Source organism: Biomphalaria glabrata, chromosome 15 (genome assembly GCF_947242115.1).
Source record: "Biomphalaria glabrata chromosome 15, xgBioGlab47.1, whole genome shotgun sequence".
NCBI lineage: Eukaryota > Metazoa > Mollusca > Gastropoda > Planorbidae > Biomphalaria > Biomphalaria glabrata.
The window spans coordinates 30,078,003-30,360,583 of NC_074725.1; the positions used below are offsets into that span (position 1 = coordinate 30,078,003).

Consider the following 282,581-nt stretch of genomic DNA (forward strand, 5'->3'; position numbering starts at 1 on the left):
AATACTGTCTCTAATTCAGTCACAAGAAGCACTGACACTTGATTTCCAACATCAATTCGGTCCAACACCAAGCCGTGTTTATGCCATCTCCCATTTAGCTCGAGCCTGTCACACAAGTCCTGGGTTGGATCCCCATACTAAATGAAATATAGATGTTCAATGTTTTCTTGGAGGTTCAGCGAGTGACTATTTAAATTATTCCGATAGTGGATTCCAGCGGTGGTTGATTTTGAAACCAATACGATGCCAATGCTCAGACATTCTCATCGTATGACCTCAAAACCATCCATTCGAAGTTTGTTTCTTTATTTTCTTGCGGTGGTTGATTTTGAAACCAATACGATACCAATGTCCATACATTCTCATCGTATGACCTCAAAACCATCCATTCGAAGTTTGTTTCTTTGTTTTCTTGCGGTGGTTGATTTTGAAACCAATACGATACCAATGCCCAGACATTCACATCGTATGACCTTAAAACCATCCATTCGAATAACTTTTTTTTTTTAAAAGGTACGATCTTTACATTGGAATGTCTTTGCTTTTAGATTACTCATTTTTGTCACACACTAAATTTGTCTTATTGGATGGAGGGGGACCCACCAAGATGTTCTTGAACCCGGGCCCACGGGTACCTTGCTACGCCACTAGCAGGAGGGGCTCGTTAGCCATGGCTGGCTACCCACCTAGGAGATGGAAAGCTCTGAATTCAAACCTTTGTTGCCTTGCAGCTATACGGTCTATACCCAATCATGGGAAAGGCTACGGGAGTCAACCCTGGGGAAAAATCAGGAGCTGGCGACATGGCGACCCTAATGCAGTTTGCAGCACCCAGTGCTACATCTTGGCAGAACCTGCGACGCCGCTGACCCCAAACTGTATCGGCACTGCCGTTCCTTTGGATAGGCCTACATTAGCTGCGTGGATAGGGGTTAACTGATGTGTGGGCGACATCTTTCCGACCACAGCTAATGCCCAGGTATTCATCTCATTTCCACGAGATGATCCAGTCACTAAGCGACTGAAGTAGGCCATAGAATAAGTTAATCAAGTTTTATACTTTGTTTTAATTCATTTTATTCTAATGTGTGTAAAATGAGGAATTTTCTAATGAAAGTAAGAAAAAAAAAAGAGCCAATGAAGGAGGCAAAGAAAAAAAAACTCATATTGCGAACAATGGATGCTCGTGTTCTGAGTGCTCAGGACTTTTCTGGATAGTCCCGGGTTTGAATCCTACCCGCCAAAATCCCCGCCATCTTGTGCTTGATAGGCCTAGCCTATATACACATCGAGCTAATCTTATCACGACTTCTGCTTGCAATAAAGGAGTTGCGCTGAATGCGCTCTGTCATAAAAAAAAAAACCAAAGCTGCATTTATATGTAAAGACCACAGCTACACGCGGACAATTTTGCCAACAGTAAGATTTAAACTATTGTTGGTAAAAATGAAATGAAAAATATTTGCATGTGATATCACATCTTAAAATCTTTAGACCCGTTGAAATTTAGGTAAATATTTTGTATCTCTTTTATGGTGGCTCCTCTGTTTTGGATCCTTGGGACATTATATATTGAAGGTTGCTCACTGAATATCTTAATATCTTGCCTTGAATTAGAGGGAGATGTAATAACATATGTTGTTAAAATTTTGGTATGAAGATCTCAATCATTTTTTTTCGTATGTCTAGAATGATCTCCCCTGGTTGTTAAGGACACCATTTTGAATGTTTTTGTAATAGCTTGGCACCTCGTGAATCGGAATAATACTTGGAAGTTGTTATATTTAAATTAACGTTTCAAAATGGGAGATTCTGTTGATGCCAAGAAGAAACCTACATCTGATGAAATATTAAGTGATATAAATCTTGGTGTGAAGAGTGAATCATCCGTTCAAAACACTTATATAATTAGACCTAATTATTCACAAAAGTAAGTTACTTGACTAGATCTAGATCTAAGTTTAAACTTAAACTTTAAAGTTACCAACGGCACACCGTGCCACACGTACCGACTAGACTAGTACTCAAGTAGATCTACTAGGACTACCGGTCAATTCAATTAGAGATAGATCTAGATCTCTACTGTCTCTAGTACACAGTAGTAGTAGATAGTAGATCTAGTAACTAGTAAAATCTAGATCTAGTTAAAGTCTGTTAAAGTTAGTTTAGACTAGTCTTAAGTCAAAAAGCTTAGTCTTAGAAATAATCATCTAGATGATAGATCTAAATTATTCTAAATAGATGGACTATGAATAGTATGATCTATAAATGATATGGCATGGATATGGTGATATTCAGATATGGTTAACATGCGCATGACATGTAACAGTAATAGGACTACTAGGACATAATCATCTTCTTTTTTGAAGTAAGCTAGCTTCTGTATTATTATTTAAGAAAAGAACATTTAACTTTTCTTGGTCTAGATTGCCTAGAATGTCTACTCTAAATCTAAATAGTGATTCAAATAGATTCTAGATCATCTAGTTGATCTAGATCTCTAGATCTAGAAAGGGTCTAGATTATAATAGATAGTGATTCTAATACTACTAATAGATTCTAGATCATCTAGTAGATCTAGATCTCTCGAAATAGAAAGGGTCTAGATGATAGATCTAGATCTAGAATAAGCGCTCATTAGAGTTGCATTAGAGAATAATCCATCAGGTTTATTTGTTTGACAACATAACTGTCATAACAGACATTGAAATCCTACAATTGTCACAGATAACTCTTGATCGCTCCTCATCGCATGAAGCCAGGAGTATCATAGTTTCATCATATTATAAGGCAAGGAGATCGGTAATCAGTATGTAGATCTAAAAAACAAAAAAGAAAAGAAGCAGGCATATCTGCCTCAGACCCAAGCTACCCTTGCCATCTATTAGTCCATCTTTTGAAAGAAAAATTTTTTCTCCAGAGCCATTTTCAAATTCACAATTAGACATCAATTATACAATTAATCCCATAATGATTAAACATTTTTTTCAGATTATTTTATCCATTTTCTTTTCTTTCTTTTTTTTTTATCATAGTAAATTTTATTTTACATTTATTCTATTTTTTTGTGAAAAAGAATATAAGAAAAATCTGTTTGAATTGCAGTCTCTAAATTTACATAACTAGACTGAGATGATCTGTAAATGTTAATTGCTTTTTGTTTGTCAAATCTAGATTTCGGCCAGCCAATGTCAAGGAACTGATTCACACAGTATTGGGTGAGAAGCTATCAGGTGTTACATACTCATCAGAAGAATCTACAGCATTGACAAAAGACATTGCAGACTCTATAAAGTTTAAATTAAAAGGTATACATAATTAAATATGTGTAGAATTTAAAGTGTAGAGAGCAGTTAAACCTGCAATTTTAATCAAAATAGTTTGAATTGAATAATGTTTGAATCTCTGGATCTAAATATATCTAGATATACTGTAATGACTCAAAAATAAGACGTGTAGAAGTTGGGTTTAATTGGATATTTCAGATATTTCGTTAGAGTACATTAAAAAGTTAGAACGGAAATAGGTTAGAGAGAAAAAAGGACGAAGAGACGCCTTGTAGTGAATTTGACAACATCGACTGTGTCCTTCTTTATGTAATATAGTATTGTGTTCTAAATGGCCAGATTAACTTATTCAATACTATTCATTCTGTTGTTTGGTTTTAAAGGACTTGCCTATATCATTTCAATTAAATGGTTTGTTGAATATCTCAACCACCAACACTATATAACATAATTTTAACAACCAAAGCTAATAAAAGTGAAAATAATTATGTCCTTAAGGTATCCATATATTAATCATTAGTCATGCATGTTAATTAGAGGCTTAAACTCTGCTAAGTTATTGGTTTTCCTGTGCTGATTCAGGTAAACCATTGCATGCTTTAATGGCTCTAGGGAAAAGAAGTACTTGTACAAATTTGTCCTAGCATATGAAATAATCTAAACAATTGTGTAGAGCATAATTATCTTCTTCTTCGAAGTAATGTAGGAGGCGCATTGGCTGAGTGGTATAGCACTTGTTGGCTTCTGAACTGAGGTCATGAGTTCAAATCCTGGTGAAGACTGGGATTTTTAACCTCAGGATGTTTGGGTGCCTCTTAGTCCACCCAGTTCTAATGGTTTGTCATTATTCTGGCCACATGACACCATTGTTAAACGTGGGCCATAGAAACAGATGACCTTTACATCATCTGCCCTATTGATACTGAGGTCTGAATGGGGAAATAAGCTTTGAAGTAATGTCAGTAATTCATGAAATAAGATTGTGTGGATATTCTTTGAATAAGTTTTATTTCTTTAATTTATTATTTGCTTTATGCTCAACAGACTTAGGATATGACAGATACAAGTTTATAGTACAAGTTGTCATTGGAGAGCAAAGAGGGGAAGGGGTCAAGTAAGCAGTTTTGTAGACTTTAGTAGAAACATTGACCTGCTACCTATAGGCTAAACTCTTACCTGAGGCAGCTTTATAGGCTAAACTCTTGTCTGAGGCAGCTTTATAGGCTAAACTCTTGCCTGAGGCAGCTTTATAGACTAAACTCTTGCCTGAGGCAGTTTTATAGGCTAAACTCTTGCCTGAGGCAGCTTTATAGGCTAAACTCTTGCCTGAGGCAGCTTTATAGGCTAAACTCTTGTCTGAGGCAGCTTTATAGGCTATACTCTTGCCTGAGGTAACTTTATAGGCTAAACTAAACTCTTGCAGCTTTTGGGATTGGCAAGTGGGTTAATGGCCTCATGCCTGAGAAAGGCCACATGATATACAGATTCTTTTGCCACATGATATACAGATTCTGTGTCTGAGTGGTAAAGCGCTTCGCTTCCAAACAGAGGGGTGTTGGGTTCAAATCCTGCTTAAGACTGAAATTTTTTATTTTGGCGTCCTTAAGACGCCTCTGAGTGCATCCAGCTCTAGTTGGTACCTACAATAGTTGGGAAAAAGTATAGGCTGTTGGTCGTTGTGCTGGCCACATGACATCTTCATTAACCGTGGGCGACAGAGACATGACCTTAACAACTGCCTCATTGATTGTAAGGTCTGAGAGGGGAAACTTTACTTTTGTCTCTATCATCCCATCATACAAATAAGCTTGGCCTCTTTTATTTGAATATATGTATTCTCAGAATACTTCTCAATAGAATCTTATTAACTTATTAACAAAACAATGTTTATACATGACATATAAACTTATTTTAACACTTAAACAGTATCTTCTATAGCTCTTAATGTTCCTACTATACTTTTTAAATATAAGAGAGTCCTTGAAGTACTAAGGGAACAACATGGCCTAAATTATGCCAATGTGCCATAAAATATAAATCTTAGTAAAAATAATATTGACAGAATTCACCTGCAGTGAATAAAAATGTGATTCAATTTAATTTTGTAATTAATTGTACTTAATCCACTTTTGTGTCTCTAGAATGGGCTGTCGCTGCTTTTGGGACTCGGACACAGACAACTATGCACAGGATATTTTTATAAATGTAAGTATCAGCACTGCATCAGGATTTTTTAGTAAACTATTGTATTAAATTAGAAGTTAGACCAACGTCTAATCTTTCGACTCAGGACCAGACACAACAGAATGCGACAACACATGTTCCGGAAGCTCAAAATTGGAACCAGTGAAATCTGCCCATGTGGAGTATCACCAGAAAATGCCGACCACGTCCTCCAAAACTGCTCTCTCTACCAAGAGGCCCGTATAAGACATTGGCCCCAAATCACCCCAATAGAAAGAAAACTATATGCGCAGTTCATCTCATGTATTGGTCTAGTCATATGAACACTCCAACATAACAATGAGAACGATGAAGAAGAAGAAGAAGAAGTTCCAGACTTTGTTTTAATTTCAACACATTATTTATAACACGCTGCCATTTCTCTGAGTTTTTAGGAAACATCTTTTGAGCACTATAATGAGAATGTGACTGTTTAAAAGTTGTTGAGAATGTAGCTAAGACTTTAAAGTTATCATAGGCTTAAATTAAAGAAATGATGGTTATCTGGTCATACAGTAGGCCCTGTTCATCTTCTGCTGCCTTGCTGGAAGTTTGGGCAAGTTTGTAATAATCTTTTGTTTGAAGGAATGCTCTTTCTTTCTTCTTCGCTGTTCATATTATCATGCTGGAGGGTTCAGGCAATCAGTTTTATACGAACTGTGAAGTTGCTTCCCCATCAGGCGATTCTCCATACATGTTATCTTCCATAGGGGTGTTATGGGGCCAGTATCTTATATAATATAGACGTTACTTCAAAAATGAAGAAGATTGCGTCCTATGTGTCATGCATTTAGTCATGCATATTAACCAGTTACCTAAATTCTGCTAAGTCACTGGTTTTCATGGCTATCTCATATCTCAGGCAACCCATTCCATGCTCTAAAAGCACTAGGGAAGAAGGAGTATTGTACAAATTTGTCCTAGCATATGGAACGAGGAATGTGCCTTTGAAGGAGGTAGTCAGCATTCTGAGGTGACACTCCAGAATGTCCATAAAAATTGTTCCCCTTTCAGACCTTGCGATCTATAGGGCAGATGATGTTAAGGTTATCTGGTTGTTTTTTTTTTGGACAGCGGTTAACAAGTAGAGTGTCATGTTGCCAGCACAACGACCAACCTCATTTTCTTTCCCTATTAGGGTTGGGTAGACCTAGGGGTGCCCTAAAAATTCTTACATTCAAAATCCCAGTCTTCACTGAGATTCGAACCCAGGATCCCGGGTTCATAAACATGTAAAACGAAATAGAAACAAACCTGTTATGAAATGGTTTGTAGTTCCAACTTTGTTTTACAATGTTTATATCAACTCACTCTGTCTATCTGTCTGTCTGGTAAAAAGTTTAAACATGTTATTTCTCCCACAGAGTTGAATCTTTGTACAATTAATCATTGGCATAGACAATACATGAGTCAATTTAAAAAAAAAAAAAAACAATTAGTCCATTAATTGCTGGTTAATAGTTATTTTGTTTGATACCAACAAGGAAAATTACCCCTTCAGTATTCACAAATAGGGTTATAATGTTTTGTCCCTGTAAATAATTGTACACATTATTTCTCCCACACCCATTATCGGATCAAGTTCAAACCTTAATCAATTATTTATTTTACCTAACAAAACATGAATCATTTTTTTTTTAAATTACCAATTAGTTAATTAATTATTGGTAATCAAACATTTTGTCTGATATTGAAAAAGGGAAATAACTTCCACATTATTGAGATGTATAGTTGTAAACAAAGAGAAATAATGTAAACAATTATTTACAGGGACAAATTTCAACATTATAACCATATTTGTGAATACTGAAGGAGTAATTTCCCTTTTTACCATATTCTGCTACTTACAGACTCAAATTAATTCACCTTAGTCTTTATATGTCATTAACAGTTCATTGTTATTTGATTCATTATGTTTTTAATAAGACAAGATTATTGATTGCATTTCGCTCCAATCTATCTGACCAACAAGCTGCTTGTACTATTTCAGGAGTCCCTGTTCTGTGTGGCAGCAGCTTACGGTGTTTTCAAGTATTAGGAGCAGACAACAAAAGCAAGTCAAGAGATTGGTTGTGATAGTGTAAATTATGAGGTGATAACTTTGTAAAACTTAATGACTGCTTCACCTGTACATATTAATTATGTTGGACTAGTGGATGTCATTGGATGATTCTGCTGCTAAATCTGGCCAAGTGATGTGTGCGATGTTGCTAATGACTTCCTGTTTTCCTTTTTTTTTTTTTTTGTCTACTTCTGGTAGGAGTAGATCATGTTCATGAATTTTATATCCCAGTTTAGAATTTTCTTGACAATATCTGATAAAATAAAACTTTTGCTAATATGAATATAAAAAATGTTTATTTATTCATGTGGCTGCACATGCATTCTAATTAATTCCTAAATGTTCTGACCATATATTACACTAACTGTTCAACCACATGAATTGCTTTTTATAGTTTAAAGAAGTTATGCACTACTGCTTAACTGCATACATTTTCTTCAATAGGTTATACCAAAGTTACTTTTTGAGGTCTTAGCAACATGGTGGCCATTGTGTATATAGTTGTATGATATTTTATGCTCAAATAAATTAATAAAATGTGGCAGTTATCAATAAAGTGCACAAATTCAACTTTTAAACATTGAATTTCTTTATTTTGTAACCTGTTCTGACCCTTTTCCTTTTATCATTTCATTTTAATCAATAATAACATAATTTTTTTATTAGTTTGTAGACGTTGAGAAGTTTTTATTAATTTTTTTTTTAGGCCAGGTGGCTGAGTTGTTAAGTGCTTGGCTTCCGAACTGAGGATCCCAGGTTTGAATTCGGGTGACAACTGGGATTTTTAATTTCAGGATCCTTAGATCCACCCAGCTCTAATGACAGAGAGAGTCTCTATACATGTTTCAACTGTTGTTAGTACTAAAATAAAAAAAAAAGAAACAACACAGTTTTAGGTAGATTACACTGTAATAAAAACACAGTCTAACAATTTCTCAGTTTAACAATTTTGTTTTCAACATAGAAAAGTTTCATCCTAAGCCTATGTAATTCTTTACTTTGTTAAGCTGCTAAACCCAGAAAAATACCCAAGATTTGATTCATAGCCCATGAGAATTATGCCAAATACAGAGAATTTTGCCAAATACAAGAGCTTTTGAGTTTCTAAAATGTGAATTTTGTTTTAAGATATTACAAACAAGTTTTGAGCCAGAAAAAAACATAACTCAACCCAAGTACACCCTTTGCTTGACATTGGAGATTCTTAAAATGAAGCAAATATGTTTCAGAAATATACAAGCTTGATTGATTGAAGCTTGTGGTCTTTACTTTGGAAAGAATTGTTATTAGTTTTCTCTGATACAAATTTATCCTATACTTGTTGAACGGATTAAGAGCCCTGTCTAACAGACTTTCTGGGTTTTTTTATGTTCAGTATCTCTATTCATTTCACTTGGTGCCGAAGGAATTAAAAATGTCATAGAGTTTTGTCTGTTGTTTCTTTGGGGGTGTCCAAGTCCAGCATCCTGCTCGAGGCAAGGTTGTTCTGGTCTTCCAGCACGTGCTCCTTGGGCTTCCTGCCTTCTCCTGTGCCCTTAAGGTTCCCAGGCTCTGCCACACTCAAGGGCGTGTCGTTCTGCTCATTGCACCCCCGCCCCACCTCGTTGACGACGAAAGGCCCGCCCTTGCTGCTCCCCCGGGCCTCCTTGGAATGCTCCTGTAAAGACTTGGCGGCGTCCTCCGGGTTGATTTTGTTGAAGAGTAACAGCAGCTGCTTGTAGCTGATGTCTTCTGGGACCTTGATGAGACGGCTGGCCTCGGTGCAGAAGGTGATCTCTTTACGTTTCATAAGCAGCTTTTCGGTGAGGCGCCAAATGAAGATGCATCCATCCATTGAAGTAGAAATGATTCGATCTCCTGTGGGAATTCGATTATAAAAAGACACAATTAGCAGATATAGTGAATTTTTGTGCATTTGGTAATATTTTGATTAGTTGTCACCTAGCAGACTGGGCGAGTTTATTTCATTATACTGGGACGTCAATTAACTAATCCTACCACTCCTCCAAAAGCTCAGTATTGAGCATCGCCTTTCCTAGAATTGTTTTTTCACTACCATAAAAGGTAATCATAGCATGAGATGTAATACAGCTTCACGAGCAGACAGCCGGTGGTGTCATTTTGATAACGTGATTGGGCGGGTTTATTCCCGGGGATTTGTTTGATCTGAAAGAGCTCTTCAGTCGTTAGATGGAACTTAAAGAGACAAGTCGCATATATTTTTCAGTTGTAGAATTAACATATTTTTTGAATTTATAACGAGATCAGAAGATATTCAATTGATACATTTTTTGTGTGTGTACATTTTGTATATTGTGAGTGATTCCTTGTTAAAGTTTTGTATTTTGAATAAAGAATCTTCATTATTTGAATTTCTAAAGATACTTAGATCTAGAGTCTACATCTACATAAGATTCCCGGCATCACAGTATCACAAGAAAGTATTGTGATAGTTGTTGTGTATTAATTGCGACTTTCATGGGTATAGCATGCGTTATGGTCCAGTCACTTCTGTGGACCAGCTGGGGGAGGGTGGGGAGTATCTGGGAGAAGGTTTCCGTGCTGCCCCTTTTCAAAACCTATTTGTAAAAAAAAAAAAAAAAAAAAAAAAAAGATCGATTCATAATTTGAACTTGAGATCTTTGACCTCCCTGATGGAAGTCCGACATGTTAGCAACTGAGCTATTCAAATGCTTATAAAAATAGAAGTTTTATAGTCTTACAATGTCTTATAGTTCAACATTTTTAGTGAACGGCATTATCCTCTACACGAGGCTTATCTCCCCTTAGATCAGTACTCTTTCTATAATACAAAATTAATTGATTAAGACTATTTCATTAGCTAATAGGTGTTTTTTTTTTTTTATTCATGTGTTGTCATCGACAAGGAATAATTGTGCAAAGTTTTGATTCGATCCACACACAAAAAAAAGGGACTTTGGAGAAATAATGTGTACATGATTCAACCTAGACAGACAGAAGGTGTGAGTTGTAAAAACATGATATAATCCATTGATAGTTGAAGTTTACAAACTTATCCGTAGAAGAAAAGAGATGTCCAGTGATTGTTCAAAAACATACAGTAGAAGAAAAGTCCAGGGATTGTCTAAATACATACCGGTAGAGGAAAAGAGAATTCCAAAGATTGTCTTAATACATACCAGTAGAAAATAAGAGAATAGTCGAAAACATACCGGTAGAAGAGAAGAGACATCCACTGTTTGTCTAAAAGCATAAGCCTACTAATAGAAGAAAAAGAGGTCCAGTGATTGTATAAAAACATAAGCCTGCCAATAGAAGAAAAAGAGGTCCAGTGATTGTCTAAATACATAAGGCTACCAATAGAAGAAAAAGAGGTCCAGTGATTGTCTAAATACATAAGCCTACCAATAGAAGAAAAAGAGGTCCAGTGATTGTCTAAATACATAAGGCTACCAATAGAAGAAAAAGAGGTCCAGTGATTGTCTAAAAACATACCGGTAGAAGAAAATAGAAGTCCAGTGACGAACTTTGTGTGGCCTGGGACTGTGATGAGAATATCCCCATTGTAGAAGTTAATGACGTTGATAGTTCTGTCAGAGGCGGCGGTCACCAGGAGGGACCCTTTGTCATCCAAGCTGATCTTCTGAATCTGACCTTCTTCCGACGGGCAGCCTCGAAACATTCGTTTTTCCTACAAGATAAAGTTGTTTTTAAATCACACGTCTACATCTTGCGGTGGCTGAGTGGTTAAAGCGCTTGGCTTCTGAACCGGTGGTCCGGGTTCGAATTCTGGTAAAGATCGAAAAGATCGAAATTTTACTTTTGGGATCCTTGGGGCGCCTCGGAGTCCACCCAGCACTAATGAGTACCTGGCATTAGTTTGAGACCCAGCTCTAAAATAAAAATCTGACACTAGTAAAGGCGTGTCATCGAGTCGGAAGATTAGCGAGGAACGCAGTATTTTCCGTGGCTGCGCGGCCCTAGCTGTGACCTACATATTTTGCCACATCCAGGGCATCTCAGAGATAACAGCAATTTAAAAACTAGTGAAAGAACTGCACATTTACTATCACATCTATCAATATTGCAAGACTTATTTCCCTATTCTATATAGAAGAAAAGTAATTAATTGTCACAGATTAATTAATTACTTGGTTATTTTTTAGATTGATTCATGTGTTGTCATCGAAAATGAATATTTGTGCAAAAGTTTCAACTTGATCCGAGAATCGAAGTGGGGGTAACAAATGTAAAAGAACACCGCCAGACTGGCAAAGTGAGTTAATATAAGTTTTGTAATAAAATAGAAATATTTATGTACACATAGCAGGACATAGTCACCGCTTGAATGTAGTAATTTTATAAATAAAGTTTTCAATACATGTTGTCATTTCAATTCTAGTTTTGGAAAACGCGTCAAAATGATAATTTAATCAAGATTTTACCTTTACCTATCCCTTAGTCTGTTGGGGCGCCAAGCAAGACTTGTCGACCGTCTTTCCCCATTCCTCCCTATCTTTAATCAAGATACGGCTCACTAAATATTCACGTCTTGACTGTCTCATGTCTCTCACTTGTACTCTCCCCTCTCCAGCTCACCACACCAGTATTTATTAGCTGGAAGTATGATAGGCCACCTCATGACTTCATCAGAATCAATTCAGCCTACACAACCAAACCATCCGCCACACCTTTCTCATGGTTACAGCAGGAACTCGCGCGCACACACACACATCGTCAGACTATGATTAACATGTTATCGTTCGTTATTACAAACCACCCTCTAAATCTTTGTTTATATTTTACAAAGCTTTTATCAACTCGTTCTGTCTGTCTGCAAAAAAAGTGTGTACACGTTATTTCTCCCACACACATTCTCGGATCAAGCTGAAACTTCGCACAAATATTCATTGACATGGACAAGGCATGAATCAACAGAAAATAAGTAACCAATTTGACAATTAATTACTGGTGATTTATTATTTTGTGTAATAGCAACAAGGGAAACCAATACTTCAGCATTCACAGATATGACTTAATTTGTTGGGTTTAGTCCTCTTAAATAATATTTAACGCTATTTCTTCATTAGGCATTCTCCTATCAAGTTGATACTTTAAACAATTATTTATTGTACGTAACAAAACATGAATCAATAAACAAAAATATTCAATTAGTAAATTAATTATTGGTAATTAAATATTTTGTTTGACATCGAATAAGGGAAATTACTTGTACATTATTTGTAGATATAGTTTTAAGGACGGACTTCTTCCCCTTTGGATAAGCTTTGGTTTTTTTAAAGGATTTTTAAAAATATTTTGGTTGTTTTTCTTCATCGATTATAATCGAAAACCGGGCGCAGCCCGGTGGGTAAAGGCGGTAATAAAAATTGAGGCTTTGGAAAGACATTACCTGTAGGAGCGCCATGTCTAAGATCCTGACGTAGCCATCTTGGCAGCCCAGAGCCAGCTGCTCTGTCACAAAGTTCAAGGTGATGTCCGCGGGGGAAGACACGATGGAGGCGCACTTGGTCAGGTGGAACAGAGGCGGATGCTCGTTCCCGTCTTTATCTAGTGGCGCAGCGGTGCAAATACTCAAGCTCCTGGATTTTAAAAAAAAAAAATCTTTGTTGTGTTTGTGTTGTTTGTCTGTCCGTCTGACACATGTTTGTATAAAAAAAACGTAATTGCAATAAATCAATAGCTACGTGGAGTTTTATCTAGTGGCCCAGCGGTGCAAATACTCAAACTCCTGGATTTAAAACAAAAAAATCTGAGTTGTGTTTGTGTTGTTTGTCTGTCCGTCTGACACTTGTTTGTATAAAAAAAAACGTAATTGCAATAATTCAATAGCTACGTGAAGTTTTATCTAGTGGCGCAGCGGTGCAAATACTCAAACTCCTGGATTTAAAACAAAAAAAATCTTGTTGTGTTTGTGTTGTTTGTCTGTCCGTCTGACACATGTTTGTATAAAAAAAACGTAATTGCAATAATTCAATAGCTACGTGGAGTTTTATCTAGTGGCCCAGCGGTGCAAATACTCAAACTCCTGGATTTAAAACAAAAAAAAATATTTAAAGGCCTCGCCTGGAAAAAAATCTGTGTTGTGTTTGTGTTGTTTGACTGTCCGTCTGACACATTTTTGTATAAAAAAACAAAAGTAACTGCAATAAATCAATGGCTACGTGGAGTTTGTTTTAATTCCTTGGCCTTATGGGGGGATTTTCACACTAAACATGAATTATGTATCACAGTCATAAGCTCTTTGTTTACTTTTTTTTTTTTTCAAGATTCCGTTTTTATTCATTAAGCAATTAAAATACAGAAAGAGAACAAAAAAAAAAAAAAAAAAAAAAAAGAAAGCGATATGAATAAATGTGGTACAGAATAGTAAAATGTAATGGAGAACAAAAAAAACATTGTAAGAAAATAAAAAGAGGAGGATTGTGAGTTGAGGGGGATTTTTACATAGACTAAATAAATAATGTCAAGGTCGTCTTACTGAAAGGTTGATGTTACATAATATATAATATAAATTATTGTTATTTATAAGTAAAGGAACTGACGCTTTTAATTTTACACTGCTTAAAATTGGCCACGTATCATAATAAGGTATTCTGTACTTTGATAGCTTCTTTTGGTACTACGCATGTCTTTTTGTGTAATTTTTCGATTGACCAGATATATACATTCATAATCGTTGAAAAACAAGTCGGCAGAAAAGTTATTATGTTAAACTTTTACTGTTACGTGGTAACGTATTTCGCACCAGTGGAGATAAATCACAAGCTCCGTGGCCTTGTTCCGGGAAAGTAAAACTGTTGTCACCCTTAGTAGATTCATTTGCATAGCACCACTTTCAGCCAGATTGGGCTGTGGTTGATCCTACTAATTTAATACTGCCTCAATAAAATCGGGTTAGGTGTACAGAGTTCAAGAGTCTCTGAATCTAATTCTTTGTGAGAAATAAGAACCAAGCTAAGAACCACTGGAACGATATAATGTGCTTTAAATATCTTTATTAGTCAGCAGATCTCGAGACATATGTTTAAGCAGTGGCGTTACTATGGGGATGCGGACCGCACCTGGTGACACCTACCCTAGCGACGCTGCTGGATCTACGCTCTTATTACGAACCTGTCCGCCGCGCACGAGATCATGCAGACGATCCCGCCAAACTCGTAGATCATCAAGGCGGTGATGGACGAGGAGTGGATGTTCAGCGTGGTGACCAGCTGGAAGTCGTTCTTGCCGTCCATCACGTGGATCAGGCGGTCACGGCTGCCGCTGACCAGTATGAACGTGCCGGGATTTCCTGCCCTGGCGCCGAATCATTCACAGAGAGAACATGTGGAGAAATAAGTAGTGATTAGGAGACCAAAAACAGCAAGAAAAATCTTAAAAATTACTTTTTAACTCTTTCTCTCCGTAATTATTTAGCACATTCTGGTGGAATCAACGCTGGTATCGTCAGTTAGGAGAGAAAGAGTTTTTAAATAAAACACAGCTTATACGAAGTGTAATAGTATCAATTACTTTGGATCACTCATGTAGTTAATTAATTTTGTGGTAGATCTAGAATCTAGACCAATAGCAATAAATCTGTGCGATATAAAAAGTATTTGTACCAATTGTTTTGGTTCAGCGCTATTTCGTGCATTTAGCTTTCTCAATTCACTATGTCTGGGTGGATTTTACCGTAATTGGGTTTTTAAAAGCATTTAAACAAAAAATGGGCGAAAACGACCTGGACTCGAACTCGTGACTCACCCTTTCTCGCGCTGACACGCTAACCACTCTGCTAGTGAGGAACTTTTGACTTGAGAAGAGTGAATAGTTATATATTGTTTGTTTCAATTTAGAGCGGCGACCTATAAAGGGGACTAATTCAACTTATACCACTATTTCAGTCAGGTGCAATTTCTTTCCCTTGTTCGAGATACCAAACAAAATAGTTCATTACGAATATTTAATTAACTAACTAGTTATTTGTTTTAATTGATTTATTGAGGTAAACAAATATTGTGCAAAATTTTAGCTAGATACGAGATTTGGGTGTCGGCGAAAGAACGTCTACACACTTGTTTAACTCGAGGCCTCAGTAAAAAAATTAGTCCGTAACTCGAGGCCTCAGCGAAATTAGTCTGTAACCCGAGGCCTCAGTGAAATAAGTTCGTAACTCGAGGCCTCAGTGAAATTAGCCCGTAACTCGAGGCCTCGGTGAAATTAGTCCGTTACTCGAGGCTTCAGCGAAATTAGTCCGTGACTCGAAGCCTCAGTGAAATAAGTCCGTAACTCGAGGCCTCAGTGAAATTAGTACGAGACTTGAATTCTTAGTGAAGCCAGTCAGTGACTCGGCCTACTTAAGAGGGCTAGAGTTTGGGTCAGAGGGCTGAGCTGAGCTCGACATCTTGAGTTGGAGCTAATAAAGTTAGAGCAACGCCAGCCTTAGGCATAGGCAAACTAGGCAGCCTGCTAAGGCCTCCAATTAGTAGGGGCCTCTTGCAGGACGAAAACTTTGTTAAGATCTCAGACGTAGTAGAGCCCCTTGACTCTATGTTCACTAGCCTCTGTCTCTACTACGGAAATAGCGACAGACCTATATGAATTTCAGTTATTTGTCGATTTAGATATAGACACAGGCAGGTTTTCAATAAATTGGGTAATTTGATTTTCGCTAGAATAAGAGAGCTAGAGTTAAATGGCTAGTGCTAGATAGCTAGTGCTAGACGGCAAGAGCTAACTAGCTAGTTTTCGATTGCTAGAACTAAAGAGCTAGTGTTAGATGTCTAGAACTAGACGGCTAGAGTTAACGAGCTAGTTTTAGATGGCAAGAGCTAAAGAGCTAGTGTTAGATACTAGAGTTAAATTATTAGTGCTAGACGGCTAGAGCTAAAGAGCTAGTGCTAGATACTAGAGCTAAATTATTAGTGCTAGACGACTAGAGTTAAAGAGATAGTGTTAGATGGCTAGAGTTAAATGACTAGTGTCAGATGGCTAGAGTTAATGAGCAAGTGTTAGATGGTTAGAGTTAAATGACTAGTGTCAGACGACTAGAGTTAAAGAGATAGTGTTAGATGGCTAGAGTTAAATGACTAGTGTCAGATGGCTAGAGTTAATGAGCAAGTGTTAGATGGTTAGAGTTAAATGACTAGTGTCAGATGGCTAGAGTTAATGAGCAAGTGTTAGATGGTTAGAGTTAAATGACTAGTGTCAGATGGCTAGAGTTAATGAGCAAGTGTTAGATGGTTAGAGTTAAATGACTAGTGTCAGTTGGCTAGAGTTAATGAGCAAGTGTTAGATGGTTAGAGTTAAATGACTAGTGTCAGATGGCTAGAGTTAATGAGCAAGTGTTAGATGGTTAGAGTTAAATGACTAGTGTCAGATGGCTAGAGTTAATGAGCAAGTGTTAGATGGTTAGAGTTAAATGACTAGTGTCAGATGGCTAGAGTTAATGAGCAAGTGTTAGATGGTTAGAGTTAAATGACTAGTGTCAGATGGCTAGAGTTAAATGACTAGTGTCAGATGGCTAGAGTTAATGAGCAAGTGTTAGATGGCTAGAGTTAAATGACTAGTGTCAGATGGCTAGAGTTAATGAGCAAGTGTTAGATGGTTAGAGTTAAAGAGCTAGAGTTAAAGAGCTAGATCTAGAACAACATTAATCTTGAACGGAGGATAAAACGATTGTTAAGCGACAAAATCGCCAAAACTAAAGTAGGTCAATTTAAACTTGTCTAGAACGGAACTAGAGAATAAATACTTGCTTATTGGAGTAAAAAGCCAGGCAGGTGACCTCCCGATTGTGGGCCAGAATGGTCATCGTATGTTCGTATGTGTCTTTACTGTACACAAATATGTTGCCCATTTTGTTGCCCGTCACAATGTACTTCCGGTCTGGACTCACCTGCACAAAAGTAAACACAGACGTAAAATAATGGCGGTATGTCGGGGTGTAGAATAAATATATATTCCCGTTGTGAACGTGCAGGATAGACCAGCAGTATTCATGTGAAAGTGGTCAAGAGAGTAAATATTTGGCTTCTCATCGAAATGTCTCAGGTACGAGTCGGGTCAAGGGCAGACGATGCCAAGATGAACTTAATTTATAGTTAAGCGAAGTAGGCGATGACCTTATTCCAAAATGTATGATTGTCATTAGACTTGAGCCTAGGTCTTTTCAAACTCAAGACCAATAGAAACTCCAAGGGGATGACTTAATGAAAGCAAGCTTAACTGACTAAAATAGGATCTAACCAGATATAAATTCGTTAAACCCGATTTTCCCATGGTGGGGGGGGGGGGCATATTGTAAGACACTTGGGCGTAAGGGCGAGGTCAAAGGCCGAGAACCCAGGAAGAGACCCCCACATTTTCCTTTTCTATACCACATCAACCGTGCTTGTGTCCGCTATGGAAACCATTCCTTGCAGAGGGCCTGAACACTGACCTTCGACGTCGCAGCCTGTGGCCAGTGGAGACCAATGGCTCCTTGCCTCGTCGTACAGTCCTGGCAAAGAGCTGTGGTCTTTACTACTCTCTACTGCCCACAAGTTACGACGTTGCAGGTCAGTGTTCAGGCCTTCTATGACAATTGGTCTCGTCTAGGCTCAAGACCAATTGTTATTGAAGGCCTCAACATTTATCTCAACGTCACAACCTGTGGGCAGTTTAAATCAAAAGCTCGTACAGACCTGTGACGTGGCAGCGAGCTATTGGTCTAAACCTAAACTTCCCCGCTGTTACTTATAGATCTAGACCAGGGGCGGACTGGCTATATGGGCATTTGGGCAAATGCCCGGTGGGCCGGTACCCAGATGGGCCGGTAGGGCCACCGAAATGCCTGATCGAAGTCACTATGGCACATATCAAGTTGTTAAAGGTTTTATAATATCCTTATTATGTTATTATTATTATTTTTATAAAAGGCCCTCTGAGCGTCGTGTTTAAACAAAAAGTCTTTCACAGACATTACAATGTAGGCCTAATACTTTTTTAATCAAACACATTTTCCGAAAATAAAATGTAGAATGTAGACAGTGCTACTAGTAGGCTTCATCTTTTTAGGGCCTTCATAATTGCTGATTTAAAAAGACGCTATATTGCTTATTAAGATATAGAGTTCACTGTAAGCATGCATATCGATACATTATCAAACTTAACAATGATTTTTAAGGACCGATACACCTAGACATGATAGGGAAAATGTGGGCCGAATTTTATAGAAATGCCCGGGCCGATTTTGACACCCAGTCCGCCCCTGATCTAGACTTCTTCCAGACACACTGTTTTTTTTTCCGAACCTTGACGGTTGTGATAACTCTGTCATCCTCCTGCGACTCATCGCTCTGCGTCACTTCCGGGCTGGCGGGCGGCATCTCGGTGTACAGAATGCTCAGGCGGTCGTAGCAGATGAAGTTAGAGATCTGGATCCCCCACAGGTGGACGCTGTAGTCGTGGGACACTGTGACCAGCGTCTCGCGGACAGGCTCCCCGATGTTGTTGGACATGAAGATGTCAACATTTGCGATGGCTTTGCTGTGGTACACGGCAACATACCTAGGGAAACAAAAGGGGAAGAATTATGCCATTAGTGTATATCTCACCTTTACCTTCACCCATCCCTTAGTCTGTTGGATCGATGGAGCACCACACAAGATTTGTCAACCGTCTTTCTCCATTCCTCTCTTTTACCTTGGATGGAACCTCTTTCAATGGCAGGCCCGTTCATTCTTTTATGTTGTCTTTCCATCGCTTACTCTGTCTGTCTCTTCTTTTTTTTTTCCTGGTACTGTTCCCCGCAGGAAGGTCTTTGCTAGCCCCGAAGACCTTGTAATATGGTTATAGAGTTTTATAGTTTACATTTTATTTTTTTTTTACAATAGTTAGCAGGTCATCGTGGGGCCCAATCACTGTAGTAATCCTGTCTCTAATCTCTGTCTGCCTCTTCTTCTTTTTCCTGGTACTGTTCCCTGAATGAAGGTCTTATCTCAGTATATAGTGTATATCTACTTATAGTTAGAGATGGATGTACACAAGAGCAAAATAAACGAATATCTCCATTTAGTTCCAGGATTTGAACGCAAAACCTCTGCAGTGACAGTCATGAACTTCTAGATCTATATTTGTATATGATGCAAGCACTGCTAGACTCCGCATCATCTCTTTTAAAATTATTATTTTTTATGGAATCGGTTCTTCTGGGGATTCTGTTTTGCTATCGGCCCAATCGTCTCCTCTAACGGCCTTTAACGGCCTTCTCCTCCCGGGAGTAACGTTGAGGCTAAAGACCGGGACGATATCTTTTTTCAACGTTGTTTATAATTATAATTCTCGTGAAGCATTGAGTATGAAAAATAAAAACAAATAAAAAAAACGAAATATATATTAAATAAACGAGATTAAAATTAAATAGACGAATCTGCTGTCTCTACAAAATTAACCTTCCCTAGTAAACAAAACACAATTTATAAGTTATGTATACACGTCCAGCTTTACTGAAGGGAAAGTGTTTAACTCTTTCTCTTCGTAATTATTTTCCTTGTTCTGATAGTATAATTCATTTTGATCATTTGTATTTCACTATCCTGTTATGGTTAAACTTGAGTAACTTTTTTGTTTGTTATTGGAAAATGTTATAGTTGGTATTAAACTGTAGGAGAATGCATGCTCTTTTGTACACAACACAATTTAAAGTTTATAAATCCAAAATTCAATTTAGTTTAATTAACGTTGACATCAGCAATTAGAAGAGAAAGAGTTAAAAACGAATGATCAACTAACTAGCGGAAATAAAGTAGAGTGGATACGATTATCAACTGTTGCGCATGGAGAATTGGCTAAATTTATAGCTACATTCTTTTTTTTTTAATTTAGTTGGCAACAGTGAAATTCATTTAATCGTCCATGACATTCTTTAGCCTACTTATTGTGAAACTCTACAATAAGCAATGGAAGAAATACTAATTGGGGCTCAACAGCAAAAACAATAAAAAAAAAACTAACAGTGCCTAAAAATGGGAATCTTATTTTTTTTTAAAATCTCTACAAGAAGTATAATAATATGGCTTATCTTCGAATCCAACGATTTATGAGGAATGTAGTATTTCCCGTGGCTACGCAGCCCCAGCTGTGACCTATATATTTTGACACATCCAGGGCAGCATAACCATAGTCCACCGATGGTCGATTAAGATTTTTATTTCGCCGTCTGCGTCTGTCCTCGACGGCGGATTTTCTTTTGGTCTCAAATGTGTATTCTGCGGCTTTCGTGAGTGACCTCCAGCTGTCTCGTTCTGAATCCGCCTGCAACCGGGTGCTCTCTTCTATGTCATCTAAGGCAAGTTGGCTTATATGTAAACAAGTATATGTTCCTTCAGTCGTAGAGCGACTTGGGTTCATCTCGAACCTTTTCACGTAGCTGTGGAGCCCTATTTTAAAGAGACCAAGAAAGCTATGGACAGCGAAAAAACATGGGCCTCAAATGTGGAAGAAAAGCGTGCCATGCGAAAAATGGCCAGCTCCTCTTCCACCAAAGCGAAAGCCAACCTGCGATATAAGTATAAATGTAAATGATATGTATATGTATAGGCTAAACTGGCTAAGCTAAAAGTATTAAGCGTCGTCACTCTGCTTACTTCTGCTTAATATTATTGAGGTCGTTGATGTCCCAGATGCACATGCAAGAGTTTTTGTAGGCCGTGGTCAGAAGTGTCTTGTTCGGGTTGTACACCATGGTGAAGATGCCGCCAACTTTCTGAGGCGTCTGAATGAAGAACGCCGGCACAGGCAACGCAGCCAGGTGCTGTTGTTGGACAAATGAAAGTAAAAAAACAACAAAATACGAATTTCAGAAAAGCAAATACGTACAAAATCTGGCATTTGTCTTTCCATGAACATGTCTAGCCTTTTCCAAAACCTTATTAGAAGCGGGGTGGGGAGAGAATAGGCGTTATAGCACACGTGATGACTTTTATTATTATTTTTTAAATACTTTAGCTCACAATTTGACGTCGTCCGTATTAACAATCTTCCAGTCACTCTTTTCTTTTAAAGGTTTACATACGGCCTTTCAATTTGGAACACGCTATTCCCCACACTTCCCATACAAATTGAAGCTTTTCACAATTATTTATTGTCTAAGACATCACACGAATCAATGAATTTTGGGACATATCAACCAGATAGTTAATTAAAAAATGGTTATTAATTAATTTTGTCTGATGTTAGAAAGGTAAATACTTCTTACAGCAAAAAGATATGTGGCTTTAAATAAAGAGTTATTCCCCTAACATAAGTTTATTTTTGTTTTTTAATTATTTTTTTTTAAATTTATTTAATGTCAAAGACATGCACGAATTTATAATGTAAATGAACCAGATAGCTAATTAAAAAGCGGGTAATCAATTCATTTTCTTCGATGTTGAAAAGGTAAATAATTCTAATGGCATAGAAATGTGTCCGTTCATAAAGAGTTATTCTCCTTAGATAAGCTATTTTGCTTATTCCACTGTTCTTAGCGTAATTTGGGCTGTGACGTCCTACATCCGAGGAAAATGACAAAGCCAGTGCAGGGGTCGTTACCTGAGGCAACCCAGTCCGACAAGTCTACCCCGCTGTTACAAGGTAGGTCGGACGCCAAAAGAAGAGAAATAGGAGTGGTGATCTCTACGCGGTATTAAAAGGTATTTGTCAAACTGTTGGTCATCGTCACGTGAAGCCACTAAGCTTTTTTGTTTTGTCAAGAATTGCAATATTGACTCCCTTAGCATATATTGTGTTGTTTTTTGTTGTTTTTTTCTTACGGAGGAATCATATTTTCCAGTAAATGTTTTAAAGACCGTTTGACTAGTTTGAGGTGTTCAACATTCTTGGCTTCATTGCCGAAACCGAAACTTCAATGAATTGTGGGAAGCGTGGTCGAGAACTTGGCTTGGCTTGGCTACCTAGAAGGGGGCTCGAGGTTCGACACCCGACTCGGGCAGAGTTGTGTTTACTGAGCGCCTAAAGGCAGCATGGAAAACCAACTCCTAGATACCACCTCCCCCCCCCCCCCACGGGTCCACAAAAGAGATTGGACCAAAAGCGCTCTGAGCATGCTATAAGCATGAAAGTGGCGCTATATAAAAGCTATAATAATTCAGATCAACGCTGCTGGACTAGTTTTGCGCAAAGACTTTTCCCCTCATAGTCCGAGGACCTTTTCAGTAAACGGACCAAAAGGTTTAGATCTCACGTCCTATAAACACAAACTCATACATCAAGACATCTCTTTAAAAACATTTTTTAGAGTAGTTTGCCTTTTTTTATTTTGTTCTATGTCTATGTCTCTCGAGATGCGGGGAAAATATGCAGGTCGCAACTGGGTTTGCGTAGTCATGTGAAACATTCCCTCATCCTTAATCTTCGAAATCGAAGACACTGCTATTTGTATTCTGTTATGTTCTCAAAGCGTTGTGTTTGTTGACAGCGCTATTGTTGACCTCCTTCAGGCATAACGACTATGGCTCATCTCGTAGAACAAGCGAGATGAAAGCCTGGAAATTATTTATGTTCGGAGCGATGTCGCCCACACAATAGTTCCGCCCTTTCCACGCAGCTGGTGTGTCCAAAGGAACGGAATTATCCTATACCAGTGATGCTCAAAATACGGCCCGCGGGCCAGATCCGGCCCATGACGAGGTTCCATCCGGCCCGCCGAAACGTCGGTATAAAGTGTAGAAAATCTCCCCACCCCTTTAAAAAATAGAAAGGTTGAAAAATGTATCTTTACCTATGTTAAATTGGTACCAAGAGCTTTAACATTTATGCCTTTGTGAAAAGGAAATTAAGAATCTACCAGAACCATTGAACGGATCTTTTTTGTGGAACATGGTAAAAAGCTAACAAACTTTTTTTTTTATAAAGAAAGTCTGGCTGTTTCAATAAACAACATATAGCAACAGCATCAATAAAACAATTCTGGCGTGGAGGATCAATTATTAATGTAATTACCAGATCCACGGGTTTTTAATGAAATAGTTTCATGTCGTTTTCAGTTTTTTATTTTTTTAAAACCTTTTTTGGTCATGTGGCCCGTGACACGAGTGTCGGAAATTAAAATGGCCCACAGGTTGAATTAGGTTGGGCATCACTGTCCTATACAGTTTGGGATACGAAGCGAAGCAGGTTAACAGGGCTATATACAGAAAATTATTACTCCCATCTCTTTTACAATGTCAGTAGCGAGAGGGTTAAATTCACCCCCTCTGGGCTCTCACCTCTGTATTTCGTTTCGTTTCGCTCAAGGCAATCATGTACTTACTACTAAAAATATGGAATGAAACAGGTGAACATGTCCGCCACTGAAACCAAGAAAAAGAATCCGGTTTTCTACTTTTGCGCACGTGGCGTGAGCGCCCTCTATACTCGTGTGACTCTTGATCTGGCGGTCTTCTGCTGTAAGCTGATTGACATAGTCAAATAAAAAGACAATATAATATTTAAATCTAATTGTTTCGTTTTTTCTAAATATTATTTTATATGGCGACAACGCTTAGTTGATGAGGTCTGCACCTATGGTGGGCAAAGTAAAAAATGTTTTGTAAAATGTTTTACTTATTTCGGGTGTTCCTTCAGAGTTGAAGATAATTACTTCCTAGTCCAAATCTCCCTCAGGACGACGGGGGATGGGAGCGGGCAGGGTTTGAACACGGGACCATCGAGAAGTCCGAACGACAGTCCAGCGTGCAAACCACACGACCAGGCCACACAGGACTTCGAGGAGAACGCGCCTTTTTTTTTTAATTAGAAAAAAAAAGGGGGGGAGAGAAGAAATGTAACGGTAAGACGTTTTACGAAACTATGAGTTTAAAAAAAGGGAGGGGGATGCTAAGTGTTTTGCCCATACGATAAAGCCAAAATAGGCAGAGGCACTAACTGACTTCATAGAGAATTTGAGTCACTGTTTTCACTGAGGCTTCGAGTCACTGACTGTTTTCACTGAGGCTTCGAGTCACTGACTATTTTCACTGAGGCTTCGAGTCACTGACTGTTTTCACTGAGGCTTCGAGTCACTGACTTCACCTATGCCTTGAACTTGTGTGTATCGCACTTCTGCAGCTTGAAATGGAGAAAAATCATTTGATGGAACTTCTCCAGCGGGAGGAGATCGAAGTGCTCCTCCAGGCCATAATTACCAGAGCAAGACCCAAACATGACTCTCTCAATTCCTAAAAAAAAAATTGTTGCCGCTTATGATGATTTACACAAGTTCCAAGCGCTGCGAAATTCCGGCTCTGACTTGGTTGATACTGTCTCCCAATATGTAAACCATATGCAGTGGCGTACCTCGGGAGGGAGGAGGGGGTCGAAATCTGAAAATCCCCCCCGGACCCCCCACTTGAAGGGAGCCCCCAAATTAGTGTCCAAAATTTTTATTACATTAAATATTCAGCCAATGTCATGTTATCTTGCTATTCTTGTTGTTATGTAAATTATGGACCTTGTTGCATACATTAGACTTGTATATTTATTAAGTAGGCTACATGATCTCATGACATAATGTCGAATGTGAAATGCATAGACCCGTAAAGATGCCAAGAACTCCGAGCCCTCAAAACCCTTGCAACGCCACTGACCATATGTTAGCGAAATTGTACGTAAGATATATCCCTGAAAATGTTTCAATAGACATCTAGCAACATTTATCTCTGACATCTAGCATCAATTATCTTTGACATGTTGCGTCACAAATCTCTGTCATATAGCGACATTTATCTCTGACTTTTAAGTAACATCAAGCGACATTTATCTCCGACATTTAACGAACATGTAGCGAGATTTATCTCGGACATCTAGCATCAATTATCTTTGACATGTAGCGTCACAAATCTCTTTCATATAGCGACATTTATCTCTGACATTTAACGAACATCTAGCGACATTTATCTCTAACATTTAACGAACATCTAGCGACATTTATCTCTAACATTTAACGAACATCTAGCGACATTTATCTCCGACATTTAACGAAAATCTAGCGCCATTTATCTCTGACATTTAACGAACATCAAGCGCCATTTATCTCTGACATTTAACGAACATCTAGCAACATTTATCTCTGACATTTAACGAACAACTAGCGATATTTATCACTAACATCTATCACTCTTGCACACTGAAATCAATACTAATAACTCAATGATTGAGATTGAAATAATCTGCAAGTTTGGTTAATAATGATTTTTGAAATATAAAGCGTTAATTAGTAAATTTACTAATTTATTACATTATTTTACTTAACAGCTTTTGTGAAGTAATCATTTTTTAAATTATATAATTATAATATGAGTAATTATTAAATATTTAAATGTCAAATAAGAGTTTTCCTTTTTAATTTAATATTTAGAAAGGCAAAAAAAAAAAAAAAGTAAGGCCAAAATAAAATTAAAATATGACCAAAATAAAAATTGTAAAGCCAAAATACATTTAAAAAAAAAAAAAGGGGGGACAACGTAGTGTGTGTGCGACACTTACAATGATGAGATCCCCAGTCTTGGTGATGGCGTAGACCAGCCCGTTGCTGACCCCGTTGCCACACGTGATGTCAAGGAAGTTGTGATGTTTGTTGTTGCCTAGGATACCAGGTCTCCCGTACAGTGGCTGGACTGAAAAACGTTACAAACCGCACATTAGGACGTCCACAAACACTGCAAGGAGGCGTGGCAGAGGGATAGAAACCCTTTTTGGTTACGTAACTGAGAGGGCACGAGCTCGAATCCCGCTGTAGACTAGATTTGGCTCAAGCTGAGCTTTATTTCTAAGCACATAAAGGTTGCACGAAAACTTTATCACAGATACCTATATAGCAGGGGTTCTCAACCTGTGGGTCGCGACCCCCTTGGGGGTCGATTGACGATTTGCCTGGGGTAGCCTAAGACCATCGAAAAAATGGATTGTTATTGTCTATTCTTTTCTTGCTGTATCTATGTGCGGGGGGGGGGGGGGTCGCGGCAGAGTGGGGGATTGTAAAAAGGGGTCGCCGAGCCTATAAGGTTGAGAACCGCTGCTATTTAGGAACACAAGTACGCACTACACAAAAGCAATAATAATAAAAATAACATCGCCGTACCACTATCTCATAATTTAAGAAAAACTGAGATAGAAAAACAACGAAAATATGGGAACCTTGGCTTGGAGATCAAGCGTCTATGGAAATTGTCCAAAATAACAATATACCCCATTGTTATATCAACCGAGGGGATAATAACAACTGACCTCACAGACACCTTCAAGGCTCTTAACATTCCTAGGAACATCCTCGTTGCCTGTCAGAGGGGCGGTACTGCTGCAGACCAGCCACATCACCAGAAAAATTCTTCAGTGGAAACTGTTAAAGGGACTACGATTAATTTCGTTTCTCTTTAGCGAAACTCGACCCTGGCAGCGCCAGAGAATGACTACTCGTTCATTTCTAACATAATAATAATAATAATAACGGTAGATTTTAATCGCCCTGTTCTGTTGTTTATTTATAAAAAAAAAAAAGAAGAAAAAACCGCTATCATTATTGACATACCCGTACCATTGCGTCACAATATAAGAAAAACTGAAATAGAAAAACAAAGAAAATATGGGAACCTCGGCTCGGAGGTCAAGTTTTCAAAAGATTTTAACAATTTCCGGATATTTCCACGACGTTTTAGTATATTTTGCAATTTCAGGAGATTTCCAGGAGCTCCTTATAATTTGACAAGAGGCCTCAGGAAATCTGTTATAGGTTATAAAATGGTTTAATTCAATAATTTATACACCTAGAATTAGCGCGGGTCCCATGAAAGTGTGGGGCCCACTGCGGTAGCATAGTTTGCAGTGGCCTAAGGCCGCTCTGCAAAATAGCGGCGTATGCTACGCCGCCGGTCGACTAGTAATTATAATAATTGTGTAAATAGGCCTACTAATTGCAATAATCTGGCCTAATAATGGTTCCCCTTTTTGTACTCCTTTAGATTACTATATTATCTTTATAAAATAAATACATTATAAATATTTATTAGTTAAGACTAATTGCTTAACTAAATAGTTGATTTTTTTTTTAATTAATGTATGTGTTGTCATCAAGCATAAGCTTGCATGCAAAATTTGATAAGGACTGGAGGAATAAAGAAATGGTCGAAGATATCCAAGCATACAAGAAATATACAGAGTCGTAAATATATATATATTGCTTCCCTTTAATCAATGGATTTCGATTATTGCAGTGCTGCGTTTAATAAATCTTTTACTCACTTACAAATAGCTAAAAACGATTGTTGATGCTTTAAGTATGACAATATGGTGTGGATTAGAACTAGATACAACATGGACTGCCTTTTTTAGCTTTATGATAAACCTGTGCTACGATTATGAATATGCCGAATTAAAAACCAATATACTTGACCAGCACTACAAGAGTTTTTGGATTAGGAAGCCACCATCTTCACTTATTAGGAGGCACGGTGGGTTAGCGGTAAAGCGCTTGGCTACCGAACCGGGAGTTCCGGCTTCGAATCCTGGTTAAGACTGGGATTTTTAAATTTCGGGATCGTTGGGCGTCCACCCAGCTCTAAATGGATACCTGACATTAGTTGGGGAAAAGTAAAGGCGGTCGGTCGTTGTGCTGGCCACATGACACCCTCGTTAACCGTAGGCCACAGAAACAGATGACCTTTACACCATCTGCCCCAAAGACCACAGGGTCTGAAAGGGGAACTTTTACTTTTATCTTCACTTATTAAGGAAGCTATGACAGTGACAAACTAACTAAGTAGATTTATCCTTTTTTTAAAAAAGAAGAAAAAGCAACAGTACTACAACAACAAAAATTTGATATGATATAAGAGTGATGGACAGAGTGTCACAAAAAACATAAAGTACCAATAGGCACCGTCGTCTGAAAAGTTTCAGTGCTTAAAAAGTTTGGGTACCAAAATTTGAGATGCCGACATCCCGCCGTCACGAAGAATTTGCCGCACTCGGAGAAAGCCACCGCTCTGATGATATCTGTGAATGAAAAAAAAAAAAGCACTTGCCAACTGCAAAATTTTAAGCCCAAATATCTTAACCTGACTCAGACCGGGACCATTCCTTATTCAAGGCCTTAACACTGGCCATCAATGTCATAGCCTGTGGGCAGTTTAGACCCATAACTCGTTGCCCCGTCGTACAGACCTGTGAGTTGGCAACTAAACTGCCCACAGGCTGTGACGCTGCAGGTCAGTGTCCAGGCCTTCTAAGACGACTGGTCTCGCTCAGACGAAGTCGTTTTCTGCAGGGGCTCATCCAACATACAGGGTAAGTCCCCGACAGTGCGCACCTCTCTTGTCTTATAAGTTATACATGTTTCTCCAAACCAGTTTAAACTCTACTAACTCAAGGGTTTTCCTGGCTGAATCAGGCAACCCTTCCATGCTCTGATGGGGCTTACATGTGTCCTGTCAAAAAATAACTAGTGCATCTTCGAACAAAACGTGTACCCTTATTTCTGACGTCATTCTGGGGACTGTAGAGCTCTTTTGACTATATTTCATAATTTTGCATTTGTAGCCTATATGTCATTTTGGATTAATATTTTAATACTACATTTCAAATTGTCTTTTTCTTTCCCTCTTAGTAATAAAAAAAAAATGTTCTATAAATATTTATAAAACATTCTAGATCTAGTGACTTAGCAAAAAGAGTTATTCTTCTTGAGCTTACCGACGATTTTATTGGTTGCTAAGCGATGCTTTTCTGGCCACGCCCACACGTTGACCTCGTTGTCGTGTTCCAGCCCTACGGTCACGATGACATCCATAGAGGGACTGAAAAGGACGTACTTGATACCGAAGTCATGGCCGTACAGTGAGGCTATTTCTACACCATCCTAGTGAAAATAGATGTGTCAGTGCATGAAATATACGGTACGCGCCGTTTTGGCGCAGCCGTTTTGGCGCTACCCTTTTGACGCAGTCATTTTTGTCGCGAGACGTTTTGGCGCAGGGGACAAACTCATACAAAACAATGATACGTATCATTATTTTGAAAGAAATAATACAACGAACGTAAATAACGTGCGCTAAACTGCTGCGCCAAAACGGCTCCACCAAAACGTCCAGCTTCGTGAAATATATATGGGATGTGTTGCTCGGTGGGGTGGGTGCCTTGATTTGTAATCCGATGTAAACCACGAATTTTTCAATAAGAGATTTGGCTCGAGCTGACACCATAAAGAATGTTTTTTTCCAAGATAACCCGTTTCCCCCACATGTCCACAACAAAAAAAAGATTGGACCATGGTGCACTGAGCATGCTATGGAATAATGGAAGACCAGTTTCCGTGTGATCATCGCGAGTTGTCCGTAAAGGATGACTTTTGTTATACATTCATCCGTGGGACATGACTAAGCCAGAGCAAGCGGCGTTGTCTGAGGAGGGTGAAGATGCTGTAAAGACCCAAATTCCTCCAATAAGAGAATGTTATAGGTCATCAGTGTTGACTACCGCGCAGACACAGCAAGAGAGTCGACCGCACTGTGAAGAGGCGCCTAGAAGGAAACGTCACGTCTAGTATTGGAACGTAGACAGGCCAATAGCAATAGTCAATGAGACGAGACAGAGAAAGATATGACAGAGAGAGAGAGAGAGAGAGAGAGAGACAGAGAGAGAGACAGGTAGACAGACAGATAAATATATACATAGAGAGAGGCAGATAGAAAGACAGAGAGGCAGACTGAGAGAGACAGATAGAGAGAGAAGAGAGAGAGACACACAGAGAGCAGATAGAGAGACAGGCAGAAAGAGAGAGAGAGAGAGAGTTGAAGAGACAATAAAAAAAAGATTTAATTACATAAGAATATACCAATAAGAGAACAGGCCTAACTTACTATGAAACTATATTACGAAACAAATATATCAACAATTAACAGTAACATTAACATATTTTTATTCTTTACCACGCACTAAAAATCTAAATAAGCTAAAAATGTTGATTAACAGCCCTTAACCCTCTAATCTCCAGCAGGTGGTCTATTAACCCTATTAACTTGCAGCCTACCTTAACCCTCCAAATCCTAGCAGCTGGTCTGTAACCAATCTCTCCCGTCACAATCAGTTTACCATCAGAAGAAAAGTTCACGGATGAGACACAGTTTTTATTAAGATGGATGTACTTCACTTGACTGGTCAAGAAAACATTTTTTATTAACTCTAATGTAGCCGTAGCATTTTGATGGTCGATAGGGATAATAGCGCCTTCGACGCCGGTTCCCTACTGGACCGTATTAAATTTGATTAAGACTGGTTTAGCTCAGTGCTTCATTTGTAGCATTAAAATCAAATATAAAACGCAGGGCCACCTCCTGCTTCACAGCATCTTTCCTCTGCCTCTGCATCATCAAGACATCTTATTCGGGGCATACTCTAGGGTCGCCTTCGTTTTGTTTTTTAGCCGAGATACTATTTTTGCACCCTATTTTCTGATACTCAATCAAGGTAACTTGCACAATGGAATTTTTTTCCCTGTTCTGTTACTATTTTTGAGTCTTCCTATAGTTTTTATATCTCTTGGTTAGTGCTTGTCCTGCGTTCGGTTTAATAATGTATAGTTCTTAGTTTTACTAGTAAACTGAAAACTAATTGTAACCACCATAACCCTTAAAACTTCCTAAAGCCTAGCAAACTACCCTAATCCTAGAAATTACTTTGCCCTGATGGACCGTATTAAATTTGATTAAGACTGGTTTAGCTCAGTGGTTCAATTGTAGCATTAAAATCTAATATAACTAGCCGATGTAGGCACATTAATTCTTATTGGAATAAACTTGAACAGACTTCTTTTAAAACAAACTGAAATCTTCCATTTTTTATATAAATATACACAGCTTCAGCTTGAATGTGGATGTATGCAGGGCCGGCACGGCTACAGTCCCGGGTAATCTAAAAGAAAGGGGCCTCCACGAAAAAGAATAATACATCGGAATATCGACAAGTCAGAAAGTTTAAAGCAGTGATGCCCAACAGTTTAGAGACGGCGGGCCATTTTCGTTTCCGACACTCGTGTCGCGGGCCACATGACCGAAAATGTACAAAAAAAAAACGAAATGAAATTGGCCTGAAACAATTTTATTAGAAACCCTTGGCTCTCTTAATGGGATATTTGAAATTGATCTTTGTTTTTACGCGTTGGAAAATGGCTTCACACCAATTATCATTGTAGCTATTTTACCACTGACTCATTTTATTGTTTCTTTTTGGTAACTATTCCCATCGATCCTTCAATTTCTATGCGTAGTTTAACAATCTTTTATTCGCGGCTCAAAGCAAGTATGGCGTTCTATTTGTTTCATAATGCCGTTTATATATTTTTTTAAACAGCGAAACTTTCTTTATAAATCAAATATTTTGGATTATTATTATGTTTCACACACAAAAAAAGTTAAGATACGTTCAATTTTCCTGTTAGGTTCTACATTCGAAGTTCACTTGTACTTTCTTCGGCTTTCCCTTTTCATAAACGTACACATGTTAAAGGTCATGGTACTGATCCATTAGAGATAAAGAGAGGGCCTAACGTAGGCAAAGATACATTTTTTCAATCTTTTTTTTTTTGGAAAGGGGTGGGGGGATTTTCTACACTTTGTGCCGACGGTTCGGAGGGGCCGGATCTGGCCCACGGTCCGTATTTTGGGCATCATTGGTTTAAAGTATTTTAGTTCTCATTTTAAAAAATCTTGACAGAGGCCTTCAAAATACTCCACATAATTAATCTGGCCCGCGGGCCGTATTTTGGGCATCACTGGTCTAAAGTATATTTGTTCTCATTTTAAAAAATCTTGACTGAGGCCTTCAAAATATTCCACATAATTAATCCGGCCCTGGATGTAGGAAGAAACATAATTTCAACAAGAACGTTGAAGGAACACTCAAGGCTTCAACAAAGCCTGGCATTTCATTCGTTTAAATTACCTGTTGGTTACTGCATCCAGTGGCGTAGCTAAGGTGGGGGTGGGGGGTCCAAATTTACCTGGTCCCCACTTAAGGGCTACCCCCAAATGAGTGTCCAAAATCTGCTTTTACATTAAATATTAAGCAATTATCTCATGTCAGATGTTGAATGTCAAAATACAGGGGCCGCTAAAGAGGTCAAGCCAGCCCCCCCCCCCGCCCTCCCGTCCGCCTAATCTTTAGCTAATCTACTGACTGCATCAATTACTTGTGCCCTACAGTAAAGGTACCTACAGTAAGGGTACCTATAGTAAAGGCTATAACGCTTCGAATTGTGTCCGTTTGAATTACGTATTGGTTACTGCATCAAGTACTTATGTCCGACAGTACAGGTACCACCAGTAAAGGTACTTCCAGTAAAAGTACCTACAGTAAAGGTACCTAACTAAAGGTTACAGGGTTTTGAATTGTGTCCGTTTAAATTACCTGTTGGTTTCTGCATCAAGTATAACAAGGACACCTGCAGCTGTGTGAGCCACAAGGCTGCTGTTTCGGTCACAGGCCAGGCAACTGATGTTATTACAGGACATCCCCAGTACCAGATCCAGATTCATGACCGATAACTGGAAAGAAGGCTATAGGTCAGTAAGCCAATAGGTTTTGTTTACTTTGGCAATAGGTATTGGTCAACAAGTCAAGCCTACACTGACATCGATAAATAAATGTGTGTTAACTGAAAATTTCAATGTAAAAGTAAGGCAAAAGTTCCCGTCTGAGACCTTGTGGTCTATAAGGCAGATGATGTAAAGGTCATCTGTTTCTGTGGCCTATGGTTAACAAGGATGTCAAGTGGCCAGGACAATGACCAACCGCCTTTACTTTCCCCAACTAATGTCAGGTACTTATTAGAGCTGGGTGGAGTCACCCAAAGATCCCGAAATCCCAGTCTTCACCAGGATTCGAACCAGGAACCCTCGGTTCGGAAGCCAAGCGCTTTACCGCGCCCTCCGAAAATTTCAATGAAGTGGACTAATTTACCTTCTAGATATAGTTTGGTTCTAGAGTCTAGATTTAGACTACATTAGATTTTATTCTAATTTAGAAAGGGTTCAATTTCTTGAACAGCCTACTCTAAAACTACTAGGCCTAACTAATTTCTAGAGCAATCTAGAATCTAGAAAAATGACATAACTTAATGTCAATCTAGGATCTACATCTCGATCTACAGTACCGGGCAATGCTTCTCAGTCTCAACGTGGCGCACGGGTGGAAAAAAAATGTTATCGCAGACGATTAGGTCTATAGCCCACTATAGGGAAGCAAAACAGAACTCCGTTGGGGTGTCTTATAAGGACCGAGTCCATTGCACTTGCAGGTATGGAAGAGAGCTCCAACAATCCTGTCATTATCCACACACCGTTCCTCAAGGGGCCGTTCTATGGCGGACGCCAGCAAGGCTGAGCTTGTACAGAGAAGGAGTAGAAGTTTTTCCTCGGTGTGCTCGGCCTAAGGCCTCACCTCTAGCCCGAGCATCTTGGGATGCGATCGAGTCATCGTTAAAAAGGATATCACAAATTTACTTCTTTAGGATCTCTCCCAGAGGGCTGGAAAGAAGCTTCCTTGAGCTTAGAGTTAAAGTTCGACTCAGCATTCCATAACTAAATTAAATAATATTACTAATAGCCTACTAGTAGGCCTACTAGTCTAATACTGAATTCGGCTACATAGATCTACACTACAGTATGGGCCCTAGATCTATTTCGATTTTGCGAGATTTTAGCACAAAAATACCTCGACAGAAATTACTTCTAAATTCTTTCATGGATTCTGTTGGTCAAGCTCCGTCAAACAAGAGCTCCACTACAAGACTAATCACTTTAAGAGCAACATAATATTGTTTACTTGGCTAGTGGCCATGTTTTAGTTGGAATCGATGCAACTTTGGCAAGCCAATGGGAAAACCCGAAGTTTTGCCTGTGAAATGTTTTGTGACTCAGTGAATAACAACATGAAACAAAAACGTGACTCAAAAGCCACTTTGAAGATTATTCACCGCTATCTTTTTTGTTTAAAATTTGATATATAATTTGATTGTACAGTGTTAAAAAGTAGTTTTTAAAAATGTATAGTGTATCAAAATCAGACTGATGCGCTCCCTGGTCATGGCCAATTTTTATATGCTTGTGAGTCTTGGACGCTGACTGCAGAGCTAGAGAGGAGGAACCTAGCAATGGCATTGAGATGCTACAGAAGGATCCTAGGCATCACGTTCAAAGACCGCATCACAAACCAAGACATTAGAAACAGGGTTACTGCAGCAATTGGACCCCCAGATGACCTATAGTAAAAAAAAAAAACGCAAGCTAAAAATCCATGACCATATCACAAGATCTTCTGGGCTCGCAAAGACCATCCTTCAGGGAACAGTACCAGGAAAAAGAAGAAGAGGCAGACAGAGAAAGCGATGGGAGAACAACATAAAAGAATGGACGGGCCAGCCATTGAAAGAGGTTCTAACCAAAGCAAAAGACAGAGAGGAATGGAGGAAGACTGTCGACGAATTTTGCATGGTGCCCCAACAACCCAACAGACTAAGGGATAGGTAAAAGTAAGGTAAAGGTACAGTGTATCAATGTGTCCGTATTTGGTACACCGCATACACCAAAAATCGCTATTTCGCTTATAGTACAAAGTATCTTTCATTTTGTAGTTGGCAACGGTGCTCTTTCAATATGGCGTCCTAGATTTTGTTTTTTCATTTCAAAAGCTCTCCCCCAATTTCTTACCTTTTTCTTTAGATTCCATTATATCGCTACCACATTTCTTAATATCGCTCTTTCTTCATTGTCTCTCTTAATGTATTTATTGCTTATGAGCATAAAAAAGGATCTTAAAAAGCTGAAATAATTAGACCTATTTTTTTTTTTCAATTTCACATCTACAAATTGGACGAGATAATTTACTGTAATAATAATAATAAAGCTTGTCTTCGAGTCCGAAGATTAATGAAGAAAGCATGGTGAAGAAAGCAGTGTTTCCCGTGGCCCCGCAGCTGAGGCTGTGACCTACATATTTTGCCACAACCAGTGCTGGTATAACCATTCCCGGGCTAGCTGGCCTGCCTCATCGTGGCGCCCGGGTGGAAAAGGTCGTGAGAGGGGATAGCTAGGCCAAATGGGCAGCAAAACAAGGCTCCCGCGGGAGTGCCTAAGAGGGTGTGAGAACATCCTCATTGCACTGTGCGGGGATGTAAAAGAGCTCCCGAAGCGATCTGTCAACGTCCAAGGGGCCGTTACATAAATGGCGTGTCCCGCACGGTTAGCCTGGTAAATTAAAGGAACATGACGGGAGTCCCGGTGGGGCGGCCTTTGACCGAGTCTCTAGTCCGCGAGTGTCCGTGTCCACCGGAAGTGAATGCGAAATCAAACTCTTCAGTTTAGCTCCGAGTCTCACCCCCCGTCACACAGGGTGGCGTGAAGAAGGAACTCGCCGCCCACTTCAGGCAGGTGAAAGGGCGCTCTTGTTCGCTTTTGCGAGTTCCAAGTGCGATGCACAACTTTACAAGACAATTTCAGATGGCATAACCATTGTCCGCCGGTGGTCGATTTAGATTTTCTTTTCGCCGTCACGTCCGTCCTCGGCAGCAAATTTTCTTCCGGTCTCAAATGTTTAATAAAACAACATGAACAACAACAAAAAAAAAAAAAACGCTAAACAAAATGCATTCAAAATATAGATCTTTATTGAATCATTTCAATCTATAAACATTTATCAGCGCCTCAACTTTTTGAAATTCAACTCTAGTACAAAATGCTGCTGATACTGAAAGACAGAGACAACCAGAAAAAATAAGACCCATCTGTTTCTATGTCCGAAGGTTCAAGAGGGTGTCATGTGACCAGCACATTTTCTTCAACTTATTTCAAACCCCATTAGAGTTGGGTGGACGCAAGGTGGTCCTAAAAAAATCCTAAAAGTTCAAAGTCCCACTTAACCATCCACCCTTCCGTCCCCCCCCCCCCCCCCCCCCGGAAAATGGCCGTTTACTGGCTCAACATTGAGCAGGCAAACAGGACTTTCGCAACACTTGTCAATGAATATGCCTACGCTTCTGAATGAGAGACGAGGCCTTGACTAAGATCATTCCCAGTCGTACTATCGATTCACGCATATTAAAAACTGACTGGATAAGGGGACGTAATAGACTTGCACTCTCCCACGATACGCTACAGCATAGTTCCCAAACTTAGCGGAACACTTTGCTTATATTTTTTTAGAGAGGTTAATTCAGGTGGTGGCTTCTAGTTAATTATTCAAATAGATAGTGCAATGCCTAGTCAGGCCTCACGGAACCCAAGTGTTCCGCGGAACACAGTTTGGGAAACACTGCAAGTGGAAGCCTGATGCTCCTATAATATCAACACAGCATCAGCTAACAATATTCAAGTAAGAGAGAAACAAAAAAGATGAAAATTCCCTATCCTCAATAAAAAAAAAATCAACCAATAAGATTTTATCTACAGAAGAAACTGGATCGATCTAGTTTCATCCCAATTTGTTTGAAAGGAATTGTATGTCCTACTCTGGACCTTAGAAACATAGGGCACCCAAACATTAATAGATCTAGGGTTTTTTTATTTTATTTTTTAAGGTTTAATAAGACCTTTCAATCTTATTAAAAGAAAGATGGGGAAAGCAATACAGAAATCAGGAATCGATATATTTTTTGTTCAAACGTAAAGCCCAACTTAGGACTAGAGAGCCATAGCTGACCCATATGATACAAAAGTTACTCGGCACATCAAAAGTTTTGCACACAGTGCAAGAGATTGGTATGTTATTTAAAAAAAAAAAAAAAAAAAAAGGTATTGAATCAAACCGTGACATTGGTGTCAGAAAGGCACTGAACATCACTGACCTATATTATATTGAAATTTAAAAACAAATATAAACAAACCCCAAAATGATCTGTATACAGTCTTCGCTCACTCGGTGACAGTAAAAATGTTTGCATTGCAATGACAAACAGTAACATAATTAGTGACAAATAGAGAAAAAAAAAATTCACATGCTTCATTAAAAAACAAAACACACACACAATCGTGTCATCTTAATGACCTATTTACACCTGTACTCAACAACATTCTATTTTAGTAGGCCTACATACTGAAAAAAAAAATGAAACCATCGTGTATGTATTTAGTGAATTGGTTGAATTATAAACATGCAATTCACAAATTTAGGCTTTAGAGATGACTCTATTGATTTACACTTTAGAAAGAGGAACAGACTAAAATGCCTTAAGACAGCTTTAAATGAATAAATAATATTTTGTCATTTTACATTACCCAAGGTGTAAGAAAAAGAAAAGGGGGGGGGGGGTTAATCATTATGTATAGGGAAGTAGTTATTAATTTAATCCACACACAGCTTCGGAAGAAAGGGCTAGAGCAATCATTCAGATTAAACATACAATGATTACAGAGGCCAATATTACTTATACAATGAAAACATGGTATCATAATATGAGACAGAATTATTTTTTTAAAAAATGTAGGCTCCCTTCCCATCAAAAAAGTGTATCAATTTTCAATGTCTAGTTCCATTGCATTATGCAATACTAAAATCAGATATAAAGCTAATAAAAATAGATGGATTAGTATTCCAAAATTAGAACCCCTGTGTCTTAAAGACAGGCTTTTTAGAGATCTATGAAGTACCCCACACTGCCCCACCTTCAGCTAATGATTCTGGGAAAGCAGAGACAAGGTCAAGGTAACATCTGCCAGCTCAAAAGTACATTTTTTTCACGCACAATTAGTTCAGTTGCAAACATTTGAACTGAAACACAAATAAGGAAAAAAAAAATGAAACAAATAGTGAGCTCATATAAAAACAAAAGTAAACAAAGATATGAAATGAACAAAGAGGAAATAATTATTTCCAAGATGTCTACTTGGACTAGACTTGATAAACATTCTTCAAGTGACTAAATATTTCAAACAGTGAAAAACAAAATCCTATTAAAGGAAGTGATAGGACTTTTTATAATATAAACAAAACAATAGCAAATACTCATACCTTAAAATAAAAATCACTGACTTGTCTTTAGTATGCAATCAATTTTTTTGAAATATTCAATCAAGTTTTGTGCGATTTTTACATACTATTTTAAACTTTCAATATGTCTTGAAATTTAAAGCAATTACCTTAGTACTATAAAGTCTGGCCAAAAGAGCTTAATAAGTTATAAGTTTTTGTGAAATGTTCAGCTTATCTATGAAGAAGAACTCCATGTTTACAAATCTACATCTCAATAATGTAGAAGCTATTTCCCTTTTTTCAAAATCAAACACAATAATAAATTGACTAATTGGTTTAATTTTTTTAATTGACTCGGGTATTGACATGTGCCAAAAAAAATAAAATAATAATAATTTTCAAGTTTCAACTTGATCCGAGAATGGGTGTGGGAGAAATGACGTGCTCAAAATTTTTGCCAGAGTGAGCTGAGATAAGCTTTACAAAGAGGACTAGTAACATTAAATATTAATGATGCTTCTATAGAAAATGATTTCTTGTGGATAAAATTGAAATGTGATACAAAATAAAACTTAAGAAAGACAATGGAAGAAAAGTATTCATTGGCTGTATAGAAATTTTTACAATCTTTTAAAAAAACAATTTTTTTTTTTCAAAACAAAGTATCGGGCATAATATGTGGATTTCAACTATGATTTCAAAAAATAGAACTCTCTATCTCATCATAACCTCTTGGCTTTTTATTACATAAATATTATTTCTGATTTCAGATTGATTTTTAAGAATCAAAACATGGATTTTTTTTTTTTAGATGTGCAATCAAGATTTTTTTCAAAATTACCTCTAAAAGAATATTGAAAACAAAAAATGCAATTACAACAAGAATAAACTGCTACATTAGCAGATGAAAAATTTATGGTATACAACTAATTGTTTCATTTATGATGGACATTGAACGTATCCCCCCCCCCCCTAAAATGATCAAGTTATTCGTTTCTGCTAAGAAAGTAATAAGATGAACAATTTCAACTGGTGCATTTAGACTGAGATAACATGAGATGTGAGTGAATCAACAGTTTTTTATTCACAAAGGTGATAACCATAAAAGTGAATGATCGTTTGCTATTAGAAATGATTGAGTCTGACGGGTGAGATTTACACGGTGGAGAGAAGCTTGTACTTAGACTTATATGAAACCATTAACATAATATGGCACTTTAATTAACTTTTAACAATTAATAAATGTTATGTTGAGGACAAAGACATTTTAGATATGGTTCTTACATTCTGAAAAGAAAAAAAAGGTGGCGAACACAAAAAATAAATTTGTTATGCCCAATAGTTAAATTTCTTTAAATAGGAAGACTCCCCTTCTTTCTATTTGTGTCTTGTTTTGCCTCACTGGCTTGAAATAGTACATTTCAAGAGAATAAGATGTTTATTGGATGAGATGAATTCTGACAAAAATGAAACAGCTTTTTCTTTTTATAATGATTTTTTATTCAGAGTACAGTTAAAAAAGTAAAGTTTCTCTTTCAGACCTTGTGATCTCTAAGGCAGATGATGTACAGGTAATCTGTTTCAGTGGTCTATGGTTAATGAGGGTGTCGTGTGGCCAGCACAATCTCCAACCACCTTTCCATTTTCCCCAACAGATGTCAGGTACTCATTAACGTTAGGTGGACTCAAGAGGTGCCCTTAAGATCCAGAAATTAAAAATCCAAGTCTTCACTAAGATTTAAACCCAGGACCCCAGATTCGGATGTCAGCGCATCCTCTTGTTTTTACAGAGTAGGTTTAAAAAATTATTAAACCATAGACAGTACCAATTTTTGTTTTGACTCTTTTTTTCTAACTCCAAGGAAACAAACTTTTGCCTTTATTTTGTTGTCTGATGAGTGTAAAAAAAAAAATGAAAGGATTTATTGAAATAGGGCAATATGTTGAAAAAAATTAATAATTAATTAATATTAATTAATTAATTACAAGGTGTTCAATTATTTCACTGCAATAACTATACAAACAAACAAACACAACCAAGATTACCGAAGCCCTTTATGCAATTTTCATACAATCCAGTAACGTTGTAGACATTTTTTGGAAGATACAGAAATATTTTTCTTACTATTAGTATAAATCTTATTGAGTATCTTAAAATACTTCATATTTCCATATATATAATAAAGTTCATGTGTGATTTAAAGTTGAAAAATTTAAAAACTATAACCCACTTTTTTTTTTACCACTGTCTACCGCTTCGGTTTTATGCATTCCAGATAATTATAATTATGGCTAATTTGAAAGCACTTGATTTAATTGTTTAATAACTGAAATATCTAAACAGAACCAAAAAAAAAGTATAGTGTATAAATAAGCTAGGTAAAAAATTAATGTGTTTATCAACATTCAGAAAGTAAATTGATTGTTTTAATCAATTACTAAATGAGTTATTCTGCAACCGATTTAAAAACTGTTCTCGTTTTCTGAAAGAAACAAAAAAAAAAATATAAAAAAAATGTATTAGTAAAGATCTCATGAGGTTTCATTTGCATCAATTTTACAATACAAAAAATGTTAGTTAAATAAACACCTAGCAGATAGCAGCAGATAATGATTTTGCCTGCAAAAGATGTGACATAAAATGTGGACCTAGCTGCGTGAAAAAGTGCTTTCTTTAATCCCTGGATTTAAAATCATTTATACAAAACAATGACTTGACCAACATCTAATCTTTCGCCTTAGAACCGGACACAACAGAATGAGACAGCATATGGAAGCTAAAAATTGGAACTAGCAAAATTTGTCCTTGTGGTGTGTGACCAGAGAATGGTGACTCAGGGGTGCTCAAAGATCCCAAAATTTAAAATCACAGTTTTCACAAGGATTCAAACCCAGGACGCCAGGTTCGGAAGCCAAGCGCTTTACCACTCAGACACCGTGCCTTGACTGGGTTATTAGGTCATTTGCATATGCGTAAGACAAAAAACCATTTGTTTTTGACTAGGAGAGATATTAATGTAAACAAGTAGGTATTAACTCTTTCTCTCCTAACTGACGATACCAACGTTGATTCCAACAGCAACAGAATGTGGTAAATAATTACGGAGAGAAAGAGTTAAGAAAAAGAAAAACAGAAAGAAGATTGAGGAAAAGAAAAGACTAAGTATGATGTAAACATTTCAGATAAGTCTTTGTACCAGGATATATAAAATACCTATAACTAACTATGAGGCCATTGTTCAGTAGTCAGTGGTGGATATCCTGTGATTGATAATTATTAATCATCAGTATCGTCACTGTGCTTTATCTATTCAGCAATAATATTAGGTACATCAGTCCAGTTTTTATTCTATTTATACAAGTGATTTATATTTTATGTGTTTTTGTCGATCGCTGGATTATTTCTTTTATTGAACTGAGTTTGATTAAACTCAGAGAAAATATTTTCTACACTGTTTTATTTTCTACACTGTTTCTTCAGTGTTTACAAATTGAGGTGCATACAAACTCGCATGTGTAATTTGAAAGGCAAAAATGCTCATTAAAACAAACTTATGACAGTCATACTTTTCTGTGGTCATTGGTTAACACAAGCTGATACAATGTCAAGATTTCCATTGGTGTAGCCTCACATTCAACTAGTTTAATTTTTATATGGGACTAACAAATGCAAAGGTTCTCAAATTGGAAATAATGTCCACTGTCTGACAGAAGTTAACATTGACCCAGGACAAATCTGTACAAATGCTCCTTCTTCCCTAGTGCTATTAGAGCATGGAATGGGTTGCCTGAGCTAGCCAGGAAAACCAGTGACTTAGCAGAATTTAGGTCATTGGTTAAAATGCATGACTAAATGCATGACGCGTAGGACATAATCTTCTTTTTTGAAGTAACGTCTGTATTATATAAGATAAGTCACTAATTATGTACCGGTAAGCAAGAAGCAGATGTATGGAAAATAAAAATGGAAAAACAATCCAATAAACTATAATACTTAGTTTCTTAAACTATAATAGTTACTTTCTTAAACTATATTACTTACTTTCTTAGATCCTCAGGATTGGCTACTCTAGCCTGCTCTCTCAGTTCATTTTGCTCTGCCTAATTTATAGATAAGAAATAAGAACAATGAACTAAGAACATCAAAAACAATGGTGTCAGAAGTAGTAAAATGCTTTTTAAAAGAATCCTAAAATCTTTGGAATATAGCCCATGTCATGCCCTAGACTGCACTATAGGAAGAGAGATGGTGACAAAAAAAAAAGGTATGGATAGTGAAAAAGCAATTAGCTCGGCTATGGAAGAAAACAGAGCAGAACAAAAAATGGCTGGTTCCTCTACCCCCTAAACAAATGCTCCCTTTATCTGCTTCCTATGTGAATGGGAATGTCTTTCCAAATTAGGGCTCTATAGTCACATGAAAAAGTGCTATTGGAGAGGAAAAATGGTCGCTCTACAGCTGAAGTAGACCAACAACATGCCTTTTTGATAACTATAACACATAACTATAACACTAAGTGATAAGTTTAACACACTTATAATAGAATGTATTAGAAGCACATTAGGATATTGAAACAGTTAAAATATTTGGCGCATAATTTTCAACTTGAGAATTAATATTGAATCTCAATAAAAAAAAGAAGGTCTGGAGATTTGTCAATGCATGAGAACTCACTCCAGAATAATAATACTTCTGTGTTCTCATTTTTATGTTGAAAGGCTCAGAAAACTAGTCTAAGATAAGCTATGCTGTGGTTTTCATATCAAGCAGCTCTCCATATAATTTTTCTTACACTGAGTGTTTTGAGACCAGCGTCTTGTTTGAGCCTCTTGATAAAGTATGAATGTAAGGCGCACCTCTTCTTAAACTATTCTTTAAACTGGATATGGATCTAGACTTTATATTCTCTTTTTGTGGTAGAAGAAATCAGAAAGAAGATGGGGGTGGATCAAATGCATCTTGTACCAATCACCAATTAGCATCACAAAGCAAGAGTGGAAGAGGGCATACAAAAAGCACCAGGTGATGCTAGAAAGGGACATCTTAAAGTTTGGTTATACCTGGAACAAGATAGAGAGGATAACCCAGGACTGGAGACTATGATGACCCATTGTCAGCATCTCCAAAAGAGGGGACATGCTGTAAGTAAGTAAGTAATAATTATCCTTACTTTAGAAAGAAAATCTCTAGAGTATTACAGATAGGGCAGGCTGTAAGTAAGTAAGTAATAATTATCTTTACTTTGGAAAGAAAATCTCTAGAGTATTACAGATAGGGCAGGCTGTAAGTAAGTAAGTAATAATTATCTTTACTTTATAAAGAAAATCTCGATAGAGTATTACAGAAAGGGCAGGCTGTAAGTATGTAAGTAATAATTATCTTTACTTTGGAAAGAAAATCTCTAGAGTATTACAGATAGGGCAGATGATGTAAAGGTCATCTGTTTCTGTGGCCCACATTTAACAAGGGTGTCCTGGCCAGCACAATGACCAACCGCCTTTACTTTCCCCCAACTAATGTCAGGTACCTATTAGAGCTGGATTGACCCAAACATCCCAAAATGTAAATCCACAGTCTTCATCAGGATTCAAACTTGAGACCCAAGTTCATGAGCTAAGCACTTTACAGCTCAGCCACTGCACCTCCATGACAGATCAACTAAAACAAAATTTAAAAAAAAACAACAACTTACCTTTCTTCTAGCCTCTGCTCTTTTTTCCTCAATTTCCTTTTCTTCCCTCTTCTTTAGGTCTTCTTTGTACTGCTGCTGCTTGGCCTGTTTTTTAAAAAAGTGATAGCCTAAATAGTTATAACAGCTCACATTTCACAATGTATATGTAAATTGTAGTAATAATAATCATGGTTTATATAGCACTGTTAATAAACCTGATGAAGGCTTTAGCAGCCATGAGAACATAACAGACATTAAAACAAGAATCAAGATGGAAAACTAATTGAAAAAAAGTTTTGAACAGGTTCTTATTGAATATAATGAAGGATGTCTCAGTTCTCAGCTTTTATAGCATATGGCCTTAGCTTTCAATTGTTTTTGTTTTAAATGTTTTGGATGTTACTTCAGAGCCGAAAACTATTACATACTACCAGGATGGCTGGATATAGTGGTGGAAAGGGTTCAATCTCAGGGCCATCAAGACGACAATCCTGAGTACATACTACATGACCAGGCAGCCATCCAATGTCATTGAAGTTTGTAATTAAGTGAAAATTGTGTATAGCAATTAATGTTTTAATTAACCTGAATTTTTAAAGTCATTAACAGGTTGTTTCTTTTGTTTGTTTGTTTTCTTAATCTTAGTTTAGCATCTAGACATTTAGAAAAGCTAGCACAATACAAGCATAATCAATATGTAGCATTCTGTCCATTCTGATTTTGAGGTCTATATTTTGCTTTGTTGCTGCTCAAGTGAAGAGAGACTTTTAATTAATTTATTAATGACTTTAATGTTTACATCTATAATCTCTTTTTTTTCTGGTACACTTAACATAATATCACTAGCTTCAAAGATGAGATTTTCAGCTGTAAAGAAGCTGAATATGAAGTTCTGAAGGCAGCGAGTATTTCTCACTCTCATGCTGACCTTTTGCTCTGCATTAATTATTAGAGAACAAATGAGAGAGGAATTGTGCTGTATTTTATTGTCTGTAGGGCAGTGCCAAACAACTGAAGAAAACAGCACACTTTTTTTCCTTGGCACAGTCTGCAAAAGAGCTCACAGCTCAGCAGCAATAAAGCTGGCTAGAAGAAGAAGAAGAAGTCTGTAGAACTTAAGAGATTCGATCTGTAGCTAATATATAAGTAGAAATAATGTTTTATTTTCGGTTCATAGAAACAAGAATTAGATACCCTAACTTACAAGTCTATTATACTTCTGTAATCTAACTTCTTCAGCCTGTCGTCTCCTGGCCTCCTCTTCACTGCTGTTTCTGCCACCTATTGCAAAAAAAAGTATTTTATTTATATAAAGCTATAATAAAATATATATACAAATTTATAAGGGAAGCGGTGGCTGAGTGGTTAAGTGCTTGGCTTCTGAACCTGGGGTCCTAGGTTCCAATCTATGAAGAGATTTTGAATTTCTGCATTTTTTGGGTGCCCCTGAGTCCACCCAGCTTTAATGGGTACCTGACATAAGTTGAGGAAGGAAAGGCAGTTAGTCGTTTTGCTGGCAACATGACACCCTGCTCGTTAACCATTGGCCACAGAAAAAGATGACCTTAATATCATCTGCCCATAGATCACAAGGTCTAAAAGGGGACATTTACTTTTTATACAAATATCTATACTAATATAAATTTTTACTTTGTTAATTTACTACTAATGTCAAGTGGTTTCAGATAATAATATTACATTAGTGGGTTGGTATTGTCATTCAGCAACTCTTAAGATCTATCATATTAAAGTGGAATGCAGTCCTTTTCTTTTTGAAATTATAAAAAATGCCAAGAGTAACTAAATAGTTGGGTGGCTTCCTGATCATGAGGTATGCACGCTGGACTGTCGTTTGGATGTGCTCCTAGGTTCATACCCTGCCCTGCTGCCATCCTCTGTTGTCCTGCGGGAGGTTTGGACTAGGAAGTAAATGATCTTCAACTCTGAAGGAACATCCAAAACATGTAAAACATTTTAATTTTTACAATTTTAGTTTTCTAGCCAAGCACGGAAAAGCTTCAAAGGGAAAAGATGCCACAGAGCTGCTATGTCATTAGTTTTAACCCTAACTACTCTATCATTCATACCTACAGTTCCCACATAGTGATATGTCTTGGGGACTGCTGCTTGTTTATATCGTTCGTACTCGGCTGTTTCTCTTTGAGCCACTGTGTTAAAAGTTAAGAGTTACTATCAATGTAAAATACACATAGACTAAAGATTTACAATTCAAAACAATACACATTTTTAAAGGAAATTAATAATAAAACAATGAGTAAAATCACTAAATTTAGAGAAGCTTCAGAACACTACACTAAATGGTAGGCTAAGGAAACAATAATATGCAAGCAAAATATTTTTAAAATCCTTTTTTAAAAACAAAGCTTATATGGGTGGTGTTATGGAGAGAGAGAGAGAGAAAGTGTGTGTTGTGTGTGTGTTTCTATGGTGATGGTGGGAAGAGATTAGCAATTGGTTGGTGGCTATGCTGAGTGAATGATGAAAGATAAGCGGCATTGTCGTCAAGGGTCTTAAAAAGAGCAGACGACTCCAGAATGTTAGAGTAAAAAGACGTGTTTTCGTAATGACCTAGATTTTGTTCAAAATACTTTATATTATTACTAAAGTCTACTACATTTATTTTATTTTATCCCAAGTTGATATCGTCTACATTATAATAAAAATTATTTTTGTATCGTTCACAAGGAAGTTATTCAAGTTATTTTAAGCTTTACACGTTAAAATATAATACACCAACAGTGGTTTAGTTCTCTACCAGCAGTTCGGTGCTACAAGTCAACAACCATCCACAGGGGGAGAAACTCTGCACTAACAACTATATTGATCAATAATGCAGACGTTATTTCCCTTATTTTATATCAAGCAAAATAATTAATAACCAATAATTAACAGACTAATTCGTTTTGTCTTTTTTATTGATTCATGTTTTTTTTTAGATACAATAAATAATTGTTTAAAGTTTTTCTTGTTGGTATGAAACAAATTTTTTAATTACCCTAAACTGACTAATAGGTTGTTGTTTTTTTGTTTTAATTGTCTTGTCTATACCAATGAATAATTGTGCAAAGTTTCACCTTAATCCCAGTGTGTGGGAGAGATATGTTAGACACCTTATTTATATAGGTTAGTTATTTTAGTTATTTAGCGACGCACCATGGTAGACGCATATTGAACGGGACTAGTGACGTTTGGGATATGTTGGGTTAGAGACCGGAAAATCAGTTAGCGATAGAACATTCCAGGGTAACGACGTGTTTAGTGACAGAGACTTCTACTGTGGCCTTTTATCATAATAAATATATATTAACTTGTTCATCATCGTTGACTACATCTCTTCACCTGTTACAATCGATGTGCCAGTTCTTGTTTGTGTTGTTGGTCAACTACACGTAATACACCCGAACAATTACACCCAAACGATTGCAGAGTAATTGGTTGACTTCAAGACAGCCTGAACTAGCAACATCACAGTGGCGACCCCGAACCTCGAAGCCGGACCCCTGTTGAAGCCGAACATCGAACCGGACCTCGAAGCAGAACGTTTACTCAGGTGAGGGTCGTGCACTCGAAGATATAAGATTTCATCGGAGTACGGCTGAACACAGCAGTATCGCAGAGTGACTTTGTTCTAGATCTACAAGCAGTCGTCGCCTGTTTGATCGCACGTTCAACGAGCCGTTAACTCAGGGTGACCTTCGTCAGGACCGTAATCATCGCAACGTCTGGTCTACTTAACCAGTATATTATCAAAGCCTGATCTTCATATGCTGAATCGACCTACAACCAGAGAAACCGTTCATTCATAACGGGTGAGAGATCGTTAGTGAACCTGTTGGACATATTTTTTTTTCTTCGTCATAGGAGCCACATCGAGTATCAAGTTTTACCTCGTCAGTTTCGAGAAGGACAGTTTGCCCGCTGTCAGAAGTATTGTGAGTACTACAAGTTTGGTAGCTAACTAAATCGAAATCGCTCTGTCGTCTTACCCTTGGAGAGATTCTTGTGGAGCAGTTTGCTCATTGAACCGGTTGCTTGCCACGTTTATAACGGTCACTGTGTTTAACCTTTGGAAGGTTAGTGAAGTAATCTTTATCAGTACTGAACATTGATCTATCTAGTATTCGTCGGTCTAGACCATACCTAGACTTGTTAGCAGTGAAGTTGTGGAAACAGCTACATCCACTTAATTTCGTTGAAAACCGTTAATCGTCTAACGGAACATCGTCGGAGGTGACCTTGGTTTCACCTAGTCTGCATTGGACAGTTTGGTCTAATGAAGCAGAGTACAACAGCAAACTTCGTCGTACTACCAGAGTAGCAGCAGAAGCAGTGAACTATTTTAGAGAACCGTTATTCGTCAGCCCAGATCAAGTCATCGTCAAGAAAGCCGTTATTCGTCAGCCCAGATCAAGTCATCGTCAAGAAATTCGTTATTCGTCAGTCGTCCAGATCAAGTTGCCGTCAAGAGACTGTTATTTGTCAGTAGTCGTCTACACAAGTCAAGTCATCGCCAGAAGAACCGTTAACCTATTCGTCAGTAACTGTGTACACAAAGTCGTCGGAACTACACATACGGTCATCAACAGTCGTCGAAGAAACTGGAACATTTTGCTGTGGCATATCAGGACATCTGTGGCATTACGTGGGATACTGGTAGCACCGGAGAACAGAGTCAGAACTGGAAGAGAGGCAGTGGAATTTGTTGTGATCTAACATATTCGGGAGTCCGAACAAAGGGATCTTTCTTATCAAAAGCTAAGTGCCATTTTTCTTATTAGTATATGTTTAGATTGCCCTTAGAAATAGATTTTGTCTAAATTTGGTACGTTAGCCTGAGTAAAATCAGGTGGTGCGCCTTAAAACCCGTCGGGGTAGAAGACGTAATTTAGATGAAAAGCTATATTATACGTTTAGGGTTGTAATTTGTTTTGTTTGTGTAAACGTCATATCCGTTGTTGCCTGGTTACTTCGTGACGTTATCATTGTGTGCCATATTGTCATATCCCAACCCATAGCGATAGTCTCATTTTAATTATTTCATTTGTTTATATTATTTTAAATTATTTATTTTTATTAATTTAATTAGATCTGTATTTTTTTTTCACTTAATGATAGAAAGTGCGGGTAGGATTCTTTCATTGTGAATCAGACTAAAATAATTTTAGTTTGAGCGGTTAAAATCAAATATGATTTTGCCATGAGAATAATGCCGAAACTGGCTATGTAGTCAAACACTATCGTCTGGCTAAATTTAGATCTGCAAATTGTTGTACATCTCTTTGGTACAATTTAATTATCTAGACTCTAATTTGAAATATTATTAAGTTGAAGATGAATGAAGGTAGTACATTCTAGATATATATCTTGTTGAAGATATATTTGACATTGTATAAACATATTTGTTTTATACGGTTAAATAGAACCATAATCTACTCTAGATCTAGACTCTAGACAGTCTTTGAATTTACTCTAGACATTTTAGTCATACCAGATTTTAAAATTGATCATAGTTGGTCATACTAGATCTAAAAGTCATAGTGCTCTTGATAACTATAGATCTAAATTGTATTATTATATATACTATAATATACTAGATTTAAATTTGGGTGATACTAGATCTAATATACAGATTTGAATATAACCATAATAACTCAGACTAGATTTATACATTTACTAAATCTATAGATAGAGACATAACATTTAAAATTTGTATAAAAGTGTGGAAAAACATAAATATAAAATAAGTTTAAAGTATAGCCATAACCAATATAGGCTAAGTAAAAATATATATAAAATATAAAACACAATGGCTACATTATCATATGTGGACCTTAAGGAGGTTAAGGAAACAGCTATGCAGGATGGAAAGGCCATGGAGTTAAAAGGAAAAGACTTAGCAGCTTATGTACAGCAAGTTGTGAAGGAAGAAACGGAACGTCAAAGACAAGAGATAGAAAGACAAGAAGAAAGGCAAGACAAAGAGAGAGAAAAAATTAGAGAACATGAAGCTAAAATGGAGAAGATGAGATTGGATGCAGCACAAGTCAGAGCTCAAACTGAACAAGGAAATAACACAAATAACTCAAATAATTATACCACTCAAAGAGACAACCCTAATTCGCAGACATGGCTAAAGAGAAAGATACAAAGTTTTGATGAACAGAAGGATGACATTGGTGATTTTCTGAAAAGATATGAGGCAAAAATGTCTACATTTAATATGCCTGAAGAAGAATGGTCTGAAATACTGATAGACTTTGTTCATGGTCAAGCTCTAACAATATGCCAAAATCATGACCATCATATTGATGATAGCTATCAGGTTTTAAAAAGAGAGTTATTAAATGCCTATGGTCATAATGCTGCAACTTTTAGAAAGAAATACTTTGACAATATACCATCATTAGGAATAGAACCCCAAACTACCATTAATATGGAAAAGGATTTTTTCAATAAGTGGGTAAAATTAGAAAAAGTAACAAACTCTTATGAGGGATTAAAAAATTTTATTCTAGTGGACAACTTTGTAAATAAATGTGATCCTCAATTACAATCTTTTATTAGAGAAAGAAACCCCAAAACTATAGATGAAATAACAGAGATAATGAGAGTATACAAAAATGCCTATCCAAATAAACCATTTTCTGATAGAGATAAGAGCAAAGTAGATTTAATAGGATACACCAAAGAAAATGTTGATAGAAGTAGAAATAGAAACAGATCAAATAGTGGAAATAGAAAATATAGTGAAATAACCTGTTTTAAATGTCAAGGAAAAGGTCATATAGCAGCTAACTGTAGAAGAGGGAATAGTAGGTCTGGAAGTAGAAATAGATACAATGAACAAAATAACAGTAGATATAGGAGTAGAGATAGGAATGACAGGGGAAATTATAGAAATAGGAGTTACAGTAGGGAATACAAAAATAAAGGTACAGATAGGATATATTTCATGGAAGGAAATAGGAACAATTTTGCAGTGTACCCAGGGTTTGTAGATAGAATTCCGGTGGAATTAATCAGGGATTCAGGTTGTAACACTTTGGCAGTAAAAACTAAATTTGTCAAACCTCATTGGTATAAAGGGTTTACTAGGAAAGTAGAATTAGCAGATGGCACCGTAAGGGAATTTAAAGCTATAAGGGTGTACATTGAAACTCCATTTTTCACTGGTTATTGTGATGGCATTGCAATACCAGAAATGAGATATGATATGTTAGTAGGAAACATAAAAGGAGTTAAAGAATGTTCAAGAAAAGAATTAGAAGACTGGCAAAACAAATACAAAAACATAAGACAAAATCATGGAAACATAGAAACACAAAATATAACAAGTATGGTAATAACAAGATCAACGGATAAACAAGATGAGAAACAGGAAAATACAATAAATGTAATAAGTAAGGATGAAGAAAAAGAAACCAGTAATGTAATACAAATAGAAAATACAGATGTTAAGGAAAGTGAGATAGAAAATGAAACACAAAATAGTCTTGAAACACAAATATTTCAAAGTGAAAAAGAAACAACACCCACATTTGCATTAGAACAAATGAATGACAATATTATTGGGAAAATTTATTCGAGAATATCAGATAAAAACAATAATAATCCAATGGAGAAATTTTGCATAGAGAATAAAATATTGTTTAGACAAACAAGTAATGATAATAAGAAAATAAAACAACTTGTCTTACCACAGAAATATTGGAAAGATGTTTTAATCATGACACATGATAATAATTTAGCAGCACATAGGGGAGTAAAGAAATGTTATAGGAATTTGTCAAAACAAGTATTTTGGCCCAAAATGAAAGCAACAATCAACAAATACATAAACTCATGTGACATATGTCAAAAGAGATCTAACAAAAGTCTAGTGAATAAAGCACCTATTCAAGAAATGGATGAACCTACAGCACCATTTCAGAAAGTATCTATTGATTTAATAGGTCCTTTAATTCAAACTGAAAATAATAACAAATACATTCTAACAGTAATAGACATGTTTAGTAGATACCCAGAGGCAATCCCATTATCAAATACAAGTGCAGAAAATATCATTAATGCCATAACTCAAAAAGTAATTACAAGACATGGTATACCTAAAATTATATTGAGTGATCAGGGATCTCAGTTTAAGTCAGAACAATTTAAGAAATGGACTAAACAATACAATATACAACACATATACTCTTCGGTTTACCACCCGGCGAGTAACGGGTTATGTGAACGATATGGTGGTTCATTAAAAAGATCACTAACAAAGATAATTCAGAATAATCAGAACAAGTGGGATCATTACATTAACTATGTACTATTTGCTCATAGAAACAACATCCATGAAGCAACACAATTTTCACCATATGAAATAATACATGGAAGAAAACCTAGAGATGAATTAGATGTTTTTAAAGAAAATCTAATAGACAATGAGAATAAATTAAATAATGACAGTGAAACAACAATCACAACAGAATTGAAAGAAATATGGACTCAAGCATATAACAACAATAAGAAGTACAAACAAAGTGCTCATGAGAATCTAAATAAGAAAAGACAATTGAAAACACTAGAAGTAGGAAACAATGTATTAATATTGATAAATGACCTGAAAAATAAAATTGGTAAACAATGGAAAGGTCCATTTAAGGTGATAAAACAAATTAATGATGTGAATTATCAAATTGAAATAAATGGGAAAATTAAAACATACCACATAAATAATTTGAAACTGTATCATGATAGAGAAGATGAGTTAATACAAAACATTCAGGAGGAAATAGAAAATAAATTTTCAGAAAGAGAAGAATGCTTGATGATAATAACAAATGAAAATCATAATGAAAATGATATTAAGGAAATACCTGTAATAGAAACAAAAGAGAATCAAACTTGGCAAAAGATTAATCTTAATAATCTAACTAAGGAAAAGTCAAAAGACATAACTAAAATAATACAGGAATACAAAGAAATTTTTTCCAGCATACCAGGAAAAACAAATATTATTAAACATGACATTAAAGTAACAGACTCAAAACCTATCAAGCTTAAGCCATATAGAATACCGCTACATTTACAAGACAAAGTAAAGAAAGAAATAGACAATTTACTAGAATCAGGTATAATTGAACCATCAACATCTCCTTATGCTTCACCAATTGTGATAGCCAAAAAGAAGAATGGAGATATAAGGTTATGTATTGATTATAGGAAACTTAACAACATCACAGAATTTGACCCATATCCAATGCCAAATATAGAGGATATTTTACATAAATTAAATGGAGCAAAATTTTTTACTAAATTAGATTTAACTAAAGGTTATTGGCAAATACCTTTAACAGAAAATGCAAAACCTTACACAGCATTTGTAACACCATATGGTATTTTTCAATGGAATTATATGAGTTTTGGATTAGTAAATGCACCTGCCACATTTAATAGAATGATGAACATGATAATTGGAAACAAAGAAAATGTTATTTGCTATTTAGATGACATATGTATTTTTAATAATAGTTGGGAGGAACATTTGGTAGATGTAAAAGAAGTATTCAAAATAATAAAAGAAAGTGGACTTACAATTCAAGCAGAAAAAGTAGAAATAGGATTGGAGGAAATAATTTTCTTAGGACATAAAATAAATAACAACATGATTAGCCCTATTGAAGATAACATAAAGAAAGTACTTAATATTGAAATACCTACAACAAAAAGACAAATTAAAAGTATATTGGGAATAGTAAATTATTACAGAAAGTTTATAAAAAACTTAGCAGAAATAGTGAATCCACTAAATGACTTACTTAAAAAAGGAAAACCTCAAAAAGTAGTTTGTAATGAGGAATGTGTGAAAGCTATTGACAGAATTAAAGATGTTTTTAGTCATGAACTAATATTAAGACTACCTGATAAAGACAAAATATTTTATGTCACAACTGATGCATCTGGTAATGCTATTGGTGGTTGTTTAATGCAGAACTATGATAACTTACATCCTATATTATATGTAAGCAGAAAATTGTCAGAGGCAGAGAAAAAATATAGTGTCATTGAAAGAGAAGCCTTAGCTGTAATATGGGTAATTACTAAGCTAGAGAGCTATTTAATAGGAAGGAAATTCATATTATTAACTGATCATAAACCTATTCAGTATATACAGCAAAAGAGCATGAAAAACAGTCGTGTTTATAGATGGTTCTTAGCACTACAGGAGTATAAATTTGAAGTGAAAGCTATTAGTGGATCTGTGAATATTGTAGCTGATCTATTGTCTAGAATGACATTGAAGTGAAACAATTTTGTAAATAAACTATGATTATATTGATTATGTACTATATATTAATATATTGACACCATTTATATGTTATGGAAAAGGGAGATAAGTAAATTTGATGTTAAGCATTTAAAAGTAAGTATGGATATATTTTTTTTTTTTTTTTTTTTGTGTGAATCATTTCATATATCATTGACGAAAGTTAGTTCTATGGAAAAGGGTGAGTATAAAAGAAAAATGGACAAAAGCGAATAAAAGGGTGGTAAGAAAAAAAATTTATGGAATGTGTAAATAAAGTCTGTAATTGTTTTTTAAAATATTGTATTTTATCAGATTACTGCCAGTGAAGAACACTTGTGATGTATGACGTGCCCATAAGATGCCACATTGTCTTTTATGATGAACTATGTACTAATGAAGATGACTTTGGAATGTTATGAACATTGACATGTATATGAGGAACTGTCAAGTCAAGATGAAGATGTCAAGAAGAAGATGTCAAGATTTTATGTTTGTGGTCTTCCCCTTAAATTGAAATGCCCTTGTAAGACTTGACAGTAGTGGAAAAATATTGACATATTTTTTTTCAAGGGGGGGAGGAATCTGTTAGACACCTTATTTATATAGGTTAGTTATTTTAGTTATTTAGCGACGCACCATGGTAGACGCATATTGAACGGGACTAGTGACGTTTGGGATATGTTGGGTTAGAGACCGGAAAATCAGTTAGCGATAGAACATTCCAGGGTAACGACGTGTTTAGTGACAGAGACTTCTACTGTGGCCTTTTATCATAATAAATATATATTAACTTGTTCATCATCGTTGACTACATCTCTTCACCTGTTACAATCGATGTGCCAGTTCTTGTTTGTGTTGTTGGTCAACTACACGTAATACACCCGAACAATTACACCCAAACGATTGCAGAGTAATTGGTTGACTTCAAGACAGCCTGAACTAGCAACATCACAGATAACATGTACAAACTTTTGACCAGACAGACAGGCCGACAGAGTGAATTGATATAAACTTAGAAAGAAAACACTGAACCATGACTTACAAATATAAAAACCCAACCTAATAAAATACTCAGGAAGACACAGCTAGAGATAAAGGCACATTTCTTATTCCAAATGATTTGACTAATTTGTACAAGTGCTCCATCTTCCCTATAGTGCCATTAGAGCAAGGAATGGGTTGCATGAATTAAGAGTCTAAGTCTCCAATTAACATGCATGACTAGATTAACACATGGATTTAATGGTTACCTGTAGGTCTTAATTATCTTCTCTTTTAAAGTAACGTCTGTAATTTCTATTTTAGCTTATTACTTTAGTCACAGATACCTAATTTAAAAAAAAAACAATAGGAAAAGTATAAAAAAAAAATCTTAGGTCATGCACTATGCGCGCTGAACTTAGGTCGGTCGTTTCTATGATTCATAGCCTGCCTGCTGTCATTCGCTCTCTCTCCCCCCCCCCCCCCCCCCTGGGGTCATGCTGCGAACAGTTTGGGCTGGGATTTACATTATCTTCAGAATCTGAAGGAACATCCGAAACATGTAGGCCTACATCATTTTACAAAACATTCTACTATTTCTACAAACTTGAACCTATCTCTAGATAATATTAAATATAGATCTAGATCCTGAGCTAGCCAGAAAAACCAGTGACTTGGCAGAATTTAAGTCATTGGTTAATATGCATGACTATAAATGCATGAGGCGGTGGACGTAATCATCTTTTTTGAAGTAGCCTAACGTCTGTAAAAGATAATAAGATAGATTGGGTGTAATCTAGATTAGATTACTCTAGAAATATAGCCTAGATCTAGATAAACAAAGCTATTATATAATTAAGAAACAACAGTCAAAACAGTAATATTTAATAATCAAGAATAAGATGCCTAAAGCAGAATTAGGTAGTTTGTTAAAATTTCAAACTTCATATAGTTTGTTAAAATTTCAAACTTCATAGTCAAATAATAGGCCTAAGTCAACAACCTACTTTTCTCGTCAAAGCGGAAATCATTAGTGAATTATAGGCTATTGAACGATCGCACCTTTACGCGCCATATCAACATCCCCTTAAAATAAAAATAACCGCCTTGGCGAATATAAAAAAAAAACAATAAAAACATTGAATACACATAGGCCTACACACACCGATGAATGAGTACCAAAGGGAGTTATCTGTCAAATTAGATCACGCTGAGTCTAACCCGGCGTGCTAAACGATTTCATACACATTCAACTTGCTGAATATAATAATATGAATTGTCTTCGAGTCCGGCGATTAATGAGGAATGCAGCATTTCTCGTGGCTACGCAGCCCTAGCTGTGACGAACATATTTTGCCACCCCCAGCACAGGCATAGCCTAAAAATTGTCCGCCGGTGATCGATTTAGATTATCTTTTCGCCATCTGTCCTCGGCAGCGGATGTTCCTCTTTTCCTGACCAGCGTAACTGTCGGACCATAAGAATTCCCTCTGTAGGCCTACTGTCCATACTGACGCTCGAAAAGACTAAATTTAGGCTTACTGGCCTTGTCAACATCTGCCTGAATATCATTCAAAGTAGTCAGACTATAGAAGGCCTTTAGTAAAACCTTAACTCGTGTGCGTGGATCTATTTAAATTATAATTTTTTCCATTAGTCTTCTCTACTACCACCATCTGACTCAACCACTCTGTCAGTTCTATCACTGAATTTAATCTTCCTCTCTGAACGAGGGTGGCTTTTAAAGCAACAGGGATCTTTCTACACTGGCAGAACCTTGGGCTTATTGATTCTAACAATTTTTAAAGACACTTCTAACAACAGGGATCTTTCTACACGGCAGAACCTTGGGCTTATTGATTCTAACAATTTTTAAAGACACTTCTAACAACAGGGATCTTTCTACACGGCAGAACCTTGGGCTTATTGATTCTAACAATTTTTAAAGACACTTCTAACAACATGGATCTTTTTACACGGCAGAACCTTGGTCATCCAGCTCTAATGGGTACCTGACATTAGTTGGGGAAAGTAAAGGTGGTTGGTCGTTGTGCTGGCCACATGACACCCTGGTTAACTGTGGGCCACAGAAACAGATGACCTTTACATCATCTGCCCTATAGATTGCAAGTTCTAAAAGAGGAATTTTTTTTACTTTACCTTTTTACCCAACTGTAATGGGTACCTGACTTAAGTTGGGGAATATAAAGGTGGTTTGTCATTGTGCTGGCCCTATGACACCCTTCTCGTTATACTTTGGCCAAAGAAACATCATCTGCACTATAGATGATGCTATGAAGAGAACATATATCATTTTACCAGCTGACAAGAAAGAATATATAAAAATCCTTGCTAAGCCCCTATGCTAAATCATCTATCCGGAATCACACCTTAAATGAGATGATCATTTAATCACATCCACTTTTCATGGACTCATCTCCTTGAGCCATTGCACTACTCCTCCAGCCCCATGAGGTAGACCTTCTTACAATCTACAGCCACTATGAATGAGACTCATTTGGCTGTGGTTCCTATATTAGTTAAATGCTGACCCATAGGTGGACACAATGGGAGGAAGGGGGGGGGAAGCTCTGAGTTTGTGTGAAACACAAACTCTCTTTGTAATCTTGTCTTATTTTGTTTTCTTTGCGAAAGAATTGTAATAATGGATTAGCAAAATGTATGTGCTTAGGCCTAAAAAACATAGTGCCATAAATATTTTTTTAAAAAGCATATAAACATTAACCCTTAAATTGCTGAGCTTTTTTTTTACAAGAGTGAATACAAAATGGAATTACAATTCTAGTGTTTAGAGGCTAAGCTACCACATGCTAAAGGGTTAAGGGATTTCTGTGAAGGAAGGGAAGGGAACACAATGCATACTGACAATAATTTGAATCCTGGTACATGACTTCACTTTTCTTCCCAAATGAAAAGTAGAAGGTGGGCTTCAGGGAAATCTCATTATAAACAAAACCCCATTCTCTTCATAACATGCTTAAAAGTAAAAAAAAAAAAAATCAATTTTTGTTCTTTATGATTATAAATTAACAACTATTACTATTACCACATAGTCTAATGACGTGATGTGGGAAAATATGCAGGTCACAACCGGGTCTGCATAGTCATGTGAAACACTGCACTCATCCGTAATCTTCAGAATCAAAGATATTGTCATTATTATGAATTGCCTATCTAAAACAAACCAAATGAAGCACTTCAAATGCCTAGAAGTTGCTGATATAGGCAATATCAATATAACATAAGATCTAAATGAAGTGGGTGTCTCCTTTCCATTAGGACTAAAACAGAAAGATTTAAAAACTCCTTTATCCCACTTTGAGTCAGAATGTTACAAGATCAGCTGTCGTCATCGAAAAGTACATAGAAGTCAAATTCATAAAGTGCTTGTTGTGAATTTGTATGTGTTTTGTGTGTGAATGTTGTTCGAATTTTTCATCTATACTGTTATTGTACAGTAGTTACGGTGATGTTGTCGATTGTAGTCAAACTGAATCTCCATTTGACTGGATCAATAAAATTATCTTATCTTATATTTTAAAATTTAAACTATGGGGTGGTAAGGGTCATGGCATACTGGGGGAATGTCCTGAATGAATCTTTTCAGCATGGGGAGGGTAGGTGAATGTGTAATAAATTTTGAACTATGATTAGGAGACATAAAGCTTCTTTAAGTATCATTTAACTTTCTGAACTTTGCATAAAAAAGTTTTTCAATCATATTTTCCCCCTTTTTTTGTGTTGGCACATGAGATTTATAAAATACTGCATATTTCCATTGTTTTTTTTTAAATTAAACATGCTACTTGAATAGAAAGTAGGCATGTATATTATTCTCTTAATTTCAAGGTGAAAGTTGTGGGTGGATAAAAAAACGGTTTAAAACATTTCTTACTTTCATGCACTTTCTGACGTCTTTGTTGATCAGGGGCAAAAACTGTGTAGGCATCACGACTATAATTTAAAGAAACAAAAAACAATTGAAGATAAAATTTCAATTCTCAATAGTGTGGATCACATATATCAAACACTCTATTTCATTACGTAATGTTTTAAAAATTATTATTATGGATTGTACATCTGAGAGTGTCTAAAAATAAAGATAGTATGGTCATGTGACCAAATTAGATAGCTCTTCAAACAAAAATGTTCACTAAAACATTACAAGGTTAAAGAAAGTGAAGAATACACATGAAAAATTAGATTGATGGCATTCTGGAGTGGATCAGGACATTGTTTTCAGCTTAATAAGAACAGTAATGTATGAAGGTGTGAAAGAGTCAACAGTGGCAACCCAATGACTCCCCACCACAAGGTTATAGGAGTCAGGATGAATCTTAATAGTTTAATCTATGTGTGGGATACGTGGTCAAAAGGCTAAGTACGCTTGAACTTAGCTTGGCTTAACTACCTATGAAGGGGGCTCTAGGTTCAACACCTGACTCAAGCCTAAAGGCAGGAAAAACCTTCTTCCAGATACCCCCTCCGTCCACAAATGAGATTGGACCATAGGGCTCTGAGCATGCTATAAGCATGAACGTAATGCTATATAAAAGCTATAATTTATTTATATTTAAGTTCTGAATACTTACAACTCTCCTCTTGATCTATCTGCGTTCTGGTCACCGCTGTTGCCTTCAACATCAGGATCCTGATCATCATTTACGTGATTGTAAGCATCCATAGGTCCTATTTTAAAAACAAGTAAGATCCTAAAGTTTTTAATGCTCAATTGCCTATCTTTATTTTACAAATGTTATATCAACTCACTCTGTCTATCTGGTATAAAGTTTGAACATGATTTTTATCACATTTTCCATTCTCAGATGAAGTTTTAATTTGCACAATTATTCATTAAACTTGACAAGACATGAATCAATAAAAAAAAATAGCCAATTAGCTAACTAATTTTTGGTGATTAATTTTTTTTTTTATATTGAAATAACTGGAATAAGTACTAATTAATGAGCAATGTGGATGTAAATATGGATTTAATCCCTTATTACATTTTGACCAAGTTTTTTCTGGCAAAGTTGAAATTTCTCATAGTTATTCACAGTCGTTGACAATACTGGAAGCAATCCAAAAAATAACAAATTGGTTAATCATTTAGTACTTATTAATTTTGTTTTATAATGCAGAAAGGGAGCTAACCCCTTAGTTTTTCAATAAATGGCAGTAATTAGTAGTTCTTTCCCTTAGATAAGCTTTGTTTTTGTTTTTTAAAGTATTCTTTTTTTCCTTTGCTTGTTTACAGCATTGCAATCATTAACGTTACCAGTTTTCATTTAGTCTATTATAATTTCAAGCTTAATACTAATAAAACTTTTCAGTTTGTCAATTTCCAGTGACTCGACTATAATGATTTATTATTATTATATGTCTCATTTCATTATGAGCAGCTGTTTTCCACTGAGAAAGGTTGAACTTTACATGCTTAGTAAATCAGTAGCACCTAATCATGTGATATGTGCTTCAAACTTCAGCTCAATGTTCAAGCTATTTGCTTCTTTTTTATACTCTGCAGGTAGTTTTATATTATGTGTAATCTTAGTTTCTGACAGAATGTCTGAAACTAACAAGTCAAGTCATGTGACTTTGACAAGGAATGAATAAATTCTACTTAAAGTAAAAATTTAAACTTCTTCCCTTAAATCCTGACAGAACAAGCAGATTATTTACTATATTATTTCTAGATATCCAATACAAGGTTAATTTCTTTTTTTTTTTTAATCTGAAATAGGATTTAATAGATAATAGTAGAGTAAGTATAAGTAAAGTTCCACTTTCAGACCTTGCAATCTATGGGGCAGATGATGTAAAGGTCATCTGTTTCTTTGGCCCATGTTTAACGAGGGTGTAACGTGTCTACCACAATGACCAATTGCCTTTACTTTTCCCCAACTAATGTCAGCTACCCATTAGATCTGGGTGAACCCAGAAGCACGTGTACCCTAAAATCCAGAAATTCAAAATCCCAGTCTTCACCAGGATTTCAACCTTTACAACTCAGCCATTGCACCTCCTTAATAGATAATATATTTCTAGAATTCTTAGTAATAGCATACTATGATTGGTATGATATAGATCTAGATCTAGAATCTATAGATCTAGCAGCCAGATTTAGATAATATTATTAATATAGGCCTATATTATATTATATTAATTTTATATAATAATATTGTAACCATTAAATTATTATGATCTAAAAAATCTAGATCTTTATAGCTATAAGTTAGTTTAAGAAATCTATACTATACATAAGAATTTTAAGTAGATTATCATAATCCTACATACTACTACACTACTACAGTGTATCCACAAAACATTTTAGACCTTAGCCATAACTATTTAATTAAGGACATAAGTGTATTCTTCTTATCTTATATAATATATATATATATATTATTTCAAAAAAGATGATTATGTCATACGCGTCATGCACCTAGTCATGGATGTTAACCAATGACTTAAAGTATGCAAAGTCACTGGTTTTCCTGGCTGGCTCAGGCAACCCATTCCATGCTCTAATAGCTCTAGGGAAGAAGGAGCATTTGTAAAGATTTGTCCTAGCATATGGAATGAGGAATGTGACTTTATCTCTGTGTCTTTCTGAGTATTTTATTAGATTTTGTATTTGAAGATTTGAAGTAGCAATTATACATAAAACACTGAACAATAATCTTCAAATACAAAAACAAAATTTAATAAAATACTCAGAGAGACGCAATGTCTGTATTATATATAATATAAGATAAGATTATGGTTTAGTGTATAATTATGTATAATTGCTACTTTACTTTTGAGTCTTCTCTCCTGAAGTCTTTCTAAATTTAGTGATTTTACTAAAGGTGTTTATCTAGTAAAATGTGAATGTTCGTTTGTTATAAATCTACCTGCTCTATTTTGTGTCTGTTCCAGTTTCTTAATGTTTTCTTGACTTGAGGGGTTCTGATCAGAGGATGCATATTCTATTATTGGCCTATCCAAGGTTAAATAACATTTTAATTTTATGTTCTTATTTGATTTATGGAAATAAACCCTATTACTGCATTACAGAATGATTGTACGCACGATGTCTAATATGACATGTATGGTAAGACTTCTTAGATTATAATATTCATAATGATAATTAATATTCAGTATTATAGATAGAATCAGATAGACCTGATAGATTATAAGATATATTATCAATATCATATATAATATAATAATATATAAATAAATAAATAATTATTATACGCCCGATCCAGTTCTTTCACTGTTCAGTGGTCCTACAGTAGCCAATATGCTCATAAGCCTGCACCCAAAAGCTCAATTCATAACATTTATATACATATATACTCTATCTATATCTAGAAGTATATCTACTTACTATTGTTATTATTAGGGTTGGTTGTGGACGATAATCTATTGGTAGAATAATTAGGTCGACGAGCTGGGTGCATGATAGAATTAGTTCCTCTGCCTCTACCTCTAGAATAAGCTCCTCTGCCTCTTGTCTGAACAGATGGTCTATGCGTAAAGCTACGACTCATTTCAATATTTATGCTAAGAAAAAAAAAGTCTAGAATATTTCAAGAAATGATTTTTATTCACGGTAAACTCCGATGAAATTGAAACCAAAATTTCCGAACTTAGGAGATGTTTGTTTACATAGGAGACAAATACAAAAATATGTAATTAAATAAACGAAACAATCTCAATTTTTAATAATATACATTCAAAAGATAAATTGTATAAATCTATAAAGTCTACAAATATAATGTATATAGACTCTAGATCTACATTCATGAAATAATTAAATAATTATATACATCTAGATCTAGAGTGATCTAGATTAAATTAATAACCATGATAACCACGACTTGACTAGATCTCAAACTTTTTTTGTCTCAAATTCCAAAAAGTTGGATCAAGTAACACAGTGTCAAGTGTGTTGTTATAGTACACATTGCACACTCTGATTGTCACAACTCTAGAATCTAGATCTAGATGGAGATCTTGATATAGATCTAACCTAGATCTAGTTAACGTCTATATATATAGAAACTAGTTCTAAATGTAGAATCTAGTATAATTCCAGAGTTAGTTTAAGAAACTCAAGACATTAGACTAGAGTCACGACGGAGTCACTCTCAGTAGTCTCAGCGACTCACTGTCCTACTCCTACTTTACTACACTATACTACTAGTTAAAGTAGTTTAAGTTACTTTAACTAGTTAGATCATATTCATAGTAGATCTAGTACTAATACTCCTTCTACTTCTAGATCTAGTGACTATCTAGTCCTAGTTTTAGAGTCAGTAAGGAGTCAACATCATCATAATCGTATTTATTATATAAAGAAGGACCAGATACTCCAACTCCAATAGACTTGCTATAGTATAGATGTGGTATTATTTATCATTATAGAATATTATACTAAAATCGAATTGGTTAGATCATAGATGTAGAATTGTAGATCTAAATAGAATCTAGATTAGGTCTAGCCTACTATAGACAGTATAGGCTATAGATCTATATTAATCTATAAAAATCTATGTATATAGAGAATACATCTATATACGAGTATAGGTCTAGGTACTATAGCTGTCCATCCATTGACGTTCAAAATGCTGGATGACTTGCTTGCAGGACAAGAAAAGAGCAAATTCATTCTTATGCAAGGTTTCTTTTTTTTTTTTTATTTCACTTTTTAGTCTAGGCCTCAAATGTCGACGTCTAATAGAAATGTTAATAATAAATTGTTTTGTATTGTAAATGTAAAAAATCCAGCTGTTTGTGTGATACATTCCTTCACAGTCATCTTAATGTCAATGTTTTGTTTTACATGTTCCAGATGTTCCTTCAGAATGGATTATTAATTATATAGCGCTACTTTCATGATATAGCATGCTCAGAGCGCTTTGGTCCAATCTCAGTTGTGGACCAGTGGGGAGGGAGGGGGTATCTAGAAGGTTTTTCCACCCTAGCCCATAACTCCCACAGGATTGTGGGGGATGGTCCTGAACAGGGTTTGACCTGAGATCATTAAGACAACAGTCCAAAGTGCATACCAAATGACTCAAAGCTTTAATATGAGTTTTGGCCAAGACATAATAATCTTCCTGTCTGAAGGAATAGACTCTGAAATGTAGAACTTGTCGCTTGCCTTTAGTTTTACCTTTGTCCTCACAGGACCTATAGATCAACATTTGAGAAAAGCATAGCGACAAAGACAGCTGGCAAAATGTGAAGACCTATATACCTAAATAGAAACTAAAAGTTTCTCTAAATATATGTTTGTTTATATTGAGTCTTCTTCTTCTTCATCGTTCTCATTGTTATGTTGGAGTGTTCATATGACTAGACCAATACATGAGATGAACTGCGCGGTGGTTTCCAAATCAGGGAGCTCTCCATATAGTTTTCTTTCTATTGGGGCGATTTGGGGCCAATGTCTTATACGGGCCTCTTGGTATAGAGAGCAGTTTTGGAGGACGTGGTCGGCATTTTTTATATTGAGTGATAATATAGCTAGTTATAATAAAAAATTACGTACTGATACAAAAAAAATATATTATATATAAATATATACATATCTAATGTTTAATATACATATATATTTAGTTCTTCTAAATGACTAAAGCTAAAAATAAGGTGTAATGGTAGCAAGAAATCTTCTACCACTTTTGTTTTTTTTAACCTCATTAGATGCTGCGGATGGTCCTGGCAGATATTTATTGTTGAACTGGGCTAGAAATCTGTACAAGAGGTAATTATTGTTTGGTACTGGCTTTAGTTTTTATTAGTTGAACTAAAAATTTGTCATTCTTATATGCTTCGCTTTATTTTTTAACTGCTTATAGAGTTGGAAAAACAATCTTGGTTTGTTATGAGCGGCCGCCTCAATATTTCACAGAATGGCTTCCAAAGGATGCTACTGGGAGGTGAGGTCTTTTTCAATATTTTATGTAATAACTATCCAAAGAAGATGTAAATATGTACCTTAGACTTCGATCATCCTGCACCTTTCGGCAAGGCTCTACAAAGATCAGTCGTTGACGATGTTTACCTCCTCTTGCCATTATCTCATGTTATGATGTTGAATGTCAAAATGCAGCGGCCCCTAAAGAGGTCAAGCCCCCCGGGCCCCCAAATCCCTAGCTACGTCACTGTGTGACACCATTTCATATAAGACAACATTTTTTCCTGTTTGGTAAAGTTTGCAACCATTCACAAATATTTCAGAAATAAATTTCTTAAAATTTTTTTAGTCAAGACGGTTGAACTTTTAATAAAAGTTATCTCAGACTTTCTCTATCACCTACTTTAGAATAACTTTCATTGATGGAAACCTGAGAGTACCTGCTTCCAGTGAGGGTGGCTGTGACATCCTATTTGAAAAGGAAATAACTGAGGCCATTTCTGGGCCAACTTGTATCTTGTTTGACTCCCTAACTTTGCCGATCCTTTTGAGGCAAGTACCACAGACTTGTGCCGTGCTTCACAGGTTAATCACAAGTAAGGATTGCATTATTTTTTTATTAAGATGGTTCTAGGCGTGATTGTTTTTCATTTTACAGATGTATGTGAAACTGGGGGATTAATATGTGCCATGCTGCTCTAGTTTTTATCATTTTCCAGTTTAATAAATGACCTATTTCAGTGCTTACAACCTGTGGTACCTGTACCATTGGTGGTATTTTAAGCCATGCCAAGTGGTGCTCGTGTGGTCTCTTATTTTCCATGAATTGATGCCTCAATCTTTCTGTATTACACATTAACAGAACACTTCACACATTCTGAGTACTTAGCAGAACATTTTGCTTATTTTTTAGAGAGGTTAATTCATGTAGTGGCCTACTAGTTAATTATTCCAGTAGTGCATGGAACACCTATTCAAGCCTCACTGAACAGAAGGGTTCCGCAGTTTGGGAACCACTGCGCTAGAAGATAGGTAAACAATCTATAGTGAGTACAAGTGGTAAAGTACAAGTTAGCCTGTAATTAAAATTCTTCTCTAGTGAGAATCTGACGTCTGATAATTGTGCATGGAACACCTATTCAAGCCTTACTGAACAGAAGGGTTCTGCAGTTTGGGAAACACTGCGCTAGAATATAGATAAACAATCTATAGTGAGTACAAGTGGTAAAGTACAAGTTAGCCTGTAATTAAAATTCTTCTCTAGTGAGAATCTGACGTCTGATAGTTGTGCATATGACTTTTCACTCCTGTGACATTTATACACCTCTTGTTGATTTTTTTTAAACGGTAATTTGATAATTCAAGTTCAATTAGTTCAATATCCCTTAACATCTCCATCATAGTGATTACAATGAATTTTTTATTTTTTTGGAAGAACACAGGCCAAAATGAAATATTCTTTGACAGCTGTCTTTCAGTTTACTGGTGCTCACCATGTTGTGCTTGTTCACAAACAGCTTGAAAAGCACTAACCTATTTAATTAGCTGACTTTCAATATGTCAAATGGAAAATATCTCCTCACAGATCATCACTTTTTATTTTCTGACCAGATGAAAATGTTCTTCAGGTCCTGGCTCTGATTCATAAAGACATTCATGACCAGCACACCTGTGACCTACTTAGCTCCTTGGCCACGAGCATAGTGGACGTGTCTCCCGTCTCGTTGCTCCAACACAAACATAACATCAGGCACTGTCGGGTGACTGGCAAAGTTTTCAAAACAGTAAGTTTATTTCAAATGTAATACGGCAAAGTTTTCAAAACAGTAAGTTTATTTCAAATGTAAATTATGAGTGAGTCTGGTTTGAATGTGTATTTTTGGTTTTCTATAGTTATAATGTTTTGTTTGGTGTAATGCACAAGTTGTAAGGCAAATTATGGATAATAGAGATTATTATTATTAGTTTGAACTCAACTTTGGATCACTTTGGTTAACTAGATCATTTTGTCCTTCTTACGATATAAAATAAATAAAATATACAAAGAATACCTATTATAAATCACACATTTATAAAGTATATAAACTCATATGAGATCTTACATAATGTGGTGAATTGATATCATCTGACTTCACTCCTTACTAATTATTACTTCTTACTTCTCATTAGCCACAGAACATTATTAATTAAAACATACTTGATAACAACTTTAAATTCTATAAAATTGAGACTTTTATTAATCACTGGAAAATCCGTGCAGTCTTCCTAAAACATCGCTATTTCAAACTACTATTCAACTACTTATTCAAAACAGCCTACTTCTAGATTAACGCCATGTTGGTCTCTTGTTTGCCTAAGTCTACTACGTCATTAGTCTGTCTAACTACGTGCTAAAAACAATACACAATACATTTAACTAACAAAACTAACCTACTCTCTAAACTAGTACATAACAATAGTTTCATTACTTACACAAGGCTGAAAGAATATTGAATTGTTTCAACCCTGTATTTAACATTATAGCTTTCAAAACATTGTTTGGAAATGTTTGAAGCTTGCTTGTTCATTAATGCATTAGCACTTTCAGTGAAGAGTTACTCTCAAGGAGTGGCTTCATTATCTTCTTATCTTATAAAAATATAGTTAATTGTGCAGATTTTAATAAAAAAAAAATTCACTTAGGTCTATAAAATGCAGTGAAGAGGCTCGTAAGTGAAAGTTAGTAAGTGAAGTCTGAAGAAAAAAAAAAAAATTTTTAATTTGTGATTGTCTTATTAAATCTTATCTTGTAAAATACAGATGTTACTTCAAAAAAGAAGAGGATTATGTCCTAAGCGTGTCCAAAGGTCATTCTAGTCATGCATGTTAGTCAATGGCTTTGATTCTATCACGTCGTTGGTTTTCCTGGCTGATTCAGGCAACCCATTCCATGCTCTTATAGAACTAGGGAAGAAGAAGTATTTGTACAAATTTGTTCTAGCATTTGGAAGTAACTTGGTATACTGTTTAACTGTCTTTATAATGTTAAACGTTTCAGTTATTTTCCAATCCTCAACTTTGACTTTGAGACACACATTTCAAATAGACTTGGTCTGATCTATGTATTCTTTCTGAAAACACTTTTTATTGTTTATAATTTGAATTTGGAAAATATTTTGGAAACTTGAGCTGTTATGTAACAATATTTTTTAATGGTAAAATTTTTTTTTAAAGTTAACTTTATTCTGTTCCATCTTGTTTTAGGTAGAGTCAGTGACTTATGATAGCGAGTTGAATGTGAAAACAATTACGCCATGGACTTCAACCACAGACGTGCCTGCATCATCCATAACAGGTCCCCAGGTAGGAAGTTTAGGATGGACATTTTAAAAGAAAACAAAATTAATTAAATACAATATAAATTCTTTCACGCAAATAATAAGGCATTGTCTTTGATTCTGAAGATGAGTGTGTGACCAAGCAAACCCATATGTGATATGCTGGAGGTTGGTGTTGATAGTGTAGAAGCACTATTAACTATTCAACAGATGCACTGGGTTGGACACTTATTTCATCGACTGATGCACTGGGTTGGACACCTATCCTGTTGACTGATGCATTGGGTTGAACATCTATCCCATCAACTGATGCACTTGGTTGGACGCCTATCCCATTGACTAATGCACTGGGTTGGACACCCATACTGCCAACTGATGCACTGGGTTGGACACCTATCCCATATGGGGGTCGCATGCTAAATGTGATCTTTTTTGATGAGCTAATAGGAAGGCGGTCTAACAATATGCCCTACCCCAACCCCCAGAGTACTATAAAACTCAATTCAGGCATCATTTTTCTCTCACTGGCATAGAGGAAAGCAACTAGCAGTAGTTGGCATCTGAAAGAGAATGCTGAAGAGCTCTCAGTAAGGTTGGGGGCAATTAATTGAGGCCCAAAGAAGAACCCTAGCCCCAGACAGGCACAGAAGATGAAACTAATAACAACGCAAATTGAACTTGTTATAGATAAAATCATAAAGTTTCATTTAAAAGATTTCTAACACTCTTTAACAGAATTATTTAAAATCTTGAAACCCAACTAGTCAATAGTTGACAAGTAACCATAATATGCAAAAGAACTAAAAAAAAAAGTCTACTTGACTTCATGGGAGTCTCATACTTATTTTTTATACCATGTGATGATTCTCCTACCTGGAACAGTACCAGGAAATAGAAGGGATGGATCAACAAGGAAAGAACAGCTACAACAAAAGAAGGAGAGTGTTGCAGAGATTATTTATTCCAAATAAAAAAGAAAGGTAACCCTTTCAGACCTTGCTATGGCTACCTGGTCACATGGTATGCGCGCTGGACTGTCATTCGGACTTGTCAATGGTCCCAGGTTCATATCCTACCCGCAGCCATCCCCCGTCATCCTGGGGGAGGTGTGGACTAGGAAGTAAATTATCTACAACTTTGAAGGAACATCCGAAACATGTCATTTTGCAAAATTTTTTTTCTATGGGTACTTTTATCGTTTTGATGTCAAGTTGTATTACTCATAAAAGGAAACAGAAAGGCTGGAATTTATTATTGCAAGTAAAATACAAGCAATCTAAGTTTAAAAACAACTTTGACATTCATGTTCAACCTTACTACTCGACAAGGATAATTTAAAAAGTGAAACAATTCCTAATGGACTATATTTTTCTTTCATATTGTACTTGAATGCTAAAACTTAACATCATTGTGTGTGTCTGTGTGTTTAACATGCAAATGCAAAGCAATTTCTACAATTTACTAGGATCTCTGACAATGTATGCTCTATTTTATTTTATCATTAGGTTGATCCTCTTGCCAAGCTTTCGTTCAACTTGTCCTTAACGGAAACCGAGAAGGAAGCTCGTAGCCAAGTGAAATTACCATACATTAAAGATATGTAAGTATTAATAATATATTGGTGTCTCTCGATTGGTTAATGTGTAAATTTTTCAGTAGTTCTTTTATGGGTGTCTCTTTTTTTTTTTTGTCAGAAATCTCATCTCATCTCTTCCTGTAGTCCAGTGTGGGTCATAGGCCACCTACCAGCTTCCTCCAGGCATTTCGGTTCTGGGCAAGTCTCTTCAATTATCCCCACGTCTTACCCATCTGCCTGGCATATACCTCTTGGTGCCCTTTACCCCTAGGGGGGCGGGGGGGGGGGGGAGAGAAACTGTCCATCATGTCTTTGAAGGAAATGTTCTTCAGTGGGCCACTGCTTTGTTCTTTGCCTCAGTTCCTCACTAGTGATCTTATCTGGCCAGTGGTTCATGTTCTACCTGGACGTTGTTTTGTTTTATTGGTGGCCTGATCTCGGCATGTTGTTCACAGGATCCTTCTCAACCATTGCTGCTGAGACACGTTCAGTCTGTTTTTAAATTTTGTGGATGACTTCCACATATTGCAAGCGCAAGTGGCCGCTGAGACGATGATTGCATTAAAAAGAATGGATTTTTGGTCTCCATGCTGGTCAATTTGTTTGTCCCTACCCAACGAGCAGCATCGTGATTTACACCTCCATCACTTGTGATGATAATGACAAATAAATTTTTATAAATACTTGTGTAGGTCAGTGGCTCCATCATGGAGGCTCGAGACCTCCACTTCAAAAAGAGTCGAGCAACTTTTTTATTTTTTGAAAAAGCAGCAGGGAAACCTTCCAGATACACCTTCTTTCCTACCTAATTGGCAAACAAAAATGCTTGGACCACAGAAGCGCACTGAGCATGTTATAAGTTGCAACAAACGCAATTAATAACAAAACTTTTCCAATTGCATAAATTTATTATTGTTAGTCTAGATCTATTTAAATTAATTACATGACTAATGTTATTTCGCTCAATATAAGCTTTGTTTTTTTTTTTTAAGTATTTTAAAAAATCTTTTACTTGTTTATGTACTGTATTAGTACGGTACTTAACTAATATAGTTAGTTTGTATGTATTGTACCAAAAATTGTATCTATTCTCTCCCTCCTGCATTTATATTTCAAGTGAAACTGAGATATCAAGTCGCATAATTTACCAGCCAGATGAAGCAGATGATATTGATGATGAAGACCCAGACGAAGATCTAGATATTTAATTTTTTCCAAGCATTAAAGAAATTTATCTAATTTTGATTGGTTTTAGCGTGTATTATCATTTGTTTTTTTTTTTTCCATATAAGATAAAAATGTTGAATTTCTTTTTTAGCTCACAAAAACCCCAAATGTGACTCAAGTTGTTGTGTTGACCCTAACAAATGTGATAGTCTCATAGTGGTTTAAAAGCACTAATAATAAAACCATATTGAAAGTCACTAAAACTATTATAAGACTATGTTTAAACCACTATAAGACTGTTTAAAGCCACTATAGGTCTGAGGCATTTATGTCTCGAGAGAATATCTTTTCCCTTTGCAACTTCTTGTGTGATTAAAGAAATCAATCCTTGATACACTGCTGCGGTTACATGTTGGACATATGTAATCACCAGGCGCCATTGCATTTCCACCCTTCTTTCTACTACTGTTGTGTTGGGGCATCTGCAATCCGGCACCCTTGACCCTTCCTTTATGCTCGCTCTCAATGGGGATCTATGCAGTGCCACTTTTTCCCTGGTGCTATTGTCAATTTTGAAGAGCTTTCATGTCGCATTTGCATACATCCGTATACCATATAAGTGGGCGACCAGTGTCTCTCCTGCCTTCTGTTAGATCGCCATACTAAATGTCTTGTGACAGTGACTAGACTATGTTTAAAGCTACTATAAGACTGTTTAAACCACTATAAGACTAGGTGCATGACAATAAACAAATAACAATAAGATAAGTTGAATGGAAACAAAAGTTTATATCAATCAATCACCAGTAAATAAAATACAAAGAAACTATGTACACATAACATCAGGATAAAACACTGCTAGGGTGATGTTTCAATCATGAATTATTTCAATGCCACTAACAACCAAAACCTCACAAGAGAAATCAGAAAACTACATATATATTCTTGTTTGCATAACTATTTCTAAATGCATAGATTAGAGAATGTTTCCATCATCAGCTGGATATGTCCTTATAAAATAACTCAAGGAAAACAAACTCCATTCTCCCCACCCATGCTTTTAATTCCAAAAATAGAAGGAATATTGTGGCCAGCACAATTATTGGAACAGCGACAAAAATAAATTGAACAAAAAAAGTCTTGACTAAAAAAATCTATCAGTTTGTCACTGAGTATTTTTTACTTACATAGTGACAGAAATTAGATCTTTTTTTCATTGTTTTGTTAGTTTCAAATTTCTCTACTATAATACCCAAACCTCTTAGGCATGATTTAACTCTTAGGCTATTGGGACATCCATTATTAACCAATTAAAAAAACAACTGATAAATTCTAAACTAAGTAGCAATTTTACTAAAGGGGTCAATTTCAATTGGATACTACAGTGTACCACTGACATGCTGACTGACACCAGAAGAGCTCATTGCAATTTACTTGCTGACATTTGTATTTAGTGGAATGCAAATTAACATCACAAAAAGCACAATTTAGTGATTCCCTCAAAATAAATACGAGACTATGGACCTTGGATCAACTGTATAACATGTATAGCTTTTTACATTCTCTGTAGGATGCAAACAAACACCAAATGTGTGCTTAAAATTAAAAAGGTATCTTTTATTTCAAATGAAATGCCATCTCAGAATTGGCTTTTTTTTTTAAATGGGGTAAGCTACAAAGTGTCAAGTATCATGTGACAAAATATTTACTTGTAAATGTATGAAATTCCTGTTGGTCTCTCAAACACCAAAATACCTGGCAACTTTGATGATAAATGTACATACTTGTGTGAGAATCAAACTGGCATCATTATACTTCATCACCTGAACATGTCATTAAAAGGGATTTACATACATTAAACACAGACACACAGAAAAGAATTTTTCTATTATTCATTTCTATTCATAAACGTTTTCACCAAAAATCAGTTCTTCACTTACAATGATTCATGTGAATACACAGTTATGATGGATACACTAGGACAAATTACATAGAATGTAAAACGTACAAATTTATATAAATTTACTCAACATTTTAATTGTGTTAAAACTTGTATATTTGGCAGCAACAATTAATGTTTATGTAAATATTTAAAAAAAAAAAAAAAAAAGAGATTTTGGCTGTAAATAAAACTAAATGGGGCCAATTAATGATTTTACACTGTATAAATGAGTGTATTAACAAAAAAAAAAAAAGTTTTTAATTGTGTAACTTTTAAAGTATTTATTAAGTCAGACATTAACCATCCGCAACAGAAACAGATGACCTTTACATCATCTGCCCTATAGATCACACAGTCTAAAGCCAGCAGCCTCCTTACATTATATTGTCTGAAGAAGTACATCAATTTCAATGTAACATATAAAGTACAATGTAAGGAATATGTCCTTTATAGGAATCATAACTACTTGACCTATCTTAATGAACCTTGGCATGTACGTTCCTTAGATACTAGCTGTGATCTTAGGATATGTAAAGTTGCACTACAACAAGAGAGTTCACTAGATTTAGGCCAGTGAGGCATCTTGACGTAGATTATAATTATTAAAACAGCGTAGATGCCTTTTATTATATAACAAAACAAAAACAGAACAAAAAACCAGAGCAAAGATGAATAAAAAAAACATAGCTAGTATAATATAAAGTTAAATCATGAGTCAGAGTCAAAACATTCATTCTGATTGTCTTAAAAGCTTAGATTCAATAATAGCACATTCCCAGTCGAGTGCTGCTGCACTGAAGTATTACAATGAAGATTCAATGGACACACACATGTACAAATGAAGGGGCTTTGTTTCTCGTGTACAATGTCAAGGTTAGATTCTCTGTACATAGCCACCCCAGCATTGTTACTCTCACTTGGAATGTCGGATAACACAGGAGTGAACCTTTGGCAAACTAAGAAGCATCTTAAAACGCTGAGACAATAAGGCAACATGAACCTCAGCAGTTTACACTGGTCGCATGCTAACATCAGGAACAGTACAGTGGATAAAGTGATTACAGTAGGGGGTGCCTCATTCTTTATTCAGAAACATAGACAGGTCATATTGCTAGTCCTAGACCGTGACACACTGTACATTTGTCTCCGTTCTCTTTAAGTCAACATCAATGAAAAAAAATTCTTCCATATTTTAAGATCCTTCATGCTCACCAAAGCAACTTAGATTCGGGCAAGCAACATTAAAAAAATTAGGCTGGCCACTGATGTACAAGCAATGAAAAACATTTCTATTTAGTAACATGTATGTATATTTCCTGCCAACCTAGCTAACAAAAATGCCCTTTCAATTATTCAATATCTTAAGTTTCCTTGATTAAGCTAATAAGCAAATATTTTTTTTTACAACAGTTGAAAAATAAACAGGGTTTCAAATTGGCTACATTATCATTTCCATGTATAAGAAAAAACTAAACCTTGTAAGAACTTACAAAAAAATTCTTAAAAACATGCATCAAAAACTACAAAAAGACAAAACAATTGTCAAATATGCAAGATGGATTTCAAGGTAGAGACATCATAAATTTAGCCTTGACCAATTAGGGTGGATAAAAATGTAATTTAAAAAAAAATAATAATAAATAATGTGATTTATTTGATTTAATCAGATTTTGTTTATTAATTTTTTTATTTATGAAGGATTTTGTAAGGATTTCTATAAATTAGGAAAAACATTTAATAATGCATAAGCTTAATTTTTTTTTTTTAGTTATAAAAATTTCAAGTTCATTAACTCACATACGGAACAGTAAATTGTGATTAAAATAAAATATCATTACATCTATTTAGATACAATAATAAAGCACGAGTTGCTGTGCACTTTATCAGCCAGCATAGTAAATGTCCAACCAATCCGGAACTATGCTATCTATTTATTGTGTCAAGCTAACCTTTATAATTTTTTTTTTTAACAGCATCAAAATAATTTGAGTGAGTCGTAGTAATTGCAGTAATTGCGTTAAATCTTTATCTCTTCAATATCTGCATACGATCAAAACTAAACTGCACCATACAATTTAAATACCTTGATGGTATAATCATTTAGTATATAAGGATTTTTACCAATCTAGTAGATATTTAACCAGAATTAAATTTAGAATCATCGTTTAATCCATAAAAAAGATCATTTATTTTGCAAAGTGAGTTTTGATTTTGTTTTATTTTATTTTTTTAAAAGTATGGTGAAAACAAACATGTATTCAATAAGGGAAGTAAGTAACACACAAAGAACTGGAGATTTATCTATGTTAGCAATAATCAGGATGCTTCATATTTTAATCATTTATGATTATTTAGTGCCATTTTAGTATTTCTGGGGGGGGGGGGGGGTTACCTTTCCTTAATACTTCTTTCTATGTTTGTATTATATATATATATATATATATATATATATATATATATATATATATATATATTTAGGTAGTCTTCACTATGGGCAAATGCTAGATTATAATCAACCTAAACTCAGGATGCACAATTAATACTAGAAATAAAACCTATTGATTTTTTAGATTAAAAGCAAAACTTCTATGATGTTTATTTCCAATGTAATCATGATTTTAATCAATATATATGTCAGTTGAAGCATTTGATTTAAATCAACTGATTTGAATCACTCCAACCCTGTTGTAAGCCTACAATAAGAAAAGTAACTCAACTGTCAGGCATACCACTGAGAACTTAAAATAGTAATACACAAAAGGATTACATTCACTATAGTTATGTGATAATTCTAATTATAAGGTTAAAAAAAAACAACACACACACACAAAGGGTTAATTTCAAATCAATTAAAAATATTCTGAGCAGCACAAGTATTATCATGAACTCAAAATGTCACTTACATACAAAATGACACAGTTAACAAAATTTCTACTCAGTTTAAAATTTTCTAACATGGAAACACAAAAAGGACAAGACATGGCTCAGTGATTTAATTGGAGTTGGGGGGGGGGGGGGGGGGGGGGGTCGCAACAGTACATCATCTGATCCAATAGATCCAAAAACTGATCCAATAGATCCAAAAAGCAAAGGTCTAGAATGGAATCCTTTCACCTTTTTACAACTAAGAAGTAACAGAAAAGGACATTACAGAATCATGACTGATGAATCCAAAAACAGTAACCTCTCTTCTGCTCCTATGTCCTGTCTATGAAACAAACCTTTCCATCACAAGTAAAGCATGAATTTAGAAATAGGTCAAATGAAATAGTGACGCCACAAACATTATGTTTCTCCTTTCAGAACACTGTCTCTTCAAAACTAATTTGTTGATTGATTACCGCAGTTTTATTTGGAGTTGCAGACCGCTGTAGCTGTAACTATGGGATTGGACTGACTGGCCAAAAGTGTTCAGACTTGAATAGGGAGAAACAAAAACCTCTACTTCAACTGCATTGAAAACATTCCGAAACAAAGAAAAAATCCAACTTTGATACAACTTAAGAAATTGTGATGGTGTTCCATCCCTTTAGATACAGTCAGCATGGAAGAGAAGTCAGTGTGGGCCCACAGACCACTTGCTGCCATAAATATTCATATTTCTCCAAGTTAAACTAAGTTAAAGATTTATTTTTAGAAATTCACTCATGGCTACACTTTTCAATTCCCAACACATTTTTATTCTCAAAGTGCAAGTTTGTTAAACCGAAAATTTAAATTTATCAGCAAGTTACAAACATAAAAGAACACCATGTGACATAAATTAAGTTGTAAACAAACAAACACTGCCATTTTTGAGAGGATTTCTATTATTTTTACAATCACCTTATTAAAAATAATGGCAATGTCTTCGAATCCAAAGATTAAGGATGAGTGCAGTGTTTCGCATGACTACGCAAACCCAGTTGCAACCTGCATATTTTCCCGCATCTCTTGCAGACAAAGCCGTTGTCTACCGGCGGTCTATTCAAGTTTTCTTTCGGTCTTCAATAACGGCTTTCCTTTGGGTCTCAAATGTGTCTCCCACATTTGCCTAAAAAGGTATCTTAATAGCAATGAGGTATTTTATATTTTCTTTTCTAAGCCACTATCAATGCGGATATGTTTTGGCATAGGAGGAAGAAAAAAATTTGCTAAGAAAACAATAATGGAGGTGCATTTTATTTGCTGAGCAAAGAAAACAAATAATAAACATTCATACAAATGTTAGTCAAATTGAGATACATACTATAAATAATATATGAATTCAATACAATATTTTCTATAACGACATATATTATATACATTGGTTAAAAAAAAAAGTATGGACAATTAGAGACCTTATAGGTTTTTTTTTATATATCTAAGTAAATACAATACACATTTCTTTTGGATACTTTTCAAGTCCAAATTATCAAACAGTTTGTCAACTTATTGGCAACTCAAGTGCAAGGAGCTGAAACGCAGACATCCTGGCAGCCAAATTGTATATTGAAGGAATAATTAAATAAATCAACTTTAGGCCAACATTAAACTTAACAGTTTAAATTACTGGGCATGGACTGTGTTGATTCTCTAATTGTATAATGCCTTGTATCGCTCTGAGATAATCTTTATCTTCTGTGTTTCAAATTCAATGCTCTTGAAGTAACATATACAATTTCTCTCAAGCTTTGCACTGTTATCGTCCAGACACATCCCAGTTTTATTCCTAGCAGTGCCCGGGCAAGGCTTCTCAGTCTCAATGCGATCCCTGGATGGAAAGTCATTCGAGGAGACACTTTAGCCAATAGGGAAGCGAAACAGAATCCCTGTTAGAGTGTCTAACCACCAAGTCCATCGCATTGGCAGAGATTGAAGAGAGCCCTAAAAACATGCCGCTATCCACACAATGTTCCTCAAGGGTCTGCGGACACCCGCAAGCCTGAGGAGGTACAGAGAAGGAGGAGTTTCTCCAGTGTCCTCCACCTTGGACTCTTAAGCTTCAAACAAGCCAGCTGGAATAAGGATGTAATACAGCATCTGCATGGTTCTCTCCCATACAGAACAGAAGCAGGAGAAAGCTTAGCTCTGTTACTAGCAGCATGTGCAGCCCTTACACGACTTGCAGCATGACATGAGTTTCAAAATATTCCTTAAAAATGATGATTTCTCATTAATATCTTGTCCACAAACCAGTTCATTAACATCTTGACACGTAAAGTACTATTCAGAACTTTTGATATCACAGAACAAGCTCAAAAATTATGAACACAAACTTTCACAACTTTTAAACTATGCAATCAAAACATGAACATAAAAAAAAAATCTTTAAAAAAAAAATACTTCATTAAAATCCCAAGCTTTTCAAATGATAGGAAATCTGGCATCTAATTATGAATACAAGCAAATTTCCATAATATTAATATGACTTGTGTTTTACAAAATACAAAAATTTGAATAAATCACACATTGTGATCACATGAGAACATACACGAAGAAGGAAAAATCTGATGACATTTTAAATATATGGAATCATCCTATGACATTATAAATACATTCAGTGAACAAATGTAATGAAATTTGAAACAACAAGAGACTGGGGGGAGAAAAAAAAAAAGGATTATAACTCTAACATGTCCGGCATGTGAAAATTTCTCTCACTGTGCCGTGACCTTCTCAGTTCATTTTGGAAATATTCAATTGTCTTGTTTAGTCCAACCATCAATGGAACCTGCAGAGACACAAGAGATGTACAATGATAATAGCTTTAAATAAAATGAGATTATGTAGCATACATTAGAGAGAATATATACATAGAGTATAAAGCAATTTTTTTTAAAGTCACAAGACGACCAATAGATGTCTCAAATGTACTCAAAAAAAAAAAAAAAAAAAAAGTAACCAGTAAAAAAATAATCATCAGTTTATCAACTTATTGGCAAGTCTATAAGTCTAGCAAAAAATACAATACTATAAAAAAAAAAAAAAAAAAAAAAGAGCACAGTCCACGACGTCAGCTAAAGAAAATCCCGTCCTTTCCTAAGCATTACTACAAGAGGTCTTTCTTTTCCATTACTCTGTCTCTAATCTAGTTTCATTCAAAGTATTGCATCACTAAAGAAATCCCCAATAAAACCTAACTGCTACGCATCTTACTCTTGAGTCATTACAAGCAGTGTGTCAGACTAAGGACTTCTAGGTCTGCCACTTCCAGCAGATGACAGCTGTTATATACATGGTCATTCTTTACAGTTATTATGTATGGTAATCCTTTGCTTATGCCCACAGCCTCATTTTTCCCCATTCCCACATGAGAGAAGAGCCAGACATATATGATTTTCTTTCCAAGTTTCAAGAGAAGCTTTGGGCTGAAGTATACAAGTGAAATCTCCTATTCTTTGTGTGTTAAGAGTCAGAAGAGCTAAGGCATTGTCCCAACAAGTCCAAGCTGACTGCAATTAGCATGGCCATTAAAATAAAGTAGAAATAAGAAAACCTGCAGAGAATGGATAAGTTCAGAACATCCTACCATTCAGACCCATCTTGGATCCATAATGTCTATAATTTTAATTTGTGTGGAAGAATGTGAAAATCGAGTTAAAAAAAACAAACAAAAAAAACAAGCATTACAACAGGCTGAGATGAACGCGAAATGTGATGTCCTTATGAAGAGGTCAGGCTGCCTGGTCATGTGGTATAAGCTTTGGACTGCCATCTCAATGGCCCTGATTTCAAACCCTGCCTACTAGCATACCCCACCATCCAGCGGGAGGTTTGGGCTAGGATGTAATAATCTTTAAGTTAGAAAGAACAACATCATCATCAAATTGCATTGGAGTGAGGGCTTGAGAGGCTCAAATCCTCTCTTGCAAAAGCCCTGGACAGAAACCTTGCTCTTTGTGTAGTGCATACATGTTACCATACAGGTCAAGAATATTTGGTTTCCCAGACCTGTCGAGACGGAGATCAGAACTTCCAAAACAGGTGGTACCACAATGACTAGCACTTCTACTTAAGGACCCCCCCCCCCCATTTTACCCACCCACCGCATAGTTTAGATGGTCTTACCTTTGGATGCCATCCCAGGTACTTCATAGCTCTGCCAATGTCCGGTTTTCTCCTCTGGGGGTCGTCCTCCATTGCTGTCTTTTTGATGATTTTGCTGTCACCACCTGTACAGAGAAGCGAAAAAAAGTGCAAAAATAAAAGTTCCAGTCAATTGTCTCGACAACTCATTTCAAACTTCAACTAAAACTTTATTCAAGTTTCTCACCCAAAACAGTACTTCCCTTATCACTGGGGAAAAGGAGTCATTTGAAAGATTTTGAAACAAAAATTTGGAATGAATAGGGAGATGTGGGTCATTATTTTAAATAATAATGATGGCCTTCAAGTCCAAAGATTAATGAGGAATGCAGAATTTCCCGTGGCTATGACCTAGATACTTTACCACATCCAGGGCAAGCATAACCATTTTCCGCCGGTGCTCGATAATAATAATAAAAGAGGAAAAAATGGAAACTGTAATCCAGCGATATTAAAAAAGACAGAGACACATCAGAGTAAGATGTAAAAAAAAATATGTAGGTCAGAGCTGGACCTCTATAGCCAATTAAACGTTACACTCTTCGTTGATCTTCACACTGAAAGACAATGCTTTTCTATTATTATAAATTCTTATTATGAAAAGATTATAAAACAGAGGTGGAGACTTTCTTCTGACAAATGAACAGTGTGCAATACACTTTAAGGATAACTTAAAATGAGGAAAGGGTACCAAGCTATCCAACCTACCGACAAGGGAGAGAATGATCCTTGCAAACTCAATGATGGTATGCTCCTCAGGGTTACCAAGGTTAACTGGCTGCGAGTAGTTGGAGTTCATTAGCGCCATCAGTCCGTCAACCAGGTCACTGACATACTGGAACGATCTAGTCTGCTCCCCTTCACCATAAACCTAGGTCAGAGGTCAGAGAACATAAAAGTTAGCAGACATAAAACATACAATTTTTTAGACAATAATAATAATAAGGCTCATCTTCAAGTCTGAAGAATATCGAGGAATGCAGTATTTCCTGCCAGTGTGGTCAATTAAGATTATTCTTTTCGCCATATTCATCTATCCTCGGCAGCGGATGCTCTTTTGGTCTTAAATGTCTATCCCGCAGCCTTTGTAAGTAACCTCCAGCTGTCTCGTTCTGAAGCCACCTGCAATCAGGTGCTCTCTTCTATGTCAGTTCAGACCATATAGAATCATTAAAAACAAAGGCCATAAATCAATACTTGTGCCACCTGAGAATGCCGACCATGTCCTTCATATCTTTCTACTTTATCCAACAACTCTGTCAAATCTTGGTCCTCAAAATAACCCTCTATTGATAGCTCTGTCAAATCTTGGTCCTCAAAATAACCCTCTATTAACAGCTCTGTCAAATCTTGGTCCTCAAAATAACCCTCTATTGACAGCTCTGTCAAATCTTGGTCCTCAAAATAACCCTCTATTGACAGCTCTGTCAAATCTTGGTCCTCAAAATAACCCTCTATTGACAGCTCTGTCAAATCTTGGTCCTCAAAATAACCCTCTATTGACAGCTCTGTCAAATCTTGGTCCTCAAAATAACCCTCTATTGACAGCTCTGTCAAATCTTGGTCCTCAAAATAACCCTCTATCAACAAACCCTGTGTAGGTTCCCATCCAGGCCTTGCGAAGTTGTTAAGCTCATTCGTTTCTATGGCCAAAGGTTAACGAGGTGCTACGCGGTCGGCACTCTCTAACCGTTCATGTCAGTTTGGATGGACTCGAAAGGCATCCTAAAAATCACAAAGCTCAAAGTCGCTTTTTCAGTGAGATTCAAACTGGAGACCCTTCGGCTCAGAAGCCAAGTGCTTTACCACTCAGCCACCATGACCCTTGACCCTATGTACAACTGTCTCACTTGAAAAATACAAACCAATTCAAATAGAGGACTTTTTATATGACCAGTGACATACATGCACTTCGCAGAACAGCATAATTTCTGTCCAGGGCTTTTGCAAGAGAGAACATGAACAACTCAAGCCCTTTTTTAAATAGAGTTTGATGTCCGGAATAGCAGAAGGAAACAAAAAAGAAAACAAAAAAGAAAACATCATGTCACCTACAGTTTTCAGATAAATTTTGAAAAACCATTAATTTATTTGAAAATTAATCAATTGATCTTCATAAGGTTAATGTAAACATGTACATATTTTCAACCTGATAATAGAAAAACATTTCTCAAGCAGTCAACAAGGAGAAAACAAACAGATACTGATTTACTATTTCTAAAATAATAGAGCAACAGCTACAGTGTCGGCTACTTACAGTAATTGACTCATTCTGTAGAGCCTGAAGTATAAAATTGCTGACGACTCTCCCATCGTTCATGTGCATCCTGGGACCGAACGTGTTGAAGATTCTTGCAACTCTGACTTCAACATTCTCCTAGCAGAGAGAGTCCAGAACAAAATTTTAAATAAAATATAGGCATTGTCAGCAAGTACATAGGTCGGTGTTTGTGAGTTATCCAAAAGTAAAGTTCCCCTTTCATACCTTGCAAACTATAGGGCAGATGATGTTAAGGTCAACTGTTTCTGTGGCCAACAGTTAACAGGTAGGTTGTCGTGGCCAGCACAACAACCAACCGCGTTAACTTTCCCCAACTTAAGTCAGGTACCCACATTAAGGCACTGTGGACTCAGGGGCACCCTAAATTTAAGTAAAAATTATTTTGTTTAATTGTTGTTGCCCTACTCAAATTGTAGAATGACTATTTTTCATCTTGAACACTTTTTCATGTGAGTGTGGAGCCCTTTTCTTGTGAGACATTCCTGGCCACCTGTAAAGGTGGCATTTGCTTTGGTGGTAGAGAAGCCAGCCAATGAGATTGACTGAATATTGATTAGAGATTGACTTAGAAAATGAAAAATAGCCTATGGACTAAAATTTGACTTGCTTACATTTTGATTACAATTGGACTTACACTGTAACATTTTGAATAGAATAGGACTTCACCAAATATGGACTAGAATTTAACTTGCTTACATATTGATTACAATTTTGAAATTACTTGAACATGGGCTACAATTTAATTTATTAACATTTGGACTAGAATTGGACTAACTTGAATATGAACTAGAATTTAACTTACATATTGAAAAAAAACAGCATCAGACTAACTGACTAACTTGAATATGGACTAGAATTTATCTTACATAAGACAGAATTGGACTAACTTGAATATAGACTAGAATTTGACTTGATTATTGAAAAAAACAGAATTGGACTAACTTGAATATGAACTAGAAATTGACTTATTGAAAAAAACAGAATTGGACTAACTTGAATATGAACTAGAAATTGACTTGTTGAAAAAAACAGAATTGGACTAACTTGAATATGAACAAGAAATTTACTTGATTATTGAAAAAAACAGAATTGGACTAACTTGAATATGAACTAGAAATTGACTTATTGAAAAAAACAGCATTGGACAAACTTGAATATAGACTAGAATTTATCTTACATATTGAAAAAAACAGAATTGGACACTTGAATATGAACTAGAAATTGACTTATTGAAAAAAACAGAATTGGACTAAATTGAATATGGACTAGAATTTATCTTACTTAGTGAAAAAAACAGAATTGGACACTTGAGTATGAACTAGAAATTGACTTATTGAAAAAAAACAGAATTGGACTAACTTGAATATGGACTAGAGTTTGACTTACTTGTTTTTCATAAGCATAGCACATGGTTTCTGCTACTCGCTTGCCTTCATCGTAGCATGCTCTGGGTCCAATGGGGTTCACATGACCCCAGTAATCCTCATTCTGTGGATGGAGCTCAGGATCTGGGGTGAGCAATAGATACATATACATTACCAGAAAAAGACAAACCCAGACTAAACCTAGTCTAACACAGATTTAACCTAGTCAAACCCAAACCAAACCTAGTTCTAGTAATCCCATGAGACTTTCAAGTTTAATGAGTTTATTATAAGCCAAGCAAAAAAAAACAACAACAAAATATAAGCTTTTAAAGTCAAACAATGTCAGGGTAAAATTCTAAGCTCATGAGGACAAAATTCTAAAAGTTAATCAAGATTTAAACCTAGTTTGAATCAGTCATGTAATCAAATTTGAAATAAATCTAGACTAATAATAATAAATCTGGGTGATTGTTTTTATAAATGCTTTTCTAAAATAAAATTTCAAAAAAAAAAGAGGAACGACCTGAATTCGAACTCAGTGCTTAAACCTCCCCAAGCTGACACTGTACCACTTTGCTAGCCAAGTGCTAATGTAAATAGAAGGTTTTATAGTTATGTATTGTTAGCTACAAACTTTAAAGTGGCGACCTATAAAGGGGACTAATTCAGCTTAAGCCACCACATCAGTCAAATACTATTTCTTTCCCTAGTTCGAGATACCAATAGTTAATTAACTAATTTCTAATTTTTTAAAATTGATTGGGTTGTCAGGTAAAAGAAATAATTGTACAAAATTTCAGCTTGATTGGAGACTGGGTGTTGGAGAAATAATATGCACAAAAGTTTTACCAGACAGACAGAGTGAGTTGATAGAAGCTTTGTAATGATGCTTTTATCCCTCTATATAAATAATTCAATGAAACAATTGAGAAGAGATCCAATAGGAGAACAGAGAAAACAGACAACTCAAAGTTGGTAACTACGATTGTTCAATGCTATTTATCAAGAATGTCATTTGTGACCCATGGCTTAATTTTCCTTTGCTTTTTCCCTAGGATCTCAGAGGATGACTTGTGTATCCATGAGATCCACCTTAGGCAGACCCTACTTCCACTACAGCCCAACATAAGGTGTATAAGGTTGAGAGCTGCAGGTTTCCCTCCCCCAGTAGCCTCAAAAAATTCAACAATGGTTGGGTCTAGGAATTTTTAAATGCCTTGACACATCATAATCACTGCCTACGTCAGCCCCGGGGAAAATGTCTGGTTTTAGCTTTGTTGATACTAGATTTAAACCTCAGAGGAAACAGGATATAGTCAATCTTGCTGTGGTTTGTTCTATGGTGCATACCACATAGTTATTCTGGATGGTTTGTGTGTCTCCTTTAATGCCTTTTGGAGAGTCAAGAGTCCATGGCATTTAGATACTAAAAACAATGGCTGCATCAAAATTGCAGTTTATAGACCATACACTTATACCCAGCTAACTCAACATAGACCTCATAGGTGTTTCAGAGTCTACCAATTCTGGCCCATCAATAGATGTAAATATAAGATAAGATACTTTTTATTGATCCAGTCAAATGAAAATTCAGTTTGACTACAATTATAGCATCAAATGCAATGCATCACAAATCTGTAGAAGGGTGCCAATAGCTCAATTGCAATTTGGTCAACTAGCTTCAAGCAGATATCTGGAGCCAAAGAGACGGTGAAGATGTTGGACTTTCTGCCTCAACATAGAGAGGACAGCCTTATTAGCTAGTTAAGTAAACTGGTGCATAAAAAGGCCAGCCTTATTAGCTAGTTAAGTAAACTGGTGCATAAAAAGGCCAGCTCTATTAGCTAGTTAAGTAAACTGGTGCATAAAAAGGCCAGCAAAGGTGAATAAATCTCTGCAACCTAATAAAACATCAGCATTCCCACCAATCTACTAATGTTCTAGCTGGCAGTTATTCATCTCATCTTTTCTATCAAATCTAACAGGGTCAATTATTCACTTTTGGAGACTATATTATTAAAGAGTTGTTTATAAGAGTTGTATAGAAAATACAATGATTATGCAGACGTGTACCCTGGTCAGTACTAGTTCTCTCTCTTGGTTGCCTTGTTTACAACATATAGTTTATTACACTGTGCATATTTCTAGAGTATACTGATGTTAGCTAGCATATGTGTTTGTACACAATTAACCATTTAGCGTACACGTACGCTGTTCTACCTCAAGCGCTAAGCCCTGTGTTGACTAGATAAAAGTTAATGACTTCTTTAATGGGCCATTGATTTTATGTGTGTGAACAAAGACAAGGGACATTTCTTCATAACAGCAAACCAGTACAAGGGGTCACAAACAAGGTTTACTGTAGAAGGGGAGAGTAAGGGCGTAAGGTAATAGACTAGCCACACCAAATTAAGTCTAAAGAAACAATCCCTGCAAGTTAGGGACAAAACTAGATAGATAAAAAAAAATAAAAGATAAAAAGTCTATCAAAAATGTATGCCTGAAGTGCTTGAGGGCTGGAGTTCAAATACCAAGTTGAGTTTGCTGGGCCTAAAGACAGAATAGAAATCTCCCACATATTTTCCCAAACAGATCTTATCTTAAAAAATACAGACATTACTTCAAAAAAAAAAAGAAGATGATTACATCCTAAGCGTGATCCACACACAAAAAAAAGATTGCACCATAGTGCACTGATATGGTATAGAATGAAAGATGCTAAACAAAAGTAATTTAAAAAAAAAAACACTTAAAAAAGATAAAATAGCAGCACTAAGGTTCATATATACTAGGACTGGCTTACTAGCAGCACTAAGGGTCATATATACTGGGACTGGCTTACTAGCAGCACTAAGGTTCATATATACTAGGACTGGCTTACTAGCAGCACTAAGGTTCATATATACTAGGACTGGCTTACTAGCAGCACTAAGGGTCATATATACTAGGACTGGCTTACTAGCAGCACTAAGGTTCATATATACTAGGACTGGCTTACTAGCAGCACTAAGGTTCATATATACTAGGACTGGCTTACTAGCAGCACTAAGGTTCATATATACTAGGACTGGCTTACTAGCAGCACTAAGGTTCATACATACTAGGACTGGCTTACTAGCAGCACTAAGGTTCATATATACTAGGACTGGCTTACTAGCAGCACTAAGGTTCATATATACTAGGACTGGCTTACTAGCAGCACTAAGGGTCATATATACTAGGACTGGCTTACTAGCAGCACTAAGGTTCATATATACTAGGACTGGCTTACTAGCAGCACTAAGGTTCATATATACTAGGACTGGCTTACTAGCAGCACTAAGGTTCATATATACTAGGACTGGCTTACTAGCAGCACTAAGGTTCATATATACTAGGACTGGCTTACTAACAGCACTAAGGTTCATATATACTAGGACTGGCTTACAAGCAGCACTAAGGTTCATATATACAGAAGGCGGACATACTATTTTAACTTCCAACACAAAGGACTAAAATAAAATTTTCTCTAGCATTCGAGTAACGGTATATAAAGTTCAACAATTTAATTTTTGTAAAAATTACATTTCATATTCAAGTTTCCCTTTAGTATGAACACACACACAAAATATTTAAAATGCTTTTCAAGATTTTAGAAAACATGATGAAAGAGTTAAACTATAATAAACTATAAACATTAGTCACAAACTTGAAGCACATTTATGTCTTAAACTATAAGCACATTTATGTCTTAAACTATAAGCACATTTATGTCTTAAACTATAAGCACATTTATGTCTTACAACTATAAGCACATTTATGTCTTAAACTATAAGCACATTTATGTCTTACAACTATAAGCACATTTATGTCTTAAACTAAAAGAACATATTGTCTCAAACTATAAGCACATTTAAGTCTCAAGTGATTGTATTGAATTTGTTACATTCATCTAAAATGCCATATCCTCAAAAAACTGTAAACAATGAAAAGTTGTTAAATACCTCCATACACTTCAGATGTTGAAGCCAGCAAAAGTCGAGCCCTGACTCGTTTCGCCAAACCTGCAAAGGTTAAACAGAATATATCAGAAAATGATTCTACAATACATTTCAGGTAGCCAAGTTTCAGAATAATGGCATTAATAAGAAGACAATTATTTTTTTTTAAATAACATCAATAGTGTAACTTAACATTCAACATGTTGGGGGGAAAAAGGCTGTGCGCTTAGCCTCTTAAAAAAATATTTTTTTTTAATTCCAGGAATGCAGGAGCATTTCCAAACTGCCCCCCCTGTTTTTTATTCTTTGATATGTTGCTTTTTTAAATTTCATATTTTCTTATTTCCTCATTGTAGATGTTCTTCAGACGACGTCCACAGGGTCTGCTAAGCTTTCATCACTCTGTTCTTCACATCATTAAGCTTGTAAAACTAAAATTGATAGGAGGCAAAGCGGGACGACCGCTCAGCTACCTATCAAGGCAGGCTCCAGTTTGACTACTTGAGTTGTGTTTGCTGAGTGTCACACACTGGTTTTAGAACCATTGTGACACAAAGTGTTTTAGTAGTGATTTAGTAATCATGTAACTATCTCGTGCCCTTTTGCACGAAGAAATTATTGAGACTGTGACACAAAGTGTTTTAGTAGTGATTTAGTAATCATGTAACTATCTCGTGCCCTTTTGCACGAAGAAATTATTGAGACTGTGACACAAAGTATTTTAGTAGTGATTTAGTAATCATGTAACTATCTCGTGCCCTTTTGCACCTCAGTTGATCTTGGACTCCTGTGGAGAAAGGAGCGTTATGTATTTTCCTCTGTAATAGTGTATAACTATTAAAAGTAGTATTGATTGTGTATGCAGTGTATATTTCATTGGATTAATATGAAACAGGACGTATAATTTATGATGACTGAAGTTGGCAATATCTATTGTAGATTATATATTATTTTATGTAATAAAAAAACATGTCTGCTGATCTCGAGTCTATTAGTGATTCTACATGTTGTGGTCGGAGAGCTCAATACATTAGTACACTTACGCACCAGCAAATCTAGTGCGTGTGTGAAAGTATTTAATTAAGAAAAGAACATTATGATAGTACCAGAAGAGGTATTTACATCACACAAGAAGCAGACTAATTCAGGAGTATCTAGACAGTTATAATTGGTGGCCAGATGCTACAGTGAGCAGCTAAAAATTCTACCAGATACCCCCCTTCTGACGTCCACAAAAGAAATTGGACTATGGCCTACTGAGCACAGCACAGGCTGTACAAAAGTAACTTAAAATTTTTTTTACATTAATAAATGATAATAATAAAAGGAATAATGATACCATCAATTCCCTAAGGTAAAGAGTTGTTTTTTTCATTACTATATCTATTGACAGAATTAACCAGATTGAGTAGTTATCCTTTGATTCAATAAATAACCAATTGGATCAGATTATAAGGCCAAGGCTAGTGACACTGATTAAAGACTAAACGTAGGTGCCCCATAACTTACCTAACATGTTGATGGTTCCCAGAGTGTTTGTCTTGAGAGTTTTGATTGGATTATACATGTAGTTGGGGGGTGACGCAGGAGAAGCTAAGTGATAGATCTGATCAACTGTAATAGATAAAGAAATGTTATACAGCGAACGGCGCCATTTTTTTTTTACATATCCAAGTTTCAGTTTAGACACAGAAGCATGTATTGAAAAATGAAATTTAAAAAAAAAGAACATTTAAAAAATATTGTAGCAACTAAACTAAATTTAAAAAAAAAAAGTATAAAAAAAAAAACTAGAATTGTTTCTAGAATTATAACTATAAATGAAAAATTTAATATAAAATCAAATGTCAAAAAATGTAAGAAAAAAAAAAGGGAATCTCCCCTTTCAGACTTTGCAATCTATAAGGCAGATGATGTAAAAGGTGATGTGTTTGTGTGGCCCATGGTTAACGAGAGGTGTCATGTGGCCAGCACAATGACCAACCACCTTTACTTTTACCCAACTAATGTCAGGTGCCCATCAGAGCCGGGTGGACTCAGGGGCGCCCAAAAGATCCCAAAATAAAAAATCTGTCTTCACCAGGATTTGAAACCGGGACCTTCAGAAGCCAAGCGTTTTTACCACTCAGCCACTGCAACTCCCAAATGTCAAATGCTAAGTAAAAAAATAATCTTGATAAAAAAATTTAAATGAAAGGGAAAAAACACCCCATGTGATCATTACTGGTGCTGGGGGGGGGGGGGGGGGGGTTCACTTGAAGTGTTTCTCAAAATAAACCTGTCAACATGATTGTGTTATCATGTCTTTGAATAACAAATACTTTTTGGCTCTCAAGAATGTTTATTTTGTTTTAGTTAACAAATCTGTTTCATGCTAGCAGACAAAGAAATGAGATGACATTCAAAGGAAAGCCTTCATGTCAAGACATATAGGTAGGTGACTTGACAGGCCATTCTGAATAAAAACTCATCAAAATAAAACAGCTTTTGTATTTATTTTTATTCAGAAATGCACCATCATATAACAAAAAAAATTTTCACGACTTTTTTGAAGATTTCATGTGCGGAATTGAAATAGATAGATATTTTGGTTTTCTATAAATATAATGTTTTGTTTGACGCAATGCACAAATTGTAAGACAAATTTCCTTATAGATAATAAAGATATTGTTATTATTATTATGTCAGAAACAAACGAGTAGTCATTCAAGTCAAGTTTCGCTAAAGAGAAACAAATTCATCGTAATCCCTTTAACAGTTTCCACTGAGGAATTTTCTGGTGATGTGGCAGGTCTGCAGCAGTACCGCCCTCTGACGGGCAATGACGATGTTCCTAGGAATGTTAAAGACCCAGAAGGTATGTGTGAGGTCAGTTATTATTCCCTCAGTTGATATAACAATGGGGTATATTGTTATTTTGGATAATTTTCATAGAAGCTTAATCTCTAAGCTTAGATTCCCATATTTTCTTTGTTTATTATTATTATTATTATGTAAAACTATAGGAAGATTAATTGTGTGCTGTTCTGTTTAAACAAAGATTTTTCAATTAGCTTTGGTTCAGATAAGACAGCTAATTGAAAGAACTTGATCTTTCCATTTATTTTTTTTTCTTTTGTGTGGATTGTATCATCATTCAATAATTAGTTATTATCACCATTCAATCATTAGTTATCATCACCATTCAATCATTAGTTATAGTCCATCAAGATCCCTTAAAATAATATAGGAAAAGTCCTCACTATCAATAGGATACACTACACAAACTAGAAAACTCCACTTCATCAGTGCAACTCTTTTGAGGGAAGGAACTTCAGTTCATATATCTATCCATGTGCTTTCCTGGCATGCTTTTTTTACCCATATTGTGGGTCGGAGCTTAGATTTTTGACTGTTATAAGGACACTTTGATATAGTCAAAGGTTAAATCTGATGACCCTGTGACCTGGTAAGCCAAGGGATCCTTGTTATGTGAAGAAATAATTAAATTCTTCTTTACGAAACAAAACAAGAAAAATATGAAAAAATCCTTTTTAAAAAAAACAAGGTTACAAAAGACAGTTTGTGTGGAAACACAAACTCAAAATCGGCCCCCGAGGTACAATGTTTTACATAATTCAGATAATCCTTCAGAGTTGAAGTAGTTTACTTCCTAGTCCAAACCTCCCGCAGGACGACGGGGGATGGGAGCAGGCAGGGTTTGAACCTTCAATCGTCGATAAATCCAAACGACAGTCCAGCGCGCAAACCGCACGACCAGTGGTCCACCCAGGTAGGCTTCAATATTTTCAGAAAGAAAATCCGAATTAAATTATATCAAAGATAAGAGAGATAAGAATGGAGAAAGAAGGTTAAAAGATCTTGTGTAGTGCCCCAACCATCCTGCAGATCAAAGGATACGTGAAAGTGAATGTAAAGTTAGATGTGAACCTGGCCTAACTAGTTTGTGGTCTATAGGGCAGATGATGTAAAGTTCATCTGTTTTTGTGGCCTACGGTTAACGAGGGTGTCATGTAGCCAGCACAACGACCAACGGCTTTTGCTTTTCCCCAACTAATGTCAGGTACCCATTAGAGCTGGGTAGACTCAGAAGTTGAAAATCCCAGTCTTCACCAGGATTTGAACCCGGGACCCTCGGTTCGAACTAAATAAGTTAATTGTTTTTAAAAGGCTCAATCTCATATTCGAATCTTTTAAAAAAAAAATCAAAAAAAAAAAAAAAAAAAAAAATCTGCTATACAGAAAAACTGTTCACGAAAATGATGTTTATAAGATTACTATTCGTCTTAAATTAGGTCTAACATTTAATGCATACTAATTAGCTTTTTCTTATAAAAAACTGCTTGCATAATTAATTTTAAAAATTAGAATTTTCGCTTTCAGGAAAAAAAAAGTAGCCGTTGCATCAGAACTTTGAATGGTCTAAAATATTGTGAAGTCGGATTTTCAATATCTCTTCTAGTTTACGAGATCTAAACGGGACGGACGTACAGACGGACAGATGGACAGACATTTCGCACAAAACTAATAGCGTCTTTTCCCCTTTCGGGGGCCGCTAAAAAACAAAGCTTAAGGGGAGGTATCCCTAGAGAAAATCGAGTTTTAGGTCTAGGATATCGATTTTTAACTAATAACATAATTAAGTAGATCAACCATTTTTCATTACATTACAATCATTTTTATTGCTTAAATCTGTGTCTAAAACATGTTTTATGTTGTTTTTGTAAGGCATATGAGACAAAATTTTTATAAAATTTCTTGAAAAGTACAAAAATGGCCCTTGGTTACGCCATCTCTATTATAAGCAAATCATTGTTTGACTATCGATGTTTGGTATGGTTTTTTTCCTCACGATCTCTAGTTTTATAAAGACGCCTCGTTTTCGCTCTATGTTTCATTCAATTTCGGTAATGATCGGAAATCTTCGGTCAACTTTTGAAGCAAATTAGATTATTTTTAGCCTTGCTAATAAATAAAGAAACGCCATTGGTTGATTTTGCCCCCGTGGTCGGAATCCCCGTAACTACTTTTGTTATTTCCGACTATCGATAATAGACTTTATTTCAATGGCGAAGTCTACACGTTGACTTTCTTTTCTGTTCATGTGTGCATTTTCTTATTTATTCAACAGTTACAGTATATATATTTCTTGTTTTATTCATCAAATATTCTAGATCTGCTTCACCTTGTTTTTTATAAATGGCTAGACTCAACAAAAGGCTAGCTCAATTGAAGCAAGCTCGAATGAGTCGCAAATTAGATCTAGAAAGAGTTACTGGTAAATCTAAGACTCTAGTCGATCTAGATAAATCTAGTACTTCCACAACAAGTTCTAGATCTATATCTTCATCAACACCTAGCCCTACTAGATCTAGATCTGATTCATCTTCTGGACATAATATTACGGCAGCAGTTGAAATTGAGAATGTGTCTACTGAAGCCAATAAAAGTGAGGCATTGGCATCTAGATCTAAGTCTAGTAAACTTCATTTAGATCTCAATACCAGGAGTAAAAGTAAAATTATTGACATTCCCAAATTAGATGTTGATAATTTAATATCCACCACTCCACACACTAACAGAACAATAGTTGAATTTGACCAACTTCAGGCCCTTATACAGCCTTTACTTTGTCCTGGCTGCAATAAGTCTTCATTAAAATTAAATTCTGATGAAAAATGTCGCAAAGGCCTGTCTGTTAAACTTAGCATTAACTGTGAAACATGCAGGACAGTTGTAAGTAGCAACCATACATCAGGTTATTCTAAAGAAAATAAAAGATATTCTGTTAACAATTCTGCAGTTCTATCATCAATCTTATGTGGATTAGGTTCCTACACATTTAACAAACTGTGTGAACATTTAGACATACCTGGAATGTGTAAAAAAAACTTTCTAAATATTACTAAACTAATTTACAATAAAGGTGATGATATCCGACAGGCCCTAGAACTTAAAACTGTTGACCTTATTCGTCGAAAGCATGCGGAGGAAAGTGGAGTTTCTATAAACGAAGAAGATATCATTGATATTGATGTCTCATATGATGGCTCTTGGCTAACCAGAGGACACACTTCACATATTGGAATTGGATGTGTTGTTGATGTGTTAACAGGATATGTTTTGGATTTCCACATAGTTTCAACATTTTGTTTGGTCTGTCAAACCACTGGCAGAAAGATTAAAGAAAAATCCCCATCACAGTATTCAGAATGGTTTGAAACACACAAGCCTTTTTGTGAAATCAACTACACAGGTGAGGGTCTATTAAATATAATTTACACTTCTATCAAGTCTTTGTGTATAGTTTTTAAATTCTCTTCGCTAAATTTTTATTAGCTTTGCTTTTTTTTGTAGATTCACTAAATAATATTAACAAGTTTCTAAACTGTTTGATTTTCTTTATATTTACAGGTTCATCAGCTATGATGGAAACACATGCCGCAGAGGTATTATGGCTGAGGTCAGTTACAAAATTTAAGCTTCGCTACACATCAATGTTATCTGATGGAGATGCTAAATCTTTCAAAAGAGTAACTGAACTTAAACCTTATGGTGACATTCCCATAGTAAAAGAAGAATGTGTCAACCATGTTGGTAAAAGGATGGGATCTGCACTTCGAAATTTAGTTGCTGATTGTAGCAAAAAAGGTACTTCTCTTGGAGGCAAAGGGCATGGTAAACTAACTCAAAACACTATAAAAAAGTTAACACTTTATTATTCTAGAGCCATTAGAAAGCACAAAAATGTTTCTGATATGCAGAAAGCTATAATGGCATCTCTTTATCATTGCTTGTCAACTGACAAATCACCGAAACATCAATTGTGTCCAACTGGATCTGGCTCGTGGTGCTTCTACAATGCTGCTGTTGCTAAAAATGAGACTCCTGGTCCACATAGCAAGCTTCTCTGCACTCCTCTAAATTATAAGCTACTAGCTGACCACTTAAAACCAATATATAAACGCCTCTCCGAGCCAGCCCTCTTACAACGTTGTTTGCTAGGTGCTACCCAAAACGCCAACGAGTCTTTGCATTCCAAGATTTGGAGTACTTGTGATAAAAAGAAATTTTCTTCTTGGAACAAGGTAACATTTTCAGTGATATCCTCTATTTATGACTTTAACTTTGGATTTGCTGCTTCAAAAATAATGAAAAATATTCTGTTCTGCAAAAACACGTTTCATGCCCATCGTCTTGGTTTGAGTCGACAGAATCAACGATTAAGTGGGTCGGCGTATAAAAAAAGTAAAGTGGTCATGAGACGACTCCAGATGAGGAAAGATGCAAAAGCTCGAAGGGAACTTGAGTTAAGAGATGCAGAGGGACCTACTTATGAAGCAGGACAGTTTTAGCTGTTTTTTTTTCTGCTTTTTCTTCTTTTTTCAGAAATCAACAAATATAAATTTCACGTAGGTCATTTAGCTGTACACATGATTTCTCCTAAACTAATTGTTTGATTTTAATGAAATTTGAAACACTTGTTCTAGACATGATATACCTTACTTGTATAATGAATTTTTGTGAAACTTTTTAATACTTTTTTCTAAGTTTTCAAATCTATACTTTAAACTCATTTTTCTCAAAATGTTACTTTTTGCACATATCATTATGCCTTACTAGGAATTTCTCCTAAACTACTTGATAGATTTCGATGAAATTTGAAACACTTCTTAAGGACATCATTTACTTTACTCGTACAATGAGTTTTTTTCAAACTTTTATTTACTTTTTTTTTAAAAGTAATTTTAATTAATATTTATCCTGTTTTTTATGCCTAAAATATAACTAAAAATTCAAAAATTTGTAAAAAAAAAACCATACTTAAATCTTTAATTCTGACGTTGTACCAATTTAGAGGATCCTTTTCTCTTATCTTTAAATTCAATTTCATGTAATTTTGATCAATAGTTTTTACAAAATTCAGAGTTTTAATTTGTATACAATAAACAATATGGCCGCCGTTACCATGGCAACCATCATTCACACAACTTTTTTTTTAGCATTATTTATTTTAGAATATCATTATATGTTACCATAACAAATTTCAAAGGCCTAGCTTCAGAAATAAGAAAAATAAGATTTTCAGGGATACCTCCCCTTAACTAAAGGGGAAGAAACCCGCCCTATACCTATTATTAATTTACAAGTTATTTCCCTTATTAGATATCAAACAAAATAATTAATTATCGATAATTAATCCACTAATTGGTTGTTTTTGTTAGGTACAATATATAATTGTTAAAAGTATAAACTTGATCAGAGGGGAAAAAAAAAGCATTTTAAGGGGGCTTACCCCAAAAAATTTAGCCATATCTGTGAATACTGAAGGATTAGTTTCCCTTGTTGGTTTCAAACAAAATAATTCATTACAACTAATTAATTGATTAATTTATTACTTTTTCAAAATTGATTTATGTCGTGTCTATACCAATGAATAATGTTCGGAGTTTCAAGTTGATCCAAGAATGGGTGTGGGAAAAATATATAGCATGTACACACAGACATACAGTAGATAGACAGAGTGAGTTGATATAAGCTTTGATTACTATATACACATATCTTTTCAAACCAAAAGTTCAATAATTTACTTCTACCAGAAATGAATTACTTTTAAAAAAAAAAGTATTATTTCCCTTTCATTCATTTACAAGATGAAGCAGAGAGGACCGGAAAGAGCAGGGAAGCCATTACAAAACTAGCAAGAGACCGTGGAGAGTGGAAGGTTTTTACTGAGGTCCTGTGATCCACAAGGAACGCAAAGGAAAGATGATGATGATGGTTAATTTACTAATAAGAAACTCAAAACTTAAGAAGGGACTTCCTGCTTACACTTCTCTTAGGACCTTGACGCATACACCACAGAAAACATTGAGCAAGCCATTACTACGACATCCATCCAGTAAGTGCAAGGTCTTCTAAAAATGGTAATATAGGATCTAAGACAAGGCAACTCTTATTATTTAGCATAACGTTTCCCTTTCAGACCTTGCAATCTATAGGGCGGATAATGTTAAGGTCATTGATTTCTGTGGCCAACGGTTAACGAGCAGGGTGTCATGTGGCCAGCACAACGACCAACTGCCTTTACTTTCCTCCAATTAAAGTCAGGTACCCATTAGAGTTAGGTGGACTCAGGGGCGCCCTAAAAATCCCAAAAATAAAAATGCTAGTCTTCACCGAGATTCAAACCCAGGACCCCGGGTTCGGAAGCTGAGTGCTTAACCACTCCAACTCCACAAAGTACACAATCAAACAGTAAAAAATGACTTTCTTAAACCCAAACTCAATACATACCTTCAATATACAATGGGTTCACAATGTCGTGATGGAGCAGCTCAAAGTTCTCGTGGCCAATCCAGTGCTCCACATTCCGCTTGCGTCCTGTGAAGAAGTTGTCCACCACTGTCACCTCATGGCCCTGCATCATCAGCCTGTCTACCAGATGGGACCCAACAAAGCCAGCCCCACCTGTAATCTGTCAAGTCACAAAAAAAAAGAAACAACAGAGATAAAAATTAAATTAAATTAAATTATGACTTTTATATGGCGCTACTTTCATGCTTATAGCATGCTCAGAGCGCTTTGGTCCAATCTCAGTTGTGGACCAGTGGGGGGAAGGGGGTATCTAGGAGAAGGGTTTTACCGTGCTGCCTTTAGGCGGTAAGTAAACACAACTCTGCTCGAGTTGGGTGTCGAACCTCAAGCCCTCTTCATAGGTAGCCAAGCCAAGCTAAGTTCAAACACACTTAGTCTCTCGATCACGCTTCCCACAGATAATATTTGAAAAGTGTGACAACCACAATGTAGGCTAATGGCGCTTTGAGATTTGTAACAGACGAAAGAAAATCTAAAATAGAGGCAGCCGTAAGTAGAAATGAGAAGACAGCATCGAAGATGTTAATGACTCTAATCCTTGCAAAATACGAAAAGGAATAAAGACAGACCGTTGAGAGATCATGAGTGGTGTCCCAACGGACTAAGGAACTGGATTGAATCTTTAAACAGTAGGCCTTGATTTTATGATAATATTAATATTAATGCCAAAACATCAAGTACACCTACTTTGAAAAAACAAAACAAAAAAAACCCTCTTACTTTTGTTGTGTCATAGCTTCAACATTAAACAAAATACTGAATCTGGGAGGGTCAAAATTTAAAAAAAAAATATGTGTCACTAATCCCAATTCAAGGATCAAGGGTTGAGGTCAGAATTAGGGTCATGTCAAGCCTTTTAATAATTGTCACTAAACATGTTACTATTATGAATATAATTACTTGCTGGCTACCTGGTCATGTGGTATGCGCTACACTGTCAACATAATGATTCTGGGTTCGAACCCTACCTAATGCCATCCCCTGAAATAGGTTTGGGCTTCATTTCAGAAGTAGTGTCCAAAAAATAAAAAAATAACATCAAGATGCCCTATCTGCTGTACCTCACTAACTATATTTAAATGTCTGATTAGTAAAAAAAAAAAAAAAAAACGAGATTTTATAACTATTTTATTTTGGAGGCTAGAGCCTGCAGCCATGATTCAACCAATGTACCAACTTGTTCTCCTGTGATTGCACATGTTTCTATTCAGTCCCCCACACACCTGACCCAGACCAATCAATTAGAGCGTTCTTCTCTACCTGTATTACACAGGAAATAAAACTAACAACAACAACAAAAAGGGCCAGTTTTTTTTTCCACCAACCAGATAGGGGAGATCAAAGCAGCACTAAGACTTTGATGATGATGAAAAATAAAATCTAGGTAAAATAGAAACATACTATACAAAACAAATTCATTGAAGCTTTAGCATGGGATGTTTTGATTCCTAATTTTTAGACATGATATTTGTTCCAAAAAAAATCAAGTCTGTCTGTGACTACAGCATGTTTACAGGAGTTTTTGTTTAATCATATATATATATATATATGATATGTTTATCTGGACTACATTTCCACATGTGAAATATAATTTTGTTATATATCTTTAGGACCTAGATCTAGTAGCATTGGCCAAATGTATGAAAAAGATCAAAAAGTTGTATTACAGCAAGTCCCTAACGCCCAATAGAGACATGTAATGGAACAACCAATACTAGTATACCAATAACATGGCTTTATTCGACAAAATTAGACTACAGTAAACAGTGAATGAAACCAGCACGTCTCACATAACACTGATGAAGTACTATACAAGACATGAAACACACACACTGGACATGACCTTCTGACACGTTGGACACATGCAGAAAATAAACAACTCAGTTTTACACTACAAAACATTTTTTAAGCTTCTTTAGAAAGAAATGATATAAGAGTCTAGCAATCAGAGCGCACACACGCACACACAAATGTCTGTAAAGTTAACTCTTTCACTCCTAACTGATGATACCAACGTTGATTTGACCCCATGAAATGAAATTAATTTTTGGTTTACTAAACTTTAATTTGTGTTATATAAAGAGACGACTGGATATTTAATTTCTCCCCTTCTCTATGGGTACCTGACATTATTTGTGGAAAAGTAAAGAGGGCTGGTCGTTGTGCAGTCCTCATGACACCCTGCTTGTGTACCGTTGGCCAAAGAAACAGATGACCTTTACATCATCTGCCATATAGACAACAAGGCTTAAAAAAGGGAACTTTACTTTTTTATATAAAGAGAGAAATTACTATTTACCCTTTATATTATATACCTTATATATAACATTTCCTGATAAAAAACAAAAAAATTATTAAAGTTTAATCATAACAGGGTAGTGAAACATAAAGGAGCAAAATGAATAATTCCATCGGAACTTGGAAAATAATTACGGAGAGAGAGAATTAAGGAATACTTTTATGTTTTGTAACCAACCTCGTTATGAGGTTAAATATTAATTGGTATTAAGTCTACACAGAAATAGAATTGGTTGGAGAAAAGGTTAACTCCATCTTGCATAAATTGTTTTTGGCTTCAATATCCATTGATGTCATTCATTGTCCCTTCCCACAGATTGAAGATGATCGACACCTCGCATATTTATTCTAAAAAAATTTTATGTACAAAAAAAATCATTATAACCTTATAATGATTTTTTGTTTTTGTTTGTTTGTTATTGTTTTGTTATGTTTTTTTTTGTTTCCTATTCAAAAGCTGAGATCAGCTGACTTTTTGAAGACTAACTAAAATAATTACTATTAAATAAAAACTTAAATTTATTGAATCTCTTGGCACGATTCGAAATGAATCAACCTTGATGTGGGTGGAGGAGGAGGCGGAGCTTAAGAAGGTGACAAGAAAGATTGTGCAAAGACTGCGATATTTATTGATTTGGATGGTTAGAAATGAAAATGCAAATAAAACAGACACAAGAGTCAAAAATTAGGACAACAGCACTAACCAATATTCTTTTCCTATCCTTGTAGGTTAGAAACTTGACCTCTGGGTAAGACTTCTTCCTGTAGGCCGAACCAAAAAAAAACGTGATTTAAAAACTGATTTAAAAAAAAACAACAACTTGAGTCACCTGTATTGATTTCAAACACTCCAATGTCAATATTGAGAAAACACTAAAAATTAGGAGTGAATCTCCTATTACGGTTTATAACACTCAGCCTATCTCTCAAGTCAACGTTGCAACTGAACTAGATAAACCTTGGCAAGTCTGTCCACTTTTTATTGCTGCATCTGTATGTCAACAGTAGACAAATCAAACTCAGCTTTCAGATGTGGGGGACTTTGATCTTTTTCTTACATATAACTTCAATAGCTTTTATTTTGAACCTAAGAAAAAAAAAACTGTTAATGCACTTTGTGGTACTAGTAGCCAAGTTGGTTTCCCATATTTGCATAGATCAAGGACTTACAGCCAGTCTTTGTTTCATTAGATCTTTTGCTTTCAATTATTTTTGTTTAGACCAATGACTTCTTTTTCAGGTCTTCAAAATCTTATCTTATCTTATATAATACAGACGTTACTTCAAAAAAGAAGATGATTACGTCCTACGCGTCATGCATTTAGTCATGCATATTAACCAATGACTTAAATTCTGCCAAGTCACTGGTTTTCCTGGCTAGCTCAGGCAACACATTCCATGCTCTAATAGCACTAGGGAAGAAGGAGTATTTGTACAAATTTGTCCTAGCATATGGGACGAGGAATGTGCCTTTATCTTTGTGTCTTTCAGAGTATTTTATTAAATTTTGTTTTTGTATTTGAAGATTATGGTTCAGTGTTTTATGTATGATTGCTACTTTACTTTTGAGCCTTCTGTCCTGAAGGCTTTCTAAATTTAGTGATTTTACTAAAGGTGTTACTGTAGTCAAATGTGAATATTCGTTTGTTATGAATCGCACTGCTCTATTTTGTGTCTGTTCTAGTTTCTTAATGTTTTCTTGAGTTGAGGGGTCCCAAACAGAGGATGCATATTCTATTATTGGCCTAACCAAGGTTAAATAACATTTTAGTTTTATGTTATTATTTGATTTATAGAAGTTTCTTTTAATAAATCCTAATGCTTTGTTTGATTTTTTTGTAGTTTCATCAATATGTGGATTCCATGACAGTTTTTCATTTATTATAACACCTAGGTATTTTGCGTTTTTAGTCTGTGTTACTGGTTTGCCATGAATAAGATAAGTGGAATTAATTTGTTTTAGTTTTTTTGTTACTCTTAACAACTGACATTTTTCTGGGTGGAAAGACATGCTCCAATTTGATTCCCATTTCTGTAATTCATCTAATTCTCTTTGTAAAATATCTGTGTCTTGTGTTGTTTTTATTGTTCTATATTTTATGCAATCGTCTGCAAATAATCTGACTTTTGTTCCTGAAGTAATGCAATTTGGTAAATCATTTATGTAAATTAAAAATAGTAGTGGACCCAAGACTGTTCCTTGAGGTACACCTGAGTTTACTGTTATCGGTGTTGATTTAGAGCCATTTATTATTACAGTTTGTTCTCTCCCTATCAGAAAGTCCTTAATCCACTGATGCAGTGGACCATTAATGCCGAAATATTTTAATTTTTTAAGCAAACTATGGTGGTGAACTTTGTCAAAAGCCTTAGAAAAATCTAGTAAGATAGCATCTATTTGTTCACTATTATCTAAACCTTTTGAAAAATCATCAATTAGTCCTATTAGTTGTGTTTCACATGATCTATATTTCCTAAAGCCATGTTGGTATGGTGTGAGGACATTATGTTTGTCTAAGTGGTTTATGATGTTGCTACATATTATGTGTTCTAGGATTTTACATGTGATGCTGGTAAGTGATACTGGTCTGTAGTTATAATGCTTTTAAGATGGTTTTTAATGAAATTCCAGAGGTCATCGACTGGTTGGTTAATGTCTTTTTCTAATAAGAATGTTTGTTGAAAGTTTAATGCAGCTTGGTGTAGTTGTGTTAGGTTACATTTATTCCAGAGTAAGATTTTTCTTTTGGGTTTTGTATTGGCTACTGCTTTTATCTGACTGTGTATTTTTATGATCTCATGGTCTGATAGACCAGGGATAATATCATAATTAACTACTTATCCAGGTCTGTTGGTTAAGAAGAGATCTAATGTGTTGTTTAATCTAGTTGGCTTTTTAATGATTTGATCTAAACTTAGGTTGTGTAAAGTTTCTATGAAAAGCTCATTTATGTCCTTAAGGTTTTGGTGTTTATCTATGGTTAGTGTTTTCCAATTTATATCAGGTAGGTTGAAATCACCCATAAAAGCTAAAAACTTTCATTTTTATTTGTCTCTTTAAGTGTAGTAAAAGGGCAACATTGAAGGTGGGGTGGTTAAGCGGTAAAGTGTTTGGCTTCCGAACCAAAGGTCCCGGGTTTCAAATGCTGGAGAAGACTGGAATTTTAAGTTTAGGTATCTTTGGGCGCCTCTGAATCCACCCAGTTCTAATGGGTATCTGACATTAGTTGGGGAAAAGTAAAGGCGGTTCATCAATGTGCTGGCCACATGACAACCTCACCAACCATCAGCCACAGAAACAGACGACCTTTACATCATCTGCCCTACAAATCGCAAAGGTCTGAAAGGGGAACTTTGCTTTTAAACAGGGCGACATTGCTTAGGAAAGATCAGCAGCAGCCTTTATTTATTTTCTTTTTCATTCAGTAAGATTAATATGATCTCTGACCCATGTATAAAGTCTGCTGTCTTTTTTCTAGTCTTCTAAAGGGGAACATTGATCAGGAAAGTAAGTAAAGCTCTGCTTTCAGACCATGCCTTCTATAGATATTGTTATAGATTTACTTTATTGGGAATTTGACGAGACTATAAATAGACTATTTCAGACGGACATAGGAATTATGGGATATTAATTGAATAGGAATTATGGGATAGATTGTAACGGACAGAGACCGACTTCTACTCCTAATGGCGAGACATCAACTATAGTAACTGTCGACATTTGGACTGTGCCCCTTTATTTTCTGGATTAAACAGTTGTTAAGTAGCTATCGTTTTTCTTAAGTATTTTATACAAGTTGGTATATGTTGTTGGTTGAAAACGAACTCCATCTAGACCTAAATCTATTCTACATCTGTTTACTAAACAACCCACAACAATATTAATGTTCTATGTATATCCATGTGTTAATCTAGTCATGCATGTTAATTAGACCTAAACTCTGCTAATTCATTGGTTCTCCTGGCTGATTCAGGCAACCCAGTCCATGCATGCTCTTATATCACTTATTTAAATTTCTTCTAGCATATGGAATAAGAAATGTTTTTTTTCTGAGTACTTTGATAGGAGGTATTTTTGTATATGTAAGTTACTGTACAGTGTTTTATGTATTCTTGTTACTTCTCTTGATACAAAAGTGTTGCATCCCTTTAATATAATTACTTCCAAACATGGAATAAGTAATGGCCTCGTACCAGTAACCATAACCCAAACAAAAGCTAAATTTATGATTACTTACCCTTGTTCTATGTTCCTTATTTTGGCCTCAATCATTTTGATTTCCTCCTCCAGAGTATCACTGGCACTCCTGAAAGAGCCATTGTTTTATTTAATCAGAAAAATGCACACCAACCAATAAACAGAAATATAATTTTTATATATTTTTAGCTTGGGATATTTCAACAAGAGATACCATATTTAGGTTTTTTGGTTTTAAAATTTTTCATGTTAATTCAGAATTAGCCCATATCTCCCCCAGGACAATGGGGGATGGCAGTGGTTATAGCTAATACCAGGCAACCATCTATGTCTATCTATAATGGATAGTTGGCAATTCAACAATTCATAGTGTATACTGCAAGATTATTTAATAATGAAATAAAAGTGCATAAAAGCCAATTTTGTCCTAAATTAAATTGACAACTAACTTTATGAATAATTTCATTTCTTACACCAAAAAAAGCATCAAGTGGGCCCCACAACAAAGCACAGAAAGCATTAAAGGAAAAAAAAATACATAGTACCTCATTTTAAAGTATTTAATAACAAGGACATGACCTAGATATTCTTAAGTGTTTGTCAATATTTGTAAATTAATTTATGATTTATGCATAAAAATATACACATTTTCTTACTTTATTTCAACAATTCATTTAAGAAATATTTCTTTACAATCTTCAACACCCACAATTCATGTAATTTTTGTCATTTACAAGCTTAGGATCTCATTTCAACTGTATTATGGATGAACTGGTACATCGTAATGAAGGCAAGATATAAGATGCTATCATTTTAAAGTTTAAAAAAATGAAGTGCCAATGAAGAATAACAGCCAAAAAATGTTCAACCCTGTCACCAGCAAGCAAGAAAAAACATTTTCAGCGCAGCAAGTAAAATATACCTACACGGGTGTTCCTAAGTTATTAGCTTGAGTTATTTGGTTAGCTTGTGCTATTGGGTCTGCTGGTCTGGAGGGTAAAATAAAAATGGAGCTTACAATAACATGTTTTAAAGTCTGGCTTAGTTTTGTTTTTTTTTATTTGGCATAGTTTTTTTGTATCTGGCATAGTTTTTTTAAATATGGCACATAGTTGTTGTTTTTTTAAATCTGGCATAGTTTCTTTTTTTTAATCTGGCATAGTTTTTTAATCTGGCATATGCATTGATGGACAGGTGAATACAACCCCAATGAATTTTCTGTAACAACAGACTGTTCCTAAGAAGAAAAAAAAAGCCTATGCAAGGGTTTTCTAAAAAAAAAAAAAAAAAGCACAGAAGCTTGAGGAACAGATTTCATGGCAAAGGCATTATTCATTCTTCACAAGAATATGATAAGAAATTATCCTGAAATAGACTATGTTTTTCTAAACAATTTATTAACTGGTTTAGGTCTAAAAATAAAAACAAATACATTTTGAACTAGTGGCTATGTTAAGTGTCTAGTGTGGTAGCTTAACTTGTTGCCACCGCTAGCTAGCATCTGTGAAAGGGCAACAATTTTGTAAGTTTCTCTTTTGTAAGCCTCTCCACAGAAAGTCCTATGCAGTACCTCCTTGTGGTGACCAACAGAGACTAAGGTTGTGAAGCTAATCTGCAAAGGTTTGTAGGTTTGGCCCCAAGAGGCAGTCATGGCCCATTGACATGCAGTCAGGCCCTGCTGCCCACGAACCGAACCCCTAGCTAAAGATTAATAGCCGCACTGTTGTGTGTGTCCCTATAAGGTCAAAAGCTAAGGGAGTAAACCCTAACAAAAAAGCCGGTCTTGGAACTCCATATGCAGTGAGACAGTGGTAAGACCACTGCTCTCTGGAAAACTCTTGCAGCCACCTGACACAAATTGCAATGATGTTCCATCCCTTTAAATCTGGTGAGTATGGACGAGAGGTGAGTATTGACATGTGGGCAGGGAGCCCAGAACTCTCAAATTTACCACCTAGCAATGGAGAGGTCACTCCATCTCTGGTTGCAAAGGGACAAGATCATCTCAGAAGACGTAAAATGACACAGTAAGTTATTGAGACAGAATGCAATTTAAATGACTTTTAATTTAAGTTTTCTTCCAATGCCGCTTTTCCGCAAAAAGAATGTTGACAGTGGTTAAACTACTCTAGTTCTCCTTCTGACATGGCACATTCCAAAGGTGATTAAGATGATACAATAAGGATAAAGTCAATAACATGAGTTTTATTTACCTAGGTGGTCTGCTGCTGTCAGCAAATGGAAGCACTTGGTAAAATCCTGAAAGTACAGAGGTCAAAGGGAATTATATGAGCGCTAAGCGTAGGGACTAAGAAGGAATCAGAACATGCAGATATCAAAAGTTACTATACTGAAGAGTTATAATAAAATTACTTTTTTAATTATTCAAACATGCACAAGAACCCACAGCCCTGGCAGGCACACACAAACATACACAAGGACCCACAGCCCCAGCAAGCATATACAAGAGCCTACAGCCCCAGAAAGCACACACAAACATACACAAGGACCCACAGCCCCATTAAGCATATACAAGAGCCTACAGCCCTAGCTGGCACACACAAACATACAAGAACCCACAGCCCCAGCAAGCATATACAAGAGCCTACAGCCCCAGCAAGCACATACAAACATACACAAGAACCCACAGCCCCAGCAAGCATATTCAAGAGCCTACAGCCCCAGCAAGCACACACAAACATACACAAGAACCCACAGCCCCAGCAAGCATATAGAGCCTACAGCCCCAGCAAGCACACACAAACATACACAAGAACCCACAGCCCCAGCAAGCATATACAAGAACCTACAGCCCCAGCAAGCACACACAAACATACACAAGAACCCACAGCCCCAGCAAGCATATACAAGAACCTACAGCCCCAGCAAGCATACACAAACATACACAAGGACCCACAGCCCCATCAAGCATATTCAAGAGCCTACAGCCCCGGCAAGCACACACAAACATACACAAGAATCCACAGCCCCAGCAAGCATATACAAGAACCTACAGCCCCAGCAAGCACACACAAACATACACAAGGACCCACAGCCCCATCAAGCATATACAAGAGCCTACAGCCCCAGCAAGCACACACAAACATACACAAGAACCCACAGCCCCAGCAAGCATATTCAAGAGCCTACAGCCCCAGCAAGCACACACAAACATACACAAGAACCCACAGCCCCAGCAAGCATATACAAGAGCCTACAGTCCTGGCAGGCACACACAAACATATACAAGAGCCTACAGCCCTAGCAAGCAAACACACACATACACAGCCCCATCCAGCATATACACAAACAAATGTTTCTGAGCTTACCAAACAAAAGAAGAACAACAAAAGCTATGACTCCGACCATTTTGAACCTTTTTTGTATCATGCGTACAGGAAAAGACCGACAGGGCATTCCTTGTCACCTCGACATCACATCTGCAAAGTGAACAAATAGTCAACATGTTAGCATGAACATAATACAGGTATTAATCACAGCCTATATCCATCATATCCAACAACACTCCACTGGATTAAGATATAAACAGCAATGGCCACCATGTCACGGCAGCAGAAAAAGAGTCTGGGACAACATATTGCTGACTGTCAAGAGTGTGTGTGTGTGTGGGGGGGGGTGTAAGATGTGAGATTGTGTGTGTGTTTGTTTATTCTATTAGTTGGTTTGTGAATTGTTTTTATGTCAGGATTTTCAGGGGGGGGGGGACAATACGGTTTTCTAGCGGTCAGTCTAGCAGATGGAGAGCTGACCTGGTCTGAGTAGGGTACTTGTGTTTGTTTACCAGTTTTATGCCTAGCGTAAGGAGATGTTATAACTTATATTATTATTCTTGCTATGTGTGAGAACTGACTATTTGTGGTTAATATTATGTTTGGCACTGATAGCCTTTTGTTCAATGAATCTAAGCGCCCTGTAATATTAATTCGGGCACATTTAGTATTTCAGTAAATAATTATGATGCATTTAATATTATACGTTTGTAAGTTGCAGTTGGCTGTAAATAAATACTAATTTTATACTCCTTCGTTGAGTGGTATTTTGTAATACTTATACATGTAAAGATCTGCAAGTGAGAATCAAACCCTAGACTATCGAGCTGTATGTCTGTAGTAAAGAACTCATCCCCCAGTCCTTTACATTTGGGGACTGTGAATAATCCTGGAGTTCCTTACACTGACTAGCAGTACTAAAGCCCTAGTCTACCGGACCTGTGTGTTGAGCACCTTGCCATATGGAAGTGACACATGGTCAACCTACTCATTGGCAGGAAAAAAAAGCTGAATGTCTTCCACCTCCGATGCCTAAGGCGGATCTTTAAAATAAGGTGGCAAGATAAGATAACCAATGAGGAAGTGCAACAAAGAGCAGGGTCCCAGGACATCCGCTCTGTTATCAGCAGCAGACGCATTGGCTGGGTTGGCCACGTTCGTAGAATGCCAATAGGTCGACTTCCACAAGACATCCTGTATGGCGATCTAATAGAAGGCAGGAGAGCCGCTGGTCGCTCACTTTTACATTATACGGATGTATGCAAAAGGGACATGAAGCTCCTCAAAATCGACACAGGCAACTGGGAAGAGGTGGCACTGGATAGATGGCTTTGCACTGAAGTTCTGTGCCTCCTCATTTGGCTGGTGAGCCTGGAATGTTCAGGCAGGTTATTCGCTGGAGATGGTATCATTGGCCAAGGTTGCACTCAACTGGAGACTAATATTTCCCCTCAAGTTTTGAGGAGTCAAGAAAGTCATAATGGATTGGGAAAAGTAGAAATATTTGGTCTAATGACTATATAACAGGCTCGCTGACCACTAGTTAAAGGGTCAAAGTAATCATTGAAATCCAGTTACCTTGGAACAAAAATACATCTCTACAAAGGTTAATGTGATGAAATTAATGTCACATTCATTGTTCCATATGCTAAGACAAATTAATACACATGCTCCTTCTTCCCTGGTGCTATTAGAGCATGGAATGGGTTGCCTGAGCCAGCCAAGAAAACCAATGACTTGGCAGAGTTCAAGTCATTGGTTAACCCGCATGACTAGATGCATGTCGCGTAGGGCGTAATCCTTTTCTTTTCTGAAGTAACGTCTTTAGTTAATAAGATATGATAAGATAAAAAAACAAATTCAAATTAAAATACAAATTAACATTTAACTTTAAATGTTTATAAATGCTTCTAACCAGAGACTTTAACAGCTCTAAGAGATAAAACTAGAACATCCTTACATTCAAAAAGTTCTTACAATATAAGTGTATACAGCTATACTTAGCTACACGGCCAAACTTAACTAACTGCCTTTACATAATCCTTTGATCAACCCATATCAACAATCAGATATATATGTATCCTGAATAACCAACCTCAAGCCCAAAGAGCAAATCCAAACAACGCTCTACAAGAACCTGCTCTCGGGAGTTTTCACCATTAAAACCACAATACAGACCAACAAGCCAATTTATTGCTCTGCATGACAGAAGGTTATGAAAAGAAACCTTTTTTTTTTTTTTTTTTTTTGGGGGGGGGGGGGGGGGAGAGGGGAGGGGGCAGGTGGAGGGGGTGATTTAGTGACTTTAAAAACTTTGAACAATACTTCACAAGCAACAATGTCATTCAAATTAGCCAAGCATGAATAAGCTAGAATATAATATTGTTATGATTTTGCCATGCGCACCACCATTCAGGATAGTGCGGAAAGAGGGTGCGCACTGTCTGTGACTAGACAAGTCAGGATGTTGACATAAGAGACTAACGACTTCTGCCCAAAGAGAGAGCCAATATGGAGATGCTGTACTCAAGGCAGATGCCCTTTGTGTTTGTCATGTCTCTATGTAAATAAACGTCTATGTCCTCGTTGAGTTGCCTCACTTAAGTTATTACAATATACTCCATATCAGAAGGAAAGATGAAAAAGTCGAATCAACACAGGAAAAACTTTAAAAAATTAAAAAAAAAACAAACAAAAAGCTCATATAAAGTGTAATTGTATCTATTAGTTTGGATCAGTCATGTAATGATATGTATGATTGACCTCGACATATAAATCTGTCCAATTGGAAATATATTTTTTTTTACCAATTGTTTTTGTTTAGCTTTTAGCTTTTTCAAAGCACTATGATTCAATCACTTGTTTGGACCAGCCGTCAAAAAGGGAGGGAAGAAGGGGTTATCTTGCATGATCGCTTTTTAAATGCATAAAAAAATGTTCTCTATTAAGGGCTCAAGATTCCTGAATCTCAAGGGGATTATTTCAACTAATACCACCACATGTCAAGTATGATTTCTTTCCCTTCTTCAAGATACAAAAAAAAATAATTAATTACCAATAGTTACTTAACTAATTGGATAATTTTTTAAATTAATTCTTGAACTGAATATACAAAAGGTATTTGTGAACTGAATATGTAAAAAGTATGTAAAAGGTATCTGTGAACTGAATATGCAAAAGGTATTTGTGAACTGAATATGTAAAAGGTATGTAAAAGGTATATTTGTGAACTGAATATGCATAAGGTATATGTGTGAACTGAGTATGCAAAAGGTATTTGTGAAATGAATATGCAAAAGGTATTTGTGAACTGAATATGCAAAAGGTATTTGTGAAATGAATATGCAAAAGGTATTTGTGAAAAGAATATGCAAAAGGTATTTGTGAACTGAATATGCAAAAGGTATTTTTGAACTGAATATGCAAAAGTATTTGTGATGTGTGAGTGTGCTTGTTGATAGTGGCCAGGATATTTATTGTTGTGCAACTGTATTGACAAACTGGGTGACATTGGTTGTTATTATATGGATGAGTGAACAGCTGATCAAGTGTGTTTTACGTACGACCGCATCGGAGTAGGTTAATAGAGTGCTGATGCAGAAAGTATAGTTAAAATGACTAAGTAATACAGGCAGTAGTTGCATAAATAGTCAATGAAATATTTCTTTTGTGTGTCCTAGACTTCTACTGAAATATTTTTAAAACAAGATTTAAAAATTTCATTTACGTTAATAAATCTAAAACAAATGGAAAGTGGCCCTCATGATGACCTTCTAGCCATTGCAAAAAAAAAAAAAAAAGAGCAAGCTTTAACTGTATGGCGATATATGATCGATCAACTGAGCTCACAAAGACCTTTACGCAGGGATCAGTACAAGGGGAAAGAAAGAGAAGCAGACAAAAGAAATGACAGCAAGACAATAGCAAAGAATGGATAGGCCTGTCATTGAAAGCAAACATAATCCTGGCAAAAGACAGAGATGAATGGAGAGGGACTGTCAACAGATCATGAGTAGTGCCCCAACAGTAAAAATAACTAAGTAAAAAAGTAAATTTCCCCTTTCGGACCTTGCAATCTACGGGACAGATGATGTAAAGGGCATCTGTTTCTACGGCCCATGGTTAACAAGGGTGTCATGTGGCCAGCACAACGACAAACCCCCCTTTCGTTTCCCCAGCTAATGTCAAAGTACCCATTAGAGCTGGGTGGACTCAGAGGCACCCAGTATTCGAACCTGGGACCCCCGTTCAAAAGCTAAGTGCTTTACTGCACAGCCACAGCACCCCCCCCCAAATAACTAAGAGACATGTGAAAAGGAAGCGGTCTCAAGAGTGATGTCATGAGAGGCTCAACTCCTCTTATCCCACAGCCCTGGAAGGAAACCCTGTGCTTGTGTATATGTACATTTCCAAGAGCAAGTTCCTTCTCAGCATGGTTAAATCATAATCAATTACAGCTTCTTCCTTCAACATTGTTATTTTTCTGAGTACCTAGCATACAAATTTAACATAAGTACAGTGAGTCATGAGGGGCAAGGTGGCTGAGTGGTTAAGCGATTGGCTTCTGAACCTGGGGTCCTGGGCTTGAATCTCAGTGAAGACTGGGATTTTGAATTTTTTGGATTTTTCGGGTGCCCCTGAGTCCACCCAACTCTAATGGGTACCTGACTTTAGTTGGGGAAAGTAAAGTTCCTTGTGCTGGCCACATAACACCCTGCTCATTGGCCATTAGAAACAGATGACCCTAACATCATGTGCCCCATAGATCGCAAAGGTCTGCAAGGGAAACTTTACTGTACATTGAGTCATGGTTTGAATACTACAGAGTCTGACAGCGTGACTCAGCGTGTGTCATGATCTCTCAAGTTGAACCAACTCTATTGCCCAACATCTCAGATACCTAATGTCTGAAAAGGGGAAATCAAAGCGACAGAAAAACAAACTGTCCCTAAGTTTTGCGGCCATCTGGCAACACAATCGCAGACTCTTTGGCCCACCAGGGAGGGCAAATTCCACCCACTGATCAGGCTGTAAGCTTTCATCAAGCCCTGGCTATAATACAAAAAACAGAAATGGAAAAGTGGTTTGAGTGCTGGGACAAGTCCCAAAAAGCCTGTGGAGTCTGGGAGCGCATGAGGCGCCCTGACCGCACTTCCCCGTGGTGGAGTCTGTCCAGGCCTGAGCAAGCTATTATAGCACAGTGCAGGACAGGCCACTGTCCTGTTGGCTCATATTTCTCGCGGCTATGGCCAAATTTCGATTCACGGTGCCCTCGCTGCGGGGAAGAAGAGGAAACCGTGCCTCATATTCTGTTTGACTGCCCCAGACTTGCTGATCTCCGTCTCGACAGGTCTGGGAAACCCAAAATTCTCGACCTGTATGGCGACATTCATGCACTACGCAAGACAGCAGGGTTTCTGTCCAGGGCTTTTGCAAGAGAGGATTTGAGCCTCTCAAGCCCTCACTCTAATGGAGTTTGATGGAGTTTAATGGAGTTTGATGATGATGATGAATGGGTACCTGACTTTAGTTGGGGAAAGTAAAGTTCCTTGTGCTGGCCACATGACACCCTGCTTATTGGCCATAGAAACAAATGACCTTAACATCATGTGCCCCATAGATCGCAAGGTCTGCAAGGGAAACTTTACTGTACATTGAGTCATGGTTTGAATACTACAGAGTCTGACAGCGTGACTCAGCGTGTGTCATGATCTCTCAAGTTGAACCAACTCTATTGCCCAACATCTCAGATACCTAATGTCTGAAAAGGGGAAATCAAAGCGACAGAAAAACAAACTGTCCCTAAGTTTTGCGGCCATCTGCCCAACGCAAACTAAAGGTAAATCAATAAAGACACTTCATTTATCTGAGGCAAAGTACCAGACCAGTAATCCCATTACTGAATGAATAATAATAATTAAAAAAAAAAAAGAGGCCATGTCTTAAATTCGGTAAAAAAAAAAAAGAAGACCATGTCTTAAATTCAGTTTAGTTTAAAGCCAGATTTCTTGGTTATTCTAAACATAATACATTTTCCGATCGAAACCCCTAAGTAACTGTACACAACATGCATGCAGTACTATTCAGCTGACAACAAAAGACCTCAAACATGGGCCTACATTTTTTAAGGGCAGGTGTACACCAGCTATTTACACGCCATGCAATCAACCAAAAAGATGTCGTCGCCCTCTCCGAGCTCTCCAACAATGACGGCACATTCATCTGCTCAATACTTTACTTTTTCCTAATCCTGATATTTTATCCCTGCCCTACATAATCATAGTTATATACTTTTAATCTCACTTATTTTATGCGTGTACCTTTCTCCCTTTTCAAGTTTAAATATATTTCCATTTAGTCAGAGATTTAAACACCTTTATCATACTTTACTGTCCTGCAACAAAAATCTCACAAACAGAGAAACATGAAGGGCTTTAAGGAAATGTAACATCTAACATTAACAAGGCCTCGACTTTAAGTTTTAAAGAAGCCAGAATCATATGTGGCTACAAAGAGCCCAGTGTGGTCTAGATACATGGAGAAAGCCCTTATCATAATGTAATACTTAAAAGTACTTCATAACATTGTTAAAACTTAACACTGGTAATTAAGGTAATTAAGGCTGATGATTAAAGAAGCATGTAACAGTATTTCACAAGAAAGAACTGTGACCTACTTATTTTGTTAAATCTCAAGCAAAGTCTATGATTGCCAGATTTAAGTTCACTTTTCGCAGTTTGTAACTTTCTTTGGGACTTAAATGTATGCCCTGCACCCCCTGTCATGTTCTTTGGCTAACACCAGATTGGGATTAACTCGAAGCAACCTTTAAAATGTAATATTATATTTCAAAGTACAGCCTTTTGTCTGCCCAGGGTGGATTTATGTTCTCTAAAGTATATTCTATGCCCATTGTAATGTTCTTTGGATAACACTATATGGGAATTAATCAAAGCAACTTTGAACACAATATATATTTTGTTTTTCATACTGTTTCATACATATCTTGGCTGCCTGGTCGTGCGGTTTGCACGCTGGACTGTCGTTCGGACTTGTCAATGGTCCCGGGTACAAACCCTGCCCGCTCCCATCCCCCGCCGTCCTGCGGGAGGTTTGGACTAGGAAGTAATTATCTTCAACTCTGAAGGAACATCCGAAATAAGTAAAACATTTTACAAACAAACATCTTAGTCCTGAGTAACTACTGACAGTATTTCTTAGTCATTTTAACTATACTTTCTGCATCAGCACCCTTCTGACCCACTCATACACAGTTGTACATAAAACACACTTGATCATCATATACACACTCACCTATATATATGTACATATATATATACATATATATATACACATATATACATATATACATATATGTATATGTATGTATATATATTATGGGATAAACAGGTTTTATGTATATTTTAAATACTACATGAGAAAGGTATTTAAATTATTTTAATTGAGTCTAAGCTTTTACAATAACCCAAAAATAGTTCATGACAAAACAAAGAAAGGAATACTAATTCAAAAAAAAATCAAAAGGATTTTCTTATCAAAGACCCTGATAGTAAGATTCTTGACTAGCCTTTGTGCACTGGCAAACAAATCTCTTCTAAACAGCTGGGTGGTGGGGACAGACGTTTGTGTTAACTTTAAAAAAAAAAAAAAAAAAGGTGTCGCTTCTGTTGTCTATGTTTTCATGTGTGTATCAGGATCTAGCTGTTTTAGGAAGTCTTCAAAGGGGAATGACTGAGCCCCACGTGGCTTCTATTGACTTTTTTCTGAATGGGCATTGAATAAATGATACCATTACATATTCAATGACAAGGCCAATCCAATATCTAATATCTATTCTACGCCGACTGCGCACAGTGAAAGAACGCTATCAAAATATTCAGAAAAATTACTAACTTGAATGAGAAGCCTGAATAAAAAGGCTTTCAATGTTAAGCACATGACTAAATGCAATACCAGGTCAGAAGCTTTAGGTTTTTTAAATAACCCCACCCTGATTCTTACTCCCAATCCAATTTTCTTTAAGTAAAGTAAGTTTCCCTTTCAGACCTTGCAATCCACGGGGAAGATAATGTTAAGATCATCTGTTTCTATGGCCAACGGTTAACAAGCAGGGTGTCATGTGGCAAGCACAATGACCAACCACCTTTACTTTCCCAAACTAATGTCAGGTACCCATTTGAGTTGGGTGAACTCAGGGGCGCCCTAAAATTCATGAAATTCAAAATCCCAGTCTTCACCAATGATTCGAACCCAGGACCCCAGGTATGGAATCCAAGCGTCTAAGCACTCAGCCACTGCGCCCCCTAATTTCCTTTAAGAGTACAATGAATTTACCCAGGCTTTAAACAGATATTTTTATAACAAGTTCAAATATCTGAAATAATTTTTTAAAATTTTAAATTGAAATAAAGGTGTTCACAAAACACTTAAAAAAATGAAATGATGTAACTGTGGTCCATAAATCTATTTAAAAAATGATGTTATCTATAAACCCTTAAAAGAAATTATGTAAGTCACACACAAAAATTAAGAAATAATATTAAAAATTATAAATATATTAAATAAGCAAAAAAATATAAATGTTTGCACAAGTTTAAAAAAAAAAGGTATTAAATATACAAACCTTTTTTGGGGGAAAATTGTTGAAAAAAAATAATTTTAAGATCTTTTAAAAAAATACTAAAAAGATTTAATTGCCAAATGTTAATCTAAGTTGCGTGTGAAAATCGTATTATATATCCAGAGGAATAAGCTTTGTCTGTAGAGCATGCTTTAAGCATGATTTATGAGTCATAAAAACGATCTAGTACTGTAACAAAATTGTGGGCTTACAGCGGCACACTGCATGAGGTCCCATTGTGATCAAACAAGTGGACCATAACTGTAGCTGTTTGAACAATTGGACCATAACCAAAGCTGTTAAGCAAGTTTTAAAGTCTTGACTACGCACAGTTACGTTTCTGTATTGTGTACAGTTAAGTATCATACAAGAAACTTGTCGTTGTAAAAGTCTAAAGAAAAACTAAAGGAGGAAAAAAAAAAAAGGGGGGGGGGAATTCACAATATCAACGAATTATCAGGATAGGGGGAGTTAACCTTAGGCTATTCAGCCCAATAAAAAAAATTAAAAAAAAACAAGGGCACAATTTAAAAAGTCAATGAACCATGAAAACTTTGGGCCCTTGATTATAGATATATCTAAAAAGATCCAGTACCAATTAGCGGAGGGGGGGGGTACCTTTGCAGACCAGACATCATTAACACGGTCACTTTTTTTTTTCTTTTAATGAAACTGGCAGTGTCATGGAGTAGGTAAAGACTGATACATGAGTGTCAGACTCAAATCCACCCTGCCCCCCTTTTCAAACAGGTTCAGTAAGGAGATTGGACCAAAGTGGACTGAGCGTGCCATGGCATGAAAGATGCACTTAGATACAAACATAATTTTTAAAAACAAAGCGAAATATAAGAATTTTTTTTAAAATGCATATGAGGGGAAGAACTCCACATGCACAACTATGTGTCTCTATAATATAGAAGCCATTTCCCTTTTTCAATATCAAACAAGATAAATTAATTACCAATAACTAATTGACTAATTTTAATAGATTTATGTTTTGTTAGTTACACTAATTAACCAATAGCCATACAAACAGATGACCTTTACATCATCTGCCCAATAGATTTCATGGTCTGATAGGGTACTTTAATTTTTTTTTTTAACTGTCACTATCCCAAAGAAAATTCTTTTTGCAACAGAGCAACAGAACACAGCATCGATGGAACCCTTTATCACACAGGAGTGAGCATTTAACAGATTCTAAGTTGATTTATTAATGAATAAAAAAAAGATTGGGGAAAAAAACCTAGAACACTAGCAAATACCCATTGGGAAAAAAAAACCTAGGACACAAACAAATCCCCATTGGGAAAAAAAACCTAGAACACAAACAAATCCCAAAGCTTATGTTTTTTTTACCAACACCTCAATCTCATCTTCCCTCTTTTCTGCTTTGAAACAGCAAATACTGGCAAATATCAAGTGTCACATGTTAGGATCAATGAGATAAAAGGCACAACCCAACCAAAACAAGCAAATCACAAGCTTGGAAGTCTTGGAAGCTTGAAAGATGCACTTAGATACAAACATAATTTTTAAAAACAAGCAAAATATAAGAATTTTTTTTTAAATGCATATGAGGGGAAGAACTCCACATGCACAACTACATGTCTCTATAATATAGAAGCACTTTCCCTTTTTCAATATCAAACAAGATAAATTAATTACCAATAACTAATTGACAAATAGGTTTGATTTTTTAATTGATTTATGCTTTGTTGAAAAAAAAAGCCTAGAACACAAACAAATTCCAAAGCTTATGTATTTTTACCAACACCTCAATCTCATCTTCCCTCTTTTCTGCTTTGAAACAGCAAATACTGGCAAATATCAAGTGTCACATGTTAGGATAAACGAGATAAAAGGCACGGCACAACCAAAAACAAGCAAATCACTAGGCTTGGAGGTCTACTTCGCCAATGGGAAGCTTGTTTGTGTTTTTGTTCGCTCTTTTTTTTTTAATACTTTTATTCACACAAAGTAAAAGAGATTAAACACGTGCATGCTTTGCTGATTTTTCCCTGGCCCAATAGAAAAGGTTGCTCTAACAAGCTTTAGATATCAAACAAAAGGTATCTAGATAAAAACTATAGGGGCAAGTGTTTAATTCTTGTCTGTTGAGGAACAAAAGGACAAGATCTTTTGATTTGACAATTAAGTTCAATTTTTTAATTATTTTTATTGCTTTTGTATAAAGTCTTCAAAGCTATTAATGTTTGTTTTAAATTGTTATACATGTTTCGGATGTTTCTTCAGAGTTGAAGATAATCTACTTCCTAATCCAAACCTTCCACAGGACGACGGGGGATAGCAGTGGGCAGGGTATGAGTAATAAGAATCACTATATTATCACAAGACTGATTAGGAACCAATGTTAAAGAGATGATATTCTAATCAATACACCTTTTCCAACTCTTTAAAGACCAGCTTAGGTGCCAACTTGCTTTAACTGACATAGAAGGTTCCATGCGGCTTCAGAACAAGACAGGAGGTCACTTACAAAGGCCGCAGGATACACATTTAAGACTGAGGTAGATGGCAAAAAGAAAATCTAAATCGAGCACCGGCGGACAATGGTTATGAAATATGTAGGTCACAACTGGAGATTATTATTATTTATTACACGCACTTTTATTATAGTCAAACATTGGAATAATTTATTTTCATAACTTTTCATTACCTTATCGAGACAAAATTTCACAAATGAACTCATGACAACATATTTTATTACAATTTTAGAAAGATCTATTCATTAATTATTGAATTAATTTAAAAAAAAAAATATTTCCTGTTAAAGTGTCTCGTTTGTAGGATTATGGGGCAATAACAATTATATTATATTTTTCATCAGTAATATCCCTTTTTTCATTTGACCACCCCCATGCAAAGGTATGGAAGAAATTCTAAAAATAAAATATGAATGTTTAGTTTAGTATATTATGTGAGCTTAAATAAGAAATTATGTTTTAAATTATGTTGTTAATGTTTTAGATCAGTACCTTGTATTAATGAAGTATAAGGGTCACATTTTTTTTAGTAGGCTAGGAATACGATGACAGGGAAGTTGTGAAACTCTTCACTGTTAATCTCAAGGTATCAGGTTAGGGTCTTGGCAGAGATAACAGAATACCACTTAGAAATGTAGGCCTTAGTTGACAATCAAAGTTAATTTTCTTATTCAAGGAGAAGCATGTTATTCACAGAGCTAGCTGTTGAACAGCCTCATGAGCTGTTCGGTCAAAGAACAATAACATCCATTGTCATTTAGATGCTAGCAAAAGAACTTGTTAAGTCTTGCCACCCATGTCATTATTCTTTATATTTGTTTGCTATGAATGGCTTATTTACTAAAAAGCTTTATTCTCAAAATGAGCAATGAATTGGGATTAGACTAAACTTACAATGTACAGATGTTCCCTTGGAAATGAAGATAATTATGTCCTAGCGAAAACCTTTTAAAGGACTGGCAGAAGATGTAAGGGAGGCTTGAACTCAAGACAATCGTGAAGATAATCCAGAGCGCATACCACAAGGCCAAACGGTCCTCCCCCCTTTTTAATTTTTTTTGATCACAAAAAATGTGACAATAGTCCAAAGTGCATACCACACTGCAAGGCAGTCTTCCCAGTTTTTTTTTTTGGGGGGGGGCCAAGTGGCAACATAAAAAATTTGATGAAAGTCCAAAGCGCATACCACACTGCAAGGCAGTCTTCACATTTTTTTTGGGGGGGGGGGGGTCAAGTGGGACCATAAAAAAAACACAAATATTGACTTCTAATCCAAGGGCCTTGAATTTCAATTCAAATGACCTAGAAATCAATTCTAGGTGACATCTATTTGCTTAGTGCCTAACAGACAACAGAGAAACTTTACAAAGGCACCCTCCACCTGCACTTTAACTTGTGCCACTTGGAGCCAAATGCACAAAGCATACTAATAACAAAATAATAAAGACACGCAAATAAGCATCATGGGCAATAAATTCTAGATTACAGTTCGACATCAACAGGACTTATAAAATGAAGGAAATGGAAAGAATTGCAAATAAGATTTCTTTAGAAATGTCTAATTATAATAGCAAAAGTTCATGGTGACCTCAGTTCTAGCTCAACATTCCTTTTGTTCGGTTGTACTCAATGAAGAAAACTCCAGTGAAATAAAAATGGGCCCGTCACCTATTTCACACAGCTCATTAGCGCATTCAACTGGTTAAGACTCTCGGAGGGCTCTGTCTCTTTTACTAAGTGCTGTCCAAGAAATAACTTCTAGCTCTCTAGCTTGTCATAATTATTAGGGCAAGGATTCTAGTTTAATACACTAAAATCTACAATCCTAATTAATAAGACAGGGGATCATAGTTTAATACAATACTATTCTTCAATCATAATTATTAGGGCAGTGGAATATAGTTTAATACAATACAATTCTACAATCATAATTAATAGGGCAGTGATTATAGTTTAATACATTACTATTCCTCAATCGTAATTAATAGGGCAGGGATTATGGTTATATACACTACTATTCTACAATCATAATTAATAGGGCAGGGGATAATATTTTAATACACTACAATTCTAAAATCATAATTAATAGGGCAGGGATTATAGTTATATACTCTACTATTCTAGAATCATAATTTAATAGGACAGGGGATTACACAGTTTTTAAACAATACAATCCCACAACACTAATTAATAGGACAGGGGTTCATAGTTTAATACAATACAATTCTACAATCATAATCTATTAGAGCAGTGGAATATAGTTCAATACACTACAATTCTACAATCACAAGAATACACTTTATTCACAAACTGCTATAGAAAAACACACTGACTGAAAGTTCAGAAACTGATACAGTTAAAAATTTAGGCTCAGCTCTGTGGGAGTATGAACACACAGGCACACATAACAAAATGTTTCCCATGTGTCTATGATGATACAATAAGCTCTGAGAGTCTCCACGCACTAGTACATTATTGTTAAGTCCCTTGGCTTAGGCCTGATACAAAAAGAAAAAAAATTAAAGATCTTTATCTCAAATCCTGCTATCCATAAATCACAACCATAAGAACCCTAACCCAACATCCAGTTATACAAAAAAAAATCTTGATGAACCAAACAAAACTTAAGCTATGTATGCACAACTGTAAAGAAATCATTGGTGTGATAAAAAAAAAAGGGTGTGAAAAAGATGTGGAGTGTGTTAGCCATCTAACCTAGCTTCTTTCTATTATACAAACATAGAGTTCAGTCAAGTACAATTTCTTTCCCTTGTTTGAGATACCAAATAAAATAAGTACTTACCAAAAATGTTAATTAACTAATTGGTTAATTTTTTTAATTTTTCTTGTGTTGTCAGGTAAAAGAAATAAGTGTGCAAAATTTCAGCTTCATCCCAGATTTAGTGTCAGAGAGAAATAACCTGAACAAATTTTTTACTACACAAATAAAGTGAGTTGATATAAGATTTGTAAAAAAAAAAACAGACACAAGAAACATTTGAATACAATCCAAGTTTCTGATGTAGGTCTTAATTTTGAGTGAAACTGTGGTACGAATGTATATTTCATTTTCTAGCGTTACAGTATGTTCTGTGTTCTGTGTTATGGGCAATTGTAAAACAAATTTCCTCAAGATATTAATATTAATATTCAAAGGCCATATATGAAACAAGTCCCGCCTGCCTGTGTGCAGAAGAAAATTGTCTTCTCCTGTGTATCAACTCTCTACTAAAGGAGACACCTATTATAGCTGTCCCAACACAACCAACATATTATTTTTCACCTCAGAATCAGACGCAAAGAATGAGACAACACATGTTATGGAAGATAGAAATTGGCACAAGTGAAAATTGTCCTCACGGAGCATCACTGGAGAATGCCGACCTTGTCCTTTATAGCTGCGTACTCGAGTGAGAGGCCCAAACAAGAACTGGCCCCCAAAAACCCCCCAATACAGAAAAAAACTATACGGAGAGCTGCCAGATCCGGGAATCGGTGTGCAGTTAATCTCAGATATAGGACAACTCATCTGAACCCTCCAACATAAAAATGAGAATAAAAAGAGACTAGAAACTCCCTACTCTATGTATCTATAACAGTGGAGTTGAGCAAACAAGTGCAAGATCACTTACCTAACACACACATACATAACAGAATTTTTAAAATTGCCAAATATACTCACAAACAATTAGATCTATTTAAAACAATAGTTACACTAAAAAAAAAAATGTATTAACTTTGTTGTTTTTTTTTTAAAGTATTTCTGCAAATTTTTTTTTTATTTCCTTATAATTATAGCTTTTATATAGCGCCACTTTCATGCTTATAGCATGCTCAGAGCGCTTTTGGTCCAATCTCATTTGTGGACCAGTGGGAAGGGGGGGGGGGGTATCTAGGAGTTGGTTTTCCGTGCTGCCTTTAGGCGCTCAGTAAACACAACTCTGCCCGAGTCGGGTATCGAACCTCGAGCCCCCTTCTAGGTAGCCAAGCCAAGCCAAGTTCAAGCACACTTGACCTCTCGACCACGCTTCCTTGCTAATTATGTCCCTCATCTATACTCAGATCAGTTTGAACAAGTTACCAAAACCACAGATTTAAATCACACTTGAAATCATTACTCTACTATCTAACCTACCAAATATAATTATTTTGTTAATTAAATGCCCACCCAGGAAAAAGATGCTTGTACAATCAACGTGAGAACATCATAGGCAGAAGTCCTCTTCAAAACTTGTACCTAAAACGAATGCATCAGCAATCTACTTGATCAGAGAATAACTTTAATCTAGTACATTTCATGTCAAAACTCTCAGAAGCTTGAAAAAGAAAAAAATCTACTGTATACAATTTATTATCAAAGTAATTTGGACACTTGCTGCATAAATAAAAGCGTTTTATTACACGAGAAGTATTTGCAGGAATATAAATGGGGTTAAGGAAAATATACAGAGAAACACCCTGACAAAACTCTCAACCCTAATCAAACAAACAGAAACTTGAGATGCTAAATAAAACCTATATCCCTGCCGTGTTTCACCAGGAGAGAGAGAACCACTTAGCCAGTAATCAGATCGCCAACTAAACAACAAAAAAAAAAAAAAAAAAGAAGCTTAACCATGTCATGGTGACCTATAGGAAAATAGAGTCATAAGTGGACTCCTCCCCCCCCCCCACTCCACCATTACGTTGGGCACATTACAAGGCAAGCATGTTTAACAGGCATACAATTTCTTCAATTTATTCATTAAAAAAAAAAACCTAGCGACAGTTCTTAAAACGCAACATGAAAAACATTTTTAAGAAAATACTTTTAAAAAAACAAAACAAAGCTAATAAATTTGTATCCGTCATATAACTAAAGTATAACAGATCTAGACTAACAATAATAAATCTGTGTGACTAGAAATATTTTATATTTTCACCAATTGTTTTTGTTTAGTGCAATGCTTTCTCTATGTATATGATCCTATTATTTATCTGGACCACTTGGGAAGGGGGAGAGGGAGGAAAGGGGTATCTGGGTGAATGTTACTGGGATGCTTTTTAAATGCATTTACAAAAAAAAAAAAAATTGTACAACTTGAATTCAATCTGAGGACCCAAGCCTCCTTAAGGCTAATTCAACTTATCCTTAATTAATTACCAATAGTTAATCAACTGATTGGTTAATTTTGTTCTATTAATTCTTGTGTTGTCAGAATAAAGAAATACTTGTGCGAAATTTCAGCTTAATCCGAGATTGGGTGAGGGAGAAATAATGTGTACAAATTTTTTTACCATACAGACAGACAGACTGAGTTGATATGTGCTTTGTAATAAAATTTCTTTCTTACCAAACATTGGGTACAAGGGTGATAAATGTCCAGTTAGCACACACACAACTATTGTTGACTTAAAACATCTGATCAACTCAGAATTCTTTTTAAAATAGTCCACTTTAAAAAATATTCAAAACCACAAATACTCTTTAATTAAAATTATTTTTGTATCCAAAAGAATCAAAATAAATTACACCTAATTACAGGTTCAAGATATAATTATGCTGTGATGGAGACCTGATAATTGTTGAATGTCAAGGTGTAAATCTAATCTTCACCTTACTTAACAGTCAGACTATCATAACTCTGGATTTTGAAGGGGTTTTTTTTTTGTTTTTTTTTTGGCACACTGGCACACTTTAGGCCATTTTGTGCCCGTAATCCCTAAAAGGTTACCATCACAACTTGGGGGGGGGGGGGGATATTACTTTCATTTGACAACCATAAATCTGTCTTTGCACTCAGATGTGAATGTTCCTTTGAAAAGCTCAGGTTTCATTTCGGGTCATAAGAGTGATAGTACTGGTACAGACTGGGGTCTCTCCCTTTCAGAGACAAGGAAACCCTGGACCGCACTGTTGATAACGCTGAGTCCTTGCATCTGGATTTTCAAAAGCAGCTTAGCTAAAAAGACAAACATCCCTTGTCACCTTTTAAATGATTTATTCATTTAACTTTGTCCACAAGTGTGAGTCTGACAAGTCACATGAAGTACTGCACTCTTTCTTAACCTTAAAGTCAAAGACAAGCTTTTTATATAATATATATAATATGTATGATTTTAGAACACTTGAAAGTTGCTGGCTAATAAAGGCAACAGGTATATACATAAGTGGTGGCTGAATGATAAAGGCTCATGAATATGAATCTCTGTAAAGACTGGAACTAACAATTTCTGAATTTTTAGAAATCTAATGGAATCCTCCCACCCCCCACCCCCCAACTCAAATGCATACAAGACAATAGTTAAAGTAACTGAATGCATACATAACAATAGTTGAAGTAAGTTAACTCATAAAAAAATCTGGGAGTCATTGTTAACAGCATGCTTTCATGGGAAGACCACACTGAAACTCAGGCAAAGAAAATCTAACATAGGCTATTTTTTCTATATAAACTTAATAGCTTTAGACTACATAAGAATATCTTAAGATAATTTGTACTGTTCGACAATGCAAAATCTGCTAACACATGGAATAACTTGTTAGCAAGTAAAGGCTTCATCTAAACTGTTGCGCAGCTTAGACAACCTTAAAAAAGAGCATAAAAAAAACTCACGCACAACACTACCATATTTAAAGGAACTAAAATGTCTCAGCAAAAACTCGGTCAGACTGTATCAACTCTACTCGTTGACTAGGAAACATGAAAAGGATCAAGACATTTGTGTGTCATCACTGAATGAACTCTTTATGTTTGCGTCTGTTCTATTTATGTGAATGTATTTGTTGTTGTTTCTATTTTTGAGAAAAGAGTCCTTGACCTTGTAATCAAAACAAATTTCCATAAGGATCAATAAAGCGATCTTAGTCTTAAAAATGCATTCTTTCAACAATATTAGCAAACTTAATTTTAAGAAATAAAAATGGACGCACTTTCAAACAACCTAAAAAATAGCTTGCATCTACATCAACCAACACAACACAAAAACAATAATGGCCTTTCCATACTGCTAAAAAGATGCTACAGAAAGTTCCGAAGTATCACATACAAAAACCCCATCACAAACTAAGATTAATAACAGCAATTAGACCCCATGATGAATGGCTAATATCAGTAAAAAAAAATAACGCAAACTAAAACTCTATGGCCATATCACAAGGTCCCTAAGGGCTCGCCAGGGAACAGTATCAAGAAGAAGAAGAAGAGGCAGACAGAGAAAGCGATGGGAAGACAACAAAAAAAGAATGGATGGGCCTGTAATTGAAAGAGACAGTGAACAGATCCCGTGTGGTGCCCCAACAGCCAAACACAGTAAGGGATAAGTGAAAGTGAAGAAAAAGAAGAATTTTAACATCTGAATAAATCTACATTTATGTAACGTATGAATGAATGGCTATGTCTTCAATTCCGAAGATTAAGAATGAGTGCTGTGTTTCACAGGGCCACCAGGCAAATTCAATTGAGAGCTGCATATTTCCCCACATCTAATAAGTTTAAGTAACCTATGTGCACATGATAACAGTGTTTCCCTAAAACTTTTTCTTTAAGGGAACACATCGCACGTTTTGAATATTTAGGATAACACTTTGCTTATTTTTTTAGAGAGGTTAATTCAGGTAGTGGTCTACTAGTTAATTACCCCAGTAGTTTGAGGAACACCTATTCAGGCCTCATGCAACACTAGGGTTCCATGGAACACAGTTTGGGAAACACTGGTATAATACATCTATAGACAATATGGAAAGACTAGCACTCAAGACATTCATTGCCTATCATACTCTAAAAGAGAGAGTGCACTGTAGGACAACAGCCTATAGATAATAAGTATGACCTTTCAATTAGCACTATAGTTAAAAAAAAAAAACACAGGCTTTGAAAAGAATTGTTTAGCATATTTAACCAAAGTATGATCCCCATGAGAAAATAAATGTCAGTAGTTTCACCTAGCATGTCATTATTGATCTTTACAAAAAAAAAATCAGTAACAATATATTGACCACTTCTACAGTGATTTCTCTTCTATGTAAGGGGTGACTTGGTTAAATGTAAATCAGAGGTCCCAGTCTAAATTGTAGTTAATTGTGCAGTGTTTTATGTAATTGCTACTTTACTTTTGAGTCTTCTCTCCTGAAGGCTTTCTAAATTTTACTAAAGGTGTTCTAGGGGTAAAAGTGGCTGAGTGGTTAAGCGCTTGGCTTCCGAACCTGGGGTCCTGGGTTCATATCTTGGGATTTGGAATTTTGGAATTTTTAAGGCTCCCCTGAGTCCACCCAACTCTAATGGGTACCTGACTTTAGTTGGGGAAAGTAAAGGCGGTAAGTCATTGTTCTGGCTTCATGACAACCTACTCATTAACTATTGGCCAATGAAACATCATCTGCCCTGTAGATCGCACGGTCTGAAAGGGCAACTTTACATTATTAAAGGTGTTACTCTAATCAAATGTGAACTTCTTGGAAGATGTTTCTATACTTTAACTTGCTCTACTAAGTAGTATGGGATTTCTTTGGATGAACTGGTTAAGTCCTCTTAGCTTTACTAAGCATGTGTCTAGGTGAACTGATTAAGTTCTCTTTGCTTTACTAAGCCTGTCTCTAGGTGAACTGATTAAGTCTTCTTAGCTTTACTAAGCATGTCTCTAGGTGAACTGATTAAGTCCTCTTAGCTTTACTAAGCATGTCTCTAGGTGAACTGATTAAGTCCTCTTAGCTTTACTAAGCATGTCTCTAGGTGAACTGATTAAGTTCTCTAAGCTTTACTAAGTATATATGTGGTTAAGGATGTTCCCTTTGCTCTACCAAGTATGTATGTGATGCCTCTTTGTGGAATGCATGAAGTTGAACCAACCACATAATGCTTTTGTAGGCCACTTAATGTAGGTTGGGAACTATCAAGGTGTACAAATTCTTTCTGCTCTTACTTAAGCCTGATGGTGGATGGGTGGGTGGGTAGGTGGGAATTTGTCTATGAAGAAATAAAGCACACAAATAAATAAAAAAAAAGAAACTAATTAGTTTGACTCAATTTTTAACTGAACAGGCATTGCAATATATTGGAATATAAAAAATATCATTTTAAAAAAACTGAGTTGATATATCCACCAGTAAGTCCCTAGGCTAAATTCCCATCTCAACTGACTGTACATATCATTCTTCTCTCCCCCTTTATAGGTAGATCTACAGTTATTTTCCAGAGCACACTTGAAAAAAAAATGTACTTTTTTTTACTGCTTTATTTGGTTATGTCGCAACTTTTTAACTCTTTTTAGGTATTCTCAGAAGAGTTAGCAATTTTACTGAATAGTGATGTCCCAGTCCTAGCAAAGCTTGAAGTACTCCCACTGAATGCCTAATGAATTATTATAGCCTAATAGCAGGGCCGGCCTTAGGCATATGCAAACTAGGCAGCCACCTTGGGTCCTCGATTGGTAGGGTCCTCGATTGGTAGTCTAATTTAGACTAAATATGTTAGAAGACCATTGTTTCTTCCTTTTGGTGAAATGTTGAATATTTCTAGTCTGGTGATCATGAATAGTCCATAAAGCCTATTAGTGCTACTGGCGCTATATATGAATTTAACTTTCTTGTTTGATTTAGATATAAATACAGGACGGTTTATAATTCATTGCGTACTTTTTCGGTCTTCATTTTTTTTTTTTTTTTATTTCATTTGTGGCCACCCTATTCATTTCTCTAAAGGGCCTTTTCTCCTAAGGCCGGCTCTGTTCATGATAAACTAAGACTTGTTTCAGACATAGAGCAGCCAGCACAATGACCTAAAGCATTTAAATTCCTGGAGGCGCGGTGACTGAGCAGTAAAGCGCTTGGCTTCTGAACCGGGGGTCTCGGGTTCAAATCCTGGTGAAGACTGGGATTTTTATTTTAGGGATCCTTGGGCGCCTCTGAGTCCACCCAGCTCTAATGGGTACCTGACATTAGTTGGGGAAAAGTAAAGGCGGTTGGACGTTGTGCTGGCCACATGACACCCTCGTTAACCATAGGCCACAGAATCAGATGACCTTTACATCATCTGCCCTATAGACCACAAGGTCTGAAAGGGGAACTTGACTTTTTACTTATTTACTTTCCTACAGATAAAAAGAAATAAAATAAAACTTAGCACAGAGCGAAATCAGAGACCCCTGTCTGGTAAATCTAAGGTAAGAATACTAACCAGCAAGGCAAGGAATCAAAACATATGCCCATATGTTTTAATCCAATCCTTTATTACTAAGAATTAATGCATAAAGTCCCTGTTAGTGTAAAGAAATAGTAACCTAAGATAATACTATTCTTTTGACCCCTTAAGTTGCTTGCCTGTTTGCAAGTTTAGATTACACTATTACTGACTGCCAGCATGCTTTTAAGTAGTTCTGCACTATCACCAATCACTAACTTTATAGTGCCTTTAAATGATCTCAGATAACACTATCAGTGGCCACCATAATAACATGATTAGTATTAGTACTACTAAAAGTAATATTTGTAGAGCTTCAAATTTGACTCTTTCTTACAGGCTATCAAACCAGATCAGACGCATAAAATATCTGTGACCATGTTGGCGGTACTACGGTTTAACAATCTTCGGAAGCAACTTTATTCAGACAAGGAAGCTAACAAATGACTCCAAATTCCACTGACGCCATGTAAATGCAGCAAAAATAAAAAGTTACATTTATACATAATAATGACATGATGTGGATGTCACTCAGAAGATTAATGGAAACTCAAAACCAGGAAATGAAATATGAACCTACGAACAAATAACCAGTTACAGTTTTGTTAAACAAAGATACATGGGACAAGTAATAACAATATGGTTATTTAACAAATAACTGAAGCGTCAACATTGTATTCGTTACGTGTTGCTGTTGTCGTGCACTGCCTATGCTGGTAGATCATCAACACACACAGAAAATGGGATTGAAGAAATTGTAAATAAAGAGCTTTACCACCGATACAACAGTTATAGGCCAAAAAGCAGAAAGCACACGAGTTAAGCAAAGTTCCCCTTTCAGACCTTGCGGGCAGATGATGTAAATGCCATGTTTCTGTGGCCCATGGTTAACGAGGGTGTCATGTGGCCAGCGCATCAAACAGCCGCCTTTACTTTTCCTCAACTAATGCCAGGTACCCATTAGAGGTGGATAGACTCAGAGGTACCCTAAATATCCTGAAATTTAGAATCCAAGTCTTCACCTGGATTCAAACCTGGGACCCCATGGTTCAGATGCCAAGCACTTAACCACTCAGCCACCATACCTCCAAAAACATGTTAGGAAATACTTACATTTTACGGTAAACTATAGACTTTATAGACTAAATGTGGGAAGCGTGGTCGAGAGGCCAAGTATGCTTGAACTTGGCTTGGCTACCTATGGAGGGGGCTTGAGGTTCGACACCCGACTCCAGCAGAGTTGTGTTTACTGAGCGCCTAAAGGCAGCATGGAAAACCTTCTCCCAGATACCCCCTCCCCCACTGTTCCACGAAAGAGATTGGACCATGCTATAAGCATGAAAGTAGCGCTATATAAAAGAATAATTTATAAATTTATTTTTTTATTTTACTTTAGATTTTATCAACTTTTTTTTATTGCATAAAGTCTCTAAAATCTTATAACCTTGTTTCTAACATCTTTTAAAAAGATTAATACACTTCAAGATCTATAAATATATTTGCTATGAACAATATTTTTAGAGGGACAAAAATGTATGTTCAATTTTTATATTGAAATCTCATATATAATATATAAATATAACAAGAAAAACATTATAAAAAAACAAAAAACAAAGCTTACATAAAGTGTAATTGTATAATTTAGTTTGGATCAGTCATGTAATAAAATTTGTAAAAGATCTTGACCAACAAGAATAAATCTGTGTGATTAGAAATATTTTTACCATTTGTTTTTTGTTTAGCACAATTTTAAGCTTAAAATAGCTTTTTAAAAAAAAAGTGTGACTGGAATTCGAAATAGCGGGCTCAAGCCTCCTCAAGGGGACTAATTCAACCACCACATCTAAAAAATACTCCTTTTTTTTTCCCTTGTTCAATACCAAACAAAATCATTAATTACCAATAGTTAATAACTAATTAGTTAATATTTTTTTTATTGATTCTTGTTTTGTCAGGTACAAGAAATAATTGTGCAAAATATCAACTTGATCCGAGATTGAGTGTTGGAGAAATAACGTGTAAAAACTTTTTACCAGACAGACAGAATGAGTTGATTTAATCTTTGTAAAAAGAAATGTATACTTCATATTTCTATGAGATGCTTTGTTTTTAATGCAGGAATTGAGCAGGAAGTTTAAGAAAATCTATGAAATTATTTTCAGTAGAATCTCAATGCTTATTGTGCCAGGTCCTTATCTATAAGGGTTACATGTCTGTTGACACAAGAATCTACAAAGTACATTTCAATGTGCATGATGATAAGCCTAATACTACTTTTACAATTTCAAAGTGCAGAGATCAATCATAATTCTATCACTGACATGCAGACTACAGCCTAAAGGGAACACACACACATTTATTTTTTAAAACTTTTTTCCAGTGGATTATAGATTTGCAAAGTAAGGTATGGTGGCTGAGTTGTTAAGCACTTGGCTTTTGAACCTGAAGTCCCAGGTTCAAATCTTGATGAAGACAGGGATTTTGCATTTTGGGATTTTTAGGGCACCTCTGAGTCCACCCAACTCTAATGAGTACCTGACTTAAGTTGGGGAAAGTAAAGGCGGTTGGTCGTTGTGCTGGCCACATAATACCCTGCTCGTTAACCATTGGCAGAAGAAACAGATGACCTTAACATCATCTTACCCATAGATCGCAAGGTCTGAAAGGTGAAACTTTACTAACTTTATTATAGATTTGCCAAAAGGAATATCTGATGCACGTTTTCTGCATTTCCAGTTGCAACACAGAAGCAGGACCCAATGCAACATCAGTAATGAGCTGTGAAGTGGTTAGCCAGTTCTCATAGCTATAAATATCTGGCTTTCAGTTCATTTTGAGAGTATTTCTAGACTGAATGTTGCTGGCATGAGAGAAGGGTGGAGTCAGTATTGTGTAGTATTTGGTTATGTGAACTTGGCACAAAACGAGTCAGAAAACTCAAAAACAAACAAGAAAACCATTAAAAAAAAATATTTAAAAAAAACAACACAAAAGCTTATATATTATGTGTAATTGTATCAATTAGTTTGGATCAGTCATGTAATTATATGTATGATTGACCTAGACTGTTAAGGCCTCCGCGCTGTGTTGATTCTTTGAAATATAACTAGTGTAGATCTACGTCTGACTGGAAGTAACACAGAACTCAAACTACTTCAGTAACACCGGCAAAAGGCCGAAACAATCAAAATATGTAGTCGACGCTGATGTTGGTCTACAAATATATTTAATAATCACTAAGGGAATTGTCTGATGTCAGCTATGTCCGTAAATCTGTATATATATTCTACTGCTCTACACGAAGCGTCTTCTTTGTAGCGTCACTTAGAGTGTTCTTGTTTATTAAAGATCTGTCACGTCACTTGTCTGTAAGTAAAACTTTCCCCTTATTCCCGAAACAAATAGTAACTTCTAATCATGTCATAACAAGACATATGAATCTGTGCAAAAGAAATATTTTTACCAATTATTTTTGTTCAGCTTTTAGCTTTCTCAATGCGCTATGATCCTATCACAAGTGGTCCGGAGGGAAGGGGTATTTTGATGAATGTTTACATGATTGTTTTTTAAATGCATAAAAAAAATTTCCCTCAAGGGGACTCATTCCCTTTTTCAAAACCAAACAAAATAATTAATTACCAAAAGTTCATTAACTAATTAGTTAATTTTTATTTTATTGATTCTTGTTTTGTCAGGTACAAGAAATAATAGTGCGAAATTTCAACTTGTTCTGAGATTAGGTGTGGGAAAAATAAGATGTACAAACTTTTACAAGACAGACAGACAGAGTAAGTTGATGTAAGATTTGTAATTATAAACAATCCTTCAGATTTTCAATTCATTAGCATTTAAACTTGAAATCCTATTAAAAAAAAAAAAAAAAAAAAAAACAAGACAAAATCTAATGTCAGTCACAAACACCTTGTCAACAGGCTTTGTTAGGGCCAGTAGTCTTAGGGGATAAAAAAACAAAGGAGAACCTTCTTCAAAGTATTACGCAGAATAACAGCTGCAGCTAGACCATTTTGTACTCCATTAGGGGAGAGCTGAAAATGCCAGGGGGTAATAACATGTTATACACAACAATGGATACACACATGAATACAAATTAGCATTAACAAGTAAGAAAAAGCTTACTTGTACAAAATTTCTGTTGCATTAAAAAAGATTTTAAATTCTAGTTTGATATATTTTTATTTCAAACAGCCTCTTTACATATTTTATAGTGGAATAACTATTTAACCTAGCCTAATGTTGTGATGTTACCAACTACAAGGCTTTTTGTTTGCTGTTTGGCAATCTACAATGGTACAGACAGGGCTTTTTTTTTTGTGACGGTATGCACCGGTATTAGTTGTTAAAAGTTAGGTAATCAACTACTGAATACCGGCACCTAACCACTGAGTACCACCTAATCGAGAGGCCAAGTGCGCTTGAACTTGGCTACCTAGAAGGGGGCTCGAGGTTCGACACCCGACTCGGTCAGAGTTGTGTTTACTGAGCGCCTAAAGGCAGCACGGAAAACCAACTCCTAGATACCCCCTCCCCCCTACTGGTCCACAAATGAGATTGGACCAAAAGTGCTTTGAGCATGCTATAAGCATGAAAGTAGCACTATATAAAAGCTATAATAATAATAATAAAAGCTATAATAATAATAATCCCTCAGTACCAGCATCTATTTTTTTTTACAAAAAAAGCACTGGGTATATATATATATATACATTATTATATATATATATATATATATATCTCATTTCATCACAGCATATATAACTCTCTTAAATCTTGAACATAACAAAAACTGCTCAAAGTTGCGGCTACAAATTCACCGAGCTTTGTTTACTGCAACAACAAAAATTGAAGGGGGGGGGGGTCAATGGAAGAAGTCTTCTGTACAGTACAAAGCTTCAGTCACCGCTATAAATCACACTGTACTATATTGGGAATTAAAGTCAGTTCCTTCAATTTTATGCAAGCTCTGGCAGCCATTCTGCACTTCATAAACGAACCATATATCATGGAAGAATCATGAGCTACCTTGACTATCAAATGTTGTCTAGCACATATACACAAAGAAAATCTTTACCTATATATTTTTTTTACAACCAAAACAACAAAAATAGATTCAAGCCATGATAAACACTTCAGTACAAAAAAAAAAACACAAAAAAAACTAGGTGTCAACTAGACAATGAAATGTTCCTTAGATCTCTAGATCTTCTGTTTAGTGGTGAAAAGTGACGGAGCAGAAAAGGTTTGGCGATTTGTAGTGGGCAAATTTTTAGGTGATAACAATCACAGGCTTTATGCAGTTAATAAAAAAGAACATCCCCCTCTTCCCTCTGCCCACCTCTTTCCCTCACCATCTTTCAGCCATCCCCTCAAGGCTAGGCATTGTTAGTCTCCTGGAGTCATGTTACCATCAAGAGTGCAGCCATTCGGCTGAATGGGCGGGGTGAAGAAGGGGGAGATCACTGTTTATGAATTCAAAAGACAGGCTGTAGATTCAATAGGTGGCTGCATATATACCATAAAAACACTTGAACAACTCAAAGACAGCCAGTAACTTGCCCAAAGGATTAAACATTGAGAACTGACATATATTTAAATTACCAAAACAAATTTTTACTAGAACTATGTGTGAGAGTGTTAGTTTAGTCCCTTTTTTTTATCAAAACAAATTTGCTTTCCCTTAACTTTTTTTTTTTAAGTTCGAGACATAAATGACACATAATGATGTTTGATAACAAAAAAAAATTATTTATTTTACAAATTTATGAGATTTTTTTTTATTTTACAAAATTTACATATGTAGAGAGAGTTAATAACATTTTAAAGGGTCAAGTGTAGGATTTACACAGACTGGGGTTAAAAACATTGTAACAGGCTTAATGTTTTGTTTACAAATAGATAGACTGATAATTATGTTTTTAACAAGTTAATGATATAAGCACACATGCTAATGTCATAGATGATTGGATTCCTTTTTTCTCTTTAGTTAAATGTCCGACTTTGTACATTGCACTATAATTATATGATATAAAATGCTGTATATAATAGTAGTTGTTTTGAATTGTATTCAACTTAAAATATACACACTAAATTCAGTTCTTTCTCTTTCAAAACAAATGCAAACACTTAATTTAAAAATGTAAGTATAGCAGAAAAATCAGATAATTACAACATAATTATAACATTTTCATAACATTATTTTGGAAAAGAACAAAACCGTTGGAATTAATGTTTTTAAAATATACAAAAAAATCACCTTCCTTACCAATAGTCTCCCCTGTTTTTTAGTGAATGGTTATAAAAATGGTGGGGTACTTTATGAAAAAAAAAAACTGCTTGCAAGGTTAATTTTTAAAATTAAATGCTTTGCTGTAAGAAAAGAAAAAAGTAGCTGTTACACCACAAGTTTGAAAGGTCTAAAAATATCATGATATTGGATTTTCATAAGCTTTTCTTGTTTTTGCTATCTAAACAGGACGGACGGACAGACAAAGCAAAACTAATAGTGGCTTTTATCCTTTGGGGGGTGCCCCCTAATAAACCAAGCACTGATGACCTCAACATCATTGTAAGGCCAATCCAACTGGTAAGCTTAACTTAACTTGCCCTATACCGACCAGTACATAAATGTGTACTCACATCTCTACTTGCAGAGCCACTGAAATATGATGTACACCATATGGTCAAGCCAAGCGTCCCATTACATGAATCACACACTCACTAAAACAGGTAAACACTATTCCCCCCCCTCCCTCCCCACCCTCCTTCAATACAGAGAGACACCTGGCTCTGCTGTGAGCAAACAGCAGCAGCATGTAGTCACAATCAATAACTAAAAGGGGGGGGGGGGGAACACATTGCTGATAGGACCACAACAATTTCCTAGAGTTGGCCAAGTGGGGGGTGTTCATTGTTAACATATTGTTAGAATAAAGGACAAAAAAAAAAAAAAAAAAAGATTTGTTAAATCTAGATAGTAAATAGTTAAATACATAAAAAGGGAAAGAAATCTACTCAATGTTAAGCCAATTTGTTTTTCCAAGTTTTGTAAGCTTCTTCAGAACATCAGAATGGGGGCAGGCAAGGTTTGAGCCAAGGACCATTGTGAACAATTCAAGGCACATATCAACCAGATCTGCTTGGATTTCATGAAAGGATCCTTTATCTCCAAGGGACGACACTCAAATTAAAATTTACTATTTCATTACTAGGTTTTGTTCAGAAAATCAAACCTTGATTGTTATTGTTTTTTTTACTAGATATACTGAAAATGTAATGTTGTCAAGTATCAATTAAACGAGACAACATATGATGATAGTGGACCCGTATTTTCATGCATATACCATGCACAATTTACAAAAAAAGTAAAAACAAAATCACACAACCGGCACCCTTACATACCCTGCCGTAAACTACATTAAGTACTAACATCAGTACTATTTGTATTCTTGAGATTTGAGGAGATGTTAATCAAGATTTTCAATGTACATTTCACAACGACACAATGCGAACTATAGAAGATATAAAGACCCACTGGTATGTCCATAGTTTCCATAATATGTTTATGAGTAAAATAAATTTTGGATCCCTGCACCGTTGTATACAAAACACAGATGCCATTCATTTATAGAAACTTTTATTAACCATAGGTTATTTATACTTTGCTTGAAAATATGGTAAGTGTCTGAATATCTTTTTTTTCAAATCAAAGCATACTGACTTCACCATCTTGGTGGTATTTGGGTTGTCAGCAAATACTGTCAACGATTTCTTTAGATAAACTGTTTCAACTACACTAGTGACATTAAGGGTAACATGTAATTACCAATAGTCTAGCAGTAACTGATTAAAATAAAAGTCTATTCTAATCTCTAACCCAAAGTCTATGTCGTCACTATAAAATGTATGTTCACCGTCAGTCTAATAAAGTGCGCAACCCAACTAACCAAACTAGCTATCTAACAATATATATATATATTGCTATGGATACCAGCACATATAGAACTAGAAGGAAATGAGAAGGCTGACACACTTGCCAAGAGTGGAAGAACAAACGCACAATTAAACATAGCACTCTATCCAGAAGAAATGAAGAAACTAATAGTAAATAAAATAAATGAGACATGGTCAAGCTCTCATCCAAATCACAAGAAAGATGATGCCTATTATAAGCTATCCTGACAATATCAATGTCTAATCTTTCGACTCAGGACCAGACACAACAGAATCAGACAACATATGTACCAGAAGCTCAAAATTGGAACTAGTGAAAACTGTCTGTGTAAGAATGCTGACCATGCCCTCCAGGATTGCTCTCTTTACCAAGAGGCCTGTACAAGACACTGGCCCCAAAACACCCCAATACAAAGAAAACTATATGGAGAGCTCCCTGATTTGGAAACTACTACACAGTTCATCTCATAAATTGGTCTAGTCATCTGAACACTCCAGCATAAAAATGAGAAAGAAGAAGAAGAAGCTAATCTGAATGCTAAAACTAGAAATAAAAGTTTGTGTTTTTTTTTAAGGTGAATATTATTTTGTGTTTTTCTTGTGAATACATTTTTTTTAAATTGTTGTTGTTTTCATCATTTCAGTTTCATTTCATAATTGAGAATTTGTAAATATATGATAAACTTGCAAGATGGTCAAGCATATAATCTAGACAATGCTTAAAATTTATGTCAGACAAGAAAACCCTACACTTTATAATATTATATATTTATATTATATTTCTACATATTTCTAAACTACTTTTAATCACACTATGTGTACATTAATTATCGCAAAAAGAAGCTTTAAAAAGGGGACAAAAGTGCCAAAGATTAAAAGACCCTAGGACAGAAACTCTGCTGTTTTGTGTATATGACACCATACAGGTAGAGAATTTACAATTTCCCAGACCTGTCAAGACGAATATCAGCAAGTTTGGGGGAGTCAAAAAGAATATATATATATATGAGACACTGTTTTCTCTTCCTCACAGCAGAGCACAGTGATTCGAAGTTTGACCATACAATATAATAGTATGAGAATGAACGAAATGATGGAAAAATCCCTAAATAATGTTAAATCTAGAGTCAATCTAGACAAAATGATTTATACATGGTTGGTTGATCCCATGACCTTTAATTATCAAATCATTATTTTTTCATTATAATGATTTATAATCTAATACTATAGATATCTAGTCTTTAATTTTCTAGAATTTAGTAGCTAGATTCTTATTGAACATGTTCTACATGCTTTCACTGCATGTTTAATGACAAAATATTTCATCTTATTAAATCTTAATATATCACAGATGTTACTTCAATAAAGAAGATTTATTGGTTAAGGTTAGACATTTTTAATCCTGAACTTATAGAGCGAGCCTGTGTTACATCAGAAAACCTCACTCCCTGATCAGTAATCTAACGTGTGAAATATATTGACAGATCTGGATAAATTTATACTAATTAGGTCTATTTACTATTAGATCTAGTCAATGTAGTCTAGATTTTATGACGTCTATCTTATGGTCAACCATCAACTGACTTCACCAGTCAACAGTTGACGTCTTAACTTAGTTAAGACTCTTAGATCTCTAAATTCTAAATGACTACACTATCTATAGCAGGGGTTCTCAACCTGTGGGTCGCGACCCCCTTGGGGGGTCGATTGACAATTCGCCAGGGTCACCAAAGACCATTGAAAAAATGGATTGTTTTTGTCTATTCTATTCCTGTGCGTGGGGGGGGGGGGGGGTCGGGGCAGAGTCGGTAGTTGAAAGAAGGGGTCGCTGAGCTTAAAAGGTTGAGAACCGCTGATCTATAGACTATTGACAGTACAGTTGAATGAACTTACCAAAATTTCAATGTTTAGGAACATAAAAAAATATCCTCACAGCTCAGCCTAATATAACAAGTCCTTATATCCTGTGCTAGATCTATGACTATGGTCATTGATTTTATCACGCACTGCAGTGATTGAGTGAATTTATAACATTAATAACAAGACTAACAAGTTACAATTAGAATTTTAGATTTTTTTTTTTATTCTAGATTGAGTTGACTGTTGGGTGAAATTCTAAAATGTTTATTAACACACTTACAACTAGATATATAGATCTATTTAAGTTTAAGTCTAATTGATTCTCCTAGATAGTAATTACTCAGCTGTTTTAATCATAATCACTTAAAAGTTAGTCTTAAGTTAAGTAATACACTGTGACTGAGTCACACTAATTAAGTTCTAGATCTAAGTCTAATGATAATCATATTCATAATGACTAAAAAGTACTAGATCTAGATTCTAGAGTTACTAGTAGAGTACATGTCAGACATGTCATGATCTACACAAGTTACAACACTTGACAATTGACAACACAGTTGAACACACACAGTGTAGACACTGTAAGTGACTGTTCAAGACTGTTGAACTTCACTTCAAATAATAATCATTATAAATCATAATTATAATTAATATAATATAATCCTTTTTTATGAAATAATAATTTAATAATATTTAAAAATATTAATAATAAATAAATAAAATAAATAATTTTTAAGTTGTTACGGTTGTCTATACTATAGAATAGAATAATAATAGATCTGATTATCTGGATCTATTTAGAACATTAAACCTGTTTACAAAATAGACTAGGAGTTAAATTTAGTCTAGACTCAAGTCTAGAGTAAAGTAACAGCACAAACCAATTCTATTCTAGATCTATCTATACATCACTACACTTACTACACTAACTAGAGTCAAGATAGAGGCTAAACATCTAGAAAATCTAGTTGATATACTTGTATTGCTATTTCCGGTGTTAGGGTTATTAAAAATGTGTACCCACAACAATAAGAAAGGAATTTATTAATATAGATTTAGATCTATATATAAACTATTGTAGGTCTAGTTCTTTACTTAATAATATTAAGTCTTAATATCTAGATTCTATGTTGATGTTTTATATTTTGATCTAGATCTATATTATTTAAGTCTAAACTTTTAGAATTTAGATCTAGATCGTTTTTTTTTTCAGTTAAGATATGAACATGAAAGCATGCCATGGACAAGTCTTCTCGAGATCTTTCCAACCTCGAATCTCCACCTACAATCAGTAATAAACAAACTATGGTCCTCGGGCCAAGTCCAGCAAGCGAAAAAGTTTCTTCCAACTCCCCATAGGTTTTGTAATAATAATAATGAAAAGAATCATTTTATTCCCAATAAAATAAAATCAATAGAGCATGGATCGAATGGGTTGCCTGCGTCAGCCAGGAAAACCGATGACTTGGCAGAATTTAAGTCATTAATTAACATGCATGACTAGATTGACAAAGGAACACGCGTATGACGTAATCATCTTCTTTTTTTTTTAAGTAACGTCTATATTTCATTAGATAAGAAAATATATTATCCAACACCGCTATGTTCGCTATTGATTTTGTGTTGCCTCGATCTGTTGTCTCGTTGCAATAGGTGGATTTCAAAATCGGGCATGAAGTCAGTGTGTGTGTGGAGGGGAGGGAAGTTGATGTAATGTATATATGTACATACATTTACCACCATCCCACCTGGTCCTAGTGTCCGCTGCTCTGAGGTCCTCCATGAAAGTGTGGCACCTAGTTATACGAGGACGTCCGTGTTTGCACTTTCCTCGTATTGGCCTCCATGTCATCGCAACTGTAGGTAAGCGTAGTTCATTTTGTCGGAGAACTTGTCCCGCAAAACTCATGTGACTCTCTGCCACAACCTCACAAAGTGGTCGACTCCCAGTTCGGCTTAGGATTTTTCTTATTTGAGACCCGATCTATATAACTGGCTTCATAAAATTCGATTTAACCATATCTGTTGAGCCACAGTCAAACAGAATGTGAGGCACGGTTTCCTCTTCTTCCCCGCAGCGGGGGCACCGTGAATCGAAATTTGGCCATAGCTGTGAGAAATATGACCCAACAGGACAATGGCCTGTCCTGCACAGTGTTATAATTATAGCTTGCCCAGGCCTGGACAGCCTCCACCACGGGGAGGTGCGGTCAGGGCGCCTCATGCGCTTCCAGATTCCACGGGCTTTTTGAGACTTGTCTCAGCACTCTATTTAAACCACTTTTCCATTTCTGTTTTTTTTTTAAATTATAGCTAACTCATGGTAGGCATCCCCCAACGTTTGTTATGATGTTGACTAGGTAAGTGAACTTGTAGGCTACAACTTTTCAAGCTCTGACTAGCCAAGTCTGACGGGGGCACCCTTTACCTTATATCCCACTGGCACAATTTTAGTCTTATCCAAGTTTATGCACAATTTTAGTCTTATCCAAGTTTGTGCACAATTTTAGTCTTATCTAAGTTTATGCACAATTTTAGTCTTATCCAAGTTTATGCGTAGGCCAATTTTGGGTGCCTATCTAAGCCCTCCGTCATTTCTTGTATGCATTTATTTAAGATTGTACTATGTCAGTGAGTGTTTCGGATGTTCCTTCAGAATTAAAGATTACATCATCCTAACCCAAACCTCCCTAAGGACGCCAGGAGATGGCGCCGAGCATGGTTCGAATCCGAAACCATAGAAACGACGGTCCAGAGCTCATACCACACGACCGGTCATTCCGATATTTTCTCACCCATGACCTTCATGACCTCTCCCATGACCTTGTGATTGAAGGCGGCCTTGACTCACCTGACCTCAGGGCCATTCTTAGGCCACTGCAACCTAAGCAGTCGCAGTGGGCCCCGCGCTTTCATAGGCCCCGCGCTAATTCTAGTTGTAATTATTAAATTGCAAAATATATACTAAAACTTCCAGGAAATCTCATGAATTTATTAAATCTCATAAAAATCTCCTCAAAATAGACACAATTTTCATTTGAGAGTGTCATTCATTGCGGAAAACGCGCGATAAGAGAAATAAAAGTATTGTCAGCTTTCAATTATAAAATGTAATAATCGGGCAAATTTTCACCTTAATCGGAAGTTCCAATACTTTATTTGCTTATATAGCTCCTCCTTCGTGGTCGAAGATGAGCACATTTCTCATTTCCTATGGACTCGAAGATTTACTTATATAGTCACTGGCATATAAATATGCCATAGGTTGCAAGGTTCGTATAGCAAAGCTTATTTGATCGCAATTTTACACTTAGTAAAAAATGAATAAAATTCAAAGTCGAATTTATTTTCTAATACAACATCTTAATTTTCACTTATAATCCTTATTCCCACCCAGACTAGGCCCCGCGCAATCAGTTTCGCATAGGGCCCCGCAATTGTTAGGACCGGCCCTGCCTGACCTGACCCGACTTTCAGTGCGCCTGTACCTGTTGAACAGTTTCTTACATATAGAAACCTTATTGGATATAAATGTGTGCACCAGGCACCATGTAAAACCAAAAGAAGTCTTGAAATATCTAATTACGGTTTTCGAAATTTAGGGGAGAAAAATTTCCTAGTAAGCCTGTTATAAAAGTAGGTAGACAATCACGGGGACACGACAATTCGTTCACTGACATTTCGTTCACCGACAAATCGTTCACGACTTTTCGTTCACGCGACTATTCGTTCACCAGACATTTCGTTCACCAGACATTTCGTTCACGCGACTATTCGCTCACGGACTATTCGCTCACAGACAACTTGTTCACCGACAACTTGTTCACCGACAGTTGGTTCACGACAAATCGTTCACGCGACAAATCGTTCACTATCAATTCGTTCACAGACAAATTGTTCACAGACAAATCGTTCACTGGATATTTCCAAAAACAAAAAATTGCTAGAGATCGTTTGTTTGTTGTTAATATTTTGTTAACGAGGACAGTATGTGATAAAAAATTATACTGAAAAGAAAAAAGAGATCTTACAAGCAAGCTGAAACATTTAAATGGGACCTCACTTTACTCTAGGTAACATTTTTACTTTCAACTTGTAGGCCTTCTTTGACACTCATGTCCATCATGTAGTCTTGTTCGACCTACCCATATTTCCTTATCTTCTTAATAGCGGTCCAGATGTTTAATTAACATACCCATTTTATTGATATCTTTATAACAAAAACAAATCTTATCTTATATAATACAGACGTTTCTTCAAAAAGAAGATGATTACGTCCTACGCGTAATGCATTCTGCCAAGTCGCTGGTTTTCCTGACTAGCTCAGAGAGATAATTTAGCTTTTTAACAATGGTACTAGATTTGGTACAATATATGGTTTCACTGTTCAACTCTGAACGTCACGTACTAGATACAGATCTAAGGTTAATACTTATCAATTAAGACATCTCAGAAAAAAAAACAACTAATTACATATACAGCACTAGGAAATATTTTGGTTCCCTATCAAAAAATTATAAATTTATCGCAATACAACAAAATAAAATTGTTTCAATAAAATTGTTATTGAAGTCCAAGCAATCAAATTAGTCTACCAATGGGTGGTCACATATAGAAACAAGTTAACTAAAATAAAAATAAAATAAAACTTCTTTTAAACTTGATGGAAAGTACTATACTATAGTGTCTAGTAGATATTTTCAATGTTAACAGATTGAACATGTGTATAGGCAATGTCCAATAAAGTTTTATTACTTCCAGAGGAGCTAGTCTGTCTAGCACTCCACTAGGTGTTAACTAGAGTATCCAGATGAATGGGTAGATTCCAGGTAGATGAAAAAAAAAGAGGGGGGTGTAAAGGTATATTAAAGGTGAAAGTAAAAATGTTACCTATAGTAAAGTGAGGGCATTTTTTAGCTAGCTTGTAAGATCTCTTTTATTTTTTTTATTTTAAGTATAATTTTTATCACATACTGTCCTCATTAACAAAATATTAACAACAACAACAACAACGAAATTTAATAAACTCGGATTAGACCTGATCTCTAGAAATTTTTTGCATTTGGAAATAATAGCTACAAAAGTTTTAATGTAGGCTAAATAAATTAAACACGCAACGAAAATATATAAAATTAACGCTATGTTACTATCCAGTGAACGATTTGTCCGTGCCGTGAACGAATAGTCGCGTGAACGATTTGTCGCGTGAACGATTTGTCGTGAACCAACTGTCGGTGAACAAGTTGTCGGTGAACAAGTTGTCTGTGAGCGAATAGTCCGTGAGCGATATGTCGCGTGAACGAATTGTCTGGTGAACGAAATGTCTGGTGAACGAATAGTCGCGTGAACGAAAAGTCGTGAACGATTTGTCGGTGAACGAAATGTCAGTGAACGAATTGTCGTGGAACCGACAATCACATTTGACTAGAGTTACACCTTTAGTTAAATCACTAAATTTAGAAAGCCTTCAGGGTAGAAGACTTAAAGAAAAGTTGCAATTATACATAAAACACTGAACCATAATCTTCAAAAACAAAAAAAATAATAATAAAATACTCAGACACAAAGATAAAGGCACATTCCTCGTCCCATATGCTAGGACAAATTTGTACAAATACTCCTTCTACCCTAGTGCTATTAGAGCATGGAATGGGTCGCCTGAGCTAGCCAGGAAAACCAGTGACTTGGCAGAATTTAAGTCATTGGTTAATATGCATGACTGAATGCATGACGCGTAGGACGTAATCATCTTCTTTTTTTGAAGAAACGTCTGTATTACATAAGATAAGACTATTGGGGATTTTCATACATGGCGGAAAAAAACTATAAATAGCAAGCATTTCGTGTATCCGGTGTAAAAAAAAAAGTGTTGATAAACTGCTACGTTGGATTTTTTAAAGGTCCATGGCCTATATGAAAGGTTTTGTGAACATTGTTAGCACTACAGACTCCAATTTCCTAAGCTCTTACGACTGTAGCACAAAATAATTTCAATAAGAAGAGAGCATTAGACTTTAACTCTTTTACTTCAAACTTTTTTTTTTAAGTGGAACTAACTATAGCGAAGATTAACTCCCAGAGATTGAGATATTTTAAAAATTAGGTCTATGTCTCTATTCTTATTTATTTAGTTGGAAACACTGAAATAATTTTTAGCGTTCATGAAATTATTTAATTTATCGCGAAACTCTCCGATACGTTTTGAAATCAGATAATAATTAATAAAGGATATCGAGATGATTTGTTTTATTTTAAATTGAAATGACTGATACTTATCAAACAGTACATTAAAATTAATTTGTGTCCAAAGATTTATAACCACGTAGCCTATAGATTGTCTGTTAGGTAAAAGGTATGAGTAAAAGTAACCCTTTCAGACCTTGCGACCTATTGGGCAGGTGATGTTAAGTTCATCTGTTTCTTTGGCCAACGGTTACAGAGCAGGTTGTCATGTGGACAGCACAACGACCAACCGCCTTTACTTTCCCCAACTAAACTCGATCAGGTACCTATTAGAGTTGGGTGGACTCAGGGGCGCCTTGAAAATCCCAACATTTAAAATCCAGTCTTCACCGAGATTCACCCTAGACCCCAGGCTAGGAAGCTAAACGCTTAACCACTCAGCCACTAAGCCTAGGTAGGCCTAAATGTTTTTTTTTTCACGATATTTCTCTGACACCCAATATCGGATCAAGCTGAACATTTTCACAATTATCTCTTTTACCTTACAACACAAAAACAATTAGTTAATTAACTATTGGTAATTAATTAGTTTGTTTGTTATCTCGAACAAGGGAAAGAAATTGTACTTGACTGAAGTGGTTTATAAGCTGAGTTAGTCGCCTTTGTAGGTCGCCGTCTAAATCGAAACAAACAATATATAACTGTACAATCTTCTCTAGCCATAAGTACATCACTAGCAGAGTGGTTAGCACGAGGAGGCATGCATGAGCCACGAGTTTGGGTTCAGATCATCCCCCCCCCCTTTTTTTTTGTAAGTGCTTTTGAAAACCAATTACGTTAAAATCCACCAAGATATCTATTTCTCTCCCCCCCCCCCCCATTTTCCCAACTGGTCTAGACACGTGATAGGATCATAGCATATTGAGAAAGCTAGTAGCATGAAATAGCGCTCAAAAAAACTAATTGGTAAAAATATTATTAATCGCACAGATTTATTGTTGTTGGTCTAGATCAGGGGTCGGCAACCTGCGGCTCGCGAGCCACATGCGGCTCTTTGGATGTTAAGCTGCGGCTCTTTAGTTCCATACTCAAACATTATTTATTTTATCGAAAATAAATTGAATCTATTAACTAAGATTAGGCACCGATTCAATCTCTCAGCCACTGGTACTTGCTTTTCACCGCTCACCTCCCCATGTCTTCAAAAGTAAAATAGAACTCAACATTTTTCTACCTTATCGATGATATAGATAAGTCTTGCGACATAAAAGACATGGCACAAGTTGGTTTTCTGTCAGGTATATGTCTTCCCAGGGATTGCTAGCGCTCTCGTGACAAACTAGAGGAAATAGTTTAGAGAATGCCGTGCAAAAATACCTTAAAGATAATAAGATTGATTTAAATAAACTCGTTTCAATAGCAACTGATGGAGCCAGAAGTATAAAAGGAAAAAATAAAAGAGAATCTGCATTCTCCAGCAAGAAGTGCTTGTTAAAAGCACTCTACCATCGTCAGTTTAAAGAATTCTTAAACGAAATGGAGACCCAATATTCCAACCTTCTTCTTCCCAATAAAGTGCGATGGCTTACTACAGGTACGCTGTTGAAACTTGGAGCTTTGTGCTTGAATGAAATATATACATTCCTAAATAAGGATGGTATTAATCACTCTGAATTAGAGAACGACAAATGGATGAAAAAATGTTACTTTATGATGGATATATCGGGAAAAGTAAATGGGATGAATCTAAAACTACAAGAAAATGAAAGCCCAGCCGATGTTTTAATAAAAGATAAGAGCTGTGGCTGAGCAGTAAAGAGCTTCTCTTCCAAACCGGGGTCCCGAGTTAGAATCGTGGTGAAGATATTGATTTTTAATCTCTGGATATTTTTTAGCGCTTCTAAATCCACCCAGCTTTAATAATTATCTGGCATTAGTTGGGAAAGTAAATGTGGTTGGTTGTTGTGCTGACACCCTCGTTAACCGTGGTTCACAGAAAGAGATGACCTCTACACCATCTGCCCTAAAGATCGCAAGGTCTGAAAGGGGAACTTTACTTTACTTAATCAGAGCGATAAATGACTTCATTTTCACTTTCTAAAGCAATATCGCGATAAAACCAATGCAACTGTTGACAGGAATTACTTTATCACAGTTATTTAAAAAAATTACAGATGAATTTGTTGAGAGATTTTAGCATTTCAAAACCATCAAAACCATTCTAGCATTCATAGTAAATACCCTCAACACAAATAGTAACGAAATCCATATTGAGCCGTTTGGAATTGATACTGGAGCTTTCTGGAGTGGATAATTTACAGATTTGAAAAGCAAGTTGGAAGAGTTGGAGGTCCAGAAATGTTTGTACGTAACGCAACAAAAGTGGACAGGTTTCAAAGAATTGCCGCGAGATGAGGCACTTATATTCGACGCATGGGATTGTCTTCCAGATTGCTACAGTGAAGTGAAAAGGTTGTCAATTGGAGTTCTAACTATTTTCGGATCGACATATTCATGCGAGCAAGCGTTCTCTTGCATAAATAGCCAACTAACAATTGAAAATTTAGAGTCGTGTTTAAAACTAAAAACAACAAGTTATGAGCCAAATGTATCCAAACTTTCTAAAACCAAAGCCATCGCTCCATTGAATTTGGCAAGAAAAAACTTTGTGGCTCTTTAAAAACTGAAATTTAGTAAATTGTAATTTTTGGCTCTTCCAACTCAAAAGGTTGCCGACCCCTGGTCTAGATCTATTACAAATTTAATTAGATAACTGATCCTAATTATTGATACAAGTACACTTCGTATAAGCTTTTTTTTTTTTTAAGTATTTAAAAAAATGTTTTTCTTGTTAAATATTTTTAAACACCGAAAAATATGGCATCCAGCGAATCTAGCTGTTGTGTCAGAAGAGACGGTGGATACGGATTTCTTCAATATTGAGATATTAGAGTACGTTATTTGTATTCCTGAGTTGTCAAGTTTTTTTAATTGGCTGTGTCGTGTTGTGCATTGTTTGCGAGAGCCTGGATAGTGGGTGTCCCGAGTCAGCCAGGAAAACCAGTTTAAGTCATTGATTAATGATTAGCATGTATGACTAGATTGACCTAGGGACACGCATAAGACGTAATCATCATCTATTTTTTTTTAAAGTAACGTCTGTATTTTATAAGATAACATAATTAAAAGACGGGTGTGGGACAATTTAAAGGTTTATCTTATTCTTCTTTTTTTTCTTCTTTCTGCTAGCCATCGTTAGGAAAAAAAAAAAACTTGAATTGGGCTGCATTCGGTATCCTTTGGCGTGAACCAGACCGAAAGACGGACCTAGATTTTGCAGACGATATAGCATTACACGGGAATACAATGAACTGTAGACTATATAACAGCTAACGAAAAATCGAATCGATAGCGAAGCAATCAAATCGGCCTCAAATCTCGGTCTGTTATAATAAACACTTGAATTGAAACAACAAACAGTTTAATAATGTAAACAAGATTATTTATTCAGCTGCCTTGGCTCCCATATGTATGTGCACAACTATTCTATCCTAAAGGGGGATAACACAATATTAAGTGAATGAATGTAAGGAGTATAATTTTAACATTTATCTTTTGGATTAACCAAAGTTATGCGTATTGGCTAGAACCCATTGCATCTATTATTGTACCCCCCGTTAACATTGATCTTATAGAACTTCAACAAAACGAAACGTTTTCCTATTATCGTACTCAATGAAGATGCATATCAAAATGTTTCTTGTCGGATAAAGAAAGCAGGATTCGAGCCATCTCCCCAAAAATCTATGGTCTATCCGGGCAAATCAGCCTGGAGATCAAGATCCTCGCTGTACAATATTATCATTGTAGCGATGGCTGAAAAGGACCCAAGTAATAACAACTCAGGTCTTGTCCTATATTAAATTGTCGCTCTATGATTGATAAAACGTGTTTAAAAGTATATGGACAACTTATTATAGGCTACAACTAGCGGTAAATTTAAGGAGACTTGATACGAAGAATACAGCTTCCACGCATAGAGATATGGTTAAAATCTATAACTCAAATTTGTACAAATGCTCATTCTTTCCTAGCGCTATTAGAGTATGGAATGGGTTGCCTGAGCTAGCCAGGAAAACCAGTGACTTGGCAGAATTTAGGTCATTGGTTAATATGTATGACTAAATGCATGACGCGTAGGACGTAATCATCTTCTTTTTTTTTTAAGTAACGTCTGTATCATATAAGAAAAGATAAGATATATATATATATAGGTCTGTGATTTACGTTCGTTCCTTAACGAAATAAGTTAAACTTTTTAATGATTTGAGGAGAGCGCGAATTTCGACGAACCCAAGTTATAAAAATAAAAACAAACATTTTTACAACCTTTTCTACAAGGTATTGAACCGTATTGTATTATTATTGGGTTACATATTATTGGATTTAGATTACTAGATAAGATATAGATTAGATCTTGATCTTAGTTTACCTAGTTCTAGATCTTGTTGATGTCTAAGAGTAGTAAGAGCTGAGCCGAAGGCTCTTCGAGTCTTCGAGCTCTAAGTTTGAAAAAAAACCTGTTTGGACGCCAAACAGTAAAAAAAAAAACAAACCGGTGTGAACACACAGTTCTGTTTGGGAGAGACCCTAGACAATGCCTATGTAAGGCATTGCTGTTGACCGATGCGTTCGGCCCCCGACACATGGACTAGAGACACGGCCGAAGGCCGGGAATGCACTGGGGACTTCTGCCATTTTCCTTCAATGTACCAAGCTAACTGTGCGGGATCCGCCATTTATGTAACGGTCCCTTTGGGAACAGCGCATGGATTGGTGACGTGTTTGTGGGGACTTTGTTACAACCCCGCCCGTGCAATGAGTGGACTCTCGTCTACCCGTGGGCATCCCCACGGGAGTCCTGTGTTGCTACCCATTTCGCCTAGCCACTTCCTCAAATGGCCGTTTCCATGCGGGCGCCACGATGAGGCAGGGCAGCGTGCCCGCGAGTTCTAGATCTAACCAATCGACTAGTCACTAGTAATAAGTATAGAGTATAGAATCTGAATCTATTCTTATAATTCTAGATTACTCAGGCACTGTCTGATTAGATCTAGATCTAGATTTACTAATGATCTACTAGGCCTAGATCTAGATCTATACTATATAGAATTCTTAATTTTAAGTAAATTAACTTTAATTAAGTTACTACCCTGCCCTAGATTTAGTCAATTTAGATCTACTCTACTCTAGTGACTAGTCTAGAATCTAGATGATGTCTAGTCTACTGTCTAGATTACTGAGATTACTCTTGTCTTTGTCTCTAGAATAGATCTAAGTAACAAGTTAAGTAAAGTATTCTTAAAAGTTAAGTCTAAGTTAAGCAGCCTAGCCTAGCCCTAGAATAAACTAAAACTAAAGTTAAAAGTGAATAACTTTATGATTATCATCACTTTATACTTTTACTTTATGTCTTTAGATTAGTTAGTAACTTAGTAGTGTGTAGCCAACTGTATATTATTATTATATATATATTATATACTAGATCTAGATTAATCTAGATCTATATGATGATATCTACTAATATCTAGTCAAATCTAGTGTTGTGTAGTGTGATTGTGGCTGTCATAAAAAAAAGTGTCAGTCATAGTCATTGTGATCATTGTCACAGTTTCACAGATCTAGATCTCTAGACTCTGTCTCTACAGATTATACAATACTAGACTAGGCAAGGCTATATAGTAGTATAGAAGTATAGAATATATAAATATAATAGATCTAGAATCTAAAGTAGTTAATCTAGATTATGTAGATCTACTCTAGTAATAATGTTATTATCTAGTAAATCTAGAACTAGTACTACTGTAACTGTAGACACTAATACACTGACTAACTACAGTACTAGACTAGTACACGTACAGACCGTCCGCTAGATTGACTAGAACTACAGTAGTGTAGACTAGTAGTTAGTAGAGATGGAGTATCTAGCCCCTAGGGGTAGAATCTAGTATCTATAGATGATAATAGATCTATTAGACTAGTATTGTAATGTCTTAATCTTCTAAAGGCGACATAGAAAATAAACTGACTTAGAAAATAAAATATCTTGTCTCTAGTGTGCACTATTACGTGACTCTATTGTGACTGACTATTGTCACTATTGTAGATTGTAGTCTAAGTGGTAAGTACTCTGAAGGATGAGTGTGAGTGACTACATGCATAATATTTATAAACATAGATCTAGTACATGATTAAATTTAGATCTTTTATTATAGTTATAGTAAAATATAAATAGACAATAGGTCTAGATATTTTTTTTTCTAGATCTAGTTACTATATATATTCTAGTTAATTCTAGTAAATAACCAGATTTTCTAAGTAAGTTTAGTAAATAAAAAGATCTAGTCTAGTAAAATTAAATCTATCTACCTTAGTCTCTTAGTGAGGCCAATATTAAATTATTTTACAGTAAATCTAGATCTAATCTAGGTCTATATTTCTAGTAGATCAAGATCTAGATTCTAGAAGATCAAGATCTAGATTCTAGGTCTAATCTCTAGAGCTCTAGATCTAGTTCATGATAGTTCATCTCTAACTCTTATCTCTCTAATGAGAGTTGTTAGCTTCTATGCTCTATAATTTTTACTTTTAATAATCTAGATCTACTTAATGAAGAAATTGCTGGATTAATATAGATCTAGATCTAATTTATTAATAATCATTTTGTATTTAAAAAAAAACAGATTTTTAAGTTTTATTTTTTTTTCTTTAAAAAGCAAAATGCCATCAGAAACAGAAATGGAAGTAGATGAAATTAACGGTGAAGGCAATGGGGCAGTTCAAGAAAGAAGTGCTCCACTAACCTTTAACCCAGCAGGTGAGACATTGTTAATTTATATTTAAAGGTGCAGAATAAATGCCACAAAATTATTTGAAAAAAACTAAAGAATCTTCTATCTGTAACTCTATAAATGTATTTGAAAAATATTATTTTAGACCTACTATTTGCTATCCTAGCTAAAGTATTTAGCAAAACTTTACTGAAACTTAAACTAGATTTTTTTAATGATGAACTTACAAAAATTGTAAAAAAAATATTTTTTCTCCAGATTATGGTCCAGTCGAAGTTCCAGAGGCTGTTATGTCAGTGGCCACTTATGAAACCAATGGTCCACGTCTCATGATCACTCAGATTGTCAATGAAAATTTCAAGTCTTATGCTGGAGTGCAAACCTTAGGGCCATTTAACAAGGTTAGTCTTCAGACAATCACCACACATATGACCCTTGTTAACATTACATACTAGCTAGATGTTGTTTCAATAGTCAAAATCTATGTCAAGATACTCATTGGCCTAAATCTATTCAACTTCTCTTGTTGTAGGTTATATTTACATATCCTAAGATCACAGCTATTATCTAAGGAACGTTCATGCCAAATTTTGTTAAAATTAGTCAAAGAGTTTTATTGCTATAAAGAACATACATACATACTCCTTACATTCAACTTTATATATTAGATAGACTTTTAAGTTTGTACTATCTGTTCTCTTTGTAGTTTACAACTTGGGAGGATACAAAGGATTTCTTTCTGGTTGTAATAAAAAAAAAACTTATGGCTGGCAAAAGAGCTCGTTATCAGTCAGGTTGTAAAAATGTCATATAATTATGACTTAAATAAGTATTGAAATTAAAATTGTTTTTTTTTTCCTTGTCAGAATTTCACAGCCATTATTGGTCCCAACGGAAGCGGTAAATCGAATGTTATCGACTCCATGCTCTTTGTGTTTGGGTTCCGTGCCAACAAGATCCGCTCTAAAAAAATCAGCATCCTGATTCACAACAGCGACAAGCACCAAGACATCAACAGCTGCTCTGTAGCTGTACATTTCCAGAAGATTATTGACAATGAGGTTGGTTCTTCTTCTTATCTTATCAAATACAGACGTTACTTCAAAAAAAAGATGATTAAGGCCTATGTGTGTGCCTAAATAAATCTAGGTTTTGTTAGTAAACTACATATAAATTTACTAGAATAACAATACAACATGTGAAATATTCAAGTATTTTATTGAAATATGACATGTTACACATCATCACCCTTATTTACAAAGTAAAATAATTCTTGAGGAGTATATAAGTAAATTCAGTCCTTGTGATTTATAAGGCATATGATTCTATGGTTGACGGTTAACTAGGCTGTTATGCTTGCACATCGATCAACATCCTTCTCCAATGTATGTCAGATACCCATTGGAGTTGGGGGGAGGGGGGCTTAGTGGGGCCCTGAAAATCCCAATTTTCACACTGGATTTTGAACTAGAGACTCTTTAATCCAGAAGCCAAGCTCTTTACCACTTGGCCAACACACCTGAAGTCATTAAGAATGAAGTTAAATTTTTCTCATCATGGTAGGCTCTCAGAAATTGCTTTAATGCAAACCATGATCAGATCTTAAATAAAAAAACGTAATAGACTTTTTAGTGTGAAAGATGTGAATGAGAACAATAATTTGTCTCTATGTTTCAATAAGAAAACGTTTCCTTTTTAAGTTATTGGATATGTCTAAGAGGCATTTAAAAGCCTGGCCACCTATCAAAAGGCTTAAGTTCGAATCTTGATTTGAGCTGTTTGTATTCTATGTTTTACATATTTCATTTGTACCTTCAAAGTTGAAGATAATCTACTTCCTAGTCCAAACCTTCCGCAGGATGACGGGGGATGGGAGCAGGCAGGGTCTGAACCCGGGACCATCGATAAATCCGAACGACAGTCCAGCGTGCATAAATCCGAACGACAGTCCAGCGCGCAAACTGAGAGGTGTTTGCTACGTCACAGCAAGGAAACCTTCTCCCTGAAACCCCTTCCTTCCACGTCTACAAAAGAGACTGGACCATAGCACACTGAGCTTGCTGTAGCATGAAATAGGGGCCATATTAAAGTAATTTAAACAAAACAAAGTTTTAGCTATCAGATGGAGAAAAGCTCAATTTTTTCTATAACCACTGGCATACTATGCCTCAATACCCCAAATCTAAGGAGTGCTAAGGACCATTCTATATTCTTGAGTAAAAATCCCAAGACTCAATCCAGATACCCATACTTAAGTGCTCCATCGAATATATTTCTTTTTTATTGTTCCCTTACTAGTCTTCAATAAATTAAAAAAAAAGGTTTTCAAATTGTAATCTAATTTACTTAAAAAAAAAAAAATCAAGTCTAAAGAGAAAATAAAATGACCCTAAACAGTTATATTGGATTCACAATGGCTGTGAAAATGGCATGCTGCTAATTTAAAAACCTAGCTTTGACCATGCCTGTAAATTTTGTATAGTCTTGACCAGCATAGAGAATTGATTGTCATCTCTATTATCTAGGCAGGTGACGGCTATACAGTTGTACCCAATAGTGAGCTCGTGGTGTCTCGGACGGCTTACCGAGACAATAGCTCGTGTTACTTCCTGAACGGCAAGAAAACAAACTTCAAGGAAGTGGCGCAGGTGTTGAGGAGCAGTGGAATCGACTTGGACCACAACAGATTTCTGATCTTACAGGTAGGGTGATTGGATATTTTACCTTGTTATTTTACCCATTACCTTAAATCAGGTGCCAAACTGAAAGCCTGTGCACTTTTAGCTGGCTCTTGACTTTATGCTATCAGATTCTTCAAAACTTCTGTGCACAGTACGTAATAAATCCAGATTCTTGGTTCCTTTAGATTCTATGACTTTTTGCTGTGATATTTCATATAAATATATTTATTGTTTTGTAATTTTTTATTAACAGTTTATTATGAATTGTGTGAACATAAGTTACTAAAACTATCCGTAAGAAATCAGAAATAACTATTTATTTTATAACTGAAAGAGTGATTTCCCTTTAATTGAAATTTAATGTTCTAGATATGCTTGCAACTGGACTATAAAAACAGGACTACATGTTACCAGGTGAACACAAATATGATTCAGTTGATGTAGAATATAATTTGTCTCATTTTTTTTTTTCTTACCAGGGAGAGGTGGAACAAATAGCAATGATGAAGCCCAAGGCTTTAACCGAGCATGAAGATGGCATGCTTGAGTTCTTGGAAGACATCATTGGTTCTAACCGGTTCAAGCAGCCGATAGAGATCCTGAGCAAGAGAGTTGAGACGTTGAATGATCTACGCTCTGAGAAGGCATGCAACTCAATTTTTCAAATGTTGACACAGATTATTAAATAGTTTTGTAAATGAAGTCAGATCAGTTTTTTTAACGAAATTTAATTAAAAAATATTTAGTATACCAAGTGTGTAAATGAGAAAAATGACAAGAGTAAACTTAGGCTGGAGGATTTCTAGAAACACACGCACATACATACAATCATACATATATAATGAATGTGCCTTGTCAAGGTTCTTTCCTTTTTACTATATGTATGTGTATTTCAATGCTGACTATCAAATGTAACTAAGTCATGAACATAACCGTGATGACATATATAAAGATAGGTTATGTTCATGACTTGTAATGTCAATCATATATATATTTGTTTTGTTATAGTGTACAATTTTGTCTTGTTTGGGTTTCAGCTGAACAGAGTCAAGGCTGTGGAGAAAGAAATGGAAAATCTGGAAGGACCTAAAAATGAGGCTATGGAGTTTATCCTATTGGAGAATGAGCTGATGCTGCTAAAAAATAAACTCTACCAGAAGTACATGTAAGTATTGAGTACTGTTTTGTAGCTAAATGGCTCTATTTGGATAGTTTTTACTTTGCAGAATATATTGATTCTATATCCAGTGATTTTTCTTTTCTTTATTGAGTGTGATGTGGTTCTGTATTGAAATAAATCCCAAATTGAATTGATATATCCACAAGTATGCCTGTAGGTAAATTTTCTTCCCTCCTCTTTTACTTATTTAGATCTACATTTATCTTCCAGAACATATTCAAAAGTAATGTTTTTTTCTTGACTTTTTAAAAATTTATTGATCTGGACATTTTTTTAGCTGTTCATAAGCATGACAAGTTTCTGGCTATGTCATGGTCATAGCAAAACAGTGAGAGAATTTAAATTGTAACTGGCCACTTGCCATTTTGATTTGTGGGACTAGACAATGCTTGTTATTTAGTTTCATATTTTTTAAATTTCTAAGCCGTCTGCTAAACTTAAGAGGTCATGGTCATTATTGTCTCCCTTTGTTGCTGTAGCTTCTGGTGCACTTTCATTTCTTTCCTATGGTTTCTCATACTTAGGACTTCCTCTCAAAACCTTGCTGAAAGATTCTTAACTCTTTCCGTAATTATTTACCACATTCTGGTGGAATCAATGTTGGTATCGTCTGTTTGGAGAGAAAGAGTTAAAAGTGCTTTGAATTTCATATCATGTATATATAGTTCGTCCATCATGGTTCGATGATGACTACTTTGTCATCCATGGGGCTGATGGCTTTGCATTGGGGTTTTGCGCCTCCTCATGTGGCTGGTGAGACCTATCATACTGAGTACCTGGAAGTGAGGCTCCCCGTCCATGTGTCAAGTGTAACGATGAAAAGTTTTACCTGTAGCTGAGGTCAAAGGTTGACAACGGTGCTATTCATATAGAAGGATAACTAGCCGACTTTGCCTATTATATCTAGATGGATTTAAGAATGTTATAAAATCCTGGGGAAAAAAAGTCTCTGCTAAGCTTCAAGCTTGAGCATTTTGGTTTAGACCCCAGTGCGTCACATATCCATGTGAAGGGAGTAAATTCCTTGTGGTGATTCCAGCTCTTGGAAATTGTCCTCCTGAGTTTCAGGATAAAACAAAATGAGCAATTGATTCCTTGCTTTTTGTTTTCTCTAATTATGCAAAATAGTTTTTATGTCAGGTAATTAAATGGGGTTTTCTTTTTCTTTACAGAATGGAGTGTGCTGAGAATGAAGCCAAGGCGCAGACAGAGTTTGACAAAGTCAATGAGGCTTTTAAAGCTTTTCAAGAGAAGCTTGCTGCGGTCAAGGACAATAAAAACACAAAGTTGAAAGAATATAATAAAATCAGAAAGTAAGATTTTTTTGTTTTTGAGAGGTGGGAGGGTAATTAGATTTTTTTTTCTGGGTTATCAGCATTGTTATAGTTGTGTAATTAATTAGACCAGTGTTTCCCAAACTTTTACCTTGATGGTATACTTTGGGCATTCTGGGTATTTAGCGGAACACTTGGCTTATTTTTTTTTTAAAGAGTGTTGACCCACTAGTTAATTATTTCAGTAGTTTGTAGAACACTTATTCAGGCCTCACTGAGCTCTAGGGGTTGGGAAACACTGCATTATATTCATTTACACTTTACTCTTGATAGTAGTTACTATACCTGGGAGTGCCTGATAAAGTTACTATACCGGGGAAATGCCTGATTTAGTTACTATACCTGGGGAGTGCCTAATTTAGTTAATATTCCCATGGAGTGCCTGATTTTAGTTACTATACCGGGGGAGTGCCTGATTTAGTTACTATACCGGGGGAGTGCCTGATTTAGTTACTATACCGGGGGAGTGCCTGATTTAGTTACTATACCGGGGGAGTGCCTGATTTAGTTACTATACCGGGGGAGTGCCTGATTATCGAAAATGTCAGATAACCAAATGTTAATGTAAAGAATTAAATGTAAATGTCAAGAAAATTGTAGATTTATTTATGATGTAATAGGATATTCTCTTTGACTTTCATAGGTATAAAATAAACAACAGACAAAATGATTGCCCCTACCCACTGAAATTTCTATATGGAATGTATTTATGTTGTCCACTTGTTATATTCAGAGATATTGGACATCTGTGCAGTAATGAAACTTTTTCACAAGAGCCACATATTTCTTTTAACAAGAAATTACTCATAATTATTATATCCATATATTTGTTCTTTGACTGTTATATTATATTATATATAAGATTATAGGATCCTTTAATGACATTATCATTTATTTGAATCTGTGCCCACTTTCTATCTATATATTCAATTCAACCTACATAACATCAACATTTAGTTAAACCTGTGGTGCTCAATTCAACCTACACATTCTTGACTTTAGAGATTATGATAGGCTGGTTATTCAATCTATACATTCTATTCAACCTACACATTCTTGACTCTAGAGAATATGATCATATGATAAGCTGGTTATTCAATTTCTATATTCAATTCAACCTACACATATTTGACTCTAGAGAATATGATAAGCTGGTCAAGGCTTGTGAAGAGAACAAAGAGAAGTTCTCCGAGATGGAAAGCATGGATGCCAAGTGTCGTGAAGACATCAAGCTCAATAAAACTAAAGTCAAGAAATTGGAGAAGTCATTGGAGCTAGAGATGGCCAAGGTAAGGGAAGTCTTAGCTAAACAAATATTTCATTGGAAGTAGAGATGGACAGGGTTAGGAAACTCTTAGCTAAACAATGTAGCCACTGGAAGTAGAGATGAATGGGGTAAGGAAATTTTTAGCTATAGGAATCCAGTTATTGAAAATCGACATTGTCAGGTAAGGGAAGTTTTAGCTAAACAAATGTAGCCACTGGAAGTAGAGGTGGCCAAGGTGAGGGAAGTCTTAACTAAACAAATGTAGCCACTGGAAGTAGAGGTGGCCAAGGTGAGGGAACTCTTAGCTAAACAAATGTAGCCACAGGAAGTAGAGATGGCCAGGGTAAGTATTAGCTAAAAAAAATGCTGCTACTGGAACTGGAGATAGGGCCAAGCAAGAACATCTTTATTTACTATTACCATCATTACTTTTGCATAATATAGGTTGAGATATGCTCTGAAAATACTCATTGATTCTTTTTTTTAACAGTTAAGTGTCGAACGCTATGACTTCTGAGACCTTTAGTGCATGGCCTGAAAGATGTTTTTTTTTCTCTGTTCTACTATTAACAGTGTACAATGAAGCGGGCATAAAATGGAAAAAGAAAAGGGGGGGGGGCAGAGCTTTCTGAGTTAGAAACATGTATTTCTAGTGATTCCTTCATGTTTCAGGTAGAGGAGTACAAACTTGTCCCAGAGCAGGCTGAAGCAGCGTGTGCTGACCTCCAAAAGAAGCTGAACAACCTGGAGAAGGCCAAGGAGAAAGAAGAGCAGAACGAGAAGGCTGTGATGGACAGTTTGAAAGATGAAACAAAGGTAACTGAGTGTAAGAATTTATATGCTTCAATGTTGAAGTTCACATATAACATTTTGAGAGTTTTTTTTCTTTTTGTAAATAGTTTGAATAAAATAAAGACAGTCATGATGATAATACAAGCTTTGGTAGGGTTCATTCCCTTTGAGCTATTCTTAGCAATTGCCATCTATGTGGTAGCGTACTACAAACATATTAGACATCACACATGAAACTAGCTGTCTAGTTGTGGCTAATGGGCACATCCTATGTCAGTCAAGGTACAGGTTTGTATGTCAATTTCTGACTTGTTGTTACCGGTCGTTGACTTGTAGCACCAAACTGCTGATAGACAACTAAACTGTTGTAGGCGTTATATATCGATTTGAATAACTTCATTTTGTGAACAAAAACTAAATAGAACTTTATTTATAATATAGACAAAATCAATTTGTGATCAAATATTGTCGTAGACTTTAGTAATAATATCTGTTAACAAAATCTCACTACAATAACACAACCTTTCATTCTGATGTTTTGGAGTCCTCTCCCCTAAGACCAAAGGACAACAACGCCATCTATGTTGCATTATTCACCACCAATTGCTAACCTCACCATATCACACACACATTCCATAACACAGGTACCATGCAACATGCTTTCAATTTACTTGGTTCTAAGTAAGAGTACTCCCTACTATGGTTCTAAAATAGTAGATGTTCACTTAGATTTTAAAACTTTTTTTCCCCTTTCCCCTAAGACCGAGGGACGACAATGCCACCTATGTTGCATTATTCACCACCAATTGCTAACCTCACCATATCACACACACATTCCATAACACAGGTACCATGCAGCATGCTTTCGATTTACCTGGTTCTAAGTAAGAGTAGATGTTCATTTAGATTCTAAAACCTTTTTTCCCCGAGCCGCTTCATTTGTTATAATATTTGTTGACAGGAATTACAAGAAGAGAAAGATATAAAGGAAGCTAAGCTGCTGGAGCAACAGGGAGATCTGAATGATAAAAAATCCAAGGTGATTGTTATTTAAATAGTTGTCGAAACATGAATCAGAATATATAATTTTCTAGCATAATGTTTTAACTTGGGAATAGGGATATTTTGCCATGATTGCTTGAAATTTGCTTGATAAACATTTTTTTTTTTGTAGTTAAAAAAGACTTTGTTGTAATTTGTGACCTATTTAACCAAGTGCTTGTTTTTTTTTGTAAAGCACATTCAATGTTGTTGGACATGTGGGCATAAGTTTTATTCACAGAATTGATCTTGTTGTGCACCCTTCAATGAAGTCCAGTAGGGGATGGCGCCGAAGGCGCCGTGAATCCTGTTGGTTGTTGAAAAGGCTTTTATCTAACAACCAGGCCTGGACATTGGGATTCTTCATCCTGTGTCCTGTCTGAGGGCTCCCAGCGGTAGACGGCCATATCGATTGACTGGACCGGGCCGTGCCGCGTACACAGCGCCCCGTTCCCGATCCTGGGTCCACTCGCTATAAGTGGATTGTTGTGTACCATCTCTGCTAGCTGCGGCTCTTGACGCCAATAGAATAAATTATTATTATTTATTATAAAACTATTTAGTGTTGGCTTCAGTGGTATCGTTTCCTCTGTAAATGTTCCATCCATCCCAGTGGCACTACAGTCCACGGAGGCCTCTGGAGCTTCAGCACATCCCTCGATTCAGATCTCACTTGAGCTTTTCATCTCCATGCCTGCACTTTTAAGTTGTTGTAGATCTGTCTCGTCAATCCTTCGTATATTCTGTTAACAATAGGATGTCCAAGATGCCACCATATAATCTGTTTGATATTTGATATTTTGGATTTTTTTGGCACACCGGCACAATTTAGGCCATGCTGTGCCCTCGTAGATTCTGTAAACAGGATGTTAATTTTTATCAACATGCCTGTACCATTCGATTTTCCATCACTACAGTTACAAGTGGCAGAGTCGGAGCTTGAGATCTATACTAGCCGCCAGAATGCAGAAACCAAAAAGATGGAGACCATCAAGAAATCGTTGAAAGAGGCGGAAGAAACTTTGGCCAAGCGTCAGCAGTGAGTAAATCATTACTTTATAAATGGCTTTTATATAGAGGGGGTCTGTAGACCACAGTTTGAGAACCAATACTATAGGGTACCAGACTTGATTTAGGGGTGGGGTAAAGATTGGTTGGAGAAGGTTGGGTGCAACCAGACATTTCATTGCCATAGATGTTTGCTAGTGACCAAAGTTATCAGTAATGCCTCACAAGTGATAAGAAATCAGACAGAAAGAGGTAAAGTTCCTTTTCAGGCCTAGAGATCCATAATGATTTAAATGTTATCTGTTTCTTTGGATGATGATTTAATGAGTAGGTTATGTTGCTAGTACAACAACCAACTTAGTGTCAGGTATTCCTTATTGTTTGGTGAACTCAAGAGGTGTCCAAAAAATCCAGAAAATCAAAAACTCAGTCTTAATTGAAGTTTTAACCATAGATGGTTTGGAAGCCTGGCTCTTTACCTATCAGCCACCGCACCAATCAAGATAATTTTAATTTTGTCTTTACCCACCAAATAAAAAATCCCATTAATCTCATTTTCTGTATCTACTATAATTCCTGCATTTGCATCCCATAATTACTGCATTTCCATCCCATAATTTGCTGCACCATTATATTTATTCTATAATATATCCTAAGTGTATGTTATTGGTTCAAATAAAAGCCATTTAAATAATAAACTTAGGCATGAATATTCTTTAAGCCTAGTTGGAGACCTTGGACTATGTTAGCAGTAGTTAGCACCCCTACCAACACACTGAGTGCTTCACATTCACTGCATTGTCCCAAAAATTGTTTGGAACTTATGAGAGAATGTTGGGCTTTAGATCCACTATCAATCCAGCCAGAACAGCTGGACAAGATGTTTCAGTATGTTTTTCACTAATAGTTCTTTTTTTTTTTTTTTAAAGTCTGTAAATATGTACATACATACATAAAAGATTGACAATCATTGACAGTTCATCCTAGGGATAAATCCTTTTTTTTTTCTACTATTCTGTTTTTTGTTTGTTTAATTATGTAAGAGCTTATTCTGTTTTTTTTTGTTTGTTTAATTATGTAAGAGATTATTCTGTTTTTTGTTTGTTTTATTATGTAAGAGCTTATTCTGTTTTTTTTTGTTTGTTTTATTATGTAAGAGCTTATTCTGTTTTTTGTTTGTTTAATTATGTAAGAGCTTATTCTGTTTTTTGTTTGTTTTATTATGTAAGAGCTTATTCTGTTTTTTGTTTGTTTAATTATGTAAGAGCTTATTCTGTTTTTTGTTTGTTTAATTATGTAAAAGCTTAAATACTAGAAATATTATTCCAGAGATACTCAACGTCTTGAAACAGAAATGCCAAAACTGGAAGAATCTTTATCAAAGGCCAAGAAAGAACTGATACAAGTCACTAAAGCTACTGACCAGTGTGAAGAAAAGGTAGTTTTATGATGTCAGGTCAAATATTATTGTCAATAACTCTATTTTTTCATAAAAAAATTGTCAACTTACTGAAAAACAGTTTGAAGGTTTCATTATATAGTTTTCAACTTTATTTGTTTTAACCAAAGTGTTTCAATGTGTAAATACATTTGTATATGATAGCCCTCAGCAATAAACCCAAGAGTTTTTCTATTTATATTTTATATTCCATGTTGACCTAGTTTTTCTTGTTACATGTCAAGTTGACTTTGTCACTTATTTCAAAATTCATTTGCAGAGAAACAAGTTGAGAAGTAACGTTGAAGAGGTCAAAAGTTCAATGGCAGCCTCTAAAAGTCAAAACCGAGTTCTGAATGCCTTGATGGCGGAGAAGAAGAAAGGGACTATGCCTGGAATATATGGCAGACTGGTTAGTTTTTTATGTTGGGCATGTTTAACCTAATTGTGCATGTTAGTTATTAGAGGGTAAGGTGAAGATAAGATGAAAGCCAGTATAATGTGCTTTTATTTACACATTACTAATAATGTACAGTATCTTACATTTAGAGGGGTGCAAAGTGGCTAAGTGGTAAAGCGCTTGGCTTTTAAACCTGCGGTAGGGTCCTGAGTTCAAATCTTAGTGAAGACTGGGATTTTGAGATAGTTAGGGTGCCCCTGACCCCACCCAACTCTAATGGGTACCTGACTTTAGTAAGGGAAAGTAAAGGTGGTTAGTGGTTGTGCTCTCCACATGACACATTGCTTATTAACTGTTCGCCAAAGAAACAGATTACCGTAATTCTATAGATCGCAATGTCTGAAAGTGAAACTTTACTTTTTTTTTTTTAATCCCAAATTAGAAGACTTCCCCAAACTTTGGCTAATTTTCTTGTTCTTTTTGTTAAATATATTTTTCCCATGGAATTTCAAGTCAGTAGCCTGTTTTTCCCTTAATTGTTACTATAGAAAGTTAATTGGGTCAGAAAGCAACAAAAATTACTTTTGATTGTCGGTTCTTGTCATTGTTATCTCATTCAGTCTGTATGTGACAACCACTGCCATTCTACTGCTTGTGACAACCACTATTGATTTTGATTTTTGAATCACCATTAGGGAGATCTGGGCGGCATTGATGGCAAATACGATGTTGCCATATCCACGGCCTGTGGAAGCTTGGACAATATCGTTGTGGACACCATCGACACGGGAAAGAGATGCATTGAGTTCTTGAAGCAGAACAATGTTGGGCATGGTCAGTTTATTTTGCTGGACAAAATGGAGAAGTGGAGAAAGGACACCACCAAAAAAATTATCACGTAAGTTTGTTTTTATTTCTATTGTTAGAATACTTGCAGGGCCGGACTTATGACAGTGTAAGTCTATGTAGTCGCACAGGGCTTCACAGAGGGCTTCACCCTTTAAATGGGTCCTCTACATTTAAAAAATATTAAGTTTTTAATAAATTATGCTTATTAATTATAAGAAAAAATGGGAAATGAGACTAAATATACAATTCCTTTTTTTTTCTTCACAAATATGACATGCACTTAGATCTACCAATATTATTATGTGAATTTATATTAAACCTTGAAATGGTTTTTGGAGCCTATGCAAGAAATCCTGTCCAGGGTCTTTACTTATTAAAATCTGTCTTTGGATTCTTTAAACACAAAGTTATTTATAAAAGTTTGTAAGGCCAACCATAGAAATCTATATAATATTAGGTTGTTGTTTTTTTTAGATCTAAAGGTACTTTTATAAAGATCACTTTATTGAATTCATCAAAAATAAATTTTTTACATTTTATGTATAGTAAGAAATTTGTAGCTATCTTATTTTTGATTCCTTATGATGTTATTTTAAAATCTAGATTTATAAATGTATGTTTGATATTTGGTTTAGTTAAATGTGTCAAATAAGACTAATATCGTGAGCTATTCCCAATGCTAAACTTTATTCTTCCTGTCAAATGGACAAAAAAATAAAATTTTAGGATAATAATAGCTTTCTAGTGTAATATAATTGCTACAACATTGGGAGAGGATTCTATTATTTGGAATTGATACAAATGTAGTTGTTTTTTTTTGTTAATTGTCTGTTACAATAATTTTATTTCGAGTTACCTCTCTTTGAGTTTGGTAATAAAGCTGTTGGTTAAAAAATCCCATTGACTTCTTCCTCGCAGCCATGTTTATATTGGCATTGATGACTGTGTTCCCTGCTGACTAGAATTGTTCCTTTCCACAGGCCTGAGAATGTTCCACGTCTGTTTGACCTTATCCAGGTGAAGGACGAAATAGTCAAGACATGTTTCTACTTTGCACTGAGGGATACTCTTGTGGCTACTGACATCAACCAGGCCACAAGGATCGCCTACGGCAAACAGAGGTACAGGGTGGTGACTTTGAAAGGGGAGCTTATTGAAATGACAGGTACATAACTTTGGCATTACATTTTCTAGATACAACTTCAATTATCTTGCTATTGAAAAACAAATGCCAACTCTAATGAATCTATCCCTATTGGATATTTATGTTAGGTTTCATATCAGCGTATATTTTTTAATTGCTTTTGTATAGCACATCTTTCATGCTTATAGCCTGTTCAGTTCACGTGGTCCATTCTCTTATGGACCAGTTGGGGGAGGGGGTATCAGAGAGAAAGTTTCTGTGTTTAGCTCGATTCAGGCTTTAAACTGTTAGACACCTTATTTATATAGGTTAGTTATTTTAGTTATTTAGCGACGCACCATAGTAGACGCATATTGAACGGGACTAGTGACGTTTGGGATATGTTGGGTTAGAGACCGGAAAATCAGTTAGCGATAGAACATTCCAGGGTAACGACGTGTTTAGTGACAGAGACTTCTACTGTGGCCTTTTATCATAATAAATATATATTAACTTGTTCATCATCGTTGACTACATCTCTTCACCTGTTACAATTGATGTGCCAGTTCTTGTTTGTGTTGTTGGTCAACTACACGTAATACACCCGAACAATTACACCCAAACGATTGCAGAGTAATTGGTTGACTTCAAGACAGCCTGAACTAGCAACATCACAGTGGCGACCCCGAACCTCGAAGCCGGACCCCTGTTGAAGCCGAACATCGAACCGGACCTCGAAGCAGAACGTTTACTCAGGTGAGGGTCGTGCACTCGAAGATATAAGATTTCATCGGAGTACGGCTGAACACAGCAGTATCACAGAGTGACTTTGTTCTAGATCTACAAGCAGTCGTCGCCTGTTTGATCGCACGTTCAACGAGCCGTTAACTCAGGGTGACCTTCGTCAGGACCGTAATCATCGCAACGCCTGATCTTCATATGCTGAATCGACCTACAACCAGAGAAACCGTTCATTCATAACGGGTGAGAGATCGTTAGTGAACCTGTTGGACATATTTTTTCTTCGTCATAGGAGCCACATTGAGTATCAAGTTTTACCTCGCCAGTTCGAGAAGGACAGTTTGCCCGCTGTCAGAAGTATTGTGAGTACTACAAGTTTGGTAGCTAACTAAATCGAAATCGCTCTGTCGTCTTACCCTTGGAGAGATTCTTGTGGAGCAGTTTGCTCATTGAACCGGTTGCTTGCCACGTTTATAACGGTCACTGTGTTTAACCTTTGGAAGGTTAGTGAAGTAATCTTTATCAGTACTGAACATTGATCTATCTAGTATTCGTCGGTCTAGACCATATCTAGACGTGCTGATATTGTTGTGGAAATAGCTACATCCACTTAATTTCGTTGAAAACCGTTAATCGTCTAACGGAACGTCGTCGGAGGTGACCTTGGTCTCACCTAGTCTACATTGGACAGTTTGGTCTAGTGAAGCAGAGTACAACAGCAAACTTCGTCGTACTACCAGAGTAGCAGCAGAAGCAGTGAACTATTTTAGAGAACCGTTATTCGTCAGCCCAGATCAAGTCATCGTCGAGAAAGTCGTTATTCGTCAGCCCAGATCAAGTCATCGTCAAGAAAGCCGTTATTCGTCAGCCCAGATCAAGTCATCGTCAAGAAATTCGTTATTCGTCAGTCGTCCAGATCAAGTTGCCGTCAAGAGACTGTTATTTGTCAGTAGTCATCTACACAAGTCAAGTCATCGCCAGAAGAACCGTTAACCTATTCGTCAGTAACTGTGTACACAAAGTCGTCGGAACTACACATACGGTCATCAACAGTCGTCGAAGAAACTGGAACATTTTGCTGTGGCATATCAGGACATCTGTGGCATTACGTGGGATACTGGTAGCACCGGAGAACAGAGTCAGAACTGGAAGAGAGGCAGTGGAATTTGTTGTGATCTAACATATTCGGGAGTCCGAACAAAGGGATCTTTCTTATCAAAAGCTAAGTGCCATTTTTCTTATTAGTATATGTTTAGATTGCCCTTAGAAATAGATTTTGTCTAAATTTGGTACGTTAGCCTGAGTAAAATCAGGTGGTGCGCCTTAAAACCCGTCGGGGTAGAAGACGTAATTTAGATGAAAAGCTATATTATACGTTTAGGGTTGTAATTTGTTTTGTTTGTGTAAACGTCATATCCGTTGTTGCCTGGTTACTTCGTGACGTTATCATTGTGTGCCATATTGTCACATCCCAACCCATAGTGATAGTCTCATTTAATTATTTCATTTGTTTATATTATTTTAAATTATTTATTTTTATTAATTTAATTAGATCTGTATTTTTTTTTTCACTTAATGATAGAAAGTGCGGGTAGGATTCTTTCATTGTGAATCAGACTAAAATAATTTTAGTTTGAGCGGTTAAAATCAAATATGATTTTGCCATGAGAATAATGCCGAAACTGGCTATGTAGTCAAACACTATCGTCTGGCTAAATTTAGATCTGCAAATTGTTGTACATCTCTTTGGTACAATTTAATCATCTAGACTCTAATTTGAAATATTATTAATTGAAAGATGAATGAAGGTAGTACATTCTAGATATATATATCTTGTTGAAGATATATTTGACATTGTATACACATATTTGTTTCGTATGGTGAAATAGAACCATAATATACTCTAGATCTGGACTCTAGACAGTCTTTGAATTTACTCTAGACATTTCAGTCATACCAGATTTTAAAATCGATCATAGTTGGTCATACTAGATCTAATAGTCATAGTGCTCTTGATAACTAGATCTAAATGGTAATATTATACATACTATAATATACTAGATTTAAATTTGTGTGTAATACTGGACCTAATATACAGATCTGAATATAACCATAATAACTCAGACTAGATTTACACATTTACTAAATCTATAGATAGAGACATAACACTTAAAACTTGTATAAAAGTGTGTAAAAACTTTTAAAGTATAGCCATAACCAATATAGGCTAAGTAAAAATATATATAAAATATAAAACACAATGGCTACATCATCATATGTGGACCTTAAGGAGGTTAAGGAAACAGCTATGCAGGATGGAAAGGCCATGGAGTTAAAAGGAAAAGACTTAGCCGCTTATGTACAGCAAGTTGTGAGGGAAGAAATGGAACGTCAAGATAAAATAAGAAGGGAAAAAGAAGAGATAGAAAGACAAGAAGAACATCAAAGACAAGAGATAGAGAGGCAAGAAAGGATCAGAAAGGAAGAATATGAAAAGCAAAAAGAAGACCAAGAAAGGCAGAGAGAGCATGAAGCTAAAATGGAGAAGATGAGATTGGACGCAGCACAAGCCAGAGCCCAAACTGAACAAAGAAATAACACAAATAACTCAAATAATTATACCACTCAAAGAGACAACCCTAATTCACAGACATGGCTAAAGAGAAAAATACAAAGTTTTGATGAACAGAAGGATGACATTGGTGATTTCCTGAAAAGATATGAGGCAAAAATGTCTACATTTAATATGCCTGAAGAGGAATGGTCTGAAATACTGATAGACTTTGTTCATGGTCAAGCTCTAACAATATGCCAAAATCATGACCATCATATTGATGATAGCTATCAGGTTTTAAAAAGAGAGTTATTAAATGCATATGGTCATAATGCTACAACTTTTAGAAAGAAATACTTTGACAATATACCATCATTAGGAATAGAACCCCAAACTACCATTAATATGGAAAAGGATTTTTTCAATAAGTGGGTAAAATTAGAAAAAGTGAATAACTCTTATGAAGGATTAAAAAATTTTATTCTAGTGGACAACTTTGTAAATAAATGTGATCCTCAGTTACAATCTTTTATTAGAGAAAGAAACCCAAAAACTATAGATGAAATAACAGAAATAATGAGAGTATACAAAAATGCCTATCCAAATAAACCATTTTCTGATAGGGATAAGAGCAAAGTAGATTTAATAGGATACACCAAAGAAAATGTTGATAGAAGTAGAAATAGAAACAGATCAAATAGTGGAAATAGAAAATATAGTGAAATAACCTGTTTTAAATGTCAAGGAAAAGGTCATATAGCAGCTAACTGTAGAAGAGGGAATAGTAGGTCTGGAAGTAGAAATAGATACAATGAACAAAATAACAATAGATATAGGAGTAGAGATAGGAATGACAAGGGAAATTATAGATATAGGAGTTACAGTAGGGAATACAAAAATAAAGGTACAGATAGGGTATATTTCATGGAAGGAAATAGGAACAATTTTGCAGTGTACCCAGGGTTTGTAGATAGAATTCCGGTGGAACTAATCAGGGATTCAGGTTGTAACACTTTGGCAGTAAAAACTAAATTTGTCAAACCTCATTGGTATAAAGGGTTTACTAAGAAAGTAGAATTAGCAGATGGCACTGTAAGGGAATTTAAAGCTATAAGGGTGTACATTGAAACTCCATTTTTCACTGGTTATTGTGATGGCATTGCAATACCAGAAATGAGATATGATATGTTAGTAGGAAACATAAAAGGAGTTAAAGAATGTTCAAGAAAAGAATTAGAAGACTGGCAAAACAAATACAAAAACATAAGACAAAATCATGGAAACATAGAAACACAAAATATAACAAGTATGGTAATAACAAGATCAATGGATAAAAAAGATAAGAAACAGGAAAATACAATAAATGTAATAAGTAATGATAAAGAAGAAGAAACCAGTAATGTAATACAAATAGAAAATACAGATGTTAAGGAAAGAGAGATAGAAAATGAAACACAAAATAGTCTTGAAACACAAATATCTCAAAGTGAAAAAGAAACAACACCCACATTTGCATTAGAACAAATGAATGACAATATTATTGGGAAAATTTATTCAAGAATATTAGATAAAAACAATAATAATCCAATGGAGAAATTTTGTATAGAGAATAAAATATTATTTAGACAAACAAGTAAGGATAACAAGAAAATAAAACAACTTGTCTTACCACAGAAATATTGGAAAGATGTTTTAATCATGACACATGATAATAATTTAGCAGCACATAGGGGAGTAAAGAAATGTTATAGGAATTTGTCAAAACAAGTATTTTGGCCCAAAATGAAAGCAACAATCAACAAATACATAAACTCATGTGACATATGTCAAAAGAGATCTAACAAAAGCCTAGTGAATAAAGCACCTATTCAAGAAATGGATGAACCTACAGCACCATTTCAGAAAGTATCTATTGATTTAATAGGTCCTTTAATTCAAACTGAAAATAATAACAAATACATTCTAACAGTAATAGACATGTTTAGTAGATACCCAGAGGCAATCCCATTATCAAATACAAGTGCAGAAAATATCATTAATGCCATAACTCAAAAAGTAATTACAAGACATGGTATACCTAAAATTATATTGAGTGATCAGGGATCTCAGTTTAAGTCAGAACAATTTAAGAAATGGACTAAACAATACAATATACAACACATATACTCTTCGGTTTACCACCCGGAGAGTAACGGTTTATGTGAACGATATGGTGGATCATTAAAAAGATCACTAACAAAAATAATTCAGAATAATCAGAACAAGTGGGATCATTACATTAACTATGTACTATTTGCTCATAGAAACAACATCCATGAAGCAACACAATTTTCACCATATGAAATAATACATGGAAGAAAACCCAGAGATGAATTAGATGTTTTTAAAGAAAATCTAATAGGCAATGAGAATAAATTAAATAATGACAGTGAAACAACAATCACAACAGAATTGAAAGAAATATGGACTCAAGCATATAACAACAATAAGAAGTACAAACAAAGTGCTCATGAGAATATAAATAAGAAAAGACAATTGAAAACACTAGAAGTAGGAAACAATGTATTAATATTGATAAATGACCTGAAAAATAAAATTGGTAAACAATGGAAAGGTCCATTTAAGGTGATAAAACAAATTAGTGATGTGAATTATCAAATTGAAATAAATGGGAAAATTAAAACATATCACATAAATAATTTGAAACTGTATCATGATAGAGAAGATGAGTTGATACAAAACATTCAGGAGGAAATAGAAAATAAATTTTCAGAAAGAGAAGAATGCTTGATGATAATAACAAATGAAAATCATAATGAAAATGATATTAAGGAAATACCTGTAATAGAAACAAAAGAGAATCAAACTTGGCAAAAGATTAATCTTAATAATTTAACTAAGGAAATGTCAAAAGATATAACTAAAATAATACAGGAATACAAAGAAATTTTTTCCAGTATACCAGGAAAAACTAATATTATTAAACATGACATTAAAGTAACAGATCCAAAACCTATCAAGCTTAAGCCATATAGAATACCGCTACATTTACAAGACAAAGTAAAGAGAGAAATAGACAATTTACTAGAATCAGGTATAATTGAGCCATCAACATCTCCTTATGCTTCACCAATTGTGATAGCCAAAAAGAAGAATGGAGATATAAGGTTATGTATTGATTATAGGAAACTTAACAACATCACAGAATTTGACCCATATCCAATGCCAAATATAGAGGATATTTTACATAAATTAAATGGAGCAAAATTTTTTACTAAATTAGATTTAACTAAAGGTTATTGGCAAATACCTTTAACAGAAAATGCAAAACCTTACACAGCATTTGTAACACCATATGGTATTTTTCAATGGAATTATATGAGTTTTGGATTAGTAAATGCACCTGCCACATTTAATAGAATGATGAACATGATAATTGGAAACAAAGAAAATGTTATTTGCTATTTAGATGACATATGTATTTTTAATAATAGTTGGGAGGAACATTTGGTAGATGTAAAAGAAGTGTTCAAAATAATAAAAGAAAGTGGACTTACAATTCAAGCAGAAAAAGTAGAAATAGGATTGGAGGAAATAATTTTCTTAGGACATAAAGTAAATAACAACATGATTAGCCCTATTGAAGATAACATAAAGAAAGTACTTAATATTGAAATACCTACAACAAAAAGACAAACTAAAAGTATATTGGGAATAGTAAATTATTACAGAAAGTTTATAAAAAACTTAGCAGAAATAGTGAATCCATTAAATGACTTACTTAAAAAAGGAAAACCTCAAAAAGTAGTTTGTAATGAGGAATGTGTGAAAGCTATTGACAGAATTAAAGATGTTTTTAGTCATGAACTAATATTAAGACTACCTGATAAAGACAAAATATTTTATGTCACAACTGATGCATCTGGTAATGCTATTGGTGGTTGTTTAATGCAGAACTATGATAACTTACATCCTATATTATATGTAAGCAGAAAATTGTCAGAGGCAGAAAAAAAAAAATATAGTGTCATTGAAAGAGAAGCCTTAGCTGTAATATGGGTAATTACTAAGCTAGAGAGCTATTTAATAGGAAGGAAATTCATATTATTAACTGATCATAAACCTATTCAATATATACAGCAAAAGAGCATGAAAAACAGTCGTGTTTATAGATGGTTCTTAGCACTACAGGAATATAAATTTGAAGTGAAAGCTATTAGTGGATCTGTGAATATTGTAGCTGATCTATTGTCTAGAATGACATTGAAATGAAATACTTCTGTAAATAAACTATGATTATATTGAGTATGTAATATATATTAATATATTGACACCATTTATATGTTATGAAAAGGGAGATAAGTAAAGTTGATGTTAAGCATTTAAAAGTAAGTATGGATATTTTTTTTTGTGTGAATCATTTCATATATCATTGACGAAAGTTAGTTCTATGGAAAAGGGTGAGTATAAAAGAAAAATGGACAAAAGCGTATAAAAGGGTGGTAAGAAAAAAAAATGTATTGAATGTGTAAATAAAGTTTGTAATTGTTTTTTGAAATATTGTATTTTATCAGATTACTGCCAGTGAAGAACATTTGAGATGTGTAGGACATGCCCATAGGATGCCACATTTTCCTCTATGATGAACTGTGTACTAAGGAGGATGATTCTGGAATGTTATGAACTGTTATGAACATTGACATTGAATATGAAGAACTGTCAAGTCAAGATGAAAATGTCAAGATGAAGAAGTCAAGATGAAGATGTCAAGATTTTATGTTTGTTGTCTTCCCCTTAAATTGAAAACGCCCTTGTAAGACTTGACAGTAGTGGAAAAATATTGACATATTTTTTTTTCAAGGGGGGGAGGAATCTGTTAGACACCTTATTTATATAGGTTAGTTATTTTAGTTATTTAGCGACGCACCATAGTAGACGCATATTGAACGGGACTAGTGACGTTTGGGATATGTTGGGTTAGAGACCGGAAAATCAGTTAGCGATAGAACATTCCAGGGTAACGACGTGTTTAGTGACAGAGACTTCTACTGTGGCCTTTTATCATAATAAATATATATTAACTTGTTCATCATCGTTGACTACATCTCTTCACCTGTTACAATTGATGTGCCAGTTCTTGTTTGTGTTGTTGGTCAACTACACGTAATACACCCGAACAATTACACCCAAACGATTGCAGAGTAATTGGTTGACTTCAAGACAGCCTGAACTAGCAACATCACAGCACATCTTTCATGCTTATAGCCTGTTCAGTTCACGTGGTCCATTCTCTTATGGACCAGTTGGGGGAGGGGGTATCAGAGAGAAAGTTTCTGTGTTTAGCTCGATTCAGGCTTTAAACTCAAGCCCCCTTGATAGGTAGCCCTGTGGTATATGCCTCGCAGCTACAGAACAGGTATAATAAAGAAACAAAACAATAATAACTATCTTGGCAAAGAAATTAATTTTGAATATTTCTTAAATATATGCTTAGGTACAATTCATTTTAAATCAATTAAAAACCAATTAATAAAAAACAACAATGAACCTTGTTTTCTCCTGGAGCTTCTAGTTAAGAAATCATTGCATTATGTTTTTTGGGTTATCATAAGAAGGATATTTGTGGGTTTTTTTTTTCTGCACTTTTCTTGAGTTTTTAATTGTTTAATAACTATCTTGGCAAAGAAATTAATTTTGAATATTTCTTAGATATATGTTTAGGTGCTCCTCATTTTAAATCAATAAAAAAACAACAACAATGAACTTTTTCTCCTGGAGCTTCTAGTTGAGAAATCATTGCATTGTTTTTTGGGTTATCATAAGAAGGATATTTGTGTTTTTTTTTTCCCACACTTTTCTTGAGTTTTTAACAATAGCCCAGAAAGCTTTGTCTGGGTTGAGTTGTGGACAAGTGCTCAGAAAGCTTTGAAGCTTTGTGACAGTGTTAGGGTGGCAACAATTCTGGAACTGGTTGTGGGTGTCAAGCCTTAGACAGTTAACATCATGGGTTTGACCCTGCATGTGCTGCATTTTGACAGCCTCTTTCTAATTTTTATGTATGGCTAAAGAATGTGAGTTGAAATACTAAAACTGTCTGAGACATTTGTACCTCATAGAGCCTTGATTGGCCTCAGTGTTAAAGCTATATTATTTCTTAATTCCTAGTAGCTATGAGTCGACTTGGTATACTCTGTCTAGTTGTTTCGTTGCTGCATTTCAAAGGGTTTTAATTCGCCTTCTGTGTCTCACTTCATTATCCCAGGGGCTATGAGTGGCGGTGGTAACACTGTATGCAAAGGTAAAATGGGATCTGCTGCCGTCTCTGATGTTGACCCTAAAGATGTTGCAGAGATGGAGAAGACTTTAGAACAGGTCAGTTGTTTTCTTTCTTTTCGTAAGCTTTGTTCCCTTTAGTTTTATGTAAATATTTGTACCTGAAAAACCAGTTATCTTTTAACGTTATTTCAATCCATTCAGCTGAATGGGGAATCGGCAACACTGCGGCAGAGGAAGTTCAAGCTAGAGGACACAATAGCCCAGCAGGAAAAAGATCTGACCATTCTGAAACACGATCTCAAGAAATTTACCATTGAACTTCAGGTAGACTTTAGTTTCTTGTATGCGGATTTAGAAAACCAGTTTTTGAAATTTAATATTGACATACTCATACATCATTTTTAAAATAAAGTTAAATTAAAAAGCCACATAGTACATACTACATAAAGTGGTTGATGAAGTTATGGTCCAGATATTATCTAATTAATGTAATAAAAATCCCCCCCCCCTCCCCCCCGGCCCGAAAAAAATAAATATTTTTATATATATATTTTTATTAAAGAACTGTTAAAGTGTGTTCTAGTATGTAAAATCTACTTATGATATTCCAAAATTTGTGTTCTTTTAAAATAAATTAAGTATTTATATTATATCAACATACATATAAACATTAAAAAAAATATCTAGTTTGTGGGGCTGGTGTATCTGCATGTAAAGGTAGTCATTCCAAGCATGGCTATTTGTGTAATGTAATATGTGAGTAGACTGACCCAGACTGAGTGCCTAATCTGGTTTATTTTATGACTATTTACCACTATTTCTAAGTTTAAAAAAACCCAAACAATACCCAAAATGTTGTAGTCACTTAACTCTCTTTGTCGTTTCTTGAAAATGAGCATGTGTAATGTAAGCACAACACATGGCCTGTCAGGATTAATAAAGAATTCATTAGACTTAGTCTTTCTTACAAAGTTATATTAACTCACTCTGTCTGTCTGTATGCCTGTTTGTCTGGCATGATTCTTTTACAAAGTTTTTTTTTCTCCCACTTCCCATTCTCGGATCAAGTTGAAACTTTGCGCTATTATTCTTAGTCAATAACGATACATGAATCAATAAAAAAAAATTAACCAGTTTGTAAATTACTTTGTTAAAATTAGGAATGTTCTGAAATGCAATCTAGGGCTAATGATGTGAAGTTTAATGTTTTGATGGCTGACAATCGATGAGGTGTCATACGGCCAGCATAACAACCAACCACCTTTACTTCACCCATTAGTTTTAATTAATTAATTTTGTTTGTATAGAAAAGGGGATATAAATCTTGTAGCATTAAGAGAAAATGGCTTTAATTAAGCGTTTCTTTAAAAAGTATTTATATTTTGTGTGTGTGTCTTTGTCCTTGTAGGGTCTGAAAGAACAAATTTCTGCCCTGAGGAAGCAGCAGAAAGAACAAGAAACTTTGATGAGTTCTATTGTGGTAGATCAAAACAAGCTGAACAGTCTGCAAGCAGTGGTAGACAGGTGTAGGAAAGGTAATGCCCCTTGTTTGACAATTGCAGTTAAAGTTAGGATTAAAAAAAATAATTTTGTTTATTAAAGTGGGCAATTTAAAAAAAAAGTTTTGGGGCTTTTAAAGTAATATTATTGACTTCATCTTAAGGTCCAGGCAGCTGAAACTTTGTTTCAAAAATTAATTTGATGATTGTGTCTATAGGTTATGAGTTCCTCACCTCTTGTGTGCTGAATTCCCCCCTTCCACCCCCCCACCCCCCCAACCAGCATACATTTCTGATGCATTTTTGACATACATTTTTTTGTCTTTATTTTTTTTTAACTATATTTTTTTTAACACTCCCTGGTGCACTGAAATCTTGAAAGGGAGCATTCTGTTAAGGGAGTATATTGTGGTTCTGTGTCACAGTGTCTCAATACTCTCTCACTGCATCGGTTCTTCTGTTGAAATTGTAGCTAACATGAAACTTGCCAAGCTCTGTAAGCAGTTTAAATCATGAAACCATTAAAAACAATTTAGAAAATGAAAATCTTTCTGGATATAAGAAGTCTTTCATATTACATATTCTTCAAATCACAAGGTTACTGTTAGTAGATTTGGTTTGAATAAGTTTTTCTATCCAGTAGTGGTAAAGTTTCTGTTTCTTCTTTCAGACTATGAAAAAGTTGCCAACACAGCGCATGTTCTGGAGGAGGAGATAAAAGAGTAAGTCTGTTCAATCAAATGTTTTCATGGGGGGAGGGTAAAGAAATGTACCAGAGGACAGGGAGTCTCAATTTTTAACCCAGTAGTGGTTGAAGATTTATCATTCTTGATTCTAGGATTGTACAGGGAGAGCTCTAGTTGTAAATGCAGAACTCTTCCCCTTAAAAACAAAGCTAATCTATTTTCTAAAATATTTTTCTTGTTTTGACTTCAGGCTTCACAACCAGATCCTCGACATCGGTGGTGCTAAACTTAGTGCTGTCCAGACTCGACTAAAAGCCATAAAGAATGACATTGACAAAATTGTTGGTCAGATAACAAAGAACACAGTTGGAGTTAAAACGTCAGAAAGGTATGTTGGCAAATGATTAAGACAATTAGGCTTAGCTCTACTTTTCTTGCTAAAGACAATCTCTAGACTTTCATCTATCCCTTAGGCTCTTGAACTGTTGGGGCAACACACAAGATCTGTTGACCATCTTTCTCAATTCCTCTGTTTTATGCCTTGTGAACTTTCCTTTTTTAAAAATTCATATCTTCTGGTTGAAATAAAAACGTTCCCTTACATAAAGTTCCCATTTTCAGACCTTGTGGTCTATAGGGCAGATGGTGTTAACGTCATCTGTTTGTGTGGCTTATGGTGTCATGTGGCCAGCACAACGATCAACCGCCTCTACTTTTCCCCAACGAATGTCAGGTACCCATTAGAGCTGGGTGGACTCAGAGGCGCCCTAAAGATCCCGAAAGTAAAAACTCCCAGTCTTCACCGGGGTTTGGAGCTGGGACCACCAGTTCGGAATCCAAGCGCTTTACCGCTCAGCCATCGCACCTCCTCCCTTAAAAGATCAGAACATAATGACTTTTTCCTTGTTTTTTTTTTTCTTTGTTTCTTTACTCTCATCTGTCAGATACATTTTGTATTGATTTTAGTGACTAATTAATAATAACAAAAATATATAGTATAAATGAATAAACAGAGTTTGTCTTCTTGCCTAGAAATTTAAAACGAGTCCAAGAAAAGGTTGCCTCCCTCAAAGATGAAATTGAGGAAACTCTGCAGTTGATTGTGACTCTAACCCAACAGCTGAAAGACAATGAAGGGGAGGGCACCAATCTACTTCAGCTCTATGAGAAAGCTCAAGTAAGTATCCTGAAAAAAAAAATTAAAAAGTTATGGCCCTTTAGTTAACACTTTATTGCATCATATCTTTCTAAATGAACCTTCTTTTTAAAAGACACTGATTTGATAGTTAGCACAACTATTTAGCTCTAGGAAATTTTTTTTAAACATTGAACGTTGCATGATGTACAGTAGTCTTTCATTATTCAAGGTAAAATTTGAAGTCTTAGACATTTCTACTCAAGCCTTGCATTTCAGCTTCACATTGTGTAAGTAAAGTTCCCCTTTCAGACCTTGTGATCTATGGGGGCGATGATGTAAAAGCCATCTATTTCTAGGTACCACAGTTAACGAGGGTGTCATGTGGCTAGCGCAACAACCAACCGCCTTTACTTTGCTCCAACTAATGTCATTTACCCATATTAGGTGGACTGGACTAAACTGTCCTAAAGATCCAGAAAGTAAAAATCCCAGTCTTCACCAGGATTCAAACCTGGTACTCCGGTTTGGAAGCCAAGGGCTTTACCACTCAGCCACCACTACTCCAAAACTGAAGTTCCTCTTTCAGACCTTGCGATCTATAGGGCAGATAATGTTAACATCAGTCTGTTTCTTTGGTCAACTGTTAACAAACTTTCCCCAATTAAAATCAGGTTTTCATTAAAAATCCTGAAATTCTAAATCCCAGTCTTCACCCAGATTCGACCCAGGACACCAGCCAAGTGCTTAACCAATCAGCCCCCACACCCCCCCCTTTTTTTTTTTCCGCCTTTTGTAGTTCTGCTAATTTGTTTTGCAGTCTGTGATATCATATGTGAGCTTGTTTACTTTCACTGTGCAGGGTGCAAGTTGGTTAATGAAATGTTGTTTTTTTTCCTCCTAAAGGCGGACGTGAAAGAGAAAGAGGGAACACTGGGAGCTATGAAAAAGGAGGTGGAAGAGTTAGAGGAGCACGAGTCGGACTTGGCCAAGGATGGAGTGGACTTTCAACATGAGCTGGAGAAGTACGAAACACTTCTTAAAGAAAACAAGAGTAAAATCAAACATTGGAGGAAAGAGGTGAGTGGAAGTTTTGACTCACAATATCCAGTCAGTCAGCTGGCTCAACTATTCAGTCTGTATTGGACAGCCAAAAAGTTTTCTATTAGCCATAATATAGTTTGTAATTGTCTTTTTTTAAAACAAAACAATGGCCTGCCCATGTTGGTTGGGAAAAGACTGTATTTAAGAATGGGAAAAAAATTGATTCCATTCTGTCAGCTACATATATGATGAGATAATGTTTTGTTTCTGGTTATATATGAAAGAGTTACATTCCTTTGTTGATGTCCTCCCAGGGTTTATTAATAGTACACACTTATGTTTTTGTCTTGTTATTATCAAAATTTGGATTTTATTAACTAGTATCATTACAAGTTTATTTGTATTTTAGAATTTTTGTAAATTCTGGTCATTTATATCTGGTGACTTAAGTTTTACACTTGTACATGTGGCCTTAGCCTGGTCAAAAGTATTTTCAAGTGGATTATCTCCAATTACTATATTGGTTGAAATGGTAATGTTTCATGAGTACCTAATCACGCTGTACAAAGATTCTGGCAGTGTTGACTGTCTGTCTTCTTAAATATCGATATATTTTTTTTTACTACTTAGGTTATGTAGGGGCAGGTAATACATGTGAAAAAGATTATTGTTACTACTCTGGTTACTGCTTCGTTATCATATTCGTTATTTGCCTGCGCTGGATGTGGTTAAATTTGTAGGTCGCTGCTAGGGCTGCACAGCCTTGGGAAGTACTGCATTGCTCATTAATATTTGGACTCAAAAACAAGCCATATTATTATTATTATTATATGCATTTTGTCCCATAGGAGATATTTTTTTCCCTTTGCAACTCTTGTGACCTAAGAGCCAAATTCTTGATACACATCCATGGTCATATATTGGGCAGTTGCAATAACCGGACACCTCATTGTAATAACCTGACACCTCATCCTTCTTCCTACTTCTGGTATGTGATGCAGGACCCTTACTTCATGCTTGACCTATTTTGTGCTTGCTATTTTCTCCTAACTGTTGGTTTCTATACCAGTGTTTCACAAAACTGTGTTCCTTCCTCAAGGCCTGAATAGGTGTTCTACAAACAACTGGAATACTTAAGTATTAGGGCACCCATGAATTAACCTCTCTTCAAAAAATTAGCAAAGTGTTCCAATAATTTCTGAGAATATGCAAAGTGTTTCATTAAGGACAGAGTTTGGGAAACACTGTTCTATACATAATTATTTCCTTAGACAAGAGCAACTTGTATGTTAAACACCAGCCAACATATAAAATGCATGTCTTTGATCTTGCAGATGAGTTTGTTAAAATTAACGCCCACTAGTCTTGAGGAGGAACGGGCAGGGCTGACGTTGCCGACACTAAGTGAGGAGGAGCTACAGAGGTTAAACAGACAGGAAGTGCAGATGGGTATCACCGTACAGGAGGAGAAGCTATCTTCCATGAAGCCAAACATGGCTGCCATTGCTGAATATAGGAAAAAGGTGTGTTTTTAATTGTAGTTGGATTTGATGTGTGGAAATTCATGTGGTGCAGGTAAAATCTCAGAAAACTTCTATCCAATCTAATAAATGCAGGATAATTTATACTAATTGTTCAACCTTTTCTGTCTTTACATTTAAAAAAAAAATTAATGTTACCTTCAGATGGAAATAAAAAACTGTTGGGGAATAGGTAAAAGAGGTCGGTCATTGTGCTGGCCACATGACACCCTTGCTAACCATTAGCTATAGAAACAGATGAGGTTTACATTTTCTGCCCTTGTAGGATAACAAGGTCTTTAAGGAGGACTTTACTCTTTGCTTAGTATTTGGGAAATACACTTCTGTTTACTAATGCTGTTTCAGTATGGATTATTTTTTCATTGGTGTTAGAACTGACTTTCACAAAAGTATTAAAAGGAACTATTCTGGGACACACACACACACACTTGCTTGTTGTGACACACTCACATACTTTCGGTTTGCATTGATTAGGAAGAGCTGTACCTCCAAAGGGTCGGAGAACTCGACCAGATTACAAACTTCCGGGACGAGCAGAGAAGAAATCATGACAACCTTCGTAAACAGAGACTGGAGGAATTCATGGCTGGATTTCAGGTAAGGGTCTCAGTTTCCAATGCCTAAGTGAAATCTTATATCATAGATTTATCGCTTGTTCATTGTATGCAAAGTTTTAAATACAGATCAAAACGTGTTCTTGGTAATATATGGAAAGTTTGTTTTCCGCAGGTGATTACATATAAACTTAAGGAGATGTATCAGATGATAACACTGGGCGGTGACGCAGAGCTCGAGCTGGTGGACTCCCTAGACCCCTTTTCAGAGGGCATTGTCTTCAGGTAATGTATATCTTTCATTTGGCTATGGGCTGAACCAGTAATGTCAAACCTTTTTCAGCCAATAAACCAGTACCGAACCCCTGAAGTTTTTTTTAGGCCCTGTAGATAAAAGTTTTTATAGAAGGCTGGATATGATGAAGGTTGTGCATCACATTTTCTAGAGTAAGTCTATATTCAAAACTTGTATGTTTCTAGAGTAAGTCTATATTCAAAACTTATGTGTTTTTAGAGTAAGTCTAAATTCACAACTTTTAGTTGTATTCATGAGGTCTCTATAGTCTTATAAAAACATAGACTTTATGACTATAAAAGGTTATTATAGTTAGTAGAATTAAATTCCTGTCCGTTTGGTCCCATGAAGTTGGAACATAAGGGATTTTCATTATGTTTGCTGTGGTCGAATTGATAAGTAGGTCCTGCTTAAAGCAATGTAAGTTTTACTTGGGACAGAACCAGTGACTTGGCAGAATTTAAGTCATTGGTTAACATGCGTAACTAGATGCATGAAGTGTAGGAGATAATCTTATTTTTTGAAGTAACGTCTGTATTATATAAGATAAGATGTTATGGAATTATGTCATTTCCATCCATCTCACTGTTGCTACAGCCCATGGAGGTCTCCAGCCTGCTTCAGCACAACCTTCCATTCTGATCAGAATAATGTCCATTAGTTGTTGTCTTTTTTTTTATTCAAAAGAGGATATTTGGATTCCTGATAAAAAGTTACAGGATTTGGTGACTACAAATCACCTTATTAAACTGTTGGTCTAAACCAGTGATGTACAAAATACTGCCTGATGGCCACATCTGGCCCACTGAAACAATGACACAAAGTGTAGAACATCCCTTTCTCTCTCCTTCAAAAAAGATTGACAAATATATTTTGACCTATGTTAGGGCCCTGTATTGTTCTCTGATGTATTGGCGCCATAGCCATTTAACACTTTGATGTAAAATGTACCAGGAAAATTGAACAGATACTTTTTATGGAACATGATCATAAGCCGACATATTTGTTTCTAAAAGAATGTGTGGCTGATTTAAAAAAAAAACAGTAATATATAGACGTTATTATGAGACCAATATGGCGGTGGTCAAGCTAGCTTCAATGCTGCTCAAGTGTTAAGTAGGGAATCGAAGCCATTTTTCGACGCATAATAAAAAGAAGAACTTAAAATATTGATTAATGAAAGTACTAGATCCATGTGTTTCTTACAAAATAGTTTTGGGTCAATTTCATTTTATTACATTTTTGGTCATGTGGCCCACGACATGAGTGTCGGAAATTTAAATGGCCTGCAGGTCCCATCACTGGTCTAAACAATCTGTTCATATTCCATGCTGAACATTGCGCTAGTGTGCACCATAAGCATTTGTTTAACTCCATTAGGCAAAGCAGATAAAGCCAGCCCCTGTGAATCTTAGGTCTTGAAGTGTAACTGGAAACATGTTTAAACTTGTATCAAGGTTTTGACTTTCATTTTGTTTTTCCTGTCAACAGCGTGAGGCCACCGAGCAAGTCATGGAAGAATATTTCCAACTTGTCAGGAGGGGAGAAAACTCTGTCCTCCTTAGCCTTGGTCTTTGCCCTGCACCATTATAAGCCCACACCTTTCTACGTCATGGACGAGATTGACGCTGCCCTCGACTTTAAGAACGTCTCCATAGTAGCTAATTACATTAAGGTAAGTTTCTTCATTCCATTTGCATTCTTCCCCCCAAAAAATGTTCAGATTGTTGGTGACCAATGATAGGATTGTTGATACCAAGCTTTCTCAGTACGACTCCAGTAAACTCAACCAGATGATTTGAAATTAGGTTCAAATCTTCAAAAAAAAAAAGTTTTTGGGAACAGCTGCGGTTTCAAAAGTTAAAATGGCTTTGTTGTTCTAGATGCAAGTCAGGTAATAACTGGTTTAGTTTTCAGATTTTTTCGTCCACTGCAAGTGGGAGAATTGGTGACAGGGGAGTGGCAGACAGACTAATGATCCATAAATGGCTCTTAAAATTTATTTTTTTTTACTTAGAAACAATTATCCTTTGCTAATAGCAAATCTGATGTGATATTGTGCATAAATTTGAAGCTACTGTACTTGAAGAAAACTTGTAACTCAATATCATGTTGCAGACCTGCCTACCAAAAAAAGTCCAAATGCGTAACACTTACGGTCAAAATGCGTATTTTGGCACCAGAATGCGTAACACTTACGTGATCCTCTATTTTGTCATATATATATATATATATATATTAGATGTCATGATTAGATCTACAATCTAAATCTAGATCAATAGAGATGAATCAGATGATATCTAGACTAGATCTGGATCTATGTCTATATAATGAATATAATCTACTCTAGATCTGGGCTCAAAAGTGTTACCGATGCCGTGGATCCGCTAGATCCAAACTTTCGTAGGCCTACCTTCATATTTGATCTATTCTATACTAAGACTAAGAATCTAGTCTAGATCTAGACTAGATGGTAGTAGATGTTATCGATCTAGATCTAGTCAATCTAAATTCTAAATCATACTAGTAACTAGATCTAGATCTATAACTAGTTTGTAGGGTAATGACTACTAATGTAGAGAATCATAACGTAATGACTAGCTAGACTCGAACTAGATCTATTCCTATATAACAAGTTATCTAGATTTTGTAGATCTAGAATCCAGATCTAGATCTAGACTAGATATCTACAATGTCACTCAATGTGTTTTGAATCGATAGCTCTTTGATTTTTTTTCTATACAAATGAATACGAGAATCAGGAATGCACCAACATAATTAATTTCTACTCATGAACTTACAAAAAAAAAAAAAAAAAGTCACGTTGGCCTATCAGCTAACTGACGGTACCAACCTGGTACCAGCCCGCCACTCCCTCACTCACGCATTCTTCATTTCTAGATATCTAATTGCTATTAAGTACCAATCAACGTATAGATCTGGGCACATTGTGTTCACCCCACCTTTTCCGTTTCGCCCCTCTCCCCACAGGTGGGCTTAGCGTGACCTCCGTGACCGCTTGTAAGCTAGTCTAGAGAGGAGAAAAAAAAAAGCATACGAAATGCGTAACGCAACGGGTTAAATGCGTATTTGCGTACTGGCGGTCATTTTTAGGAGATTTTGCGTAATGGTAGGCAGGTCTGATGTTGCATGTTAACTGAGGTCTTTTTCAATAGTAAATGCATTAAGGCCATTTAACTGGTGTCACTTGTTAATCAAATGATAGTTTCCACATCTTTTCATTATGGAGCTTTTGATTGCAATAGATTTTATATTTATATATATATATAATATATATGTCTGTCTGCGAGTCCTGAGAAAAATTAGTTTTTTCTCTTTGATATAAAGACACTGTATTATAATTTTTACAAATTTAATGTCTATTTTTACTTGTTGATTTTGTACTACTCTAAACCATAATTAATTTATTTTTTCTTCAATATATTACAAAGGCAGTGTTACTATTTAATTAATTGTAGTATATACAAAGACATTACCACTTTTCCTCTTGATGTTGTAAATCTATCATTTCTGTTAATTGTTACCTCCCACTTTTTGTTTTGGTATATCTGAGGTTGTAGTTTCCTCTTTCTTGGGGCAGATGATGTAAAAGATCATCTTTTTCTGTGGCCCACAATTAAGGAGGTGCACAATGACCAACTGTCTTTACTTTTTTTCCCCAACTAATGTCGGGTGAGCTGGGGAAACTCAAGAGGCGCCCTGAAATTAAAAAATCTCAGTCTTCACCAGGATTCAAACCAAGGACCACTTCAATTCGATAGCCAAGCGCTTTACCACTCAGCCACGACGTTACGAATGTTACTTTAAAATTCTAATTTTCGCTTCCATTCCTCAGGAGCGCACAAAAAATGCACAGTTTATCATCATCTCCCTGAGGAACAACATGTTTGAGTTGGCAGACCGGCTGATAGGCATCTACAAGACGCACAACTGCACTAAATCTGTCACCCTGAACCCCAGCAAACTTCTGGATGATTTCAGTAATAGGATACGGGAGATCCATAATGTTGACATCAATAACTATTAATTTACTGCTCTAAACTTGTTTCTTGTACATAACTTTAATTCTGTTGACATCAATAATGATTAATTCACTGTTTTTTTTCTTGTTTCTTGTACATTACTTTGATACAGTTGAAGGAATAAACCATGGCTGTCTAGCAGCTGTTTGAATCTGTACAGCTTGAGGGAAATTTTTAATGAATATTTATGTTACATAGTATTTTCAAAGTGAAAGAGTTATATATTATTTCTACCAATTTTAAAGTCCTTCAGACAGAAATGTGTTAAGAGACCTGACAGTTAATATAAGCCTTACAGCTGGAGCCCTTGATGGATGTTATTATTATTATTATTATAGCTTTTTTATATAGCATGCTCAGAGTGCTTTTGGTCCAATCTCATTTGTGGACCAGTGGGGGGGAGGGGGTATCTAGGAGTTGGTTTTCCGAGCTGCCTTTTGGCGCTCAGTAAACACAACTCTGCCCGAGTCGGGTGTCGAACCTCGAGCCCCCTTCTAGGTAGCCAAGTTCAAGTGCACTTAGCCTCTTGACCATGCTTCCCACATAAGTTTTGTTAAGAGACCTGACAGTTATTATAAGCCTTACAGCTGGAGCCCTTGATGGATGTTAGAAAAACTAAAACAATTTGGTGGTATCATGTTTTACCATACTTCTTGGTATTTGTTTATTGTACAGATTGTATCAGTTATAAAACATGAACTCGGTATAAAGTCTTTGTTTCATTAATGTATTTATTAATTAATGACTTATCCTGTGAAAACACAAAATTCAACACACAATCATATCACATTCAAAAAGAGAAATATGGCATTCTGTTGAGTAAGTACATCACAGAGGAAGGACAAAAAGATTGAACTTAATTGTCAGGTTGAAAAATCAATGACCAAAAAATATAAGAGGAAACCAACAACCAAACCTATCTGGGGCTAACAATTTCTCAACTTGAAGCTATTGAAAGTTTGGTCACTTAAAAGAGTTATCTTTAATATCTAATCAATAAGACTGGTCCATGGATATAATGAACAAGCTTGTAAATGAATTTGTAAAATAAATTCTCCAAGTATAAGGAAGGCAGAAATAATGCCATCTGTTCTTATGCCATCGTCTGGGAATTGAATGTAGCTTTGTGACTACAAGAAATGATCCATTGGGTCTCCTGACACAGGAAACATTCTAGAAGTTGCTGACTACTTTGTGCAATCATTAAGACACTTTAAGTATCCAAGCTTCATGGTAAACACACATAAGTACTAGAGAACCACAAAGATATATCAATACAGGTATAAATTTAAAACAAAAATGATACAAGTACATGCAGTTAACTTGGTAGAAAGACTTTAATTCAAATGTTGCATTTTTCACACAAAAAGCTAACTTTTGAACTGGTACAGGTAACTCAAATTCACCTACCAAAGTTCAATCCCCTGACATAACAGCAGATCTAGGGTTAAAAGTCTAAATATATGCCATGATTGATTCTATCACTAAGCTGACGACTGCAAGGAAAAAATACTGTTGAAAGAACTAAGATCATTGTTTTTTATCATCTAAATAAATGCTATTCAATGTCATTTTTATTTTTACTTTGGTTTTGCCAGAAAAAAGCATCAGAATATTGAAATATTTAAGAAAGAGGTTTTTGGCGGAGAATCAGTATCTTATGTCATCAAATATATGTATACTTTGGCATATAGATCTTATTTTTAAGATTGGCATTAGTGAATAGGAGATCACATTCAACTTGCTGATTGTTTATGTTATCTCTCATCAGAAATAGCTGGTCAGGGCAAAGAATGGTCAGACATCACTCTCATAAATACAAACTGTCCAACTGAGCTTTGTGACTATCCACTTATTTAAGCAACAGCTTCTTAACCCTATGTGGTACTAGCCTAATGTTTTCTATTATCCTTACAGATACTTGTCAGACCTGTACATTATTAATGTTGAGAAATGCTGGAGTAGTCAACATTTAAAAGAAAAAAAGAAAAAAAAAGAGGTCCCTATGTCAATGGAATTTTACCACCTCACACATTGTACATGTAGCAAAGAATATAAATATATACATCTGTTTCTACTGCCCACTTCACTAGATCAGGAATGAAATGGTTCTAGAACCAAAATCCACTTATGTTGTTCAATACTTAAAACCTAAGTTCATTTTTTTAAATTTTAATGTTCCTAGCCCGATATAACGCAAACAGGGACATAGTCATTAAACAGGGCGCCACACCTTCATGGAGGGAATCTCAGGGCAGTGGGGATTAGCTGGTAGGTAGAGGTTGCATTAATGGAGACAGATCTCTATGGACACAACTAGCCACCCGGATGTGCTGGATGGTCTAAGTAAGACTTAACAATAAAGTCTAACTGAATAACATTTGGTCCAGCATTGAAAAATTCCTCTGGTCACAGGTAAAACAGCATGGGGGATATGGGTATCTTTCAAAGTAAAGGCAATTGGACACTGGCACTTGTGTCTAGGAAGAGATGTAGCCAAATAAGCTGAAATCAACGTTCATCCTTTTAGAATACTATGATACCTGACATGTCTCCAGAATTATTTCACCCAGACAACTGTCAACAATATAACTTGCACTACACTACAAACATCCTGACACTAAACTAGTTATTCAACATTGTGTCACATCTCAGAGAAACAACTGGCCAGTTTTCACAGCTACAATTTATCAAAAAAAAAAAAAATTTCTTTATCACTTTGAGTTGAAAGCCTTGCGCCAACCCAATAGTTACTGGTTAGTTTTGATTTCTCTCTGATCTGTCGAGACCAAATCACTATGGAAGGCCTGAGCACTGACCTGTGATGTTGCAACCTGTGAGCAGTTTAAACCAATAGCTCACTGCCACATCACAGGTCTCAGTGAAATCTGGCCAGATTGTTTTTCTTTTTTAAAGGTATTTAAAAACAAAATATGAGGATGTCAATCAACAGAAACTTCAACAAGATATATTGGACCAAATATCATGTCTCAAATATGAGACAGGTTTTATTTCTTGTTTCTTTGCTGAGGGCAATGTACAATGATATCATCAACCTTAACATAACATTATTATAGACGTTGCCATAACAATAACAATCATGTAATGTTTTCTAAGTAACACTCAAATGGAATGTCCTCTCTGCTCAAGAAGCTAAGAAATTATTACTAAATTTTTATCACTCAGAATCGCACAAGACAGTAGATTGAGTGGTAGATCTTAGTGTAGCTGATTTCAAAACTCGTTAAAAATTCTTTGAATCAAATCTGAGAAGGCTTATCATTTTAAGTTACTTTTTTGTTTCCATGTTCAATAAAATAGAATTTGTTTTTAAGAAGCTTTTTAAGAAAATGAAAATAAATTAAAAGGCTAAAAAAAATAATTTCACCCAACAAAACCGGGATTAAGATTTAGGGAACCATTCATTCATAAGAATTCTTTGCATCTTGTCAACAAACAAAACAAAAAAATGTATATATAAATATATATAATTTTTTGTCATTACAATAAAAAATATCTTAAAAAAAAAAAAACCAACAAATTCATACATACATCAGAGGCACAAGAATCATTTTAAATATATAGTAAATCCATACAAGACAATGTTGATTCTAGTTTTACCACATACATCAAACTCTTCCATAAAAACACATTGGTTCCTGACAAACTGTTTAGGCTTCAGTCACGTCTGTATGGCTTCCTCTAGCTGACTTGATTAAGACTAGACTCTCATCCCCCTCGTCATTCTCATCATCACTAGTCCTATCATGGGGCTCAGTTTTTAGCATGGCCTTAGTCTCAGCCAAACTGGCCTCCTCTTCCGGTGAGGTGGGTGTCAGCAGCGCCGTCTGCTCCGTGTCGCTGGCAGAGGTGGCAGTGAGTGGCGTTACAGAACTGCTGTTGGTGCTGACGGCATCGGCCTTCTTGGCCCTGGCCCCCACCTCAGGAGCATCGCTGACGTCGTCTATCATCTTGAGGCTGTTTTCAATGTCTGTTATCTCATAGGTCAGGTCCGAAATGTCATAGCTTGTGTCAAGGTTGGTGGGCGAGTCAAGAGTGGAGTTCTGAGATTTGAATAACTTGGCGGGAACTCCATTAGCTGTTATATGCTTGGTCTCACTGTGTTGGAAAAAAAAAAGCAGAAATTAAAAAATATCTTCAAAAATTAAATTATTCTTACTGATGATACTTCAGATGCTGAAAAAAAAAAAAAAAAAAAAAGAAGTTGAAAGGTCAGATCAAAATGGAAAAGAAAAACGTTTCTAATACTTTTTCAAAAAGACAATACCTCCTTTACAGCTTATAGAGTGATTTAAAAAAAAATCTTAATAACTAAAGAATGCTAGATTAAAATACATTGAAACATTTGTGGCCAACAAGCTAGTTATTCTTTTCTCAGCAATATACATCAACTGTTGAATTTAAGGAAAATCTTTAGAGCCGTTTTTGAAACCTGCGTCCAGATTTCAGGCTCCACCCTCCACTTCAATACATTCTGGACCTTTCTTCCTTGAGATTATGAGCTTATACTTTCATGCAATCCTACAAGATCCTGAGCAGTTTCACAGGCAGAAAGGGACAAATTCCTCAAGGTAAACTAGATATAGGCCTACATGAAAAAATGATTAAAAAAAGCATGCTCAGTGCACTCAGGTCCAATATCTGTTGAGAACATGTGGGAGGAGGGGTATCTGGGAAGAAGAGGTATCTGGGAGGAAGGGGCATGTGGGAGGAAGAGATATCTGGGAACAAGTGATATCTGGGAGGAAGAGGTATCTGGGAGGAAGTGGTATCTGGGAGGAAGAGGTATCTGGGAGGAAGAGGTATCTGGGAGGAAGGGGCATGTGGGAGGAAGAGATATCTGGGAGGAAGTGGTATCTGGGAGGAAGAGGTATCTGGGAGGAAGGGGCATGTGGGAGGAAGAGGTATCTGGGAGGAAGAGATATCTGGGAGGAAGTGGTATCTGGGAGGAAGAGGTATCTGGGAGAAAGTTTCCAAGCGTCATTTGGGCAGACAGGAAACTCAACTCAGGTTGAATCCAAATTTAAAATTCCTGGACTTCAGGATATAAACTCAAGCTCAGATTGTTAGTGGTTTTATGTCACACAGCCACACAATGACAGTCTCAGGGTATCATCACTTATAAATTAAAAAAAAGGGGAGATAATTAAACTTGCTTTCATGACCAATCTATCATATAACAGAAATGTAGGACTAAGTGACCCACTTTTTCTTATCAGCTTCTCTGGCCAGTTCCAAGAGATGATCGAACTCCGCCTTGCCCAGCTGTTGCACCATCTCGTAGAAAAACCCATGGCCTTGAGACATCAGTTTGTAGGGTTTCTCAAACTCAACAATAAATCCATTGTCCAGTACCTGGGGACACAAAGAATGGCATGCGCGCTTGTACATACTAAGCATTCAAAACAGTCTGAGGTTTAAACCTAACAAAAAACGCAAAACAAACTTAGTGACTTAAATCTTGTTGAATAGCAGAAGGATCAGGACTTGTATGATCCAACCACCTCAGACAAACAGTTTGTTGGGATTACTTTACCTTCGGACACCAAGCAAGACTGCTCGACCATCTTTCTCCATTCCTCCCTTTCTTTTGCCTTAGTTAGAACCTCTTTCAATGGTAGACCCATCCATTCTTTTATATTGTGCTCCCATCCCTTTGTCTGCCTCTTCTTCTTTTTCCTGATACTGTTCCCTGAAGGAAGGTCTTTGCGAGCCCCGAAAATCTTGTAATATGGCCATAGATTTTTAAGGTTACATTTTTTTTTACTATACTTAGCAGGTCATCATGGGGTCTGATCGCACCAGTAACCCTGTCTCTCATCTATGCTGTCTTTAGACCACATTGTTGGGATAAGTAATGACAAAGACTGTTATAACTATACAATAGACTCACTGACCCCAGAAACAGTAAACTCTAGATCAAGAATATGAAAATGGTAACATTTAGTTGTCTACTAGCAGTTTGGTGCTACAAGTCAACATACTAGGCCAAACTTCCTGGAGAGTGATGATGAAAGAAAGGGATAAAATTCAGACTATCAGACAACACTCCAAAGCATGTCTCACTCACAGTTATCTCTTTAACTCTAACAGTGCGGGGTTACTCTTAGTGAGTAAATTTGCTAGCGCTGCTGGTGAAGACCTAGTTTCTCTTTATAATAAAATCAAATATGTTAAATTATATAATAAAATAAAAAGTTACATTAGTTTTAGTAACTCTAACAACCCTGCAGATTTTTGTTTGTTTAGAAAAACTAAAATGTTTCGATCAAAATAATTCGCAGTGAAAGAGTTAAGAATATCATGTAATAGAAACAAAGAAAACTACAAGATTGATCTTACCATGACTCTGTCCGAGTCAATGATGGTATGAAGCCTGTGAGCTATCGTCAGAACTGTGCATTCCCTGAACTTTGTGCGTATGGTCTGTTGAATGAGTTCATCAGTGCTGAAAACATAGAATGGACAAGAGTTTAATGAAGAACAGGATGGACAGATCAATGGGTTTATAAAAGAGACTTTTTAACAAATTAAACATACAACCAGTCTCTTGCTAATTTAGCTTGAAGCAGCAAATGTGTTAATATGTAGCACCTGATACAAATTAATATATTTCTGTGACATTGGGCCATTCAGACATAGAAAAAAAGTACAAAATTTCAATTTTTTTTGGTAACAACAAACAGGACTAACACACAGACTTAGATCTATGTTTAATAGGCATACAAGATTTGTCAACTTCTTTAAAATCTGAAGTCATCTTACTACTGGTTAAATGTATCCACACATAAAGCAAAGGTTTTTAATTCTAATCCAAGGGGAGTAATACTGTTCTAAAAATCAGGTCTCACTGGGCCATTAAACAACATGTTTTGTTTGTTTTGGATGTTCCTTCAGAATGAATATTATTACTTTTGAGACATTGTTTATACCACAAATGGGCTCCATGTGGTTAGTATGGGTTGGCCCATTTGGGGCCCCAAAATCTTTGCTATCAGGGAAAGAGAAGTTTGTTCCAACTACTTAGTTAAAACAAGGTTTCCAATGACAAATAGTAAATGTTACTTGTTACAAAACAAATACATGTACTAAATGATAGACTCACATTGGATCAACGTTGGCTGTGGCCTCATCAATCAGCAGGATTCTGTTATTCCTTAGTATGGCCCTAGCCAAACAGATCAGTTGGCGCTGGCCCACACTAAAATTCACACCCCCTTCTGAGACCTCAGCCCCAAGACCCTCGGGTATATCTTTAATCTGTTCTCTCAACTTGACCTGGAAACAAAGAAATTGTCAACTATAAAACACAACATTGTTAGAAAGGAATAGATTAATTAATTAGCCAGGAACTGAAGAGTTCTTCAGTTTGATAAACTAGTGCATCAATGGTGAACTTTGTGGACTGGACAGTATTAACTTCCTCCCCTGTAAAGAAGAATCTACAATTTTCCAACTAAGAACAGGACACACACCTCTGTTAAATTACCATCTGAACAAAATAAACTCCACACAACTCCCCCTTTGCAGACACTGTGCCCACCCTTATGAAACCGTAAACCATATCCTCTTTGAATGCCACTTCCTAATCCACCTTAGGCAGACCTTACTTCCACTACAGCCCAACATAACCAACACTCTGTACGGCAGTGCTGAACAACTGAAGAAAACAGCACACTAATTATTTTCCTTGGCACAGTCTGCAAAAGAGCTCACAGCTCAGCAGCAATAAAGCTGGCTAGAAGAAGAAGAACTGTAAAGAATGTAGGAGCTAATGGTACATTAGTGCAATTTGGTTTTAATTGTAAGCTACTAACTAGTTCATCATTAGTGTGAGAGCTAACGGTTCAAAACTTTCAACTAATGTTTCATACATTTAATTAGTACCACTTCTGTTAATGCATCAATGTCATCCTGTTCTAAACAAAGAATGTGATGGTAGAATGGAATGGCACAATCTGATAGTATAATGTAATGGCACCATGTGATGGTAGAATTTAATGGCACAATGTTAATGGTAGAATGTAATGTGATGGTAGAATGTAATGGCACAATGTTAATGGTAGAATGTAATGTGATGGTAGAATGTAATGGCACAATGTTAATGGTAGAATGTAATGTGATGGTAGAATGTAATGGCACAATATGATGGTAGAATGTAATGGCACAATGTTATAGTAGGATGTAATGTGTTGGTAGAATGTAATGCCACAATATGATGGTAGAATGTAATGGCACAATATGATGGTAGAAAGTAATGGCACAATATGATGGTAGAAAGTAATGGCACAATGTGATGGTAGAAAGTAATGGCACAATGTGATAGTAGAATGAACTCACTTCATCTAAAGACTTCCACAGCTGCTCATCACTGTGGTGTTGGAATGGATCCAGATTTTTCCTTAATGAGCCAGTGAATAGGACAGGGTCCTGAAACAGAACAACAATTTGAACTGAAGACAGGGACAAAACAAAATCTAAACAAAAAAAACATTGACTAAAATTAGAAGAAAATATGAATAAAAGCTGTTTAAAAAAATGGATAGCCTCACTGAGAACCAATGACAAGGATGGCTGCCTGGTCGTGCGGTTTGCGCGCTGGACTGTCGTTCGGATTTATCGACGGTTCAAACCCTGCCCGCTCCCATCCCCCCGTCATCCTGCGGGAGGTTTGGACTAGGAAGTAAACTATCTTCAACTCTGAAGGAACATCCGAAACATGTCAAACATTTTACAGACATACATAAGAAGAAAACATATTCCTGAACGCTGAAAAACGTGGGCACTCCAGGGATTCCGGTGCCTGACCTACTGTCTTCTAAAATCCTCTCCTGCCATTCTAAAAAGTTTCATTATTTGTGACCTTCTTCTTCTTCCTCATTCTCATTATTATGTTGGAGATGACTAGACCAATATATGAGATGAACTACGCAGGAGTTTCCAAATCAGGCAGCGCTCCATATAGTTTTCTTTCTATAGGGGTGTTTTGAGATCAGTGTCTTGTTGGGGCCTATTTATAAAGAATATAGTTTTGAAGGACATGATCAGCTTTCTCAGGTGACACAAGGGACGGATTTCGCTAGCTGAGATCTGACCATTCTCAAGATTTTAAAAATTCAAAACAAATCAAAGCACCCCCCCCCCCCAAAAAAAAAAAAAAAAAAAATTACCTGTGGTATGATGGAGATTGTACTCCTGAGGTCATGCAGCCCTATCTGCTGAATGTTGATGCCATCAATCTCTAGTTTCCCCTCTGGTTCTGACATCCTGAACAATGTTGTGATCAAAGAACTTTTCCCTGCCCCAGTCCTGCCAACAATGCCCACCTGGTGGGACAGATTCAAAACCATCATACAAGAACACAAGGCTACATACATCACAAGGCTCCATACATCACAAGGCTACATAGATTAACCCTCTAGCCATATTAAAGTCATCAAGAATACATATATCGGTAACAGAGCAGAAGAAAAATAGATTTATCTTCTCTTAATGGTAAGTTTATAGAACAGCTGACTACATCTACCATCGAAATCACAACAGCAACCCACATAAAAAAATTATATTTGTATGAAGCTCAACAAACTTTTTTGAATTCTTGTCAATCTATTTAAAGAATTTCTTATTTTCATTGCAGGTCCAACCCCCATCACTCATGGAGACTCTTTTAAAAGATCTAGCTCTGCCAAGAATAACTGCAATGAGCCAACCCGCTGCATAGCATACACCCCTATTTAGTGACGGTTGAACACGTCCTGAATGACACAGTTGTCCAAAGGGGTGGGTGATTGGACAACGCAGAGAATTATATATACATATACAGAAAAGATTACTTGTTCTCACCCCGCCCTCTTTTTTTTTCTGAGCTGCGCTCTCTGTCACAGTGAAAGTTATGTGGGGTAACTCTAGCCCGACTTGCAGAAATAAAAAAGTTATCTTTCCATGACGTTTTCATCGAGGTTTAGAGAGTCTGCCTGCGTGGGTCTTGGCCCACATGGTTGGGTGACTTTGAGAATTATATCTATAGATTAGATTTTAGATCTAGTACTAGCCATAAAGTAAAAAAAAAATGTTGAGAAAATGACTAAAATGGCTTTTTGTTTCACACAACATCCTAGAAAAAACATAGTTAATATCCCCCCCCCCCCTCCTTTCGTTACAAGATTGAAAAGAAAAAAAATAGATTTTTACATTTTAACAATTCAAAATAATGAAAAACAGAAGAATAGCCAGAGAGTGTAAATAAGACTTTCTGTAAAGGAGGAGGATTGGGGTGGGAGAAGTGATACTTCAAATTACCGCCCAGTCCAAGATATAAGTAAGGAAAAAAAATAGAGTTTGCCCAATGGCATAATAAACAATATATAGCATGGAACAAATCAACGGGCATAGCCGGTGGGTAATGCTTGTATGTAATAATGATAGAAATACTAAAGTTTCCAAACCTTTTCTCTCCCATGTATAACAAAGGTCAAGTCTTTCAGTACAAGTGGTCCACTGGGAGAGTATCGCAGACACACTTTATCGGCCACAATCTGTCCTTCGTACGGCCAGCCAGGAGGTGGTTTGGTATCAGGCTTGGACTCCAGTGCTGCCTCCTCCGGTAGTCTAGAGTACTCCAAGACTCTTTCAACCGAAATCATCTGTGGAGTCAGAAGCAAACATTGATGACAGATTAGTGCAAGAACCAATCACACCTTTACTAATAAAAGCTAGTTGTGGTTATGCGAGTTCTTTATAAATGAGGGTCGTTATAGTTATGGTAATAGTTCTTGGAGCTCCTTTGTCAAACAGTAAAGACAAATCTAATAGTAATACGAACATTTATTTACACAAGTATAAGTTGACGATCAAAGCTTCTCTAGTCTGCACCATACTTTTACTTTTAACTAAATGCAGGAAAGAAACTTTTTTTTTTCTTCTTGATAATAAATCAATTCTACAACAACACTTTAAACTTCAAATTGATCTAGATTCTGAATCTTATTTTTTTTTTTATTTCTGGTCATAATGCTATATCTGAAAGACATTCTATTATATGGAGACTATCATTATAGAATCTCATTTGTTTAATTTATACAGAAGTTCCAGATAATTTTTCTTTTAGGAATGACTGTCCAAAGTGCATCCCACACAGCCAGTAAGACCCAACCCAGTAATGGTCGAATACAATGTGGAGCCTTCAGACAGGACAAAGGGTGAAGAGCTCCAGACATTGCCTGTTTACCGAGGTCTTTCTCACTCACAAGGGCCACGGATACATAGTTGAGACCAAGGAAAAACCTGCTGCCAAGGACAGACGCAGACGGCAAAAAGAAATATTAATCGACCACCGGCGGACAATGGTTATGCTTGCCCTGTGTGTCGCAAAATATGTAGGTCACAACTGGGGCTGCGTAGCCATGAGAAATATTGCATTGCTCATTAATCTTCGGACTCGAAGAAAGCCTTATTATTGTTCTCCCATCAAAAAAAATCAGAAATGTCTAAAGCACAGAACAAAGCGAACTAGCCCCCCCCCCCCCCCCCCCCCCCCCCAAAATGAAATCAACACTTACAAGTGAACAGTCACAACAAAAAAAAAACAAACAAAACAAACTCAGTCGATGTGCTCACCTGATTTTCCACTTCTGCACTCTGCCGGACTCCCCACTGAAACATGCCCATCAATGTCATGGTGTAGGTGATAGACAGGCCAACAAGACCTGCACTCATGGCTAGACACAAGAAACAAAAGCAGACAAACATGTAACACCTACAGATCAACTAGGTCATTTGCACTCTACTTTCCTTAGCTACATATGTTGCTTTTGGATAGAGTGTCCTCCACACTAGCATGCTGGTCCACTCTGGTCCAATCTCTTGTGGACATGTGGAGGGAGGGGGTGTCTGGGAGAAATTTTTAGTTACACCTTTAGGAATCAGGAAACACAACTCAGAGTCGAATCTGACTTAAAATTTACTATTCAACATTGGAATTCGAACTAGAACCCCCTTGTTGTACAGTGTTTGAGCCCTATCTTTCGCCATACTTGAGTTAGGATGTAATAATATTCTAAATAAATATTGAATATTCGAAATAGTATCTAATACAACAGTATCTAATACAACAGTATCTAATACAACAATATCTAATACAACAGTATTTAATACAAGTTATAGACACTAGCTAAACATTTACAGCCATTACCCAACAAAAGTCACTATTGTGTACAAGCAATCCTAGGAAGAGATCTTGAAGGATATAATGTAAAATACTTTTAAAATGAGATGAACCAGTCGTTCTACGACTGAAGGAGGCCAACACACTTTTAAACAATAATTCTCTAAAGAACATAAAAAGTTTCGAGAGTTAGGCTAAAAGTAGTTCATTGTGGTGAAACTGATTAGTAGTGTTAAGAACATAAACTGCATTGCCCAGGGTAACCAAATCAGGAACAGATTTCCCCATACCCATCTCACCCCATGCCTTACACTAAAGTGTTTATTTATACAAGTCCATCTTTGAGTTACGTTACTTAGGATCATTACAACTTAACACGACAACTTAACTTCAGTTGGGACAAGTGAAATATATGTACTTACAACCTTTTTTGCAACAAATGAATTAAAGATCTAGCAAATTTATATCAAATAAACAATTTTAAATATTGTTTTAAATATTTATATAATTTCTTTAAAAATATGTTAGAGTGAAGTTAGAAAGATCATCAAATTATATTTAGCCTTACTATCTGCTGCCAAAACAGAGCAAACTGTGACGGCTGTAACAAACAGGGCACATAGCCAGTCTAGTCGAACGGCAAGCCAGCGGCTTGTGGCCAGGAAAAGGAACCAGGCCTCGGAATGTTTATCTTGGTAGGCATCAAATTCCTCCATAAACTTCTGCTCCATGTTCATGGAGCGTATAGTGTGCAGGCCCTGGAGCGTGGCACTGAGGTAGGAAAACACTGGACTCCGAGCTGAACAGAAGGATCAATATTATTAGATTACATGTCCTCACACAATACCATTTCAGTCAGGTCAAAATTTTATTTCAGAATATAAAAGTTCCCCATGTGGAAATAAGGTCTACAGGGCAGATTGTAATAAAATTCTATTTGAGAATATAAAAGTTCCCCATGTGGAAAAAAGGTGTACAGGGCAGATAGTAATCAAATTTTATTTCAGAATATAAAAGTTCCCCATGTGGAAAAAAGGTGTACAGGGCTGATTGTAATAAATTTTTTATCTCAGAATATAAAAGTTCCCCATGTGGAAAAAAGGTGTACAGGGCTGATTGTAATAAAATTTTATTTCAGAATATAAAAGTTCCCCATGTGAAAAAAAGGTCTACAGGGCAGATTGTAATAAAAACAAATATAAAATCAACAATTAATGAGAGTGATATGGAAAAATTACCAATCATCTAAATTTTTTCCAGCTATGGTAAGGTGGCCCAGGATCAAATAGGAGTTGGCTGAACTCAGGGACCTAAATCCAAGCCTCTAATTAAAAGTTATTAGAGTGGGAATAGGCCCTTAGCTTCCAAACCATGGTGTCATGAGTTCAATTCCAAGTGAGGACTGGCATTTTGAGACTTAGCCCACACAACTGTAAATAGGTACCTAACATTACTTAAGGAAAAGTATCGACGGTAGATCAATGTGCTGGCCAGTTGTTAGCCTATTTTAATTAAGAGTAAAAACCCTGTGTTCCTTTGACCAGAACTCAAACTTGTAATCTTCAGAGAGACAGAGGAGTATTAGACTACACAACCTAGTCCATACAGTGACAGTTTTGTTTGAAAAACAAAATCATGGACCAAGTTGAATGAACAAATAATAAAGCCTTGATTTCCCTGGTTGGGTTAGAAAGTACACTCTGTTTGGGCTAAGAAGGATCTACATAACTCTAATACTAACACAGCACTTTGAAATAGAAAACTTTTCTTAAATAACAGAATTATTGGCTTTATTGTTAAAATTCAGACTCAGAATTTAGATTCGAAAGAACTGTTTTTGTGTAAGCATAAATTCATGCCACTGAATTATTTCAGAAAAAAATAATACTATACCCCTATATAAGTGCATTTTCTTCCCTAATGTCATTAGAACATGAAATAGGTTGCTTTATTCAGTCTGGAAAACCAAAGACTTAGGAGTTTAACATGCACTACTACAGACACATAAATGTGTGTAGAATATATTTTTTTTTTCAAGGAACACCTGTAATTGTTGCTCTAACAATGAAATCAATATAAACAAAATGTACAAAACCATAATGTGGTTACAGCTCTGCAACTGTTCCCATTGCAATGAACTCACTTGTTCCTTCCAAACGTTTGATGCTCCTGGACGTCTGCAAGTAGTACTTCCTGACCAAGACAAAACAGATGGCAAGAGGAACAGTCGGGATGAACACATAGGGGTTGACAATACCGGCCACTAGAACAATGCCAAGGATGAGCAAGGCACACTGTAGGATAGAAACAGAAGTTGTATTATTAGTATTTTTTAAAGTCAATTTTCTGTCATGGCAAACTCAACAGGAAAAAATAAAATGTATTACACAGTAGTAAAGCAATTAGTTAAGTATCCCTCTTAGACTTTGTGATCTATGGGGTAGGTAGACACAGACAACGGACAGCTCAGAGTTAATCTACTGTAGTCCTCCTGTCACTCCTATATGCATCAGAGTCCTGGACCTTATCTTCCCGTCACACCAAAAAGCTAAACTCCTTCCACCTAAGCTGTCTAAGGAGTATCCATAAGGTGCGTTGGTCCGACCACATACCAGACACAGAAATCTTAAGACTGTCCAACATGACCAGTATCAATGCGACAGTAAAAAGGTCCCAACTTCGATGGGCGGGACATTTAGTCCGCATGCCAGTCAAACACCTTGCCAAACGACTTCTGTATGGGGAGCTGTGTGCAGGAAAGCGCTCCCAGGGAGGCCAATACAAGCGCTACAAAGGCACTCTTAAGATGCAATATCGACATTCACAGCTGGGAAGCACTAGCTCTCGATCGCTCCATATGGCGTGAAGCTGTGAGTCTCGGAGTCTTAAGATATGAAGCAAGAAGAGTGGCCAGGGTGAAAGAGCGCCAAACCAACAAAAGCTGAGAGAAGAAGCAAATCTATCTGCAACTGACCAAACCTACCCATGCCACGTATGCGGCCAGAAATGAGAAATGTGCTCATCTTCGACTATGAAGGAGGAGCTATATATATATATATCATCTACTCACTTGTATAAAGTCAAAGAATGTGACAGGCAGCAGATCATCCATGTGACCAACATCTTTAGAAAATCTGTTCAAGATTCGACCTGTACAATTTTAAACAATATTTCATTTGATTAGAAAATCTGTTCCAGATTCAACCTGCAGCATTTCAAGTAATATCTCACCTTTAAAAAAAATATAAAATCAATACCTAAGCAGTTAAGTCAGTTTACAAAAAGACTTACTATTAAATCATTTAAAATTAGTCACTAAAATATTGAAATTGATACAGAATAAAGTTTACCCACATCGTATGATGCTTAGAAGCGCCAACCTGGCAATGAAGGCTTCCTTATAACCAACTTACCAACTGGGTTGGAATCAAAGAATGAGATGGGAGATCTGAGAATTCTGGCAAACATCATGTTGTGCAGGGTCTGGGAGGCGTCCACCGCAATCTTGAAAAACAGGAGAGCTCTGGCCAGGCCAAACAGGAAGACGGCCAGGATGATGCCAGTGAACACGTAAATGTTAAAGTGGCTGTCCACATAAGGAATGGTAATGTTGCTGCTGAAGTTACCGCTGAAGTCGCTGACGTTGAAAGAGTCTGTCAGGTTGTTGATCTCCAGGAACTGACGATGCTTTTCAATCGCTGCATACTTGACTTCTTCCTGGTTAGACCTGTTGAATCAGATGGCTATTTTAGACACTCTGGGATATTCAAAGAGGAGAAAAGTTAACCCTAACATTGTCTAAGCCATTTATAAAGAGCAAAGGTTCCATAGGACAAACACCTTGTGATCTAGAGTGCAGGTGATGTTAAGTTAATCTGTCTTTAAAGCTAAAGATTGATGACCAAGGCATGTGGTCATTACTTTCCCCAACTAATGCCAGGTACCAATTAGAGATGATGGACTCAAGGGCATCCTACAAATCCTTAAGTTCAAAATCCCCATCTTCAGAATATTTAAACCTGAGGCCCCTCAGTTCTGAAGCTAATAGCTCTACCACTCAACCGCCTCACCCCAAAAGTTTATACGGCTATCGGTTGGTCATTGTGCTGGCCACCTGACACCCTGGTTAACCATGTGGCTCTCATAAATGTGGCTCTCATGACTGTGGCTGTGTGGTCAATGACTTGTGTCCATTTAAAATAAACTGATATCTTTAGAGCTTTAAAAGAGAAGATAATTACGTCATATGTGTACCCATGTGTCAACCTAGTCATGCGTGTTAATTAGAGACTTAAACTCTGCCAAGTTGTTGGTCTTTCTTGCTAAATCAGGCAACCCATTCCATGCTCTAATAGCACTAGAGTAGAAGGAGAACTTGTATGAATCTTTTCTAGCATATGGAACAAGAAATATGCCTTTATCATTGTGTCTTTCTGAGTTTATATTAGGTATGTGGGAAGCGTGGTCGAGAGGCTAAGTACACTTGAACTTGGACTGGCTAGGCTACCTATGAAGGGGGCTTGAGGTTCGACATCCGACTCGAGAAGAGTTATGTTTACTGGTCCACAAATGAGATTGGACCATAGCGCTCTGAGCATGCTATAAGCATGAAAGTAGCGCTATATAAAAGCTATAATTTGTGTGTGTCTTTTTTTGTGATAGTTCAATATTTTATGTATTATTGCAGCTTTATTTTTTAGTCTTCAGTCATGAAGTGTTTTCAAGTTTAGTGATTTTACTAATGGTGTTACTCTAGTTCAATGGAAGTTTTCATTTGTTATATATCATATGCATCATTTTGTGTCTGATCTAGTTTATTTGTTTTCTTGAGATGAGGGATCCAAAACAAAAGATCAAAAGATAAAGGCACATTCCCCGTTCCATATGCTAGGACAAATTTGTACAAATACTCCATCACCTAGTGCTATTAGAGCATGGAATGGGTTGCCTGAGCCAGCCAGGAAAACCAGTGACTTGGCAGAATTTAAGTCATTGGTTAATATGCATGACTAAATGCATGAACCGTAGGATGTAATCATCTTTTTTTTTGAAGTAACGTCTGTATTATATAAGATAAGATAAAACAGAGGAGGCATGTTTATAGATTTTTCTAGTTTAAGTTACCTAGCATATCAGTCTAGTGTTCTGTTTTTTTACATTAATACATTTAAAGCCTACTAAGTTATGCATCAGAACAAAGACTTTTCAAACCCCTTTAATGACATATAGTGAAGGTTGATCATTCAAATTATGACTTGCATAACTTTAGAATTTTAATATGACTATCTCTTTGACTTACCATCGAGACAGCCACCAGTCGCTCCCTATGTAAAACAACTGAGCAGCGATGTTCAAAAGGACTAGAATAGTGAACTTGAAAACTCCAGAGCCAGCCTTGAAGTAATCCACATAGATCTTCATGCCCACGTTCCCCTTGGCTCGCTCCTCGACTTCTGGAAGTTGTACTGGTTCTGGCTAATCACCACACAGAAAATAAAATAGAGAAAGACAAGTTAAAAAAAACTACTTAATAAAAGATGAACATTTAAATATTCAAATTATGACTCATATATATATATATATATATATATATATATATATATATATATATATATATATATATATATATATATATATATTAGTATATATATATATAAATTAGTATTATAATCCTATAATTATGATGTTTCGACTAATATGGCTAAACATCAGTACTGAGTTTAACAGAGAAAATAATACTATTACTGACAAAACCTCTACTATCCTACTTTCGCGCATTTAACCAGAGGGTTTATAAAATTTTTTTTACAAATGAATAGAAATGAATGTGGGGTACATGAAGGTGCAGAAATTACAAAATTTATTTTACTCAAACTTTTTTTTACATATGGAAAATTCATATAGAAAAATAGAGCCTTTTTTTTTTTAGCCGCCACTCTTTAAAAAACAAGGTTTTCGGTCAAATAACACATTGAAAAAGAAAAAAATCTATGTTTTTCAAAGGGAAACTATTCTAGATTAAATTAAATCAATCTAAAACATTTTGGGGAGGAAAGAAAATAAAAACAACAGATGTTTTAAGCATTGACGATAATACTGAAAGGATGGGGTCTTCAAATGCTGGTCTTGGTGCCTTCCTCGTCTTTCCCAAAAATAAACACTTTGAAATAATTGCACCCTGTAGTGACTACTGCTCAAATTTCCAAGCCGAAATTGAGGCAATTACCATAGCTTTGCAGACAGTCGAAAACAAATTATATGAAGGGATACAACCAACATCAGATATTGTTGTCTTTACAGACTCCCAGTCCACTCTTCAAGCACTTAACAGCAGCACCTCAAAAAGCCCAAGAGAGTTGACAACACTAATAGTGATAATACACCAGATGATGACAAAATTAAACATCAACATCACATTACAGTGGATCCCTGGACACATTGGCATCATGGGAAATGAAAGGGCAGATAAGCTTTCAAAGGCAGAATCATCTATGGAATAACCAGATCTAGACCTGTTAACTACCTCACCCTGAGGTCAATGTTAATCAACAACCACAACCAATGGGCAACAGGAAACATAGGCAGAGCCATGTACAAAGAAATGACTACGCCTAACAAACTGGACAGTATTAACTTCCTCCCCCGTAAAGAGCAATCTACAATCTTCCAACTAAGGACAGGACACACACCTCTGTCAAATTACCATCTCAATAAAATAAATCCCACACAACTCCCCCTTTGTAGACACTGTGCTCACCCTTATGAAACCGTAAACCATATCCTCTTTGAATGCCCCTTCCTAATCCATCTTAGACAGACCCTACTACCACTCCAGCCCAACATAACCAACACCTTGTACGGCAGTGCTGAACAATGGAAGAAAACAGCACACTTTTTTTCCTTGGCACAATCTGCAAAAGAGCTCACAGCTCAGCAGCTATAAAGCCGGCTAGAAGAAGAAGAAGGATGGGGTCAATCCAGCTATGGTATCGCTGATTAGGAGAAAAAAAGAGTTAAACAGTTCAGAACATACCTCATAGCCCTCAGCAATGCTTGCCAGAGACAGGTGGGAGCCAAACTCTGATAGTTCAGGGTGGACAGACAGGGGGTCCACAGAGGAGCCAACAGGTGGGGAGGAGGGCTCCTCATTTTCTGGTCTCTTTAACAGTTCAGAAAAGTCCACACCAGACTGAGACAGCTCATCAAAGGATCCCTTGATATTTATTTTACCCTATATGGGCCAAAAAAAAAAATAAAAAAAATTTGCAAACATAAAATATGGGCAAAGAATAAAAATGGTTGAAAATAACAAATATTAAGACATTGTTATTACGGCTTTGATACAGCGCTACTTTCATGCTCATAGCGCTTTTGCTCCAATCTCATTTGTGGACCAGTGGGGGGGGGGGGGGGGGGGGGGGGATCTAGGAGTTGGTTTTCCGTGCTGCCTTTAAGCGCTCAGTAAACACAACTCTGCCCGAGTCGGGTGTCGAACCTCGAGCCCCCCTTCTAGGTAGCCAAGCCAAGCTAAGTTCAAGCGCACTTGGCCTCTCGACCACGCTTCCCACGTTGATATAATGTAGCACACTCTAAAAACTGCAACGTCTCTCAATGTCGAAATGTTAACATAGAATTCAAAGAGTTTGATAGAGAACAAATAAAATATATACTTTACAGATGTAACGTTATAAGGACCAAGTCTAGTAACATGAAATAAGACAATCACTCTTTTGCTGCTATATTTTTTTAGTGTTATAAGTAAATATAAGGTCTGTTCTGTTGTTTTCAACAATATTATCTTTTAAATTATTTTAGCATTTAGGTCTGAAGTTATATGGACAGTGAAAGTACATGGGCCTCGGCTCTGGAAGAAAAACGTACAATCCGAAAAATGGCCAGCTCCTCTACCACCGAAGCAAAAGCCACCTTAACCTGCGCTATCTGTGGACGGGAGTGTCTCTCCAAAATAGGGCTCCACAGCCACATGAGAAAGTGTGCTCTGAGATGAACCATAGTCGTTCTACGACTGAAGGAGGCCAATGAATATATACAGTGCTTTTTTTTGTGATGGTACACACTGGTATGGCGTGCCTGCACCTTTTTCAATATGGGGAAAAATATGACTTTTCTTGTATTTTAACCTTTCTTAATAATTTATTAGTAGTTAAAAGTTAGGCAATCCATCACTGAGTACCAACAGCTATTTTTTTTTACAAAAAAAGCACTGCTTCTTTCTGTTAGACGGATGCTGTAGGTATAACCTTAGCAACTCAAAAACAGGCACAGGGGCACTTATACATACATAAACTTTTTAAGAAAATGCCTGCCATCTCAGTTTACAGTTTATTGAAGCAGACATTTTAAAGCAGTTCCATCACAAGGCATAAGGTTGCCATGGCTTGTGAATCAGCTCTGAAGTTTTAGATGGCACATTAGTCCAAACCCTTATTAGTTATTCAAGATGCATTCTAAATAAGTTGAATTTATTTCTGTCTACTTTATTATCAGTAGAAGATTACATTGCCAAATACTTTTGTTTTGTATTGTATTCAAATAATGTATGACAGTGTTATGTTTCTAACTTGTTAAGGATGGCAAATGTTTATTTTTCTTGTTGTGCTGGCCATTGCTAATACACAAAAGATGTCACAAAATGTAGATGGCACTACTATTTAATGAATAAAGGCCTATTATTTTATGAGAAGAAAAGGAATTTAAAAAGTTACCATTTATGGTTCTGACATTTTGGCATAAAAACTTATTTTTTTATTTTTTTAAGACCATTAACATGATTATTTTAAATATCTAATATATACATATGTAAAAAGCAGTAAACAGCAAAATGAATCTCTAAAACCATAGCAAATCTCTTTTCTTATTATTTAGCTTCATGTTAAGAAACACACACCTCAGCTATATATTGCTAGGACAATGTGATTATCTCCCTTTGGTTAAGCCTTGTTTCTCTATTATCTATCAGGATTTATTTTCTTCTCTTCTACAAGAAGTACTCAAACAGCTTATTGAGTGCATTGTCATTTTTGGCCAGTGCCAGAATTTGTGAAGTGCAGGCCAAGTTTAAGATTTTTGCGGCAGACCCTAAACTCCCCAATAGTTACACTAAATAATATTAAATCAAAAGGTATGACTTATTTGTTCATTTCATCTCATTTCCTTTATTTTCTTATGTATATATTTACATACTAGCCGGATAGGACCCATGGCCTGCGGGCCTTCGTTTGTGTATTACTGATCTGCTGGATTGAATTTAGATCTATGTCAAAGATGGAGAGCGTTCCCTTTATATTTTTTAAATTTTGCCACGAAAATGAAAGTAGAGTGTGAAAATGGTTTTACCCGTTTATCTGACATATTCATACTCTAATATAAAATATTGTGAAAACAGGGTTACACAATTGTTTAGCCACAGGTGAGAGCTGGACTCGGAGTGGAGACCATGGTCAATGAGCTGCTCAGAGAGCCCGACTGCCCAGTTGACAGGGGGTACTACGCCTCCTACAGGACCCAATACAGTTTTGCTCTTTAACAGTCATCATAAACAGCTCTTAATGTTTTTGATGCGAATGATCTCTCACCTCTTTTAAAATGTAGATTGTGTCAGCCACGGGCAGGAACTGAACTTGATGAGTTACCAGGATTCTGGGCTTCTTCTTTAAATAGCCTACGATACATCTGGTTGAGAGGGACAGAGAGAAATGTAGAGAATTAGAAAAAAAACAACACACAATTTGATAAGCAGTCTTTTAAAGTTTTATGTAAGATATTTTTACAGACTATGTTAATAGGTTGTCATCATCTATTAATGTTCTAGCTGGTATGGCCTGTCCTGGGGTCCTGCAGGGGATTTAGTCTAGGATAGAATAATCTTCATGTCTGAAGGAGAGGGCATGGTGGTTGAGTGGTGAAGTGCTTTGCATCTCAACTGAGAGTTCTCTGGTTCAAATCATGGTGATTATTTTGAATTATTTTATTTTTGATTATTTTAGGACCCACCAAAGTCCACCCTACTGGGTATCTGACATTAGTTGGGGAAAGTATAAAGGCATTTGGTTCTTGTGTTGGCCACATGACACCCTTATTAATTGTCGGCCATAGAAACAGAAGATCTTTACACCAACAACCAACCGTCTTTGCTAATGTCAGGTACCTATAAGAGCTGAGTGAGCTCAGAGCTGCCCTAAAGATCCTGAAATTAAAAATCCCAGTCTTCACCAGGATTCCAATCTGGGATCCCTCAGAATATTTAAAAAACAAATAAAAAAAGCAGACAAAATACATTAGTGCAATTACAAAACTGAACCATGCAAAAGATAAAGTTAATAAAATATCTAAGTTTGTTAAAAATAGTTACTACTTTGTAGAAACTTACTTTTCAAATATGTGTCTACCAACTGCTGCATCCACAGCACTCAGTGGGTCGTCTAGAAGATAGATATCTGCATCCATGTACAATGCCCGGGCTAAGGACACCCTTGCCCTTTGACCCCCACTCAAGCTGACACCCCTGTCACCTATCAGAGTTGTGTCTCCATTTGGCATTATCTCTAAATCCTGAAGAAGAAAAAAATTATAAATTAGCAAACGAGAAATTAAAAAAAAAAAAAAAAAAAAACATGATAAAAAATTGAATAAATTGGTATGATGTAAATTATTATGAGATTGTTTACCAAATATAAGCTTATGAACTAGTTTATGAAATGGTTCAAGAGATTGATGAATATTGTCTTGCCTTATTTAAATTGGCCAGATGAAACAAAACTGACACAAGAAAGAAAAAAACAGAGAATGTCTGCCATGGAGAAATTTCTCCAAGAATTCAAAGCGTCTTACAAAGGTTTATAATGATTGTAAATAATGATTATTTTCTCCTGTCAACAGTAACTTAAAATTATGTTTCCTGTCAAAGGTAATTGTACAATTATGTCCCCCTTGTCAATAATGATCATACAATTATGTCTCGTTTGATATTAGTGTGGGTCAGAATGCAAATACATTCAATTATTATAGGGACTGCAGTAGAATTTCTTGTTTAAACAGTGAGGAGGTGAACAAGTTTTTGTTTTTTTGATTCCTTGGTTTGAATAATAATTTTTATGTTCTAAAAAAAAAATATAAAATTTCAGTTTACAAAATGGTTTATTGTTACAGGAATAGCTGTAGAATTTCTTGTTTGAACAGTAAGGAGGATGAAAATGTATCTTTTTCTTTGCTTGCTCTGAATTAAAGTTTTTATCCTCAAAAAAAATAAATTAAATTCAGTTCTTGAAAGTTTGAGAAGAAAACAAAAAAGCCAAGTCCCTTTAAGTAAAATCAGACAATGTCTAGAACCACAAACCAAGAGGTTACATTTGGATGCCCTATTAAGCAGCAGTTTATTAAAACGGCCATCATAAGAGAGTGTTAATGCTACCATGTTTCAGTTTAGCGATGCTAAGGAAGTAGTGACGCTTTCAAAGTATAAGAATCAATTCCTCCAACCCTCTCTGTCAAGGTAAATCTTTAAATATCCAAAGTCTTATTCCAATTGTTAGGATTAATATGTTCAAGTACTCCTTCTTCACTAGTGCCATTAGAGCATGGAAACGGGTTTCCTAAATTTCTATAAATCAAATAACAACATAAAACTAAAATTTTATTTAACCTTGGTTAGGCCAATTATAGAATATGCATCCTGAGTTTGGGACCCCTCAACTCAAGAAAACATTTAGAAACTGGAACAGACACAAAATAGAGCAGTGAGATTCATAACAAACGAATATTCACATTTAACCACAGTAACACCTTTAGTAAAATCACTAAATTTAGAAAGCCTTCAGGACAGAAGACTCAAAATTAAAGTAGCAATAATACATAAAACACTGAACCATAATCTTCAAATACAAAAACAAAATTTAATAAAATACTCTGAAAGACACAAAGATAAAGGCACATTCCTGATCCCATATGCTAGGACAAATTTGTACAAATGCTCCTTCTTCCCTAAAGCTATTAGAGCATGGAATGGGTTGCCTGAGCTAGCCAGGAAAACCAGTGACTTGGCAGAATTTAAGTCATTGGTTAATATGCATGACTAAATGCATGACGCGTAGGATGTAATCATCTTCTTTTTTGAAGTAACGTCTGTATTATATAAGATAAGATAAGATCAGCCAGGAAACTATGGATTTTAGGAGACTTAAAGTCTCAAAATAACATTTATGACGAGATTACACATGGGTACATCTATGACGTAATAAAAGTTGAACAAGTTAAGAGCTTGCAAACAAACGTCTGGTCCAACTGGAGCGATATAAAGCCATTTTTGTTTTTCAACAAAGCTCTTCAAGAAATTCAGATATCGAGTTGACTTGTGAAAAACTGAACTGAGAAAGCCCTATCCAAACATCCACTTTACACTGTCACAAAGAAAATGAGTTTTCTTCAAGTATTTGAAAGAGGTGACAATCATTTTGCATTAATTGTTGAATACAAGCAGCATTACAGACAAAATGTGTGCATATAGAAACTATTTAAATACACAACTTTGATGGCTGTCTAATCATGTGGTAGGGGCTTCGGGATGTTGTCACGATGGTCCAGAGTTTAAATCCAACTTCCCATCATCCCCTGTTGTTCTGCAGGAGGTTAGGTCAAGGACATAATAATCTCAACTTTTGACGGAACATTGGAAACTTGAAAATTAAACAAACAGAAACTTACCCTCGTCAATGCACAAACTTTAATTATCCTGTCGTATTTGGCTTTATCAAACACTCCGCCAAAGACTATGTTCTGCCGAACACTGCCAGAGAAAATCCAAGGCTGCTGGGAGACGTAGGAAACTTTACCAGACACTTTCACACTTCCTGTCTGCGCTGGGAGCTCCCCCAGGATACTCATCAGTAAGGAAGACTGAAAGAGACACATGGAAACAAATTCTTCCTTATGACATACAAATTCTTCCTTATGACATACAACTTATGACATACAAATTCTTCCTTATGACATACAACTTATGACATACAAATTCTTCCTTATGACATACAAATTCTTCCTTATGACATACAAATTCTTCCTTATGACACTAATTCTTCCTTATGACATACAAATTCTTCCTTATGACATACAAATTCTTCCTTATGACATACAAATTCTTCCTTATAACATACAAACTCTTCCTTATGACATACAAATTCTTCCTTATGACACTAATTCTTCCTTATGACATACAAATTCTTCCTTATGACATACAAATTCTTCCTTATGACATACAAATTCTTCCTTATGACATACAAATTCTTCCTTATGACATACAAATTCTTCCTTATGACATACAAATTCTTCCTTATGACATACAAATTCTTCCTTATGACATACAAATTCTTCCTTATGACATAGCACCAAAATGCAATGTCAGTAATTGTTTAAAGGTTCACTAAATTTAGAAAGCCTTCAGGACAGAAGACTCAAAAATAAAGTAGCAATTATACATAAAACACTGAACCATAATCTTCAAGTACAAAAACAAAATTTAATAAAATACTCAGAAAGACACAAAGATAAAGTCGCATTCGTCATCCCATATGCTAGGACAAATTTGTACAAATGCTCCTTCTTCCCTAGTGCTATTAGAGCATGGAATGGGTTGCCTGAGCTAGCCAGGAAAACCGGTGACTTGGCAGAATTTAAGTCATTGGTTAATATGCATGACTGAATGCGTAGGACGTAATCATCTTCTTTTTTGAAGTAACGTCTGTATTATATAAGATATAAGATAATGTTATACAGCTGCTATTGAAAATAAGGTTCATTCACAGCTCAAATAGTAAAAATATTGATCACAGAAAGACACTTAAGAACGTATAAATATTTAACACTGCAAGAAAGGAATGAAAAAGAGGCCAGACATTCCTGAGTGCCAAATGCATCATCACCATGGTGAATACAGTGTTGGATAAGAAAGGGTCAGACTACTAAGAGTCAACTGTACGTAGAAATTAGTTGATACAACGCTTAAATAAGTTGATATAATGTAGACATGAGATGATTGTGTCTATAAGAAAAACAAATCTTACTTTGCCAGCCCCCACAGGGCCTATTACAGCCACCAACTTGCCTGGATCTACTCTCAAGCTTATGTTTTCCAGTGTATTGCTCTCAGATGTGTTCTGTCAAACAAACAATAGATATGTTAGAAATAATGAAAAAAACAAATTATTTAGGTTGAGTTTTGGGATTGAATACAGATGAAGACAGAAATTTTAAACTTCAGGATTCTTTTAGAATGACCCCGAGTCATCCAAATCTAATGGATATCATACATTTGTTGAGGAAGTAAAGGCGGCTGGTCGTTGTTCTGACCACACGACACACTTGTTAACCATCAGCCGTATAAACAGACAACCAATACATCACCTGCCCTATGGATTGCTAGGCATGATGGGGGTACTTTTAAATTTCTACTTACTCAAACCAAAGCCTTAACACACTTCAATAAAAAGAAAAAAAGAATGCAAAATGTATAACCCCTTTAAGTAATTTATCATGCTTTCATCTCATTCAATGGACTTTAACTCTTTCTCTCCTAACTGACGATACCAGCGATGATTCCACCAGAATGTGGTAAATAATTACGGAGAAAAAGAGTTAACTTGCATTTGAAGAAAGCTATAGTGATCACTACAACTAAGGCTCTAAGATCATCCTGGTCAGACAGGTCTTAGTGGTAGCAGTGAACAGAAAGTGCACTAACTATTGCTGATTATAGAAAGACAATGTATATTTCTTATCATTTTATTTTTAACTGATGCATAAGCAACTTGGTTTTCAAAATTTACATAAACTGTTGTACATGAAGGACACTTTTTGTCAATGTCTATTTTTTGTATCTACTTTACAAATAGACTAGAAATATATATATATATATATTTTTAAACAGATATTTATTCACTCTGACTAATTAACATATACAATTCATAAGTATTATATTTATAGATATTTTCACTGTGTGCAATTTAGTTGTACAATTCTTATGTGTCAGCCATGACAGTGGGAACCCCCTATCGTAGTCAGACTCTGAATAGCAACTTTAAATTATCTCCTAAATTTTCAAAATTTACTTAGATTATTTATAAGCTCATTTTATTGTCTGTTTTTTTTTTTAAAGCCCCTGGAACCAAGAAAATTGTAAGTTTTGGATGTTCCTTGATAAACGAAGATTATAATGTCCTAGACCAAGATCCTACAGGACAGGGGAGGACGGCGGTGGGCACTGTTTGAACCTGGGACCATCGAGACGACAGTCTGAAGCCCATTCCTTATGACAGTGTTTCCAACACTTTTTCCTTAACGAACACTTCGCATATTCTGAGCTATTTAGAAGAGGACTTGGCTTATTTTTTTTTTTAAGAGAGTTAAATACACATGATGGGCTACTAGTTAATTATTCCAGGCAGTTCGTGGAGACAGAAACAGATGACCTTAGCCTCATCTGCCCTATAGAACGCATGGTCTGAAAGGGGAACTACTTACTTTAGTTCGTGGAACACCTATTCAGGCCTCATGGAACACTAGGGTTCCGCAGAACACCGTTTGGGAAGCACTGCCTTATGGCGTGTCAGTCATCCCATGATGCAATGCTTCATAAGTGATTACTTACCCCATCCCACTTGGCTGTGACATTGTCCAGTTCGACGTAACACTTGTCATCAACCTGATTCAACAAGGTGCGGTCAACACTGGACGACTGGCCCAGTTCTTCCAGTAACAAAAACCTCTGGAGGACGGAGGAGACATAATGAGTCAATGAGCAAGTAAGTTACATGAGGAAGACTACAATGAATCAGACAATGTTATCATAAATATACCTATATATCTCTATCTATCTATTCATTTCTATAGTTTGGTAAAGTCTTTAACCCTCTGAGGCTCTCTATATATGGCTTTTTCTGTCTCGAAAGACAACAAAAGCGCCAAGATCTATTAGGGGGGTTCATACCCTCTGAGGCAAATTAGGTCAAATAATAATACTACCATATATGATGGTTAGTACTGCATACAATTTAAAAAAAAATAATTATAGTCCTTGATTTTATGTATGTTAGCGAAACATTTGACATTTTCAAAATATTTCATTTAGGTGGCCATCACTGAACTTTTAAGCTATGAAGTAAGTGATTAACTTCAATATATATCAAAACTTAATTGACATAGTACTCAAGACAATTTTTCTTTGGGTAATGTATTCTTATGCAAAGAATCTTGAAATTTGTTTACATGATACTGAATAGCAATCATCTTCTCAGTACCAGAATATGGTGAGGCTCTCAGTACCAGAATATGGTGAGGCTCTCAGAACCAGAATATAGTGAGGCTCTCAGTACCAGAATATAGTGAGGCTCTCAGTATCAGAATATTTTTTTGGCTCTCAGAGGGTTAAAATATGGTAAAACATGTCTGTTAACAGTAAGAGTTAATATAACAGAGAGAGTAGCCCCTGACATGTTGATACAAACAGCACAAGGTAAGAGTTAATATAACAGAGAGAGTAGCCCCTGACATATTGATACAGACAGAAAGTAGCCCCTGACATGTTGATACAGACAGCACAAGGAAAGAGTTAATATAACAGAGAGAGTAGCCCCTGACATGTTGATACAGACAGCACAAGGTAAGAGTTAATATAACAGAGAGAGTAGCCCCTGACATGTTGATACATACAGCACAAGGTAAGACAATATAACACAGAGAGTAGCCCCTGACATGTTGATACAGACAGCACAAGGTAAGAGTTAATATAACAGAGAGAGTAGCCCCTGACATGTTGATACAGACAGCACAAGGTAAGAGTTAATATAACAGAGAGAGTAGCCCCTGACATGTTGATACAAACAGCACAAGGTAAGAGTTAATATAACAGAGAGAGTAGCCCCTGACATATTGATACAGACAGCAAGAGTTAATATAACAGAAAGTAGCCCCTGACATGTTGATACAGACAGCACAAGGTAAGAGTTAATATAACAGAGAGAGTAGCCCCTGACATGTTGATACAGACAGCACAAGGTAAGAGTTAATATAACAGAGAGAGTAGCCCCTGACATGTTGATACATACAGCACTAGGTAAGAGTTAATATAACAGAGAGAGTAGCCCCTGACATGTTGATACATACAGCACTAGGTAAGAGTTAATATAACAGAGAGAGTAGCCCCTGACATGTTGATACAGACAGCACAAGGTAAGAGTTAATATAACAGAGAGAGTAGCCCCTGACATGTTGATACACACAGCACAAGGTAAGAGTTAATATAACAGAGAGAGTAGCCCCAGACATGTTGATACATACAGCACAAGGTAAGAGTTAATATAACAGAGAGAGTAGCCCCTGACATGTTGATACAGACAGCACAAGGTAAGAGTTAAAATAACAGAGAGAGTAGCCCCTGACATGTTGATACACACAGCACAAGGTAAGAGTTAATATAACAGAGAGAGTAGCCCCTGACATGTTGATACAGACAGCACAAGGTAAGAGTTAATATAACAGAGAGAGTAGCCCCTGACATGTTGATACAGACACTAGGTAAGAGTAGCCCCTGACATGTTGATACAGACAGCATAAGGTAAGAGTTAATATAACAGAGAGGGTAGCCCCTGACATTTTGATACAGACAGCACAAGGTACGAGTTAATATAACAGAGAGAGTAGCCCCAGACATGTTGATACAGACAGCACAAAGAGAGGGAGCCCATGTGTAAGTCAAATTGAGAGAAAAAAGAAGTGTATGTCACATTTAGAGAATACATAAGTGTATGTCACAATGAGAGACTACAGAAGTGTTGAGAGAAAGCAAAAGTGAGAGAAAACAGAAGTGCATGTTATGTAGAGATAAAACAGAAGGTGTATGTCACATTGAGAGAAAAAGGAAGTGTATGTCACATTTAGGGAAAGCATAAGTGTATGTCACATTGAGAAAAAAAAAGAAGTGTATGTCACATTGATAGAAAACAGAAGTGCATGTTATGTAGAGATAAAACAGAAGGTGTATGTCACATTAAGAGAAAAAAGTGTATGTCACATTGAGAGAAAAAAGAAGTGTATGTCACATTGATAGGAAAAAAGAAGTGTATGTCACATTGAGAGAAAAAAGTGTATGTCACATTGAGAGAAAGCATAAGTGTATGTGACATGGAGAGAAAATAGAAGTGTATGTCACATTGAGAGAAATTAGAACTCATATTGAGAGAAAAGAAGAGTGTACGCCACATTGAGAGAAAAAGAAAAGTGTATGCAGAACTGAGCTAAACCAGTGTGTCTGTCACATCAGACATGGAATACAGATTGGCAAGAAAGTTGTCAGCTCAAGAGTAAACAACAGACAAAAAAATAGTAATACTATACCAGCAAAGACAAAGATATTGGAGTAAAGTAAAGTAGAACTTAAACAAAAAATATTATCAAAATCAATATCAAAATCTAGATCTAATTTTGATCCAATGACAATGACAACTCAGCCTATTTAAAAAAAAATTATGATGACAAAAGTCAAAGAATTAGATCTAGATAAGAATGCAATAAACCAATAATTAGCCACAAATCAAAACCATAAGTCCAGCAATAACTAAGAAATGGCACAACCAGAAAATAAATAAAACAAATAATCTAGATCACGGTAACCACAATTGCCTCCACCCCCCCCTTTTTTTTTTCTGAACTGAACATTTTATTTTCCAAGATGACAAGAAAAACAAGATTAAAAACAAAAAAAAAATATTTGGTACAATTGTCCAGATCATTTTTTTTTTTTTTTTTGTTTGAGTCAACAGATTGATAGTTAATTATTCATAACAATGAAATTTAATGCACACATTTTAAGATAGAAATGTAGATGAAACAGTCTAACTATATAGTTTAAATCACAAAGTCCCCACACCCCTTTTTTAACAAATTTAATTGTATGTTATCAAGAGTAATATTTAACCTTTTATAGTAACGAAAGAAAAAGGTTGATTGAAAGTTTGGCAAAATAAATGCTTCAATCACTACTTGATAAAAGCACTGAGACATGACGCTAGATGATACAATATGTTGATGGGTGAATTGGATTCCAGCTTGGGTTGAGAAACATGCATAGCACAGTGGAAGGGAAGCTGGTGGGGGTGGGGTGGATGGGACTAGGGTCTTGGACAACATGCAACATAAGGTAACAGAAGGTGGGCAGAAAAAAACTTAAAAACGTCTCTTTTAAATTACCTAGAAAAAAAAACCCAAGCAAATATTAGCCTGTATTCGGCAAAAAAGAATCTTTTTAAGTTTAAAAAAACAAACATTTGAAATGTCCCCCTCGTAGGAAGGAAGAAAAACAAAAAACAAGAGAACTGAATGACTGAATGAAAACAGCAGACGAGGAACCACACAAACACAACGTCCCAAGAATAGTTACGCTCAGTCTATAGTCTACGGAAACACAGAAAGTTTAACTGTTGTAGGGTTGAAAGACTGTATATAAAAATGCTAAAAATATGTTACGCCGAGGTTGTCAATTGTAGTCAAACTGAATTTCCATTTGATTGGATCAGTAAAATTATCTTACCTTATCTTAAACACAAATATAGGAAAAATTGCTGGACCAACGTGAAGTCAAAAATTTATTTAAGCTGCCCCCCCCCCCCTTTTTTTGTTTTGTTTTGCCGCTGTCCCACTCATGGTAGTCCGAGCCCCCCCCCCCCCCACCCCTCTCTTCTAGATTTCCCTCGCTTTTATACCAACGTATTCTCATTTCGCCTGGATAGTCAACAATCTCGGACAGATAAGTTAAAATATGATTCATTTGCGTTAAATGTTTACCTATTTTTTTGTTTGTTTCATTTTGTTTTGTTAGATTTTAGCTGACGAAGGCCTCATGACCTAAACGGCTGTGCGATTTTACTTTGGTCCAGAAAGTGTTTCCTATATTTATGTCTGTTGTGCTCTTTGCGAGGGAGTGACTGACAAACAAGCAGAATGTGAGGGAATTCCCCATAGATCAACAGCCAACAGGCCATGAGAACATTCATCAGCATGAGTTACATAGGATACAGGGCAATAGGAAGGTCACCAAAGAAAAAAAAAAACAGGATTCGTGACCTACAGTTAAATTATAGGAATGCCCCATACTTCATTAGGACTCAGTAACCGGCATTAAAAAAAAACAACACCCCAGTTCAATCAGACGGAACTATTTGTCATGATTAAAAAAGGTAACACTGTCCCCCAAGCAAATATTTAAGTGTTTCAGGTTTAAGTGAGCTCATAGGTTGCATGCGACCTGCCCCCCTCCCCCGCATTACCTTTAGCCTGGCACCTGTCGCCACACACTCTCCCGTGTACCTAGCAGCCTCAAACACACAGCCCACCAGGTTGTAGGCCAGCAGGAACAGGAGGGGCGTGGCCGTGTACAGGACAGCGGGCCGCAGCGACGACCAGGTCCCCGCCAGCACTATGCCGACGGCCAGGGAGTAGTACAGAAGGCGGTGAATGACCACCCACACGGAGGCGGTGTACGACGTCAGCACCTTTTTCCGCATCAGGTAGCGTATCTCACTTCTGTAAATGTTAGAAACATAAAGTGCTCTTTTTTTTTTTTTCTTTTCGTGTGGGTACGTCTCTTGAGTAACCGGGAAAAGTCAAAGAGAATTAACCTAGACTAAAATTACACTGCATCCAATTATCATTATTACCTCCCTTACTTCTAAAACCAAATAGAAATATTCCAACAGGGAGAGACCAAGTAAAAAAAAAAAAAAAAAAAGAAGTGATTTAAAAAAAAAAAATCTTTTCGGGTGGGTACGTCTGTTGAACAATCCATTTTTTTTTAAAGGGATTAACTTTGATTAAAAAATTACACTGCATCAAAATTTTCATTGTTACCTCCCTTACCAAGTTACACATACTATATATATATATATATATATATATATATATATATATATATAATATATATATATATATATATATATAATATATATATATATATATATATATATATATAAAGGGCAAAAAAAAGCTACTCTACTGGGATAGACAGACCAAACCAAAATTTAAAAATCTAGTCATTATCATTTACCAGCAATGTTAGTTTTTTCGCTACTGCTGTAGTTATGAGACATCGATCAATAAACAGAGGGGAGAGGGATGCTAGTGCTGAGACGTTACAAAAGTGCTACAGATGCAAGGTTGAGGTTCAGAGTGCTACAGTGTCAAGCAGTACAGTGCTACAAACTTCAAGCTAGACTGAAACAAAGAACACGCGAGAAGGAGGGGGGGGGGGCAGAGAAACAGCATACAATTAGGATAGACCATACACTAATCATACATGGAAGTGACAGAAAAAAAAAGAGATTTAAGCCGATATACATCAAGTAAAGATAATCAAAGCAAAGTATACTTGCACGAAGAAAAACAAACAAACAAACAAGTTCGTATAAAAAAAGGCAACACCGCCCTCTCCAAAAAAACAAAAAAAACAACACATACACACACTTATTGTGAACATAATATAGCTTTATGTTATCATTATGTATGGCCAACCCAACCTACGTAAATCAACACACAAAAATAATAAAGTAAAGCCATGCCATCACCTGAGTACACTGTATATAGTAGTATCATACTAAACACGAATCTTCCCTGACATAATAACATTTAACACAATACTCTAGTCTGATGTAATACCATACTTAAAAACCGTGTGCCGCAATTATATAACTTAAAACGCCTCACTGACGTAACACAATCGCTCTGAAAAGGTCTAAGTCTACCGCGCTAATGATCCCATGCAGTATTTACCATGGAGCGAGTGGCCTCGACAACCAAAAAGGCCAAGTTCTCCACAGCCGAAGAAATACCGTAAGCCCAAGCGTCCATGAGCAGCTTTGAGTACAGCAGGATGGGGAACACGACCGCCGCCTCGGGCCTCTCCGCCACAAAGAAGTAGACACCGAACCACGCCAAGGTGAGAAGCATGAAGAAGTCATTGCCGTGGCTTACATTGCTTAGGTACCTGCACCGTCTGACCCAGTGGATCTCACACCTGTAACCAAGAGCCAAGAGCCCAAGTATACTTTTTGGCTCCTTGTAAATACACGGGAGAGAACCCCTCAAGCTTCCCACATGCACAAAGGAAAAAAAAAAACTGCACAAGGAAAGATCCCGATCCAGAAAGTTATAAGATTGCTAAATTTTATACTTAAAGCTAGGTCAATATACACATTGTATAAGGTCATTTATGTGTGTATAAAGCTAGGTCAATATACACCTTGTTAAGGCACAATAATGTATGTATAAAGCTAGGTCAATATACACATTGTAAAGGTACAATTAAGTAAGTATATTGCTAGGTCGATATACACCCTGTAAAGGTACAATTATGTATGTATAAAGCTAGGTCGATATACACATTGTAAAGGTACAATTAAGTAAGTATATTGCTAGGTCGATATACACCCTGTAAAGGTACAATTATGTATGTATAAAGCTAGGTCAATATACACCTTGTAAAGGTACAATTAAGTAAGTATATTGCTAGGTCGATATACACCCTGTAAAGGTACAATTATGTATGTATAAAGCTAGGTCAATATACACCTTGTAAAGGTACAATTAAGTAAGTATATTGCTAGGTCGATATACACCCTGTAAAGGTACAATTATGTATGTATAAAGCTAGGTCAATATACACCTTGTACAGGTCATTTATGTATGTATAAAGCTAGGTCAATATGCACCTTGTACAGGTAATTTAGGTATGTATAAAGCTAGGTCAATATACACCTTGTACAGGTAATTTAGGTATGTATAAAGCTAGGTCAATATACACCTTGTACAGGTAATTTAGGTATGTATAAAGCTAGGTCAATATACACCTTGTACAGGTAATTTAGGTATGTATAAAGCTAGGTCAATATGCACCTTGTACAGGTAATTTAGGTATGTATAAAGCTAGGTCAATATACACCTTGTACAGGTAATTTAGGTATGTATAAAGCTAGGTCAATATACACCTTGTACAGGTCATTTATGTATGTATAAAGCTAGGTCAATATACACCTTGTACAGGTAATTTAGGTATGTATAAAGCTAGGTCAATATACACCTTGTACAGGTAATTTAGGTATGTATAAAGCTAGGTCAATATGCACACTGTATAGTTCATTTATCTATGTAAATAGTTGAAATTCTACCGGTAGTATGAGATATAGGTATTAGATAAATGATGCATAGAATGCAAGATGGTTTCCTCTTCGTCACTATAGGAAAGAGACAGTGTATTAAATAATGTCTGGTCTGTAAATACATTACTTTATGTATTGAATATTATTCTAGTAACCAAACATTTAGTTAGACAGAGCATGCAAATACATTGACAACTCATCAATAAATGTACACATGTAACTACACATTTTCCCCATGCAAGACCTAGATATACACATAGGGTTACCAGACACCCACATGCCCAAAGGAGGACAAAGCCTAACAAAGGAGGACAAAAAGGAGGCATAACAAAGGAGGACAAAGCCTAACAAAGGAGGACAAACAAAGAGACAAACTGAACTGGACATATTTATTTGATTAAACATATAATCGTGGGCTGTAATGCAACTCTATTGCATATCCTATTTATCAGAAGAAGTACTTCTAACAGTAGTTCATAGTTCGCACCAACATTCACGTGGAACTCTATATGCAGGACATTTCTTCAGTATCAACACCAAGTGCACAAAAGTCTTTCAGAGCTTCCGTACACAAGTTGTAAATAGAAAAATAGTTGAACGCTTTCGCACCGTAGTTTCAGCCTCTACTGGAAGTAACTCTGCACCATGTTGCATACAGTTGTAAAGAATGTGAGCAGGAAGCCAACAAGCGGCTACTTAGGCTCAAGTTTCAATGGACCTCATTCACCAATCGTAAACAAACAACATTTAGTCACGTGGTCTTATTGATCAAACAACGGGGGAAAAAAACTGTCACGTGACAACCATCATGAATTAAACATGAGATCGTAAATTGTATAGAAGAGATAGAGCACCACGTGGCTAAATGTTGTTTGTTTACGATTGGTGAATGAGGTCATATTGTGAAAACACACTATTTTACTTGTTTCCTGTTAATGTCTCCAAAGTTCACATTGACTTTTGTCATCAAACTTTCCTGCGAACGCAACACACTTGGATGGCTAACTGGTATTTCTGTATAGTTTCTTTAAGTTATGTTGATAGTGTTTCAAAAGTTTCCCCTTTTCAGTGTAATCCTGTGTACGTTCCACCAGCTTTACTTTAATACTGAACTACAGGGAAAAGTTTCTCTGCATCATAGTAACTTGCTTCTGTATTGACCCTAAGACGACTGATTTCCTGAAGTACATCGCCCTCTGTTTTTGTTCTGGCACATGCAATGTGTTTATCAGTTTCTGAATCCTGTAACATCATTGGCATTAGACTAGCAGTGCAGTCCATCGACTAGATCTTTGGCATTAGACTAGCAGTATAGTCCATCGACTAGATCTTTGGTATTAGACTATCAGTACAGTCCATCGAATAGATCTTTGGTATTAGACTATCAGTACAGTCCATCGACTGGATCTTTGGCATTAGACTAGCAGTACAATCCATTGACTTGTAAGGCTGATGATGTGTGACGGTGTGATAAGCCTATAAACACATAAACTAGCATAACTTTAAGTAAATGAAGACTTTGACGTTCCGTAATAAGAATGAACGTCTCACACATAACAGCTACACAAACTCTGGAGCATGCCACAGGATGCAAAATCTGGCAACATTTGTGATGTCTCCTTAAAAGCGCTTAACAACACGGGGATCTATGAGGTTTGAGTGCCACGATGTTTCTGTTTTAAAAGGAAACACAATCTTCTCGTTTCTTATCTCGTTTCTTCCGTTAGTTTTTGAAAATTTTAATGTTAAAAATTCCATGCACTAGCTAATGCCTAGGCTTTCATCTCATTGTCTACGAGTTGAGCCTTGGTGTCAGTGGTGTAGCTATGAATTAGACATCATTTGGGGGCCCGGGCGCTAGACCTCTTTAGGGCCCCCTTGCACTCTGACATTCATGACGTGAGACAATGGCGTAATATTTAATATTTAATGTAAACAACATTTGGGGAACTCCTCAAGTGGGGGCCCAGGGGGATTTTCAAATTTTCTACCCCCCACCCCCCAGCTACGCCACTGCTTGGTGCTCTAAAACTGATAAAAAGGTTGGGAAAAGAAAAAAAAAAGCTACATGAATAGAAGGAAATAACGAGACGAACAGAAGTAGAGCCAACGATTATGAAGAATACTTATCTTTGTTTCCATGTAATTCTATAAATTATCAATGTATATAGATACAAACCATCATGTCTTTGCTTAGAAAAAACTTTTTTCATGTGTCTGTTCAATTATACTGTACTTAAACTTTATAGACTAGAACATTATGTAAAACAAAGAATCCACCCGAAAATTTGACCGGGGGGGGGGGGGATTAAACTAGTAAGTTATAGTTACCAGCATGCGAGACAGAGTAACCTGCAGCTCGGCCAAGAGCTGGACAGCGCCAGTGACGGAGAATGACCACATGTTCATCAGCGCCTTGGAATACAGAAGGACGGGGAAAATGTCCGAGGCCCTGGGCCTCTCCTCGGTGAAAAAATAGATGCTGACCAAGACCAGGGTGAACAGTCGGTGGAAGTCGTTCCAACGGTTGATGTTGGTCAAGTAATGCGACCGCTGGATCCAGTGCAGCTGCGTCCTGCAAACCCAGAGGCACAAAGGTTCAGACTCCGAAAAAAAATAGGTGTTCATTCATTGGCGAAGAAGCTGGGGTTAAAGGCGATGGGTCAAAGGTGAGGATGGATCAAAGGACACGCTCGAGGTGATGGGAAACTAAAAGCGTTTCAATGGTAAACAAACACACACGGGACACACACAAAAAATATAGGAAATAAAATACGTAAAGACATTGAAAGACGATAATTTAAAACAAAAAATATGCATGTAGATTCAAGGCGCTTTTGAAACTAATAGATCAGATGTACAATAAGAAAAAAAGGGAGACTAATTGCAGTATGTAAATGAATGACAATGTTCTTGTACGTTTTGAAACGTGTGGTCCTTGTTCCACGGCACACATTCTAGACCAGCGGTTCTCAACCTTTTATGCTCGGCGACCCCCTTTTTACAACACCCCACTCTGCCGCGACCCCTCCCCCACACACACATACAGCAATAGAAGAATGAACAATAACAGACCATATTTGCAATTGTCTTAGGCAACCCTTGGCAAATCGTCAATCGACCCCCAAGGGGGTCGCGACCCACAGGTTGAGAACCCCTGTTCTAGACGAAGCAAAGGGCTTGACAAAAGTAGTTGAACTAAGTACGTCGCCTGTTACGAACTTTTTGTAGTGCATGCTTCCTGGTGACGAAATGTGAACGTTTACAAATTAAAGTATCTGATACAGTATCTTTCAAATTGTGATACGCGGTACAAATGGAAGTACTTCAAGTCATACCAATTAGGAGTCTCATTAGTTTCCAGGAATCGATGTCTTTAGATCTGACCTTTTTTTCCCAACTTTTCAATCTACGTTTTTAATGACCCCCTCCCCCACCCCCGCCTTTTTCTTTAGTTAAAGAAAGATCTAGAAATGACGCAATACCAGTCACTTGCCAGTTCGGTCTATCACACCTGGCTTCTCTAGCAGACGACATTTCTTCTTTCCGATGTATGGTTTATCTCAAGGTAGGTAATGCGTTTCCTATCTGTGTTTTAACAGTTTTACAGAGTGAAGTCCCTTGTCATTAGGTACGTGCCAACAATGCACATGAATCACAAAAGCGGAGGTTGCAACAGTTAAAGTTTCCAGCGATACCGGAACAACACCCGAGAACCCAAGAATCAACACATCAACAATTATGACAGACGAGCATGAAGACTGCAAGACCAAATCAACTTGTACAGCGAAACCTTTGGCTATGGGTGTTTATCTTACAAAGCTTATATCAAATCACTCTGTCTGTCAGTCCGTCCGTCTGTCCCATTCTCGGATCAAGCTGAAACGTTGCACTATTGCTCCTAACAAAACATGAAACAATTAACAAAAAATCCACCAATTAGTCAATTAAATAGTGGTAATTAAATAATTCTGTTTGATATCGAAAAAGGGAAATACATATTACAATATTGAGAGCTGCTGCTGTAAATGTGGCGTTCTTCCCAATAGGTAAGCCACCCACACACACACACACACACACCCCCGGCCTTAAAAAAGTGACACTCATCCAGAGCCTGAATGTAAACATAGAGTTGAAGCTAGGTGCTGAAACAAATGATACATACATATATTAAACATAAATGAATAACAGCACCAGGGACCAAGTTTTTAAGAGAGAAAGTAGTGAATTAAAATGCTACGAAAATAAGGGACTGCGCCGACCGAGGCTCGAACCTGTGACACTGGATTCGACACCACCGCCTAGCGATAACGCACCAAGCGAAACTAGCCTCTAGACCATCGGAATGTCCAAAAAAACATTCTTCTGATCCAGAGTCATTTCGCCCGTATGCAAATTACCACCCCAGTGGTCAAAGGTCACAAGCTCCAGCTAGCCCCTCCCCCACCCTCGCAGCATCCGTTCACTAACAACTTCGTCCAGAGCCTGTGTGCGTTATCTGACAGGAGGTACTTTCAATCCAGTGTGTGTCCTTACTTCTTCAACGGCACTTTACCAAATTAGAACATGGGGTCATGGCAGACAGCTGTATCCTGTTTTTTTTTTGTCAGGGAGTAAACATGAATTTTTGAAGCGGCAGGTAGGGTTAAGGAGATAAACTCTTGTTCCCGAGAAGCACGTTAATTAAGTTACAATATGACTTTAACATAGTCACAATAGGGGGAAAAAACGTCTATATCAGTGTACCTCAACCTGTGGGTCGCGACCCCCTTGGACGTCGATTGACGATTTGCCAGGGGGTCGCCTAAGACCATCGAAAATACGGATTGTTATTGTCTACGCTTCTATTGCTGTATGTGTGTGTGTGTGTGTGTGTGTGAGGTCGCGTCAGAGTGGCGGGGGGGGGGTTGTAAAAAGGGGTCGCCGAGCATAAAAGGTTTTGAACCGCTGGTCTATATCTTCCAAAACAACACAGGCAAACTGAACGCTTCATTGACACTGGGTATAAAGCTAATAGTTGGATGTTAGAGCGTTATGGAAAGAAATGAATACCATTTTCATTAATTAAACTAGGCATGAATATTTATGAGATAATGGCGTTGGTTTTTGGGATATGTTAGAAGCCCCCAGCCACCACCCATTGGGTCCTGAAACAAATGCTTTATTGACTTCCAGGAAACGCCTTGTGTATTTTTGCAAGTCGAGCTTCGGACGATTTTCTTCGATAGTCTGAAACGTTTATGCAAGAAAAGGACACAATCCGAGACCATTCATCATAGAAGGCCTCAACACTGCGACGTAACCACCTGTGGGAAGCTTAGACCAATAGCTCGTTGCCACGATACAAGTCTGTACGACGTTGCAGCAAGCTATTGGGTCTCCACAGCCCACATGTTGTGACGTCGCAGGCAAGTGCTGAGGCCCTCTATAACCATTGGTCTCGCACAATCCCCAGTTTGTTTACCTTGTTCTTAAACACCTCTCCCGTTGGTTTAACTCTTTCTCTCCGTAATTATTTAACACGTTCTGGTGGAATAAACGTTGGTATCGTCAGTTAGGAAGAAAGAGTTAAACACTTCTCCCAAGGGAGACTAGAGATGTGGCACAGAGAGAAGCGCCACGCTCAGATTGAATTACCTGCAACCGGTCACACGACACGGAGATCTCGTAATAGCTCTGGTGGGCGGACGGCACCGCGTTGCTCCACATGCCGTTCATCACCCTGATGTACGCCACCAGGAAGAACACCTCGAACGCCCGGGCGACGTCCGCGGAGAAAAAATAGGCGGCCATGACGCCCATCGTGACCAGCTTGATCGAGTAGTTCCACCGGCTGAGGGCCGTCACGTGGGAGCTTTTCCTGGTCCACATCAACTGGTCCCTGGCAATGCAAGTAGGTCAAACAATAAGGGTGAAAAAAAATGAAAGCCGTTGCCATGACGACACCAGAAGTACAAAGCAAAGCAAGAGTACCTTCGGGTTTCTGTGATTCGAAATTTCCCCCGCTACACAACTTTCACTTAGGAAAAAAAAAAACAACTAGCCAAGACAGAGAAGCAGAACTGTGTATCACCTGGAAATAGCTAGAAGAAAAAGCTGATAATTAATCATGACCGAAAACCCAGAAAAAGAGAAAACACACTGCTTAGAAAAAACCTAAAAGCAAAGTGCCAATGCTTGCTCAGGTGTATTAAGTGAAAGATGTAAAGCGGGGCAAATGTAGATGTAACTCGTAGGTGTAACTTGTACATTCAAATGTTGATTATAAATTGTGGATGTCATAGCTATAAATTTAGAACAATTTAAATGCAGATGTAAATGTAAATTGTAGATGCGAATGTGGAAATAAATTGTGGATATGATTGTAAATTGTCGATGTAAGCCAGGGGTTCTCAACCTGTGGGTCGCGACCCCCTTGGGGGTCAATTGACGATTTGCCAGGTGTCGCCTTAGACCATCGAAAATATGGATTGTTATTGTCTATTCTTCTATTGCTGTATGTGTGTGAGCGGAAAGGGGGGGGGGGGTCGCGGCAGAGTGGGGTATTGTAAAAAGGGGTCGCCGAGCATAAAAGGTTGAGAACCGCTGATGTAAGCTATAGGAGTAAATGCAGATGCAAAATTAGAAGTAAATTGCACATGTTAATGTCGTTGTAATTTGTATAAGAAAATTGAAATGTAAATGTAAACTGCTTGTTCATAGCTGAACTGCTCCTTTCACGCCCCTGCAACAATGTAATACGATAATGGGAATGACCCAAGCCAAGACAATTTGTATATAAATAAAATAAAAAAATCTAGCAGCGGTCCAGCAGAAACACCACAGTAGTCAAAGTATTACGACTCAAAGCTGTACGCAGTATCAACCCTAATTTAAAGAAAAGAAAGTACCGTTTAAAAGATATTTAAAAAGTATTTGATACAACTGCCTTAAATATTTAAGTCAATTGGACTCACGATGACCTGTTACCTATTGTAAAAAAAAAAAACCACGATAAAACTCTGTGGCCATATCACAAGGAATTCGGCCTCGCAAAAACCTTCCTTCAGGGAACAGTCCCAGGAAAAAGAGGCAGACAGATAAAGCGATGGGAGGACAACATCAAAGAATGGACGGGTCTGCTATTGAAAGAGGTTCTATCCAAGGCAAAAGACAGACGAATGGAGAAAGACGATAGACAGATCTTGCGTCGTGCCCCCAACGGTCCAACAGACTAAGGGATAGCTGAAGGTGAAGAGGCAAAAGCAATTCGCTCAAACTGGATAAAAGTAAAAAAAAAAACTAGCGAAGAAATGTAAAATTAGAATCGGAAAACAAACAGCAGAAGATTTATGAAGAAAAACAAAAGTTTGTTTCCGGAAATAGAAGATTGAAGAATTTTTGGTAATTCTGCAGGATTTCAAGGGGCAGCCATCTTTGTTACTATTTTGTTATTGTTTATGTTCCAAAGAAATCCCAAGATAGTGTCTTAAAAAATACCAAGAATTAACATTACTTCTGTGTTTTCAAAGCAATGCTATTTTTTCTTTTAATTTTGACTTGGTGTCAATACAATACGTTTCTTATTGTTCTGTCTTCTTTTTAATTGTTAAATAGTGTCTATATCTATTCTGAATTATTCTGAATATAGAGAATCTAAATTTAACTAGGCCTACAATAAATATCAGCACAGTTTATTACCAAAAATGAATTGCCTTTAAGAACCTTGTCATAGTCATATTATCATCATATTAATATAGTAACTAAGTTTTAACTAAGTAATTTGTCTAGTTCTAGCAGTTAGATTATGAGTCTAATTAACTCTAATTAATTGACTTATAAAATTAGGACAAGATGATACCGGTATAGCTAGTATTAAACTAGATCTAGCATATTATTTAGCTTCAAAAATAAAAACAAACAAAAACCCAAATCTGAGAGAAAACCCAAGATACAAGATTACAGTCTAAACAATAACAAAGATGGCTGCCCCTTGAACTCCTGCAGGATTACCGAATTTTTCTACGAAATGTAAATCTAATACTTCGCATTTGCCTATAGTGTGCTTAATTATGTCTTTATAAGATAAGCTGTTTGAAACAAACAAATATCTAAGTGAATCTCATAACACCAACCTCCTTATTTATAATACTACTCGTCACAGCTCTTCAGTGTGTATTTGTAGGGCTAAAATGTTTGCTGATTGGATTCTAGTGTCTAAGTTGTTTCTAGGTTAATTTAATCTCAGTCATTTGACTTGAAGTTATCCACAAGTCGCACGAGAAACACAGGTGACGTTTGGTGTATCACTAGTTTTAGAATGGAGCGGGGTGCGTACCCAGAGCGGGTGAACGAAACAATGAGCTACCGAGGGTAGTACTTAAACAGTGCCCAGGGGTGTCAAGTGTCAAGATCAGTCAAGAGTAACCTCACCGCAAAAAAAAAAAAAATCAATCTACACATGAGAAAGAACCACACAATTACCGCCGTATAAATCAATACTGAAAGATTTCTCCCTTTATGCAACAAAATTGATTAATGATCACTAATGAATTAACTAGCTGGTAAAACCTTGGTTGATGTATGTGTTGTTTTCGGCGATAAATAATTTTGCAAAGTTTCAACTTGATCCGAGAATGGGAAGCGGGAGAAATAAAGTGCTCAAGATTTGTACAAGACAGAGTGAGCAGATAGAAGTTTTATCATTTAAAAAAATCCTTAAAGCTCAGGAGCGTCTGTTGCTTCATTATGCATAAAGGACAAAAGTTTTGAAGGGCCAAATAGTAGGATCGCGGATTAAGCTATTACCCTCGGGCCGTAGTTTGGAGGATCACTTCCCTAGTAGATTTACACAGAGAATGTACGCTATTGAAAACATTAGAGAACATACATTCAAGCAGGAATCAACAATTAGATAAGACGGACACCTAAGCAATGAAAACAAAAAGAATATGAGAGCGCTGAAGAATGCGACATAAAAAGAGAATACGCGAGTTTTTAGAGAACGCCGACACTCAAATTTATTCGCATTTTCTGAGCCGGTATCGAGGAATGTAACTTGTTTGAGAACCTTGGTTCGTCGAGCAAGCAGTAAGGAGCGCTGGCTCTACAACTCTCTCACAGGGTAACCTAAACTGTTTTGTATATTGGAGGTAAATTCTATACGTAGTAGAAAAGAAATGTGTACAAACAAGAGCAGTGACTGTGCAGATATCACTTTCACTGCTTGCGAGCATTATGAGAAACTCCAAGAGGGATCGTGTTTTTAATCAAGAAATTTTTGAAATCGGCCAATACGCAGTGTCTGTTGTTAGGCGTTTCCGCGCTTTGTATAATGCAAGTCAAACGGAGGTAACTCAAATAACGAAATCCAATAACACGGCGAAAGGTCAACAAGATAAGTCGACGCTGACAACGAAGGTCGAATAAACAATAACGTAGGGAACTGTCGAATGTCGTCAAGCTAAATCTCTACGTTCATAAAAAAGCTGCCTCTCCGTATGTTCACGTTTCGCTATTCTTCCTAAAAACCAATTCTTGTTTTTTTACTAGTCACGCCATTGCCTGAAAGTCAAAACTTCCCCTATTTACGAAACAAATAATTTCTAATCGTGGCATACCACTGTGCTCTGTTGACACTGAAAACTACGTTGGCTCGGACTTGTCATCTGCATGCCAGATGGAAGAATTTCTAAGGGCATCCTTTTTTGCAGAGCTTGCCAATGGGGAATTAGACCCAAGTGACGCCCGACATTAACCTAATAACTAATTTCTAATCGTTGCATACCACTATGCTCTGCTGACACAAAAGAATACGTTGGCTCGGACATGTCATCTGCATGTCAGATGGAAGAATTTCTAAGGGCATCCTTTCTTGCTGAGCTTGCCAATGGGGAATCAGACCCAAGTGACGCCCGAGATTAACCTTCAGAGACGTTTGCAAACGGGATCTCAGGACTACAGAAATCAATGATAGAATGTTGTAGGAAGATCAAGATCGGACCATAATCGGACAGCACGAAGACCCTCACCGACAACAAACGAACTAAAGGTGGCTACAGACAAGGAAAAAGAAAGCTGTCCGATCCGAAACCCCTGAAACATCTGTATTCTACGGGCAAAGTTCGCCGCTTCAGAATCACAGGAGATTAGATTCTGATTCGAATCATGGAGAAAGAGACACCATCAGTTATCCACATTGTCTCTGCACATACCAGATGACACTTCCCTAACTGGTAATTAGGTGTGGGATCATAGCTAAACAAGAAAACATTTCTTTTTGTTCTTCTTCTTCTTCTTCATTCTCATTGTTATGTTGGAGCGTTCAGATGACTAGACCAATACATGAGATGAACTGCGCAGTGGTTTCCAAATCAGGGAGCTCTCCATATAGTTTTCTTTCTATTGGGGTGTTTTGGGGCCAGTGCCTTATACGGGCCTCTTGGTAAAGAGAGCAGTTTTGGAGGACGTGGTCGGCATTCTCTGGTGATACTCCACATGGAAAGACTTCACTGGTTCCAATTTTTTTCTTTCGATTGAACATCAATTTTTTTTTTACACATTTTCAGCATCAGAAAAAAAAAAAAATTCAAAACGACAATCCGAAAAGTCCAAAAAAACAAAAAGAAGAACAACGGAACGAAATTTAAAAGAGATTGCAACAAAAACTTGGAACTAATTTTGCGAAACAATCTCACCCTTTACCTCCAGCCTGTCAGTGGTGCTCATCATCTCAGTCCCGTATTTGATTGTGTTCAGCAGGCGGAAGACCATTCCGTAATTCAAATGCGACATTAGGGGCCACACCAAGAAGACGGATTGCGGGACCAGAGGAACGGAGTTGGCCACCTCGGTGCCGGCCCAGGCGAGGATCAACACCCGCCGTCCGGTAAAGGACATGATAAAGATGTACGCGTCAAGCCAGCCTTTTTGAAGGAGTAGCGTCACCTCTTCCCTGGAGAAAAGTGGAAATCAACCTTTGGTAGAACTGTTGTCATAGTTTTTTTTTTATTTTATTAAACATAAAAACTCGGAGGGAAATGAGAAAGATAGTCCTAACTGGTTCCTAGTAATTTTTTTTTGTGGTCAGTTAGAGAATATTATTCTGACATTAAAGTTGTGATTTATTGGGCATTTTCATCAATGAAATCTTTGGTATATTCGGTGTATTTTAAAAAGAATCGTTTTTTTTTCTTCATTTTTTAGCACTTCATAATCCAATTTTAAGTGTTTTTGCGTCTAGCAAAAAGTATCTTTATTATTAAGTTGGCAACAGTGACCTTTCAGTATGGCGTCCTTGACATTGTTCATTACTACGCATTTCAAAAACTTTCCCAATCTTCATATTTTCATAGTCTTAAGTTTTTGTTGTGTTCTATTATATCATTCCCACCCCATTTCCCTAAATTGCTTTCTCTTCTTTTTTTTTTTCTTCTGACCATAATTTATTACTTAAATGATACAGTCTGGAAAATCGATATAAGTGATAAACGTAGTTCTGAAAATTATTTCTGTGTACAAACAACCTTTATTTAGAAAAGTATAGAATGGTGTCATTTACAAAATAAAATGTCGACTAAGTAAGCAAGGACGACAACTAGACAGCGGTCCACAGGGTCGAGTTACTTCCCACGTGTCTCTCCACTCAGTCTCTCAACTCAGTTCAATCTACTGTTCAATAGTTACACGAGTCTCTGTCTCACCTTTCATCCCCCTGTCCACCTATTTTATACCCAGTACGTGCAAAGTCATCAACACACTTTAAAATAATAATAATTAAGAAAATGGAAACCCTAGTATAGCGCGTCTTTCATACTACAAAATACACAATGGTCCGATTTGTTTTTTGCACCGGCCCAATCTTTTTTTTTTTTTGGGTACTGTGCACTGGTCCAATTTGTTTGTTTTCAGCACTGGTCCAATTAGTTTGTTTTCAGCACTGGTCCAATTAGTTTGTTTTCAGCACTGGTCCAATATTTTTTTTTGGTACTGTGCACTGGTACAATTTGTTTGTTTTCAGCACTGGTCCAATATTTTTTTTTGGTACTGTGCACTGGTACAATTTGTTTGTTTTCAGCACTGGTCCAATATTTTTTTTGGTACTGTGCACTGGTACAATTTGTTTGTTTTCAGCACTGGTCCAATATTTTTTTTTGGGTACTGTGCACTGGTACAATTTGTTTGTTTTCAGCACTGGTCCAATATTTTTTTTTGGTATTGTGCACTGGTACAATTTGTTTGTTTTCAGCACTGATCCAATATTTTTTTTTGGGTACTGTGCACTGGTACAATTTGTTTGTTTTCAGCACTGGTCCAATATTTTTTTTTGGTACTGTGCACTGGTACAATTTGTTTGTTTTCAGCACTGGTCCAATATTTTTTTTTGGTACTGTGCACTGGTACAATTTGTTTGTTTTCAGCACTGGTCCAATTTTTTTGGCACTGTGCACTGGTCCAATTTGTTTGTTTTCAGCACTGGTCCAATTTTTTTTTGGTACTGTGCACTGGTCCAATTTGTTTGTTTTCAGCACTGGTCCAATATTTTTTTTGGTACTGTGCACTGGTCCAATTTGTTTGTTTTCAGCACTGGTCCAATTTGTTTGTTTTCAGCACTGGTCCAATTTTTTTTGGCACTGTGCACTGGTCCAATTTTTTTTTTGGCACTGTGCACTGGTCCAATTTGTTTTCAGCACTGGTCCAATATTTTTTTTTGGTACTGTGCACTGATCAATTTGTTTGTTTTCAGCACTGGTCCAATATTTTTTTTCTATTGGCCTAATCTTTTTTTTTCATTGTGCACTAGTTTGAAATGGTTCAATCTTTTTTGTGGACATGTGGGGAAAAGGGGCGAGAGGGCTATTTGGGCGCCATGCTGCCTGTAGGGTAGGGACTCATCAAGCACTCATCAGGCACAACTCAGATGGACTCAAACCCCCAATTAGAAATTCCCTGACGCCAGTGAGATTCTACATCTTGTGAATTTTCCATGTCGAAATAAAAGATGATAGACATAATCATAATACAGTAAAGAGAAGATAACTCGGTCTTAATTATTTTTCTGCTCCCAAGAAGAAAACAAATAGCGCATTTTCCTCAACTAGCCGTAAATAACCGTAGTTCTAAGTCTGGTGGTGGGACAATGGAGTCTGAAGGGAAAGAATCTTTAGCAAACAGAAAGTAAGATCTAAATTTAGAACTCGTCATAAATTAAAAAAAAAATTCTTCTCCTTACTCCCACTCTCCCCACCCCCCTATTCAAAGAAAATGTTCACTATAAGTGTCACAAATTGAACTGCATACTCTCGATCAGTGATGGACAAACAACGGCCCGCGGGCCTAAGCCGGCCCGTGGAAAGGTTTAATCCGGCCAGCCACTTTTTTTTATAAGAATGGATTAAAAAATTACAAATTTCAAAACGCAATAATTTTACACTTTGATACAGTTGAATCAGCAGTAATTTCTGAAATAGTGCGAAATGTTATGTTTCGTCTGCTGATTTGCAATGCGCAAAATCGCATTAAATTAAATGCACGTGTATAGAAATTCTCTCTTAACAAGCGACTGTCAGAATTGGTGTTAGTGGTTTCTTTATTTTACTGTTCATCTTAGTAGAACATTTCAAATTTAAAAATGTCCCAGAACATTCCTGTCACGCGACAAAATCTAAATGTACAGATACAAGAAAAACAAAACATCTATTTTTTGATCATTTCTGTAGCCACCCTACAAGCTTCTATTTGTCAAACAGCTAAGAAAAAAAAAGAGCTTGTCGAACTCAATGAAGGATTTGAAGGAAGACAAGATGAAAAAAAAAGAAGAACTTGAAAAAAATCTTCCGGCGAATCGAAAGAACATTTTAAAATTTCACTGATTTTGTCAAATATTTTGATAGTTTAAGTCTGCATTTAATGTGGGTCGTGAAATAGTGAAACTATTCATCTCAATCTAATCATCTCAAGCAATTATTTCTATATGTTCCAAAATTAAGATTCTGCATGGGCTTGCAAAAATCCAGTGTTCCAAATTTAACATGTCATTCTTAGAGAATCTGTGCATCGCGAGCATCGTCATTAACTTGTGTGCATCGTCATCAATTTGTGTGCATCGTCATCTATTTGTGAGCATCGTCATGAATTTGTTTGCATCGTCATCTATTTGTGAGCATCGTCATCAATTTGTGTGCATTGTCATCAAATTGTGTGCACCGTTTTTCAGTGGTGACAGTGAGAAAAAGATGTGTCAGGAAAAACAAAAAGAAAAAATACTCCGAAGAATAACTACGTTCCAATGTGAACCAAATTATGACGAAATGAGTCCATATCACTCGAAGCTTCATAGATCCATATCGCATTCGTTTCATTTGAAATCATGAAATATAATACTAATTTTTTGTGTGTTTCAATTAAAAATAATATTTCGGCCCGCCTAGCTTTTTCTTATAATTTTTGGCCCCGCTTCTAAAAAACGCGTTTGCCCATCACTGCTCTAAATCAATCCCAAGTCTTGTCGCTAGTTTTATGGTTTGGGGAAATAAAGAAACTTCAAACAAAACTGAAACTACGCCGGACTATTTGATGCCAGAAGTCGCTAGGGCTGAGTGGTTATGACATTAAAACAATAGATCTAGTCACAGAAACTCAAGCGTAACGCGAATCTGATTGAGTAGAATTCAAAGACTATAAATCCTTTGAAATCTTCGATAATTCAATACAATAGACTTGACGTGTAGAAAGGCGCACAGGTTGTGTGAGACACAATATTCAAGTATAAATATTGAAATAAAGGCCAATGTAAAAAGAAAAAATGATCCCCAAATCCGTCTGAACCTTTAAATATGTTTCCATTTAGATTTAGAAAACAACAATCCAGAAAAATAGTAACGGAATGGGAAGCGTGGTCGAGAGGCTAAGTGCGCTTGAACTTAGCTTGTCTTGGCTACCTAGAAGGTTCGACACCCGACTCGGGCAGAGTTGCGTTTACTGAGCGCCTAAAGGCAGCACAGAAAACCAACTCCTAGATACCCCCTTCCCCTCACTGGTCCACAAATGAGCTTGGACCAAAGCGCTCTGAGCATGCTATAAGCATGAAAGTAGCGCTATATAAAAGCTATAATAATAATGCATCTTTAATTTTGTAAAAATGTACCTCCCCTGAGTTATTTGGCTTTGTCGAACCATCTATTGTTTTCTCACATGATCATGTCACTGAAGTACTTCCGTTGTTATTGGCAACACAAACTAGCCTTGACACGTGACAATGCTGTTACTGGTACACCGGAAGTGGTGGGAGAAGGAAAAAAGCCGAACGACCCTGACCCCTATCCGACAAGAACCAGAACTCTTTTTGCTGACTGATATTTTTAGTAGAACTATGAGGTAAACCTAGCTAGTCATTGTATAAGAACCAGAACTCTTTTTGCTGACTGATATTCTTAGTAGAACTATGAGGCAAACCTAACTAGTCATTGTATAAGAACCAGAACTCTTTTCTGACTGATATTCTTAGTAGAACTATGAGGCAAACCTAGCTAGTCATTGTATAAGAACCAGAACTCTTTTTGCTGACTGATATTCTTAGTAGAACTATGAGGCAAACCTAGCTAGTCATTGTATAAGAACCAGAACTCTTTTTGCTGACTGATATTCTTAGTAGAACTATGAGGCAAACCTAACTAGTCATTGTATAAGAACCAGAACTCTTTTCTGACTGATATTTTTAGTAGAACTATGAGGTAAACCTAGCTAGTCATTGTATAAGAACCAGAACTCTTTTCTGACTGATATTCTTAGTAGAACTATGAGGTAAACCTAGCTAGTCATTGTATAAGAACCAGAACTCTTTTCTGACTGATATTTTTAGTAGAACTATGAGGTAAACCTAGCTAGTCATTGTAAAAGAACCAAAACTCTTTTCTGACTGATATCTTTAGTAGAACTATGAGGTTAACCTAGCTTGTCATTGTAAAAGAACCAGAACTCTTTTGGACTGATATTTTTAGTAGAACTATGAGGCGAACCTAGCTAGTCATTGTATATGTGACAACGTTATGTGCTCAAAAATTTAGAGTCATAAGCAAAATACGCGACAGACATTAGAATGAGACAAATCTTCTAAAGAGGCTCTACCTGAATTCGCTTGATCGTGACCAACGTGTCCACGCAGGTGTTGACCATCCTGGAACCTCGCACGGCGATGCCCAGGTTGACATAGTGGATCATGGGCATGGCCAGGTACAGGTAGTAGGACCTCAGGGGCTTGCACGCCAGCACGAGCGCCAAGACCATGGGGAAGAGCAGGAACCGGCGCCCGGTGTCGTAGAACAGGTTGACGTTGGAGTGGCAGAAGCCCATGCGGATCAGCTGCCTGTGCTCCACCCTAAAACGGGGTGTCCATTTGAAACAAGGTGCAAATAGTATCTGAACCTAAGCCCCAGTGCTTCTCAAAGTGCTTAACAAATGACTGCTCCCTTTTTTTTTTTCTAAAAAAAAATAATTAAAGCCCAACAGATTAAGAAGCTTCGGTGAGCCCGCGATGGCTTTGATCCTAAGCAAACTTAAAACTTGGCATTTTACATGCATGCATTAAAGACAATTGTGCCCCAGACCTATGCAAACAAGGTCATTAGTCTCCCATTAGAAATAATTAGGGCAGTAAATACGTTTTTTTTCCTACATAGCAGACGATAATTACATTCGTTTACAAAAAAAACCCCATCATCCTACCAAAAAGAAAAACCCAGGATAAAAAAAAATAAACCAGTAAAAACACATTGTTTGAAAAACAAATAACAATGCAAATGTATGGCCTCTTTTTAAAGTTTCTAGAGATACAATAGATTATGATTCTCCTTTACTAAATGCTAGAGCTGTAATAGACAGAGGCACAAGGGAAGCAATCTCATGGTCGCACACATTTTGAAAAGCACTGCTCTCTGAAAAGGGACATTTTAAATCCCCCATCCCCCCAATTTCTTAAAGAGGATAAAATGGGTTAATATGAACACTAATCATACAGATGAATGACCAAAAAATGTTCTAAAGTTATACAGATGAATAAAAGGTGCCAAAAAATAACACAAATGAATGAAATGTCTAGAATATTACATGTGATTAAAATTGCCTGCTTTAACTCTATATTTCCAGCTTTAACTCTACATTTCCAAACAATCACATCACAGATTTCCTAAACGTCAAAGAAAAGACAATGGGATACCAAATAGAAGGTTCGTAATTAAAAAAAATAAAAAAGTGCATTTTAATCATTGTTTTTGTACAAGCATTATAGAGTATTTATAGAAGGCGCATCGCAAAAGTTATATATCTGTAAGCATTGCAACAACCGATTACCTGGAGAGATCTCTTTCAGTTAATAAGGCTGATGTCACTACAAAGACCGCTATTGTTCACTACAATTAAACTCTATGAATATAATGTAAATAGTGAACTACACACACTATATAGGGAACTACACACACTATATAGGGAACTACACACACTATATAGGGAACAAGAAAATTAAAAAAAAAAAAAAAGCAATGAAAATAAAATAAAAGCCGCAAGACCATGTATAAAGATCGGTTGCATTTCCCAGCACCCAAAAAGATCCATATGTATGTATTTAACCCAACCAAAAAGATCCATATGCATGTATTTAACCCAACCAAAAAGATCCATATGCATGTATTTAACCCAACCAAAAAGATCCACATGCATGTATTTAACCCAACCAAAAAGATCCATATGCATGTATTTAACCCAACCAAAAAGATCCATATGCATGTATTTAACCCAACCAAAAAGATCCATATGCATGTATTTAACCCAACCAAAAAGATCCATATGCATGTATTTAACCCAACCAAAAAGATCCACATGCATGTATTTAACCCAACCAAAAAGATCCATATGTATGTATTTAACCCAACCAAAAAGATCCATATGCATGTATTTAACCCAACCAAAAAGATCCATATTCATGTATTTAACCCAACCAAAAAGATCCATATGCATGTATTTAACCCAACCAAAAAGATCCATATGCATGTATTTAACCCAACCAAAAAGATCCATATGCATGTATTTAACCCAATAGCCCTTAGGTTCCATTCGCTATGACCAGACATGACCATCATGACGTTATACCTTAGGCCAAAAGTGAAACTAAATACAGCCGATTAACGCACCGTTTGATTAGAGTAACCCCATGAGTAAAATCACTAAACTGGGATACTTCTTACTTCTTCAGGACATAAGACTAAAAAATAAAGTAGCTATACCTAAAACATTGAACCATAATTTACAAATAGAAAAACAAAACCTAATGAAATACTCAGAAAGACACATAGAGGCACACTTCTTTTTAAGACATTAATTAACATGCAAGACTAGATAGACACACGAAATGCATAGGACGTAATTATCTTCTTTTTTTTTTGAAGTAACGTCTGTAATCTATAAGATAAGTAAATAAGACAGATGTTATTTTTATGCTTGTCAATAACACAAAAGCACGGCGTCGATCAAAAAAACGAGTAGTGGGGTGAGGGGGGGGCGTGAAGCATCAAAACGTGCGCCCTGCACACAATCCAAGCACTAAGCCATCGCACTAATAACTACAGCCAGCCAGTACAAAGGATCACAGCTAATTCAAAAACTACAGCCAGCCATACTGTACTGGATACCAGCTAATTCAAAAACTACAGCCAGCCATACTGTACTGGATACCAGCTAATTAAAAAACTACAGCCAGCCATACTGTACTGGATACCAGCTAATTCAAAAACTACAGCCATCAATACTGTATTGGATACCAGCTAATTCGACAACAGCAGCAAGACATGCTACATTAGATCTCAACTAATTCAATAATAACAACCAGCCATGTTGCACTGGGTACCAGCTAACTCTACAACGGCAAACAGCCATATTACATTGGATACAAGCTACAGCGAATAGAAGCACCTACTATTCCTGACGAAGAGGCGGAAATCGAAATAGAAAAAAAAAAGTGTCGGTTATAAACAAAAAATGGGGGCTGGGAACAGATGTAAAAAAAATACATAAAACCCCACCCCAAACCAGAGAAAAGTAACACGATATAAACACTGATGAGCCGAGCCTTAGCCTGATTACGGGGATATTCAGAATAGACTGCGAGCTATTCCGAAACGAGCGCCACAGAAACCTTTTAGAGTAGTGTATTTCATTTAGCACAGCGTGAAGGTGTACTGACAGGACTGAATATAAATTATATAATTCTGTTTAAAGTATTCATACCTAGCCATCTATAGGGCAGACGATGTTAAGGTCATCTGTTTTGGTAGCCCAAGGTTATCGAAGGTGCCATGTGGCCAGCACAACGACCAACCGCCTTTACTTTTCCCCAAACCAATGTCACGTATCCCCATTAGAGTTGGGTGGACTCAGAGGTGCCCTTAAAACCACGAAATTCAAAATCCCAGTCTTCACCGGTATTCAAACCCGAGACTCCCGCGGTTCGGAAGTCAAGCGCTTAAACCACTCAGCCACCACGCTGGTATTGGGTGGTTAGTACAATTCTAACCATTTCAGACTTAAAGTCTAAGGCAAGTCATTCTAAATACGGACAAGATACACAATGTCACCACCAGGAAGCATATACAAAGGGAACATTTATGGAAAGTCCAACAGGGTCAGTTCCGGACTGGCCACTGGTCTACCTGAATTCTGCTCGTGGGCACCAGCACGTCCACCAAGGCGTTGATCATCTGCAGGCCCCTGACGGTGACGGTCATGTTGACAAAATGCAGCACCGGAAGCAGCGTGTACAGGAAGGACGCCCTCAGGCTAGTCGACCGCAGGACCAGGGTGAGGAGGATGGGGAAAGTGATGAGACGTCGACCGGCGTCCCAGACGATGAAGACGCTGCTGTGGCAGAATCCCTGTCGAAACAGCTGGCCGTATTCCATTCTGGCGGTACAAGATAGGAAAGTCACGTGACTGAAATGAGCGACCGCTGTTGTTTTCACGATCGCGTTAGCAACCGTTCAAAGGTTGAATTTTTTTTGGTTTTCAATGACGCTAATCTCAGATATGGTGTATGAGTGAATATATAGACTAGTGCGTAACTTAACAAGCAAGACAAATAGCAAGTCAAACAGGAACAAAAAATGCTTGGGGAAAAAAACATCAACAAAAGGGAGCGCCGCACGGTGGGCCGTATGAAACAATATTTTTGTAGTTTGTTTTGTTTTAAATAACGACTTTAAATCTTAAAAAATACGTTTATTATAACTATATTATAACTATATATATAACTATATTATAACTATATATATAACTATAAACTAGCCAACTTTTTGGAGTATCTGGTGTACAGAATAAAGAAAGTGTTGGTATGTTATGTTTTTTTTTTTTTTTTTAATATGTTTTTCTTAAATAATTTGTGTGCACTTTGTAATACAGCAGGGGGAACAAATGTTCTAGAATCTTCCTTTTGCACAACAAAATAGCTGCCTGGTCGTGCGGTTTGCACGCTGGACTGTCGTTCAGATTTATCGATAGTCCCGGGTTCAAACCCTGCCCGCTCCCATCCCCCGTCGTCCTGCGGGAGGTTTGGACAAGGAAGTAATTATCTTCAACTCTGAAGGAACATCCGAAACATGTAAAACATTTTACATTTTACAACACTGTGGAGTCAGAATTAGACTTTCACTGTATGGCTTCAAACTAGCGGTTGCAAAAGACAGCAGATCGTCTGCTACACATTTCAAATGTTGTCAAAATTCAATCTCATTCCTTTGAATTTTAGTTGGCAACGTTTCATAGAACGTCCTTGACATTGCTCATGACCTTTTGAATTACCATCATTCACTTAGGCCAATCTAACAGCTCGCTAAGAGATCCCCAAGGGCTCTGAGCGTTCCCAGGTTAAGAAACATTGGTCTGAGATTATTATGTATTTTACGATATCGGCCAATATATTTCAAGCGCAAAGCAGTGAAAAGCAAATCAATCAAAGCGATGGAACACCCCCGCTCCCATTTAAGCAATGCAAGCAACTCTAATGACTGACTGAGTATTTTAACTATCACAATTTGAATAGTTACATCAGCTGGGCTCAGTAGTTCCACATGAAACAAACTAAACCAAAATATCGATAGTACCACCATAGAATAGAAAAAAAAAAGTATCGATAGCACTCACAAGGAACAAAAGAAACAAATTATGCCAAGTACCACCAAAGAACAGAGAACAAAAAGTATCGATAGCACCATAATAAAACAGGAAACAAAGTATCGATAGTACGCCCTCCCCCCATGGAACAAAAGAAACACTAGACTTAACTTCGTACACTCTGAACTAGACTTTTCGTACACAGACTAGACTAGACTTCTTAATTTTCTTAACGACATGACAGACATGTATCCGAGATTAGGTCGCACAAAAAACATCTAGCAAAACTTAAAAGTTCTATTACGACTAGATAAATAAAAAAAACTAGAATAACTTAAAAGTTAGATTACGATTAGATAGAAAAAAACATCTAGCAAAACTTAAAAGCTCTTTTACGATTAGATAAATAAAAAAACCTAGAAAAACTTAAAAGTCCTATTACGATTAGATAAAAAAAAAAACACCTAGAAAAACTTTAAAAGTTCTATTACTAGATAAAAAAAAAACACCTAGAAAAACTTAAAAAGTTCTATTACGACTAGATTAAAAAAAAAAAACCTAGCAAAACTTAAAAGTTCTATTTCGACTAGATAAAAAAAACACATAGAAAAACTTAAAAGTTCTATTACGATTAGATAAAAAAAAACCTAGCACAACTTAAAAGTTCTATTACGATTAGATAAATAAAAAAAACCTAGCAAAACTTAAAAGTCATATTATGATTAGATAAAAAAAACACCTAGAAAAACTTGGCAAAACTTAAAAGTTCTATTACGACTAGATAAATAAAAAAAAAAACCTAGCAAAACTTAAAAGTTCTATTACGATTAGATAAAAAAAAAACAACCTAGCACAACTTAAAAGCTCTACTGCGATTAGACTTAAAAAAAAACAACTAACTAAAGGAAGACGCTCTACAAAGTTACTTCCTACGGTTCACTCCTCTACCTGTATTCTGCGACTGGTCACCAGCATGTCCATGAAGGCGTTGATGGTCAGCAGGCCCCGCACGACGATGGCCACGTTCACATAGAACATCATGGGGAGCAGCAGGTACAGGAAGGACGCCCTCAGGCTGACCGACTGCAGCACCAGCGTCAGGACGACCGGAAACATCAGCAGACGACGCCCAGTGTCCCAGAAGATGAACACGTTGCAGTGACACGCGCCTTGGCGGAGCAGCTGCACGTGCTCCAATCTGCTCGCGAGGACAGGAAGCCACGTGACAACAAAAAAATTTATAGTTTTGACTTCTGCTGCCTAAACATGTCTGCCTTAATACGATGATGAATCAAAAAAAAAATGGGGTAAAAAATCGTCTGTATTCGTGTATGTGAAGCTGAATAGTATTTAGGGATTGCGTCTAGTGATGACTACATTCTACGTCTGCTAGGAAATTGTTAAAACACACAATGAAACAAACTCGTTAAGTAAGCGCCAATGAAGAGAAACGTTAATCTGTTCATTTAGATACGAAATAAAATACAATTAAAAAAACAAAGGTCCGTAACTCTAGAAAATGTTACTTTAGAGATACTTCCCACTAGATGACGTCAGCGGTATTAACACTCGAGATGAAAACAAGCAAAAAAAAAAATACTTAAAAAAAAAAAAGCTTATAGTGAGCACAGTTCTAACGTTGCCATATGTCTTATTATTGCAAGTTTTATTTCCTTTTTTTTTCTGCATAAAACAAAAATTAATTGATTACAACTAGCTGATTAACAAATTGGTTATTTTTATTATTAATTCATGTGTTGACATCGACAATGAAAAAAAAATTGTGCAAAATTTCCTCTTGATCCGAGAATGGGAAGTGGGAGGAAACAAAACTTGTGGGTAAAAGAATCCACCCAGACAGACGGACAGAGTTTATATAAGCTTTGTAAAAAGTAAATCTAAAGAGTGTGTAATGAACTCTGGAATACTGTATAAATCTATACATGGGATGCGTTTACTATTTTATAAATATATATGGATTATATTCTATAAGTGCCAGTATTTAGACTACTAACCAGCACTTTTCTTCAAGTTTCAGTATTTAGACTACTAACTAACACTTTTCTATAAGTGCCAGTATTTAGACTACTAACTAACACTTTTCTATAAGTGCCAGTATTTAGACTACTAACTAACACGTTTCTATAAGTGCCAGTATTTAGACTACTAACCTGCACTTTTCTACAAGTGTCAGTATTTAGACTACTAACCAGCACTTTTCTTCAAGTTTCAGTATTTAGACTACTAACTAACACTTTTCTATAAGTGCCAGTATTTAGACTACTAACTAACACGTTTCTATAAGTGCCAGTATTTAGACTACTAACCTGCACTTTTCTACAAGTGTCAGTATTTAGACTACCAACCAGCACTTTTCTATAAGTGCCAGTATTTAGACTACTAACCAGCACTTTTCTATATGTGCCTCTCATGTCTACCAATGTTCATACTATTCGTAAGATTTTAAAAGCTAATCTTTAGGTAATAAGTAAAAGTCTTCATGCTTAAAATTCAAATTATGTCTAACCAAAAATAAAACTACGAAATCCCATATAAGCAATTAGAAAAGACAGTCACCGTTGGTCCATGTTATGCACATTTTCTTTTAAGAAATTGCCTGAAATTTGATTTGTGCGACTATCAAATGATAAAACAATGGATTTAGCTCTGTAAGCAAACCTTCCATAAGCTCAAAATATCATTGGCAAAGCAGAGATATAACATTTATATTCACATGCTAAGAAGAGCTCAAGATTTATAGTTGGGACTGACATGAACAAGCCATAAAGTCGTCAATTAATAGAGATAATGGTAGGCCAGTGATGACCAAACCAAGGCCCGGGGCCCATATCTGGACCATGACGTGGTATCTCTATCTGGCCACGTGGCACGGCAGGGTCTGGCCCAGTCAATCGATATGGAGGACTACCGCTGGGAGTCCTCAGACAGGACACGGGATGGGGAATCCCATGTCCAGGCCTGGTTGTATCGAAGGCCACTGGAAACCTGTGCACACAGAGCCTAATAAAGCCAAAAAATGGCAGGTTTCAACAGATTTCGAATGTTTATGAGTGTGACGGAAACGTCTGAGCTTGCTTGCCTTGGAGAAAGAGAAAGAAGGAGAGAGAAAGAGAAAACGAGAAAGAAGGAAAGAAAGAAAAAGAGAAAAAAAAAAGAGAAAGAGTGGTGGGGGGGGGGGGGGGAGAAAGAGAGAGAGAAAGAGATAGAGAAAAGAAGAAGAAGAGAATTAGCCTCTTGTTATTATGAGTCAGTCACGACCTTTTTTAACATTTCTAACACTATTCCACTTCCGATTCGGTCTTTTCAGTCCTTTGGAGATCTAAGGCTCGTTCCACAAACATCTCCGTATGGTATCGATACATCATTATAGAATCAACGTTTTCATGTATTCATTAAATGTACTTGGATAGTATTCGAATACACCAATAATGTTCTAGACATAATTTTAACGAGGTTGCCCCCCACTAAGTGACTTTAACACTGTGACTGTGGAATTTTGACGTTTGTTGATTATGAGCTCCATGTAACTTCGTCGTTGGTTTGTAGCTTGAAGCAGCTAGTACAGCTTTACCGGTGTAGGCGTGTAATACTTTTAATGTAGAACTTATAAAAAACTTAAATTTCTTTTGAAAAAAAATTAAAAGTAGCTTTTTTATTCATAGACATAAACACCTTTCAACTTTCAATGAAATAATGATATTTAAGTATGTAAAAAAAAAAAAAAAAAAAAAAAAAAAAAAAAATACACATGGAATAGACACTTCTGTCGTCTGTTCCTCCTTCTTCAACTCAAACACTCTTATCTATTAATTTGAACTACGACAGACACCTCGTGTTTTTTTTCTCCAGAATCTCTTCAGCCTACACAACCAAAACCATCCACCTAACTTTACGCATGGCTACAAAGTATCTATACAGCCACATAGAATAAGAAACTTAGTAATATATCTAATAAGAAACGAAGTATCGATATTACCAGATGAAATTCGAAACTGTATCGTTAGTAGCAGAACGAATTTGAAACAAAGTATCGATCTTAATACATGGAATGTGACACTGTGTATCGTTATAAGCATATCAGATAAGAAACAAAGTATCGATATTAACACATGGAGTAAGAGACTGTATCGTTAGTATTAGAAACAAAGTATCGATAGTACAACACGGAATAAGAAACTGAGTACTGTTAGTACCACATAGGATTAGAAATAATGTACCGATAGAAGCGCATAGAATAAGAGACTATGTTAGTAACTGTGACCTTCGATGACATACGAGACATTCTAAGGACACATTTTAAAACTGGCCAATAGCAGCTCTGATATTATCTGCACGACATTAAGAGGGAAAGAGAGAGAGAGAGAGAAAGAGAGGGAGTGAGAAAGAGAGAGAGGGGGGAAGAGAGTTAGAGAGAGAGAGAGAGAGGGGAAGATATATATATATATAGAGAGAGAGAGAGAAAGAGAGGGAGGGAGAGGGGAGAGAGAGAGAGAGAGAGAAAGAGATATAGAGAGAGAGAGATAGAGAAAGAGAGAGAGAAAGAGAGAGAGAAAGAGAGGGAGAGAGAGGGGGGAAAAGAGAGAGAGAGAGAGAGAAAGAGATATATATAGCGAGAGATAGAGAGAGAGAAAGAGAGGGAGAGAGAGGGGGGAAAAGAGAGAGAGAGGGAGAGAGAGGGGGGAAAAGAGAGAGAGAGAGGGAGAGAGAGAGGGGAGAAAAGAGAGAAAGAGAGGGAGAGAGAGAGGGGAGAAAAGAGAGAAAGAGAGGGAGAGAGAGGGGGGAAAAGAGAGAGAGAGGGAGAGAGAGGGGGGAAAAGAGAGAGAGAGAGGGAGAGAGAGAGGGGAGAAAAGAGAGAGAGAGGGAGAGAGAGGGGGGAAAAGAGAGAGAGAGGGAGAGAGAGGGGGGAAAAGAGAGAGAGAGAGGGAGAGAGAGAGGGGAGAAAAGAGAGAGAGAGAGAGGGAGAGAGAGGGGGGAAAAGAGAGAGAGAGAGGGAGAGAGAGAGGGGAGAAAAGAGAGAGAGAGAGCCTTCATCTATTTTCGGCTACGTTCGGATGTCGTGTGACTAAAAAATCACGCCCCAGAATTTGATGCCCCCTATCAACCACGCCAATCCCAGCGGTCCCCCGTCCTCTACCTGTATTCTGCTACTGGTCACAAACAGGTCCACGTAGGCGTTGACCGTCAGCAGGCCCCGGACCACGATGGCCTCGTTGACGTAGTACATCATGGGGAGCAGCAGGTACAGGTAGGACATCCTCAGGCTGACGGACTGCAGCACCAGGAGGAGGAAGACTGGAAACATCAGCAGACGACGCCCGGACTCCCAAAAGATAAAGACGTTGCAGTGGCAAATGACCTGGCGTAGGATCTGCACATACTCCAATCTGCTCGCGGGGACAGGAAGTCACGTGATTAAAAAAAAAATGTGGTTCGACTTATGCACTCTAGATAGTGTTGTTAAAGGCACATTCCTCGTCCCATATGCTAGGACAAATTTGTACAAATGCTCCTTCTTCCCTAGTGCTATTAGAGCATGGAATGGGTTGCCTGAGCTAGCCAGGGAAACCAGTGGCAGAATTTAAGTCATTGGTTAATAAGCATGACTAATTGCATGACGCGTAGGACGTAATCATCTTCTTTTTTTAAAGTAACGTCTGTACTATATAAGATAAGATAAGATTAAGTTGTTGACTTTATGAAAAGAGGTAATTAAAAATGTACAACTTCTCTCGTCTGCTTCGATGCGCTTGGGTTGGCACAGTAGCTCATTTATAGCAATTAGTAAATTGTTCTAAAAGAAAAAAGTTAAGACTACATGCAACACACAAAATGCATTAAAAAAAAAGAAAAAAACCCGCGACTTTAGCGCCATGAGATAAAGCGTTATTTGTTTCTTTTTTCATAACCAAACAGAAAATTAAAATTTAAAACAAATCCGTTTCTCAGCTTAATTTCAAAATGTTTCCTCGGGGAATATTTCTTCTAGATCTAGTAATAGTCCAAACATTCAAGAAAAAAAACAAACTCAGAACTAACATGCACAGAAGTTAAACACAGCCTGAGTTAAAACACTCAACACTAAATAACCTGTTGACTACATTAAAAAAAAAAAAAAAAAAAAAAAAACTTCGCCTATTTACACTTGTACATACTTTCCTTTTTTGGACTATTGCTTTGCCTTGTTCTGAATCAATGAATTATTTAAGAGTGCATACTGAATATACATATATATGATGTATATAGTGCTTTATTAAGATGTGCTTATGCTTAGAGCGAATGTGACATTCTCTAGTTCGTATGATACTCTCTATAAGCTATAAACAAGTATTTAGATCAGTGGTTCCCAAACTTTTCTGTCTCGTAGACCCCTTGCCATGTTATCTGGTTTTCGGTAGACCCCCTGCTTAACTTGCACATTTTTGCAAATTCATCAACATTTTTTTTAAAACTTATTTCTAACTGTAGTGAATTGAAGAGTGAAAAGTAATTCAAAGCTACTTATGAAGTTATAGGGATATATCTTTGTATTGAAAAGATTCAAATTGAAACTAATTAAAATAACAATTAATATGTATTGCTTTTACCACCAAACACACTGGAAATGTTGTTTTCAGGTTTAACATCCACTGCTACGGATATTATGTTTCATATAGAAATTATTGTTCTATGAAGTAGTCCTTGAAACATTAATTAATTAATTTGCCTTAAGAATCATTGCAAAAGTTTTCGCAAAATGTAGTTTTTTGTGTGTTTCTTTATCTACCACGTGTGGCTCAAACATTGGCTGCGCGGAACTGTTTCCACTAAGAGGAGAAGGGGCGAAGGCAAGTAACTGGCGCCTAAACCAGTAAGCTTCGAGCAGGAAGGGCTCATCAGCCTAGGCTTGCTACCCACCTAGCAAAAGGAAAACTGAATTCAAAACTCGGCTGCCTTGCAACTATACACAAACATGGGAAAGGTTTTGTGGGTCAACCCTGAGGAAAAATATGGAGCCGACGACCCTTATGCAGTTTGCAGCTCACAGCACTATACCCTATCAGAACCCGATCCAAACTGTATATATGTCGTTTGCAAAGAATTACATAAGAAACTTTTAATTTTATAACACAAGCAACCGATGTGTCCTTGAATTGTAGTGTTGCTAAAAGAAATTCTTTTATTAATCTCAGACATAGGTTTGTGTATAAGAGTGTTTAAAACTACAATGGCTGGTAAAATCAATGTTTTATCTATAGTGTTTTCGTTTTTTCCTATAAGCAAAGAGATAATGATGATAAAAGAGATATTGTAAGACGCTCAGAAACCATCAACTCCTCTTTATGATGTGGAAGAGAGATTTTGTGGGTCTATTCTAAACTTTATCTTTCAATACTCGAAAGTTTTTCAAATCTTAATCTATTTTGTCAATGTGGCAGTGTCTCAGATGATCCTCCAGTGTAATTGATTTCATATCATCTTAAAAAAGTCACTTAGGCAACCGCTTGTTGGACAAGGAAGGAATGAATCCCAATTTTGAATAATCAACGCTGTACAGTCGACATTTCTTTTTGTTAAACATTAATTACTAAATTAAGCTATTTAAATAAGTATTGACATTTAATACAACAATTTTTTTTTCGTTTGCATAGCAGGAAAAATATTTAAAAGATTAACTAAGGTACAAATCATATAATTACATTAATGGGTTGTAAAAAAAAATATTTTAAGCAACGACCTGTTTAAATGAAATCTATTATCGTAGACCCCCGTGGACACCTCATAGACCCCCAATTTATTTTTTCATTTTCGTAGACCCCTTGGAAGTTTTCGTAGACCCCTTGGAAGTTTTCGTAGACCCCTGGGGGTCTATATAGACCTCTTTGGGAATCACTGATTTAGATTATTTGCCGGCCTTTATGCTACAGAGCTCTGTTTTCGAATGTTTCGACTTGAGATTATGTTTCTGTTTTCAAAGCATGTTCCTGTATGTACAAGTTTAAACCAGGCCTAACCTAAAGTAGAAACACACAACCATAAATAAGCAGTAAAAGCAAAGCCGCTGAACCCTCTACAGTAGCCTACACACCAATGGACATTCCAACGAAAGCTCTCAGCAAACAAAACCGTTAGTTCAAAACGTAATGAGGCAGAATCAACAAGACTTTATTTAAAAGCTTAGTGAAGTTACATCAAAACCATAAGGCATAATACAACAAGAAATATATATTTTATATTAAGTGTAATTGTTTCAATTAATTTGGAAAATGAAGGGGTATTTTGGGTAAAATGTATTTTTTTTTTAAAGTTGTAAATCCTAAGTTCTAACTCGAGGGCTCAAGCCTTTCAAGCCAACACACTAACCACTGTGCCAGCGAAGTGCTTATGAAAATACAAGGGTTTATAGTTATCTATTATTAGGTTCAAACTTTTAAGCGACAAAGTATAAACGGGACTAATTCAGCTTTTTATCGCCACATCAGTCAAGTACTATTTCATTCCCTTGTTCGATACCAAACAAAATAATTAATTACGATAACTAATTAACCAAAACGGTTATTTTTTTTTAATTGATCTCTTGTTTTTGTCCGGTACAAGAATAATTGTGCAAAGTTTCAACTTGACCCGAGAACGGGCGCGAAAGAAAAAAAATGTGTTCAAACATTTTACCAGACAGACGGACAGAAAGGAAAAAAGGACAGACAGAGTTGATTTAAGCTTTGTAAGAAGGTGAAGACGACAAAGAAGACATATAGGTCTTTTGTTGTTCTTGGAACATACGGAAATAAGGCGCATGTGTCTGTCCAAGCTCTATGGGGGCCGTGCACTTCAAAGATAGTTAAGTCCTAATTGTTTTTGTTTTTTGTTGGATTTTTTTTTTTTTTTTTTGTAAAGAGAGATAGAGAGAGAGGAGGAAAAAAACCCAGCAAACAAAATATAAAAAAAAAAAATCCTTTTACTAAACAACAAAGCGTATTTGAGGGGAAGAGCTCCGCACTTACAACCATATATCTCAGTAATGTAGAAATTATTTCCTTTATTCGATGTCAAGCAAAATGGTTAATTACCAATAATTAACTGACTAAAAAGTTTTTTTTTTTTTTTTTTTTTTGTAAATTCATTCAATGTTTCGTTCGGTACAATAATTTTAAGTTTGGGAGAAATAACGTGTTCAATTATCTAAGAGGACGAAACCCTACATATTTAGCCGTGTAAGTGAATACTGAAGGATTAATTGCCTGGTATCAAACAAAATATTTCATTACTAGTAATTACTTGTTTTGTTTTTAATTGATTCATGTCATTTCTATGCCAATGGATAACTGTTTCAACTTGACCCGATAACAGTTGAGGGAGCAATAACATGTTAAAACGTTTTACCACACAGAGTTGATATAAGCTTTGTAACAAAAAAGTGAAAGCTAATAATACAAACGCTAGGAGTAGAAAACAAAAGACCTGGCCAGTGAAACAAAGCGGTACAGAAAGCAATCAAGACTATATCGGTGCGATCTGATAGGAGATAGTGGCAGTAATACACCAAATCACTCTTTTATGAAGTATACTTTATGTAATCATATGAAGTGGTATGGTATTTTGAACTAAATCTAACTCACCACAAACACACGTCTTTTCACTCTCAGGCAATCTGGAGTCGTCTGTCGTACCTAAGACCGCTGATGACAATGCCGTTTATCTCAGCATCATTCACTTTGATAGCCTCTTCCCACCCAGAGGCGCAGATAGGGTGAGAAGGGAGTGGGGGGAATATGAAAATCCCCCCCCCCGGGCCCCCCGAAATGAGTGTGTTTTTTTTTTTACATTAAATATTAAATATTACACAAAATGCAGGGGCCCCCCAAAGAGGTCAACCCCCGAATGATGGCAAATTCCTAGCTGCGCCACTGTTCCCACCGTCACCATAAAACACACACACACACACACTCCAAAAGGACACGTTTCGGTAGTTATTCCACTATTTAGCAGTAAGCTTAATAAGACTTACATTTTTCATTTTATAAATTGCAATTCAAAAGAAACAACAGAGATATAAATTCACACCCGCAAATAGAATTAGCCACAAAAATAAACAAATAAATAAAAGTATGTGCCACGGAAATGTCAATATTAGTAACAAAAAAGTATACCGCTTGTTACAAACTAAGAAATGAAGTTGTGACTACATATAATGTTAGTGAAAAAATATTAGTTCAAAAGGGGGCGACTATGTTAGTTCAGAAGAAGAATAAAAAAAAAAGGGGGGGGGGGGTCCTAGAAACAGTAGGAAAAACCAAAAGTGTCAGTCTAAAAAAAAAAGAACAAGGTCCTAGATACAGAGAGGACGACATCAACAGAGTGTTGGGAAAGCGTCTCTAACCTCCAACCGCCTGGCCACCACCTTCATCTCCGCGATGTACTGGACAGAGAAAGGGATGAAGATGGTGAGAGGCACCTTCATGGCTTGGAACTGGCCGAAAGCGACGAACACCAGGGCGCTGGTCATGGGCGTGTCCGTCAGGAGCGTGAGGCTGGTGAAGGTCAGCATCATGGTCAGGCCGATGGTCATGAAAAACGGGACAAAGAAGACACCTTGCATGCACCTGGCCACCCGGAGATGAACAGCTTCCTGTCTGAAAATGGTTGCAACACGAAAAAAAAAATGGCTGACTGTGGAACTTGATGTCATTCAAAGGAATCACTGTTGATGCTTTTGTCTGTATGTAGTGAAATGTTTATATATCATGTATCGTACTTGTAGGCCGCTGTTTAAAAATAATTTCTTATCCTATTTAAAGGTGTTGGTAACTAACAGCAAAAGACTTTGCGATTTATGTAACAAGGTCATTACCAAGAAAATGTCGTAAAGATACTTTCAAAAAGGGGAAACAATTTTTTAAACAATCAGCTCACACTTCCCTAGTAGGCAATTTTTTCATGAAACTAAAGGAGATTGCTTAGGTATTTATTAAAAAAACACCTAATTAATTATTATTTGATGAAACAAAAAAAATATAACCATCATATCCTTGACAATTTGGATGATAATAAAATAAGTTATCATACAAAATTAGTATTATATAGGCATTAAACGTTTCATTATAAACAACCACAGTTTACAAACAGCACTGATTAGTTCTGTTAGAGCATTATGATTAAACATGCCAAAAAAAAAGATAGAGAGAAAACAATGCAACAAGATTTAATTTGCATGTGTATCTCCTTGGTCTTTTAATGAGGAAACTCTTGATTATTGAAACCATTTTGTGAGATAAAATGAAAAAGGTTTCTAACAAAAAAGAGTTAATAGCAGCACAGAATTCCTGATTTCCTGACAAGCAAAAACTAAATTAAAGCCAATAACATGCTCTAGAGTACAACAATTAACACTACATTAACAATACAACAACAACAACAACAAAAAAAAAGGTTCACCTTTCGCATACAATTCCTAAGCTAAAAGACAATTCTTTTTTAAAGGGAGGCAAAATAATTCAGACAAAGATGGAAACTTAACATGCGTTATTTCCCTTGGTTCAAAAAAAAATTAAATATTGAGAAATGTTAACATTTTAACGAATCGTGACTTGACATTATAATTCTTATTAATTCGTTGTTATTGTTCCTAGAAGTGCTAGTTATATATAAAGGTGTGAGAAGTTTCCTTATATTTCTTTTATAATCTAAATATCCTGGACATTACTATAGGTGTTATGCTACTTGAAACATTCTCAATTATAATATGCAGACTGAATCATTTAAAATAATATTTATGAATAAACCAATATCTAAAAATCAACTTAATTCTTGTTAAAACACAGACATAGACTGAGAGATACACTAGAGCATTGGTGCAAGAAACTGGGGCCCGCGGACCATATCCGACCCGTGCTGAAGGCTGCTATTCGGACCCTGAAAACTACTGACCACACTAGATAATAAAGTCGCCGGGGATACACTTCCACTGAGCTCAACGATTATTTTTGCTTTGTATTGTTTTGGTGTGATCTGGTGAGACCAATCGTTCAATAAGGTTTGAACACTGACCTGCGACGTCGCAACCCGTGGGCAGTTTAGACCACTGATGCCCTACGTAATTTGGCCTGCGGGCCATTTCATTTTCCAACACTCGTGTCGCGTGCCACAAGTTGAAAAACGAATTTGACCTGAAACTAACTTTTTCAGAAGCCCATGGGTCTAGTACTTACATTAATTAGTGTGGGATATTTGAAGTTTATCTTTTTTTTTTTACACATCGAATAATGACGTCATTTCTCTATTTAAATTGTGAGCAACATTGTAGCTAGAACTAGATTTACCACCGACTTATTTTCTTGTCTCTTTTTTTGGTAAATATTCTCATCAATTCCGCCATATTTATTTCACATTATAAACTCAATAGTCCCCTCTTTGCTCAGTTATCTATTTTTTTTTAAATGATCCTTGAAGAAATACGTAGCATAGAAAAACAAAAGAAAGCAATATGGATAAATGTGAGTGCGCTGTAATGTAACCTAAAGAAAAACGTTTAAAATATAAAAAGAGAAAGATAGGGAAAGATATAGAGATACACGTAAATAGATAAACTGTTAATGACGCCATATTGAGAGATCACTGCTGCCAACTAAATATATATAAAAAAAAAATAATGTGTGCTGTAGGTGTTTGAAAATTTGATTCTACAGTGCTAAAAAAGTGCATACGAAAATTACCATACACCCTTTAAAAGACATAGTTTAGCAACACTTCCTTCTTCTGTACACCAGCGATCAGACCGGGACTGCAATCTCCACTATAATATTAAAAGCACTGCAGGTAAAGATATCAAGCTACGCAGCCTATAGAAACAATAATCGACGTAAGCAACTTCTATCAAGACTCTCCACAGTCTTGTATTACATAATTTTTTTAAACAATTAAAAGAAAACAGAAAATGCATCGCGGGCTCTGGAAATAAAGAGAGCAGAAAAGATATGATTTTAAAAAAGTTATTGGCGGTCTAAAACTCCAAGGGTGGGAATCGTTTTAACAACACTTCTGCCTACTGTACACCCTGCAGAACGAGGCTCGTTTATTCAGATTCAGAACGAGGGTGGTTTATTCAGACTCAGAACGAGGGTGATGTATTCAGATTCAGAATGAGGGTGGTTTATTCAGATTCAGAATGAGGGTGATTTATTCAGGTTCAGAATGAGGGTGGTTTATTCAGGTTCAGAATGAGGGTGGTTTATTCAGATTCAAAATGAGGGTGGTTTATTCAGATTCAGAACGAGGGTGATTTATTCAGATTCAAAATGAGGGTGGTTTATTCAAATTCAGAACGAGGGTGGTTTATTCAGATTCAGAACGAGGGTGATGTATTCAGATTCAGAACGAGGGTGATTTGTTCAGATTCAGAACGAGGGTGATGTATTCAGATTCAGAACGAGGGTGATGTATTCAGATTCAGAACGAGGGTGATTTATTCAGATTCAGAACGAGGGTGGTTTATTCACATTCAGAACGAGGGTGATGTATTCAGATTCAGAACGAGGGTGATTTGTTCAGATTCAGAACGAGGGTGATGTATTCAGATTCAGAACGAGGGTGATGTATTCAGATTCAGAACGAGGGTGATTTATTCAGATTCAGAACGAGGGTGGTTTATTCAGATTCAGAACGAGGGTGATGTATTCAGATTCAGAACGAGGGTGATTTATTCAGATTCAGAACGAGGGTGGTTTATTCAGATTCAGAACGAGGGTGATTTATTCAGATTCAGAACGAGGCTAGGCTGGTTCTAGTTAAAATAAGATCGAGACGTTTGGAAACGAAACAAAAAAAAAGCCAAACTAAAGTAGCACTGACCTTTTGAAGTGGGATATTGCATTCTATTCATTAATTCGTACTTCATTTTTTTTGTCAGAGAAAAAAACAACAACGTCAAAAGTGGTTTAATCAGTCGATCGACACCTCAGTCATTCAACCCATTTGTCTATCTTTCTATATATCAAGAATCGGTACAATAAAATTGACAATCTCTTTAAAATATTTAAAGACACTATGAAAAGCCAACAGATTATTTAAGAAGCAAAGTATAACAAAAAAATAAATAAATCCTTTTTTAAAAGAAAAAAAAACTTGATTCGTTTCATAACTTTGATTCATGTCTTGTCTTTGCCAATGAATAAATGTGCAAAGTTTAAAAATTAGTCCGAGAAATAACGTGTACAAACGTTTTATCAGACAAACAGAGTGAGTTGAAATAAGCTTTATATATATATATATATAAAAACCCACCTCAACTATTACAAACATTTGAACACATTTAACTATTGTTGGGTAGAAATGAAAGAGGTGTTCAATCAAACACACGCTCTCTCTCTCTCTCCATTCATATTAAGCGCGCACACGCACAGACACAAAGACAGAAGACCAAGAGGATTCAGAAAAAATAATTTCAAAATTTTTTTAAAATTTGAAACTTTAAGTGAATTAAAAAAAAAAAAACTGCTGTGCCAACTAAACTTTCACACATAAACTTCATTATTATTATTCAGTGTGTTTTGCTAATAGGACTCGCATCAGTATTACACTATAGAAGATACCCAAGCACATAGGATTATCAAGGTACTGTAGAAATATATCAAGTAAACTTATGGATACATCCTTTACAGTGGTTACTGAAGTTAGATACTTCCTTCTAAGAGTGTAACTGACCTGAAGTCGGCGGAAGACAATTTTCATCTCTGCGATGTTCTGAATGGCGAATGGTATGAAAAGCACAAGGGACAGGCGGAAGGCTTGGAACATCCCAACTGTGAAGAAAGCCTTGTACGCCGTCATCTGCTCTCCGGTCAAGGTGAAGGCCGTGAACGTGGCGTACAGGATCACCTTGGCAGACGCAAAGAATGGCGCCAGAATGAGCGCCTGGTGCCGCTTGGCCGAACCCACGTCTTTAGCCTCGCTCCTGGAAATGTTACAGTGGAAGCCTGAAGCTTTAATTAAGATACAAGATGGGACGTCTTTGATAAGACGATAAGACGTACAGACGTGAAAGCTTGCCACTGGAGGACAAGAAACCAAGCACAGAGACCAGATAGATTAGAAAGCATTAGCAGACTTGAAAGTGAAAAACAATAAGGTCAAGGACACACCATGAAGCATACCCTTTATTTATTTTTTAACTTTTTCTAAAAAAAAAAAAAAGTTTTAATTAAAACTAAATAGTAAAATCTTGTTTTATAATGTGCGCATCGCCTTAATATACACTATAGATCTTTCGTGCTAGAGCACCTTTGTAGGGTTATATATGGTTATAAATGTAATCAAACCAGCTAAATGACATTGCATTGTCATAAATGTAATCAAACCAGCTAAATGACATTGCATTGTTATAAATGCAATCAGACCAGCTAAATGACATTGCATTGTTTTTGCCACTCGGGAAATGACATCCGGTTACACGTTCAATGCTAACATGTACAACACTATGATACACGATCACACAGACTCATCATGCAGTCGTCGTGGCAAAGGCGTAGTGAGCAAAACGTGCGGCCGGGGCAAGGTAAATTATTGGCGCCCCCCCCCCCCCGATTTTCAATGAACATCACATAGAAATATAGGCTGCGTGTGGCGCCCATCTGAGGGTGGCGCTCGGGGCACCTTTACCCACTTGCCACCCCCCCCCCCCCTTTTTCACTACGCCTCTGCATCGTGACGTCATCGTGCAATGATCATGCTCTATGTAAACCTTTGGTCACAGTATGACTTTCAAGTAGGACTTTTTTTTTTTTACGTGCTTTTTATGCAGAAACACCACTACCACAAGCATATCTTGAAACGTAACTCTTAATTTCAAAATGTCAGTTATCATGAATGGTGCAACGATGGCATTCTCATTGGTGCCAGTGTTCTACAAGAGAGTTACTTCAGTTAAGATATTTCAGTTTTCATAACTGTTATTAAGATAATTTATCTAGGCAAGTGAGTCAACAAAAGTATGAGGCATTAGGTTTAAGTTTAATTTTCTATCTGTTAGGTTTTAATGCATCGAGTTTCTGGGCATGTGCCTTGTTTTAATTAAAATTCAACGACAAGTTTCTCCCCAAAATAATTATCCACAAAATGCACTTTAAAATAAAGTGTTTCTCCTATAATTGACTGTCATAGCGTGAGAGAAAGTCTAGTTCGCTGACAATGAATGCTGAGCTACCAGACTGGAGCCACACTTTATTTCAGCATAGACTCGAGCCAGCTGTGGCAGCTGACTGGATATAGACAATTAGCCCTAAAAACTAAATTTAATGAAAACATTGTCTCAGAAATAAAAGGAAGAAAACAATACACTTTTACACAGAAAAAAAATAATTCTATTACACCTTTAGACATTGTTTTGGTCTCCTATGATTGTGTTAGAGGCAGAATTTTAATGCAATGACGACTCTGGTTTTCTCTGACTATTTAAATTAAATCATTTGGTTTTAAAGCGTATTGAATTAAATCACAAGTCTTCTCTTTGCGTGTACAGGTTAGTCACTTTTCAACCATATTGACCTAGTACATGCCTTATAAATCAGTCTTGTTATAAACGTTTTTAAAAAATGGAAGGAGAAAAAAAAGGGAATGTCTATTAGTAGAGTTAAGTTAGTCCAAGACTGAAGACAAACACATAAGTACAACATTCTCATGCAGAAAATAATTAAAAAGAGGGGGGGGGGGGTAGAGGTAAAAAAAAACACACTAAGGCCGACTCCAGCTTACGATACTATGAACCACCATACAGATAACGAATTATTAAAGTCATTGAAACCTTAGTCCTCCAATACATAAGCCTTGTAATACGCAGTCACTTAATACTTTAGCTGCAGTAGAACAATTCAAATCGATTTTCTCCCACATCTCCAGACAATGGGACCGCTTAACAATGACAGTCCTTGTGTATATATATGTCAGTGCAATACGATGGGTACACTTATCTATACAAAGCAGGGATTTCGTGGAGTCGCCAGCTAATCGCTAGCTCCGTGAATTACCCGACTGGTAGGCTCATCGGTTAAGCAGACGACAGCAAGTCTCTGCTTCGCAGTTCTACAAAACTAGATTACCAACATGTCAGATTTCAAAGTACTAAGGTTTTGGCTTCGTGTTGAGTTTGGAAATTCAAAGATACATCTGCAATAAAATAACTGTAACATGAGTACGGTACACTTCTGGTACATAGGCTTTAAGATACGGACCCTTCAGACATAGAGGCGTTCAAAAGGAGACCCTTAAGGCATAGAGGCTTTTAAAAATAGACCCTTCAGGAAGAGGATTTTAAAAAGAGACCCTTCAGGCATAGAGGCTTTTAAAAAGAGACCCTTCAGGCATAAAGGCTTTTAAAAAGAGACCCTTCAGGCATAGAGACTTTCAAAAAGGAACCCTTTAGTTATAGATGCTTTTAAAAAGGGGCCCATTTAGGCATAGAGGCTATTATAAAGGGTCACTTTAGACATAGTCTATACCCCTCCCCCCCCCCCCCCAGACCTTCAGGCCCAGATGCTATTAAAAAAAAAGGAACCTTTCATACAAAGAGGCTTTCAAAAATCTTTTATGCAAAGAGGTTTACAGAAACGGACCCTTCATGCATTGGGGCTAATAGAAATGGACGCATTAAGTCATAGAAGCTATCAGAAAGAGACTCTTCATGCGCTGGTGTTAACAGAATCGCACACAAATGTCATCACTATAATCCTTCTTCAAGACATGGGTTAAAGCTGACTATCTTCGAATTCTTTTAGGATATTTACCGTCATTACTGCAACCTTAATAGTCAATATAATGGGAATTCTTGAAATTTGTATACATGACATCTGGTAAAGACATGATCAGGGTTAAGGTTCATACTTATGATCAATGTCTATTTGAAGTTACTGTACAAGCTTGTGTCCCCTGGGTGACTGCCTATATGTCTTAAGAGTCAAAAGTCTCTGAACTTTTTCAAAACGGAATCTGTGCCAGATCTCATCATTATAAGATTGTTGTTTTTTTTACTAGCAGCAATGAATTATGTAACATAGACAAGAAAGCCAGAAACTTAAGACCAAACAAAAAAAAATCGAGAAACTTAAAATCAAATAACCCAGGAACTTATTTAGACTAGGATCCTCACACACAAAAATTAACTTACGCAAATGACTTTGAAATGTTTATAGCGGACAACGTAAACTAAACAGAGACTTATAATAACCCAAGTCTTGCTATGGATCATAGAATTTCCAGAGTAATAGACTACTCTATCAAGATTAAACTTTTTTAAAAAAAGGAGCAATTTGTTCCCAAACAACGACTTTTATGCAAAAACAAAATATGGCATTTATATTTATTCATAGCCATGAACACCAGGAAAAAATACAAAAAACAGAATAAATAAAGATAGAGCCCGAAGAGTGCACGATACCTACAATAATAAACGAATCATTTGAGTATTAAGAAAGCTAAATTAATTAAGAATACAAATTGATGGAACTCCCAATCATGATCTCATTCATAACAAGTAAAAAAAAAAATTAAAAAAAATTATGACAAGTATTTCCTGAACTGCAAATGTCTAGCACCGTTAACTCATTTGATCAAGGAAGTGAGCTGACCAACAATTATCAGAAAGTCAAATCACATAAAAGAAATAATAGTGTTATTACTAAAAGCATGCAAGAAGCAAATAGGGTTAATTAAGCATCATGGCGAAAAGGAAACAAAAAAAGTGGGAAAAATTTTAGAAGCAAAACATGACAAGACCTGAACTATGACAATTTTTTCTTCTGAATCAATACATGTAGGCCCCTACACTTGCATTTATCTAAGCAAAAAAATTAAATGTTTTCTTCAAAATATGTAAATTTAAAATGAAATTTATATCTTTTACATATAACATTTAAAAACAATGATTATTTTATGATTAAAGCAGTAAAATATATTTTTAAATAGAATGTTAAATATATTTCTTTATTAATGTACATTTAGAAAATATAAACTTTCACAACTTTTCTAGACATAAGATTAATTCTTTTTCACATTTATGTATACATTTTTTTTTATTTCTATTTTTTATCTATATATAATGTGTATACTAAAAGTTAAATAAATAGTTCATTGTTTCACATTTTTAAAAGAGGGCTTGAACTAATAAATGATAAAAGTAAAAAAAAAAAACATTCAAGGAGAATGTCATGCTTGGAGGAAGATTGTTTAGTTGACGTGAAGTTTAGTTGACATGAAGTGAAACTATCAAGCTGTTTAGTTGACTGTGAAGTGAAACTATCAAGCACATCACACTATTGATACTATCTACTATCTGAGCATGGGATATCCACATAGTACAACTTTTACATATGACCTTATTGTACTTATATCAGAAAAAATTATCTTTCTAGATAACACAGTGAAATTATTTATTTTTTATCACTCTTACTAAATGGATTTCTATTGATAATTTAAGAAATATATGTGATTAGTCTGTCCAATGCATAAATATCCTAGACAACTGTCTCATTTATAAATTAGTTTACTAATAATCTTTAAAAATAAATACCATATTGCATATTGAAAATTAAGAATACCGGTATATTAAAACAAGAAAACAACAATAATATTGTTTCGTTTACATTTTTAAAAATTTACATATGTTTATTTAAATCTTTTTCATTATTAAACATATGGGAATTTATGTGAAGTTTGTTTGTTAGCTCGTACTAAGCCTATGAATAACACATGCTCAGATGAGAAAATAAATTATTGTAGAGATATATAGTTCAAGGCTACATAGAGTTGAAATAGTTTGATTGTCTGGAAATCTGTGGAATGCTTACACTCTACTAGATCTAATTGTTTCACGGCTTTTGTCAATTTATGTTTTTAAACAATTACAAATTTAAACTGATTTTTAAATTTAAAGCAGAAGTTAAAGGGAAAAAATTGCATGGGGGTTAAAAAGGGAAATAACTGTACAGCAAATATTTTCAAGTATTTTTTTTTTTAAGTTATGTGTGATGATTGGATGACTTATGATAAATATATTTAATAAAAAAACAAACAACAAAAAAATATTTTCAAACTATATAAATAATTTATGTAGTCTACACTATTGAAACTATCAATAATAAATATAAAAAGTCTAAAAATTGTTCAACAATTAAATTTAATCAGAATACATAATTCTAGTATGCATATAATGTGTGACTCTACATCTATACTACTGTGGACAATGTGGAAAGGGCCAGTCCTAACTATTGCGAGGCCCTATCTGGGCGGGGATAAGCATAATGTCAAAGCTAAGTTTTTATATTAGAAAAAAAAATTGTCTTTTCAATAAATTTTTATTTTAAAATGCTGAGGTTCTTGATTTTTTTATTGGGCGTGCGATTGGCAACCCAAAAATTCAATTTCGTCCATTTTTCAGGAGATTTTTATGAGTTTTCAGAACATTTTAATAATTTCAGGAGATTTTCATGACTTTTTTTGGGTATATTTTGCTATTTCAGGAGATTTCCAGGAGGTCCAGGAACATCAGGAGGCAGCGGAAACCATGTTATTATATATAAGTGATAATAGTTTAATTTAAAAATTTACACATAGAATTAGCACAGGACCTATGAAAGTGCGGGGCCCACTGCAGCCCCATAGATTGCAGAGGCATAAGGCCGGCCCTGACTGTAAAGTAATATTGTTCAGACCCTAGATAGGCTTATAAAACCAAGTGAGATAGTCATTTGGATATATTTTTTTTCCAAGCCACCATTGACCCGTAATTATGTCCTTCTAGAAAATGAAATCGAAAAAAACAACAAACTAGGATATCCTAACGGCAAAACCTACATTGATGATATCATTATTTTGACCCTAACATTTATATTCCCATGGCATACAAGTGCTTTATCCTCTAAAGGTTTGAATGTCAGACAGAACAGTAAGCAGGAGGAATTAGTCTTCCACTTGACTATCAACTTGGCTTTCTGCCCAATTCTCTGAGCTGGTGTGACTTGTCCTGGGTACACTACCAGCCGGTGTGACGTGTCCTGGGTACACTACCAGCTGGTGTGACTTGTCCTGGGTACACTACCAGCTGGTGTGACTTGTCCTGGGTACACTACCAGCTGGTGTGACTTGTCCTGGGTACACTACCAGCCGGTGTGACTTGTCCTGGGTACACTACCAGCTGGTGTGACTTGTCCTGGGTACACTACCAGCTGGTGTGAATTGTCCTGGGTACACTACCAGCTGGTGTGACTTGTCCTGGGTACACTACCAGCTGGTGTGACTTGTCCTGGGTACACTACCAGCTGGTGTGACTTGTCCTGGGTACACTACCAGCTGGTGTGACTTGTCCTGGGTACACTACCAGCTGATGTGACTTGTCCTGGGTACACTACCAGCTGGTGTGACTTGTCCCAGGTACGCTACCCTGCATCAACGCAGCACTGGGGTGGAAACAATTGCTAGAGAAAGCAATTAGGCTAAATGGGTAGTAAAACTAGACTCCAGTGGGAGTTTCTAAGGAATATCCCATTGCACAGTGTAAGAAAGCTTCCAAGATCTTATCAAATTCAGGCGCTGTTCCTCAAGGGACCGTTTCATAAATGGCAGTTAGCTTAGTAATTTATAGGAAGATGGCGGGGGGTTCCCAGTGGTCTAGGCATTCTGCCACATATTCTAGTTTTTATCAACAAACACAGCGTACAATGGTTTATGCCATATCTAATTAATTTTAAGCCCATCCAAGAAACTAAGCATTAAAACGATAGTAAATCTACAAAAAAAAAATAAAAAACACATTATATGCATACGATTCTAGTAAAATAAAATTATTTATCATCAATTTTCAAAGAAAATTTTTTTTTTTGTAAAATGGTCATGTGGTTTATTTGTATAGTTTTAGTTAGGTAAGAAATGCCAGATGGGGCAGGCAAGTTCAATAAATGGGTCACTTACTTGCGAATCTTCTCAACCAGCTCACCAAACGGCTTCTCCCAGCAGTACATCTTGATGACTCTCATCCCGGAAATAATTTCATTCATAACTTTCACTCTTTCATCCGTGTGGATCGCTGTCTTGTGCCTACGGACACATAACAAAACATCTGAGGTTCATTGTTATTGTTTTCTTCTTTTCGCATACACATTACATTCTTTTTTAATCACTTTGGTATGCAGACTTTAAAACAAAAATTTTTTTGAAATACTAACGACTTTACATATTGCATGTACAATTTTAAGACTACTCAAGTAATGAGTAATGCCATCATTAGACTGGGGGGTCTGGTGGTCAAGTGGTCAAACGCTCCTGATTCTAGGGTAATGAGTTTGAATCATGGTCAAGAATAAAAATATGAAATTCAGGATTCTTAGGACATCCCAAGTCACCAAACTCGAAAAGATACATGACATTAATTGGGGAAAGTAAATGCAGTAGGTCATTATGCTGGCCAAATGACACCCTTGTAAACCATCAAACACAGAGAAAAAAATGAGCTTGACATCATATATGCTATGAACCACAAGGTCTGGAAGAAGAACTTTACTTTTTTTTTTGTAGACAGTATAAAAGACCTTGCACCTATAGGGCAGATAATGTTAAAGTCATCTATTTATTTGATCAACAGCTAATGAGCAGGGTGTCATATGGCCAGCACAGTGACCAAAGGCCTTTACTTTACCCCAACTAAAATCAGGTGCCCACTAAAGTTGGGTGGTCTCTGGGGTGCCCTAAAAATCCAGAAATTCAAAATCCCCGTCTTCACAGAGATTCGAACCAAGGACCTAAACTTTGGAAACCATGCACTTAACCATTCAGCCATCGTGCCCCCAAAGTATAAAGCTAATGCTTATTCTTTGACAAATGTGGTGTGGAAGAAAAGAACAAGCTCTTAAAATACTTTGAGAACCCTTTAGCTTACTTTTGATGGTAGAAGTAAAAAATACTCTAAAAAAACAAAGCTTTTATACAGGGAATAATCCCACTTTTAGGTCCATATCTTTCAATACTGTAAAAAACATTTCCTTTTTTTCAATATCAGACAAAGTTATTTAATTTCCACTATTTAATTAACTTTTTAGCTATTTTTTTTTTATTGATTTATTTGCTGTCTTCTACAATAAATAATAAAGTTTCTACTTCTAATGGGAAGTGGGAGAAATATTGTGCTCAAAATTTGTATCAGACAGACAGAGTTGACATAACCTTTGTAAAAAAACTGATGTCAGAGACAACAAAAAGAGAACATAAAGCAATCCCATCCCATCAGTCAACACTGTTATCTACATCGGATTTTAATTTAATTTAATATTATTAGAATTATTTTTTTTAATTTAACTGCTCAAGCTAAAAAACATTTTATACAATTTTTCTATTTGATGTAACTAATGACTACGGAAACCAATAGTCTGAGTATGCCTAGACAATTTTAATAAGCAGCAAAAAAAAAAAAAAAAATCTGGACACAAACTATACCTGAGTTTGGAGAAAAGTTTTCCCATAAACCCTTGCACAGGAATCAGCAACAATAGCACAAAGAATCCTGCCAGTACAGATGGCCCTAGTTCATGCCACAGAATGATGAGAACAGCAATGGCTTGTACTGGACCAACCCACAAAAAATGTAAGAACACAACAGCCTGTGGAAATAGAGAAATAAAATGTAAGACCTACCGATCCAGTCAGTTCACCGAAGCCTTACAGCATGGAAGGCAATTTAGATCATTATTGCCCCTCTCAAACTCTGCCCAAAGAGTATAATGCAGCGTCGAAGATTTGGCTCATTTGACTGGACGTTGTTTGTGGTGATGAAGCCCGGAACGCGCGCGTTGGAAATTTATCTCCCCACCCTCCCCAATACTGAAAAAAGCTGCACACTGCCATATTAGATACTCAACCTAGAAACTGACAATTATAAAAGTTGCAACAATTTTGAAATTGAAATAGTTAGGGCTGAAAATAGCTAAGAGTATAGAAAAATATTTTTTTTTTAGGATGGACACTGTGGTCTTCAACAAATAGTCAAATAGTTGTAGCCATTATTGAAAACAGGAGTTGATCTTGGAGGAAAATCCTTTCACAGCACCAAATATCATTATCAGTAGCCAAAGACCAAGAGCCCCCCCCCCTCCCCCAAAAGCTAGTATGTAGAGAATTACTTACCTGATCAAACCTATTCACATCATTTGACATCAAGTTAACAATCTGACCAATGGTTGTCTCCCCAAGAGCCTTGTTACTCAAACGTAGACACTGTTAAATTCAAAAGAAATCCAGATGTGAACAACTATGTTGAGAAACAATTCCATTGATATTGCTAAATGTAATAATTTGTCAAGTCTTAGTAGTTGCAGTGGCTGAGCAGTAAAGAGCTTGGCTTCTGAACTGGGGATCCTGGGTTCGAGTCCTGGTGAAGACTGGGATTTTTAATTTCGGGATCTTTGGGCACCTCTGAGTCCACCCAGCTCTGACGTAAGTTGGGGAAAAGTAAAGGCGGTTGGTCATTGTCCTGACCACAATACACCCTCCTTAATCGTAGGTGACAGAAACAGATGACCTTTACATCATCTGCCCTCTAGATCATATGGTCTGAAAGGAGAACTACTTTAGTAGTCTGTAGAATAATAGTAGCAATCATAATAAGTAAAAAAAAAAAAAGTAAGTATCCTTTTCAGACCGTATGATCATCTGTTTCTGTGGCCTCAGTTAAGGAGGGTGCATTGGTCAGCACAATGAACAACTGCGTTTACTTTTCCCTACCTAATGTCAAGTACCCATTAGAGTTTCACAATGATTCAAACCCACGACCTCCTGGTTGGGAAGCCACTCAGTCACCACATCCCTAATAGTTATAGAAATTTCATTTATCTATGTTTATATGTATTAAGTAATACTACAATACCAGCTTAAAAATTATTTGATATAAAATAAATTAGCAAGCAACAAATAGAATTAATTTTGGAAGTAATAATGGTTAAAAGCAAGGCTGTACAGACTAAGACAGTAAGAGCTAGTTCTCAGTGTTAATAACAGTTACTCCCCATTGTGTGTTTCGGCCAAATCTTTTTTTAAAGCCAACGCTTGTTAGCAGATTTTCAAAGTCAAATATAGAAAAGCTAAAATCAAACAGCAGCATTCAACTCTGGTTTTAAACTGGGTCAAATGTAGAGGAAGTTGGAAAATAAGTTTCTTTTTTTTTACTCCTTTTTTCTTTTCTTTGGCTGACACTGTTGACTTCTGATTTTAGAATGTTTACAAGGATAGAGACCAATCTGTAATGTAAAGCCTACAGCTCAGGAGAGTAAAAGATAGAATAATGACTTGAGAAGAAATACTGTAACCTTTCAGTCCTTGCGATCAATAGGCCAACTATTTCTGTGGCCCACAGTTAACGAAGGTGTCATGTGACCAGCAGACACAAAAAATGATTTACTTTTCACCAACTGATGTCAGGTATCCATTACAGTTGGGTGGACTCAGGGAAGCCATAAAATCTCGAAATTAAAAAAACAGCAGGGCACCCCTAAAATCTTGAAATTCAAAAAATCTCAGGGCACCCCTAAGAAGAAACGCAACTTAGAGACAATTGGAGCAAACTGACCATTCCAATGAAGATCAGCAGATACCTTTATGTTAATTTTTCAAAGAAATGGACATTTTATTATAGATGTGACCAGAACAGATGGACAAAGTCGGCCGGCAATAAAAACTGTAGATTTCAATAGAGCTAAAAAGTGAAGTGACCATTAGGGTACAATAATCAGGGAAAATACATGAAGCTTAATGAAAACTAATTGCAATACAGTTAGGACAAACTGACCATAATATGCAATTTAAGTCGAATGACCACACCAAAACAACAAAGCATTACATCGTATATCAATACATTTAAACCATTACCATCCACCAAACTGGGAATTATTGAAAAATTTACAAAGCAAAAAAAATGTTCTCAGTTTAACAAAGTGGCTGTTGCTATGAAATTTGAAGCTTTATGTTAAGTTTATTTTTTTAATCCAATATTGAGTTTGAATCACAAATTGTATTATCTATTGATTTAAATACTTTGTGTTCAACCATTTCATGATTTCTACTTGAAGGATTAAAACAGTGGTTCCAAAACTTCTTTGACCCATAGACCCTGGAAGGCTGCCTGGTTGTGCGGTTTGCGCGCCAGACTGTCGTTATGACTTATCAATGGTCTTGGGTTCAAAGCTTGCCCATACAATCCTGGGAGAGGTTTGGACTAGGAAGTAAATTATCTCTAACTCTGAAGGAACATCCTGTTATATTATCACAATATAATAACAATAAAAAAAAGTTTAAAAGTTACACTCCATTTTTAGTAAGTTGAACAAGAGTAGAGAAACAAACAGGAGAGTCTAATACACACTAATGACACACTTGAAGAAAAACCGTGAACACATGAATATACTGAACAGTAGAGCAATGGAGACTACAAGACAAACAATCGAACACACAGACAACATACATACACATAAATACACATATAAATGGAACACATCCGAAAGATAAAAAACATTTTATGAACATTTTTTTTTTAAATCTTAGTAGACCCATGGGGGGGGTCTATATAGATTATTTTGGGAATCACTGGATTAAATAATTCTACATGGTAAAGAGGAATCCTGTAAATTCTTAACCCAAACAATCAATGATCTCTTTGCACAAAAAATGGATATTGGGTCATCAGACTTCATTTCTCAAAAGATCTAGACATAATCACCACCTTATTCTACTGTAACAGTGACTAACCTTTTTATACATCAGGGAGCAGCAGGCGATTCTCATTCTCATGGATAATCACCACCTTATTCTACTGTAACAGTGACTAACCTTTTTATACATCAGGGAGCAGCAGGCGATTCTCATTCTCATGCCGATCCTCTGGACACAGAAGAAGTAGGGGTGGTGGGTGATGGCCAACACTATTGCACAGAGTGACACCCCCATAGCGTACAGCCATGCTTCCTTTTTGCTGACCGGGGAATCGGGGGTGAAGTAGCGTATAAGTCCACCCAGTAATAGAGGCTGGACTACTTTAGTGGCTTCCTGTGTAGACAAAAACAAGACCCCATTTATATTGACAATGCAAAAACACCAATCAATCAATTTATCTTCTTATCTTATATAATACAGATGTTACTTCAAAAATGAAGATGATTACCTCCTATGCGTCATGCATGTTATTATTATTATAGCTTTTATATAGCGCTACTTTCATGCTTATAGCATGCTCAGAGTGCTTTTGGTCCAATCTCATTTGTTGATCGGTTGGGGGGGAGGGGGTATCTAGGAGTTGGTTCTCCGTGCTGCCTTTAGGCGCTCAGTAAACACAACTCTGCCCGAGTCGGGTGTCGAACCTCTAGCCACCTTCTAGGTAGCCAAGCCTAGCCAAGTTCAAGCACACTTGGCCTCTCGACCACGAGACCAATGAATTAAATTCTGCCAAGTCATTGGCTTTCCTGGCTAGCTCAGGCAACCCATTTCATACTCTAATAGCACTAGGGAAGAAGGAGCATTTGTACAAATTTGTCCCAGCATATGGGACGAGGAATGTGCCTTTATCTCTGTGTCTTTCTGTGTGTTTTATTAGGTTTTGTATTTGAAGATTATGGTTTAGTATTTTATGTATAATTGCTACTTTACTTTTGAGTCTTCTTTCCTGAAGGCTTTCTAAACTTAGTGATTTTACTAAAGGTGTTACTCGAGTCAAATGTGAATATTTGTTTGTTATGAATCTCACTGCTATAGTTTGTGTCTGTTCCAGTTTCTTAATGTTTACTTGAGTTGAGGGGTCCCAAATATATTGATAAATACTAATATACATTAACACATACATAGAACAAAGACCTATATATATTATATCTAGACTGGACATGGAGATCTTTTAACACTATAAAAAAAAGGTGTTGTGAAAAACTTCATAACAAGCTGAAACAAGGCCTGGTTTTGTAAAGCAGTCATAAGAAGTAAATTAGTTGTTTTTTTTTCAACCCTAACCTATGTGACATATAATTTAATGTTTAGATCTAAATCTAGTAATTGAACATTGAAAATAGGAGCACTCTCTTCTCGTAATTATTATTTTGTAATTTTTAGATATAATCTAAAAAGATCTTGGTAGTCAATTAATCTCTTTACATGTACATAAAATGATTAAAATCAACAGACATGAAATATTTCTGATCTAGGATTTTCTAAACATTATCTCAACGGAAACTAACAGGAAATGGCTTTATTTTGTATATTTGCATGAATATATAGTTCAGTGATTAATAGTCCATTCTTATTAAAATCCACTAAATGGTATTGCATTAATTCTAATCTGTGATAACTAAAGATCATTACTTTTCTAAGACAGAAAAGATCAGATTTTCCTAGATCAAGGCAACTTTCTTTACAGCTTGAAAAAGAGTTACGTAAATAATAATATATATATAATATATATATATATATATATATAGAGAGAGAGAGGAATGTGAATTGATCATAGCGGATAAGAATTTGTTTCTGTTTTCAAAGTCTAGATATAATATATATATATATAGGTCTGTGACATTGACCAACTGATTGCTTACCTCAAAGAAGACAACCAGTCCCACCAGCATGTACTGTAATCCAAAGGTTCTCATCAAAGCTTTCAGTAGACTCGGCTTGCCTCCTTTCTTCAACTGTTTGTTCCATTCACTGGAGAGAAACAAAGTGTACGTTAAGTTGGCATGGTTTCTTGAACACAAAATCTGCTTCTATGTGTCTTCTTTGGTAGCGCTTTATTCTGACTAAATTATCAATTCAAGTCTCTAAATGGAATGACACATATAATCGGAGGTTAGAATAACTTAACTAACAAGCGAGGCAGGGTAGGCAGGGCCAATGGGCCTCCACAAAGAGGTTTATAAAATATACAACTTTCAATGGTCTAGCAACTTTTAAGTTGTTTTAGCTTTTTTTTTTACCAACAGTAGTTTATATCTTATGGTTGGCTTGGCTGTTTTACAATCAGCGCATACACAAAATTAATTTTCATGTTTAGACATTATACTATGACAAGTGTCCACTTGTAACAAGCTCATGTTTTGTAAAAAATGTTTTGTAAAATGTTTTACATGTTTCGGATGTTCCTTCAGAGTTGAAGATAATTACTTCCTAGTCCAAACTTCCCGCAGGACGACGAGGGATGGGAGCGGGCAGGGTTTGAACCCTGGACCATCGATAAATCTGAACGACAGTCCAGCGCGCAAACCGCATGACCAGGCAGCCATCATTGTGGGGAATACATTTTTAAAAGACTTGATGGAAAAAATTGTTATGAAATAATTAGAAGCCTTCACTCCTTGTAGGTACCGGTATTAAAAAAAAACATTTATTTCTAAAAATTGTACCATTTTTTTGGGTGGGTGGGGGGGGGGATACTTTTACAATGTTGCTATGTTACAGCCAATGATGCCTGGGGAGATAGGACATTACTGGTTACAAAAAATAGCCCCCTTTGATGAACCAATGCTTCTGGATTACAACTTGAGAACAAATCAGGAGTGGAGTCCCATGGGAGCTACTATCCTTCAGTCAATTCATTGGTTGCCAACTATAATGTCCAGCATTCTTTTGGATCATGGAAGCAAGGCCAAGACAGGAACAATTACATATATGAAAAATGTTCAAAAACCCATTTATAGAAATGCTCTTGAAAGAGGGAGACTCCTAGAGACAAATAAAGTGATATTTAGATCACTAATGCTTTAAAATTAGCCCATATCCAAATTTTGATAAGTTCCAGATCTATTTTAATTAAGACTTTTTTTTTTCTTTTGCTAACATTGGAATTGGATCTATCATCTATCAATTTAATCATACAATCGTGATTGTTGAAGGCCATATGGCATCTACTATGATATACTCTCTAACCCCATTAACACATACAAGGTAGATAATGATTGAGCTAAAAATAGACCAGTAGTAGGCCCTAAGTATGGTGTGATAGACTTGTACACACTTCCATATGTGTAATGTACTTTTTTTTTTCCCTCTATCTAATCTATCTTGTAATTTTTATTATGGAAGAAATGAATGACAAACGTCTGCTAAGATTTTGGAACTCTCTAAGCTAGGGAACTAGAGAAAGATTAGCAACATTTAGAGATTTTATTTTAAAAAATCTGGCACTAAGAAACAATTGATTGTTTGAGAACGAGTGCCAGGTGGTGTCACAGCCAACATCGTTCAAACAATCTTGGTTGTTCTTTTTTTTTTTTTTTGGCTGTTAGCTTATATTAGATAAGTAGGATAGTGAACTCGTGTGACCTCTTTTAGCATCTGACCCAATTTCAGCAGAACATATTGGATCGAGATTAACCACGGAAAAAAAAAACCCAGAACAAACCTACATTTGAAATACAAAAAAAAAAAAAAAAACACAACTCTGTTAAACTCTATACTACACATTCAAAGATGACAATATAGAAGAAAAAAATTGTACATAGAAATCGAAGCTTGTTACAGTGATCCCTAAAGCAAAGATTCCTCTTCGATTTTGAAATAACTAGATCTATATGACTGCGTTATCGATTATTTTTGTTAAATGCTCATATCTAATGCTATATAATTTGCCCCACAAAGTTCTGACCAAGTTCAATACCATTCGCATGATTCGGCGTGGTATGTATGTGTATATATGTGTGTGTGGGTGGGGGGTGAACCAGGGGACAATGATCACTTCTAGGAAATATGACTATACGAAATAAAAAAAAACACATTATAATTTATGTTCAGTGTATAAGGACCATCGATCTCTAGCCTACACACGGAACGGGGGGTGAAGGGGGATAAGATACTGAACACACGAGGACGGGGTTCGGAAGGTCGAGAGAGTGAGATAGTGACTTCCATTCAGGCGTCCAGGCACTTCAATAGGTATTAGCATATTTTATTCGCTGAAGACGTTACTCAGAATCTGTGCACAGAGTGAAATCTAGAGAGTAGCCTGTCAGATCTTGACACTAATAAGTTATGTATAGGTCAACACGTGTTGAGAGAGTGAGATATGTACAATTAAAGTGTCGGCCTACTAATACCTCAACCCACGGAAACCAGCTGACTGTATGCACAGTCTCAACCATCGGAATTCAACGAATTCTCGCCGTCACAGCCCACGGAAACCTACGAATTGTATGTCACCACAACCCATGGAAACCGACGAATTCTTTTGGCACCAGAACCGTCACTACCCACGGAAAACTACGAATCCTTTGTTACCACAACCGACGGATATCAACTTATTCTATGTCACCAAAACCAACAGAAACCAAGGAATTCTTCGTCACCAAAAACCCACAGAAACGCAGTGGCGTAGCTAGGGTGGGGGGGGGGGGAGAATTTGAAAATCCCCCTGCACCCCTACATGAGGGGGGCCCCTAAATGAGTGGGTTTTTTTTAATTAAATATTACGCAAAATACAGGGGCCCCAAAGAGGTCAAGCTTCCCGGGCCCCCAAATGATGGAAAATTCCTAGCTACGCCCCTGCAGAAACGGCACAACTCAATGAAACTAACAAATTCCTTGCCATCATAGCCCACAGAACCCAGCTTATTCAGGTAATGCCAACTCCAATATATATATATATTTTATAAAGCGTTACTTTCATGCTTATAGCATGTTCAGAGCGCTATGGTCCTATCTCAGTTGTGGACTAGTTGTGTGTGAGGAGGGGTATCTGGGAGAAGGTTTTCCGTGCTGCCTTTAGGCGCTCAGTAAACACAACTCTGCTCGAGTCGGGTGTCGAACCTTGAGCCCCCCTTCATAGGTAGCCAAGCCATGCCCAGTCAAGTGTACTTAGCCCCTCGACAACGCTTACAGACGTCTATATTGTTTTTGGGGTTCGTATCCATGTTGTAGACGGTCGCTGAATTGTAGCACTGGACAGCTGGTAGACAACTGTAGGCATATTATATCTTATCTTATAAAACTTGAAATACCTTCTTTGTGAACAATATTATTAATATTAATATTTATTACAATAGAGACAAATTTCAACTTGAGGTAAAATGAAATAAATGTAATAGAATTCAGTGATAATACAAAAATGGTATTTCGAGCAAATTCTAACTCACTACAAAAAACACGTCTTTTCACTCTGGCGATCTGGAGTCGTCTGTTCTACTCAAGACAACGGACGACAATGCCGCTTAGCTTGCGTAATTCACACTGCATAGCTAACCTCTTCCCACCGTCACCATAGAAACACACACACTCCATAACAACCCAATGGATAAAAAAAAGAAATGTACTTAAATTCCGCATAATAGAGGGAAGCGTGGTCGAGAGGCCAAGTGCGCTTGAACTTGGCTTGGCTTGGCTACCTAGAAGGGGGCTCGAGGCTTGAACTTGGCTTGGCTTGGCTACCTAGAAGGGGGCTCGACACCCGACTCGGGCAGAGTTGTGTTTACTGAGCGCCTAAAGGCTGCACGGAAAACCAACTCCTAGATACCCCCACTGGTCCACAAATGAGATTGGACCAAAAGCGCTCTGAGCATGCTATAAGCATGAAAGTAGCGCAATATAAAAGCTATAATAATAATAATAATAGGTACTGTTGTTGTAGAACCAGCAAGTCAAAACGTGCACTGGTTACTGTTAGACTATCGTTACATTTGATCACAATCAACGAAGTAGCCTGTAAGGTGCCGTCATTTGTTTCATTGCGCAGAACACGTGTATTATGCACCCGTATACATACATTAGCATGGTACTGATCGCCGTGAGAACAAATGTACTCCCGCAGAAGGGAATGGACAGGTCCAGGTCACGTGGTCACGGGTTTTGGGGGGGGGGGGTGCATAAAACAGACGCCAGAAACGATATGCGCAGAGATTAACAGAACCATGAGCTTGGGCGGGGAAACGAAAATAATGGAATGAAAATAAAGCACGGTCCTAATCTGGCGTTGTATTATGTAAGCCAACAACCAGCAGTGGACGTGGCCCCCCAAGATAACGTAGATCTAGATCAGGCCAAACACGAGCCAATAGTACTTTTGATAAAAGTGCAAGACAAACAAGCCCAAATATTTCTAAAAAAAATCTTTTTTTTTTTTAAATAACTATTGAAAACAACCGCAAAATCACTGCCTTATATCTCATTACTGCAGGAATAAGATCCCTTGTTCTACAAAAAATATTAATAACTACTACTTTATTAACTAATTAGTTAATTTTTTGATTGATTCATATATTGTGTTAGACAGTTAGCACTGCTAGACATTTAGATCAAGTAAGTGTAGAAACGCTCCCTAGTTGACTGACTTTGAACGCGACATCTAGTGACGTCACGGCGCAGTGGGTTCTACATTATGGATGTTATTATTAGTCAGTGGGTGTTATGACTTTAAGTGGAAAACTTAGTAATACGGACAGAGACTCGACTGTGGCCTTTTCAGTATTAACTCTCTCTCGCTCCGTAATTATTTAACACATTCTGGTGGAATCAACGCTGGTATCGTCATTTAGGAGAGAAAGAGTTAAAACTTCGTACACGTCTTTCTACTTGTTACATATATAGGCTCTGTTCTGTTGTAGCTTAAGCGCATCCAATACACCCGTACAAGAAACCCAAACATCTCCAGAGTAATCTGTCGAAGTCAGACAGCCATCCACAACTGCAGGGGCAAGGCCTATCACATTTGTCATCGACAATGAACAATTAGGCAAAATTTCAAGTGGGAAAAAAAAAAACAACCCGTTTACATTACATTAGCCCTATAGATCACAAGGTCTGAAAGGGAAACTTTTACTTTTAGTGTTGTTTTTTTTTACAGTCCCATCTCTCAATTAGTAGCATTTATTTCCCTTTTTCAATACCAAACAAAGTAATTAATTACCAATAATTAATAAACTAATTGGTTAATTTTTATTGATTCATGTTTTCTTTGGGTAAAACAAAACAATTCTGTTAAGCTTCAACTTGATCCAAGAATGGGCGTGGGCGAAATAACATGTACAAAACTGTACCAGACAGAGTGAGTTGGATATACGTTTTGTCAATACACGTGTACACATTGTATTTACAGCGGCTAGTCTAGATTAGCTTTCCTTGTAAAGTTGTAAAGTCTCCGAGCCTACATTATTATCTCTTTAAAGGGAAACTCCGATGGTTTTTTCAAATTAGAGTTATTGACATATTTAAATTCTGCGTAAAAAGTTGTAATAGTAAACTTTTTACCATTTTGTATTTAAATGCTTAGAAACATTTATGTTTAATAAATTAGACAATAAATTCTTGACGTCTCAAAAAAAAAAAAAACGGGATGCTTTGAGATTTTGTTTTTAGGTTAGGCATACGTCACTTCCCTCAACAATACTGAACGAGAAACTACATTTAACCAATCGTATCGCTTCATTCTTACAGTAGCTGTTAGGCTTAGTGACGGCCTAGTCCAGAGCTATGATACAGTTATATATATATAGAGAGAGAGAGATCTAAAAGCATTAGGATAACCAACTCGCTTAAAAAAAGTAACATTTTCATCTAAGCCTCTCCCTGTCCCAAGAAGTAAATAGATCGTGTGTCTGACTGATTCGAACAAACTGGTCAGTGTAAGGCTAGTCGAGACTACGTGTAGTCGGTCATGACAAGACAACCAAGCGATAGTGTTTGTTGTGTGTTGAGTGGTCAGGCGAGAGGATACACACTGCCGTGGTTAGTCAAGCATGTAAATATACTTTCAACACGCATTTTTTTTTCTTTGCTTACAAGATCTAGATCTAACTGCATAGATGAAGATATACTTTTTTTACGAGAATGTAAACTTTACTGTATGGTCTCCTGTTATACAATTAGTCAATAGATTAAATTAATAGGTTAGTGTGACGTCACATAGAAACCCGGTAAAAATCTGATCGTTTTAGATACGCAGAAAAAAAAATGTCAGAAAAACATCAATAGCAAAGTTAATGTTGCAAATTAAAAAAAAAAAGAATAATATATTCATTATCTGTAAATCAAAACACATATTATATTAAAAATTGTCAAAACCATCGGAGTTTCCCTTTAAAATATGTGAGTTTTAAAAAAAATTGAATTTTTTTTATAACAGATATAATAGCTATTCGTTTCATCTTCATAGGTCGTTTGGTCACGTGAGATGACGAGTTGACCCAGTTATGAAGAAACTCGGCAACACACTGACGTGTTATCCATCGGGAATTACCGAAAAGTACGATTAAAAAAAAAAAAAGGCGGAGGACAAACGAGTCGGTCAAAGTTCAAAGATTACCTCGCTGACCCAATTCGGAACACTACAACCCTCCCGTTTCCCTTGTTCCAGTCATGTTTAAGTTCGCCTCATTGTTACAGTTTGTGACTTGAGACTGGCTAACAGTGACCGGAGGGGGGTCACGTGAGCTTCTATGCGGGAATTTCTCGGAGGCTCATGTTTGTGTGGACGTCCGGGGATGAACCAGGATGGAGGACACCGCTGGAACCACTCACTCTCCTCCTTGTCCCTTTCAGAGCTTGCGATCTTATAAGGCAGACGATGTGAAGGTCACCTGTTTCTGTGGGCCCAGGGTTAACGAGCGTGTCATGTGGCCAGCACAACGCCTTCACTTTTCCCCCAGCTAATGTCAGGGACCCATTAGAGCTGGGTAGACCCCAAAGATCCCGAAATTAAAAATTCCCCAGTCTTCACCAAGATTCGAACTCAGGGCCCTCGGTTCGGAAGCCAAGCGCTCTACCACTCAGCCACCGCGCCTTATCTTAAAGCCTTGGCAAGGAACTTAAGCTGCCCGGCGTATAGCCCTCATCCAAAAAAAAAAAAAAAAAAAAAAAAACAACGAATTCATCTTCAAGAGATAACGTGGCTGGACACGAGAGACTTTTCATAGTCAACCTATTACGTTAATCACAGTCAAAGTGCCTTTGTTTATAGTTTCCGGTTCGCTTTTAAAAAAGCCATATCTTTAAGCGATAAAATTGCAGTAAGAGAAGAAAAGAAAGAAAAACTATCTGGAGAAATGTGGGGGCGATATAATGGAACTTAAAAAAGAAAAACTATATGGAGAAATGTGGGGGCGATATAATGGAACTTAAAAGAAAAACTATATAGAGAAATGTGGGGGCGATATAATGAAACTTAAAAAAGAAAAACTATATGGAGAAATGTGGGGCGATATAATGGAACTTAAAAGAAAAACTATATGGAGAAATGTGGGGGCGATATAATGGAACTTAAAAGAAAAACTATATGGAGAAATGTGGGGGCGATATAATGGAACTTAAAGAAAAACTATATAGAGAAATGTGGGGGCGATATAATGAAACTTAAAAGAAAAACTATATGGAGAAATGTGGGGGCGATATAATGGAACTTAAAAGAAAAACTATATGGAGAAATGTGGGGGCGATATAATGGAACTTAAAGAAAAACTATATAGAGAAATGTGGGGGCGATATAATGAAACTTAAAAGAAAAACTATATGGAAAAATGTGGGGGCGATATAATGGAACTTAAAGAAAAATGTAAGAAAAGAAAGAGAAAGAAATAGAGGCAACTAAATGACGGGCATACTGAAAGATCGCTTTTGTCAACTGAATGATAAAAATAAGAAGAAACCTAACAAAAAAAAAATGCTTTTTTTTAAAACATCAAAACAAAGCTAATACGATGTGTCATGGCATCCATTAGCATGGATCAGTCATGTGACTCAATTTGTAATGGATCTAGACTAACAACAATAAATCTGTGCGAAATAGTTTAACCAATGGACCTCGTTCACCAATCGTAAACAAACAATATTTAGTCACGTGGTGCTCTATCTCTTCTATATAATTTACGATCTCATGTTTAATTCATGATGGTTGTCACGTGGCAGTTTTTCCCCGTTGTTTGATCAATAAGATCACGTGACTAAATGTTGTTTGTTTACGATTGGTGAATGAGGTCCAATGTTTTTGTTTAGCGCTTTCAGCTTTCGCAATACACTATGATCCTTCATCTGGATCAGTTGGGAAAATGGAAAAGGGGGGGGGGGTGTGGAATTTTACCGTAATTGTTTTGTTGGGTTTTTTTTAAAGGGGGAAAGACTTGAATTCGAACTCATGGCTTACGCCTCCTAGGGCCGACGTGCAAAACGTTTTGCTAGTAAGGCACTTATGACTATACAAGATTATATAGTTGTATATTGTTTATTACAATGTAGAGCGGTGACCTATAAAGAAGACTAACTCAGCTTATATCATCACTCCAGTCAAGTACAATGTCTTTCCCTTGTTTGGAATACCAAACAAAATAATTAATGACCAATAGCTAATTAACAAATTATTTATTTATTTATTTATTATTGATTCTTGTGTTTTCAGAAAAAGTAAATAATTGTGCGAAATTTCAGATTGATCCGAGATTAGGTGTCGGAGAAATAACGTGTACAAACTTTCCATCAGATAGACAGACAGAGTGAGTTGATACAAGCTTTGTAATTATTTTGTGATACAAATCAAAAGTTTTTTTTAGAAATTTCATTTTTTTAAAGATAAAAAATGCAAACAACTATTTTGATATGGCAATTTGATTTAAATGCATAGTTTATAATCGGGGTTCGTATTGAGTACAAGAAATACACACACACACACACACAAACACACAAGCTATTTATACCTCCTTATGAGAAGAAAAAAAAACACCTCCCTCGTGCTCAGTCGGCGCCTTCGGGGGGTCACGGAGGTCACGGCTCAATCGACCTTAGAAGTTTGTTACACAGATTTCCCATTGTTGTGCCGCAAGTAGGCTAATGACACAGGATTGGAAGACAGCCAAGAAGTCAGGTTTCTGGACACACTAACACATTAATCAGACATGTCAACAGTTCAATTAGCCTAGAATCGGCCTTAGTGCTACCAGACTGACCCGAGTTGCTAGCAATGTGCTGACGGACAGAGCCACATCATCACTAGTCCACTAATGAGCTCAAGTGCTAACTCATTTAAGACTGCTTCTAACCGCCTTTACTTAGTCACTTAGGAAAAGAAACAAAAAAAAAAAAAAAACAAAATGAAAATTAAGCGTATTTGTATTAATCGTGAAATAAAATTAGTAATAGGTCCAGACTAACAATTAAAAATAAAAATAACCTGACTTGGAACTTGTGGGCTAAAGCCTTCTCAGGCTTCTCAAGTCAACGCGGTAACCACTCCACTAGCGAAGAGTCTATGTACAAGGAATATTGTATATTGTTTCTATTTCATATTTATGTTCACTAAGCCTTAGACGGCAGGGGACTAATCCAACTAATACCACCACTTCAGTCAAGTACTATTTCTTTCCCTTGTTTGGGATACCAAACAAAGTAATTTATTATCAATAGTTAATAAATTGTTTGTTTTTTTTTTATTGATTCTTATGTTGTCAGGTGAAAGAAATAATTGTGCGAAATTTCAGCTTGATCCAAGATTGGGTGTGGGAGAAATAACGTGTACAAACTTTTGTCCATACAGACACACAGACAGAGTGAGTTGATAAAAGCTTTGTAAAAAAAAAAAAAGAAAAAATTGGGATATCCTCTTCCGAGACTTGCAGGAAGGAGAAGATTGTGACGAAAAACAAAATGGAATGTATCCATGCCTCCGTACAGTCGTAGGAGGATATTCTTTTGATGTTAGCCTCTTTTTTTCAAAGCTTATATCAACTCATTCTGTCTGGTTCAAATCTTGTCCACGTTATTTCTCCCACTTCCCATTCTCGGATCAAGTTGAAACTGTGCCCAATTATTCATTGCTCCAAACAAAACACGAATTAATTAACCACTTATTTTATTAAATAGTGATGATTAATTTTATTTGATATCATAAAAGGGTAATAAACCTGACAGTATTATGTATGGCTGTAAACGTGTAGTTCTTCCCTTTAGATATTTTTCCCCCCCCCCCTCTTTTTTTTTATTTTTTTATTTTTGCTTGTTCAAAGACATTAAATGCTTCTTTTTAAGAAGATTAAAAAATAACTATCTTTCAATGGCCTCTGTGGGCCCCTATTATTAATGAGCTCGGGAATTATGGACCCCTCTCTCGCGCCAAGGCTGCTGCGCCACTGCCCTTAGTTGTGGGCAATACAATATAATTATTATAAAGAGCTTTGCAGCAGTCTACCAACTAACAAAGGCTGAAGTCTATACAACCAATAAGTCCACATTGAAGAATAAAGAGTTACTTTAGTCACACTGCTAACAGACAGGTCTAGGTCTTTCAAGATCAAAAGCGTATCCTCATTCCGTCTGCAGATTACGTCATACACTAACCGAGTCTGGGATTGGGCATTAATACACAAGACATTTTTGATGGCGTCATTACAGCATTTTATTTTCAGAAGTGAGCCAGTCACATCCACCAATTAAAAACGCCCTCACCGCCGTCTACAAGGAAACGAAACGCGAAGGACATAACTCCGATTAAAAATTTAACCCAGTGACTATAACGGGGAAAAAAATTGGAAATTTCCACATAATTGATTCAGACAACAATAGACAGATGTGGTCCTGTCACCGATGTAACAAAATCACAGCAAAGCCAAGAGTAATGGAGTGAACGCGTAACTTCACATGCGGAACACGTAACAAGCAGGTGCGATTCAGTACAGTAAACTAGGAACTATTCATACTTGCTAAAGAGGTCATATTCCTTATTGTCTAGCTAGGGCTATGGCTCTTGCTATGATATAGACAAGATTGATCTCTTAACCCAGCGGTTCTCAACCTTTTACGCTCGGCGACCCCTTTTTACAATCCCCCACTCTGTCGCGACCCCCCCCACACACACACACTTACAGCAATGGAAGAATAGACAATACCATTCCATATTTTCGATGGTCTTAGGCGACCCCTGGCAAATCGTATATCGACCCCCCCCCCCAGGTTGAGAACCCCTGTCTTAACCCGTAAAACGCGTGTGGCAGTTTAGCCTCTAAACATCAGAATTGTAATTCTATTTCGTACGCACTCATTCTAAAACAGCTCGGCACTTTAAGGGTTAATTCGTGAAAGGAGAAACGACGTTAGATGCACACACAAGAGTTTTATAATGAACATTTCTGTCACCGAGACGCCTTTTCATTTGCGTCATTATCTTTTATACTAGCATCATTATTTTTGCAAAGCTTATATCAATTCACTCCGTCTGTCTAGTAAAATGTTTGTACACGTTATTTCTTCAACACCCATTCTCGAATCAATTTAAAAACTTGCACAATTATTCTTTGGCATACACAAGACATGTCTCAATAAACAAAATTAACCTATCACTCAATTAATTACTGGTAATTATTTATTTCTTTTTTATACCAACAAGGGAAATTAATCCTACAGTATTCATATATATATGTGTATAGTTTCGTCCCCCTTAAAAAATTGATCACGTTTTTTTTCCCTACACCCATCCTCGCATTAAGTTGAAACTAAGTAAGTATAAACTGTACCTAACAAAGATATGAATCCATTTAAATATTAACCAACTTGTCAACTAATTATTGTTAATTAATAATTTTGTTGAGATCGGAAAAAAAGGATATAACTTCTACATTACTGAGATATATAGCTGAACGTTGGTTGTTTTTTTTTTCTTAGATAAGCTTTGTTTCTTTTTAAGGATTTTTTTCTTTCAATTATTTTTTTTTAGCAAGCTTGGATGGCGACGCTTAAATAGAGTTGCCTCCACCCCCCACCCCACCAAAACTGAAGATCAACTCAGGCGTCAGTTTGCCCTCACTGGCATAGAAGAAAGCAGTTGACAGGAAATGGCCTCTAAAAGAAACAGCCGGAGAACTCTCACGAACAATAAGAGACCGAAAAAAACAAAAAAACCCTAGCCGAAGACGATCACCAACTTTAATAGACCCCCCCAGCGGACAACCGCTTTGTCTCCATTAGATGTGGCAAAATATGTAGGTCGCGTATCCACGAGAAATGCTGCACTCACCCTTCATCATCGGAACCGAAGATATTTTCGTCAGTTTCTGATGCTCGTTAAGGGAGACAAAAAAAGGGAGAGCTTCAAAAAGAAAAGGGAGGTAAGTTATATGAAGAATGTACTGTTGTGGTTTTCTTAATGCACTGTTAGAACGAGGCCCTCACCG

At 36.3% G+C, this 282,581-nt stretch overlaps 8 protein-coding genes and 2 long non-coding RNA genes across 26 annotated transcripts in view; 6 read left to right on the top strand and 4 right to left on the bottom strand.

The window, feature by feature from the left end:
* The first annotated feature begins 1,700 nt into the window (after positions 1–1,700).
* Positions 1,701–8,150, top strand: LOC106069931 (dynein light chain Tctex-type protein 2B-like). Its single transcript, XM_056013271.1, has 5 exons — positions 1,701–1,930; positions 3,175–3,308; positions 4,332–4,401; positions 5,429–5,492; positions 7,501–8,150. The coding sequence occupies exons 1-5, from the start codon at positions 1,803–1,805 to the stop codon at positions 7,546–7,548; spliced, it is 444 nt and encodes a 147-aa protein (XP_055869246.1). The 5' UTR covers positions 1,701–1,802; the 3' UTR covers positions 7,549–8,150.
* Positions 8,151–8,441: 291 nt separating this feature from the next.
* LOC106080099 (mitogen-activated protein kinase-binding protein 1-like) lies at positions 8,442–34,428 on the bottom strand. Of its 2 annotated transcripts, none has more exons than XM_056013276.1 (14): positions 34,300–34,428; positions 32,980–33,116; positions 30,605–30,728; positions 29,269–29,434; positions 28,447–28,572; positions 26,068–26,198; positions 23,855–23,995; positions 21,189–21,355; positions 18,855–19,110; positions 17,319–17,458; positions 14,692–14,874; positions 12,968–13,157; positions 11,050–11,245; positions 8,442–9,429 (listed from the first exon to the last, which is right to left on the bottom strand). In XM_056013276.1, exons 2-14 carry the CDS (start codon positions 33,105–33,107, stop codon positions 8,990–8,992), a joined length of 2,388 nt encoding a protein of 795 aa, XP_055869251.1. In that variant the 5' UTR covers positions 33,108–33,116; positions 34,300–34,428; the 3' UTR covers positions 8,442–8,989. The 2 variants fall into 2 exon arrangements, with proteins under 2 accessions (XP_055869251.1, XP_055869250.1); XM_056013275.1 differs by having other exon boundaries at positions 34,285–34,422.
* A 2,917-nt stretch (positions 34,429–37,345) lies between these two features.
* LOC106062999 (uncharacterized) lies at positions 37,346–63,181 on the bottom strand. The gene is made up of 8 exons (XM_056011991.1): positions 62,906–63,181; positions 60,123–60,219; positions 59,426–59,484; positions 46,295–46,375; positions 45,412–45,488; positions 44,229–44,312; positions 42,578–42,636; positions 37,346–41,018 (listed from the first exon to the last, which is right to left on the bottom strand). The coding sequence occupies exons 1-8, from the start codon at positions 63,066–63,068 to the stop codon at positions 40,967–40,969; spliced, it is 672 nt and encodes a 223-aa protein (XP_055867966.1). The 5' UTR covers positions 63,069–63,181; the 3' UTR covers positions 37,346–40,966.
* LOC129923059 (uncharacterized) lies at positions 47,329–55,324 on the top strand. The gene is made up of 2 exons (XR_008774979.1): positions 47,329–49,569; positions 54,841–55,324. It is a non-coding gene; the product is annotated as an uncharacterized LOC129923059 (long non-coding RNA).
* A 258-nt stretch (positions 63,182–63,439) lies between the features above and the next one.
* On the top strand, positions 63,440–71,576 carry LOC106069970 (elongator complex protein 5-like). Its single transcript, XM_056011990.1, has 8 exons — positions 63,440–64,200; positions 65,227–65,287; positions 65,382–65,462; positions 65,849–66,036; positions 67,052–67,224; positions 68,684–68,782; positions 70,263–70,357; positions 71,451–71,576. The coding sequence occupies exons 1-8, from the start codon at positions 64,146–64,148 to the stop codon at positions 71,539–71,541; spliced, it is 843 nt and encodes a 280-aa protein (XP_055867965.1). The 5' UTR covers positions 63,440–64,145; the 3' UTR covers positions 71,542–71,576.
* A 6,011-nt stretch (positions 71,577–77,587) lies between these two features.
* LOC106078452 (UDP-glucuronic acid decarboxylase 1-like) lies at positions 77,588–138,575 on the bottom strand. Of its 5 annotated transcripts, none has more exons than XM_056011985.1 (14): positions 138,448–138,575; positions 107,321–107,431; positions 106,205–106,250; positions 104,918–104,980; positions 104,032–104,100; positions 100,498–100,555; positions 97,415–97,595; positions 89,627–89,731; positions 88,121–88,180; positions 84,157–84,278; positions 82,747–82,866; positions 81,198–81,360; positions 80,472–80,575; positions 77,588–79,134 (listed from the first exon to the last, which is right to left on the bottom strand). In XM_056011985.1, exons 2-14 carry the CDS (start codon positions 107,406–107,408, stop codon positions 79,024–79,026), a joined length of 1,290 nt encoding a protein of 429 aa, XP_055867960.1. In that variant the 5' UTR covers positions 107,409–107,431; positions 138,448–138,575; the 3' UTR covers positions 77,588–79,023. The 5 variants fall into 5 exon arrangements, with proteins under 5 accessions (XP_055867960.1, XP_055867962.1, XP_055867961.1 ...); XM_056011987.1 differs by lacking the exon at positions 138,448–138,575 and adding an exon at positions 135,241–135,362; XM_056011986.1 differs by lacking the exon at positions 138,448–138,575 and adding an exon at positions 128,584–128,727.
* On the top strand, positions 92,855–96,216 carry LOC129923057 (uncharacterized). Its single transcript, XM_056011984.1, has 2 exons — positions 92,855–94,373; positions 94,532–96,216. Exons 1-2 carry the CDS (start codon positions 93,317–93,319, stop codon positions 95,470–95,472), a joined length of 1,998 nt encoding a protein of 665 aa, XP_055867959.1. The 5' UTR covers positions 92,855–93,316; the 3' UTR covers positions 95,473–96,216.
* Positions 138,576–148,931: 10,356 nt separating the features above from the next.
* LOC106062147 (structural maintenance of chromosomes protein 4-like) lies at positions 148,932–185,639 on the top strand. Its single transcript, XM_056011983.1, has 28 exons — positions 148,932–148,998; positions 151,374–151,474; positions 151,707–151,849; positions 152,315–152,509; positions 153,974–154,150; positions 154,609–154,773; positions 155,167–155,294; positions 156,482–156,622; positions 157,782–157,932; positions 158,583–158,726; positions 159,664–159,741; positions 160,661–160,782; positions 162,081–162,189; positions 162,470–162,601; positions 163,285–163,487; positions 164,419–164,603; positions 174,119–174,228; positions 174,334–174,456; positions 175,541–175,667; positions 176,302–176,353; positions 176,568–176,705; positions 177,350–177,494; positions 178,359–178,532; positions 179,831–180,019; positions 180,512–180,634; positions 180,767–180,876; positions 182,378–182,561; positions 184,743–185,639. Exons 2-28 carry the CDS (start codon positions 151,378–151,380, stop codon positions 184,932–184,934), a joined length of 3,837 nt encoding a protein of 1,278 aa, XP_055867958.1. The 5' UTR covers positions 148,932–148,998; positions 151,374–151,377; the 3' UTR covers positions 184,935–185,639.
* LOC129923058 (uncharacterized) lies at positions 164,870–172,943 on the top strand. The gene is made up of 2 exons (XR_008774978.1): positions 164,870–167,110; positions 172,431–172,943. It is a non-coding gene; the product is annotated as an uncharacterized LOC129923058 (long non-coding RNA).
* Positions 185,640–282,581, bottom strand: part of LOC106062148 (ATP-binding cassette sub-family C member 4-like) — a 103,472-nt gene continuing 6,530 nt past the window's right edge. The window contains exons 3-27 of one of the 12 annotated variants that reach the window (XM_056011971.1): positions 270,048–270,156; positions 268,303–268,518; positions 265,609–265,698; positions 264,922–265,085; positions 263,404–263,529; positions 217,444–217,699; positions 212,772–212,888; positions 211,189–211,281; positions 209,834–210,025; positions 207,504–207,685; positions 206,710–206,806; positions 204,147–204,344; positions 202,413–202,588; positions 200,527–200,840; positions 200,184–200,263; positions 199,257–199,407; positions 197,682–197,912; positions 196,567–196,667; positions 195,396–195,593; positions 194,121–194,276; positions 193,291–193,380; positions 192,056–192,228; positions 191,293–191,398; positions 190,157–190,305; positions 185,640–189,048 (exon numbers count right to left, since the gene is read on the bottom strand). In XM_056011971.1, the coding sequence (XP_055867946.1) occupies positions 188,601–189,048; positions 190,157–190,305; positions 191,293–191,398; positions 192,056–192,228; positions 193,291–193,380; positions 194,121–194,276; positions 195,396–195,593; positions 196,567–196,667; positions 197,682–197,912; positions 199,257–199,407; positions 200,184–200,263; positions 200,527–200,840; positions 202,413–202,588; positions 204,147–204,344; positions 206,710–206,806; positions 207,504–207,685; positions 209,834–210,025; positions 211,189–211,281; positions 212,772–212,888; positions 217,444–217,699; positions 263,404–263,529; positions 264,922–265,085; positions 265,609–265,698; positions 268,303–268,518; positions 270,048–270,156 (4,213 nt within the window). In that variant the 3' untranslated portion in view covers positions 185,640–188,600. Of the gene's footprint in view, positions 189,049–190,156; positions 190,306–191,292; positions 191,399–192,055; positions 192,229–193,290; positions 193,381–194,120; positions 194,277–195,395; positions 195,594–196,566; positions 196,668–197,681; positions 197,913–199,256; positions 199,408–200,183; positions 200,264–200,526; positions 200,841–202,412; positions 202,589–204,146; positions 204,345–206,709; positions 206,807–207,503; positions 207,686–209,833; positions 210,026–211,188; positions 211,282–212,771; positions 212,889–217,443; positions 217,700–218,941; positions 219,186–222,657; positions 222,902–225,963; positions 226,208–231,009; positions 231,260–236,430; positions 236,681–240,002; positions 240,253–242,406; positions 242,657–246,613; positions 246,864–251,833; positions 252,087–256,152; positions 256,403–263,403; positions 263,530–264,921; positions 265,086–265,608; positions 265,699–268,221; positions 268,259–268,302; positions 268,519–270,047; positions 270,157–282,581 lie in introns of those variants that run through there. The other 11 variants (XM_056011981.1, XM_056011979.1, XM_056011980.1 and 8 more) reach the window with 11 other exon arrangements.

Excerpts from the sequence above, each read along its gene's own strand:
- LOC106080099 (XM_056013276.1), bottom strand. The coding sequence starts at position 33,107 with ATGAATCTGGATCTGGTACTGGGGATGTCCTGTAATAACATCAGTTGC. Across the intron at positions 17,459-18,854 it reads GAGTTATCACAACCGTCAAG|GTGAGTCCAGACCGGAAGTA; the intron begins GTTCGGAAAAAA and ends ACTTTTGTGCAG. Across the intron at positions 14,875-17,318 it reads CTGGCTTTTTACTCCAATAA|GGCAGGAAATCCCGGCACGT; the intron begins GCAAGTATTTAT and ends ATTCGGCGCCAG.
- LOC106062147 (XM_056011983.1), top strand. The coding sequence starts at position 151,378 with ATGCCATCAGAAACAGAAATGGAAGTAGATGAAATTAACGGTGAAGGC. Across the intron at positions 154,774-155,166 it reads ATGATCTACGCTCTGAGAAG|CTGAACAGAGTCAAGGCTGT; the intron begins GCATGCAACTCA and ends TTTGGGTTTCAG. Across the intron at positions 180,020-180,511 it reads TTGCTGAATATAGGAAAAAG|GAAGAGCTGTACCTCCAAAG; the intron begins GTGTGTTTTTAA and ends TGCATTGATTAG.
- LOC106078452 (XM_056011985.1), bottom strand. The coding sequence starts at position 107,408 with ATGCCCTGTCGGTCTTTTCCTGTACGCATGATACAAAAAAGGTTCAAA. Across the intron at positions 104,101-104,917 it reads AATAACTTAGGAACACCCGT|GAGTGCCAGTGATACTCTGG; the intron begins GTAGGTATATTT and ends TGGCTCTTTCAG. Across the intron at positions 79,135-80,471 it reads ACCTGGGATGGCATCCAAAG|GTTCCATTGATGGTTGGACT; the intron begins GTAAGACCATCT and ends GTGTCTCTGCAG.
- LOC106069931 (XM_056013271.1), top strand. The coding sequence starts at position 1,803 with ATGGGAGATTCTGTTGATGCCAAGAAGAAACCTACATCTGATGAAATA. Across the intron at positions 1,931-3,174 it reads AGACCTAATTATTCACAAAA|ATTTCGGCCAGCCAATGTCA; the intron begins GTAAGTTACTTG and ends TGTCAAATCTAG. Across the intron at positions 5,493-7,500 it reads CACAGGATATTTTTATAAAT|GAGTCCCTGTTCTGTGTGGC; the intron begins GTAAGTATCAGC and ends GTACTATTTCAG.
- LOC106069970 (XM_056011990.1), top strand. The coding sequence starts at position 64,146 with ATGCTGGATGACTTGCTTGCAGGACAAGAAAAGAGCAAATTCATTCTT. Across the intron at positions 66,037-67,051 it reads GCTTCACAGGTTAATCACAA|ATGAAAATGTTCTTCAGGTC; the intron begins GTAAGGATTGCA and ends TTTTCTGACCAG. Across the intron at positions 68,783-70,262 it reads CATCCATAACAGGTCCCCAG|GTTGATCCTCTTGCCAAGCT; the intron begins GTAGGAAGTTTA and ends TTTTATCATTAG.
- LOC106062999 (XM_056011991.1), bottom strand. The coding sequence starts at position 63,068 with ATGAGTCGTAGCTTTACGCATAGACCATCTGTTCAGACAAGAGGCAGA. Across the intron at positions 59,485-60,122 it reads GATAGATCAAGAGGAGAGTT|TCGTGATGCCTACACAGTTT; the intron begins GTAAGTATTCAG and ends TTTAAATTATAG. Across the intron at positions 42,637-44,228 it reads GAGCAGAGGCTAGAAGAAAG|GCAGAGCAAAATGAACTGAG; the intron begins GTAAGTTGTTGT and ends TCTATAAATTAG.
- LOC129923057 (XM_056011984.1), top strand. The coding sequence starts at position 93,317 with ATGGCTAGACTCAACAAAAGGCTAGCTCAATTGAAGCAAGCTCGAATG. Across the intron at positions 94,374-94,531 it reads TTGTGAAATCAACTACACAG|GTTCATCAGCTATGATGGAA; the intron begins GTGAGGGTCTAT and ends TTATATTTACAG.